This window comes from Anabrus simplex, chromosome 5 (genome assembly GCF_040414725.1).
Source record: "Anabrus simplex isolate iqAnaSimp1 chromosome 5, ASM4041472v1, whole genome shotgun sequence".
NCBI lineage: Eukaryota > Metazoa > Arthropoda > Insecta > Orthoptera > Tettigoniidae > Anabrus > Anabrus simplex.
The window spans coordinates 153,032,088-153,320,445 of record NC_090269.1 but is presented as its reverse complement, the minus strand read 5'-3'; the positions used below and the strand labels follow the sequence as shown (position 1 = coordinate 153,320,445).

At 41.6% G+C, this 288,358-nt stretch overlaps 1 protein-coding gene and 1 pseudogene across 1 annotated transcript; one reads left to right on the top strand and one right to left on the bottom strand.

Annotated features, from left to right (window-relative positions):
• Positions 1 to 55,776: 55,776 nt before the first annotated feature.
• On the bottom strand, positions 55,777 to 287,173 carry LOC136874721 (uncharacterized). The gene is made up of 5 exons (XM_067148381.2): positions 287,054 to 287,173; positions 138,576 to 138,703; positions 97,852 to 97,989; positions 67,556 to 67,708; positions 55,777 to 56,281 (listed from the first exon to the last, which is right to left on the bottom strand). The coding sequence occupies exons 2-5, from the start codon at positions 138,700 to 138,702 to the stop codon at positions 56,259 to 56,261; spliced, it is 441 nt and encodes a 146-aa protein (XP_067004482.1). The 5' UTR covers position 138,703; positions 287,054 to 287,173; the 3' UTR covers positions 55,777 to 56,258.
• On the top strand, positions 101,272 to 102,703 carry LOC137500940 (piggyBac transposable element-derived protein 3-like; annotated as a pseudogene).
• Positions 287,174 to 288,358: the final 1,185 nt, after the last annotated feature.

The window sequence follows — 288,358 nt, the reverse complement described above, 5'->3', positions numbered from 1 at the left end:
CAGCTGTATTCTATCTTTTAAGTTGTTTTTGATAACCACTGAAAATCCGCCCGATATCCTTCCTCTATTGGATCTCCTTGATCCATATTGACTCCATACGATACACCCTTCTATCTTTAAGTTTTTCTTGTAATCAGCCCAAGTTTCTACAAGCCCAAGGATGTCCACTTCTTCCAGTAGCTCTTTAAAGTCTTCGTTACCTATTTTGCTCCATACTCCTTCAATGTTAACACATGATACCTTTAACTCTAGTTATTTTTTAGTTCTATGTTCTAAACTTCCTGACTTACTTCTAGTTATTCTAGATCTTTCCACTTCCATTATGCTTCCCTCCGAAGAGCAAATAACGTCCTTCTCAGATAGTTCTTCTGTGAGTTTTAATCTACTACCTGAACCCATCCCCTTCTTCTGAAAAAAGTCTTTTAGACTCACTGACCTACGCCTGGAAGTATCCTCAGCTCCTCCACGCGGCGCCGCTGTTGACATCCGGCTCGCCTCGTCGTTCCTCCCACTGTTATTTAACTCCGCTGGAAGATCTGACGTAGGCTGTTGAATCACCTGTCCGGGGTTATCAACCCGAGCATCGCACGTATACTCTGGAATCTCTTGTGTCATCACTCCTTCACCATGCACTTCCGCTGATGACCCAAACTGCTTACTTCGTTCCTTAAACATATCACCCAGATCACTGACCGTCCACGTTCTCGCCCAGGTATCTCCCATCACATGCAAGCGGTTTCCTCTTATAAATGCCCGTAGATTCGATTTTCTTGCTTGTCGTAAATGGAATTGTAGAACTCTTTGCTCTTGGAGGCTGTTTCTGTCCATATCCCCTTTTATCCAAATTCTGCTGCCCTTCAAGTTCCTCGCACTATTCAAAATTCGGCTTGTCATTAATGAGGAAACAAACTTAATTCTAACGGGTCTTCTTCCTCTATTCTTTCCCATCCTATACACATCATCTATCTCCCTTTCGGTACACTCAATGCCTAATTTCTCTCTCATTAGCTTAAGGACTGAGCTCATCAATTCCATCTTAGATTCTCCTTCCGTTTCATCCAGTTCTCTTCTCCTCCTCCGTTCTTCTGCTATCTCGCCATTGAAGTACCTGTACTTGTTCTTCTAGCTCCTGTATCCTCTGATTTATTATAGCTCTTTCTTCCTTGTCTTCTCTTATCTTCGCCTTTATTTCTGTTAGATCTTTGGTTATGCTTTCCTTCATATCGTTGATTTGTTGGAACTGTGCTTCGAACATTTCTTTGGTCTGATCAGCCTGAGAAGCATCGCGGACAACTTCCTTGATTTTCTCAATGTCCTCCCATGTCAATGCGCCTGGGTTCATCTCGACGCCTCCGATGACTAATAGAGTAGCCACTATAGCTGCCGCCATCAACAGTTCTGTCAGTCCTATTTCTTTATTATATCCTGATTTACAGTCCGTCTTGATCCACTTGACCCGGTTGTGCCATGGCCCTATCACACTCCTATACTGCTGCACTGTTACGCCCATATTGCTTTTCCTGCACTTCCGCACCGTTACCACGCACGTCTGCTCACTAGCTCAGCTCAGCAAAGACTGAGTGGATAGTAGATGAAGCTAATTCCTTACGATAATTGAAAAATACGCTGGTTAAACTACATTCTACAAATATTCTTTCTTGTTGGCGCGCATATCGGAAATTAGTAATATATCGTAATAATTAGGAAGAGCAATTAAAAGTGCAAAAAAGAATTCAGTTTTTCTAAGAGTCTTAATACCGAACAACTTTGATAATATGCCTGTATGTCACTTTCCTTCGTATATTTAAAAGTCAAAAATGATCGGTTCCTTTTATAAAACTCGCCATAAGACCTCTCTGTGTCGGTGCGACGTATAACCATTAGCAAAAATAGCTTTTACAAAACTGAACTTGCTGATGAAAAATAAAGATCAACAACAACATGTAAGTACAGAAAAAGCAATAAAATAAAAGAAATAACGTGTAAACTACCTTACTTACAGTATATTAGTAGCAGTCCAGGAATAATACAAGCCGTACTGCTCAGTGTTGTCCGTCATGAAAACAGGTAAACATTTTATTTACAATAGAAGCCTAACATAAATTAAGGGGTTGAAGAGCTCACAAACTTTGACTGTTATGCAAAGAGAATGATTACAGTACCTGCCAACAATAGTTTGTTTATCAAGCCGTCAAAATAATATTTGCATTCCCTAGTGTATATAAATGTACTCATATGATTTTGGACCCTGATTCAAATAACCAGAACAGGGGGAAAACTGAAGTTAAACTGGAAATAAAACAACTCATTAAAATATATGAACTTAAATTTGCAAAGTAGCATGCCAATTCTGATAACATTTGAACTGACCTTCACCCAGATATTTTCTGAAATTGTTTTCAATTTAACTTCACCATGTTGCTTAAAATTGAAATGGACATGAGATGAACATGATATACGAAAATATAAAAGGAAATCTCTATGAACATTAATTGTTAAAATCCTAAGAAACCATATTAAGAACTTGCATCACTGCCATTACATTAATAAAAATGTAGCAGAACACACATTGAACTACTCATTTCATGCTTTATGAACCAGCTGCATTGTATAGATATGACACACATGAGATCAATTAAGTAATTAATCCCCAATTTTTCACAGATGCATGTTACATTCATTACATGCAATAACAAAAGCTGGAAGGAGTACTTTCCCCAAGAGAAAAGTCATAACCAAAGTGTGAATAGGCTATAATGCTGGAAGAGGAAATTCATAATTGAATTCACAATTACTCAAACAGGAATGTTTACTACTGAAGGAACTTACAGTGATTAACCCTGAATTCAGAGTATGCACATTCCTTTTCAATGGAATTCATAGAGGTTCATCAACTCAGTAATTAGTAATAGCAATGTACTGAAAAACTGAAAAAGCCTGAGCTTATCACAGACAAAAGAAAAGGATGGTTAATGATTTTGTAGAATATGTGCCACCAAGGTAATGAACCGTATTTGTTAAATGACAAAATACCTTCTTAACATAAAATGTAACATCACTCCCTGAAAACATGACACCTGGAAATAAATACAGTAAAATAAAAGTGCCCTTGTGTTATTACTGTGTTCTCTTCTAAAGAAACTACTATGGAAAACACAGCTACTAAATTTGGCAATGTGTCAAGAAGTGCATTCTGTAGATACAGAGCCCTTGATGCCCAAAAAATTAAAGAATAGCTCAATAAACTTTTAAATATTGTCACATTATCAACATAATAAATAATATGGCATGTACAAAATTAAAATATAACCCCCTCAGCTTACATACTAAAGTATTCCACAAGCATACCACAAGTTCAATAATACCATACCCATACCAGGTAGGAGTTTCTGGTACTTACAAACCCACTCCAGCATAAGAAATTCTTGTATTGGATGATAACTGTTGCAAAACAAGTAGCACAATTACCACAGTTTTGAGTGATGGAGCACTTGTGTTGCCACAGGTACTCAAACACTTGTTACCAATTTAAACAAAAATATTGCTATTCTTAAATTAACAAAGATAACTAACCATTGCATTGAGAGATTTAGTAGACAGTATTACTTTTTTATCATAAGTAGTAAAAGTACCCTATGAAGTATATGAGATTAAGTTATAACAATTTTGTGTTGTAATATGCATTTAATAATAAATACTTCATATCAACACAAGAAGTGAAAATCTTGTAAGACCTAAATTGCCTACCATGAGACACAAAGCTAGCAAATAACAACACACTGCAAGTTTTTCTAGTTTAGAAAATACTGTATTCACTATTATCAGTGTGGGATAGATGTGGGATGGGCTCTTTCTTGATTAAAATGAAGTAAACACACTGTTCCTTTTCAATGCAGTTCCAGTCTTTTTTTACAGATATTGAACTTAATTTTTCTTTAAATTCCTGGAAGTTCTTGATAAGAAAACAGTACTGACATGAGCTTTATAGGTCTCTAAACTTTGAGCAAGAGCCTTGGCCAAACTTTCATTGTCTACTCGACAACGCCTATCATCTGGAGCTTCTCGGTGGGCAGGTGTGGTATCAGACAAGTACTCTGGGCAGTTTGGAAACTGAGAAGGAACAGCTCCTAAAATGTTTAGACCAAATTAGAATGTATTCACCTAGATATAAATGCTCTCGTCTATTAATTCATGGCACCACTTACTTCACAGGACCATGTCATGTCTTAGATATATCTGGTTGATTTTAATATAAAATTAATAGCACACAAGGAGACAGAGAAAATCATCGAGTGAATGTAATTTACAATAATTATACAGAACCTAACATAATTGCAATAAACACAATAACATTGCTGTCTAGCCTGAACTAAAAAGATTATCCCACATTAAGAGGTATATTCCCTCATGCGATATAATAAATAGAACTGCCTCACTTGCAGTTAAGGGTCCAGCACAGAAGGAATACTTGAAAGCCAATACCTTACATGCCTTCATAATTTAGGCTCTATAAGTTTTCCCAGAATATCACTATACCCACAACAGTAGTCCTATAAAGTAAGGTGAATACTCAGCACATCCCAAACTAAATGTAATAACTGGTAAATTCAATACAGCAAATCAGTACGGCAAGATATAAATCACCCCGAAAAAATCTACTATTTCATTTATAATAGAAAAGATATAAGAGACCTATCCACAAACCTTTCACAAACCTTGGATGAGATAAAGGTAACTTACAGTAAATAATTTCCCACTTCTCTCATCATACATGCTGGTCGTCCATTCAACCTCATGAGTTTTGAAAAGGAGCTCGCACACCTACAACACAGGGCTCCATTTTAAGGACCATTCCACAACTTAAGTCATTGAATGATTGAAATCAGATATAATATACTGATAACTAAGACTTACCTTTGCATGTTTGGAAGGAACGAAATCATCTCGGCGAATAGCTGTTAACCACTTAACTCTCTCCGAGTCGTCAGTTGGAAACGAGAAAACACTCACTTTAGGGCCAATGCGATAATTGCCCTTACAATTTGGAACACTGCATTTCAGTGGCATCGTTATTCATAATTTGAAAAACAGTGATCGCAATTCACAACAACACACCATTAAAAATAAACTCAGTTCTAACTTCACGTGGCGGCCATGCCGGCACTTTGAGCACAATTGATTAATATTAACAATTTATAAGTACTAACACCTTTAATTGAACTTACACTAATAGGAATATTAAGCGAGTTTTAACACACAAGACTCGATTAAGATTAATATAATCGATGAAAAACACACATAACAGGGAAACGCGTACAAATACACCAAGCGGCAACAAGCTAACTGAGTTACTGACATGGGTCCAGTTGCCAGGCCTTGTTCTCTAGGAGGCGCTGTATAGATACTGAAGTTCTAAGTAACACAATGAATACACAGAATAATGTAAACAACTCCAATTCCGATGATGTTTGACAAGCATCATCAAACAACCCAACGAATACTGAATGTTTCTTCTTCAAAGTTAACCTATTCTGCAATAATACAGACATACCCTAGAAAGAATTATTATTGAATCCCATGATGGAATTAGTATCAGAGATTACATAAAAGCAATAGGAAAACTAATAAACCCTAGTAACATCAGATTTATATCCGTATGTCAAATGGAAGAATCTGTATTTTTTCTCTCTGGTAAGAAATATGTTGAAGAAGTAACTACTACGCACTAAAGGGTGCTTATAAATAGGGGCGGATTTCTATGACAAGTCATGTTTTTTCCCTTAACAGTATATCTTATAGTATTGTGTTTTCAACACGTTTCCAAGCATGAGAATCAAAATTAAACAGGTTTTATTGGGCATATAAATGCATATTTAGGTTTTCTTATGTTTTATGGCATATTTTGAACAAAATATCATTATAACGGCATATGTTGGTAATTTTCATTTGAATTTCGTTTTAAAAAATTAGAATAAGCTCTAAAAATATTTTTCAGGGTAGACTGGAATATACTACTGACGAACCATTCTAAAGTAGTGTATGGAACACTGGCGTAGCCAGGGGGGGGCCAGGGGGGCCGGGCCCCCCCCAAAATATTTTCTGAAACTAGAGCGAGGATTAGCCGTTGTTTTACGTACGGTACGAACAACTTAAAAACGTACGCCGAAATGTTAAATTAACGTAGCGACAAGAATCTATTAGTAGGACTCAATAGGGACATACATAATTCTCCATATTTGTACTGCTTGAATGAAAGGAAGACACTTAGGAGTGTGATGCGCGAGGATATTTCCCTGTAGAGGCCTCAGTATTGGGAATGAAACCGTGTATTGACAAATGTCAAGACATGAAGAAAGGGCCAATTAGCAAGGGATTACTCAGTAGGGGGTGGAACGTGACCACCGAGATAACGGGGGCCACGTCCAGAAACAGCTGCAAGCTTACAACATCGTGTCAGCTTTTGCAGATCGGTTCCAGGAAACAACAATGTCCTAGGGATCCTCGGGTTGCACCGTGGTTGAGAGATGTGCTGTGTTTGAGTTGCAGCGTTGGGAAGATTGTGACAGGATTGTGATCTGCACGTTAGTTCCTCATTTTGTGCCATATAAGTAACATTTTTTGAAGAGGGGCCGTTTTGTCACTGAAAAGCCAACACTATGTGCATCCTCGGTAAGTTATGAAAAAGTTTTTTTTTTTAATTCTTACAGTGCCAAGACAATCGCGGATGCGTGCCTAAGTTCGATAGGTAGGCCTATATATTTTGTCAAATGCCCGGGGACTGATTGGAACCTCAAATGGCACCATCAAAAGTGCGGGTAAATACTTTGTAATTGGCGGGCGTGATAACTCAGTTTCAATGCTTCTATCTTCTCATCAGGACGGCCCAGGCTTGAATCGCAGTCGATACATGAAACATTTTTAAAATGGGTAGTCACGTTCTATTGATACGAATTCTACTTAAAACACTAGATCCCGTTCCTTACCTTTCTTTATACTTTTGAGCCAGAACCGCATCATTTATGGTGGTGTATTTTGAGTATCCAACCATTCTTCGGACTTACCTTGTACCTTAAATGGTGAGTGGATGCAGTGGCGTACCCACAAAATAATTTCAGTGGGTGGGGTGTAAGTCCAGGCCAGTAGTGTGGATACAACGTTTCCTTGGAAGGGGTTGTGAAAAGATGTTTTATTTTTTATTTAGATTTTGGTTTACGTCGCACCGTAGATCTTCAATGGCGACGATGGGAAAGGAAAGGGCTGAGAGTGGGAAGAAGCGGCCGTGGCCTTAATTAAGCCACAGCCCCAGCATTTGCCTGGTGTGAAAATGGGAAACCACAGAAAACCATATTTAGGGCTGCCGACAGAGGTGTTTGAACCCACTACTCCCGGATGCAAGCACACAGCGGTGCGCCCCACCTGCACGGCCAACTCGCCCGGTGAATATGAAAAGAAAGCCGGTCCTTAACATAAACCGGCTGCATTATTGAAACTGTTCGTAAAATTGATAATATCGTTCTTCGTTTGTGAGGAAGTAGAATCTTCATTTAATTTGTCTTCTTAAAAAAAAGGAACCACCGTGAAGGTGACTACCTTCCAGGCCGTATATATTTCGATTACGAGAGACTCAAGGAAAACTCTACTGCACCCAAAAACTAGGCTGTATCCTCCCCATCCCATGCCTTTCTTAACTCTGTCAGTGCTGGGAATCGAATGCAGGATGTCTTAAGTCAAATTCGAAAATAAGGAGACCTAAAAGTACCAGCCGGCCCCACAGTGTACGAGTAGCGTGCCTGCCTCTTACCGGAGGCCCCGGGTTCTATTCCCGGCCAGGTCAGGGACTTTTACCTGGATCTGAGGGCTGGTTCGAGGTACACTTAGCCCACGTGTTTATAATTGAGGAGCTATCTGACGGTGAGATGGCGGCTCCGGTCTAGAAAGCCAGGAATAACAGCGGAGAGGATTCGTCGTGCTGACCACACAACACCTCGTAATCTGCAGGCCTCCGGGCTGAACAGCCGTCGCTTGGTAGGCGATGGCGCTTCGGGGCTGTTACGTCATGGAGTTTGATTTGGAAAAGTGAACAGAGAAGGAAGCGACACCCCTGCAAGGCTCCTTAGCTTCCAGCTAGTTCTCCTGTCCGGCCTCGTGCGTTTAGGACAGTAAGAAAACGTACGCCTTAATAAATGCTCCTCATAAAACCTTTGTAAAAATACTAGCCGCATCTATTTATAACAATAATCACAAACGCCTCCTTTTCATGTGGCTCAGTTGGTTGAGTCGCTGTCCTTCTGAGTCTGAGTTCGCAGGTTCAAATCCCGGATTGGATCGGTAACCCTTAAAACGGTGTTGAAATGGCAACAGCTCAGTGTCGTTGATTTCTGGCACGTTAATAAAAATTATAGATACGAATATTAGCGTCACGAAACTCTAACTTTGTATGTATGTATGTTCAGTCTTCAGCCCTAAGGCTGGTTGGATCCTCAACAGCTCTGCCATCAGCTGTCATAGATGCCTAGGCATCACTGAAGAGGCGTACTAGGGAAATGAGGAGTGAGGTAGTTTCCCGTTGCTTTCCTCACCAAGCCAGAAGTTGCTATTACATATCAGTCTGCCAAGCCCACTGAAATGCATGCACCAACCGACCCTATGAGCAACGTTTTCACACCATTCATAGCAGGGACTGGTTGCACAAGGAATGGCATTACTAGCAGCGCTCATACCTCAGTCGCTTTCATATTGTCTAAGCCAAGGATAAGACAGTGACAGATCAATGAAAGTAACAAAATTGCTCTAGCCCATACCAGAAGACATAGTGCACTGTAAACACTAGGTCCTGCCAGCAAAGGCATACTCTAACTTTATACTACTATATTCTGTATCCCAGACTTGCGTGGAAAAGTAAGTAACAATTTACTTTACGTCACACCGACACAGATAGGTCTTATGGCGACGTCGGGATAGGAAATGCCTAGGAGTGGGAAGAAGGCGGCCGTGGCCTTAATTAAGGTACGGCCTGCCGACAGTGGGGTTCGAATCCACTATCTCCCGGATGCAAGCTCACAGCTGCGTGGCCCTAACCGCGTTGGAAACTAACAGGACAAGGTAAACCCTACATAGCATTTGTTGTAACGTGTATTTTCCTTTACCAACTAATAAAATATCTATACCCATACGTTTTACATTATTTATTTATTTATTTATTTATTTATTTATTTATTTATTTATTTATTTATTTATTTATTTATTTATTTATTTATTTATTTATTTATTTATTAGTGCCTTCAGTACAGTGGCGACGTTAGGGCTCCAGGCCCTCTTGTACACTTAACCACATACTAATCAGAATCTTAAATAAAATACTGAGATTCTTAAAATAGTTAAAACTACATAAATTAATGGAATTTAAAATACATTTAAATAAATTACTTACTAAATTAATATTAGAACTAATTAATATTAAAAACTCTTAAACATGGCTAATCCTCAGGAACGCACACATTCATACTTCAACCATTCTGTCAGCTGTCCTCAGCAGGTAGTCTCGGCAGGTGACCTTAAGTCGTGATTTTAAAAAGCTAGTTTCTCTGACCTGAACTGGCAGGGAATTCCATAATTTGGCGACAGTCACCTCAAATGATCTAATAATTTTATTTGTGCGGTGCAGTGGAATAGAAAGAATGGATCTAGAACGTGTATTTAGACTAAGTTGTGAAATGATGATAAAAAGATGAATTTAGAAGAAATATACATTGCCTGACTTTCAGCTACCACTCTGATCACCATCGTTAAAGTGTGTAGCTGCCGACGTTTATCAGACATCAGCCATGAGACAGCCTGATAGTATGGGGTGATATGATCATCGTACCCGATATTGTAAATAAATCGCTGGCAAGAATTCAGTGCTCGTTGAAGTTTAAGTGTTTCTTCTCTCGCCATGTCAACAAAAACAACGTCACACTAATCAAGAATAGGGAGAATGAGTGTCTGTATTACTTTTGCCTGTAGCTCAAATGGAAATACATTCCTCTGTCGTTTAAGAGGGTGAAGTACTCCAAAAATATTTTTACGTATTTCTTTCGTTTGATCAGACCAATCAACTGTTACATTCATCATTACGCCGGGATTTTTAACCGTTTTACTGTAGGGAATAATGTTACCATTCAGTAGGATAGGCGGGATTGCGACATTGTTTGAGAAGCTCAGTAATTTTCGTGATCCAATTATAATTGTCTGAGTTTTTTGCAGTTTAGTACAAGAGAGCTTCGTTGTGCATATACACTGAGTCGTCGGAGGTCCCTGATAATATCTTGTCTTGCAGTGTCGATATAGCCTATTTAAAGATCGTCAGCACAGAGGTCATGTGTGTTATTTCCTGTCACAGATGGTATGTCATTGATATAAATACAGAAACGTAGGGGCCGTAGAATACTGCCCTGTGGGGCAACACTAAGTTTCATTTTCCATTTAGAGGCCTTGTCGTTTACTGTTATACGCTGTTGACGGTTACTCAAATAAGAACTAAAAACCTTAAGCGCAGCCAGGTCGAAATTTAGCAGTTCCATTTTCTGTATCATAGTCGGAATTAGTACAGTGTCAAAGGCGCTACTGAAGTCAAGAAGGATACGTATAGTGAGCAGTCGTTTGTCCATAGCATTTCTAATGTCTTCGGTAACCTTCAAAAGTGTTGTCGCGGTACTGTGACCCTTCTCAAATCCAGATTGCAAAGGGTCCAAAAGAGCATTTTTATTTAGGTATTCCAGAACTTCCTCGTATACTAAACGTTCAAAGTCTTTAGAAAGCGCAGGGAGTACGAACATAGGACGATAGTCAGAGGGTGATTGTGGGTCTAAACTCTTAGGTACCGATATAATATTGGCTGTTTTCCGTACAGTAGGGAAAGTTCCGTTTAGTAAACAGTAGTTCAGTATGTGCGTCAGTATAGGCGAGATAGCACCCGTAATGTTATGCATAAAAGTAATAGAAATATCATATACACCTGTAGTCTTTGATTTAATCGAGTACAAAGCCTTTTAACCTGATTTTCTGTGACACTGTGAAATGTGAATGGCGGATTGGCTGGAGGGGAGGGCGGTGAGTCGGTGCAGTTAATTTGGGTAGGTTGAATATTTATTCTACTAAAGTAATCGTTCAGTTCGTCAAGTGGAATGTCAGGAGTTGTCTGTCTCTGTTGATGTTTTCCTATTCCTAGAGCTCTAAGTTGGTCCCATGCGCGATTAGAATTTAAGTTGTTAGCTAAAATCCGAAAATATATGCATTTTTTAAATTTCTGATTAACTGCTTTGTGCGATTTCTTAAGATGCGGTTAGATTCGAAGTCTGTGTCATCTAGGGTTTGTTTATAATGTCGAAATAACGAGTCACGGTGGGCCATCATTCTCTTGCCTACATCATCTAGCCATGGACAAGAAGGACGAGAAACCTGTATTCAACGCGCGCGCAAGTGCGCGCGTGTGTGTTTGTGTGTGTATCTTTGCCGCATTATTTGTATAAAATGTCACTTCTTTATTGCTTATCACATGACCATTATTATTATAACATTACCGTATTTGTTCTAAACCAGAATATTTCATCCTTACTCAAAGTGTTTATTCTTGCATTCATTTCACTTCTACGCGGAATATATGAAATGCTGCAGTTATGTTGCGATGGGAGTAACAGAGGTAGCCGGGGGTGGGTTGTCGTCCAAGGAGTCCAGACACCCCAGGAGTTTTAACTAAAGTTCTTTTATTGAGGATTTTATATATAATGTGCATTAATATTAGCTTCCGGAGTCCGACTCATTGGCTGAATGATCAGTGTTGAGGCCTTCGGTTCAGACGGTTCCGGGTTCGATTCCCGGCTGGTTCGAGGATTTTAATCGCATCTGAATAATTCTTCTGGCTTGGGACTGGGTGTTTGTCCCAACATATTCATATTAGGACAACATACTACATTACCAACCACCAAATAAACACACAACACTGATTACATCCCTCTATATAGGGTTGGCGTCGGGAAGGACATTCGGCCGTAAAACAGGGCCAAATCCACATGTGCGACACATTTCGCACCCGCGACCCCACAGATTTGGGAAAAGTGGGGAAGAAGAAGAAGGAAATTACTATTAGCTTCCGGAATCCGCACGAATCCACTACTCTTACTTGGATCCAAGGACACCCATTTCCTTTTAAGGTATTCTACACCAACATTTAGGCAAGTGCGTTTCTCTCACTATTCACGCATAGCAGGGAATGGTAAGGAATGAGGAGCAAGAGAGACCAGGATACAACCGTAAAGGGGATGGTAAGGAATGAGGGGCAAGGGAGAACAGGATATAACCGTAAAAGAATGGGTGGGACGGGCCCACCCGAAAAATGTAAAAGGGAGAAATTTGAGAAGTGGGATGTGTTTATAGATCTGTGTATAATTGTTCAGTTTCGTTTGCTTCAATGATTATTCTGTTTTGCAGGGTTGGCCCTTACATGTGGACTGGTCATCCGCCCATGTAGGGGACCGTTCAGTAGATTAGTGGTAGGGAAGAGAGCGGCTCCAGCTTTATGTGGCCGGCCGCAATGGAATGGTGAGAGAAACACACGATCATATGGTAAGTTGTGGGGGTCCTTCTTAGGGCTCCACGGATAGGGCCGGTCGTGTCATCATCGGGAGGGCGGCTTCTTCTCACCAGGGGTGATGACACGGCCGAGCAGCAGCGGTAGATGTTCTTAAGTTTAGTTCTTGTCTTTACTTTAGGATTAGATTATAGTGTTACAGGGTTGGCCCTTACATGTGGACTGGTCATCCGCCCATGTAAGAGACCACTTAGTTGATTTATTTGGAGTGTTTATAGATCTGTTTATAATTGTTTAGTTTCGTTTGTTTTAATGGTTCATTCTGTCTCATGTAGTGGCAACTTAATAGAATTATTATAGGGTTGCAGGGTTGGCCCTTACATGTGGACTGGACATCCGCCCATGTAAGAGACCGCTCAGTAGATTTAGTTGGTGAGTTTATGGATCTGTCTATAATTGTTTAGTTTAGTTTATTCTAATGGTTCTTTTTTTTTCTGTTTCTTGTAATCTGGCAATGTGAACATGTATCTTGGGCGAACAGCCTGTAATGTTCAATAAATTACTACTACTACTACTACTACTACTATTCTACACCACCTAAACTATGGAAGTTTGGACACCTATCAAAATAAAATTCTGGATGAATGCCCCCCCCCCCAAAAAAAAAACTGAAATCCTGGCTACGCTACTGGTATGGAATATTTCTAACAGGTAGGAGCTATTGTTTGCTAGCTGGGTCAATTCCTGGAAACCGGGCTATTGTTTACACGGAAGCAGAGGCGCCCTTCCCTCTTCCACCTTTAACACACTGAATGACCTTGGTCATTAGGGAGTTTCAGTCATTCAGTTCCTTTCAATATGCTTAAAACGAAAGTCTCAGTTTGTGGGAAGTTGCGAAGTTTTGTTTGTGAGTTCGGTGAAAACATATTCAGTACGGATGGAGTGATATTATTCTTTAAATTGTGTGAAGTAAAAGTTACTGCCAAAAAACGCTTCTCTGTGCAACAACACTGTAATACTGTAAAACAAAGGAATTGTGTAACTAGATATTCTGCACTCGAAAATAGGCAATGACGACGGCATCGAGATGAGCAACCAAGTCGGAGTGGGGCTGACAACTGGTGGACATGGGCCAGCTGATTCTACACGTCCGAAACTGGTAGCCACTGCCCAAATATGACGCAGCCAACACCTGGAGTCAGGGAACCAGAGATGATCAACTTGGAATCTAGCCCAGTCCAGTAACGCCAACAGATAAAAGAAAAAGTTCCATGCAGTTTTATCTATTCAAAGTAACCATACGTATTTAGCTTTAAGAAGTAGTGCGTAGATGTTAGTAATGTGATTTTAAGAAGGTCGACATTAATATCTTCGAGAATTGATTCCAATGTGCAGTGTCTTCGCAAAGAAATTATCATAATTGTCTTAAAAACCATGGATGTAGGTAATCTTCGAATACGTAAATCAACATTCTTATATAGGGATGCTTATAGTCAAATGTGGAGAGATTGGAAAATGACATTTCGACTATTTCCAAAGAAAAGTGTTATACAAAATGTGATTTAATCCAGCTGTAATGCGGAGTGGAAATATATGGTTTCATAGGATATTAAGACTTGGTTATCGCCAGTTCGTCACCGCATGTAAGTAAATTCGAGCCTGATTCATTTATACATGTATTTATTTTACAGGAAAGAGTGATTATGTGTATTTGAATAGAAATTAAACACATTAATGCATCATTGTCATATGATAGTGGAATAATGAAACGATACGCCGCTAAAGGAGAAATGTTTGATATTTATATGTGTAATTAAAAGTACATACGACGTAATGATGAGATTATAAGTATGAATATTCTGAGGGATATATTTGTTGGTATTAATAATGTGGAGATATAATGTTTACGGTTGGAATGTGGAGAGAGATATGTATTTGTGATTTATTGGTAGTGATTACGCGACATGATACTAACCATAGGTTATAATTGTCGTGATTGCGGCATGATTTTAGTAGCGGCATAGGATGTTTTGGGTTGATAGGATATTCATACGGTGAAATACGTTACAGAATCCGTAGGCTGATAACCATATACAGTCATCAAAATAAAATTTCCAAATAATAAATATTAAGGTGTAGACCTGATATCTTCTAGGAGAATTTCTGATGTTGTAATAAGTCTTGTTTGATTTTTTTGTCGAAGCCATGATTTGATGGGAGGAAGCATCTTCATAATTAAAGTATCTGCCATTGACAGGTAAATAATTGTCATCAGCAATATTCTCTAGAATTCCATGAGCTAGTGATTGAACTTAGATAATAATAATAATAATAATAATAATAATAATAATCGTATGGCCTCAGCTACCGTGTGCAGACATTTCAATTTGACGCCATCTGGCTGTCTGCTCGTCAATTTCGACGTTCCGTTTTACTCTAGGCCCCCACTAGATGGCAGACTGAGTAAACCGAAACTCTCCTGGGCGTCTATGGCTGAGATTTAATGAATTTTGTCGGGTAAACACCAAATGTGTCACCAGGGATCCTTTACATGCCGACATCGTACAACATGGAGTGTCGAATGGACTTTTTTCCGCCCTTCAAAAATCCGACTACCTCTGCCGGGTTTGAACCCGCTATCATGGGATCCGGAGGCCGACACTACCGCTGATCCACAGAGATGCGATAGTGAAACTAAATTGATGTAAGACCTGATAGGATGATGTTAAGAATTTATTAGGCGATACCTACATTTACTTTTTCATCATCATTATCTGTTTACCCTCCAGGTTCGGTTTTTCCCTCGGACTTAGCGAGGGATCCCACCTCTACCGCCTCAAGGGCAGTGTCCTGGAGCTACAGACTCTTGGTCGGGGGATACAACTGGGGAGTATGACCAGTACCTCGCCCAGGCGGCCTCACCTGCTATGCTGAACAGGGGCCTTGTGGAGGGATAGGAAGATTGGAAGGGATAGACAAGGAAGAGGGAAGGAAGCGGCCGTGGCCTTAAGTTAGGTACCATCCCGGCATTCGCCTGGAGGAGAAGTGGGAAACCACGGAAAACCACTTCCAGGATGGCTGAGGTGGGAATCGAACCCACCTCTACTCAGTTGACCTCCCGAGGCTGAGTGGACCCCGTTCCAGCCCTCGTACCACTTTTCAAATTTTCGTGGCAGAGCCGGGAATCGAACCCGGACCTCCGGGGGTGGCAGCTAATCACGCTAACCACTACACCACAGAGGCGGCTCATTTACTTTTTACGAAATAATATTGATATGTTTATCCAGTAACAGGTGAAACTGATTGATATTTTTTATGCATCAGAATATATTCAGAATAGCCATTTGAAGCTATGATATTTGGAACTTTGATTTTTCTGCCAGCGTTACAATTGAAAATCAAGCAAGGATGAACGGGAAAATTAATGACTTGTTGAGAAGATAAATAAGCACTTTTGATTTAATTAAATTTTGATTTGATTCAATTTTGATGTTAACTACACTTTTGATTTAATTCAACTTATGATTTTATTCACATTTTTAACTTTCTTGACACTTTAATGTCATAAATATCCAGCAAGATTGCTACTTAATGAGATTGATAATTACGATATATGATACTTCGTAAACTTTTCTTTGCTTTGATATTGTCAGAACCATAATTCTTTAACGAAATAATGATTTGTACTCTGTCAAAGACTTTGTTGATTTATATATTTTTTGGATGAAGAGACGTTGAATGCAATTAGATATTTTAACAATCGAATAATTCATCCCAAAGCAATTCATGATCATGAATAAAACAAGAATTTGAACATTTAAATTATTATTATTGCAATTGTCCGCCTCTGTGGTGTAGTGGTTAGCGTGATTAGCTGCCACCCCCGGAGGTCCGGGTTCGATTCCCGGCTCTGCCACGAAATTTGAAACGTGGTACGAGGGCTGGAACGGGGTCCACTCAGCCTCGGGAGGTCAACTGAGTAGAGGTGGGTTCGATTCCCACCTCAGCCATCCTGGAAGTGGTTTTCCGTGGTTTCCCACTTCTCCTCCAGGCAAATGCCGGGATGGTACCTAACTTAAGGCCACGGCCACTTCCTTCCCACTTCCTTGTCTATCCCTTCCAATCTTCCCCATCCCCCGCAAGGCCCCTGTTCAGCATAGCAGGTGAGGCCGCCTGGTCGAGGTACTGGTCATTCTCCCCAGTTGTATCTCTCGACCAAGAGTCTGAAGCTCCAGGACACTGCCCTTGAGGCGGTAGAGGTGGTATCCCTCGCTGAGTCCGAGGGAAAAACCGAACCTGGAGGGTAAACAGATGATGATGATGATTATTGCAATTTATTTCATTATTATAGCAGACCAGTTTACGTTGAACTCTTGCAGGATTATTTTTGGTTGGATGAGTTTGAGTGATAATTTTTATTGATATTTAAGAAAAATGGAATTGCTGGTAAAATATATGAGAGGATATGCGGGTCCTCAGTTGATCTCACGTAAAAGAAATATATTTTATTGATGCATATTAGCTACCCCTGAGAGGTATCGTGTAGCAAGTCAGAGAAAAATTTGACGCCTACAGTGAAACGTGGAAAGGAGATGATTACCTAATCGAAAATTATGAGGGCGTAAAGAGTTTATTATTGACTAATTAATGGAGATAAATGTAGCTGCAGATACTTAGCATCATATTTAATGCACGTTCCATACAATTGACTCCAATACGTGGTGTAGTCGGAAGAGGGGAAATAGCCGGTGCATTAATTTGGTCGCCAGACGTGGCGCAATTAGAACTGATGGACGGGGCAAAGAGAGAGCACATTTTTCATAACTGACGCTGCTCCGTATATGGTGAAGGCAGCCAAGGGACTTAAAATGCTATACCCGAAAATGATACATGTGACATGTCTTGCACATGCCTTGCATAAGACAGCTGAAGAAGTTAGAAATAGTTACGCTGAAGTTGATAAATTGATATCGAACTGTAAGAAAGTGTTTGTCAAAGCTCCACTTCGCGTTCAGAAATTTCAAGGAGAAGCACCTTCACTACCCCTACTTCCCTAGCCAGTTATAACGCGATGGGGGACTCGGCCTGAAGCCGCAGTGTACTATTGCAACAACTTAGATGTCGTGGAGAAGATCGTGAAGTCTTTTGATCCTGCAGAATCGTCCTCCATAAAAACCTCTCAAGATTTATTTTCAAGCACTACATTAAAAGCTGACCTGGCTTACATAAAGTCCAATTTTAATTCTTTATCTGGAACAATCACGCAACTGGAAGTTTCAAGTGCAGAACTAAGCGATGCACTGGTTGTTGTAAAGTGCATCGAACAGGAATTAAAGCATGCGGAAGGAACAATAGCATGTAGGGTGTGTAGAAAATTATAAAATGTACTGAAAAATAGCGGACTTGTGTACCTGCGTGGAATAAGTGGCATTCTTAGTGAAAACCCTTCATCTGCAGATTTCCAGGAATTTTCTCCAAGTGATTTAACTCCATTCAAGTACGTTCCCGTTACATCATGTGATGTCGAGAGAAGTTTTTCTCGCTACAAGACGATACTCAGCGACAATAGGAGGGGATTTTCATTCAAAAATCTTAAGGTGCATGTGGTCATAAATTGCAACAATTCTGATAATGGAGACTAGATCAGGTATGAAAGTTTCATTCAAATAACATATTTTTTGTGTATGAATTAAAAGTGATTGAATATTGAACAGTGAAGGTAACTGTAGTGTTTATGTCTTCCACAGAGTCCGTCCTTGCCTAGGAGTATGCAGTGTAACCTTAACGAGTTCATGAAATATTCTTCATTTTAGTTGATTTTGGGTTAAAGATTTCGAAGAATTAAAACGTTTTAAACTCTAAATTAATTGCAGTCTGTAGCAATCGTAATAAAAGTGTTCCTATGTAACGTATACTGTATGCTATTCATTAAGTCATATTTTGAATTTTATAGGTCATATTTTTATGTTTCTTAGGTCATAAATACATACATATTTCATACATAGAAATCCGCCCCTACTTATAAATAACGTTTCTTTGGAAATAGGGCCCCTTTTTACAAGAAACAAAAGGTTCATGATATCAAATGTTTGTCCTGTAATCCCAAATTGCGTAACTGAAGAGGAACTACAAAAATTACGCGTTAAGCTAATGTCAATGATTTCTCCAATTAGAGCTGGATTCTCACACACACTCAGTTTTCGAAGACAAATGTGCATTCAAGCTGAGGACTTTGATAAGCTACCTAAGACTTTACAAACTGGGCGAATTGGCCGTGCGGTTAGATGTGCGCAGCTGTGAGCTTGTATCCGGAAGATAGTGGGTTCGAACCCCTCTGTCGGCAGCCCTCAAGTTGGTTTTCCGTGTTCCCATTTTCACATTAGGTAAATGCTGGACTGTACCATAATAAAGGTCACGGCTGCTTCCTTCCCACCCTTAGCCCTTTCCTATCCTATCGTCGCCATAAGACGATGCGACGGAAAACAAATTCTAAAGAAAAAGGACTTTGCAAGTTGAACACGTTCCTTTGGAAGTGTCGGATCCCTTCCATGTTTTCCCTCTGATTAGTGTTATATAGAGGATGGTTGCCTAGTTGTACTTCCTCTTAAAACAATAATCACCACCACCACCACCACCAAGATAATCTTCCAGTTAGTAAGACTGGCATATCTGATTTTCTTCCAATTAGCAGTGAAATAAGAAAACCGGAAACTAGGCCTCAAAATAAAATTAACTCTGTTCCCCCACAAGCTGCAGCTGTTTCCCAGCTACGTGCCTCGGAAATAGTCCGTCAACCATCATTAAGCCAAACTCAAGTCTCATCCTCTCCATCTGAAATTTCCAATGAGCTCATTCCATCTCCACCTTTAAACATTTCTCAGACTCTCGCAGAAATACAACCCCACGGATCTAAAAGGCCAGTAGCCAGTAGCGAAACAACCAATATAAATGTCCTAGATAATGGCGAATCTAACCTGGCTACTGAATCTGGTACCCAGGAACAGGTTAAGAATCATAGGTCTATTCGTCCTGTTAAGAAATCAAATACGGAAATGAAAAACATAGCAGTACCGTAAGTGATATGTTCAAGCTAATTAAGCAAATTATGGATACTGAACCGAACTTCTTTCCCCTCAGTTACCTACAATTTCAAAGCTTCTTCGAAAACACTGTTGGGGTTACAAAGTTAATAACTATTGCATATAACTACTCCCAAGACCTGGAGGTCCTAGCAAACGCACTTCAGAAGCTGTATCCTTACTATACTGACAAAGCCATCAAAAACAGAAGCACTTGAATAGTTAAGAAGCTGCTAAAGGTCGTTGGAAAAGATAAAGATGTGACAATTGACACTTCAGTGACAGATTACACCAGTGACGACACCGCCTCCCTTCAGTAATGGCTACAGCAATACCACAGCTTTTCGTCATCTTAATGGCGTCTACAATACTTAAGTGGAACATTAACGGTTTTCGACCGCAGCTAGAGTATTTACACCAACCTGAAGTAATTTGTCTACAGGAGAAAAACTTTCCACACAACTTCATTTCCAATTTAAAACAGTTCAATATACTTACTTCACAAAAATAGAATGAATGCATGTCATGCAACTGGCGGAGTAGCAACTTACGTGAAATCTAACCTCTATCAACGGAAAGTACCTTTAACCACTGATTTGGAAGCAGTAGCAGTTGTAGTAAATTTACTGCCACCCGTCTGTATTTTTAATGCCTATATCGCAAATAGTTATGATTTTCACATTGATAGTTTGAAATCTGTCATGCCAGTTACCAAAACCCTTCATATTGATGGATGGTGTTAACAGTCACGACAGCTTGTGGGGCTCTGATAATACAGATACAAGCGTAAGAGCAATAGAAATGTTACTGGATGAATTCGATGTGACATTTTTGTCGTGAAAGACAGGATTTGGACCTTGTAGACGGTTATTAGGTTGGTTGGATAGTTCGCGAGTGGTTGAAACGTGTGGGTTTGGGAAGCTTCAACTAACGTGCGGAGGAGAAGGCTAACAAAGTGATGTTCGATTCTCACGATGAATTTTACTCACCTTCCAGATTGAATTATATACAGTATATGTACACTATGTACAGACGATATAAGACTGAGTCTTGATAGAGGTTAGACTGAGTCCTGAGCTAGAAGTCGTCCAGGCAAGCAGTTGTACTTGACTACTAAGTTAGTAGAAACTTACTGATTGCGTAATCGCCCTGTCGACCGACAAGGGTCCTGACTACAACTGCTCCGCGAATTTCTAATAGAAGGCCCTGGGGCTGAGCTGCCCGGGTTTATACAGCATGTTAGGGGTATACCTGCAGATATTTCTTGTAGCAACAGAGAACGATGTGACGAACCACTATATATCAAACTTGTAGTAATCCTCGTAAGTTATTTTCGAGAGCAAAGAGATACGATGTTTTTAGAATAGGTAGTATGCCTTGTTCTTGTGAATGAATAGCTTCCCTATGTTAACAGGCAAGTCACGCGCCACCCGTGCCAAACTGGTTTCTGTTTATGTTTACGAGCAAATGTACTACCGTAACAGCTGAACGTTACCTATGCAATGCACGAGATGTTACGTAACATAGGCCTTGTCAAACTGGTTTTATGTTTAAGAGCAACTGAACTACGATAAAAGCTGAAGGCGGCTACTACAGTAGTGTATTACGTTACATTCTCGCCAGACTGGTTTTGTTGTTGTTGGCATTTAATTTCCGTCTTAGAGGCTTCAAACACCACTGGTCATCGGTTTCGGACCCTGGAGATGTATCGAATTTTCAGCGTTAATACTAGTTCATTTTCTGTTACTTCCTTTAGGGGATTGGGATATCTGTGGTCATCAGCCCCGTGGTCTAGTGAGTATGGAAATGACCTGAAAACCTGTGTCGGTGAGGTACCTGTACGAGCGTGTGATATAATTATTGGTTGGGATAGGCGCACCGGGACGTGAAATACGGTACGATCCCCGTTGTGCATCGGAATTGAATTATCGAAACACATCGGACGTTTAGTTTCAAAGGAATAATTGGCATGTTATACAACTAAATAAACCGAACTCGATAGCTGCAGTCGCTTAAGTGCGGCCAGTATCCAGTAATCGGGAGATAGTGGGTTCGAGCCCACTGTCGGCAGCTCTGAAGATGGTTTTCCGTGGTTTCCTATTTTCACACCAAGCAAATGCCGGGGCTGTACCTTCATTAAGGCCACAGCCACTCCTTCCACTTCCTAGATATTTCCTATCCCATGGTCGCCATAAGCCATATCTGTGTCAGTGCGACGTTAAGCAAAATAGCAAAAAAGCTGAATAGATTAAACGTACCTACATTTCGTGCGTTCTTCCTGGCTGAGTAGCTCAGACGGTTGAGGTGCCGGCCTTTTGACTCCAACTTTGCAGGTTCGAACCTAGCTCAGTCCGGTGGTATTTGAAAGTGCTCAAATACTGTACGTCAGCCTGGTGTCGGTAGATTTACTGGTAAAAAGGACTAAATTCGGGCACCTCAGCGTCTCAGAAAACCGTAGAAGTAGTTAGTGGGACGTAAAGCACTCAAAGTTATATTATGATTGTTACGGAGCTTTTCGTGGTAGGTAGAGGTGAAAGAAGGTGCGGGCGTGAACGGGTCTCAAACTACGGAATCAAAGTTAATGTAAAATTTAACAAGGTTATATTTTCTTTTCAAAATAAGGAGATAACAAGCATGGCAGGTACAAAGTAGCAAGTCAAAAGGGTAGTTACAATATTTACAGGATTTGGGCTTCGCGCCCTGACTTCACAATGCTTGGGCAATCAGCTCAGTTTTACCCCAAACACAAGTTTCAACAGAGGGGCAGAAAACCCCATTCATGTTCAGGAACATTTGCTCCAAATTACACTGAAAAGCCTCCACGAGGCATACAACACTCAATTTTCAAAAAGGGAGAGCCACTCGCTCTCAACTCTAAGCCTCTCAAAGGCCACACCAAACTCCACCTTCAAGTTGTCCTCACTGGACATAGACACAGGGGTAAAATACCCAACCTACTGAGGTCTATTAAATGAAAAAGGGGTAATTACATGACCTCCAAAATAACAATTTGAGAAGAGGCGATCGGCACTCCTAATACACTTTGTTTAAAACCTACTTGGCACTAGGCCATTAATGCAAGGGCTAATCCCATACTACAGAGGTGACTTCAGAAAAGAACAATTTACATTATATTAACGAAGAATAGGTTGAGAAAGATAAGTTCACCTCAAAACAATATGATTGGGAGCTCGAGAGGGTAAAGCACTCTCTATCCCGATATGCAGTTTAAAAGATGAAAAAGATACAAGTTTCTTTACATTTTAAGGAAGGTTACATAATGGAAAAAGCTTCGGACCCGCCCCGAGAGTTAAAACTGCTGAGCAAGCAAGAAAATAAGTAATTAATCGGCCATTACCTGGTTGTTGACCGCCGCCGAAGAAAGAGGCGCTTCCCGCCCCCTGCTATGTATTTTACACACTGAAAGATGGAACAGAAGTGGCGCAGAGACCCTAAAATCAGCAGTTTATATACTCTCGCGGAAGGTTCTAGGCGTTAGGGGAATGAGAACACCCGCCCACAATCACTTTATTGGAGAATAAAGAGAAACCCCTACACAAGATGAAGAAGAAACACATTATTGGTGGAAAATTAAGTTCAGAAATTCGGGATTGGTTGAATACAAAACAAGGAGAAAGAGAGGGGTATACAGCCAACTTAAACAATAACAGAAGGAAATTTAACAAGAAACAAACTTTTGAAATAAAAATTTCTCAAAAGAACAGTTCTTTTTCTTCGCACTAGGGTGCACTATTGTAGTTCTTCAGTAGGGTCCTCTAGAAGAGAAAGTTCACACTTCTTACTTCAAGCAAAACAAAAACACATCAAAAATGACACAGTTCTAAAACTCCAAAATTTACAGGTAGTGACATCTTCTGAGAAAGTAGAAAATTAATACCGTCAATAAAGTTCAGGTTTCCTCCAGCAGAGGAGTTTCAACTGGCGCAACTTTTTAATTAGCGGCGTGGAGGTGTACCGCCCGGTACAGACCTCCCCCCCCCCCCCAAATGTTCCTCCAGGGGTGACACATGAAATTTGTGTGAAAACTAGGTCCAAGTTTTGATGTAGATGTGGAGATTAATTGCCGAGAAATTTATAAGATTTTCTTAATGTGGTTTGATTCAGTTTCAAAATTTTTGTTGCAACTGGAGAAGTAAAGTTTTTATGTTTGTAGAAGTTGAATTGAGAAGGAAAACTTTAGTTTTAACATCGAGGAAAAATTTTCTAAGTCCACCAGATTTTGTTGTTGAATTCCCAAGTGTAGTCATCTCTTATAGTAACTGTCCATGTAGTTGATGTTGATTAAGTTGGATGGCCAGGCCGGCCGTTGCAACTTGCGTCCCGAGGAGGCCGCTCGGACCCCTCAAGTACCCTGAGATACCGCTCGCCCGCACTATGAGGGGAGCAGTGGTGTTGAAACACGCCGCGCCCGCCGTGAACATATACAGGCTGCGGGCAAGTAGCAGGTCGTGCGCCGCACATCAGCCTTGGCCGGGAGGAGAGCTCCGGCTCGCCGTGCACATGTCGTCCTCGCTGGGGTCGAGGGGGCCCTTCCTCAAGCCCAGTCGCGGCACGGCGCCACGCGGCTGCGGGGGCACTGAAACATTAAAACTAGGCGGCAGAATTTGTTGGACCATCATCATTTTTTGAGGGCACAGGCTTGGTGGAGAGGTTGAGGGGCCAGCGGCGTGCAGATATCCATGGCATTTAATATAAGCAAGCCACAGTGTGTATAGCAGGAGACGGGAGCGTGGTAATGGCCGTGGTAAGGACAGAATGGCAGTTTAACGGTGCGGGGAGGGTTTACAAAAATACTTACATATGAAACAGAACATCATAGAAGGGGCAGAATGCCTTAAAAGTGAAAACTCAAAAAAAATATAACCTTCATATTCCTTTCACGATTATATGAAGCAAGTTGACACAAAATTTACACTGGTTTCACCTGTGACAGGTGAACCCTAAATATCCTCTCGGTGGCTGGATTACTTATTAACAACGTAACCGGCGTAAGAAAATCGAGAATGATACAAGGCCCATGAAATCTGGGGGCAAGCTTGCCCGCGGGAACAAAGTTCTTGACCATAACTTGGTCACCTACCTTCAAAGGGGTGGGTCTCCGTCCACGATCATACCTTTCCCTAACCTTTTCATGAGACACTTTAAGATTGGCTTTAGCCTTCTTCCAAAGATCTTTAATGTTGTCCGGATCTATTGTCTCGGGCAGAATGTCACTCAGAGACCAGAGGTTAGAGAGCGGCGTGTTGGGAACAAACTTGAACATCAAAGAGGCTGGAGTAAATTTATGTGATTCATGAACCGCCGAATTCAAAGCAAAAGCTAACCAATGCAGGGACGTATCCCACCTGGAATGATCTTCATGATGATAGGCAATAAGCGCGGACCTGAGATTACGGTTAACCCGTTCAGCCAGAGATGGTTGAGGGTAATAAGCAGAAGTAGTTACATGAGAGATGGACAAGTCGAAACAGAATTTACGAAAAAGATTAGATGTGAACGCCTTAGCATTATCAGACACAATATATTGGCACGGACCAAAAGAGGCAAAAATAGAATTTAAGCAAGTAATGGTAGACTGAGCGGTAGCCAGCTTAGTCGGAAATAACCAGGAAAATCTAGTAAAGCCGTCTACGCATACAAAGATAAACTTGTTAGCATTTCCCTTAGACTGGGGGAAGGGTCCTACATAATCAATATACAGGCGTTCCATGGGGCGCGACGCTTGATGAGAAGACAAAAGGCCTACCTTGGTGGACATGGTTGGTTTACTGAGCAAACAGGGTTTGCAAGCCTTCACTAGTTCACGGATTTCACCGTCCATACCTTTCCAGATGAACATTTCACGAATCTTCTCACGAGTTTTAAAGATTCCCAGATGCCCTCCTAATGGGGTCTCATGATAATACTTGAAGATCATAGGTACAAGAACAGCTGGAACGACAACTTTCATCATCTTATCATGCCTCGAGGGGCAACATAGAACACCATTCCTCAGAACATAAGGGACGACATGTTCCCCAGAAGAAAGGGTTTCCATTATCGGAGCCAGCGTCGGATCTTCACGTTGGTATTTCTCGATATCCCTAAAGAGCATGGGAGCATCAGTTAAGATGGCATTAACGTCAGATAGTATGGACTCGGAAGGTGATGAACTGCCGACCGGTTCATGGGTCTCGACGTCGTTAGAAAACATACGGCTGAGTCCATCAGCAACAACATTTTCGGTACCTCTGATATGCCGGACATCGAATTGGAAGGCAGAAATACGGATGGCCCAACGGGCTATACGACCAGTACGACGCGGCCTACCTAAGACCCAGGCTTGATTAACTGTCTCCAGGTCGAATTTGACATGTTCCAGATAGAGACGGAACTTCTCTAAGGCAAATAAGACTGCCAACCCTTCGAGCTCATAGATAGAATACTTGGCTTCTTGAGCCGATAGAGTCCTAGATGCATAGGCGATGGGTCGCCTCCCTAGTTCAGTCTCTTGAAGAAGGACTGCAGCTACTGCTGACGACGACGCGTCGGTTTGGACGATGAATTTCTTCGAGAAATCAGGCATAGCAAGTACAGGGGCATTACAGAGAGCTAATTTCAGATCTTCAAAAGCGGCTTGTTGAGAAGGTCCCCACTCAAATTTGATGCCTTTCCTACGAAGAAGGTTTAAAGGCGCCGCTCTATTAGCGAAGTTAGGAATAAACTTCCTGAAGAAATTCACCATACCAATGAACCTGGCGATACCTTTAATGTCCTTGGGAGGTTTAAAATCACGGATGGCCTGTGTTCTAGAATGATCGACTGCTACACCATCAGGTGACACAATATGCCCTAGGAATGACATAGAGGGCTTAGCAAATGCAACGTTGGACAACTTGACAGTTAACCCAGCCTTACGAAGGCGATCGAGGACTTCTCGCAGATGATCTAGATGTTCTTCAAAAGTCTCTGAAAATACGACGACATCATCCAAGTAGTGATATAAGTACTCAAATTTGATGTCGGAGAAGACCCTATCTAGTAGCCTAGTGAGTACAGCTGCTCCCGTGGGGAGCCCGAAAGGCACGCGGTTGTATTCGTATAAGTTCCAGTCCGTGGCAAACGCTGTAAGGTGTTTAGACTCTTCGGCAAGGGGAATTTGATTATAGGCCTGATTCAAGTCCAAGATAGTAAAGAACTTGGCCTTACGAAACCATGAAAAACAAGAATGAAGGTCAGGAAGGGGCACAGATTGTAACACCACCTTCCGATTGAGAGCCCTATAATCAATGACAGGCCTGAAGCCTCCTTGGGGTTTTGGGACTAGAAAGATAGGTGACGAATACACCGACTTAGAAGGCCTAATAATACCGTCCTTCAACATCTGATCGATGATTTCTTTCAGAGCCTTCATTTTAGGTGGAGATAGCCTATAAGGTGGAAAACGGACAGGAATCGAATCCGTGACCTCAATTTTGTATTCAATAAGGTCAGTAACACCAAGAGTATCAGAGAACACCTCTGGAAATGACCGACATAATTTACGAATACTATCAGCCTGCTCCTCAGGTAGATGTCTAAGGTCTAACAACATCTCATCCTGGGTAGGCGAAATAGAAGAACATGATACAGAATTACACTTTAGCAAGGGAATTTTATAATTGGATGCAAACTTGAATGTGCACGACTTACTCTGGAGATCGAGCACAAGACCAGTGTGAGAAATGAAGTCCGCTCCCAGTATGATGGGGCAAGACAAGTGCTTAGCCACAAACAGTGTGATTTTCCATGTAAATTTAAAAATACGAATTTTGGCATTTACAGAACCTAGAATTTCTAATGGGATGAATTAGCCGAAACATATTGAACAGGAGATGAATCATAGTCAGGTAATTTACAAACAGACTTAAATTTTGAATACCATTGGTCCGAAATAATTGAACAAACACTACCTGAATCTAATAGAGCGGTTTTAGGCTCGTTATTTAACTCAATCTTAAGAAAAGGAATAGGTGCGGGGGTATCCGCCGCAATCCTAAGACATTCTTTAGGGCATTCAAAAGATGAATTTGAAGACTGATCGTTCCCTGAATTCACAACCTTTTTGCCAGGGGCTGAGCCTTGGGAAGCAGAATTAGTCGACTCAGCCGAAGCCGCTAGTCACATTTTATTATTGGCATTGGTGGAATTTGCACCAGAAGTTGAGCAGGAGGGGGTGCTATTTGAGTTTGGGCAATTCTTGGCGATATGTGAGAAAGCCCCACATTTAAAACAGCCTTGTGATGAACCAGCCCCATTCCTTGTCCCACTCGACTTGATCAGTGGACACTTATTGCGAAGATGGTCAGGCGACCCGCAAGCATAACATTTACGGGAATTGACAGGTCGGCGAGGTGGAGGCCGAGTATTACTAAAAGAAGGTAGGGGTTCTTTCGCGACACGCAAGGAATCGGCGTATCTCACTCCTTCCGCTGAGACGGCCAATGCTTCAAGTTCAGAGAAAGTTTGCGGGCACGCCGCGAAACACAAATATGACCTATAGGGAGGTGAAATTCCCTCTACAATAGCCTGTACAATCTGATCTTCAGGAAAATGAAGGGCAAACACCCTAGTATAAAACTTAATGTCCTGTATGAAATCAGCCAAGTTTTCATCCAAGCGCTGTACACGATAATAGTACTTCTGAATCAGAGATGACCTCGCGCGAGCAGGAATAAAATTTGCAAGCAAGTGTGCATGAAAATCTTCAATAGATGACTGTTCAGCTATGGCTCTTACTATTTTGTCAGAGAGAATACCAATTGCATAAGGATAGATAATTTGCAAAATTTGACATGGAGAAAGAGAAAACACAAGGGCATGATCCTGAAATTCAACTAGAAATCTTAAAAATGAAATTACTTCACTGGTGGTATTAACGGAAAACTTAGAGATACCTCTGAGCAACATTTCCAATGGATGAGGCAAGCTGCTAAACCCGGGTGACATAGTCGGTAAAGGTTTAAGTGGCAAAGAAGTTAATTCAGAACGTACATTAGTCAATGAGTTACGACGTTCAGACTCGTTGTCTAATGGGGCAGAGATAGTTTGAGCAGCAACGGTTATCCTATTGACTTCTCCCTTAGGAGGCTCTTCCTCGCTCCCAGCATTCATCGTGGCGGGTTGATCAGTTTTGGGAGGAACTTCCCCAGTTAACAATTGAGTGACCTTGCTAGATAATTCAGACATATTTTCAAGCAGCGTACTAGCTTCCTTCTTCTGAACGTCATTCAACTTTAGAGACAACAGATCGTTAACTCTATTTGAAAAATGAAACAGCCTAGCTTGCACACGCTTAATTTGATTAGGAGAAGGATCATTTTCATCAAAAAAACTAACTACAGAAGCTAGCCCAGTAATATTCTCCGTGATCGTGGAAAGAGAGTCGTCAATTTCTTTCTCTCCCAAATTGGGGATGGAAATGGGCAAATCTAGGGATTCTCTAAGCTTGTTTGTGTCTACTGCAACCGTGCCTCCAGATTGTACATTTCTAATAGTTAATTCATAGATTAACTCCTCTTTGCGCAAATAGTTAAGATGGAGAACATCGCGAGGGCCGGGCATGATGACAGAACAAGTTTGAAAAAATAAAAAAATTCCAGCAACTGAGAAAATTGTTAGAGTTCGGAACAAAACAAAGTTTAGCCGTCAAAAGGGGCTAAATTGAGACCCATTCAACCACGCTCTGCTACCACTTGTTACGGAGCTTTTCGTGGTAGGTAGAGGTGAAAGAAGGTGCGGGCGTGAACGGGTCTCAAACTACGGAATCAAAGTTAATGTAAAATTAAACAAGGTTATATTTTCTTTTCAAAATAAGGAGATAACAAGCATGGCAGGTACAAAGTAGCAAGTCAAAAGGGTAGTTACAATATTTACAGGATTTGGGCTTCGCGCCCTGACTTCACAATGCTTGGGCAATCAGCTCAGTTTTATCCCAAACACAAGTTTCAACAGAGGGGCAGAAAACCCCATTCATGTTCAGGAACATTTGCTCCAAATTACACTGAAAAGCCTCCACGAGGCATACAACACTCAATTTTCAAAAAGGGAGAGCCACTCGCTCTCAACTCTAAGCCTCTCAAAGGCCACACCAAACTCCACCTTCAAGTTGTCCTCACTGGACATAGACACAGGGGTAAAATACCCAACCTACTGAGGTCTATTAAATGAAAAAGGGGTAATTACATGACCTCCAAAATAACAATTTGAAAGGAGGCGATCGGCACTCCTAATACACTTTGTTTAAAACCTACTTGGCACTAGGCCATTAATGCAAGGGCTAATCCCATACTACAGAGGTGACTTCAGAAAAGAACAATTTACATTATATTAACGAAGAATAGGTTGAGAAAGATAAGTTCACCTCAAAACAATATGATTGGGAGCTCGAGAGGGTAAAGCACTCTCTATCCCGATATGCAGTTTAAAAGATGAAAAAGATACAAGTTTCTTTACATTTTAAGGAAGGTTACATAATGGAAAAAGCTTCGGACCCGCCCCGAGAGTTAAAACTGCTGAGCAAGCAAGAAAATAAGTAATTAATCGGCCATTACCTGGTTGTTGACCGCCGCCGAAGAAAGAGGCGCTTCCCGCCCCCTGCTATGTATTTTACACACTGAAAGATGGAACAGAAGTGGCGCAGAGACCCTAAAATCAGCAGTTTATATACTCTCGCGGAAGGTTCTAGGCGTTAGGGGAATGAGAACACCCGCCCACAATCACTTTATTGGAGAATAAAGAGAAACCCCTACACAAGATGAAGAAGAAACACATTATTGGTGGAAAATTAAGTTCAGAAATTCGGGATTGGTTGAATACAAAACAAGGAGAAAGAGAGGGGTATACAGCCAACTTAAACAATAACAGAAGGAAATTTAACAAGAAACAAACTTTTGAAATAAAAATTTCTCAAAAGAACAGTTCTTTTTCTTCGCACTAGGGTGCACTATTGTAGTTCTTCAGTAGGGTCCTCTAGAAGAGAAAGTTCACACTTCTTACTTCAAGCAAAACAAAAACACATCAAAAATGACACAGTTCTAAAACTCCAAAATTTACAGGTAGTGACATCTTCTGAGAAAGTAGAAAATTAATACCGTCAATAAAGTTCAGGTTTCCTCCAGCAGAGGAGTTTCAACTGGCGCACCTTTTGAATTAGCGGCGTGGAGGTGTACCGCCCGGTACAATGATTATTATTATTATTATTATCATTATTGTTATTATTATTATTATTATTATTATTATTATTATTATTATTATTATTATTATTATTATTATTACTATCAGGTTGTGGAAAGCTAAAATACGTTGAAGAAAATGGTAAAATATGCGTGGTTTAAGAGGAAACAAGATGAAATATACGTCACGTGATGCAACATCGGTCGCAGTAGTTAACTACACATTACTATGCGTAAGACGAGAACCAGGTCAAGTTTGTGGGGATGAGTCAGTTGTTATCTCGTATTGTGTATAAACATCAAACATACACATCAACAAATCTGAGAAACATAAACAATGTTACACGTTAGAGACATGTAGCTATTAATCTGAACGCCAGGCCGACGGGCGCTTTCATGAGCACAAGATGAGATATCAAATTATGCACAATTCACAGATGTCGAACTTATCTAAGAACTCCCACAACTACATCCTACATTTTATTATGATAGTGCTAATAACAAATCGCAGCAGATTACGGTACTGCGTGTTAAGATGATGTCGGTAGAATACAGTATACCTGTTAAGACATAAGGCTGCAGTAGCAGAAGAGGAAGAAGAAGGTGACGAGAGCCACATAGTCAAGCAGGACAAAGCCGAACAAGGCGCATATTAGTGACACAGACATAAGAGTGGCGTGGTCGTAGGAACTACAGTCGCAATAGTAACACTCTGTTGTAGAAAAGAATGAACTAAAATACAGTAGGGGCTCCGTAATTCCAGGTGGACAGTAACAAGACTATCTCGAATAGAAAAGCACGGATTTACAAACGTACACGAAAACGCCTGTGTACAAAAATGTACCTATGTTAAACATTACAGTACAACAGTTTCGAAGATAAAAACGTACAGATTGCCTTACACCAAAAGAAATTTTAAACTTTCTTTTGTAAATTAACAAAACACTCTAGGCAACCTTCTTAAGTTAAATGTTTACTTATAGTTCCTATTTCAGTAGTGATGAATATAAAACAAGCATTTTATTGAAATTTTATACGTGATAATAATGATAATGCTGTTTTAAGGTCATCGGCACTTAAAAACGCAAAGTGTCTTCTGTTTTAACACGTAGTGAATAAGAAACAAAATATAAATTGCTCGAACACACGTAATAAACCTAAATCACGTGCAGGGTAAGATTGAGGTACAGCCGAACTGCGTTAAAGATCAATGTCTACCGTTTTAACAAGCAGGTCTTCCGTATGTTGTGTTCAGCTTTCGCCACGTACAAGGCACTCGCGCACTGACACTCTCGATTTATATTTTTCGTTACCGGTACATCAATTTCTACGCTCGGATTTACGAGAACATCGAACTATCGAGACTCAAAATACTATATAGATTCTGTACTGTACTCCCAATCCATTACGTTGCAGAAATGGCGTAACATCTGACATACCAAAGTAAAAACTCATAGCAACTGTTCAAAGTGATCACCCTGGGCTTCTCTGCAGGCTTCACTTCTCTAAATCCAGTTGCGATGCATTCGAGCCAAGACACCAGGGCTGTTCAGAATATCCTCTGCTGCTTAAACAATACATTTACGGAAGTCATCCGAAGTGGTTACTTCAGTTCGATATACTTTGTGTTTCATGTCCCCTCAGATAAAAAAATCCATTGGAATAAGGTCTGGAGATCGGGCTGGCCAATTGATAGTTCCACATCGTCCTGTCCACCGTTGAGGAAATGTCTGCACCATCGTGTAAAATCCACGTGGTTCTGCGTAGTCGAAGCGACACGTCCTCTGAAAGCTCAAGTAACGTACTGTATCTACAGGAGCAACTTAACATTAATAAAAAGATGATTAGTCCACGTAACCGACCTCCTACTACACCCATCCAGGTATTAATTCAGAACCGGTGCTGGAAATAGCCTTCTCCTACTGAATGGGGATGTTCCACAGCCCATGAGTGGGATATAGTGGGTTCGAACTCCTTTGTCGGCAGCCCTAAAGACGGTTTTCCGTGGTTTGCCATGTCCACACTAGGCAAATGCTGGTGCTGTTCCTTAATTAAGGCCACGGTTGCTTCTTCACGATCCTAGCCCTTTCCTGTCCCGTCGTCGGCGTAAGATCTATCTGTGTCGTGCCAACGTACATCAACTCATAAAAAATGGTAATCAGCTGTGAAAGCACTGCACCCTTTGAATGTGGTCTGGATGCACTCGCTCTTCATGCAGTGTCCTACGTATGATCCAAATTGGTACACCAACGGCACGTGTTATACTACGCGTACGGCGCCCGGGTTCATCGTTTACTATTGTTAAGATGCCCGGCTCCATGGCAAAACGGTTAGCGTGCTGGCCTTTGCTTACAGGGATCCCGGGTTCGATTCCCGGCAGGGTCGGGAATTTTAACCATCATGGTTGATTTCTCTAGCACGGGGGCTGGGTGTATGTGTTGTCTTCATCCTCGTCACGACGCGCAGGTCGCCTACGGAGTCAAATCCAAAGACCTGCACCTGGCGAGCCGAACTCGTCCTGGGATCTCCCGGCACTAAAAGCCATACGCCATTTCATTTCATTGTCAGGATGTCTTCTTCCGCGTCTAGGATTACACGTGGCCGTTCAGGCCATCGCTTCTCAAAGCGTGATGTAACACAACCTGTATCGCGAATACGCTGCAGTACAGCAAGTATCGTAGCTGGATTCGGCACCCGTCTGTTGGAAAGCCTTTCCCGATAGATTCATAGAGGGCGACCCGTGTTCTGTTCTGCCACACGATACACTAGCAGCATATCATGGTATTCGTGGTATTCATACACTGGCATTATTCAAATACTACTACTGCTACTACTACTACGAAGTAACACGCGTACTAGTACGGACGATAATTCGCCTCTCTGGCAGCTGTTATTCAGGTCAAGGTCAAACAGACAGCTCATACCTCTAGTCCGGTTTCATGTAGGGACGGGAACCCGTCCTACCACATCCCCGTTGCTAGGAACAGCAGACAACCGAACCGGCACGTGACAGGTCTAGTGCTTTTGTCAAACTGCTTACGTGGAATATTCTCCCACAGTGTAACTTCAATACCATGGATTTTTGAGACACCAACTCGCCGTATGCAGAAACACTCCGTGTTGACGTGTACGTAAATAAAGTTTCTTACGTCAACGAAAGAATGCATGGGATAGGATTTTCAAGTGAGTAGTATCAGAATTGAATTTTCAAAGCACATCGAACGTTTTGCTTCATACCAATAAGGGACATGTAAAAATAAATTAATTAAACGTACCTTCCTTTCGTGCTTCCAAACGAAAAGAACATGTTTAATGGTAAATTAAAGCATTCTGCTTTTGCAGTGCCTATTAAACGTATCAAAATAAACGTTGCCAGGCTGAGTGGCTCAGACGGTTCAGGCACTGGTTTCATGAACTCAGCAGGCTCGATCCTGGCTCAGTCCGCTGGTATTTGAAGTTGCTCAAATACGTCCGCTTCTGATCGGTAGAATTACAGGCACGTTAAAGAATACCAGTGGGCAAAATTCCGAAACCGCGCGTCTTCATTGGCACGTAAATATTTATTATTATTATTATTATTATTATTATTATTATTATTATTATTATTATTATTATTATTATTATTATTATTATTATTATTATTATTACTGGACGAGTTGGCCGTGTGATTAGGAGCGCACGGCTGTCAGCTTGCATTCGTCGTAAAGCCACTACCAATATTATAATAATAACTGTGTTAGTCGATTATTACTGACTATTATGAAAATAAAAGTTAAACGCCCCACTCAAACTTCGTAGCTGCCCGAAAACACTAAAGAAAATAGTGTTTTTAACAAGTCCGAATTATTATTAACATAATTGCAGACATGTCTCCGAAATTACCGAAACATGTACTTACAAATTGTTTTACGTCGCACCGACACAAGTAGGTCTTACGGCGACGATGGGAGAGAAAAGGGATAAAAGTGGGAAGGAAGCGTTCGAGGCTTTAATAAAGGTACAGTCCCAGTATTTCCCTGATGTGAAAATGGGAAACTACGGAAAACCATCTTCCCGCCTGCCGACAGTGGAGTTCGAACCCACTATCACCAAAATGCAAGCTCACAGCTGCGCGCTCCTAACCGCACGACCAACGTACTCTAAGCTCTAATGCCGGTCTGAGTAGCTCGGACGATAGAGCGCTGGTCTTCTGGCAGGTTCGATGGCGGCTCAGTTCGGTGGTATTTGAAGGTGCTCAAATACGCCAGTCTCGTGTCTGTAGATTTACTTGCATTACAAAATGCTGCGGTAAAAATTTCTGGCATTTCAGCGTCTCCGAAAACCGTGAAAATTAGTTTGTGGAACGTAAAGACATTATTATTATTATTAGTAGTAGTAGTAGTAGTAGTGATATTATTCTGATTAAACGGGTCCATTACAGTCATCATTTTACCTATCGGCCCTTACTGCCCAGTAATAAGCCTTCTGTCCGCCTCTGTGGTGTAGTGGTTAGTGTGATTGGCTGTCACCCCCCGAAGGCCCGGGTTCGATTTCCAGCTCTGACACGAAATTTGAAAAGTGGTACGAGGGCTGGAACGGGGTCCACTGAGCCTCGGGAAGTCAAATGACTAGAGGTGGTTCGATTCCCACCTCAGCCATCCTGAAAGTGGTTTCCCGTAGTTTCCCACTTCTCCATGCAAATGCCGGGGTGGTACCTAACTTAAGGCCACTTCCGCTTCCTTCCCTCTTCCTTGTCTATCCCTTCCCATCCCCCCGCAAGGCCCCTGTTCAGCATAGCCGGTGAGGCCGGCTGGACGAGGCACTGGTCATTCTCCCCAGTTGTATCCCTCGACCCAATATCTCACGCTCCAGGACACTGCCCTTGAGGCGGTAGAGGTGGGATCCCTTGCTAAGTTCCAGTGAAAACCAACCCTGGAGGGTAAACAAATTAGGAAAAGGAAGAATAAGCCTTCTATTACAAACGCCCGGCGGCAATTCCACAGTAGCTCTTTTTCCTTCGAGCAATGTTCAAGATGGATGAAACTACAGTTTTTGAAATTTGTCTCATTAATAACAATTTCACTGAATACTTATAGCCTTTTCTTTCAGTGTTCACCGTCCTTTCATTGACCTGAAATGTTTATGAATAAGCATAGACAACTCGCATTGTCTATTGTCAGAAATTCATCGTAGACTGTCGCAATAACAGCACAGAAATGTTGCGCCCATTTTGCATTACTTATTAACTATTTCCTTTCATTTTGTCAGCTTGGATCACTGAGTAATGCCATTGACGTCTTATAAATCACACACAACTACACAACACTTGATTCGCATGCATGTGCTGGTACGGATCTTCGACGTCACTGTAAGGATTCTCTGTACTTTTCACACAGACTACCCTAGGCCGGTTTTCGAGTACAGCAAGTGGCCTGGCACGTGAGTCAACCTTTCCTACTTGCCGAGCCTTTAGGGGAAGTGCACAACAACATGTGTTGGCCTGCGATAAGAAAAAGGTTCAACAAGCTCTATACTCGGCTACTCTACTTCCACTACGCGTGGACAGAGTGACGCACCCGGCGTATCGTACTACGGCCGTTCAAAACACATTGGGTCCTGAAATATTTGGCTCAGTTATAAGGAAACTAATAGGATAAGGTAAAAGGTACATAGCATATATTGTGAATTGTGTTTTTTCTTTGCCGACTAGCTTAATATCTGCACGTATACCCCTAACATTCTGTATAGGCTCTACGGCCCCACCGAACGTTCTCGAAACTTGTGGAATATTCTGTGATACATCATCATAGAACCTTCTATGGTTCTTACCAATCAGTGGCCGGGAGATAGTGGGTTAGAACCCCACTGTCGGCAGCCCTGAAGATGGTTTTCCGTGGTTTCCCATTTTCACTGCAGGCAAACCAGGTTAACTTGGATTCCTCACATTAAAACTCTCAAAGATGACTGTCTAAGAAGAGAATATACAATGAAATTCCTAGCAGCCAAGAACTTGGGGAGTAGACTATCAAGTACTGATTAATACTTATGAAGCCAAGTTAGACTGTGGTTCTACAGTGTACAACACTCAAGATGCGACCTAGTAGAATCCACCGCTTGGGAGTTTACCGCGCTAGTCCAGTAACCAGTATGCAGATAGAAACAAATGAACCATCACTTGGAGTCAGAAGAAAACAACTGAGTCTATCATACACTTTCAAGATAACAGCCTGAATGATTCACACACGAAACCTTAAGTCTTTTCTAACAGACATAAAGAAAAATTCACTGTCTCACATGCACAACCATTGCCTTTCCATCTCAGGGTATCTAAATACCTTACAGAGCTGAACCTTAACGTTCTCCCTATACTACACACCTATTGATCTCTTGTACCTTCTTGTCGGGAAATGGCTCTGCCTACAATCAGCCTAGACCTAATCAACAACGCTGCAGATCTGACTAATAAATCTGTTTATCTACTATTATTCAGTGAGGTTTGTAACAGACATCCAAAACACAGTCCAGTTTATAGCAATGTATCAAAGTGCAACGAAATACATGGCTGTGCCATATGTACCCTGATCACAGCAGGTTCTTCAGACTGCCTGACTTCTACACTATCTTTTCTAACGAATTCTTTGCACTTAAAGATGCTATGTTACAGATTCTACAAACAAACCATTCTAATTCATTTTAATACTTGTTTTGACTCCAAAAGAGCATTAACTGCAATTAGAAACTTTTCATCGACCTACATTCTCACAAAGGAAATTCAGTTCCTGTTTCAAAATATTGAGAACGTAGGGAAACATGTTGCCATAATGTGGGTACCTGTACGCAGTGGCATCCAAGGTAATGAGTCTGTTGATCAGGCAGCGAAAGAAGCTACGGGACATCCACTGAGTGTCCGCCTCCATAGCGTAACGGTTAGTGTTATTAGGTGCCGTCCTTGGGGGCCCGGGTTCGATTCCCGGTACTGCCAGAAATTTAAGAATGGCAGGAGGGCTGGTATGTGGTTGAAATGGTACATGCAGCTCACCTCCAATGGGGGTGTGCCTAAAAAGCGCTGCAACCCCTCGGGAGGAGGACACGAGTTTACGTTTACATCCACTGAGTAATCCAACAATACCTATACCGCGTAGAGACATGATCATACCTGTTAAAAGAAATGTTATGCCAACAATGGAAGATGGAGACTGGCTGGCCACTTCAAAAAGTAAACTCCCTGAAATAACATAACGTAAATACAGTACCCAGTTAAGAACCTCTGTAAGCAAAACCAGGTTTTTTAGTTGTTTTACGTCACACCCACACAGACAGGTCTTATGGCGATGATGGGAGAGGAAAGGCCTAGGAATGGGAAGGAAGCGGCCGTGGCCTTAATTAAGGTGAAAATGGGAAACCACGGAAGACCATCTTCAGGGCTGCCGACAGTGGGGTTCGAACCCACTATCTCCCGGATGCCAGCTCACAGCTGTGCGCTCCTAACCGCACGGTCAACTCGCCCGGTAAAAAACAGGTTGTAATATCACGACTGAGGACAGGACACTCAAAGCTAACCCACATTTATCTTCTAAGAAAAGAGTTTCTTTTTTTTTTTTTGCTAAGGGCTTTACGTCGCACCGACACAGATATGTCTTATGGCGACGATGGGATAGGAAAGGCCTAGGAGTTGGAAGGAAGCGTCCGTGGCCTTAATTAAGGTACAGCCCCAGCATTTGCCTGGTGTGAAAATGGGAAACCACGGAAAACCATCTTCAGGGCTGCCGATAGTGGGATTCGAACCTACTATCTCCCGGATGCAAGCTCACAGCCGCGCGCCTCTACGCGCACGGCCAACTCGCCCGGTGAAAAGAGTTTCAGGGTCACAGGGCGTATATTAAGGACCAACAGTTGGAGGTTTCTAATGGAAATTAGTGGCCCTGTCTGGTCGGTGGCAAAATTGAAAGACATGGAGGAGGTGTTCAGACACGAAGACGACCTAACAACAAGGCACGATGGTAGGCAGGTGGCCGTTCAAGTGGAGAGTGGTAACGTGGAAAGATCTAATGAAGGGTGAAGTCAAGTGACTAGTGTAGTGCAGTGCAGTGGAGAGCAGAAAGTGTTGTTGGATGGTGTTCCTCAAGAAAAAACATATACAGTGTGTGATGGTTTGAGGGTGGAATGTCCGGCTCCATGGCTTAATGGTTAGCGTGCAGGCCTTTGGTCACAGGGGTCCCGGGTTCGATTCCCGGCAGGGTTGGGGATTTTAACCATCATTGGTTAATTTCGCTCGCACGGGGACTGTGTTTATGTGTTTTCTTCATCATAATTTCATCTTCATCACGACGCGCAGGTCGTCTACGGGAGTCAAATCAAAAGACCTGCACCTGGCGAGCCGAACATGTCCTCGGACACTCCCGGCACTAAAAGCCATACTTTGATTGGTCTCATTCCTATAACTTTTCATACCTTCTCAACATCGTCAATGTCCGCTTCACTAAAATTGATTTTCATTTTATTTTGTACCACTTTGGATATAATGTTCACTTTATTCTCACTCGTTTCTTCCCGCAGCCCATATATGAATATACATTTCTTCGTCCTATCTTGACTGATGTTTACCGTCTCCTTCTTCAAAATATACACCTCATTTTCCAGGTTTTTGACTTTCTCCTATAACGTTTCAATCTCAATCTTGTTACTTCCTACCTTTTCGACTGTGCCTGTCAATTGATCTTGGAACCGTACTTCCATATTTTCCAATTTAACTTGGTATGTTATCAAATCCTTAATCTCCTTGATACTGTCGTTTTCTTTAATGACTTCCCCAATCACCTTCTTCATATTCTTCCAGACATTCAAATTCATGTCTATTGGAGCGGGGTTCAACTCCACACCCCCTATAACTAGTAGCTTGGATATCACCGCCGCTACCAGTAACACCCCGCCCAACTTCCCCTGCACTCCCTTGCTTGCCGCCCGGCATTGCTCAATGCCCACCATGTCCCTCCGCACTCCCCACTCGACACGTCTACACTCGCTGCTTGCTAAAGTTGAACTGGAGTTAAAGTGCCTCTCCGGAAATAGAATCTGGCCCTCAAGATTTACTTCTCCTGAGTTTAGAAAGACCTGTACGCAATAATGATGCTTTAATTTGGAAATCATTATTAGTTTTCGGAAAATTGTCCTTTTATACACTGACTGACAGAGCAAATGCAACACCAAGAAGGAGTGGTCAGAACTTTATGCCAATTGCAGGGTAGACTGACGTCACTGAGGTATGCTCATGATGTGAAATGCGCCGCTGTGCTGCGCACGTAGCGAACGATAAATGGGACACGGCGTTGGCGATTGGCCCACTTCGTACCGTGATTTCTCAGCCGACAGTCATTGTAGAACGTGTTGTCGTGTGCCACAGGACACGTGTACAGCTAAGAATGCCAGGCCGCCGTCAACGGAGGCATTTCCAGCACACAGACGAATTTACGAGGGGTATGGTGATCGGGCTGAGAAGGGCAGGTTGGTCGCTTCGTCAAATCGCAGCCGATACCCATAGAGATGTGTCCACGGTGCAGCGCCTGTGGCGAAGATGGTTGGCGCAGGGACATGTGGCACGTGCGAGGGGTCCAGGCGCAGCCCGAGTGACGTCAGCACGCGAGGATCGGCGCATCCGCCGCCAAGCGGTGGCAGCCCCGCACGCCACGTCAACCGCCATTCTTCAGCATGTGCAAGACACCCTGGCTGTTCCAATATCGACCATAACAATTTCCCGTCGATTGGTTGAAGGAGGCCTGCACTCCCGGCGTCCGCTCAGAAGACTACCATTGACTCCACAGCATAGACGTGCACGCCTGGCATGGTGCCGGGCTAGAGCGACTTGGATGAGGGAATGGCGGAACTTCGTGTTCTCCGATGAGTCACGCTTCTGTTCTGTCAGTGATAGTCACCGCAGACGAGTGTGGCGTCGGCGTGGAGAAAGGTCAAATCCGGCAGTAACTGTGGAGCGCCCTACCGCTAGACAACGCGGCATCATGGTTTGGGGCCCTATTGCGTATGATTCCACGTCACCTCTAGTGCGTATTCAAGGCACGTTAAATGCCCACCGCTACGTGCAGCATGTGCTGCGGCCGGTGGCACTCCCGTACCTTCAGGGGCTGCCCAATGCTCTGTTTCAGCAGGATAATGCCCGCCCACACACTGCTCGCATCTCCCAACAGGCTCTACGAGGTGTACAGATGCTTCCGTGGCCAGCGTACTCTCCGGATCTCTCACCAATCGAACACGTGTGGGATCTCATTGGACGCCGTTTGCAAACTCTGCCCCAGCCTCGTACGGACGACCAACTGTGGCAAATGGTTGACAGAGAATGGAGAACCATCCCTCAGGACACCATCCGCACTCTTATTGACTCTGTACCTCGACGTGTTTCTGCGTGCATCGCCGCTCGCGGTGGTCCTACATCCTACTGAGTCGATGCCGTGCGCATTGTGTAACCTGCATATCGGTTTGAAATAAACATCAATTATTCGTCCGTGCCGTCTCTGTTTTTTTTTTTTTTTTTTTTGCTAGGGGCTTTACGTCGCACCGACACAGATAGGTCTTATGGCGACGATGGAAGAGGAAAGGCCTAGAAGTTGGAAGGAAACGGCCGTGGCCTTAATTAAGGTACAGTCCCAGCATTTGCCTGGTGTGAAAATGGGAAACCACGGAAAACCATTTTCAGGGCTGCCGATAGTGGGATTCGAACCTACTATCTCCCGGATGCAAGCTCACAGCCGCGCGCCTCTACACGCACGGCCAACTCGCCCGGTCGTCTCTGTTTTTTCCCCAACTTTCATCCCTTTCGAACCACTCCTTCTTGGTGTTGCATTTGCTCTGTCAGTCAGTGTAACTGCCGCCGGATTAAAAACTTTTATGTAGTGCTTATTTAAAGCTTCCTCTTTATCTATATCTGTTGTCGCCGATAAATCCCCTCCTACACGAGGAGAAGGAACTGTCCTGTTCTCTCCCTTCAACGTATATATATTTTTAAAGGGTTCCAGGAATTTCGATTTTCATTTAGGATATTTCTCTTCAGCTACTTTAATTTCTTCTAGCAAAAATGTTCAAAACTTCCGTACTTCGCTTTGCATGCATCGTTCTTATTTCTTCTGTTGAACGCTCTCCTAGTCTTACGTTTAAGCTTCCTGATAGTCGCAGTGTAGTACGTCGGATCTGCATTTTCCCTAATAATTATTATGCTTTTGGGAACGAATTCATTCAGTCCAGTATTTAAAATGGTTTTGAATTTCTCCCAAATGTCGTCCATCCCCTTTCCCTAAGCGGTCACGCCCAATGTTGCTTAACTGCCGTAATCGGACGAGAACCCGTGTATTCAACATGGTGTGGCCGTGGCGTCCATCCTCTTGCCCTCCTTTAACCAGTTAGTATAGCACAACCTCAGTCTCCCCTCGCATAACACCAAATAGTCTTAGAAATTCCCACATGCCTCACGTTACAAGTTTCCCAAGAGAGATCGAGAGCCACTGCACTATGGTCACAGTATGCTCTTCAGACTGCCCGAGACACTATGATGAAAGGCAGAAGCAGGAGCCTTAAGGACCTGTGGGGTGAGAAAAATAAAGGTATAGAGGAAAAGGAAAGGAAAGAGAATACCAAAATGTCAAAGTCTGATGGAATGGGGGTAGAGGGGGGGGGGGAGTGACGAGAAGCAAAAATAAAGATAGAATTGGAGAAGGCACGTAGAAGAAGTTGTAACTAGACTGGAAGATAGGCCTTGATAATATCGAAGGTCTATTAGGCAAAATAGGTAACATAGAAGTGAAAAATTTAATAGAAAACTTTGACATTGTAGCACTCTTGGAAACATGCCTAGAGGTAGGTAAGGAGATGATTTGGGGGGATAAGTTGAATAATAAGAGGCGTTTGCCCGGAGGAATTATTATGCTAATTAAAGAGATTAGTGAATTAGTAGAGGACATTGAGAGCGAGTTGGATGAAGCTTTGTGGATAAGATTTAACATGGGTAAAGAGGAAGGGATAGAAAATTTTTTGCTAGTAGCTTTAGGTCGCACCGACACAGATAGGTCTTATGGCAACGATGGGATAGGAAAGGCCTAGGAGGTGGAAGGAAGCGGCCGTGGCCTTAAATAAGGTACAGCTCCAGCATTTGCCTGGTGTAAAAATGGGAAATCACGGAAAACTATCTTCAGGGCTGCCGACAGTGGGATTCGAACCCACTATCTCCCGGATGCAAGTTCAAAGCCGCGCGCCCATAACCGCACGGCCAACTCGCCCGGCAAGGAGAGAAAACAAGTATGCTTGGCTTTTGCCTACCACCACCCTAAGGGATCCCTATATGCAAACGATAAGTTTTTTGAGGAATTACTAGTAGAGATTAGGGATGGCAATAAGGAGAGGAAGAAGAAGTTACGGTGGAAAACTCCTGGAATTCTGCGAAGTAGGGAAGGTTTTCATCTTAAATGGTTGTTGGGAGGGTGATAAGGAAGGGAACAGGAGGTAGTGTTATTGACTTAGTAATAAGTTCGGAAGATATGTTAGAAAAAATTAAAAGGATAGAGGTTGACGATTGGGTTCAGTCGCATCATGCACCGGTATGGCTGAGAATAAAAAGAAGAATAGAGGAATTGAAAGAGACCTTGAAAGGTCCTTAGATAAGGGTATTGGTTTCACTAAATATATTTGGACAGAGAACACAAAATGGGAACTACGCGACTTTATGAGAAACGAGATAAAATTAATCATATGTGGATGGGAAATGGCTTTATAGGAAAATAATATTCATAGAGCAATGGAGCTAATAGAATATCCAATAAAAAGGTGGCAGGGGCAGTCAAAGGTAGCAAGAGAAAAAAGAGTGAAGGTGGAGGTGGTATAATGAAGAATGTGAGGTTTTTAGAAGAGCAGTGATGAGAGCATTGAAAGGATAGAGCCAAAGGAAGAAATAAAGAAAGAAATGTCTTTTGTAGATTAAGGAAAGAGTACAAACTTAAAATTGGTGAGAGGAAGTTCGTATCCCGGCCAACAGGTGAGACGCCGAGCGGTGAGTGGAATCACCTGATGGCTAACAACAGTACTAAAAACGAAAGGGATATAAGATGGTAATTTATAGGCGTTAGGTAAGTTGGTTGTTAAGAGTTGAAACTCATATGATTTCCTATATATGTGCGTATATTGACAGATGATGTACAATTGAAGTCGGTCACGTAAAGTGACGTACAGGAACTAGCCTTCCCCAGAACGGCTACTCCAAGTAAATGCAAGTGGACTCTAAACATTAGAGTGCCACTGAAATGCTAAAGCGATGTAAAAACAGAGTATCGTGGAGTCTCACGGAGATTCCTCAAGCTTTAAGTTGCCAACTACTATAAAAACCAGAAGAACTAGGGCTTAAGTCGAGAATCAAAGTATGAATGGTGAATACCAAGTGTTAGCACCACCGTTCAACCTGATCTACTAAGAAATATTCTAAGTAGCGAGACCGCTTGGAGAATCGATCGCGATTCCCTAACGTGAGCGGAAGGTAAGGCTTCCACGGCGAAGACTAATGCAATAAGACGCTTGTTCCTTCAATTACATACGTATTTAAAGGAACTAGCAATATGATATGAGGGTCTCCCCTCCTCTTAGATAAAGCCTTACTGGCTTACCATTGGTGCTACCACCTCCCCCATGTATCACAAATTCCACACTATGCACGTACCAATATTTATTAATATGAACTTGACTTCTCGCCCTTAGCCCTATGCTCATAAAATAACTCCCCCATTTCTAATACTTGTCATCATAAACATGACTCTGCGTCCCGTTTCACTTAGTTGGGTCGCCTATTAATTCTAAGTATGGGATCCTTCAAACTACCCCTTTTCTTGCCACATCCAGACGACAGGACGTGACTATTTAGATTTGTCCGTATCGACTTACTCGTAAGACCTCACACAACTCTGTTTTTAACTTTCATTCTTTATCACAAACACATGGCTTCTCAGACAGCACGGCCAATGGATTGAGTTACCAAAGTAATCACTATGTATTACTTATGTACTGCTACTTGATGAAGGTTCGTGTCCCTGGACATGACAGAAGGAACAATCAGAGATAATAAATAGGGAATGCAGGATGAACCAAACGGAGATAATATGGGAGAGAATAAATATAGTTAATAAAGAAGGGAAGAGATACGATAAACCGAATATTGATTATGATCAGTGGGTGATATACTTTAGCGAGTTATTAGGAGGTAGAGATAAATGGGGTATAGAGAAAGGAGGCAGGTCATATGGAGTAATATAGAAGTAAGTATACATGAACTCGATAAGGAATTTACAGTAAAAGAAGTGCAGGAGGTGATAGGTAAACTGAGAAGGAGATCGGCGTGGGTGAGAAATGGTATCAACAATATATTTTGGAAAGAAATAATTAAATACAGCCAGATGGAGGAGGGAATAGTAAAATCATTTAATAGGATTTTTAATGGGGTAAAGTACCAAAAGTATGGGAATCTGAGATTATTTGCCCAATATATAAAAAGAAGGGGAACAAAAACCTCCCGAAGAACTACCGACGGATAACTCTCTTAGACTCACTGAGCAAGATCTACACAGGAGACTTGGCAAATAGGTTAAGAGATTGGTCTGAAGAGAAAGATATTGCCCATGTTCGAAGGGGGTTTCAGGAAAGGGAGACAAACAATAGATAACATCATGACAGTCAAGATGATAACAGATAAATATATGAGCAGGGAAAGGGGTAGTGTGTTCCTCGCAGCCATTGATTTCGAAAAGCTTTTGACACGGTAGGTAGAAGAGCGTTAATAGAAAAATTAGGGAAGTTTGGAGTTTCTAGAAAGATGAGCAATTGAAGCGATGTACCACAGCGTATATTGCAGTGTCAAATTAGAGGAAAATTTAATTAGCAGTCCGATATACTACAATATTGGTTAACAAGGCTGAAAATTATCGCCAATATTATTCTTAATAATTATAAATGACATACTGGATGGGCACGGAGGAGCAAATTGGGCTGTACCGGTAGTGCACAATTTAGAGATTCCAGGTTTGATATTCAAGGATGATATAATATTAATGACTCTAATAAAGGGGGGAAATTGCAGAGCAGCATGAGTAAATTAGCGGAATACGCAAAGGACTGGTCATTAAAAATTAACTGCAACAAAGGCGTTAATTATGCGCAGGAGGAAGAGGATAAATAATAGAATGGAATGGATGATACAGGGAGAGAAAATAGAGGAAGTTGAGAGGTTAGAATATTTAGGAGTGCTGCTAAATAGTAGAGGAGGATGGCATGATCATGTTAAGAGGGCTAAATTGAGAGGGGTTGCGGCTCTATCGGTGAAAATTCAGGGATGAATTATAAAGTACAGAGGTTAGTGTTAAAGGCATTAGTACTAAGTAGAGCTTTATATGGGGTAGAACTGTGGGGACTGGAAAAGAAAAGAGATATTTTGAACCGAATTATATACAAATTTAGTAAGATAGCTATGGGACTACCACAATGTACAGATAATTTTGGAGCGTTATTAATATGGAATGAATATTTGGAGGTGGTAGGTAAGGGTGGTTCTGCCCGAAGGCAGGTCCGAACCTCCGCAGAGGTGTTTCTGAGCCGGAGTTTACGTGCGGTAGGGTGGCCAGTTCCTTTCCGCTCCTCCATTCCCTTACCCCCAACAACAGCGCGTGGCAACCCATCCAACTCCTGACCACGCCCAATGTTGCTTAACTTCGGAGATCTCACGGGATCCGGTGTTTCAACACGGCTACGGCCGTTGGCTTTAGAGGCGGAATGGGCTAATAATGTATTGAACTACTGGATACGACTCAAACGGGGAGGGGGAGGTCGCGTGATACAGGAGGCATTTAAACAAGAAATGACAGGTATGTATGCTGATAGTTAGCTGTCAAAAATTGAAACCTATGTCGAGAATTTGGGTATGGGTTGTATTTGGCTAGAGATATGGAAGGGCAATGATAGTAGAAGTCAAAGGGCTATGATAGCAAGGATATTCAAATGCAAAGAAGGTTAGAAGAATGTAGGGACAGAGCTTCGCTCACTTAAACTCGGGGCTGAAACGACCCTACCATATTTAATCATCATCATCATCATCATCTGTTTACCCTTCAGGTTCGGTTTTTCCCTCGGACTGAGCGAGGGATCCCACCTCTACCGCCTCAAGGGCAGTGTCCTGGAGCTTCAGACTCTTGGTCGGGGGATACAACTGGGGAGTATGACCAGTACCTCGCCCAGGCGGCCTCACCTGCTATGCTGAACAGGGGCCTTGTGGAGGGAGGGGAAGATTGGAAGGGATAGGCAAGGAAGAGGGAAGGAAGCGGCCGTGGCCTTACGTTAGGTACCATCCCGGCATTCGCCTGGAGGAGAAGTGGGAAACCACGGAAAACCACTTCCAGGATGGCTGAGGTGGGAATCGAACCCACCTCTACTCAGTTGACCTCCCGAGGCTGAGTGGACCCCGTTCCAGCCCTCGTACCACTTTTCAAATTTCGTGGCAGAGCCGGGCCTCCTAACCACTACACCACAGAGGCGGACCCCTACCATATTTAATAAGAATCTTTAATATATCACTGGTCCGCATAGCAGGTGAGGCCGCCTGGGCGAGGTACTGGTCATTCTCCCCAGTTGTATCCCCGACCAAGGGTCTGAAGCTCCAGGACACTGCCCTTGAGGCGGTAGAGGTGGGATCCCTCGCTGTGTCCGAGGGAAAAGCCGACCCTGGAGGGTAAACAGATGATGATGATGATGAATATATCACTGAACAATACGAAGGTTCTAGAAGATTGGAAATCGGCCATTGTAGTTCCTATTCACAAAGGGGGTGACAAGAGTGACTTGAATAAACATAGACCGGTAAGTTTGAAGTCAATCGCATGCAAAGAAATGGAGCAATTAATAGTAGATTATTTGAGGTTAAAATGGGACTGTTCTGGAATGATATTTAAGGGGCAGCATGGTTCTAGGGAAGGCTCCTCCTGCGAAAGTTAGCTCTGTTCTGTATGTCAAGATATATCGGATAAGCTCGACAGTGGGTCAAGGATTGACGCAATAGTAATTGATTTTGCTAAGGCATTCGATCTTGTGGCAGATGACATCCTCCTAAACAAAGGTTTTAAGATGGCGTCAGCGAAGGAAGTAAGTGAATATAGCTCCCGGTTCTCTTGCTAAATAATCGGGAATAAGTGTGGTGTAAACAAGAAGCGAGTGAAGAATGGTATCCAGTGTGAAAAGTGTTTAATTTGGTACCATTTTGAGTGTATAGGTAGTGCTGGTTTTGCTAAAAATGGAGATACTTGGACCTGTGTGAGCTGTGGCGAGTGCAATTTGAAAAGCGGTAAGAAACCTAGGCCTACAACGGTCAACGAATCGTTGGCGTCTCATTCCTTGGAGGATAGAGATAATGATAAACTACTTGTAATTCTCTCTTTATTGCAACAGGATTTACAAGCATTAAAAGCGAAAAATGAGATTTTTTTGCTAGTTGTTTTACGTCGCACCGACACAGATAGGTCTTACTGCGACGATGGGACAGGAAAGGGCTAGGAGTGGGAAGGAAGCGGCCGTGGCCTTAATTAAGGTACAGCCCCAGCATTTGCCTGGTGTGAAAATGGGAAACCACGGAAAACCATTTTCAGGGCTGCCGACAGTGGGGTTCGAACCTACTATCTCCCGAATACTTGATACTGGCCGCACTTAAGCGACTGCAGCTATCGAGCTCGGTAATGAGATCTTAAAGGAGAAGGTACGTTTACTGGAATCGAAGGTATCGGTAAACACTCAGAACACAGGTGGCTCCGTGAATTCTAGCTCGTGGTGTCAAGTTGCTTCAAATTCTAGGAGGAAAAGTGTACAGTTAAATAAGGACAACTTTGTGATTGATACCAAAAATAGATTTTCAGCCCTGAGGGAAGTAAGCGATACTCAGAGACTTATCCGTATGGGAAGCAGTCAAACGTATAGCACAAACTCCGTTTCAAGACGTGGCAAAGTTAGGTCTAAAATCCCACACAGTGCACCGGCACCGGCGAAAGTGTCAAACATTCTTATATTTGGTAATAATAATATAATATTATGGTGCAGGTCTTTTTCTAGTAGACGGCCTATTAGGCGACCTGCATGTCTGTGAAGATGAGGGCTCTACCTAGGATGATTTCTAATGTTGAATACGCCGCACAGACCCAGCCCCCGAGCCATTGGAACTAACCAATTAAGGTTAAAATCCCCGACCTGTCCAGGAATCAAACCCGGGACCCTCTGAACAGAAGGCCAGTACGCTGACTATTCAGCCAACGAGTCGGACATTATATTTGGTGATAGCCAGGCGAGGAGAATTGCGAAGGAAATGAACAATTAAGATATTGCAGCATCGGTCGTAATCTATCCTGGGGCCCCAATCAAGAAGGTATTGGAAAACACGGAGCAGGCAGCGAGAAACCTCGGATGTCGTGATGCAGTAGTGATCATCGGCGGGACGAACGACATAGCCCACAACGACGCTAAGAATGTCATTTCTCAACTTAAATGTACACTAGGTAAGCTGACTCACACTAACATGCTTGTAGTGAACGTGCCCCACAGGCGTGATTTGATTAGAGACTCGTGTGTGAACATTGAAGTGGACAAAGTTAATACACATACGGTTAAAATTTGTAAACATTTTCGTAATACTCAGGTAACTGAATGCAGCAGTTCGAGAGACACTGTTACACAAAGCATGGCCTTCATCTAAACAATTCAGGTAAACGAAAGATTGCAAATATTGTTCTAGATTTTATTAATCATAAAACATGTACTGTAGAAAAGGTACTTCAAGCTGGCTCAATCAACTAGAAAATGAAAATCAGGAAGTAAGGAATTTCAAGTTACCCAATTTTAACAGTCAAGTTTTAGGGAGGAAGGGGGTCTGAGGAAAGAGACATGGAAATATTTGAGAAAATAATAGATTATACTCATAAAAACAATAATAATGATATAATAATAATGATATGGTATTAATTGGGGGAGATCTAAACTTGCATGAAGTTGAACTGAATGGAGCTGCAAGTGAAGCCCATGAACAGAAACTGGCAGATAAGTTAATTTGGCAGGGAGGATTTACACAAGTAGTACAAGAACCGACTCGTCTCAATAACTTGCTAGATGTATTCTTGGTTAAACCATGTGGGAAATTGTTGATAAAACAGAGGTAATTGAAGGAATAGGTGACCATAAGGCTGTAATAATTGATGTAGGATGTATCAAAAAGGCTTAATAAGAGAGTCACACAAGACAAGAAACTGTACAGAAAAACTAAAGTTGATGAATTTGGGACTTACCTTAAATCACAATTCAGTTGTTGGATAAGTGAAGGGAGCAATGTGGATACACTTTGGGCTGAATTTAAAGGAATCGTTTGGGAAGGAGACAAGAGATTTATACCTGTTCAGAAGGGTAAAATGTCCTCAGACCCTGTTTATTATACAAGGGAAATAAGAAAATTAAAAAGAAAATGTAGAATAGTAAACAGGAAAATCAAAGAGGGTAGGGAGAATAGAGAAATTAGAAAACAACTAATGAGGGAACTGAATAGAGTGAAAAAGGAAGCAAAAGAGAATTATGTGAATGGCATGCTTCAAGAGGGTAATGACCACAAACGGAAATGGGAAAAGCTGTATTCATATATTAGGAATCAAAAAGGAAAAGGAATCCAAATTCCTACAATGGAGGGAGAAGGGGGTGAACACTATTCAACAGATACTGAGAAAGCAAATCTATTTAGTAGGGAATTCAGAGATTCAGTAGAAGATTGTCAGGAGTTGGAAACCGAAACAGAAGATAGAGAGGGAGAGACACATAGGAAAACAAGAAGCTTCTCATTCACAAATGAAGATATTTTCAGAGAAATCCAACTGCTTCAGCAAGAAAAAGCAGCAGGAAGTTATTAAATTACTGGGGAGGTATTAAAGACAATGGGGTGGTACATAGTGCCTTATTTAACATTTCTCTTTGACTATGTCATAAATAATAGTGTAACACCAAAAGAATGGAAGGAATCTACAATAATACCAATTTATAAAGGAAAGGGTGATAAAAGAAAACCGGAGAACTACAGACCAATTAGCCTGACCAGTATAGTTTGTAAACTTATTTGCCAGTTTCTGTTCAAGGGCTTCACTTGCAGTTCCATTCAGTTCAACTTCAGGCAAGTTTAGATCTCCCCCAATTATTACCATATCATTGTTATTGTTTTTATGAGTATAATCTATTATTTTCTCAAATATTTCCATGCCTCTTTCCTCTCTTCCAGGCCTAGATGTTCCTAATAGTTTAATAGCAAAGTACATCAGAGGGATATGTGATGATAAAAATAGGTTCATGAGCAGCCAGTATGGATTTAGAAAGAAATTTTCTTGTGAGGCACAACTCGTGGGATTTCAGCAGGACATATCAGATCAGTTGGATTCAGGAAGCCAGTTAGATTGCATGGCCATAGATCTTTCGAAAGCCTTTGATAGAGTGGAACATGGAATATTATTAAATAAATTGGAGGGAATAGGATTGGACGTAAGGGTTATACGTTGGATAAGAACATTTCTAAATTCAAGGGTTCAGAAAGTCAAATTAGGAAATAATGTATCACAGGAAGAGAAATTTTGGAAGGGAATTGCGCAGAGTAGCGTAATCTGTCCTTTACTTTCCTTAATATACACATATGATTTAGGGAAAAATATAACATCAAAAATAAGATTGTATTCATTTTGTTTTGCTAGCGGCTTTACGTCGCACCGACACAGATAGGTCTTATGGCGACGATGGGATAAGAAAGGCCTAGGAGTTGGAAGGAAGCGGCCGTGGCCTTAATTTAGGTACAGCCCCAGCATTTGCCTGGTGTGAAAATGGGAAACCACGGAAAACCATCTTTAGGGCTGCCGATAGTGGGATTCGAACCTACTATCTCCCGGATGCAAGCTCACAGCTGCGCGCCTCTACGCGCATGGCCAACTCGCCCGGTAGATTGTATTCAGATTAAATAATTGTTTATAGGGAAATAAATAACATTGAGGATTGTTCACAATTACAAAGGGACCTTGAGAGTATCCAACAATGGGTTGAAGAAAATAATATGAAGGTTAATGGAGGCAAATCAACTGTTACAACATTTACAAACAGGAGCTTTAAAACTGAATTTGAATATACTTTGGATGAGGTAGTTATCCCAAAAGATGGCAAGTGCAAATACTTAGGTGTGAGATTTGAAAGTAATTTGCACTGGAAGGGTCATGTTGATGACATTGTTGGGAAAGCATACAGATCGTTACATGTCGTAATGAGGCTACTTAAAGGATGCAACAAAGAATTAAAAGGGAAAAGTTACTTAAGTATTGTTCATCCATTATTGGAATATGCAAACAGTGCTTCGGATACTCACCAAGAATACCTTATAAAAGAAATAGATAGTGTGCAGAGGAAAGCAGCAAGATTTGTAACAGGGGATTTCAGGAGAAAAAGTAGTGTATCAGAAATATTAGAGGAACTTGGGTGGGAAACTTTAAGTAAGAGAAGGGAGAAAACTAGACTTATAGGAATATATATAGCCTATACAGGATAAGAAGCATGGGGGAGAAATCTGTGAGAGGCTTCAGTTGGAAAATAATTATATCGGCAGGACTGACCACAGATATAAAATTAGAAGGAATTTTAGCAAAAGCGATTGGGGTAAATTTTCATTCACTGGGAAGGGCGTGAAGGAGTGAACAGTTTACCAGGGGCAGTGTTTGATCCTTTTAAAAAATCTGTACAGATATTCAAGAAGAGAATAAACAGCAACAGAGAAAATAAATGAAATGTTAAGAGGACATTCGACCAGTGCAGCTTATTGTAAATAAAACATGTGTGTGAATAAATTAATTCCATCCCCTGGTCTATGCAGTTTTTACAGCCGAAGTAGGGGACTGCCTGTAGGGTTGAAGTACAGTGGGGACTTCGAGGCCCCTGGAACCGCTTCGGTAGCTGTGAAGGCCCTTCAAGAACTCTGAAAAGCGGTGGCAAAAGAGGCTCTGGTTAAGACGCAGCAGGTCGTTATGCTACTTCGGTTCCAAAATGGGTAAAAAATAAATAAGTAAATAAATGCAATGTAAATTTTAATCTTGTACTACTTTTATAGTGTCCGCCTCTGTGGTGTAGTGGTTAGCGTGATTAGCTGCCACCCCCGGAGGTCCGGGTTCGATTCCCGGCTCTGCCACGAAAATTTGAAAAGTGGTACGAGGGCTGGAACGGGGTCCACTCAGCCTCGGGAAGTCAACTGAGTAGAGGTGGGTTCGATTCCCACCTCAGCCATCCTCGAAGTGGTTTTCCGTGGTTTCCCACTTCTCCTCCAGGCGAATGCCGGGATGGTACCTAACTTAAGGCCACGGCCGCTTCCTTCCCTCTTCCTTGTCTATCCGTTCCAATCTTCCCATCCCTCCGCAAAGCCCCTGTTCAGCATAGCAGGTGAGGCCGCCTGGGCGAGGTACTGGTCATTCTCCCCAGTTGTATCCCCCGACCAAGAGTCTGAAGCTCCAGGACACTGCCCCTGAGGCGGTAGAGGTGGGATCCCTCGCTGAGTCCAAGGGAAAAGCCGAACCTGGAGGGTAAACAGATGATGATGATGATGACTACTTTTATAGTATTATTTGAATAATTCCACTTACTGTATATGAGTTGACTATGTTTGTAAGTACAGAAGATATTATAAGTAGAATTTTGTAAACAATGTAAATTTATTAAGGATGAGCTGTGTGTTTGATAGAAAAAATTGTTAGTGTAAATTGTATAATATTGTATTCTAGTAAAATTTTCTTCTTCTCTTGATTTAAAATTTAGTGCTTGACAATAATCTTATTTTAGTGTACCATTTGCCACCGAGGTAGACACCTCATTTGCAAATAAAGAGATTTTAATTTGGTTTGATTTTAAGTTAGCGCGTACGGGCATTGACATCAGAGTTATGAAATGGATACGAGAACTCCTCAATGGAAGAACTCAAGAGGGTGCGTGTGGAAGAAACGCTATCTTACCCAATCAGTGTTACGCCTGGTGTGGTTCAGGGTAGCGTTATTGGACCAATTCTTTTCATACTTTTCATAAATGATATGCCTGATTCGACAAAATCGAAAGTGCGCCTCTTTGCCGATGATTGCGTCATGTACCGGGAGATAAAGACAGAGAAGGACGAACTATTGCTTCAGCAGGATTTAGTTACGATTGAAAACTGGGCGCGTGAAAATCGAATGAAAATCCACAGCGGTAAAAGCAAGAAATTGGGTTTCAGTGAAAAGAAAATGACAGGTAGAGCGATTACGAAATTGGAGGGGAAAGTGTTGAAGTTGAGAGTTGTAAGTACTTAGGTGTTGCTATTAGAAAAGACTTAAACTGGTCAGAGCATGTTGAAAATGTAGTTAAGAAATCCTGGAGATTGTTACATTTTATTATGCGGAATCTCAGTAAAGCTAATTCTGGTGCCAAAAGTAAGACTTATAAATACTTGGTAAGACCGATTCTCGAATATGGATCTGCGTGCTGGTACCCGTACATGGTGGATTTAATAAATTCCCTAGAAAAAGTGTAAAGAAGAGCGATGCGTTTCGTAACCGGGAATACGAGAAATACCATTAATTGGGAAAGTCTTGAATCTAGAAGAACTAGAGCTCGCCTGTGTGGTATTTATAAGAGCTGTACGGGAAGGGCTGTCTGGAGTAGTATTAGGAACAGGTTGGAACCTCCCTCATTCCTTTTCCTTCGTTGACAGGACCATAAGGGATTTGGAATAAATTGCCTGCAACACTTTTTGATAGATTCCCTTCCAGTATCAAGTCGTTTAAGAAGACCATTAGTGCTTGTGTAAAGTGAAAGTTGTAAATTACGGACACTGAATTTGTGATTTTCTGCTTAGTTTAGATTGTAAAATTAGTAGTTTTTCTTGTAGTATTCTATTTCCTGGGAACTGCTTGTTGTGCTCACGTTCTTGTTGTTGGGCAATTACCAATGTTTTTAATTTTACTTTATTATCACTTGTAATGTTAAGCTAGTGGTAAGCTCAACCTATAGTAATGGAAGCCGTAGTGTTAAGTACCGGAAATACTTAAGTTGTGTGAGGATTTGTATATGATGACTCTGGATTTAGAATGTTAAAATAGTAATATTTCTTGTAATATTTTCTTTCCATGGAATTGCTTATTGTACACTTGTTGTTTGTTTTTTGTTTGTTTGTTGGGTAATTATGTTAACTTTACTTTAATATTACATTACTGCAAGTGACCATTGCCACCGGGATATTTTCCATTTGCGATGTATTTTTAATAATAATAATATAATGCAAACTCGTGTCCTCATCCCGAGGTGGTGCAGCTCTTTTTTGGCACACCCCCATTGGAGGTGAGCTGCATGTACCATTTCAACCACATACCAGCCCTCCTGCCATTCTTAAATTTCTGGCAGTACCGGGAATCGAACCCGGGCCCCCGAGGACGACAGCTAATAACGCTAACCGTTACGCTACGGAGGCGGGCATAATATAATCATAATTAAAATATGACAACTGGGGTACACTTGTACCACGCTTTGTATACGGAAGTTAAACCCCAACTAACTTATTGTCTTTGGACAATACTTCAAATCCATCTGCCCCACGTAATGTGCAATCCTTTCACATTCTTCCACCTGCCACCACCTTAAGTGTTGGAAATGATAATATTTATATTATTGCAGTAAAAGTATCACTAACTAACAGCAAATACCTGTCGCTGCCCGGCCAGAAATATTCTTCTCTTTTTTCCACCGATCAGTCACACATATTGACTTGGACTCTTTTTCACTGCCGGATGCCGACCTTCCAGGCAGAAAAAGGTAATCTGCCAGTTGTGTACTTAGTTATAAATAATAGACACGGTTGGAATTCGTTAAAAGGCCATCTTTATTCTTATTTGCATTACTTAATACATTTACAATAACATGTTTGTACTCCAAAACTCTATACCATGACACAAACAAAATATGGTACATCATCATTTTCTTTCTTCCTTTCTTTCTCTTTAATGTAAAATTTCCTAATAAGCAATCAATGGGACCATATTAAGGAAGACTACCTATCTCTACATTAATGAGGAAGATGTATCTCATTATTGTCAGGTTTAAAGGGGAAAAAAACATAATGTTTATTGAGAAGTGGGAGATTGGTGATTGCGGTATGCTTGAGATCGATGGTGTCGATGAGATGATCATGATATAAAAATGGTCTGTGAACGTTCGAAACATTAAAGATGGCAGACACACAAGAGAACTACATGTAATATTTTAAAAATAGTCATGGCACTGCTGTTTTTCTTATTAAAAACACACAGAGTACACTGAAATAGGAAACTTCTCTGCCTCCTACTGCCTGTTGCGCCGTCCACCTGCGAACAGAAAACACGCATATCAAACATTACATACATGTTACTCCTCCCCTACACACAAACATGAGCTCTAGCTCGACCTCTTCAGTGGTTGCGGGTTCATTCAGACATTTTCTGTGAAACCAAAAGAAAAGAAAATGTTAGGATCGAAAACTCTAATTATTGCATATATGATATGACATACCAGTGGTCCACGTGCCACTAGGGATACACGGGGTAGTCTCAGGGGGTACGCAAACTTGTTGTACCTTCTAACTGTTCTCAGTGCGCGGTTCAGAAAAGAGTTGAACCTGCTCATTTTCAATAAAAACTTGTTTTCATTTGGCGTTTTCTTCTACTACTACACATAGTCCCCAATCAATCAATCAATCAATCAATCAATCAATCAATCAATCAATCAATCAATTAATCAATCAACCAACAAGAAGGTTTGGCTATGGGATCGCCGGCCTCGGGTATTTTAGCAGAAATTTACCTAGACTTTCTCGAACATAACAAAATCTAAAATAACAAAGAATTTGACGATATTCACTTTTGGGCTAGGTAGGTTGACGATGTTTTTGTAATTATGGATGAAAAATCAATTAACGCTACCACTACTCACCTTAAACTTAACAATATATATTCCCACATCAAATTTACACTAGAAACCGAAACAGATCAAAAAATAACCTTTTTAGATTTAACTATTACCAGACACCCGAGCTCTTTAACTTACAAAATCTTTAGGAAACCAACTCAAACTGCTTCCACAATCCATCAAGATTCAACACACCCGCAGACCCACAAACGAGCGACATATAATAGCTTAGTTCATCGGACTTTCAACATACCTATGTCCAAGAAAGATTTAAAAAACGAACTGAATACTATCCGTGGCATCGCAAAATTCAACGGGTTTAATGGTCACTTTATAGAAAGAATAATCAATAAATACAAACATCACCCAAAAACCACACCTAAGAAAGAAACACCCAAATCCCCTACATTTTCCACCTTCACATTTAATAAACAAATCTGCAAAGTTACTAATATCTTTAAAAAACATGGTGTCAAAATACCTTTTAAAACAGCAACAAAAATGCAGTTATTTTACATAATACTTCATCTATCAACAATAGGATCAACAATTGTTTTAAATCGGGAGTCTATAGGATTAAATGTAATGCCTGTAATATTTCGTATGTGGGACAGACCGGAAGGAATTTCAGTACAAGATATTTAGAACATACCAACGCCATAAGATACAATAAATTCTCGGCAATCGGCCAGCATATGCATGACTACAATCATAAATTCACCAGTATTGAGCAAGATATGGATATCCTCGAAATAGTAAATAAAGGCCCTTTACTTAATATAATGGAAAATTGCTTTATGCACTTAGATCAATACTTTAATTCTAATTAAAATCTTAATGATATCTCGGAGAAACCCAACATTTTATTTGATTTACTTATTACTTTTCTTAGAAACACTAATTTAACAAATCAGAAAGCGATTTTAAGTTTAATTAAAGGTACTTTTCCGAGGCAATTATCCTCGTTCCCACACCCTTCAGCCCCGCCCTAAAGGTATCCTTCCTTCTCCCTCCCCTCCCTTCTCACGTCGTATCCATCCCGTCTAACCCGCTATTCCCCGCCCTTCCCCGCCCCTCCCCTACATTTCACATTTGCCACACTCATGTTCCACACACCAGTTATACACTATCTGCCACGCTTCACACATTGCTGCGCAAGGTCCAATTGCTCCAATTGCAGTGCTTGCATTCTCAGAATTCTGCTGGAAGTTATTCAATGATATGTTTTCATTCGTTACATTAAGCGTATGAATTATTCTCCTTACTTCAATTTCAGCAAGACCATATTATTATTAGAAATCTAATGGAAGACACAAACTTTTAGCACCTAAAGAGACAAATTTTACACCAATGACATATATATGTCAACATTTTAAAATAGTGTATAACTTAACAGTGCCAAAACATAGGCCACACTATCAATAGAATCTACCGGAAGGACTCACTTTTAAACTTTTAGTACTCAGAAATATATTATAAAGCATATTCTGCAGCAATTAATACATTTTGAACTTTCATCACAATTGTGCTCATTTTATTCAGTGCAATGCTTTTAAAAATCACATAAAAGATTTATACCTTTAGAACCACAGTATTTGGTTCCAAATGTAGCCATTTTACACCGGCATACTACTTCATATTTGTTTTATCTTTGAATTCTTCATCATTAACTTTTAAGCTGAATAATGTAATACTGCTTATTTTAACCAAAATGTATTGTTTTAAGATATTTTGACCAAATTGTGTATTTGACGTCTATGGCCGATAATGACCCCGAGTAGGTTCGAAACTAGTACCAAACTTTATAAAGTAATGTGGAAAAACTGCATTGCAAAGAGCTTACTGTAGTGAATAGGTGGAAAAGTTTACCTGAATAAATCATACGTATTCACTGGTTATCCACGAAAATGCTTGAAGAACATTCTGTCCCTTTATCAGTGTTTGAAGAGTTCCTTCATTCCCGTATATACCCCCCTGTGGGTGGGGCCACGGTATACCCTGCCTGTAAGAGTCTACTGAAAGGGGCCCCAGCGGCTCTAAACTTGGGAACGTGGGTTGGCGACTACGGGGCCCTCAGCTCAGTCGTGACATTGTTACCACTTATTTGTGCAAGGCTCCTCATTTTTATCTATCATATCCGAGCCTCCCTTGGTCAACTCTTGTTCTTTTCCCACTCAAAAGGGTTTAGTTGCACAAAAATACAACACCATCGCGTGCTTTCAGATCACTTATTTACGTGCGTACTTTTAAGAAGGTCATTTTCCAGTTTTTGCTCCCCATGACGTTAATTGGAACACTCTTCTCAATGTCATCTCCCGTATGTACAAGTCCGTGTTGCAAATCGTAAATATATTATAGGAACAATATTGTTTACGCTGAGTAAATTTGAGGTTATCAACAAGTGGAAAATGTATCTGAATGTTAACATTTCGTGTCCAGCAACTTAACGTCTAGTAGACTAGCGATTGTGTTCTTTCTTAATTACAACCACCGCCGTCTCCATCTTCTTATGAGTGCTACATTTCATTAACAATTTATTGTATTACTCGTTTCATAATAAATATCCGATTTTATTACTGACGCCAAGGTACTTCATACAAGTACATATGATGTTCTACAACGATGAACAAGCTGCAGGGGAAAATGTAAGAGTGGACATGGCGAGGAAGCCGAGATGAAAGACCCACCCGACCTACTATGTCAACATCTGCGAGGACGAGATGGGGAGAGTTAAGTGGACTGTTTTACCTTCCTTTATAGCTATTTCTCTGCATGGTTTTCTCTCTCTCTCTCTCTCTCTCTCTCTCTCTCTCTCTCTCTCTCTCTCTCTCTTTACATTTTCTATTAGTAACGGCAGTTGTGTAGTATAGCGCTGATATATTTATGAATAATTTAAAGAAAGGGGTAAATTCTTCAGAATGATTACCGTACAAGATTAAATAATTTTTGGTGGATTTTAGGCCTTATTCCCATACTGAAGTAGAAGTCATTCATTTGACTAATGCAACTGTATTAGGAAGTTATGGGTGTGATATTTTGTTTACGATTTGCAACACGGACTTGTACATACGGGAGATGACATTGAGAAGATGTCACCTTGTTTCAAGAGTGTTCCAATTAACGTCATGGGGAGCAAAAACTGGAAAATGAGCTTCTTAAAAGTTATTTTAAAGTACTACGGTAGGTGCGTGCAAGGGGTTATGAGTGGTAATGTACCTTCGCGATTTTGATGGACTTATATCTTCGTAATTGTGCTTATGCTACGTAAATGGAGCTACGGATAATGCGTAGAATTCTTCGTGGTAATGATGTAATCGTCGAGACGACTTAAAAGATGAATGATGAATTTCAGTCCAGTTACGGATCGTCGAACTCAGGACCATGACCAGTGTATCTCGCAAAGGGATTACGGGATTTTAAAAGTTTGTTTAAACTTATTTTAAAGTTCGTTATTTACAGCTACACTTTCTAATGCGAGATGGTGAATTATTCTGATGTACTATGTTAACTGGGTCTTCTTAAGTCCATTCAGCTGAGGATGATGGCGTAGGAAAGCATGGGTCAGTGATGTACGTACAATACGAGAATGTATAGCGCCATCGAGTAACGAGACAGTCGCGGGATATCTTCAGAAGTATGTTCTTACGCGGAGTTGTTTGAAAATCAAATTAAGGACAACAGTCAGATTTTAAAAGTGACATATTGATTGGCAGATTATACATTCAATATCTGACCGTTTGTCATTGCATTTTTGGGGTGCGTTTATTTTTCAGGCACACGTTCATCTCGTATGACATTTTTATTTTGTTTACTAATTTTATGAGAGCCTCCGTGGCTCAGACGGCAGCGCGTCGGCCTCTCACCGCTGGATACCGTGGTTCAAATCCTGGTTGCTCCATGTCAGATTTGTGCTGGTCAAAGCGGAGGCGGGACAGGTTTTCCTCCGGATACTCCGGTTTTCCCTATCATCGTTCATTCCAGCAACACTCTCCAATATCATTTTATAGCATTTATCACTCATTCATAAATCACTTTGGGAGAGGCGACACAATTGTACTAATAGCCTATATATAGTGCATTCATTACATCTCTGACCCGGTCAAAGACTGGAAAACAGGTTGTAAGTTTTCATATTCATTCACTAATTTTATGCTTTCGAACGGGCCTTTGCAGGATGGAGACAGCTGGATTTTTATTGTGCATGCCGTCCATTGGTATTCCTTTTGTTTACAGGCTACCACACAACGTTGAATTGTTGGTATTCTTTGAAGTTATAGGTAGTTGTTTAAAATATGCTTGATATTCGGATTAAGATTTTGTTATTTCATGAGAGGGATGCTAGTAGAAGGAAAAGTGAATCAATCCATTGGCACATAAATCTCCTTGGCAAAAGAGGAAATCAACATACGTTTTAAATATTATGTGTTATGAATGTAACTGTAATATTTTCAACTTCATGTATACCTCGAATTATTAGGGAATTTTACCTTTTCCGTTCACCAATTTAAATAATTTTAACGTTATGTGAATCTCCAGATTTAATTTTCCTTTTTAAAGTATATCTCTATGATCATATCGATCGTTCTGGATTCCGCACGTGTATCTGGAATTCTACGAACCTGTATGCCCTATCCTATACAGCACGTCTACGACCTGAATGGCCTGGGAGATGGCTTGCTGCCGAGCTTAGTCAGGGTTGTGAATCACTGACAGATAGGTCACAGTACGTATGAATATGATTTAAAATTAAATACTTGAGATCTGTACCGATATATGGAAAAGATTGTTGGTTCATTACTAGAAAAGAGTAGAAGGTCCATGTCGCAGAAATGAGGATGCTACGTTGGTACTTAGGTCATACCAGACAGCAATTTGGTGTACCCCCGATATCCGGAAAGCTCTCAAAATCTCTCCTCCAGGGCACCGACCAAGACGACGGCCAAAGAAACAGTGGACGGATGTCAGCCGGAGAGGCAGCTGAAGATGCTGCAGATCGTGTGCATTACAGCGGGACAAACACCAAGGCAAAGCAGAAGATTTCAACGAGAATGCTGCACAGAAGTCTAAAACAGTGGACCAAGCAGTCTACAGAGACCCCATTGGTGCGGGATTTGCGCTCGCAGAAAGTTACCCCTCCAGCGACAAGGGATGCAACAAGATGGAACTACAGTCCAGTCCGCGGGGGGAAAGTTACTTACACTTCTGCAACGACACCTCGGATATTATCAGATTTCTCATGGAACTACTTCCTGCTTCCCGGACCTTACGACCCCAGATGCATGTTGAAAGAATCATTTTTCAAGGCAGATGCCCCACCTACATACAAAAACAGTATTCTCGAATTCTGTGGTAAGATGAAATTGTTCATCAATCAATCATCAATCACTACTGATCTGCATTCAGGGCAGTCACCCAGGTGGCAGATTCCCTATCTGTTGTTTCCCTAGACTTTCCTGAAATGATTGCAAAGAAATTGGAAATTTATTGAACAACTCCCTTGGTAAGTTATTCCAATCGCTATCTCCCCACTCCTATAAACGAATATTTGCCCCAATTTGTCCTCTTCAATTCCAACTTTATCTTCTTTACTACTTTAAAGACACCGCTCAAAATTATTCGTCTACTGATGTCATTCCACGCCATCACTCCACTGACAACTCGGAACATACCACTTAGTCGAGCAGCTCGTCTCCTTTCGCCCAAGTCTTCCCAGCCCAAACTTTGCAACATTTGTGTAAAACTACTCTTTTGTCGGAAATCACCCAGAACAAATCGAGCTGCTTTTCTTTGGATTGTTTCCAGTTCTTGAATCAAGTAATCCTGGCGAGGGTCCCATACACTGGAACCATACTCTAGTTGGGGTCTTACCAGAGACTTATATGCCCTCACCTTAATATTCTTACTATAACCCCTAAATACCCTCATAACCATGCGCAGAGATCTGTACCCTTTATTTACAATCATATTTACGTGATTACCCTAATGAAGATCTTTCCTTATATTAACACCTAGGTACATGCAATGATCCCCAAAAGGAACTTTAACCCCTTCAAAGCAGTAATTAAAACTGAGAGGACTTAACCTATTTGTGAAATTCAAAACCTGACTTTTAACCCCGTTTATCATCATACCGTTGCCTACTGTCTATCTCACAACAATATCGAGGTCATTTTGCAGTTGCTCACAATCTTGTAACTTATTTATTACTCTGTACAGAATAACATCATCTGCAAAAAGCCTTATGCCTGACTCCAGTTCTTTACACATATCATTGATATATATAAGAAAACATAAAGGTCCAATAATACTGCCTTGAGGAATTCCCCTCTTAATTATTACAAGGACAGATAAAGCTTCGCCTACTCTTAATTCTTTGACTTCTATTTTCTAGAAACATACCCACCCATTCAGTCACTCTTTTGTCAAGTCCAACTGCACACATTTTTGCCAGTGGTCTCCCATGATCTACCCTATCAAATGCCTTAAATAGGTCAATCGCGATGCAGTCCATTTGGAGTCTTGAGTCCAGGATATTTGCTATATCTTGCTGGAATCCTACAAGTTGATCTTCAGTGAAATAACCTTTCCTAAACCCAAACTGCTTTCTATCAGACCAGTTATTAATTTCGCAAACATGTATAATATAATCAGAAAGAATGCTTTCCCAAAACTGACATGCAATGCATGTCAAACTGACTGGCCTGTAATTTTCAGCTTTATGTATATCACCCTATCCTTTATACACAGGGGCTACTATAGCAACTCGCCATTCGTTTGGCATAGCTCCTTCATGCAAACAATACCTAATCAAATAAGTACTTCAGATATTATGGTACTATATCCCAAACCATTGTCTTTAGTATATCCCCCGAAACCTTATTAATTCCAGCTGCTTTTCTAGTTTTCAACTTTTGTATCTTACTGTAAATGTCATTGTGGTCATAGGTAAATTTTAATACTTCTTTAGTATTAATCACCTTCTCTATCTGGACATTATCCCTGTAACCGATAATTTTTACATACTGTTGAATGGATACTTCTGCCATTTGAAGATCCTCGCACACACACTCCCCTTGTCCATTAATGATTCCTGGAATGTCGTTCTTGGAACCTGTTTCTGCCTTAAAGTAAATATACATACTCTTCCATTTTTCACTAAAATTTGTATGACCGCCAATTATGCTTGCCATCATGTTATCCTTAGCTGACTTCTTTGCTAGATTCAATTTCCTAGTAAGTTCCTTTAATTTCTCCTTACTTCCACAGCCATTTCTAACTCTATTTCTTTCCAACCTGCACCTCCTTCTTAGTCTCTTTACTTCTCTGTTATAATACAGTGGATCTTTACTATTCCTTACAAACTTTAATGGTACAAACATATTTTCACATTCCTCAACAATTGCTTTAAACCCATCCTAGAGTCTGTTTACATTTTTATTTACCGTTTTCCACCGATCATAGTTACTTTTTTTTAAACACCCTCATGCCTGTTTTATCAGCCATATAGTCTTAATACTCATAATTTTAATACCTTCCTTTCACATTTATTTTTAACTACCGGTACCACAAAAACAGCTTCGTGATCACTAATACCATCTATTACTTCAATTTCTCTATAGAGCTCATCTGGTTTTACCAGCACCACATACGGAATATTCATCCCTCTAGTTGGTTCCATCATTTTCTGAATCACATGCCCTTCCCATATGAACTTATTTGCCATTTGTTAGTCATGCTTCCTGTCGTTCGCATTACATTCCCAATTGCCATTTGGTAAATTGAGATCATCCGCTACAATCACATTCCTTTCCTTATCGTTTCTCACATAGCTGATTATCTTATCAAATAATTCTGAATCAGCGTCTGCGCTACCCTTTCCCAGCCTGTGCACTCCAAAAACATCAAGTTGCCTATTATCTTTAGAGATGAGCCTGACACCTAGAATTTCATGTTTGTCATCTTTAACTTTTTCGTAGCTTACAAATTCTTCTTTCACCAGAATGAATACTCGCCCTCCTACCATTCCTATCCTATCTCTATGATACACACTCCAGTTCCGTGAGAAAAAGTACCAACGTGAAACGTTACCACCTTCTTCTTTCCCTCCTCCTTCCCTTCTACTTTCTTCAACATCTGCCTTAAAATACTGACGTAGTTCTTTCCATCCGCAGTTACCGCAAACAAGACTGTGCATCTTTGTTTCTCACTTCCGCACAGTAACGCTTGATTTGTCCTTCTCTTCAGTGGTTCAATTCTGATGTACGTCGAAATCCACTGGCGCCTGTTATTATAAAAACAATTACGCCTTCCCTTTTCTCTTCCTAACGTCATATCGAGAAAAGTTTATAACTTCTTTGTTATAGTCTTCTGCATTCTTTGGCGCAGGGATGTTCACTGATGCGCAATCCAGTCATCCAGCCCATACTCACTTATCTGTGGAACTGATACTGTGCTTTGTGACCATCGTACATGCTTTAAACTGCGACCTCTCATGGGTAACCAAATATCGATCGCTACGTTGAACCTGAATGTATTCCAACTGTTTTCTACCTTTTGGAAACTTTCCTCTCTTCGGACTGTGCAGAAACATTAACAGGCTTCGAATAATTATGCATCGTGCATATTACATATGCAATTATTTGAAGTAGCTTTATCTTAATAGTGCATACTTCGTGCTTTTCTCCTGCTAGGGCATATTTTGAAAGTATTCTGCATCTTCAGTGTAGACATCACCTTTTGCAGGAGAATTTAGGAAAATTTGGCATGTATTTGAGATAACTCAGTGCTGGAAACCTGTGCATGACTCTTGCCATATTCAAGAAGTTGAGCTGTGCTGGTTATCGCCAGCTAGCCTGTTTGACAGGTGGATAGCTCGTTTAAAATTAGCAGCACCAGCTCTACATCCGGCCATGGCTTTGCGCACCTGAAACCAAATAAGGACTGATTCCTGGAATTTTCCTTACGACAGGACTGTGATCTCCCCACTCCGTCAATAGTTAAATACACAATTACTTCTTATCAGTCCTGCTTTGGTTGTGGTTCATAGTACATTTACCCCCTGAGGATAGGGGCGGCATCCCCTGCCTGTCGTAAGAGGCGACTGAAAGGGGTCCCAGGGGCTCCGAACTTTGGAGCGTAGTTGGCGACCACGGGGCCCTTATCTGAGTCCTGGCATTTACTTGTGCCAGGCTCCTCGCTTTCATCTATCCTATCCGACATCCCTTGATCAACTCTTGTTCTTTTCCGACCCCGACGGTATGAGAGCACTCGAGTCCTAGGGAGTCTTTCATTTTCACGCCCTTCGTTGCCCTTGTCTTTCTTTGGCCGATATATTCATTTTTCGAAGTGTCGGACCCCTTCCATTTTTCTCTTTGATTAGTGTTTTATAGATGATGGTTGCCTAGTTGTACTTCCTCTTTAAACAATAATCACCACCACCTTCACCTCATAGTACATTAAAGGACTGTGTTGTTGCTGCTCTGTTTATAACGCCTAAAGAGACGTGTTATTTATTTATTTAATTTATCTATCTATCTATCTATCTATCTATTTATTTATTTATTTATTTATTTATTTATTTATTTACTTATTTATTTACTTATGTCTTTATTTGTGGCGAAGTTAGGGCTCTTGGCCCTCTCTTACACTTAACCACATTATGCGGCTTGATAATGAATGGAAACTTAATATTCAAACTCAACACACTGTATATAATATAATAATATAACTTAATATAGACTAAAACTAAAAGATGTAGATCCTAAATTTGACTGGGAGAAGTATTCTGTTTTGTAAATATTGTAGCACAGTCGTAACGGCAACTAAGAAGTTTCAAGTTCAAGAACATCTTCAAACGACGAAATACAATAAATTAAAAATGGTAAACTGGGGGGAAAAAACACCAGCCTCTTGTTACAGTAACCAGTGCAGATTATTTTAATGTGAATGGTGGGGAACCTGTTGTGATATGATGATCTACTATTTGTATTGTTTGTTCGACATACAACGAAAATCCTCATTTCTACCTTAATAAAAGTGTACTGAGAACAGCAGTCCCGTTAGATCACGAAAGCAGTGGAAAGTTCACCATACATGCCTTGTTTTCAGCAAATCTGTTGGATGCATGGGATGAAATAATGCAAGAAAAGTGAAGTGATGCTTACATACAACAAGAAGAAGAAAACCAAGGAGGACAGAAGACAGGGGAGGCTGGAAGTTGTGCGAGATGATGGCGGTGATCAGTGGTTTTAGCTCTGATCAACATTAAAATAAGATTACGTAGACTGAGATTTACGACCGTGTCTGTCTGCAACTATTCCCCGAATGAACAATGAACCCAATGGGTTGCAACAATAATGAGACAACATTCAGTTTCTGCTGCGTAGTTGCAGTTCACTCACATAAAAATACACATGCCGCTTCAAATTATTGAGGTACACACTTGGATCTGGAATAAGAATGGCATGTTGGTAATAACTGTCCATGCTCAAGGAGAAGAGACATCACTGGCAGAAATCAATTTCTAACTAAGGAACAATTCAGTGTGCAAAAACACATGCAAACTGTCTTTCAAGAACACATTCCTTCCAACAAAACAAAGCAGTTGAACATTCCAAGAATGACATGGTACGTGTACCCTACACCGGGTTAGCTCCCTCTTATTGTAAGGTGTTAGTTTCTTGTTGTTGCTTTACCTTTGCTGTTCTTAGATCCTTTGTTTTTACACTTCTTTGTTATTTGTCGACTCTGTTCACAGGAAGGATCGCTGTTTGCCTTAAGAGAGTCAGTCCTCGTCATTTGGTTTTGAGACGTGCAATCACTCCAAGAACCCTTCTCATAGCGGCAAGCTGCGGGGAAGAGGGTCACACCATTAGTAACAAGTGGTACAACACAACCTGTTTTTCCCTATATACTACATACGAGAGCTGTTTCTGTATCAGTGGCAACGCTCCGCGCGTGCGCTGTGCTGTGCTGTGAGAGACCGCTCGTACGGCAGGGTCGTTAGCTTGTTAGATGGCACCTCGGCATACGACCGACTTGGAACTCTATGAGCGCAAAGGGGAGGTTTTCCTGATCCTCATCGTACAAGTCAAAACTGAGACGTCATTAGAGGTCCCTACGGCAGAACGTGAAGGTGATGGTGATTCCGGTGTACTTTCTGTAGCACATGACGCAACCGATTGGAGGCTCGGATACTGATAGTAGACAAGAAGACACTGAGTGAGGTGCCGCTAATAAAGAAACAGCCCTCGTTTTTATGTCTGTACTTTTTGAATGTTCACCTGATACCTGGCTATTTATCCCTTTCAGTACCAAGTTTATATTTTCATAAATTATGTTATTTCTTTGCATTTACTGGTCAACGAACTTCTAATCAGTATGTAATTTCAATATCTAATTTGTATCTGATTCATCGTGGTTCTGAGGAGGGTGGGATATGCGTGTCCCCCTGGTATTTTTCTGCGGGACAAATGTGTTCCAGTATGTTTTAAGAGATGCCAGCCCTTATTTAAAATACCATCTGTAATAATAAAATGAAGGGGTGTGTGTGTGTGTGTGTGTGTGTGTGTGTGCGACGGCCAACCAAATCTACGGGTACGCAGAGCGGGTCCAAATGCACCTCGAAGCCGGATTTTTCATTTGTGCGTTCGTTGGTGAGTTATGAATGAAAAATGGGGAGATAACGTGTTGCGATATGACAATCCAACGTACTGTCACCAGGATACAATGTATAGATTCACTGTCGCTAGGCAACGTACATACGATGGGTAATACAAGTCAAGGAGCCATTTTAAAACCATAGCGGAGGAGGCAAATTTTCGATCCCTGAGACGAGGAGCCATATTCAGTCCGTGAATCCGCATTCTTAGGTACATTATACATGTAAAGACCTTCTTTCATTAATTATTTATATTACTTTTATTTATTTATTTCACACTTACCCGATATTCATTCCTTTCTTAAATTTTACGGAATACGAGGATTTCGCTACACCAGTAACCGTATTTTCTTTCAACTAACTCAATTTTACACTTTATTGTTTTATTTAGAGGAAACACACACTACATACGATAGACAGTAATAAGCAGGGAATAGATATTATTCAAGGTGCCATTTTAAGTCAATCAATCATCAATGATCTGCATTTAGAGCTGTCTCCCAAGTGGTAGATTCCCTATCAGTTGTTTACCCGGCTTTTTCTTACACATTTTGAAAGAACACAGAAATTTATGGAACAGTTCCCGTGATATCTTATCCAACCCCTCGCTCTTCGTTCTATACATGAATATTTGCCCCGATTTGTCCTCCTGAATTTCAACTTTAACTTCGTATTACAATCTTTCCTACTTTTAAAAATGCTGGGGCAGTAACTTAATTAAGGCTACGGCCGCTTCCTTCCCATTCCTAGGCCTTTCCTGTCCCATCATCCCCATAAGACCTATCTGTGTCGGTGCGACGTAAAGCAACTTGCCTACTTTTAAAAGCTCCCCTCAAACGTATTCGTCTACTGATGTCAGTCCACGCCATCTCTCCACCGTCAGCTCGGATCATATCACATAGTCGAGCATCTCATCTCCTTACTCCCAAGTCTTCCCAGCCCGAAGATTGCAACTTTTTTGTAACACTACTCCTTTGTCGGAAATCACCCAGAACAAATCGTGCTGCGTTCCAGTTTTCGTATCAAGTAGTCCTGGTGAGGGCCCCATACACTGCGGTCTTACACCCTCTCCTTTAAATCCTAACTACAAACCCTAATTACTCCCACAACCATGTGAAGAGATCTATAACCTTTCTTAACAACCCCCTTAATGTAATTACCCCAATGAAGATCATTCCTTATATTAACACCTAGGTACTTAGAATGTACCCCATGAGGTACTGTCACCCCATCAACACAATAATTAAAACTGGTGGGATTTTTCCTCTTTGTGAATCTTACAACTTGACTTTTCATCCCATTTACATTCGTACCATTATTCGTTGTTCATCTCACAAAAGTGTTTTTCGTAGCTTACAAATTCTTCTTTCATCCGTATAAATACTTCCCCTGCTATCGTTCCTAACCTGCCTCTATGATGAACACTCCAGTTTTGTGAGAACATTTACGCATCCATAGTATGACCTCTCATCCATCATACAATTTCTATTAGCCTACCATATCTGATAAATATCTATATATCAAACTAGCAGAAGTACCCGTTCTTCGTACGGGTTATCAGAAACTGGCTTTAGTTATCGGTGTGACTGACTTCATTAGATATTTATATCACTGGTGTATTTACTTAAGTACGTAGAAATTATTCGTCATGTTTGGAATTATAGTGTATCTTCTTCTTCTTCTTCTTTTCTTCATGGGGGCCTCTAAATATTAGTTCCTAATTAGCGTCGACCTCTAAGATCTTCTGCTACCATGTTTTTCCTTCATTCCCACCTAGATATACCTGCTCCCTTCACAAATCTGCAGGTTTAGTGTTAGTATACTTTCGCCAAATAGTACCACAAATATAAATATTATTGAATGTATTTGTTTGAACCGACATTTCATAACTATTACAAATATGATAAAGGAAATACGCGATGCATACAATAAATTACTATAATTATCGAGAATTATAATTCTCAGGGCATGTCACTCATGTCGCACATCATATAATGAATCTGAGTATAAATTTTGAGAAATTTTTTCAAGTCATCTTGACAATTGTGTACAGTATATAGGTTGTTTTCATGGTTACAATGATCGTAAAAGTGGACCAAAATATTGGCACTAAAAATATCAGTGATCCCACTACTCCATGATTTGATAGAAAATATTTTAAACTATAGGTAACAGACTCTGAAAAATGCTGAAACCTAAGCCAGTACGTAAAAACGCAGGCCCGTCGGCAACCGCTGGTCGCTGTACTACGGAGATATCCGGGGCTATTATTTTTATACTTCACTCTCTTTCCATCCCCAACCAAAGGAGTGGTATGAGCGTCTTACACAACAGTTTATTTTTCCAGATAGTAAGTCATATGTGTATCAATTTTGTTTGGCAGCTATGTCCAAACGTACATGCATAATCTCGTTGCTGTACAATCCTGGAGCTGACGTTGCCACGGTTACGGCCGTTCGTTTCTTTATCCGATTTCTAGAGCAGGTAGTGTGCTTCCAATATCTCCATAACGGTTGGTTTTAGGGCCTTCAAACATGGTTTCGGGCCCGAAGGGTTTACCGAGTTTTGTTCTTTGCGTCAAGGGGCTTAAAATGAGCTTTGTTTCGTTCTTGTACGACAAATTCGATTTTTGAAGGGCGGAAAAAAGTCCATTCGACACTCCATGTCGTACGATGTCGGCATGTAAATGATCTCTGGTGACACATTTGGTGTTTACCAGACAAAATTCATTAAATCTTAGCCATAGACGCCCAAGAGAGTTTCGGTTTACTCGGTCTGCCATCTAGTGGGGACCTAGAGTAAAACGGAACGTCGAAATTGACGAGCAGACAGCCAGATGGCGTCAAATTGAAATGTCTGCACACGGTAGCTGAGGCCATACGATTATTATTATTATTATTATTTTAATATTTTTTATCTCCCCCCGTCGCCTCCCCTCAAATTGTTTTGAAAATAAAATACAGCCCATGTTACTCACTGGCAATGTAACTTTCTACAGGTGAAGTATTTTTTTAAATCGGTTCAGTAGTGTTTGAGTCTATCCGTTACAAACAAATATACAATGTTTTCTTCTTTATAATATTAGTATAGAAGTATAAATTACATCCCTACACATACGGTTGCCGTCAGGAAGGGCATCCAGCCGTAAAACAGGATTTAACTTACATCTGCGACACAGTTTGCACCCGCAACCTCACAGGTGTGGGTAAAGCGATAGAAGAAGAAGATACTCATTTTTAAAAAATTCACCCGCTTTTTTATTCTTTTCACCCCCTTAAGTGGATTTTACAAAAAGAGTGTGTTCATTTTTAAAGGAGATTCCAAGTACCAATTTTAAAGTCTGTAACATCTTCATGTTTTGAGATATATGTATCCTCATATAAACAATTCAACTCCTTCCTCACTTTCTTCCCCCCCCCCCCCCGCCCTTAAGTGGATTTTCTGAAAACGAATATTTGTGTTCTTTTATTTTTAAAGGGGATTCCAAATATCAATTTTCATGCCTGTAACATGTTAAGTTTTTGTGATTTATTGTAGATAATTTCGCTGCTGTAGAATCCTGGAGCTGACGTTGCCATGGTTACGGTAGTTCATTATCCGATTCCTAGAGCGGGGTAGTGTGGTGCCAATATCTCCGTAACGGTTGGTTTTAGGGCCTTAAAACATGGTTTTCGGACCCGTAGGCTTACCGAGTTTTGTTCTTTGCGTCAAGAGGATTAAATTGAGCTTTATCTCGTCCTTATACGACAAATTCGATATTTTGCCTATATTAGCCTGTTATTTTTAGATCCCCCCCCCCGTGCCCCCACTTTGAAATGTTTTGAAAATAAAATACAGCCCATGTTACTCACTCGCAATGTAGCTTTCTATAGGTGAATAAATTTTTAAAATCGGTTCAGTAGTTTTTGAGTCTATTCGTTACAAACAAACTAATTTCTCCTCTTTATAATATTAGTATAGATTAATTCTATTATTTGCTTCACAAGACTTATACCGTTTAACACTAATTTTATGTCATCCTTACTTGACGTCATGCTTTCTATACTGTCATCATTGCTCCCTGGTCCACCCCGTTTCCCTAAATGTAGCAAGAGTTTTGTGCTTTCTCGCCATCTTTCGACGAAGAAGTTTTAGACATTGTCAACATTCTAGAACGACGTGGGCCTAATGTTCTTATGGTGTATAGCGAGGATGAATTAAAAGACAGATTCAGACTAAATAAATATACTGCCATGCGTTTGGTTAAGGCTATAGGCAACAATCTGCGCCTTTCTTGGTCAAAAATTAATTACGGTACGCTTTCATAGTATTGAATAATCAGATTTTTATCGGTGACAGTATTAGTGTCTATAAAAACACTGGTACTGATAACTAAGCATAAGTTAGGGGATAAATAGATTATCGTAGTGACGTAGGCAGAAAACTTTGTATCAGGCCTACTTTGTACCAGTAACAACATACGGTCTGGAAACTTGCACCATCGACAGAAGGGATAACAGCAGACTCCAGACTGCGGAAATGAAATTTCTGAGGTCACTGCTGCAGAAAACGAGAAAAGATAAGATCCGGAATGAAAAGGTCCGCGAAGACATCCAAGTGAAACCACTCAACGAAATTCTAGCAACATCAAGATTGAGATAGTTTGGTCTCTTTAAGAGGGTAGCACGAAAATTATTTGCCTGGCCGAGGCGGTAAAGGCGTGCTCGATTCGCCCGGAAGGACGTGGGTTCGAATCCCCGTCAGGAAGTCGTAACATTTAAAAAACGAGATTACCACTTCCGGAGGTACATATGGCCCTGAGGGTCACTCAGCCTACACCAAAAATGAGTACCAGGTTAATTCCTGGGGGCAAAGGCGGCCGGGCGAAGAGCTAACCACTCTACCCCATCACGTGCCGCGGTTAACAATGGTGGAAGCCTTTACCTTCCACTCCTCCAAGGGCCTTCATGACCTGTACGGAGGTGTCTTTGTCTTTTATTTCATTTGGCCGATACATTTTCGTATGCTAGAGATGAACCTTAAAATCCCGTGGTCGGGAGTCAGGCGTGAACGGGTGCAATAGACTCCATGATCTAACCTTACACGTACCGTTAACGATTTACAATCAAATTGCATTGTATGAGTATTGTTTTGTTGACGAAAAAAAGACCTTCAACTGTTTGGATTGGGAACATAGTGTTCCGCGTCATGTCATATCACTGATGAAAGGCGTGCATGACTGAAACACTCAGAATACTTCAGTGTGTCCCGTGGCGTCAGACAAGGCTGGATCTTGTCCCCTCGACTTTACAACGTCTGCGGCGAGTACATCCCAATTGAAGGCATAAAAATTAGGAACTTGAGCTTTGCTGATTAACACCACCCTGCTTTCCAACAGTGAGGAAGAGCTTTCAGAGTTGTTAACAAGACTTAAGAAAGTGAGTCTTGACTATGGACTGGCGCTCAACCTCAGTAAGTCAAACACATGGTGACTGATAGAGCAGCACAGGTCGTTTGAAAGAGTTGGAGGTAGTGCACGACTTCGATGTCCGGACATTTCGTACCACGGACATTCCATACCACTTGATTTTTGAGGACATTTCGTACCACGGATGTTCCGTACCACTTGATGTCACATTAATATTCCGTGCGGGCGTAATGAGTCTCACGGGCACAGTTTAGAAATCAGAAACAAAAATAATTTACAAAATTTGCTGAAGAAAACTTCTATATTATTTTAATAAGTGCCCTATAATTTACGTTTACATAAATATTATCACAAGAAAGTCGATTTTTGAAGTATAAATCCTGAAACAAAACAATACAACAGAAATATACTGTCCATCGTGTCCGGGCGCATTGTACCAGACGAGCACAAGCATGGACAATATTATTATTATTGTGAATATTTATAAACTACTGCGTTATTTCATTATCAAGTAAGTAAAATAAAAGATTCTGATGAACTGGCAGATGTGAGCTTGGGAAACAGGAAGCTACTGAAAGGTGGAAGTAGCTAGGTCCCCGTGTGCCAGTCAGATCAGTTGCGTCCGACGGAAGGTCATTTATTCATCTCTTGCTTTGTAATCACAGCTGCACAACGGAACATATATACAGAAAATGTATTCTTGAGACTGAAAATGTATCAGTAGTGGAGACCGAAAAAAATTAGATATTTACGAATACTCTCGGCCGTTATTCTTGGCTTTCTAGACCGGGGCCGCCATCTCACCGTCAATTGCAATCACGCAGGCTGAGTGGACCTCGAACCAGCCGTTAGATCCAAATGAAAGTCCCTGACCTAGCCGGGAATCGAACCCGAGGCCTCCGGGTAAGAGGCAGGCAAGCTACCCCTACAGCACGGGGCCGGCCAAAACATTCATTAGGAAATCGTTTTTACTTCGCAATACTTTCCACTCTTTCAAGTGGCAAGGAATGTCCTTTCCTAAATATTTTAAAGTCATTAGCTGACACTTCGCAGGTAATCAGCCGATCAAGTGGTACGAAATGTCCTAGAACCCATGACTTCGTATACTGTACCTTGGACCAACTTCAGTGATACGGGAAGTTCCGAGAAAGAGATAAGGACTTTTGCTAGGACGAGCAGCTATGATGAAATTAAGTAAGATCTGGAAGAACAGGGGGATTACTAATAACAATACAAAGATCCGTCTCGTTGAAACCCTTGTATTCCCTGTTTTCTCATACGGCTGTGAGACCTGGACCGTAAAGACTTTGGACAGAAAACGTCTTTGAAAGTTGTTGCTGGCGTAAATTGCTGCGTGTGTCTTGGACCTCAAGAAGAACCAATGCGTCCATTCTTCAAGGGCTGACGATATCTTCGCGTATCAGTGGAAGAATGCTGCAGGTCTCTGGACACATTGTGAGGCGACCTGGAGAAAATCTAGAGAAGTTAATCATGGAAGGGAAGGTTGAGGGCAGCAGACCACGAGGAAGGACTGCAACCAGATGAATATGACATGTGCACTGAGAAAACCCGAAGATCGTACGGGATGGCGAAGCTATAGCAAAGTCAGTGTGGTCACGACACTCAATGAGGATGACGGTGTGTGAGTGCGCCAAGCATCGAGTGTGAGGCCACAGACCTCTGACGTTGTGGACAGATCATTCACTAACTTCCTTGTTCTTCCTCTTCGTCTTAATTGTCAGCATGGCCAAGGTTTCCAGAGCCTGATGAAGTGACCGGTCCATGGAATATTTGAAGAGCTCTGCATAGTAATGTACTGTATCAATGACAAAATTCTAATTTTATAAAAAGAAAAAATATTATCTTGGAAGAGGGCACGTTGGTTGTGGACAACAGAGAGAAGTTTGGCCACGTGGTAATAGGGAAGAAGGTAATTTTCTCATTAATGGTTGTAGAGATGAGCCAAGGTATCTGTGCAATCGTGTGACGTCATAGCCTCCGCTACTACTGATCGTAAAAACATCGGTTAAGATTTCAGCGAGCCGGCACACGTCAGAGCTGTCGCACTGTCCTCCACCAATGGTTGTGTTATACCGGAAGGCGAGTTAAGATTGTCGGACGTAATTTAGGATAACAAAGATGATTTTATGAATGACCGAATAAACAGTAAATAATGGTTGTAACAAAACAATACTTAATACACACAAATTAATACTGAATCAAATGTCATCAGGTAGTGGTGGTGATTATTGTTTTAAGATGAAGTACAACTGGCATCATAGAGAAACACTGACACAAAATGTGAATAACAGAACATAAGGAAAAATTGTAGGTAAGTTATTCAACACTCCGAAGGTAAGGGTTTTTTTTTTTTTTTTTTTTTTTTTTAAAGTTCATACATAAACGTAGAAACATAAGTCTGCCAGTTTTAGTGTAATGCAATCAGTCGCAATCGGGTTTAAAGTCTCAACATCAGGCCTAATCAAATCCTTTTCTTGTCTTTTGCATGCAGCTCCTTGTTTTTAACATTCGAGTGGTATTGTCTTAAAAATAACTACTATCGCAGTCACTAAATCTATTTACCTACACTACGTAAATGACTACTTCTCACACTATGATTTATCGTCACATAATAAGAAAAGAACTTCTTAGTTTGTCCAGGTTGGCTGTGAATGGGTGTATTTAACGTCGTTATGTAAATACAGCCTACTTACCGTACTTTTCTTTCGGCTACAAATTAATCACGTATTAATATTAATCAGTAAAGCAGAATGATCAAATTTTACTTCATCACCTCCTCAGGAAACAAGTCGCTATAAATGAAGCTACAATTAACAGGGATGGTGAAGTCCCGTACTTGTCAACAATCAGTGGCTCATTCAGTGGTAGAGTTCGGCTGTGATACCAGAAATATGATAGAGACAAACAGAGACGCACTGAAGTCGTGATGGGTAACTCGTGAATGAGTCGTTCAAAATGAACGCTTCATTCATATGAAGTGTGAACTAACCACCCAATTTCAATGAACTGGTAGTTCAAACACTTCACAGTTCTTCACAACTCATTCGATTCGTCTGTCGCTCGCTCATTCGTTTCCTTCCCCCTCCCACTATCTGCGTCATCACTCCCGGACTCATCCTACCTATCAATTGTATTCTTTCATGTATTTCCTTCTTTATATGAGACAGGCTTCTCTCTTTATCTTTTCCTTGTCCCTACCAACTAGTAGTGGGATATTTGATTCATTTTACTGAATAGATTCATTTGATTCCGTTCACGTTACTGAATCGATACAGTGATACGATTCACGGCACATTAGAGTCACCGTTCCTTACATATGGGTTGAATTAATTGACGAATGTCAACTAAGTTATAATACTAAGATTCTAAACTAATAACCTAATAGCCTATCTTTTTACTAGCTACTTTGGAGTTACATTTTGACTATCTTATCAACACTGCAAATAAATCCAACTATTATTTAAACCTCCCTGTAAGAAGAGGACAGTAAATGCAAGTGGGTATTATTTTCAAATTACCTGAAAGCGAGAGTCCATTATAGCGTACGATTCTTTCAGTGTGCCATGGCTTTGTATGCCTCGCTGCAGCGGAAGTTCGGCTCCCCGCCAATGTCCAGAGTTCCGATAATGAACCGTGTGTGTGTTGTGTTTCACTGATCAGCGAATGCGCCACTCAGCACTGTCTGCTGCCGGTCAGCTGAATCGTGTGCCGCGAGGTCGCCGTTCCTGCGACTCGATTCATTCAGACACTTGAATAAATCGATACACTGCTTCGAATTATGCACTCAGTAGTCAACACTACTACCATCTGTCATCTAGATGCTGTAAGCGGGTAAGCCATAGGAACTTCCGTGGTACGTAAGACAACATACTAACATATGTTCATGTTTTAACATGTAATAAATAGGTCGGAAATCTAGATGCATCGCATGGATGTCTCAGTTAATTCTATGGCCATAATTTTTACAAATTTCATTAGAAACTTTCCACTTCGTGTCCGTATCGATATGACAATCTAACAATCTTATTGGAAGAAGATATATTTTTAACAATATTTTAGTTATGGACAAGTTATTAATCACTTGTTAAGCATTCTTTCCCACCCCTCCAAGACAGCCCTCACTACCACCATCCTCCCCAATAGACACAAATGTTTAAGTTACCATGAGAAGTTATCAAAGCTAATACGAGAACATATATTGTGCATATTTTTACCCTATTTACACATAAGCTTATGTGAATATAGTTGATGATGACTGCAAAGCAGTCAAAATATGTACTATTAATTTTTATAAAGTAGCCAAAGGCAAATAAAGTTATCGATTAGGTGGCTAAATATTTCTTTGATTGTTAAATTTCATTAGGTTAAAGTAAAAATATAGGCACCTTATTTGTTGTTGTGTTGTTGTTGTTTGAGCCATCAGTCCATAGACTAGTTTGATGCAGCCCTCCATGCCACCCTATCCTGTGCTAACCTTTTCATTTCTACGTAAGTATTGCATCCTACATCTGCTCTAATCCGCTTGTCATATTCATACCTTGCTCTACCCCTACCGTTCTTACCACCTACATTTCTTTCGAAAACCAACTGAACAAGTCCTGAGTGTCTTAAGATGTGTCCTATCATTCTATCTCTTCTTCTCGTCAAATTTAGCCAAATCGATCTCCTCTCACCAATTCGATTCAGTATCTCTTCATTCGTGATTCGATCTATCCATCTCACCTTCAGCATTCTTCTGTAACACCACATTTCAAAAGCTTCTATTCTCATTCTTTCTGAGCTAGTTATCGTCCATGTTTCACTTCCATACAACGCCACGCTCCACACGAAAGTCTTCAAAAACATCTTTCTAATTCCGATATCAATGTTTGAAGTGAGCAAATTTCTTTTCTTAAGAAAGCTCTTCCTTGCTTGTGCTAGTTTGTATTTTATGTCCTCTTTACTTCTGCCATCGTTAGATATTTTACTACCCAAGTAACAATATTCATATACTTCCTTTAAGACTTCATTTTCTAATCTAATATTTCCTATATCACCTGCCTTCGTTCGACTGCACTCCATTACTTTTGGACTTATTTATTTTCATCTTGTACTCCTTACCCAAGACTTCATCCATACCATTCAGCAACTTCTCGAGATCTTCTGCAGTCTCAGATAAAATAACAATATCATCGGCAAATCTCAAGGTTTTGATTTCCTCTCTTTGGACTGTGATTCCCTTTCCAAATTCCTCTCTGATTTCCTTTACTGCCTGTTCTATGTAAACATTGAAAAGGAGAGGGGACAAACTGCAGCCTTGCCTCACTCCTTTCTGGAAAGCTGCTTCTTTTTCAAAGCCCTCGATTCTTATCACTGCAGATTGATTTTTATACAGATTGTAGATAATTCTTCGTTCTCGGTATCTCATCCCTATCATCTTCAGAATCATAAATAGCTTGGTCCAATCAACATTATCGAATGCCTTTTCTAGATCTACGAATGCCATGTACGTGGGCTTGTCCTTCTTGATTCGATCCTCTAAGATCAGACGTAAAGTCAGGATTGCTTCACGTGTTCCTACATTTCTTCTGAAGCCAAATTGATCTTCTCCCAACTCAACTTCAACTTGTTTTTCCATTCTTCTGTAAATAATACGTGTTAAAATTTCACACCTGTCAGCACCGGCTTTCTTGGGAATAGGTATAACAACATTCTGCCAAAAATCGGATGGGACTTCTCCTGTCTCATACATCTTGCACATTAAACGAAATAACCTTGCCATGCTGGTTTCTCCTAAGGCAGTTAGTAATTCAGAGGAAATGTCATCAATTCCAGGTGCCATGTTCCTATTTAGGTCACTCACAGCTCTGTCAAACGCTGACCTCAAAATTGGGTCTCCAATTTCATCAGCGTCAACAGCATCTTCATGTTCCAGAACCAAATTATCTACATCTTTACCTTGATATAACTGCTGGATATGCTCCTGCCATCTTTCTGCTTTGTCTTCTTTCCCTAGAAGTGGCTTTCCATCCGAGCTCTTAATATTCATACACCTAGATTTCCTTTCTCCAAAGGTTTCCTTGATTTTTCTGTATGCAGCATCTACCTTTCCCAGGACCATACAGCCTTCAACATCCTTGCACTTCTCCTTCAGCCATTCTTCCTTAGCTACCTTGCACTTTCTATTCACTTGATTCTTTAATCGCCTGTATTCTTTTCTGCCCTCTTCATTTCTAGCATTCTTGTATTTTCGTCGTTCATCAATCAGGTCTAGTATCTCCTGAGTTATCCACTGATTCTTAGTTGATCTTTTCTTTCTTCCTAACATTTCTTCAGCAGCCCTACTGACTTCATTTTTCATGACTCTCCACTCTTCCTCTATAGTGTCTCCTTCAGCCTTTTCATTTAGTCCTTGTGCAACATGTTCCTTGAAACAATGAAAACCAACTCCTGCATTTCCCCTGTTTGATTTTGTGTTGATAATTCGGTAGTTGCCTGACCAAAAATCTTGTTCTTCCTGCCAACGTACTTCACTTACACCAACTACATCTAACTTTAGCCTATCCATCTCCCTTTTCAGATTCTCTAACCTACCACAACGATTCAAACTTCTAACATTCCACGCTCCGACTCGCAGAATGTCAGTATCCATCTTCCTGATGATCGTCCCCTCTCGTGTAGTCCCCACCAGGAGATCCGAATGGGGGACTAGTTTACCTCCAGAATATTTTACCCGGGAGGAAGCCATCATCAGTGCATCATTCATACATTCATACATGTCTTCGGGAGGTATACTGAAATTCAAGTCAAGAGCTTAGGAAAAGTATCCTTCCGCATGTGAGCACGTCCCCTGTTCCCCCTTCCAGTCGCCGTTCTCCATCTCCGCCACAACCAGCCTATCATTAACGCCGTGCGTCCATCTGACAAGTACAGTACTTCATTCTGAAATAGTGAAGCACCAAACGAAATCGCTTCCTTTCACGTAGCTGTACTTTGATTACGTACTATAACTATTTATTCCTTTATTGACCATGTAAAACCTACAGATTACTGACGAATACCGAGGCAAGAGAAGCAAGGTTTATTTTTATTTCATTATGCAATTTGTGTGAGGCACATGGAGACTTACAACATAAGTATACGATTCCGTTCTCGTGCAACGACTGTCAGTGGCAGTTTCTCACAGTTAAAAAAGCTGAAAAACCCGCCCATGAGTGGGATTGCAAAATACAATGCTTCCAGGAATGTTATAAATATTGTAGTCTCGTCATTCGGAAGGTAAAAACGAACTCATGATCCTCTCATGACAACATTTCTGCAGGTAGAGGCGGTTACGAATATAAAGTAAAGTACACATTATTATTACTACTATTATTATTATTAGTATTATCATAATCATCGAATAAGCCAAGGATCCTATTCCCATACCGTGTTAAGGCCTTTCCTGTTTAATCTACGGCGAGTGCTGAGCTGACACATCGATCTTTCGCTGGAGACTTGGATTTTCCGTGGAGTTTAAATTCCAAGCGAGCGGCGTAAACACTGTACACAGGAACGCCGATCAGCTGCGCGGTCTTTTTCACGTCTTCCACAGTCCACAGTGGATTCTAACCTCGTAGGCTACTGTAAACGTTTAAAACAATTTGGTTTAGATTTTCTACTTTATTTTTCTCCACTTTTGTTAGCTTTAAAGTATTTCACAGGGGACTCAAGCGTCACAGCATCAGACACGTCTTGCTCACAGCTGGCAGCCATTATGAATATTGAACACGCTGTTGCAGCCAGTATTGCCAACAGTTTTCTTAGATCCATCTTCAACATCGCACATATTATGCGAACTTATCAGCAATGGAATGAACTCGAACATACTTACTAAGTACACAGTGCAATAAGATATCAATATCATATTAAATAATTATTATTTTGCTACATACACCACTGAGAACAATAACTATTCATAGCCATCTACGTATGAAATATAAGAGTTGGTAACGAACCCGAATAACATACAACCTGTGATATATTTTCCATATTTATGCAGGGCAAAAATTTTAATTCATCAAGTCAGTTCACCAGAATATCTAACCAAACTGAAGAAAGCTCCTGACTTCAGGAACAAGTAACAAACCTAGGGAACTATTTGGCCCTGCGGAAGCCTTTTCACCGACCAGAAGTCTGACTAACATCAAAGGGACCGCTAAGGTCTTGAGTTGACTCTCAGTATAGTTACGGCTGTAGTTTCCCGTTGCTTTCAGCCGTGGAGCAGTATCAACACAGCTAAGCCATGTTGAATATTATTACAAGGCCGTATCAGTCAATCATCTAGACTGCCGTCCTTGCAACTACCGAAAGGCTGCTCCCTCCCTTTCGATGAACCATTCGTTAATCTGGTCTCTCAACAGATACCCATCCGATATGGTTGCACCTACGGCTCGGCTATCTGCATCATTGGGACACGCAAGCCTCCCCACCGCGGCAAGGTTAGATGGTTCGCAGAGGAGGGTACCTTATTTATAAAATGTAAATGTTTTTAAAATGTAATTTTCAGTGATGTTTGCAAAATAAAATCGTGAAACATGCAGTCAAATGTAACGCTAACTAATTAATACCTAAGTAAAGTCAGATTGTGGGTGCCATGATTATTTTAAAGGAAAATAATAGATCCCGCACTAGACAGTAAGAAGTTATAAGCAAGACTATCACTGACACGCTAGTTATCCCATCTCTGCCATAGGCTGTCCATAATTACATAGCTCTGCCATCTGTTGGTAATATGTATTGCAGCTTTATTGAGTGAATGAGACACTGTGAAAGAGGTCGCTGCTCAATGACATAGCGAACGGCTTCGTTACGCTTCATTACTTAATGAACGAACTACTTCATTTGAACGATTCGCAGTAAACAGTTTGAATGAGTAACGTAGTTCATACGAATGAACTGGTTCGACCCATCGCTACACTGAAGTAGAAACGATTGTAGCGGAGGTGGTTGACTATTCTACGCATGCGCAGAATCTCTCAGTTTTCTCCCTCGCACAATAAAGGCCACGGCCGCTTCCTTCCAATTCCTAGCCCTTTCGTGTCCCATCGTCACCATAAGACCTATATATGTTGGCACGACGTAGAGCAAATTGTAACAATAAAATTAAAAATCTGTTTTAAGTCGGCGTGTGCCAGGGATCGGCATCGAGTCCAGTTCAGATCAACACTGTCAGAACAGCCATATACGTGCCAACTCTGTTGTAAGTTCCTTCGATACTTTCTGTAAGGGGCTTGTGAGTCGACTGGGAGCTCTCAGCGTGAGGGCATGGCCGGCATCTCCCTCTTCGTCAGGTTTCCCCGTGCACCTGTTAGAATACGAAACGGAACAGTAGTATAATAGGACAGTTCGGCGGCCTCCTCCTCCTCCCGCGGGAAATTTGAATTTTGGCGCGAGATTTGAATTTGTAAACAAAGCCACGTGCTTTTTGACAGCTGTCATCGACAACAACGCATCGCTAACCTCACTGCTGCCATCTTGACGGGAATAAACCTCAGTAGTACCAACTTAACCTCACAAGCGCGAGATTTGAATTTGTAAACAAATCAACCTGTTTTTTGACAGCTACGTGCTTTTTGACAGACAACAACGCATCGCTAACCTCAGTACTGCCATCTTGACGGGCCTAAATCTCAGTGGTACCAACTTAACCTAACTAGCGCGAGATTTGAATAGGTAAACAAATCCACGTGCTTTTTGACAGCCACGTGCTTTTTGACAGACAACAACGTATCGCAAACCTCAGTGCAGCTATCTTGACGGACCTAAACCTTACTGGTACCAACTTAACCTCACTAGCGCGAGATTTGAATTTGTTAACAAATCCACGTGCTTTTTGACAGCTGTCATCCGCCATCTTTAAACTACAGAGCACCGTGCTGCCCGCTTTAACGCAGTAGCTGCAAATTCGTCACCTGTCATCCGCAGTGCTGCCATCTTAACGAGCCTAAACCTCAGTGCTACCAACTTAACCTCACTAGCGCGAGATTTGAATCAGTAAACAAATCCACGTGCTTTTTGACAGCTGTCATCCGCCATCTTAAATCTATAGAGCACAGTGCTCCCCTCTTTAGCTACTTACCTTTGAAATGTGGTGGCGGATAATTTGAAAAATGCTTTTTGACAGCAGCCATCTTTGAGCACCGTGCTGCCCTCTTTAGCTAGATACCTGTGGTGGCAGACAATTCTACGTGACAGCAGCCATCTTTGAGCACAGTGCTGCCCTCTTTGTGGCTGCGGGAAATTCCACGTGCTCCTGTTTGGAAACAAATTCACGTGCTTTTTTCTGACAGCTGTCATCCGCCATCTTGCATCACAAACCTCAGTGTTGCACTCTTTAGCTAGATAACTTTGAAATGTGGTGGCGGCAATTTGAAAAATTCTACATGCTCTTGTTTGGAAACAAACCTATGCGCTTTTTGACAGCTATCATCCGCCACCTTTAATCCAGAGAGTGCCGTGCTGCCCCCTTTAGCTACTTACCTTTGAAATGTGGTGGCGGCAAATTCAACGCGCTCTTGTTTGGAAACAAACCCATGTGCTTTTCTGACAGCTGTCATCCGCCATCTTTAATCCAGAGAGAACAGTGCTGCACTCTTTAGTTGAAATGTGGTGGCGGCAAATTCCACGTGCTCTTGTTTGAAAACAAATTCTACGTGCTCTTCAGCTGTCATCCACCATCTTTAATCAAGAGAGCACCGTGCTGCCCTCTTTGTGGTGGCGGATAATTTGAAAAATTCTTTTTGACAAGCAGCCATCTTTAATCCAGAGAGAACAGTGCTGCCCTCTTTAGCTACTTACCTTTGAGGCGGTTAATTTGAAAAATTCTATTTGACAAGCTGCCATCTTTAATGAAAAGAGCATCGTGCTGCTATCTTGCGGGTAATTTTTACGTCACAGCTGTCATCCACCATCTTGCATTGCTAACCTTAGTGCTGCCCTCTTTAGCTACTTACCTTTGAGGCGGACTATTTGAAAAAATCTATTTGACAAGCTGTCACCCGCCATCTTGCATCGCAAACCTCAGTGCTGCACTCTTTAGTTGAAATGTGGTGGCGGATAATTTGAAAATATCTTTTTGACAAGCAGCCATCTTTAATCAACAGAGCACCGTGCTGCTATCTTTATCGTAGTAGCGAGCAATTTAAAATCTAGATGCTTTTTTTCTAACAGCTGTCATCCGCCATCTTTAATCTAGGGAGCAACGTGCTACCCTCGTGTAGTGGTAGTAAATTCCACGTGCTTTTCAAACCCACGTGCTTTTTTTACAGCTGTTATCCGCCATCTTTAATCAAGAGAGCGCAGTGCCGCACTCTATGTGGTGGCGGATAATTTGAAAAATTCTTTTTGACAAACAGCCATCTTTATTCAACACAGTTACCGCTATCTTACATCGCTTACCTCGGTGCTGCACTCTTTAGTTGAAATGTGGTGGCGGTAAATTCGAACAAGTTTAACCATACATCGGGGGGGAGCTAGAGTTAGCACGTGCTGCAGTGATGACGTCATCATGCATGTTTAGACTTGTCCGTTTTCTTAAGAGTAAGTCGGTGTAAAGGAATTCAATATGTAAGCATCATAAAAACAAGAGTTTGCATGTGCTGCAGCGATGACGTTATTGTAGGTGCGCATGTTTAAACCCGTTCGTCGACTAAAAACTTTAGTCTTCGAGAAACAGTGATAAAGAGTGGAGTGCAAACATGACGAAAACATTAATAGTTGATGTGCAAGGCTTTAAAGTAAACGGAAACAAATTTGTATTTAAAGAGGTGGCTGTGTTAGATTGCAGTGTGTTGTGGGTACCAAAACTTGTTAGTTTAGTATTTAGCCCACCGTTCCCTTACTGTTTGCAAACAGATGAAGATAAAAAGCAGACTCAGTGGATTGAAAACAATTTAGGTATGAAGTGGGAAGAAAAAGGAATACCTTATCGTTTTCTACCTTTAATGATGAATGCACATTTGTCAAGAGCAGATCTTGTTCTTTTAAAGGGTTGTGGAAAGAAAGAATGGTTGCGTGATTTTCTACCATCATCGTGTGAAATTATCGACATGCATGAATTGGGGTGCCCATCATTTAAAACTCTTCCGAAAGAGCATAGTAGAGAAACAAGTAAACAGTCTTTACAACATGTATGCATGCTCTTTGATTGGTTGTGTTGCAGTGCATGCCGGGAAGTGAACAACATATGTAAACTGCAGTGTCGAAATAACCTTAGTGTAAAAGAAACATTTGTAGAGTAAAGACGTCATGACATTTCTAACAGATACTAAGTGTAACGCAGTTGAAAAGGTGATCGTAAAGTTTTATGCATGCAAAAGGAAACTAAACACTTTTACTGAAGAAGAGTTAAATGCATTACCAAAGGCATTTTTGGTTAATGCAGCTGCGAATGCTGTAAAGAAGATTTCGGATAAGGTGCCTCGTGAGTGGACTCAAGATCCTGTTTTGTCAGAGCTTCAAACGCGTAGTTTACATCATGAACACGTGAGTTTAGGTAGAAGACCTTCTGTGAGACAGTGCCGTACATGTCAACTGATTAAACTGTATCACGGACCTAAAACTAACGAGTTGTCTTCGCTTATAAACACTTATCATGGCTGTGGAGAGAGTAAACAAGGAAAAGGTGAAGAAACGTGCTGGGAAAAAGGTGAGGAGGCATGTTGGGGGTGGACTCATCAATAAAGTGATTGATCTTCTTTTCTTCGCGCTTCATCTCCCCTGCGGCCCTAGAACACGTTCGCCTGACACGTAGTTACATGCTGCCTGCATAGAGTCTGTCGTGTAGCTGTCAAAATCTGCTTCGTAAAGTTATGCTGTGTGTGTGTGTGTGTGTGTGTTATTACCTAGTGCTTTAGCTTCTCAGAAGATAGCAGCACTTGTCGTTGTTGGTGTAATAAAACGAAAACTGAGTGACAAAGACCGTAAAATAAACAAAGGATAAAAATGTATATATATATATATATATATATATATCTATATTCTAAAATAAATATGAATTGTCAAAACATATTACAGGTGTTGTTTAACCCTACAGCATGTCCTAGTGACTTAGAAGAAAGGAAACGTAGAGGATTAAAAGAAAACACACATAAGATTTAAAGTACATCCTCTTTATTAATCCATGAATTAAAGCTGTTATTAAAACCAAGCCATTTAACATACAGTTTATTGCCACGACGTCGAATAACACGTTCAACTAAATAGTGATCAGGATATTTTGTTTTCCGCAGTTCTTCGATGTGAGATCGCGAAGTAAATACGTAACTGGATTAGTAAGCTTAACACTTCTGATTTGAAAAATTTCAGTGCTCCAGTTAGGTGTGTATCCTTTTGCAAATATAGCCTTGTGTTTGCTGATGCGAACAAAATCACCTTCTTTAAAGCGATGGCGACGTGGATCAGCTGTTTTAATTGCAAGATGAATAGCATTTATACGAGGTGTATTCTTTGTAACAAGACGTGGCTTTGTTCCGATAGTGCGATGAGGTGTATCGTTGTAGGTAGATAAAAGCCTAGGTAGCAGGTTAATCCAACGATATGAACCTTGCGCTGTAAATTCTCGCCACATCATTGTTTTGAGTGTACGATTAAAGCGTTCTACAACACTTGCCTTGAGATTGCTGAACGTAGAGTAGTGTTGAATGCCAAGTAACTTGAGGTAAGAAGAAAAATCCTTGTTGTAAAACTCTTTACCTTGATCAGTTTGAAGAAGCCTTGGGCAGCGTTTCGATTCTTCAACAATATGTTTAAATGCTTCTTTAACTTGAGCTGCTGTTTTAGAACGCACGGGTTGTGCAAAAGCAAACTTCGAGTACACATCGATAACAGTAAGTAGATACTTATACCCCTTATTACTAGAGGCATATGGAAACATTTCTACTAAGTCTGCTTGCCAGAGATCATCTTTTCCTCGTGTAATAACGCGTCTCTGACAGTAGGTGCGATGTGCTGGTTTATGTAACTCATGTGCGATGTTTACCTTTACAGGTGATATCTTCTCTTGACGAGCCATTACAAAATAATACCGGCATAACGTAATTCTATTTCTAGAATTTCTGATCAGTGACCAGTGTGACCAGCCTCTTGCGATGCTCTTAAAAGTTGTAATCGTTCAACGAGTAAGTTTGGGTCATTCCAGTATCTTACATCCACATACGGCAACAAAGGCTTGTAGATAACATCAAGACTACGTGCAGTGGGAAACAGCTTAGAAATAAACTCACGATACTTGTAACTCTTATTCGCATTTACAGCTTCTGTTCTCTTGTAATTGCGTCGTGTTGCGTCAGTAGCAAAAAGTATTGCTTTATATTTTTTAAGATCATCTTGTAAAATTATATCCTTGTCAGGTATTCGTGAGAAAAGACGTTCTAAGAGTCCTTTCGTAGGTTTATAGGTAACACCTTTTACAATGAGTTTGTTGTTATTAATCTTAACATTTGAATTTCCTATCCAGAAACAGTCCTCTTCGTAGCGAATACCGTAGGTAGTGTCAGTTTGTCCTGTAAAAAGTTTTTCTATATAAGGCGCAAAGAGAGATCCATAGGTATCTTGAATAAAAGTTCTAAACTGATTGCGATACTCCGGTGTAATCATAACCTCAGACAAAGATGGTAGATTTTGCGTCGATGTAGTAGGTGTTTCAGCAATAACATCTGTAGTTAAAAACTCAACACGCTTAGATGGTGATGTATCATTAAGTTCTTCTTCTTGTTCCTGATCTTCCTCTTTCTCTTCTTGATCTACATCCTGCTTCTTCTCTTCCTCATCTTGTTCATGCTTTTCTTCTTCTTCTTCTTCTTCTTCATGCTTCTCTTTATGATATGATGTTTGCATAGAAGCAAAACTTGAAGTAGACTGCGGTAATGAAGTAGAATTAAAAATTTCTTTGAGTGGTGTACTTAGTTGTGTTCTTAAAAATAAATCCGTGTCTGCTTGAATACTGCTTGAATACGTTTAAGCTCTTTAAATTTCCGTCGAATATTGTTTCGAGCTTGAATGATATGTTTTGTGATCTCCTTGTTAGATGTTAACATGATGATGGTTTTTAATCAAGTAGTTACTGTAATTCTGTGTTAATGCATATAAAATGATCGAAACCCATGCGATATCGTCCATGCTGTACATCACTTTCTTTATCAATAACTAAAAAGCTGTAACGGTGTAATGACCAACATTTAGCACACATACGTTTAAAGTCATCGAATGTCATATCAGTGTTAACATGATCGTTATACACATGTCGCATGTTGCGCTCATCTTGCCGAAAAAGCACAATAACATCTGCGTTGTCGCGTATCAACTGCTTAGGCACACGAGAATAGGTTTGGCACAAATAGATGCAATCAACATATTTATGCCGACCCATACTAAAGAATGCACGAATAACGTTTTGCTGTTCTGTTGCGACATCATCAAAGATCATAAGAGAATTAGGAAGCACATCGTCTGGTGATGGTACTTGCTCATGCAAATTAAATTTAAAATATCTTATTCCATCTTTAACTAGATCGTGCATTACAGTTTGTAGAATAGCATATAGCGGCTGATAGAGTGACTTTGCGAAAACGTAAATATTCTAGAAGCGTACACCATTTACAGAAGTAATAAGTGTGAGTAAAAGATTTGTTTTACCGCATCCCGACGGATCTGATACAATACATCGAACAGTAAAAGGAAACAACGTTCCATGACGTTTTCTTGTAGTTGTACTAGAACTAGGTAAGAGACGTGGTACAATGTCGGTAACAGGTAGTGTGTCTTGCTGCTTTATAATCTTCATGATAACTGAATCATAAAGTACGTAATAGTAATATATATATTAAACGAAACAAGAGGCAAATGTTAGTTTATGATTTGCTCTTGACTAGTAAAGTCGTGTACAGCATGGTGAAACAACGATATCCAAACGACATGAAGAAGAAGAAAGTAAAAACTGTTGGATGGAAAGATGTTATAAAGGCTGCGCAAAAAGCTATTCGAGGGGAATACAATCCTCGTGTAGCTATTACTAAGGCGTTACGCGCAGCAAGAGCGAGAATTTCTCCAAAGTGCAGAGCAATATTTAGTAAACGTGCACGAATTATTCCTGTACCAAAACGAGGAGGATTTCTTCCTGCGCTGTTTGCTGGCTTAGCAGCTTTAGGGTCATTGCTAGGTTGTGCTAGTGCTGTAGCGAGAACTGTCAAAGCTGTAGAAGAAGCGAAACTACAGTTGAAAGAGAGTGAACGTCATAACAAGACGATGGAGGCAATTGCGTTACGAGGCAAAGGTGTGAACATGAAGCTAGCGCCATACAAGAAAGGGCTTGGTATCTACATTTCTCCAAAAAACGTCTACTGAATGCACTGCCACATCGAGCTCTAACGCATGATGAAGTTTTTACGTTTGCTAAAGAGCTAGGAATTCATTATTTTCGAGGAGTGTATATGCGCGATCAACTACCAGCGCGCCCACGTGAACGTGAAAGTGCCGTAATTAACTTGGACGACAGTCGTGGACCTGGAACTCATTACGTTGCTTATGTAAAACGTAAATCTAAAGTATGGTATTTTGATTGCTGTGGAGACTTACCTCCTCCTTTTGAGCTCATACGTTATTTCGGAAGCAGTGCAGACATTGTTTACAATAAAAACCGTGTGCAAAACTTTAATACACGCATGTGCGGACGATTATGTCTTATGTTCTTATATCAAACCCAGACAGTAGAGAAAGTGCATTAGTGTCTACGTGATGACGAACAGTGAAAGAACGTTTGCTGTACGTGGAGAAGGACCTGAAACAACCGTCTATTTTAATCCACCAATCGAACTTGGCTATCAGCCGCATAGTCTTGGACTAGTATCGTTTGAAAGCTACAATAAAAATCTATAATGTGCGTGATGGTGTAAACAAGTTCTATTACGATGAGTATGTGCTAACACTACCCTCAGGTAGTTATACAGTAGACGATATTCACGACTATATTGAAAGTACGTTAATTGATCAGTTTGGGGAAGATAGTTTTAGTAATCATAATTACAAGTTCTCAATCACTATAAGCAACATTACACATAAATGTGTTATTGAATCATCATTTAAGATTGACTTCAAATCACAACCTGATTCGATTGGACCACTGCTTGGATTTTCATCGAGGGAGCTCCTACCGAACGTACGTCACGAGTCTGATCAACCTATAAAACTCTTCGATGATTATAATGTGAACATTACTTGTAATATTATTACAGACTTGAATAGTAATCTACAACCTTCGCACGTCCTGCACGACTTTATTGTTACAGGGGAACGTGGATATACTATTTGTGAGAAACCAGCAGTAGTTCTTTATCATCCTGTGTCTGTAAGACACACTTGTAAATAAATAAACATAATCAGCTTATTCATTTAGATCAGCACGCGTACGTAGCTTACAAACTACATCTTAAACCAGTATGAAAACCATCTATAAAACACGGTGTACATTCCGAAGACATACTACATGTGTGCAGAGACTCATCGAGTTAACAGATACCCATAAGCAGATACTCCAAGATTTAGGATATACACTACTACAACAGAATGGAAGAAATGCTAGACATTACGAATACAGTAGAAAGTCGTGAAGGTGTAGTACGAAGTGAGCTTCATTCCTATCAACCTTTTACGTTTGGATTAAATAACAATGATGAAATTCATTTTATTATTAAACAGCAAGATGTATACACCTTACCACACGAAAGCTACCTCTATATTGAAGGACGACTAGAAAAGACGCATGGAAGTGGACCAAGCACTTCACAACTAAACAACCATGCTCAAGCTCTTCTCTTTCTGAAGCGCGATATGTAAATAATGTTGAAATAGATCGAACGAAGAATGTTGGTATTACAAGTGCAATGAAACTCTACCCTTCTTTCTGTGATGAAGAAAGTAATCTTTTGCGGATGGCTGGATGGTGTCCAAAAGCTACTAACAACTGGATGATTAATGAGGATGGTACTTTTACGGTATGTTATCACTGAAACGTATTTTTGGATTCGCAGAAGACTTTACACGTATTATAATCAACGCAAAACAAGAGCTTATTCTAACCCGTGATCGAAGTGATTACAATTCTCTTAAAGCAGTAGAAACACCAGTAGAATCGAAAATAACACTGCATCGTATACTGTGGAGGATTCCACATGTAACCTTATCTGATCGTGAAAAACTTCGATTGCTCAAGATTGTAGAAAATGATACACCATTACCTATACGTTTTAGAAGTTGGGAGCTGCATGAATATCCTGTATTACCACCTACAAACAAGCATAGCTGGGCTGTTAAAACATCACGTTTTACTGAGAAGCCCTTGTACATTATTTTTGGATTTCAAACTAATCGTAAATTCAATCACGAAAAAGATAGCTCACTGTTTGATCACTGTAAATTAAGACACGTTAGACTATATCTCAACGGAATTACGCATCCCTACGAAAACATAGACATTAACTTTGAGAAAAATAAGTTTGGGATGCTCTATGACATGTTTTGTAAATTTCAATCACCGTATTATCAGAAAGAAGATCGTCCGCTATTTACACCTCAAGATTTTAAAAATAAAGCACCGATTGTAGTTATAGACTGCTCTTATCATGAAGAATCTATAAAAGAATCTCCAGTTGATATTCGTTTAGAATTTGAAACATCTGAAAACATTCCTGCTGACACAGCAGCCTATTGTCTTATTATTCATATGAGTGATGTTACTTACCATCCGCTAACGAATAATGTTACGAGACTATAAATAAGAATAGCTCTTTATCATTTTCATTAGTGTGTGCTTCAATATCGTACGCTATGGAACAAAACTGCAAATGTGCATGCTGTTTGCATGCTCATACGCAACATCTTATTTAACTTACACGAGTGAGTGAGGCTATTAAGATGTTCTATAAACATAGATCGTCGATGCCGAAACATCTTATTCAATACTTACCACCAGGATTTTTATCTACGTACGCTGCCTCTTACGTACATAATTTTTGGGGTATCCTTCCTCTACACAGTAAGATGTCGATCGAAGTAGCTTTATGCAGAACTTGTCGACGACATTACAAGCATCGAGGAGAAAATGGTGATGATGATTGGGATGGACCAAATCCGAGGATTGAACACTGTACACAGTGTATGAATGAACTTTCTCTAGTACCTCGTGATGATGATGATGATTATTCCGAAAAGGAATAACAACAAGGTAAGAAGTATATGATCTTCTCTGTAAAGCATAACATACTTAGTATAATACATTTCTAAATGTTTTGTTTAATTTGAATGTTGCAGGAGGCATTTCAGAAGCATACGTTGTTAAGAAGCATACTAACCTTGTCAGCAGCAAAAACGAACACTGTTGTAGTACATCTGTAAATAAATATTTGATCGCATTCAAAAATGTTGTACTTATTGCATTGCTTTACACCGACTTACTCTTAAGAAAACGATCAGGTCTAAACATGCATAATGACGTCATCACTGCAGCACGTACTTACTCTAGCTTTCCCGATGCATGTTTAAACTTGTTCGAATTTACCGCCACGACATTCCTTTACACCGACTTACTCTTAAGAAAACGGACAAGTCTAAACATGCATGATGACGTCATCACTGCAGCACGTGCTTACTCTAGCTCCCCCGATGTATGATTAAACTTGTTCGAATTTTTCCGCCACCACATTTCAACTAAAGAGTGCAGCAGCGAGGTAAGCGATGTAAGATGGCGGTAGCTAAAGATGGCAGCACGGTGCTCTGTTGATTAAAGATGGCTGCTTGTAAAAAAGATTTTTTCAAATTATCCGCCACCACATTTCAACTAAAGAGTGCAGCACTGAGGTTTGCGATGAAAGATGGCGGGTGACAGCTTGTCAAATAGAATTTTTCAAATAGTCCGCCTCAAAGGTAAGTAGCTAAAGAGGGCAGCACTAAGGTTAGCAATGCAAGATGGTGGATGACAGCTGTGACGTAAAAATTACCCGCAAGATAGCAGCACGATGCTCTTTTCATTAAAGATGGCAGCTTGTCAAATAGAATTTTTCAAATTAACTGCCTCAAAGGTAAGTAGCTAAAGAGGGCAGCACTGTTCTCTCTGGATTAAAGATGGCTGCTTGTCAAAAAGAATTTTTCAAATTATCCGACACCACAAAGAGGGCAGCACGGTGCTCTCTTGATTAAAGATGGTGGATGACAGCTGAAGAGCACGTAGAATTTGTTTCTAAACAAGAGCACGTGGAATTTGCCGTCACCACATTTCAACTAAAGAGTGCAGCACTGTTCTCTCTGGATTAAAGATGGCGGATGACAGCTGTCAGAAAAGCACATGGGTTTGTTTCCAAACAAGAGCGCGTTGAATTTGCCGCCACCACATTTCAAAGGTAAGTAGCTAAAGAGGGCAGCACGGCACTCTCTGGATTAAAGATGGCGGATGATAGCTGTCAAAAAAGCGCATAGGTTTGTTTCCAAACAAGAGCATGTAGAATTTTTCAAATTGCCGCCACCACATTTCAAAGGTATCTATCTAAAGAGTGCAGCACTGAGGGTTGTGATGCAAGATGGCGGATGACAGCTGTCAGAAAAAAGCACGTGAGTTTGTTTCCAAACAAGAGCACGTGGAGTTTCCCGCCACCACAAAGAGGGCAGCACTGTGCTCAAAGATGGCTGCTGTCACGTAGAATTGTCTGCCACCACAGGTATCTAGCTAAAGAGGGCAGCACGGTGCTCAAAGATGGCTGCTGTCAAAAAGCAGTTTTCAAATTATCCGCCACCACATTTCAAAGGTAAGTAGCTAAAGAGGGCAGCACGGTGCTCTGTAGTTTAAAGATGGCGGATGACAGCTGTCAAAAAGCACGTGGATTTGTTTACAAATTCAAATCTCGCGCTAGTGAGGTTAATTTGGCACCAGTAAGGTTTAGGTCCGTCAAGATAGCTACACTGAGGTTGTTGTCTGTCAAAAAGCACGTGGCTGTCAAAATGCACGTGGATTTGTTTACCTATTCAAATCTCGCACTAGTTAGGTTAAGTTGGTACCACTGAGGTTTAGGCCCGTCAAGATGGCAGTACTGAGGTTAGCGATGCGTTGTTGTCTGTCAAAAAGCACGTGGCTGTCAAAAAACACGTGGATTTGTTTACAAATTCAAATCTCGCGCTAGTTAGGTTATGTTGGTACCACTGAGGTTTAGGCCCGTCAAGATGGCAGCAGTGAGGTTAGCGATGCGTTGTTGTCGATGACAGCTGTCAAAAAGCACGTGGCTTTGTTTACAAGTTCAAATCTCTGGCCAAAATTCAAATTTCCCGCCCAAATTCAAATTTCCCGCGGGAGGAGGAGGCCGCCGAACTGTCCTATGATACTACTGGGAATGTTCCATTTCTCCCCAAGCGCTGAATATTCCAGTAATCCATCATCGAGATACAAATAGAAAGCCCCCGAGAAAGAAGAGTGGTTGTAGTGTTGGAGTTCGGTAGTCGTGTACGCTGCTGCCAGTGCCCCACTGGTGTCAGAGTATCTGAGCTGAGTACAGTGTGAGTACTGACTACAGTACCGCATGTGTACCGGAGTGCGCGCGCTTCCGGGCACTCTGAGAACCGTCGTGAGTGTAATTGGAACAGTGTTAATGGTCGTTGTCGTGAGGAGTATTGAACCAGGGAACAGCAGGCAGTGCTGTCTGGGGACTCACGACTGAAATGTTGCCATTTCACCAAAAGAAACGAATTTTCAATTTTAACATTAAAATCCCACAATTCTTCCTCTTTCGAATCCCCATCCCGAAAATAATGAAAACTCTGTATACAACATAGGGCCCACTAAAAATAAAAAATATTTGTTAATAACTTCGCAAGAAATTAACTAATCAACTTCACATTTTGTGTAGTGTTCTGTTTTAGTGATAACTGCTTAAGTTTTAAATCTGGTTGTGATAACTGGTAAATTTCAGAAGTTCCAAATTTCCCCTTAAGGATTATATCCGTCTCATATAATACCAACGAGCCGAACCGCCGACTGTGAAGAGGACAGAGACTTATACATAGGCACCAATTAGTGAATATGGTCCTTCCGCGTTGAACAGAATTCTGTGTGCATTTACTGGGTCATCCTGAAATAATTTGGAGCGATGAAACAGGCAATATTTGTAACAACGTCGTTCTAGTCGATCAAATGTGTGACCTGGTCGAGGTAGCGTTAAAACGATGGAGATCATAGCTGTAGGCTGACAAACCACTGATGATGGTGGACAATGTTCAAATATCTCGGCTCTGTCATCGCCACAATCATCTGGAAATCGTTGACACGTATCTTAAAGCGGGAGAAGCCAATCTTCATGTGTGCGGGTGTCACACTGACGGAGAAAACAAGATCGCCCTGGACAGAAAGGAGCGGTCGAACAGCCAAGAACAAAGGACATCGCTCTTCCCCAACGCAGAAGTGGAGGCAGTGCAGACACATATAGAGTACAACCAGGGAGGGGAAAATTTTGATATTCTTCAAGTGTTTCTGTACAAGGAATGATGCCTGAACCACTTTGGGTTTGCATTCGTGACAAGGTGGGTTCAAACCGCACTGTCGGCAGCCCAGTCCCATCCCATCATCTGTGTCGGTGCAACACAGAACAGGCCCCGCCTTTCTCTTTCAGGAATAAAATAACATTTCGGGTGTCAATTTTCACGTTGCTTGTGCCGTGGTTAAGTTGTTTTGTCCTTTGGTGCTTGTGATTATCCAAGTTAATGTAACTATGGATCGATGGTGAAAATAGGCTTAGCTAAAGACTCAGGAGAAAGAATAGCGAAGCCTTTAGACATGAACATGCACCCGGGGCTGCAGTCGAGGGTACACGCGTGTACAAGTCGTACGCCCTCTGCTTAACTCCACTCTTCTGATTTCCTGCGTGTACCTTCTACTCTGGCTTATTTTCTTTTTAATCTGTCAGTGAGTTTTAACTCTCCAGCTACGCTCATAATTGTGAACATCTAGGGTTCAGCTTGATGGATAACATTTTCAGCCATCACTTGTTTAAGGTCTTCACTGTTTGTTGCTTACGTCTCCAGCCTTATGTTAACACATTCAAATGCCCCAACAGTTGACCGATTGAAGCCTGAGAAATATATGAAGACGTGGCTGCAAAACCTCCGCACTGTAACATACTCCAATTCAAGTGTTTCTTCCAATGAAAATTGTGATCGCAAATCAAACTAGACACCTCGGGCTGTCTTTTAATAAATAGCTGGAAATAGGTCCAGTAGGAAACTACTGTGTAAGCAAATTAAGATTTTCAAACTAGTGCATTCAAAAATGGATTTCTTCTTTGTCATTATGAAATGTCTTCTATATGCCTGGTTTATGCCAAATTGAGGGCAGTTTGTTGTAACTAGTTGTAACTCACTAATTTTAAACGCTAGAGTGGTCTGGCATCAGGAATTTGTCATGCCCTGACTTAGACTATACCCTGTAAGAATGTTGGAACTACAGCACTGCATGCACCGAAGAAAATTCCGTTGAAGTTATTTAGAGATTCACGGTGCTCAATAAAACCTATATGAGCTGTTATCAAACATTCAAAACTAGCCTAAATTGTGTAAATAATTTATGGGAGTCCACCAGAACAAAAGAAGTATTCTGGTGACACTTAAAACGTCCCTCTCTATGGCTAACCATGTTGATGTTCACCCAGATGTAGAAACTGAACGCATTACATTTTAATGAGAAGTGAAATGTGCTGAGGCAAGCCATGCTAACCAAGTTTCCAGGTTATGGCGATGTTTATCCAGACACAGAAATTCAATTCATTACATTTTAATGAGGCAAGCCATGCTAACCAACATTCACATCGCAACATATCACAGGCGAACAAAAAAAAAAAGTTGCATGTGTTACTTACCCTTCTTACACTTCTTTTGAATAGTCTTAGTCTGTTCACAAGTTGCTGGGTCACCCTTCTTGAGGTTCAGGATTCGACTCCTCATGTTTGTCTTAGGGTCACAGTCTGACCAGGCACCTTTCACATAACGGCAAGGATCTGAAAGTATAAGAGCGACTTTCAATTAGAATGACTCTTCATTTTGGCTTGCTGTTTACTCCGAGGCTCCTGATGCAGTCCCCAACATGAATGCAGCACATGACGGCGGAGCCTAGACTCTGAAACGCGTTGTGCAGTAAAATATTTAATAAAAATTATGACGGATAACAATTCAGGAGTTTTACATCTAATTTATATGCATTACCGGTATACTACAAATCAGATTCAACCATACATAAATGATTATCTATCTATCCTTCTATCAATCACTACTGTTCTGTATTTAATGCAGTCGCCCAGGTGGAAGATTCGCTATCTGTTGTTTTTCTAACTTTTTCTTTAATAATTGCAAAGAATTTGGAAATTTATTGAACATCTCCCTTGGTAAATTATTCCAATCCCTAACTCCCCTTCCTATAAACGAATATTTGCCCCAATTTGTCCTCTTGAATTCCAATTTTATCTTCATATTGCGATCTCCCCTACTTTTAAAAACACCAGTCAAACTTATTCGTCTACCGACGTCATTCCACGTCATCTGTCCGCTGACAGCTCGGAACATACCACTTAGTCGAGCAGTTCATCTTCTTTCTCCCAAGTCCTCCCAGCCCAAACTTTGCAATATTTTCGTAACGCTACTCTTTTGTCGAAAAGCACCCGGAACTAATCGAACTACTTTTCTTTGAATTTTTCCAGTTCTTGAATCAAGTAATCCTGGTGAGGGTCCCATACACTGGGACCATACTCTAGTTCAGGTCTCTCTCCTTTACAACCTTACTACAACCCCTAAATACCCTCATAACCATGTGCAGAGATCTGTACTCTTTATTTACAATCCCATTTATGAAGATCTTTCCTTATATTAACACCTAGATACTTACAGTAATCCCCATAAGGAACTTTCACCCTATCAACGCAGTAATTAAAACTGAGAGGACTTTTCCTATTTGTGAAACTCACAATCTGACTTTTAACCCCGTTTATCATCATATCATTGCCTACTGTCCATCTCACAACATTATCGAGATCATTTTGCAGTTGCTCACAATATTGTAAGTTATTTAGTACTTTATACAGAATAACATCATCTGCAATACGCCTTATCTCCTAATCTAGTTCTTTATTCATATCATTTAAACACATACAAGAAAACATAAAATTCTAATAATACTGTCTTGAGAAATTCCCCTCTTAATTATTACAGGATCAGATAATGCTTCACCTACTCCAATTCACTGAGTTCGATTTTCTATGAATATAGCCACACATTCTGTTATTCTTTTGTCTAGTCCAATTGCACTATTATGCACATGTAATACTTGGTTTTGAGGAACAATGATGTCAAATAATGAGATGTGATTTAGCTTCGTATTTGTCTACAAAACAGGCATTCACCTATCGTTATATTATCATCATAATCATCATCATCATAGGCATTTATTCGTCAAATGAATATAAATATGCATTTTGGAACATAAATTGTGTCATCTCAAGTGGTTGATCATTGCCATAGACAGTGATAACATGTATCATTACAACAAGATGAACGGGAAAATAATAATAATAATAATAATAATAATAATAATAATAATAATAATAATAATAATAATAATAATAATAATAATAATAATAATAGGCTTTTCGAAATAAAAAATAAGGTCTTGCATGGATAAATTCACTGAATTTTTTTACAAAATTAAAATAGTGAAATATTATTTAGCTACGTTACTATCCTGGTGGCCGTCGTCATCAAGGCGTTGAAGTCTAAAACAGTCTGACACCGAGGTTAACAAGTTTGAGTCCCGTTGGTCGAAAAAATTTCACCATCAGAATGGTGGCCGGCAGGATAAGTGAGGTGGGGGTATACAATTTCTAATCACTAGATTGCATGCCAAAAGCCTGAATTAAATTCCAAACCTCTCCGCAGTTCTCATTTGAAGTGCCGCTGTTGATGGTGATTCGTCCGTCGCGTCGGCTGGAGACCTTAAGCTTTGAGCAGACCCGATAGGAGTAGGCTGTGTGCTGGCACCGAGTTTCACCCTCTCCCCTCCTACTATCATATATCACTTCAGTCATTTCATCTCATTAACTCGCCGGGCTGAGTGGAGGCGCTGGCCTTCTGACCCCAACTTGGCAGGTTCGATCCTGGCTCAGTCCGATGGTATTTGAAGGTGGTCAAATACGCGTCAGCCTCGTATCGGTAGATTTACTGGCACATAAAAGAACTCCTGCGGGACTAAATTCCGGCACTTCGGCGTCTCCAAAAATCGTAAACGTAGTTAGTGGGACGAAAGCAAATAACATTATTATCTCATTAACTCCTCTGATTAGGTTGAGTAAGGAAGGGCATCCGGTCATAAAAACCCGCCACGGCAGATGTCATCTCACCTCATACCTGACCCCATAGAGAAACGGGTTGAACAAACTAGTCAGTTAGGTAAACATCCGATCTCGCAGAGTTAGACCTTACAGACCACGTGCAGCACTTTCAGGATTCATCTAAGAGCTAGAACGGTTGCACCACTTGGAGGGATGAATGACAGTGGAAACATCACACAAATCTCAGTAGAGACGGCCAGAGTGCTCTTTCGAGTTCGTGTTACCGGTGTTAATCTACGGGCCTGAGTGTGAAGCAGCTAGAAGATAGGAAAGAGATAAAATTTAGATATCTAAAGCGAGACCTGAGTCTATCAAGGACGTCAAAGATCGCGGCTTGTTTACGAGCTTGCGAGGGAAACTCTCCTGGTTGAGGATCTGAGATACAATCGTGTTTTAACAGGAGGTGCTGCATCCGCTGCATGCAATAAGCTACCGTTTGAGACGAATTCTACTCGACGGAGGCCATGATGGATCGGAAATGGATGGAAACGGGCTAACAACTGAGACATATTGTCACACGATTGGCTGTTCACCGGTTCCATTTCAAGATATTGCACCCATAAGCGAATGTGCATAATTAATGCCTAAATTAAATGTTTAATAATTCGCATATGGGAACACAGCAGTAGGCTGGGAAAAGATTGCAGTCTCACAAATCAACAGCCAGGCGCCGTTCAGACTGAAGATATATCCACAGAATACGTCTTAACCTCTTGAGTCCAGAAGTGTACATATGTACACCTTCAATTTTTATTTTATTTCGAACCATTGAGGTTAGATTTTTATGTTTGTGCCGTGTGCCACACGTATGTTTACCTTATTAGTTCCAAATAAAACCACTAGGAGCACTATATTCCTGTTCAGCTGTGAGCCAGACCACATGGAATTTTACATTTGACCAATATGGCTGCTAGAGAGCACAGCAAGAGAAGTAAGTACCGGTAAAATTATATTTAATGGCATATAAATGAAATAACTATTGGAATACGTTCAGTTATATTTAATAATTGAAAACACACAGTTTTTAATGTGTTGAAGTTAATATTTTGGTATGTTTTTATCCGGTAAAAATGAGGTGTACATTTGTGCACCTCAGGTCCCTACAACAATATTCTCCCTCTTTGAGGTTATGATTTTTTCCTATGTTTTCTGCATCATTAACCAGTGTTTTACATTTACAGGCATCCTTACTACAGATGCATTAGTAGATTTACTGAATAACAGTGATGCCGAACTGTCGGACACAGATGATGAGTTATTTGAGACAGCAATTATAGAAAACTCATCTACTGACTCTGAATCAGAAAATGAAGATAATGTACATTTAACAGCTGCTACTACACCACTGCAAGTAAACACCCGTTTGATGAAGTGGAAAACAACAAGGTATGTTCAAAATATTCTATATTTTTATATTGAAGGAACTCTTCCCATTATGCAAAGCATGCGCATGTACTTGTAAATACAAAATGAGTGTAGGCCTAATTTACGTTTCATAAATGGATGTTAATTCACACTAATTTGGAATGCTTTTCAGAATGGAGAGAAAGGGGCCTGAACTTGAAGAGGAACTGGAGGTCCATGAAAATGGTCCTAAAGGAGTACAAGAGGCCTTTCATGAATATCTGCCAACTGCTTTTTGGGAATTGTTGGCTGAGCAAACAAACCTGTATTCAGTGCAAAAACGTGACTTGCGTTCTGTTCAGACCACAGCTGTAGAATTACTACAGTTTACAGGGATTCATATTTTGATGGGTACTCTGAAGCTACCACAGGGAAAACTATACTGGAGCAGGGAATTAAAAGTGCCTTTAATTTCAGAATGTATGCCTCGAGATAGGTATTTTGAACTCAGGAATTACCTGCATTTCACAGACAACCTAGCTGAGCATGACCTGTCTGATAAACTGTGGAAAATTAGGCCAATGATAAATATTGTTAGGGATAAGTGTCTGACGTTACCAAGGCCTGCACATCTGTCGATTGATGAACAGATGATACCCTTTTCAGGAAGGTGTAGTTTTCGCCAGTTTGTCCCCTCAAAACCTAACCCACTTGGACTTAAAAATTTTGTCTTGGCAGCTAGAGATGGATTAGTATTAGACTTTTGTATATATCAGGGGAGAGGAACTGTTTGTGAAAATGACATGAAAGAGCTTGGTTTGGGTGGCAGCATTGTGAAACTGTTAAGTGTGACAGTGCCAAAGGATGGACATCATGTCATTTACACTGACCGTTTCTTTACCAGTATGAAGTGTGCAGAGTTCTTGATGAGTAATGGCATTCATCAAACAGGAACTGTCTTGAAAAACAGAATTGGGCCTGTGGTTGGTAAGCTGAAAGTTGACAAACAGTTGCAAAGAGGGGAGTGGGATGAGAAAGTTAGGGAAGATGGAAAAGTTTGTGTTCTGAAATGGAAAGACAACAAATGTGTTACATTTTTGTCAACTTGTGTTGGAAGTGAGCCACAGGCCACATGCATGCAATGGTCCAAACAGGAAGAAAAGAAAATTGAGGTACCACAGCCAGTAGTAACAAGGAGTTATAACCCAAACATGGGGGGAACTGACCTCTGCGACAGATTGTTGGCATACTATAGATGTACTGTACGAACAAAAAGATGGACAGTACGAGTCTTCAACCATTTTGTAGACCTTGTCCTTGTCAACGGCTGGTTAATGTACAGAAGGGCCTGCTGGAAATCAGATATCTCTAAGAGAAAACAAATGAGCCTCCTACAATACAGTCTCCATGCAGCTAATGCCCTGATTAGATCTGAAACAATTTCACAGTCAGTCAGACACTCACCGAGAGGACTGCACACTGTTGGCATTGAGGATGATGCACAAAGGGAACAGGAAGAACAAGAACCAGCCTCTAAATACCGTAAAGTGATATCACAGCCTATTCCGGAAGTCAGATTTGATATGTACGGACATTTTCCCAAGTATTAAAATGACAGCTTTCCATCCAAGTGTAGGTTCCCAGGATGCAAGTCCAAATCAAGAATCATGTGTGTGAAATGCAATATGTACTTGTGTGTCCTCAAGAACAACTGTTTCATGAAATACCATGTTAAGTAATGATTGGGCATGTAATTACAATGTAATATGTACAGTATGCTTGCATTTTTCAAGTATTTTTTAGAGTTATGGGTTGGTTTGGACACTGACATCATGGTTATTGAGGAACATCTTGCTTATTATTACATAAAGTTCTCATGTCAGATTTATACCTTCTATTTTAGTTTAAGGCATTTATGTAATTTTGTGATTTAATCTGGGTTAAATGTACCATACTTTTCAACATTAATAAGCTATATGTATAATTTTGTTAAATATTTTTTATGTAATAAAAACCTGAGGTGTACATATGTACACCATCAATTTTGGACACCCTATCAGCAGAATATTTTTTCTGGAATTTTTCTCAACATCTCTGATTCCCTATTATCAAATCTAGTGAATATCACTGTCAAAATCCAAATTTTTGTCTCCTGGGACTGAAGAGGTTAAGGCACGAACAGGAAGTAGCTAGCCTGAGTGGTACGTCCAATTATGTTTTATGATGCCGACGAGAAGTGGAAACTGTCTATCCAGTTCCCACGTGAATCCGCACGTCCAAATTTGCCCTGCCTAGAAGAGCGAGTGAGACACGAATAATACCCGTCATCCCTTAGCAGAAAATGGAAGAACCCAAACTACTAAGAGCGCGAACGTCTCAGCCAATCACAAAATTGCAAATTTTAATGTCGTGTCATAGCGGGAATCTACAGCTAGTATTTCGCGATTTGGTGCCCGAAATAGCTGTGAAATATTGTGTCCTGACTTCCAAGCAATATTTAAGGATTTATCAGTGTAAATGTGTGGTTAATCAGTGGTTAAATAAGAAATTTTCAACTTTACATGGAAGAGTGGTATCGCCCAGGAAATGAACAGTCATGGCGGGAAGGCGCCATACTCTGACAGAAAATAGAGCCAGTGACGCGCGCCGTCGTATGAATTAACCTGTGATCGTTTCTCATAACGCAACTGTAACACATAAATCGGACCAAAACTAGGAATGTTTTGAGCACATTTTCTAAAATTCTAACCTACGGACACATGACAAATCGGTCCCAAGTGCAGGATTATTACGCCACATCCCTTCCACAGAACTATTTTCGAAGTGGGGGAGGACTGTTTACAAAAACGAAGACACCAGTGTGGAGAATCTCAGTCTTGTACAAAATCTCAGTCTCGTAGGAAATCTTCAGTCTCGTCGGAATTCCCAGTCTTGTGGTGAATCGCAGTCCTGTGAGAATTCGCAGTCTTGTAAGAATCTTCAGTGTCTTATACAGTAGTTGACATCCGAGTGAGTAATGTATTTATTTGTGTGAGTAACATCTTAGCCGAAATGAACACTTTGACAAACTTTTATTCAACTTTAGATTATGCAGATATAATCAGGCAATTAAATTAACAAATGACAATGGTACTTATATTCTCAACACTTGCCATGAATGAACTTAAAGTGCTAGGACCGAGGTGAACATTGAATCTCGTCGTAACACGTAGCTGCATAACATTTTCCCTATTTCACGTGTAGCTTGTATATTTCGTGGAAAAGTCATATTTTGGAGGACGATTGTTATAAAATTCTCCACATCATCGGGAACATTACATTTAAATTTTTCCACACTCTCATAGAACTATTATTGCAAGTGAGATATTTGGGAGCAGAATTAGTCAAGCCAGTTACAGGGAGAAAACTTTGTTTTCACAATTGGAATGCTGCCGCACTAAGACCTTGAGTCCAGTGTTATGGTCAGAGAAGGTGAATAACCAATAATCCTTTACACAAACAAACTGAAAGGGGTGAGAGAGAGGCGACAGCAGGCAGGTAGCGGAGTCCAGACTTTCGACTTCACGTCAGGTGCTCAATGCAGTGTCATTCGTAGGAGTGCTAAAATGCAAGTGTTAACATAAATATGGACGTGTGCAACGATATTGTAAAAATGCATCAAGTTTGCGTGTGTGATCTCTTGGATAACATCAGCTTGAAGAAGAAGTACTAAATTCATCATGACGGGGTCCGGAGGATGATCTGACCTGCCTCCAGCACAAATAAGGTAAATGAGCAAAATGTAAATATGTTAATATGTAGGGATATGAACAATCGATGATTAAAAATGTAGTTTAGAATTTTAGATAGGATTATAAATAATTCACGGATCGGATGGTATTAATTATAGTTTGATATCATTTTATTTTGCGTTAAACGTGAGACTACGACAATTATATTTGGCGACTCGGAATATAAATGCCATAGTGTCATAATTATAGTAATTATATAAAACTAGAATAATAATAATCTTAATAATAATAATAATAATAATAATAATAATAATAATAATAATAATAATAATAATAATAAATAACTGTTAGCGAGTGTTACTTGCGTAGTTTCCTTTTGAAGTAAGTCATTTTGACATATGAGAATCCTATTTTACTAAGAAATTTACATACGGTGTAGTGCAGATTTTTAAAGTGATGATAATAATCATAATTGTGGTAATGAGTGTTATTTTGTTGACGCTTTGATTTTGTGGATGCCGCCATGTTAGTTTAAATGTTTATTTTTGCTATTAGCGCATTAGGTTTATTATTTCATGTTCTGTAATCATTATTCAAACGACCGTTTCCGGTAGCTCTCATACTTTGTATTTCGCGATGATCTGGTTGATATGCAAGATTAAATTTCTTTATGTAACGTGGTTACACATTCGATCGCCGTGTTTTTGAGAGGCAATCTCGTTATTTCAGTTAATTAGTGATAGGAAGCCATTGATAAGTTAGCTCTGATATTTCATAATATGTGAAACGGTGGATAATCAAAATAACGAGCAAAGTAATAGTAATATCCCTGATGTTCTGTGTTGAGAAATGGAAAATTTGATATTTGGACCATGTCATTAATAATGTCGAATAAATGGATGCGTGAACGACACAGTTATTTCGCCCGCCGGATACGAGCGAGGCCGTATTATGAGTTAGTACGTCGAGAATATTGATGAATAAATAGAATTGAGAGATGAATAACTTAACCGAAAGTGTTAAATATGCGACGACATGTGTTATGGTTGTAGGCGGAAAGCCTGTATTGCTTCAAATAGTTTCCAGGGAAAGTAAATGCTCGGAAAATATGCAATTGAGAGCCCGAGATAAATTGTGAACAGAGCGACTGATCAATGCGTGTTTCGACAGTCAAGTATAATCATTGATGACATGTATTACCAATAATTATTGTCCGTAAAGATTGAATAAGGTTATGTCCAGACATTTTAGTCTGAGGTTAGAAGATTGCCATCAAATTCACGTAATTTTGCTACATAGATCAGGGAAATATTTTATACTTCTACACTGCGCATTTTTATTTTTTATTTTATTAGGCAGCGATTTTTGGGATCTAGATTTTTATTATGATATCATTTCTTTGTATATATTTTGTCACCGTATTATTTTAAAATCTGATGCGTGAATTGTGTTTGATTTAATGTCTGTAAATAAAGTAAAGTAGGTGTAGTCAGATTATTTTAATTTCAGTATTTCTTAGGAGCAGTGTTTCTCCATTGACATGTTCATTTATGTAAATAAAATTTCATGTGTTAGGGTAAGAGATCATCGATTAGTTCATAGTCAAAACTATAGTAGTGGTATGCTCATACAAAGACAGTCAGTAATCACCAAGTCTTAGAAATCCATTACATTTCAGTTTAGGCAAATGAAGCGATCTCTAGTAAGTAGTTGTATCACAAGTGCCGCAGATGACTTATATAAATGAGATGAGATCTGCCTCCATCTAGAGTTGGTACCACACAAATATGCATGCACAATGAAAACGCAGACAGCGGCAAACTAGGTAAAGTTAACGATGTAAAGGGATCGCTTTCATTTGAGATGTAAACCTGAGGCACTTGGCCTAATTAATTTAAGTAATTTTAAGCGTCCAGACTATCACAGTTAAGTAAATAAGGTTTAACAAACTAAAGGAGTGGTGGTAGCACTCAGGTGTTCAGTTCAATAAATTTTCTTGTTTTCAGCCACGAGCAGATTAAATATGTGGCAAAGATTATATAACGGATAAAGTACCATATTCATGGTTGTTTTCCTTTTCTCTCTTTTCGTTATTATTACACGTGGTTAGTGTATTCTAGTATTACTGTAGAGTTGGGTGCTTCCCGAATGAATTTAAACATGAATTAAATATTTGATAGACACCTTAAAGTCAATGTCAATTGGATGAATTAATAAATTAATTAATTAATTAATTACTGAATTTATTTAGAGAGGACATTTTTCCAAGGTATTGCAAATCGTTTATTCAAATGAGGCTGTATTTCTGACCAGTGCTTAAATGTGGTCATGTCATCGTCATGAAGACAGTGGTTCGATATAATCCAGAACACTAAAATTTAATCGACCTTCAGTCAAAATTTATTAAGGCAGATAATTAATTTATTGTAATGCAGATCTTTTAATTGTTTTAAATTTTAATTTCATTTCACATTATTTCATTTTACACCATTTTACTTTAATTTACACTTTGCACATTTTTGTTAAATAAACCATTTTATTTATTTCAATTTTAATTCAGTCTTTGGGTACCGTCATTCAATAGTTTAGTTTACCCCATCTTTCATTTCCTCACCCCCGATCGACGTGTGGCCCATCAACCCGAGGGATCGAAGGACGCACCACCCTTGAGGAAGAAGAGTCTATATGAGGCGGTAGGTATTTTTAAATGTCATTATTTTCAGGAGCAGCCGGCGCACATATCAAGAAAGAAGACCACCGCATTTGGATGCCTTTAAAAGGGCACAATATGTAGGAACAACGCATTCCATGAACCAAACTTAAACTGTGTGCATGTGACCTAGCGCCGAATTCATAGACAATACTTATAAGTAAGCCTTATATGCTAGATTTCATGTCGTGTTACCCACTTAAGTGTCCACTTATTCTTTTAAGTGGACCTCTTTCATACACTCAAGTGACTCATTATGTTGTTTGGTTGCAAGATAAAGGATAATGATTTTGATGAATATGCTGCATTTTGTACACAGAATGTTTTCTGTCCACAACAAAGGTATTTAAGCGACATAGAAAAATCCTGTAGGCATATATTGTGACCAACAATTTACAATAAAGTTCAGTTTTAGTAAAGTGACAGCTTCGAATATTCTTGTTCGCTTGGCTGACAGAGCGAACATAACATCCCTAACTCATCATCAATGAAGATACGAATTGCCTTGATAGTTTATGCCACCTCTTCATTTCAGGCGATTTTGTTAATTTTATTATTATTTGACTCGATTCATCTCTTGGCACAAGCCAGAGTAAAGTGTAGGTTCCACTGAAGTCCCAGTCTCATCCATGGCTGTGAAAATATGGAAGCTGCTGGGGTATGCGTGGTGCTGAGTAATGACATTCAAAGCACGACTAGTGCATCTGAGGGTTATGAAAGGTGTTGCTCATAGGGCCACTCTTGCTGCAACAGTACTTTCTGTCCCAGCAATGGCAAACTACCTCACTCCTCATCTAGCCTAGTACGCCTCATTTTGGTGCTACCATTGGTTTCTGGGGTTTCCCTATAACCGCATAGCCTTCGGTGGTGCTATTTGAGGATTCAACCAGCCTCTGGGGTGATGACCTAACAGACAGACGGTTGGCTCAATTAATTGGAAATATATAGCTAGTTGATAAGTTACTAGATTGTAGGCCTAGAGAATAGTAAAGAACAATGTTGACTTATATGAAAAATGAACTTAAAATGCCATGTTACAGTATTACCATATTTTTTCTGTCGGTTTGTACTGATTTACATCAGGTCAATCTACCAACTGTTTGTCAGACTGCATCAGACGTTTCTGAACTCATGGCATCCCACATCAAAAGGTACACAAAATTTCCTACAGACCAGATTGTATTACTTTCCTCAGGCATTCTGATAACCAAAGAAGTATAGACAATCTTCTAGCCCCAAAAATGGCAACAAATGGCATACGATGTCTTCCGATCAACAAAACACAATTGATCATTCCACTATTCAGTAGTATCCAGAAGCATGAGCATAATGTACAGCGTTGCCACATCTCCAGTAAATACTTAGGGTCTTACTAATAAAAAGTCCTTATACCGTTGTTTAACTCTTGTTTAGTTATACAGTGAATAAACCCTGTATAAGCGTTTTACATTTTTCTTACTAATAAACGAGGTATACGCATTGTATTACTACACAGCACGTATACACTCGTTCCAAGGAGTAGGAATCTCTTCCTGCAGTTCACTGACGTATTTCGCACGTTCACCGCCTTTATGATCGCTTCTGCTGGTTATCTACGAGCAAAACTTTCCGGAAAGTCGCACAGTAGCACGGCATATCGAAAAGGCAGTGGCAACACTAAGTGAGACAGCTGGAAATTCGCTTATACTGATATCAACATTTCTTCGGCTTTCTTGTGTAATGAACGCCAAAAAAAAAAAAAAAAAAAAAGAAATGGAATGGCTTAAGAAAAGATCAATAGCTCCTAACTGGGATAGTATGGAAAACGTAAGCAATTGTAATTGAATCGGCGGGTTGAAAAGGGGTACACATTCCAAAATCCTTACTTTTCAGGAGAAAGGAAAACCTGTTTTGTAGCTAAACGAAAGGTTAGATAAAAAAAGTTTCTATTAGGCATTTATACATCAGATTTCTACGTATTCAACTACAAAGTATGGAAATCATATTACGTACGGTTTTCAAGTTATACCATTTTTTATGTCAAGGAATATGTCCCTTTTTATACTCAAATTTGACAAAGATCTACGATCTTTGTAGAGGCAGATAATGTATAATAAACTCGCAATTTAAAGTCTATTAAGCAGTAACACCTTAATACACAAACATACGCCCAACCACAATTTCTTTTATAGTTATTCATTGTCATTCCGTGAGACAGCTGGAAATTGACTTACATGATCCTTGATATTGATATCAACATTTCTTCAGCTTGCTTGTGTAATGGACGCTAAAAAAGAAATGGAAAAGCTTAAGAAAATATCAAAAGCTCCTAACTGGGTTAGTTCGGAAAACGTGAGCAATTGTAATTGAATCGGCGAGTTGAAAAGGGTACACATTCCAAAATCCTTACTTTTCAGGAGAAAGGAAAACCTGTTTTGTAGCTAAACGAAAGGTTAGATCAAAAAAGTTTCTATTAGGCATTTATACATCACATTTCTACGTATTCAACTACAAAGTATGGAAATCATATTACGTATGGTTTTCAAGTTATACCACTTTTTATCTCGAGGAATATGTCCCATTGTATACGGTAGGTACCTACTCAATTAAGAAAGATCTTTGTAGGGGCAGATAGTGTATAATAAACTCGCAATATCAACGGTCTATTAAGCTGTAACACATTTTTACACAAAAATACGCCCAACCATCATTTCTTTTATAGTTATTCATTGTCATTCCGTCTCTTTAAAGTGTTTTACTTGACGAAGACGTCTAGCTCCCATAACCTCTGAATGGTGTACGGTACCGTATGTCTTCTATGTTTAAAATATCGTGAAGATCATCAACGTTATCGTCATTCTTTCAACGTGTGTTCAATGTTAAATGGATAAGTCGAATATTTTACAACGATTATATTACTGTCGACAATAAATACCACGAAAATAAACTGCTCACTCGTTTCTTTTTTTCCGCTACACGCTGCTATACAACGCTTATACAAGGGTCCTGGACTGTATAAGCAATTCAGTGAATAACTATAACAGATGTATACATAGGAGGCTTATACACGGTTTATTAGTAACGAATTTCGCGTAAACGGTGTATAAACCTTGTATAAAAGTTATACACCGTTTATTAGTAAGACGGTTATTGTATAAATGTGTGTGCCCTTCAAGTGCTATCTATGAAGTGTAAACTCATGTAAGTGAATCTGTATGTATGTATGTTTAGTCATCAGCCCGAAGGCTGGTTGGATCCTCAACAGCTCCACCATCAGCTGTCATAGATGGCCTAGGCATCACTGAAGAGGCGTACCAGGGAAATGAGGAGTGAGGTAGTTTCCCGTTGTTTTCTTCACTGAGCCAGAAGTTGCTATTAGATATCAGTCTGCCAAGCCCACTGAAATGCATGCACCAACCGACCCTACGAGCAATAGTTTCACACCATTCGTAGCAGGGACTGACTGCATAAGGAATGGCATTACTAGCATCGCTCATACCTCAGTCACTTTCATATTGTCAGAGCCAAGTATAAGACAGAGACAGATCAATGAAAGTAACAAAATTGCTCTAGCCTATACCACAAGACATAGTGCACTGTAAACACTAGGTCCCAAAAGCAAAGGCACAAGTGAATCTATATGCTGTATATAAAAGTGAAGCTATGTTTGTGGGTTTGTTTGTCTCGAATGCGCTCAAAAACTAAGGGACCGATTTCTCTTCACAATTTGTTCCTATTACTCCCGAGGGGTTTAGGAAGTGGTTTGAACGAAATCCGGCAGGTAGACTTTGTGATGAGTAATTTTATGTAATTAATTTAATTATAAAGCCGCACCAAGATCGAATCGACCTTGATGGCCAGATTTTCGCTAGGCGACAACGACTTACCCTGTATGATGATAGTACGGCAAGAAATGCTGTATATATCAGGATGAGAACACGCTGCTATGTTTCATGAAGTACCTTTCTCGCCAGGTTCATGACCGTGGCTGTGTATAGGAGGATGGGATCACGTGACTATGTTTTATGAAGTACCCTTCTCGCCAGGTCCATGACCGTGGCTGAATAGAGGAGGATGGGAACACGTCGCCATAGTAGTATAATTGGATGGTTCGGCGGCCACCACCACCACCAGCTCCCAGAGGCCACCTCCACCACCACCACAGCCAGAGGCCTCCCAGAGGCCTCCTCCACCACAGCCACAGGCCTCTTCCAGCGCTGCCAACTTAACCTAACTAGCGCGAAATTTGGATTGGTAAACAAAGCCACGTGCATTTCTTGACAGCCACGTGCTTTTTGACAGACAATACCGCATCGCTAACCTCAGTAATGCCATCATGACGGGCCTAAACCTTAATGCTACCAACTTAACCTCACTAGCGCGAGATTTGAATCGGTAAACAAATCCACGTGCTTTTTGACAGCTGTCATCTGCCATCTTTAAACTACAAAGCACCGTGCTGCCTCTTTATCGCAGTAGCTGCAAATTCGTCACCTGTCATCGGCAGTGCTGCCATCTTGGCGGGTCTGAACCTTAGTGGTACCAACTTAACCTAACTAGCGCGAGATTTGAATCGGTAAACAAATGTACGTGCTTCTCTGACAGCTGTCATCCGCCATCTTCAATCTATAGAGCACAGTGCTGCCCTCTTTAGCTACTTACCTTTGAAATGTGGTGGCGGATAATTTGAAAAATGCTTTTTGACAGCAGCCATCTTTGAGCACCGTGCTGCCCTCTTTAGCTAGATACCTGTGGTGGTAGACAATTCCACGTGACAGCAGCCATCTTTAATCAAGAGAGCACAGGGCTGCACTCTATGTGGTGGCGGCAATTTAAAAAATTTCACATGCTCTTGTTTGGAAACAAAGCCACGTGCTTTTTTTGACAGCTACCATCCGCCATCTTTAATCAAGAGAGCATCGTGCTGCCCTCTCTAGTTGAAATGTGGTGGCGGCAATTTGAAAAATTCCACGTGCTCTTGTTTGGAAACAATGCTACATGCTTATTTGACAGCTAGCATCCGCAATGCTTAAAAAAGAGAGCACCGTGCTGCAGTCTCTAGTTGAAATGTTGTAGCGGCAATTTGAAAAATTCCACGTGCTCTTGTTTGGAAACAATGCCACATGCTTATTTGACAGCTGCCATCCGCCATCTTTAATCCATAGAGCACAGCGCTGCCCTCCTTAGCTGAAATGTGGTGGCGGATAATTTGAAAAATGCGTTTTGACAGCAGCCATCTTTAATACAGAGAGCACCGTGCTGCCCTCTTTAGCTAGATACCTTTGAAATGTGGTGGCAGGCAATTCCACGTGACAGCAGCCATCTTTAATCAAGAGAGCACCGTGCTGCCCTCTTTGTGGCGGTGGCAAATTCCACGTGCTCTTGTTTGGAAACAAACTCACGTGCTTTTTTCTGACAGCTTTCAATCGCCATCTTGCATCACAAACTTCAGTGCTGCACTTTTTAGCTAGATACCTTTGAAATGTGGTGGAGGCGAATTCTATGTGCTCTTGTTTTGAAACACAGCTACGTGCTTTTTTGACAGCTACCATCCGCCATCCGCCATCTTTAATCAATAGAGCACTGCGCTGCTATCATGCGCGCAATTTCGTCAGCTGTCATCCGCCATCTTTAATTTACAGAGCACCGTGCTGCCCTCTTTATGACATGTAGTAGCGGGCAATTTGAAAAGTTATGTTAGCTGTCATCCGCCATCTTTAATCAATAGAGCACCGTGCTGCCATCTTTAGCTAGATACTTTTGAAATGTGGTGGCGGCAAATTGAAAAATTCCACGCGCTCTTGTTTAGTAAACAAACTCACGCGCTTTTTGTCAGCTATCATCCGCCATCTTACATCGCAAACCTCAGTGCTACACTCTTTAGGTACATACATTTGAAATATGGTGGCGGATAATGTAAAAAGAAAAATTCTACAGCAGCCATCTCTCACCGCTAATTGCACAAGATAGTGGCTATATATGACTCCTTAAAGGTGCTTATGCAAGATGGACGCTATACATAGGTTCTTATGAGACACCCTTGGGATGCTTGCGCAAGATGGCGGTTATACAAGGCTCCTTATGAGACGTCCTAGGAATGCTTGCGCAAGATGGCGGTTGCTCTTATGAGGCGGCTTAAGGGTCCTTGCACAAGATGGCTAGAGACGCTCTAAGGATGCTTGCGCAAGATGGCGGACGCAAGATGGCGGCTATACACGACTGCTTATGAGACGCCTTAAGGGTGCTTGCGCAAGATGGCTGATGCTCTTATGAAGAAAGCTAGCTTAGAGGCTAACGTGTCATGCTCGTTCGATTCATTAAAGTTGGGGCTTAAATGCAAAATGTTAAATATCTCGAAAACGGTGCATCGTAGAGCAAAACGGACAAAATTTTTCTGCCCAACACCTCGGTTCGCAGTATGAGGATCATGATAGCATAAGAAAAACATAGTCTAATGATGAGATCAACGCTTCGGTTCCTACTTAGGCCCTTTGGCATTCGCTCTGTTTACCTTGTATTGAAGCAAGTCTTCGTAACATGATCAGGTCTAGCTATGGTAGAGAGTATAACGTGCCGTGCAGGTTCGATTCATTAAATTTGGGGCTTAAATGCAAAATGTTAAATATCTCGAAAACGGTGCATCGTAGAGTTAAACGGACAAAATTTTTCCACCTAATACCTAGGTTTGCAGTATCAGGAACATGATAGCATAAGAAATACATAGTCTGATGATGAGATCGACGGTTCGATTCCTACTTAGGCCCTTTGGCATTGGCAGCTATCTAATTCTACAAGATGCCGGCTATACATAGCTTCTTATGAGACAGCTTAAGAGCACTTGCACAAGATGGCTGCTGCTCTTATGAGACTCCCTAGGGGTGCATGCGCAAGGTAGCAGCGATCAGACGGTGACTATACACAGCTCCTTATGATACGGCCTAGAGGTGCTCACACAAGATGGTGGCTGCTCTGATGAAGAAAGCTCTTTGCATCGTGCAGGTATCTTTACAGCACTAAACCTCATACCTTTGAAATGTGGTAGCGGGTAATTTGAAAAATTCGACGTGCTTTTTCTTAACAGCAGCTATCTTTAAACAATAGCGGCCATACATAAGCTGTTAAGGCCTCCTCTTATGTCAAGGCATAGCTCTATCGAACAAGTTTAAACCTGCATCGGGATAGCTAGAGTAAGCACGTGCTGCACTGATGACGTCATTATGCATGTTTAGACTTGCAAATCACAAAAGAAACATAACAAGACTAGAATCGAACACTGCACTCTATGCCGTTAACTTTATCATGTGATCGGAACATTGATTGAAGTGTTTAGAACACTAAATAAGTGATCAAGACTAAAATAGAACACTGTACTCGATACAATATGTGTGTAGAACATGTCAGGGGATACCTTTGTTAAGAAGATTAGATTACCGCACATTCCTTGTAGGGCTAATAGGCTAAAGGGATAATGGGCAAAAGGGCTAAAGGGCTAATGGGCAAAAGGGCTAATGGCCTAAAGGGCTAGGGTGCCTCTCCTCTCTTTATCCGGGCTTGAGACCGGCTCAACTAGAGGCGGAGTTAACACCCTAAGGAAGGGAGAATGTTAGGAAATAATCTATACGAATATAGCTACTCGATCGACTATATACTACAGATGGATGACTTAGGTGAGGGCAAGCGCTTACTTAATAATACCTGCACGACGTAATTCATGCTCTATTTCAGAAATATCTTCTTTGTACTGTGTGTAACAAGCATCGTGACAGGCTCTTAGCAGTTGTAAACGTTTTACGAGTACGTTGGGGTCTTTACAGTATCTTATATCTACATAGGGTAACAGAGGCTTGCTGTGAACTTTGAGTCTATATGCAGACAGTTGATGTGTAAGGACTTGTTTGGATGTAATACGTGCTTCAGCAGTAGCGTTACTAGGTACAAACTTAAATTGTTTCGATATCGATGAAGCGTTGAAATTTCCTTCTTCTTTACATTGCATTTCTTCTTGAGATGTTTGTACTGTGACAGAACGTGTAGTAGGCTTAGGAAATAAAGTAAAATCATCAAGCTGTAATGGCAATGAAACATTAAGATTTTCTTCTTCTTCTACATTCCCTTTACTACTCTTTTGATCAACATTATTATCCTTATTATCATAGTCATGATCTTGCCTCTCTTTATCTTGAAATTTGTGCTTAGTAACAGAACTTGTAGCAGGCCTAGACAACAAGGGAGAATTAAAAATCTCTCGCAGAGGTGTACTTTTGAAACATAAATCAGTGTTCGCTTGAATATGGTTGAGCTCTTTGTATTTTGTCCCCGATGAAGCTACATTACACGCGGCTTCATGACGTTGAGCGTTGTATGCGTTCTTGAACTCTCTTCTACAATGTTTGCATTGAAAAATTGTCCTACATGATATCTCATGACGTCTCTTGTGATAGCTTCGGGAAAGTGCTTTTCCACACTCTTCGCAAATATACCTAGAAATAGGTTTTTCCATGACGGACTTTCATCTTCTGCTAACAGATTCTTCTTTAAATCTGCTTAACATTTGTTACTCTCTACTTCGATGATGTGAACAGCTTAGCGATTAACAGTAAACTAACACAAAAGCGTATTAGTAAGGTAGCAGCAGTAAGGTTTAAGCCCATCAAGATGGCAAGAGTGAGGTTAGCAATGTTCTGTTGTTGGATTTTAAATTCCGCACTATAACATGCATGAGGTGGCAGCCTTGAGGTTTACCACCGTCAAGATGGCAGCAGTGAGGTTAGCAACGCTCTATTGTCCTTCATGAGGTTAGGGTCCGTCAAGACGACAGCTGTCAGAAAAGCACGTGGCTTTGTTTACTAAACGAGAGCATGTGTTTGTGACGTCACGGTCACGTGGTATGCTGCGTCAGCATGCAAAGTTCAATGTCTACACCTACGTAGTTAACACTCTGCTATGTTCACAAGATTTTTTACACATAACTATTCTTTATGCTTTAAGTTCGTGTACATAGGTTATGTTAAGATAGCAGCAGATAGAAGCGATGGTCACACGCTCTAGTAGAAGATGCATGCATTATAAAAGATGGTGTGCACACGCTTTTAAACGTTGCTATTCTTACCGCTGCAATGTTCACAAGATTTTTAAACATCGTTATTCTTTGTACTTTAAGTTCATGCATACAGGCTATGCTAAGATAGCAGCACAAGCATATGCGAACTTTGTACACTCTAGTGAAATAAGTTTAGTACTGCATGCATCATGGATACATGATGTGTACACGCATTTAGACATGGCTATTGTTAATGCTGCTGCTATGTGTACAAGATTTTTATACATTGCTATTCTTTATGCTCTAAGTTCGTGCACACACAAGCGATAGTCGTACGCTATAGCAGAAGTAGTTTAGTACGATAGTCGATACATACATTATCGATAGGTGACGTGTACACGCTTTAGAACATAGCTCTTCTTTGTGCTTTAAGTTCGTGCACATGGGTTAGGTATACACAAAAGCGATTGCTACATGCTATAGCGGAAGAAGCCTAGTACGATAGTCGATGCATGTAAAATCGATAGGTTATGCTAAGATAGCAGCACACTTATACGATTTTAGCGCTATCTAGTGGAAAAGTTTAATATGATAGTTGTTTCATGCAAAATCATTAGGTAATGTGTACACGCTTTGAAACATGGCTATTCTTTGTACCTTAAGTTCATGCGTATTAGTTGTGCTAAGACAACAGCACAATCTAGCTTAAGAAGTTTGGTACGAGAGTCGATGCATGCATCATTGGTAGGTGATGTGTACACGCTTTGAAACATGGCTATTCTTTGTACTTTAAGTTCATGCGTACAGGTTATGCTAGCGCAAGAAGTTTAGTACGACATTTGATGCATGCAAAATCGATAGGTGATGTGTACTCGCTTTGAAACATGGCTATTCTTTGTACTTTAAGTTTATGGGTATAGGTTATGCTAAGATAGCTGCATAATCTAGCTTAAGAAGTTTGGTGTGAGAGTCGATGAATGCAAAATCGATAGGTGATGTGTACACGCATTTTAAGACGGCTATTCTTTGTACTTTAAGGTCATGCGCATAGGTTATGCTAAGATAGCAGCACAATCTAGCTGAAGAAGTTTAGTACGAGAGTCGATGTATGCAAAATCGATAGGTAATGTGTACACGCTTTGAAACATGGCTATTCATTGTACTTTAATTTTATGGGTATAGGTTATGCTAAGATAGCAGCACAATCTAGGGGAAGAAATTTAGTACGAGATTCGATGCACGCAAAATCAATAAGTAATGTGTACACGCTTTGAAACATGGCTACTCTTTGTAGTTTAAGTTCATACGTCTAGGTTATGCTAAGATAGCACAATCTAGCGGAAGAAATTTAGTACGAGATTCGATGCATGCAAAATCAATAAGTAATGTGTACACGCTTTGAAACATGGCTATTCATTATACTTTATGGTCAAGCGTATAGGTTATGCGAAGATAGCAGCACGATCTAGCGGAAGAAGTTAAGTACTAGAGTCGATGCATGTAAAATCGATAGGTGAAGTGTACACGTTTTGAAACATGGCTATTCATACTGCTGCTCTGTTCCCAAGATTTCTAAACATAGCTAATCCTAATGCTGTTGATAACGACGTACGGCTAAGGATTGATTACGTGCCCGTGACGTCACAACCACGTGCTCTCCGCAAACATCTCAAGAAGAAATGCAATGTAAAGAAGAAATTTCAACGCTTCATCGCTATCGAAACAATTTAAGTTTGTACCTAGTAACGCTACTGCTGAAGCACGTATTACATCCAAACAAGTCCTTACACATCAACTGTCTGCATATAGACTCAAAGTTCACAGCAAGCCTCTGTTACCCTATGTAGATATAAGATGCTGTAAAGACCCCAACGTACTCGTAAAACGTTTACAACTGCTGAGAGCCTATCATGATGCTGGTTACACACAGTACAAAGAAGATATTTCTGAAATAGAGCATGAATTACGTCGTGCAGGTATTATTAAGTAAGCGCTTGCCCTCACCCAAGTCATCCATCTGTAGTATATAGTCGATCGAGTAGCTACATTCGTATAGATTATTTCCCAACATTCTCCCTTTCTTAGATTGTTAACTCCGCCTCTAGTTGTAGAGCCGGTCTCAAGCCCGGATAAAGAGAGGAGAGGCACCCTAGCCCTTTAGCCAATTAGCCCTTTAGCCCTTTTGCCCATTAGCCCTTTTGCCTATTAGCCCTACAAAAATGTGCGGTAATCTAATCTTCTTAGAAGAAAGGTATCCCCTGACATGTTCTACACACATATTGTATCGAGTACAGTGTTCTATTTTAGTCTTGATCACTTATTTAGTGTTCTAAACACTTCAATCAATGTTCCGATCACATGATAAAGTTAACGGCATAGAGTGCAGTGTTCGATTCTAGTCTTGTTATGTTTCTTTTGTGATTTGCAAGTCTAAACATGCATAATGACGTCATCAGTGCAGCACGTGCTTACTCTAGCTATCCCGATGCAGGTTTAAACTTGTTCGATAGAGCTATGCCTTGACATAAGAGGAGGCCTTAACAGCTTATGTATGGCCGCTATTGTTTAAAGATAGCTGCTGTTAAGAAAAAGCACGTAGAATTCTTCAAATTACCCGCCACCACATTTCAAAGGTATGAGGTTTAGTGCTGTAAAGATACCTGCACGATGCAAAGCTAGCTTTCTTAATCAGAGCTGCCACCATCTTGTGTGAGAACCTCTAGGCCGTATAATAAGGAGTTGTGTATAGACACCGTCTGATCACTGCTACCTTGCGCAAGCACCCCTATGGCGTCTCATAAGAGCAGCAGCCATCATGTGCAAGTGCTCTTAAGCTGTCTCATAAGAAGCTATGTATAGCCGGCATCTTGTAGAATTAGATAGCTGCCAATGCCAAAAGGCCTAAGTAGGAATCGAACCGTCGATCTCATCATTAGACTATGTATTTCTTATGCTATCATGTTCCTGATACTGCAAACCTAGGTATTAGGTGGAAAAATTTTGTCCGTTTTGCTCTACGATGCACCGTTTTCGAGATATTTAACATTTTGCATTTAAGCCCCAAATTTAATGAATCGAACCTGCACGGCACGTTATACTCTCTACCATAGTTAGACCTGATCATGTTACGAAGACTTGCTTCAATACAAGGTAAAACAGAGCGAATGCCAAAGGGCCTAAGTAGGAACCGAAGCGTTGATCTCATCATTAGACTATGTTTTTCTTATGCTATCATGTTCCTCATACTGCGAACCGAGGTGTTGGGCAGAAAAATTTTGTCCGTTTTGCTCTACGATGCACCGTTTTCGAGATATTTAACATTTTGCATTTAAGCCCCAAATTTAATGAATCGAACTAGCATGACACGTTAGCCTCTAAGCTAGCTTTCTTCATAAGAGCAGCAGCCATCTTGCGCAAGCACCCTTAAGGCGTCTCATAAGCAGTCGTGTATAGCCGCCATCTTGCGTCCGCCATCTTGCGCAAGCATCCTTAGAGCGTCTCTAGCCATCTTGTGCAAGGACCCTTAAGCCGCCTCATAAGAGCAACCGCCATCTTGCGCAAGCATTCCTAGGACGTCTCATAAGGAACCTTGTATAACCGCCATCTTGCGCAAGCATCCCAAGGGTGTCTCATAAGAACCTATGTATAGCGGCCATCTTGCATAAGCACCTTTAAGGAGTCATGTATAGCCACCATCTTGTGCAATTAGCGTCGAGAGATGGCTGCTGTAGAATTTTTCTTTTTAAATTTTCCGCCACCATATTTCAAAGGTATGTACCTAAAGAGTGTAGCACTGAGGTTTGCGATGTAAGATGGCGGATGACAGCTGACAAAAAGCGCGTGAGTTTGTTTACTAAACAAGAGCACGTGGAATTTTTCAATTTGCCGCCACCACATTTCAAAGGTATCTAGCTAAAGATGGCAGCACGGTGCTCTATTGATTAAAGATGGCGGATGACAGCTAACATAACTTTTAAAATTGCCCGCTACTACATGTCATAAAGAGGGCAGCATGGTGCTCTGTAGATTAAAGATGGCGGATGACAGCTGACGAAATTGCGCGCATGATAGCAGCACAGTGCTCTATTGATTAAAGATGGCGGATAGCGGATGGTAGCTGTCGAAAAAGCATGTAGCTTTGTTTCAAAACAAGAGCACATAGAATTCGCCGCCACCACATTTCAAAGGTATCTAGCTAAAAAGTGCAGCACTGAAGTTTGTGTTGCAAGATGGCGGATGAAAGCTGTCAGAAAAAAAGCACGTGAGTTTGTTTCCAAACAAGAGCACGTGGAATTTGCCACCGCCACAAAGAGGGCAGCACGGTGCTCTCTTGATTAAAGATGGCTGCTGTCACGTGGAATTGCCTGCCACCACATTTCAAAGGTATCTAGCTAAAGAGGGCAGCACGGTGCTCTCTGTATTAAAGATGGCTGCTGTCAAAATGCATTTTTTTAAATTATACGCCACCACATTTCAGCTAAAGAGGGCAGCACTGTGCTCTGTGGATTAAAGTTGGCGGATGGCAGCTGTCAATTAAGCATGTGGCATTGTTTCCAAACAAGAGCACGTGGAATTTTTCAAACTGCCGCCACCACATTTCAACTAGAGAGTGCAGCACGGTTCTCTCTTTTTTAAGCATGGCGGATGCTAGCTGTCAAATAAGCATGTAGCATTGTTTCCAAACAAGAGCACGTGGAATTTTTCAAATTACCGCCACCACATTTCAACTAGAGAGTGCAGCACGATGCTCTCTTGATTAAAGATGGCGGATGGTAGCTGTCAACAAAGCACGTGGCTTTGTTTCCAAACAAGAGCATGTGATTTTTTTCAAATTGCCGCCACCACATAGAGTGCAGCCCTGTGCTCTCTTGATTAAAGATGGCTGCTGTCACGTGGAATTGTCTACCACCACAGGTATCTAGCTAAAGAGGGCAGCACGGTGCTCAAAGATGGCTGCTGTCAAAAAGCATTTTTCAAATTATCCGCCACCACATTTCAAAGGTAAGTAGCTAAAGAGGGCAGCACTGTGCTCTATAGATTGAAGATGGCGGATGACAGCTGTCAGAGAAGCACGTACATTTGTTTACCGATTCAAATCTCGCGCTAGTTAGGTTAAGTTGGTACCACTAAGGTTCAGACCCGCCAAGATGGCAGCACTGCCGATGACAGGTGACGAATTTGCAGCTACTGCGATAAAGAGGCAGCACGGTGCTTTGTAGTTTAAAGATGGCGGATGACAGCTGTCAAAAAGCACGTGGATTTATTTACCGATTCAAATCTCGCGCTAGTTAGGTTAAGTTGGTAGCATTAAGGTTTAGGCCCGTCAAGATGGCAGCACTGAGGTTAGCGATGCGTTGTTGTCTGTCAAATAGCACGTGGCTGTCAAAAAGCACGTGGCTGTGTTTACAAATTCAAATCTCGCGCTAGTTAGGTTAAGTTGGTACCACTGAGGTTTAGGCCCGTCAAGATGACAGTACTTAGGTTAGCGATGCGTTGTTGTCTGTCAAAAAGCACGTGGCTGTCAAAAAATGCACGTGACTTTATTTACTAATTCAAATTTCGCGCTAGTTAGGTTAAGTTGGCAGCACTGGAAGAGGCCTCTGGCTGTGGTGGAGGAGGCCTCTGGGAGGCCTCTGGCTGTGGTGGTGGTGGTGGTGGAGGAGGAGGCCTCTGGGAGCCGGTGGTGATGGTGGCCGCCGAACCATCCAATTATACTACTCGCCATGTTTTATGAAGTACCTCTCTCGCCAGGTTCATGACCGTGGCTGAATAGAGGAGGATGAGAACACGTGGCTCTGTTTTATAAAGTACTGTTCTCGCCAGGTTCATGACCGTGGCTGAATAGAGGAGGATGGGAACACGTCGCCATGTTTTATGAAGTACCTTTCTCGCCAGGTTCATGACCGTGGCTTTCTTGCTAGGAAGTTCATGACCGTGGCTGTATATAGGAGGATGGGAACACGTGGCTATGTTTTATGAAGTACCTTTCTTGCTAGGAAGTTCATGACCCTGGCTAAATAGAGGAGGATGGGAACACGTGGCTATGTTTTATGAAGTACCTTTCTTGCTAGGAGGCTCATGATCGTGGCTGTATACAGGAGGATAAGAACACGTCGCTATGTTTTGTGAAGTACTTTTCTTGCTAGAAGGCAACTCATTACCTATTATCTGAAAATAGCAATCCAACATGTCGTGATGGAGATGTACTTTCTTGTAAATAATTGAAAACGACCAATATTAGAGTCGAATCCATAGTTTTTGGCGTCGCTGAGATTAATTGTGACATTCTGGATGCCGTTTGAGTATACAAGTTCAAGTTTCTTCAACATGGGTAGGGTTGGGGGGGGAGTAGGGGTTGTAACCGTACAACAAGGTTCATTCAGCATTCATTATAATTATTATGATTAATTGACCCGATTCATTAGATTTTATATTCTGATTTCCATTATTTAGATTTTTGTATTAATTAGGTATCACGTATCTCATTTCATCTAATCATTCGATAAGAGAATTCTGTTTGTAATCATTATGGATGTAAATAAGTGAGATTTGTTGTCTTGAAAACAGTGATATTTAAACTTGTAACTGAAGGCAGAAGAGCTGGCATGACATTATGCCGAAAGGTAAGAAAGTTTCCGTTGACACGGACAGTTTGTAACCTTGCATACCCGTGGGGAAGCTGTCTAGTCTCATCACAAATTTTGTATCGCGTGACCACGTAGCTTCGAGCTTGCTTCCGTATTCGCTAGCTACCGTAGCCTATATCAGTGTGGAAGGGATGACGATGTAGAAGGGAGACGCGTCCTCATGACGAGTTAATTTTCGATGTAAGGAAGTAGAGTCGTCTAATTTGAGTGGTAATTTGTACTGATCTGATGGAGAAGCAGCAGCATCTAATTGCGAGGTAGAACATGCGAATGCAGTTTTATTTCGGTATATTCACCCGAGGCTTGGTGCCGTTTTCTGTAGACGCACAGGCAATATATATTGACCTTTATAAATATATGCAGTTAACATTCGCTAGCGTACTTCAAATTCTTCATTGAATTCTATTACGTAATTCGCGAACTTTGATCGACAATTGAATCATACGTAGATGCATCTAACATCACACAGAACTGCTGTATTTATATCAACATTCTCTATATTAGGTATCAGGATGTGTGAAACTAGAGTAGATAGCATGCCTGAGTATTACAGGCTCTTCAGTAAAGTCTTCCAATTTCTGACCATGTCTATGAGTGGACGTGATGACATGGAGGTCATTACACTCGGACAGGAGAGGTAGGCCAACTTCAGGTACGCAAGAAGATGAGATAACAGACTACAGCTTAGAAGTACAAACCGGGCGGGGTGGTTCCAGGAGTACGAAGTTAAACAGCGGTGGTTTCAGACATAAGGTAACTGCAGCATCAGACAGGTTATGCATAAATAACATGAAGAAGAAATTAATCAGTGGCAATATAAAATTTAATTGACGTAAAATGCCAATAGCTTCTTAAATTGATATCAGGTTTCCTTGTATTTAACAACAAATCTCACGGGGTGTTGTATTATTCAATTAAAGTAATGCAAGTTGATTGTGGTGTAAAGTATAGTCATGAGTACAGTTTTCTTTTAATAATAGTAATTGATTCAATTTCCAAGTATAATCCTCAATTGTGGAAATGCGACCACAATCTACATCTGCCCTGATCCATATTTCTGTATTGTACCAGTAAAAGAGCCCGACTTTAAGATTTATTTTCAACGCAAGCATGGAATAGTTCTCAGGGCTAAACTGGATGAATAATAGCTAGGGCTTGGTACAGGAGGCAGGGTCCTATCTACAAGAAAAGTTTGAATCTGATTTGATAAGAGTTTATTCATGTAATGCATGTTAAATTGCACATCACCTCATGGTAGATAGGGGTTGTCTTCCACATTGTCCTTTAAATGGCCCGGGTCTCCAGCTCACCAGGCCGCACCGGCTGGAACACGTTCCAGAAGATGCCCAAGTACTCCATCAAGATGCGGACGGACCATCCAGGTTGGTTGCATGGAATACGCCTCAAGTTCCCGATGCTCGTGATGACCTCCGCTGGTTCCTGACGATGTTGAGGGTAGTCACATTACCCAAGTACAATGAGGTTGGTAGAATCCATGCAAACTCAGAAAATGTGCTCTTCGTCACCCGCAGAATAAATCAAAGTTCATGAAAACCTTGAGTAATGAGTTTTCTCACCACTAGTAAAAATCACGAGACAATGTTCGAAAGACTTTCAAGAATCTACTCTTTAACACTCATGGAAGTGACAAGTCCGTGGTCATGAAGACTTTCAATAATGTTGTAGTTCATCAATGAAAAAAATTACAAGTCTTTAAGTAATCACTGGCAAAGATCACAAGTCTAGGCTCACGGAAACTTCGAATAAATTTAGAGTCCATTACTCGTGAATATTACAAGTCTTTGAATAATCACTGGCGAAAAGTTAAGAGTCCACAACACTCGTAAATACACTGACTGACAGAGCGAATGTAACACAAAGAAGGAGTGGTCAGAACTTTATGCCAATTGCAGGGTAGACTGACGTCACTGAGGTATGCTCATGATGTGAAATGCTGCGCACGTAGCGAACGATAAATGGGACACGGCGTTGGCGAATGGCCCACTTCGTACCGTGATTTCTCAGCCGACTGTCATTGTAGAACGTGTTGTCGTGTGCCACAGGACACGTGTATAGCTAAGAATGCCAGGCCGCCGTCAACGGAGGCATTTCCAGCAGACAGACGACTTTACGAGGGGTATGGTGATCGGGCTGAGAAGGGCAGGTTGGTCGCTTCGTCAAATCGCAGCCGATACCCATAGGGATGTCTCCACGGTGCAGCGCCTGTGGCGAAGATGGTTGGCGCAGGGACATGTGGCACGTGCGAGGGGTCCAGGCGCAGCCCGAGTGACGTCAGCACGCGAGGATCGGCGCATCCGCCGCCAAGCGGTGGCAGCCCCGCACGCCACGTCAACCGCCATTTGTCAGCATGTGCAAGACACCCTGGCTGTTCCAATATCGACCAGAACAATTTCCCGTCGATTGGTTGAAGGAGGCCTGCACTCCCGGCGTCCGCTCAGAAGACTACCATTGACTCCACAGCATAGACGTGCACGCCTGGCATGGTGCCGGGCTAGAGCGACTTGGATGAGGGAATGGCGGAACGTCGTGTTCTCCGATGAGTCACGCTTCTGTTCTGTCAGTGATAGTCACCGCAGACGAGTGTGGCGTCGGCGTGGAGAAAGGTCAAATCCGGCAGTAACTGTGGAGCGCCCTACCGCTAGACAACGCGGCATCATGGTTTGGGGCCCTATTGCGTATGATTCCACGTCACCTCTAGTGCGTATTCAATGCACGTTAAATGCCCACCGCTACGTGCACCATGTGCTGCGGCCGGTGGCACTCCCGTACCTTCTGGGGCTGCCCAATTCTCTGTTTCAGCAGGATAATGCCCGCCCACACACTGCTCGCATCTCCCAACAGGCTCTACGAGGTGTACAGATGCTTCCGTGGCCAGCGTACTCTCCGGATCTCTCACCAATCGAACACGTGTGGGATCTCATTGGACGCCGTTTTCAAACGCTGCCCCAGCCTCGTACGGACGACCAACTGTGGCAAATGGTTGACAGAGAATGGAGAACCATCCCTCAGGACACCATCCGCACTCTTATTGACTCTGTACCTCGACGTGTTTCTGCATGCATCGCCGTTCGCGGTGGTCCTACATCCTAAGGAGTCGATGCCGTGCGCATTGTGTAACCTGCATATCGGTTTGAAATAAACATCAATTATTCGTCCGTGCCGTCTCTGTTTTTTCCCCAACTTTCATCCCTTTCGAACCACTCTTTCCTGGTGTTGCATTTGCTCTGTCAGTCAGTGTACTTAGAAAAATTCAGAGTTCCTCAACACTCGTAAATATTGCAAGTCCCATTTATAAAGACTTAGAAAAATTCAGAGTTTCTCAACACACGTAAATATTACGAGTCTCGTTTATAAAGACTTAGAAGAATTCAGAGTTGCTCAGTCATACTATAACCACACGAAGATAGCTTCCGACGATAATGGCAGCGAGTAGGGCCACGTTGACTAATCGATTGTCACTGACTGACTGAGATAACAGGCTATATTGAGCCCTCCTTATATTTGGTTTGGGAACATTACGTCACATATGCCGTGAAGCTGGTTATCTCCTGAATCCCTCGACGGATTTTCTTGAAATTCAAGCATTGCGACGTTTATGTAATTCCCTTTAAGATGACATGTTGATCAAGTCGCTACCCCAATTATTATAGGAGTTTTAATTTTTTTCTCCATCGAATGTTCCGGAAGGTGTGACGCTTGAATCTGGAACCTACGAGTTCAGGTCAGCTGCACGTGGCATGACAGGCGGGTGATCTAACTAGCCCCTGTGGCTACGTCACTCATACAGCTGTTCTCAGCTTGCTTGCTCGTCCTGCTGAACGTAAACAAACCAGGCTTGCGCGGAGTAATACGCGTGGTGATAAAATACGATCAACTCTCAAAAAATACGCATGTACAGGTCATAACCGGTACAGTATATCGCCAGGTGTGCGAGTTTATCACCCCACGCCTTGAGAATAATAAATATAAGAGGTATGCTCTCCGAATTCGTCGCTTACTACAGTGGCTGGCGCTCAACTAATTTAAAAATTAAAAAAATGTGTGAATGTAATTAATAGTAGCGGTAGGATAAACCACAGCGTGAAAAAGGAAATGTCCAAACTGATTGAGCTTAGTATTGAATCCATAGTTTTCGCGGTCCGTAAGCTGACTGGTGACAGTCTCAGCAACAGCTGGAACCGTGTATGTCATTTCTATGTCGCGACGCCTAAATACACCTATCATAACTTATTTGTGTTATTTAATTGAAAGGATCAGCTACTTCCCAGACAATCCGGGATGGCACAAGGACAAAACCCGATCAACAGACCATACTGGGGAAGTAGTATAATAAGCGGGTTCGGCGGCCGCCTCCGCCTCGGGGCTCCCAGGGTCCCCTCCGATCCGCCTCACGGGAGGCCCTCCCAGAGGCCTCCTCCGCCTCCCGCGGGAAATTTGAATTGGTAAACAAAGACACGTGATTTTTGACAGCTGTCATCGACAACAACGCATCGCTAACCTCACTGCTGCCATCTTGACGGGCCTAAACCTCAGTAGTACCAACTTAACCTAACTAGCGCGAGGTAAACAAATCCACGTGTTTTCTGACAGCTGTCATCCGCCATCTTTAAACTACAGAGCACCGTGCTGCCCTCTTTATCGCAGTAGCTGTAAATTCGTCACCTGTCATCGGCAGTGCTGCCATCTTGGCGGGCCTATACCTTAGTGCTACCAACTTAACCTCACTAGCGCGAGATAAACAAATCCACGTGCTTTTTGACAGCTGACATCCGCCATCTTTTATCAACAGAGCACAGTGCTGCCCTCTTTAGCTACTTACCTTTGAAATGTGGTGGCGGATAATTTGAAAAATGCTTTTTGACAGCAGCCATCTTGCATCGCAAACCTCAGTGCTGCCCTCTTTAGCTAGATACCTTTGAAATGTGGTGGCAGACAAATCCACGTGACAGCAGCCATCTTTGAGCACCGTGCTGCCCTCTTTGTGGTGGCGGGTAATTTTTACGTCTCAGGTGTCATCCGCCATCTTGCATCGCAAACTCTTTAGCTAGATACCTTTGAAATGTAGTGGCGGCAATTCGAAAAATTCTTTATGCTCTTGTTTGGAAACAAAGCCACGTGCTTTTTTGACAGCTGTCATCCGCCATCTTTAATCAACAGAGCACCGTGCTGCTATCATGCGGGCAATTTCGTCAGCTGTCATCCGCCATCTTTAAACCACAGAACACCGTGCTGACCTCTTGCGTCAGCTGACATCCGCCATCTTTAAACTACAGAGCACCGTGCCACATTTTTGCGAGCAATTTCGTCAGCTGTCATCCACCATCATTAAACTACAGAGCACCGTACCGCACTCTTGCGAGTAATTCCGTCAGCTGTCATCCGCCATCTTTAATCAAGAGAGCGCAGTGCCGCACTCTATGTGGTGGTGACAAATTCCACATTCGCCATCTTTTAATCTACAGAGCGCCGCGCTGCACTCTGTGGTGGCGGATAATATGAAAAGCTGCCAAGAGGGCATCGTGTTGGTATCTATTCTTTGACATGTGGTGGCGGCAAATTCCACATCCGCCATCTGAGAGCACCGTGCTGCGCTCTTGATCGTAGTAGCGGACAATTTAAGAAGAACATGTCAAGGAATACCTTTGTTCTAAAAGAAAACAAGACTACAGTTCTGAACGGCTTGCGTAAGATAGCGATTGTTATAACGTGGCTTTGTTTACCAATTCAAATTTCCCGCGGGAGGCGGAGGAGGCCTCTGGGAAGGCCCCTCGGGAGGCAGAGGCGGAGGAGGCCTCTGGGAGGGCCTCCCGTGAGGCGGAGGCGGAGGGACCCCTGGGAGCCCTGAGGCGGAGGCGGCCGCCGAACCCGCTTATTATACTACTTGGGGACGGTGTTCAGGAAGAGCACAATGGTAACGCTAATGCACAGGACAACACTGGTGAGGCTTATCGAGGACACCTGGGTAGCCTGAAACATCGTATCACAGGTCGGGCTGATGCTCCACAGCGCATCGGTTAGAACGATGCACCATACCACACTGGGGAGGTTGTACACTAAAGGACAGTAGGGACGCTTACACAAACGAACACGTCGTTCCCTCAGGTAAAAATTCCTTGTGGATAATGCCTTGACTATCGAAAAAAAGGTGATGAGCATCGTTTTGATGCGTGACTTTTCGGCTCTGACTTTTTTCCAACGCGGGAATCCCGGGGAACGCCATTCCATGCTTTTCTCAGTGACAATACAGTTCAAGAATTTTGGTGTCGCATCCGCAGTTTCAATAAAATCCTGTGAATCCTCTACACGTGCCTGCTTAAACACGTACCAGCATCGCATGCGTTTCTTTCGGTGTCTTGCCGGGCTTAAAACAAAACTGTACATGGAACTTTTGGTCGTTCATGTTCCTGTTCCTGACACACACTGTGTCAAACAGGTGTTACACGGCACACACACGATGCTCAACTGAACAACTTTGGGAACAGGTTGTCAAAACCTGCTGCTACGCAGGAGCAGCGTTGTGTGTTGCCAGTGTTGTCGGATTGACCGTTCTGACGTCATTTACCGAACTATATTGTCACAGGTTGTATATACAAGTTGTATAATTGTACATAAAACCATTTACCAATAAAGATTAATTTGCTACACTTAACAAAGTAGAAGCGTTCCTGCTGATAGCGATCGATGAGGGTGTTAAAAATGTACCTACTTCAGCTAACTCCTTCTAAGAGGAGGGCGTGGTAAGGTAGTAGAGGAGCCCTTTTGCCCTTTAGCCCATTAGCCTTTTAGCCCTTTAGCCCATTAGCCCTAGGAGGAGGAGGTGGAGGAAAAGTCCTTTTGTTCTGAACACATCAATCAATGTTCTAATCACATGTTGAAGTTAACGACATCGAGTACAGTGTTCGATTCTAGTCTTAATCACTTCTTTTGTAATCTGATCTTCATAGAACAAAAGTATCCCGTGACATGTTCTAAACACATGTTGTATCGAGTACAGTGTTCTATTCTAGTCTTGATCACTTATTTAGTGTTCTGAACACATCAATCAATGTTCTGATCACATGTTGAAGTTAACGACATCGATTCTAGTCTTAATCACTTCTTTTGTAATCTAATCTTCTTAGAACAAACGTATCCCGTGACATGTTCTAAACACATGTTGTATCGAGTGCAGTGTTCTGTTCTAGTCTTTATCATTTATTTAGTGTTCTGAACACATCAAGCAATGTTCTAAACACATGTTGTATCGTTCCGCATGAGCTACATGCTTGTAACCCATGTCAACAGATTGACTAATATTTCATGTTTATGCAATAATTTGTTCGACAGCTAGGGACTTAAATGTAACCAATGTATTTCTTATAGCACCAATCGTTCTGTTTAATTTTACTCTCCGTGTTTGCGATAATAGAACAGGGTTTGAATCTACGATATTTTTCTATTGTAACTAAATCAGATTATCGTTTACGGAGCGAGTTGGCTACGCAGTATAGTTTTTCTGTAGTTTTTTATTTTCGTACAAGACGAATGATAGAAGGTAAATCATTTGAAGTTGTACTTTTGCTATATCGCTTACCGAGCGAGTTGGCTACGCTACAGTGCGTTTCTGATTTTTTACACTAGACGAATCATTGAAGTTGTACTTTTGCAATATCGTTTACTGAGCGAGTTAGCTACGCAATATGTGCACAGTGTGTTTTCGATTTTTACACTAGGCAAATCATTGAATATGTACTTTTGCAATATAGTTTACTAAGCGAGTTAGCTACGCGATATGTGCACAGTGTGTTTTTGATTTTTTACAGTAAGCAAATCATTGAAATTGTACTTTTGCTATGAACACATCAAACAATGTTCTGATCACGTGTTGAAGTTAAAAACATCGATTACAGTGTTCGATTCTAGGCTTGTTATGTTTCAATCTCATCTTCTTAGAACAAAGGTATCCCCTAACATGCTCTAAACGCATGTTATATCGAGTACAGTGTTCGATTCTAGTCTGAATCACGTATGTAGTGTTCTGAACACATCAATCAATGTTCTGATCACATGTTGAGGTTAACGACATCGTGTACAGTGTTTAATTCTAGTCTTGTTATGTTTCGCAAGTCTAAACATGCACAATGACGTTATCGCAGCACACTTTTGCCTTCGTGATGCAGGTTTAAACTTGTTCGATAAAGCTATGCCTTGACATAGGAGGAGGAGGAGCTGGAGGAGGTGGAGGAGATAGAGAAGGGGGAGGAGAATGATGAGGCCTTAACAGCCTATGTATAGCCGCCATTGTTTAAAGATGACAGCTGTTAAAATAATTCTTCAAATTGCCGCCACCACATTTCAAAGGTATGAGGTTTAGTGCTGTAAAGATACCTGCACGATGCTCTGTTGATTAAAGATGAGGGCTGTAAAAAAATAGCACGTGGAATTTTACAGACGAGAGCACGTAGAATTTCAAATTGCCCTCTACCATATGCATAGCAGCAGCCGTCATCTTTCGCACTAGCCTCTAAGCTAGCTTTCTTCATGAGAGCAGCCACCATCTTGTGTAAGCACCCCTAGGCCGTATCATAAGGAGCTGTGTATAGTCACCGTCTTGTCGCTGCTACCTTGCGCAAGCACCCCTAGGGCGCTTCATAAGAGCAGCAGCCATCTTGTGCAAGCGCTCTTAAGCCATCTCAATAGGAGCTATGTATAGCCGCCATCTTGTAGAATTAGATAGCCGCCAATGCCAAAGGGCCTAAGTAGGAATCGAACCGTTAATCTCATCATTAGACTACGTTTTTCTTAGGCTAACATATTCCTCATACTGCGAACCTCGGTATTAGGTGGAAAAATTTTGTCCGTTTTGCTCTACGATGCACCGTTTTCGAAATATTTAACATTTTGCATTTAAGCCCCAAATTTAATTAATCGAACCAGCACGGCACGTTGTACTCTCTACCATAGCTAGACCTGATCATGTTACAAAATCATGCTTCAATACAAGCTAAAACAGAGCAAATGCCAAAGGGCCTAAGTAGGAATCGAACCGTTGATCTCATCATTAGACTATGTTTTTCTTATGCTATCATGTTCCTCATACTGCGAACCTCGGTAATAGGCGGAAAAATTTGGTCCGTTTTGCTCTACGGCGCACCGTTTTCGAGATATTTAACATTTTGCGTTTAAGCCCCAAATTTAATGAATCGAACTAGCACGACACGTTAGCCTCTAAGCCAGCTTTCTTCATAAGAGCAGCAGCCATCTTGCGCAGGCACCCCCATCTTGCGCAGGCAACCTTAAGGCGTCTCATAAGGAGTCCTGTATAGCCGCCATCTTGTGTCCGCCATCTTGCGCAAGAATCCTTAGGGCGTCTCATGCCATCTTGTGCAAGCACGCTTAAGCCGTCTCATAAGAGCAGCTGCCATCTTGCGCAAGCATCCCTAGGGCGTCTCATAAGGAGCCATGTATAACCGCCATCTTGCGCAAGCATCCCAAGAGTGTCTCATAAGAACCTAAGTATAGCAGCCATCTTGCGTAACCACCCTTAAGGAGTCATGTATAGCCGCCATCTTGTGCAATTAGCGTTGAGAGATAGCTGCTGTAGAATTTTTTAAATTATCCGCCACCATATTTCAAAGGTAAGTAGCTTAAGAGTGCAACATGGTGCTCTCTTGATAAAAGATGGCGGATGGTAGCTGTCAAAAAAGCACGTGGCTTTGTAAAGCATGTGGAAATTGCCACCATCACATTTCAAAGGTATGTAGCTAAAGAGTGCAGCACTGTGCTCTCTTAATTACAGGTGGCGGATGACAGCTGTCAAAAAAATCACGTGAGTTTGTAAAGCACTTCGAATTTGCCGCCACCATATTTCAAAGGTATGTAGCTAAAGAGTGCAGCACTGTGCTCTCTTCATTAAATATGGCGGATGACAGCTGTCAAAAACACGTGAGTTTGTAAAGCACTTCGAATTTGCCGCCACCACATTTCAAATAAAGAGTGCAGCACTGTGCTCTCTTGATTAAATATGGCGGATGAGAGCTGCCAAAAAAGCACGTGAGTTTGTAAAGCACTTCGAATTTGCCGCCACCACATTTCAAAGGTATCTAGCTAAAGAGTGCAGCACGGTGCTCTCTTGATCAAAGATGGCGGATTGTAGGTGTCAAAAAAGCACGTCGCTTTGTTTCCAAACAAGAGCACGTAGAAGTTTTCAAATTGCCGCCGCCACATTTCAACTAAAGAGTGCAGCACGGTGCTCCCTTGATTAAAGATGGCTGCTGTCACGTGGAATTGCCTGCCACCACATTTCAACTAAAGAGTGCAGCACGGCCTCTGTCGATTAAAGATGGCTGCTGTCAAAAAGCATTTTTCAAATCATCCGCCACCACATTTCAAAGGTATGTAGCTAAAGAGTGCAGCACTGTGCTCTCTTGATTAAAGATGGCGGATGACAGCTGTCAAAAAAGCACGTGGATTTGTTTACCGATTCGAACCTCGCGTTAGTAAGGTTAAGTTGGTAGCACTGAGGTTTAGGCCCGTTAAGATAGCTGCACTGACGTTAGCGATACGTTGTTGTCTGTCAAAAAGCACGTGGCTGTCAAAAAAGCACGTGGCTTTGTTTACCGATTCAAATCTCGCGCTAGTGAGGTTAAGTTGGTAGCGTTGAGGTTTAGGCCCATCAAGATATCAGCAGTGAGGTTAGCGATGCGTTGTTGTCGATGATAGCTTTCAAAAAGCACGTGGCTTTGTTTACCAATTCACATTTCCCGCGGGAGGAGGAGCGGGCCCCTGGAAATCTTCCCGGGAGGAGGAGGTGGAGCAGGCCCCTGGGAAGGCCCCTCGGGAGGAGGAGGTGGAGCGGGCCCCTGGGAGCCGGAGGTGGAGGTGGAGGTGGAGGTGGCCGCAGAATCCCCCCATTATACTACTCTCAGTGTCCATAACCTTGGCAAAAATATAACCCTGTTACCTTTCTTCACAAAACATGCCAGTCTCCACTACTTGCTGTGGCGCTGTACGAACGATATTTTGGACATATATCCGCTAAGAATTTTTCTTAATAATTAAGGAAATTTGAAAGAAAGAATTAGCTGATAAGACAACAGGGTTTGTACAATTTAAAAATCCTTTTCTAGTTTCGAGCGGGAAAAATTAAATAAAAATGGAATAATTTCCCCGCAAAGTGTGGTGGGGGGGGGGGGAACGGCCCCCTCGCCGCCACTGATTGCAGCAGTGAAGGTAGTCAAGGAGGGACGAATGGGATGTAAAACAGGATCTAAAACTTTTCTAGTGCCTCGAGCTATACTGAAATATTGTGTAAAATCACCGCTTTCTCGCGAAGAAATGGTCGAAGAGAAAATAGGAAGATATGCTGTTTTTATCAGTCGATACAGACAACGCTCTTAATTGATTATTGCGGAGAAATGGAGTGGAGTTTCTACGGGCCTACGACTGGCGACCGATGCCATGAAACATAACTTACCCCACCCGTTTAGCAACGAGATGAAGAAAGCAGGGAGGAAATCGCGTCAGTGATTTTTCAACAGAAATCCAACTCTTAGTGTGAGGAAGACAGAAAATATCTCTATGACTAGAATCCAGGGGTTTACAAGACAAAATGTGGTGGGTTTTTTTTTTCGGTGCTGAAACTTTAACTGGAAAAGATTATGTTTTATGAGACCAGATTGTTCAATGTTGATGATACTGGGATTTCTGTTGTCCAACATAAATAAACAAAAATTAGTTTCTGCGAAAGGAAAAAAGCAAGTCTAGAAACTTGCCTCTGCTGAACGTGCATGTCACATTATGGTCAATATGTGCCCCCGATGCTGATTTTTCCGCAGAAAAACTGACAGGCAGAAGTGTTGTCTGGTGCTCCTCTTGGCTCGTTTGGAGCATGTTCTGAGTCTGGGTGGATAACAGGCTCTCTATTTTCAAAATGCCTTGAGCACTGTATTGAAACTGCGAAGCCAAGAAAGAAGAAGCCAGTTATGTTGATATTGGACGGCCACTATTCACACACCAGGAACATTCAAGTTATTGCCAGGGACCGTGAAGCTGGTGCATCCGTAGTATGCCTTCCACAACATTTAATCAATAACTCCACTGTAAACTTACTGGATCGATTACAGAAACGATGACTAGTTAGACAACATCTAAGAAACGTCTAAGTTCCATAGCACAAACAATGTTGAGCTAGACGGCGTTTAAAGTGTCAATATTGGTTCGAAAATGGAAATAGATGTATCTTCCCTGCAACTCTTTGGTTGTTGCAACCAATAAAATTCGCCGGTGCGCGCGCCGAAAGTTGGTCAGCTGTCGTCTCCCTACACATTTCTCAAATACGGCTAAGCATAAGCAGGAACACGACTTGCCCGCAGATAAGAACATTGCTCTCGGTGGAAATGAAATCTCATAATACTATCGAGAATAATAAAGTGATACGCCACCGTAGGAGGAAGTGCAGTTTTCATTATAGTGTTGAGTGTAATCTAAACAGTATCAGCGAAGGGAAGAAGTACTTTGTAATCGAATGAGTTGTACGGCTTGCATTCTGCAGATCATACGTTCGAAACACACCATCGGCAGCCCTCAAGATTGTTTTCCGTAGTTTCCCCACTTTTACACCACGCAAATGCTCAGGGCTGTTATTACAGCCACAGCTTTCCCTTCCCAGTCCTTGCCTTTTCGTACGTCATCATTAACGAAAACTTGTCAGAATTTGCGCACGAGTGTTCTCAAAACACAAACACAACCTACTTTGTGTTTTCGTTATTATGTGTGCTTACTTGGCACTCGTGGTTGATGTTTGTAACAGCCCTCTAACGATCGGGACAAGTCATTCTCATATGGATGTAGTCGACGTGACCTATTATTATAAGGAAATTATCCCAAGAAAAATAAAATGCACCGGTTGCCGAGAATTGTAGTCAATTTAACAGGTACGGGACTGTCCGGTGTGTCAGGCTCAAGAAACAAGTCCCTTATATTATCTCTTTAAAAGCGAAATCATTCCTCCTCGTACATTTCAAATAAATTGCTGCGATTCAAACGACCCACAGGAGGCCGCCAGACTAACCTTTCTTTCTCAGAATCGTCTCAACATAATAAAAGTAATCTCGTGTCCTCATCCCGAGGTGGTGCAGCTCTTTTCAGGCACACCCCCATTGGAGGTGGGCTGCATGTACCATTTCAACCACAGACCAGCCCTCCTGCCATTCTTAAATTTCTGGCAGTACCGGGAATCGAACCCGGGCCTCCGAGGACGGCAGCTAACAGTGCTAATCGTTACGCTACGAAGGCGGACGTCACGACATAATAATACAAATTATATGTTTCATGGTACATAACCTCTGATTGTGATTCAGTTAAACAGTGTCCTTGGCAGTCTTTAAACAGGGTCAGTTGAATATCGGCTTCAGACAGTGTCTAAGTGATAAATAATGTCTTTGCAATGCGGCGGCCATATTTATACATTATTTAACCATAAGCAGCGTCTAAATACCGTTTCTGCAATCGGCGCATGCTATGCTCAAGCTATTGAAAACTGGCTTGCCACCCACCTTTACAGAATTGTTAGGAAGCTTCAGGTCTCATCACTGTTTGGAAAGACCTATTTGCGTGTAGCAAATATACAAACTGCAGTCAACGTCTTCAAGAAAACTGGAATTGCTCCGTTCAACCCCCAAGTTTTTGATGACGCAGACCAGACTTTCTTCGTCACCAAACAACGGGAAAATGCAAATGAAGTAGCACAAGAGTCGGACAATAGGTCTATCTCTCCACAGCAGGAAATGTTTAAACAGGCACCTCACAAGCCCAACGCGTCTGTCATTTCTCCCACAGGCATTCGAGAGATTCCAGTCATTACGCAATAGAGGAGGATCTACATTTTAGTTACAGGCACACCTCACAAAAACTAAGTTTGTGAAACAGAAAAAAAAAAGAAAGCGGTAGAAAAAGTATTCGTACACCATATCCAGTCCGAGACGTTCCTTCACTTTTCAATACTTCCTCGGGTTACCCTTTGCCTTTATTATTGCCTGCAGTCTCGAAAAAGTATTCGTACACGTGGAAATGCTGACTATTTATACATTCATGGCGTCTCTGTATAAATAATGCACGGGGACTGTATAGATTAATATAGAAAGAAAGGAAGATTCTGGGGCGCAGAAGACAACTGATGGGACTTGGAAGAAAAGGGGAAATGAGGAGCTCTACAAGTACACTGAGAAGATCACGGGCACCTTATAAGAATAGACGATAAATGACTTACCAAAAATCATCTTCAGATACGTCGTGGGTTAAAGGGTCACCTCCAAGTGGATAGAAGAAGTCAAAAAAGATGCAGAAGAAGTTGGAATTACACTACAGATGATCCACAATACAAGAGAGTTCAGAAGAAGATTCGACAGTTCAAAATCATTTGAAGAGAAACCACAAAAAGGAGGTCCAAACGAATCATTTCCGAAGAGGAAAGAAAGATGAGAAGCGAAAGAATGAAGAGGCTCTGGGAAGAGGTTCTGAAAAGAGAAGAGAAGAGAAGAAAGACCAAGAAGCCTTAAGTTCTAAGGGGCCCACAGTTGGCCTATGGGGTATGGGGGAGGAGGGTAGCTGAGACCACTGTGCTACTTTCACTTTTTGCGTGTGGCCTACAAAGATGCCTGATTCAGGATTATCGTGTTGACGTGCGCATCTGGGAGGATCAACCAATGAAACCGGTACCCGGGACACTATAATACTGAATGAGTTGAAGTACTCACCTCTGCTCTTGGCACCCCTCTCACTTCGTATGAGCACCTCGTGTTCGTCCTCCTCCCATATCTCTCCATCAGCTTGGGCAAGAGCCACCAGCACGAGACCCACCACAAGGACGGCGACCCACTTCATTCTGTAACAACAACAATAACACTTCATACTTTGTCTCCAAATCCCACTTTCTTTTACCGGTTCTCTTACATGTATTTGTTAACTAGCTGTAGTACGCGTCGTTAACAGGCCAATCATATAACATGTGCCCAGCTACTCTCCACCAACATTCAGGCAGCCTGTTTCTCTTGGAACGCAGCAGTAATCCCATCTATCGGAGATGAGTGGCAGCAGAAGAGAAAAAGCAAATCGCAACAATGGCGAATGTATTACCCACGCAACTTTTAGTGATATTTGATGTTACGGGGATGAGGAGTAAGGAGGGAGCTCACCCAGTTCCGGTAATACTGTCAACTGAATGGAAATGATATCTGAACTGGATCGATAAGATAATGTAATTGTTAATCAAATTTATGAGCTTTCGATATTGAAGACCTTCACATTTAGTTTTCTTCCGACTCTGTGATATTAGAGCGTACTTTCTCTTTTCATGGCTCCCTCTTGTCTTGTTCTTCAAAGCGATCCTTCCTTTACGATTTTTTCTCCTTTTTATGATCATCTTCATAATTTCCCTTGTCGACATGGACCGATGCCCACGCGATTTTACACATTAAGACAATCATGACAAAAACCATTGCCAGTTAACAGGATTGAACACTATGTCCATGTTAGCAACCCTCGGCGTTAATATGGAAATTCACCAACTCTATTATCATAGCCGGAACGGTAAATGAAATGGCGTATGGCTTTTAGTGCCGGGAGTGTCCGAGGACAAGTTCGGCTTGCCACGTGCAGATCTCTTGATTTGACACCTGTAGGTGACCTGCGCTTCCTGATGAGGATGAAATGATGATGAAGACGACACATACACCCAGCCCCTGTGCCAGAAAATCAACAAATTATGGTTAAAATTCCCGACCCTACTGAAAATCGAACCCCGAACCCATGTGATCAAAGGCCAGCACCCTAACCATTTAGTTATGGAGTCAGTACGGTAAAATTGTATATAAGACACAAATGATCGAAAATCGTATTCTCTATAACTTTCGTTGTGTAGTACATTTCGATACGACCAATAACATAGGGGTTTAAAAAAAAAAATTTAGGCGCCCTTCCCGAAACTATCATTTCAGCCAGCGTCAATAAAATTATGTAGAGCCTAGACTGCAGTGCCGTATTCTCAGACTTTACATACCGATTTTCATTAAAATCTGTTCACCCATTTTCTCTTGGTTTCGTGTTGGTATGATGGTGGTGGTAATTATTGTTTTAAGAAGAAAACTGAAAGGGAACCGACACTTCGAAAAATGAAGGTATTGGCCAAAGAAAGACAAGGGCCACGAAGGGCGTGAAAATGACTCACTAGCCCTCGGAAACCTAATACCGTCGTGGCTGGAAAAGGACAAGAATTGGCCAAGGAAGGTCGGATAAGATGGATGAAAGTGAGGAGCCTGGCACAAGTAAGTGGAAGCAATGCCAGGACTCAGCTAAGGGCCCCGTGGTCGCCAACCCACGCCCCCCAAGTTGAGAGCCCCTGGAGCCCTTATAAGTCGCCTCTTACGACAGGCAGGGGATACCGTGGGTGTTATTCTACCGCCACCACCCACAGGGAGAGGCGTTGATATGGACTTAGCAACAAAAATTCATGAACATCTTTGTTATCGTAGCCGGTATGATAAAAATGTATAAGACATAAATGATAGGAAACTTAATTCTATACAACTTTAGTAATGTAGTATTTATCAATAGAGCCACTAATAACATAAATATTTGAGAATTAAGTGTAAGGATTTCCCCTAAACTACCATTTCACTCACTTGTATAAATTTATTTATATCCTAGATTGTACTGCCTCATTGTCCGACTTTTTGTACCGATTTTCATTCAATACTCTTCAGCCATTTTCTCGTGATGCGCGTACATACAAACAGACAGAGATGATGGAAACATGAAAAGTGCATTTCCTTGTTTCTGTGGACACGACCGATACAGATATACCACATTTTTTTAAACTCTAAGCAATGTACAGAAAAAACTCTTATTTTATATGTATAAATAAAATAGAATGCAATATGATATTTTACATCTAAAAGTAAGAGAATTAAAATATTTACAATAGGATTTGCAGATATATGTGCTATCAGAATCACAAAAAGATCTGAAAACTGCTTTGAGGGCGATGTCATTACTATTGAAATAATGAATGAGGCCTCAGAATCAATGCCTTTTGCTCCCGGAAGGACGTGTCTCTCAGGTTAGCGTTGTGGATCGCTGCTTGGAAATTTCATCCAGTATGATTTAGGATCGCATCTTGCACGTACCCCCAAAACCTTGTGGCTGGAGAATCTCGGTGATTGTTGCTGGATTCTAGTTCTTTCAGTATTATTAGTGCGACGTGCTGTCCATGGAATGTTTCTTTCAGCAACGCATGTGGCGATCACTAGCCCACGTACTTACTTTACGTCAAGTTCTTCCCTTATGCCTCTAAACTGGTTTTATATTTTGAAACCCCCGTGCATTGAGGGAGACATCATTGTCTATACACTCCCACGAGAGCCAAAGACACGTATCTATTATCAACTATGGAAGGCTGATGTTTTGTGTACTGTTGGTTTGCTCCCAATAAGGTTGCTGAGGCAATGTTGTCTGAATGTAATCCCAAGGTATTTTGAAATAAAGCAGTGTTCTAGCTCCTGGCCATGCTAAGATGTATTCAGCTGCCTCCTGGTTCTCAGGTCTCCATTTTCGAAGCCTTTTAGTTTCCACTCTTCCTTTAAGGCACTGTTCTTGTGAGTCTATGTCTGGCCGGTTAATTACCATACAGAGGGTGTCTACGTTCCGTGCCATGCTTCTTTCTCTCTACCTCTCTAGAAAATCTGTAGATCCAAACGAGAATGTTCTCAAAAGAGCAAATAATACGCGAATCTTGGTTGGAGAAGAAATAGCTTCGTTTTCCAATTGCTTCGTCATTCTGACTGGATCACCATCGTGATTGAAAAAGGAACGAAGGATGACCAAGAGTACAATTTGAAGACAACATTAAATGCCACTTGAGCTGTTGGCCAAAGAAAGGAATCGCTTGGAAGACATTACGTTACACAGCAGCCTTGGGTTAAAGAGAAGAAGAAGATGGTGGACAGTTAACCTGTAACGAGGCTTGAGAGGCTGACTTCTGTTTGTTGTGCTGAATGTGTCAAGAAATGTTCAGTTTCATTCTTCATTGACAGTTGAACGGACGGAGTTGTTGAGGGATTCGGTCATAGTAGCTTGACAGTTTCTCCACAGCCAAAATCAACTTCTTTTCTACTTCTTCGAAGCTCTTTCCTTGTGGAGCAACAGCGGTATCATCTCGTTGAGGGAGGCTGTTCTTCTGCTCTTTCCCAAGGAGACTGCCACCATCCTTGTTGACGCAACTAAGGAGCAAACGATGAAACTGCAGCGAGCTTTCAACTGTTGCCTCAGATTCATTTTTGACTTGAGCTATGATGTTACTATTAAGAATTTCACTCGCTAAAACCTGATAATACTTGTATTAATACATAAACTCCTACATAGCAACTCGTCTCGGCACATTTCCTCTGAATGTCACTTCCTCTCCCCATTTCATTACAGTAATACTCGCACTGGTTCTACCCTTGCAATTCTTCTTTACCATTGATCAGTGTATAACAATTAGATCGCTTCTCCAAACTCGGAAATCGATCACGCCTGTATTTTTATTACGGCAGGGTAACACCTCATCTCTAATTTTGTTCCCTGCCGTGCCAAACAGCATAATTAGGCCAGACACCAATAAGGAAGTCGGCCTCCCCAACCATGCCTAATTGTGTACTAAAAGGCGTTGATTTCCCAGTGACGGACGGAGGTCTCCTCCGTTCTCTACAAAACAGCGGTGTACCAGCTACAAATGCTTCTCGAATTCTAGAGAACTGCATTCCCACAGAGAACTTCTTGATCCAACTGGCCACATCTCACGACGTCCAGCAAGCCCTGAAATTCGGAATTTTCATCCACGGCCGCCATTTCTATGTAGATCCATGCCCACCGCACATGGTAAATGATTTTGAACCGAAACCGGGGACTCGGCCACCTGAGTATATCCCTCCCCCACCGACACCGAAACCCTGCACCCAGCCACCTCCGTACATCCCACCTCAACAGCCCTCGTCCTACACCTATACAACTCCGACCACTACCATCACAACCACTACCGCCACATATCCTACCCCCACCTCACCTAAGACCCCCATAACCACCATAGTCTCAACCCACAACTCACCTATAATGATATCTCCCCTCCCAACTACCCCACCCAATACTTCGGTTCGGCCACCCGACGAGGAACCAATGGAAACCACCAGACGACCATCGCCGCCACCGCCCGACTGCAATGAACCATCACCGCCACCACCACCGCCCGAGTGCAACCCCAGCTGCGTCGTGAGAGGAGTCAACCCAGGCATACCTCAGCACCTCATCAATCATGAAATTCGACAGGCCGGAATCCATCTCCTACGGGCTTCCAGAATATTCAACGCCACCGGACCCACCTATATGCTGAGGCTACAACTGCAAAGTCCCCAAGAAGCCCAAAGATTGATCGAGCAGGGGATCAGACTATTCGGCCGCCAACATCGTGTGGAGCCATCCCGATCTCCCCCGCAACCCTCCCCCCGCCCATCCACCTCACACAACCGCACCCGACTCCCCAATCCACAATCCCATCAACTAAACTCCCAGACCCGAACCTACCTACTCCAAGTCCTTCTCACATCTTTACTCAACTTCTCTACCCTATACCAACAAGTAACCCAATTCCTTCTACCTAACCACCAACAATAACATGTATCACTGTCTTATAACAAATTGTCTTATACCAATTGTAAATCATAAAGCTCTGTAAACCATAATTGTAAAACCCATGCATATATGTAATCTCTGTATCTTGAACTCAATAAAAAGCAAAGGAACAGATCTACACCCTTAGCCAAGAGGCCAAACACCTTAACTCCTCCAAATCCAAAGCTCCTTTATTCTAACTACAAACCACTCCAAATCCCCGAACCCCGCCAAATCTCCTGGCCAGGGAGAAGGCGTTACCTTCTAGGTGGCCCGCCCCTTCCCTTCAGGAAGGGGAATGAAAACATCCCCCTTGGTCCTTGGTCCTATAACAATTATTTTACTGTGACCGCTTACAGACTTTGGAATCCCTTAGCAGTCAGTGTCAGGTAAGTAGTGTACATTCAAGAGATCTTGCCGAGAAAGCTACCGATTGCCGTGTGCACTGTACAGTTGAGTGTTTGAATGGCGATACACTGTGTTTCTCTGGCATATATAGCCCTAATTGATAGTATTATGTGATGTGTGCATGTATTTTGTGTGCGTTCGAGCAATATTATTTAATATTGATTAATGTACAGTATAATATTTCAATTAGTTTATAAACGAGAGTGACAGCGTATGTGTTAATTCTGCTAAATTATAAGGTAAATATATCTGCAGAAACTTATTGTAAATGTGGTTAAGTACAAGATAGGGCCAGGCTCCCTAACTTCGCCACTTGAAAGAAGACAATTAAGTAAATAAGAAAATAAATAAATAAAGATATATATATAATAAGAGCTATGTCTGTACATTGCTCAGAATTTAAGAAGAATAGTATCTCTGTATCGGTCGTGCCCACGGTAACAAGGAAATGTACTTTTCAATTTTCCGTAATTTATGTCTGTCTGTCTGTCTGTCTGTCTGTCTGTATGTATGTATGTATGTATGTATGTATGTATGTACGCGCATCACGAGAAAACTGTTGAAGAGAATGGGTATGTGAAGTTGGGGAATGAGTCGATACAATCTAGGCTATAAATAATGTTATTCATGCTGAGTGAAATGGTAGTTTAGAAGAAACCCTAAAATTTAATTTTCAAATACACTAGTGTCCAAAGGTTAAGCATAATCACTAAACGGGGCCATACCGCCTGATAGGAGTGTCAGATGGATTGCTGAACAAATGGAAGCTGACTCACACACCATATGTCACACAACTTGTCCAAGAAAAGTGTCAGAAAGGTTCTGATACCTAAGGTACACCATTGACAACAACTAACAAAATTAGGCAATGTCTTCCACAACAAAATATGCTGTTAATAGGGTGTATGGTTACCTCTTATAGGCCACACATGCTTCGCACCGACGCGGCATGCTCTCTATCAGAGAGGGGTGTAGAAGCAAAACTCACATTCTCCACTTTTTTTTTTTTTTTTTTTTTTTTATATTGAGTTCTGTGTGAAGCCATGTTCTCTACCTTTATGGGCATCATTTCCAATGAAACACTTGTAGCGAAACTAACGTTTTACTTGTATAAAATCATTCTGAAATTCAGGGTTATTTGCAAAACTCACATTATCCACTTCCCAGCTCGAAGCAAAAGTCACACTCTCCGATTACACCAATCATGTTGCTACACTTGTTTCCGGGTGCATTGGGGGTATCCCAGTGTACATTAGGTTACAGATTATGTTATATTGTTAGGTGAAGGCTTCATCAGTACATCAGTTGTTGAATTAAGATAAATAGTTCCCCAAAATAAGGGTTATAAATGGAAGAAAGTGTGAAACCATGTTCCCCAAAGGAAAGAGGTCGGAAGAGGAGTAGAGATCAATCTAACTGGAAAAGAAACAAGGCTAAATAAATGAGGTGAGTTGGATGTGCACGTTTTTGCTCTGGAGGTGGAGTATTAAGAGAAGGTTTCACTATTCCAAGTTTCCGTATTTACATGTTTTGAATTTGTTTTTCTTCCAGATATTCTGCAAAGAAGTTACCAAAGTTTCCAGAATGCAAACACAGTCAGGGAGCCTTCTTATGTCGTACAATTGGAGCTCAAGACCTTCTTAGGTTCCATGAGAGATTCTTGTTTCATAAAGACAAAGTTTCCCAAGACAACTTTTTTTTTTTTTCTAGTTACTTTATACGTACGTCGCACCGATACGGGTAGGTCTTATGGCGACGATGGGACAGGGAAGAGCTAGGAGTTGGAAGAAACCACAGGAAGATACAATATTCAGTCTTGCAGGACAAAATATTTCATTCCAAATCATAAGGGAGACAGAATTCCTTTTAAAAAGGCATTGTAGATGGAAATGAGGATGAACAAGAAGACAATGTTCTTCATTGCCAGTCACAGGAATAAGCTCCGCATATGTTCATTTAAGAACTTTCAGTGTATCTATTCCGCTAGGATATTAAGTGATTCCGAACTGATTTGATTTGTGGGAATGTAGGTCATTCATGTTAACAAGAACTGTTTAATAAACTGTATTTTTATTATTATTCTCCTCTAAGTGTCCATTTTTCTTTTATTTAATTTCTTCTGTTAACTGTTTGAATCCTGCTTCTTAGCTTCATATAGCCTACTAAACATAAGAATGTTTTTTACCAAAACTTACATTATCCACAGCCTTGTGATGCATAACTCACATTATCCAAACTTAAAATGTAATTTACCGGGCGAGTTGGCCGTGCGCGTAGAGGCGCGCGGCTGTGAAGCTTGCATCCGGGAGATAGTAGGTTCGAATCCCACTATCGGCAGCCCTGAAAATGGTTTTCCGTGGTTTCCCATTTTCACACCAGGCAAATGCTGGGGCTGTACCTTAATTAAGGCCACGGCCGCTTCCTTCCAACTCCTAGGCCTTTCCTATCCCATCGTCGCCATAAGACCTATCTGTGTCGGTGCGACGTAAAGCCCATAGCAAAAAAAAAAAAATGTAATTTGCCATCTTGACGTTTACTTTTCACAAGAAAAGATGCTCTCCGTCTTTTATTATCACATTCAAGATGTAAACAGAAACGTATATAGCAAGATTCGTCCAGGTGTATCCGCTTTACCGAAAATCATGAAAAGTGGCCAATGTGAGTTTTGCTTCTACACCCCTCAGATGGTCCAAGAACTCTTGTGGCAGTCGATCCCATTTTTCAGAAAGGGAAATGCGATGGTCTTGGAAGGTCCTTGGTGGAGGCTGACGGGATGCAATTCGCCTCCCCAATGCATCCCAGGCATGTTCTATAGGATTCAGATCCGCAGACCTCGCTGGCCAGTCCATGCGATGAATGTCTTCCCCAGCCAGAACTTCATCCACCAGAGCTTCTTGCTTGTTGTTTAAAGGGGCCTTGCACCTAAGGTCATCGGCCCGCATCCATCAGAGCAGCGCGGTGCGGTCGGGCATTATCGTCCACTGAGAGGAAGTCTGGACAAACCGCACCTCTAAAGAGTCAAACATGTGGTCTCAGTACCTCATCCCTGTATCTACAAGCGTTAACAGTGTTCCTCGGACCACCCACGAAGATGTGCAGGTCCGTACGGCCATTCAACATGATGCCGCTCCACACCATGACGCCACCACCACCATACTGGTCCCGTTCCACGATGTTCCTGTGGTTGTATCGGATACCCGGTTCTCTCCAGATTAATGTGCGACGGGAATTGTTCCGCAAACTGAAGCGGGATTCATGTGTGAAGAGCACATGCCTCCATTCATTCATGGTCCAGTTTCGATGTTGACGGCTCCATATTAAACGCGCCCGTCTCTGTGCTGGAGTGAGCGGGACGTACACCGTTGGATGTCGGGCAAACAGCCCTGCTGTTCTGAGCCTCCGGTACACAGTTTGCCGGGAAGCGGCAACCACTGAGACGGTTGCAAGCTCCGCCGACAATTGTCTTGCAGGTGCACTCCGATTTCGTCGGGTGGTTAAGGCCAGATTTCGGTTCTGCTGTGGGGTGGTTACCCTTGGTCGACCTGGTACTGGCCTACGACTAACATCTCTTGTGTCTCGAAATCGTCTCCAAGGCCTGGAAATGACACTTTGTGGCACATTCAAGGATACGGCGACTTTGATATGTGTCTAGCCTCCTTCCAGGCGGCCGAGTATTCTACCTTGCAAAACGGGGTCCAAATGGCGTCGTTGTGCCATTGTGTTGTCACGTGACCACGAGGCTACACTCCGCACACTATAACAGGGCAAAAACGACTGAGGGAATATGGGGCGCAGGCACTGGCTGTGTTTACCTTGCGGTTACGCCGCTAGTCAAAGCAGGGAACACTCCTTTCCTATACAGAACGAACACTTAAGGTTGGTAGGTGCATATGTCGTGCGATTTGCGGTCTATATCCTGTTGCCCTGCTTACTCGTAACTTATACTTAACTCTTGGATACTAGTGTATTTATAGTATTATTGGTCCTATCGATAAATACTACATTAACTAAAGTTATATAATATTGTAATGGTTATGGCGTCCGCCATGCTAACTCGCTACGCGCTGTGGGCGTCATCGTATCGGCCCCACCCCCTTACGCTCGAGCGCGTCAATCACGAGCAACACTAGGTGCTAGGCCGGCCCTCTCGCCTCCGTCCGCCCTCCCACAGCAGAGGACGACGGAAATTACTCGACTACTAGCTGATGTACCCGTGCTTCGCTACGGGATTCTCAGAAAGACTGACTTGGTGGTTTTCTTAACTGAATTCAACATAGGTCATTACAAAAACGTCAGTAGGAATGTAGCGATTGAAAGCAATGTTAATATAAAATACTCGATCAAATGAAAAACAGCACACTTTCTCACTTTCAACGAACAGTACTACGGTGCCAATCTAAGAGTCCAAAGTTCCAGAGCTGGAATAACCAGGTCGCAGACTGCCGTGAACACTCCTCTGTCATTATTCCGTTAAATATGCACACTACTCATTCCAATCGAATACTATGATGAACCAGTGTGTTACGTACCAGATATATCAGAAAATGTATGAACCAGAGGAATGGCATGCTTAAGAAGAAAGTTATCTTACTCCCCAACTACTTCCCGCCAATATACAGGCAGGCTGTTACAGTCGGTACGACCAGGCGAGTTGCATCCAAGAGATAGTGGATTCGAACCCCACTGCCGGCAACCCTGAAGATGGTATTCCGTGGTTTCCCATTTTCACACCAGTCACACCAGGCTGTACCTTAAAGCCAAGGCCGCTTCCTTCACACCGCTATTCATTTCCTATCCCATCGTCGCCATAAGACCTACCTGTGTAGGTGCGACGTCAAGCAAATTTTAAAAAAAAATCCTCAGTACGCTGCAGTAATCCTATCTATCGGGGATGAGAGGAAACAGAAGACAAAAAGCACATCACAACAAACAATGGTCAATGTAATGTTATTGTTGATAAAGTTTATGAGCTTTCTATATTGCAGGCCTTCACATTAGTTTTCTTTCGACTCTGTGATATTAGGGTGTCCTACAAAATTAATTATATATCGTAGACTGTAGCTCCTTATTCTCAGACTTTACATACCGATTTTCACTAAATTCTGTTTACCCATTTTCTCGTGACTCAGCGCTGATATGGACTTAGTAACAAAAATCCAAATTCATGAATATATCTGATTATATGCGGTACGGTAACAATGTATAAGACATAAGTGATCGGAAATTTAATAACTCCTTACATAACTACTACTAATTTACGACATAACTAAAGTTATGATAGTTATGTAGTATTTATCGATACGACCACTAATAACATAAATAACTTATTTGAGAATTACATTTCAGGCCTTCCCCTAAACTACCATTTCACCCAACGTGAATAAAATAATTTGTAGCCTAGATTGCAGTGGTTCATCACCCGACATTACATACCGATTTTCATTAAATTCTCTTCAGCCGTTTTCTATTGATGCGTGTACATACAGACAGACAGACAGACAGACAGACAGACAGACAGACAGACAGACAGACAGACAGACAGACAGACAGACAGACAGACAGACAGACAGACATTACGGAAAAGTAAAAAATGCATTTCCTTGTAACTGTGGACATGACAGATACAGAAATATCATTCATTTCAAATTCTGAGCAATATACAGACAAAACTCTTATTTTATATGTTACGGAGATATCCGTGGTAGTTAGAGGTGAAAGAAGGTGCGGGCTGGAATAGGTCTCAACTACAAAATTAAAGTTAATTTAAAACTTTAACAAAGGTTTTTTTTTTCAAAATCAACAATTAACAGAGTATAACAGGTACCAAGTAGCAGATCAACAAATTAACAAATTACAGTTCGTTACAAGATTTGGGCTTCGAGCCCCAAGTTTAATTCCTGAGCTCTCAGCTCACAACCACAATTGCTGAAGGGCAGAAAACCCCTAAGTACGAGGAGCCCTTGCTCCTAATTACAATGTTAAGAAAAAGAGCAGACCCGCTCTCAATTTTACAAGCCTATCAAAGGCTACAACAAACTTCACTTCTATCTGCCCTTGAGGCACACAAGGAAACAGGGGTAATTAATACCCAACCTACGGGGCCTTCGCATGAAGAAAACAAAACATCAGGTTAAGTTACTGGCCCAAAATACCAAATTGACTGGAAGCGTAGCTTGCACTCCTAATACGCTTTTAAAACCTACTTGGCACTAGGCCGTTTACACAAGGGCTAATCCCATCCTAAGGAGGTGACTCATCTAAGAAAACTTTATTACATTCAGAAAAGAAGAAAATCGGTTATGAAAACGTAGTCACCTCAAAACAATATGAGTGGGAGCTCGAGAGGGTTAGGCACTCTCTATCCCAATTTGTAGTTAAAGAGACGGAATTTTTACCAAATGTCTTTTACATTTTAAAGGTAGGTTACATGAGAAAAGTTTCGAACCTGCCCCGTGGGTTAAACTGCTGAGCTAGCAAGAAATAAAGTTATTAAACGGCCATTACCTTTTTGATGAACTGCTGCCCGAACAAAGAGGCGCTTCCCGCCCCCTGCTACATATTCACACACTAAGCAAGATGTCGATGGAGTGGGGACGAGCCAAGAACCTCAGCAGTTTTATACCCACAAGGCAGCTTCGAGACCTTTCATGAAATAAAAGCGCCACACCCCTTCCCTTTATTGGCTAACATCAAAAGTTACACAAAACATGAACAAGAAACCTAGGATTGGAGGAAAATTAATTTAGAAAATTCGGTATTGGCTGAATTCAAAACTGGCGGAAACAGAAATCAATATTGCCAACCCAAAAACTGAAAGAAAGAAATTTAACAAAGAACAAACTTATGGATACAAGGTTTCTTCAAAAAACAGTTCCATCACTTCGCACCAGAGTGCACAATCGTAGTCTTTTCTCTGTAGAGACATCTAGAAGAGAATGTCCACACTTCTTGATACAGGGCAAAACAAACACAATTCGAAATAGACACAGTTCAGAACACTTCAAAATTACAAAATTTACAGGGGTGACATCTTCCGAGAAACCGTTGAGTTAATTCAGTTTGTTAAAGTTCAGGCTTTCTCCTGTAGAGGAGTTTCAACTGGCGCAATATTTGAATTAGCGGCGTGGAGGTGTACCGCCCGGTACATTATATATATAGATTAATCTGGAGTCTTATATCTCGCGAGGTTCCTGGATACATCTAGCATCCGGACTGTTCTGGAAGGCCCAGAGCAGGTATATAGGGAGGGGAGTAACTTGGAGTTACAGTCAGTGAGAGTTAGTGAGTGAGTGTGTGAGGAGCGAGATAGAGTTCGCTGGTGTGAGTTAGCGAAGAGCGCAGTCAGTGATAGCCTGGGCTGAGGTGTCACCCTGATGGAGTATCTGCCTGTTGGAGCTGAGGACTCGCTCCTGTTTCCCTGATGTCGTGTGTGTGTGTCCCTTGAGGCTGGCTGATGAAGGAGAACCTGGAGTGTTCTGGAGCAGCGCGAAGGGAACACTGGGTACCGACGTGTGCGGACTGCGAACGGGGTTCGACGGATTGATTGAACAGCGGATACTATCCCGACCTGTGAGACTGACGTGTAGGCTGTGGACCGTGACAGCGCTAACGAGTGTGACTGAGTGGCTGAGAGAGTGTACTGTAAATAATCAATACCGGTAACTCTGTGTGTGTGTCATTGTAGATGGGACATGAGAAACTAAGAGAGAGAGCGCGAACCGTGGAAGTGTGTAACCGTGTACGTGTGTAAGTAGTAAGCTCGGCTATCGTCTGTGTGTGTGTAAATCTGTAATTGTAGTGCTTATTTAATAAATCTTAGAATAGGACGCTACCAGGTTCTGTACTCATTTATTCATTTATCTACCCCGCCAACACGTTACAACTGGCGTCAGAAGTGGGATGGACAAGTGTGATAAACTAGTGGATAAACTCTTACGTAAAAACTGGTGTCAGAACCGAGTACCTGGTAGTGTATTTTGTAGTCGACAGAAATTTCTACTAGCGAAATGAATACCGAACAGCTTCAGATTTTTCTAAGCAAGTTTAGTGAACTTGAAAACAAAATCTTATCTACCTATGGCGAACTCGTTAATGAACTGAGATCAGAACGGAGTTCCATCCCGGACCAGCTGGAAACAGACTTAAGTGATCTGAAGAGTGAGCAGTTAAAGTCAGAAAACGAAGTGCGCTCTCTCGAAACCTAGGTCGACGATGACGTTGTGCGGGATGACAACGAACTGGACGAGAAGGGATCCGAAGAGATGCTCGCGGTTGTGGAGTCCGGGGTTCGAGGCCCAGCGGTGGAAGTAAGTGCCCTGCGTGCGGAAACAATGGCTGTGGAGACGCGAATGAATCCTGCTAGCACCGTCGGCGCCTCCACCATCGTGAAGTTGGAAACCCTACAGGACGACGGGATTACTTCCAAGAGAACATGCCGCACCCAGTTCGAGACCGGATCGACGTCCAAGAAGAGTGCCGAATACACGATCGCCGGACTACGCGTACAGAAGATGACAGTACAACACGGCCCCCAGCCAATTTCAACCTACGAGGAGGTTGTGGGTGTGCTGGACGTGCGCTGCGGTGTCCAGCAACTGTACCGAGCCCAGCTGCAGGAGAGGACTCAGCGCACCGATATAACGCCGCGAATAATCGACGCCGAGATCGAGCGACTAGGCGACGTGATTGTGGAAGAGTTACCCCGAGGTGACACCAAGCTCGAGCCGGCTGACGCCTGTGCTAAACTACGTGGCGCTGAGATCCGTCCAGGGAGGACGATCGGCAAGAAAGAGAACTACGAACAGGCTCTGACGATGGCTCGTGAGACAGAGGCAGCGACTGCAACGGCACGGCTGAAGGGACCCCTACTAGAAGACGGAGCACCAATGGAAGATGAACCGATGACCAACGAACGAGGATGCCACCTGACCACGACACCTGTTCCGGCACGAAGCTGCGTGCCGGTACGAACATCAAATTCCGCACCCCGGAAGAAAAGGAAATTCAGCAGGGCTAATCAGGGGCGAGAAAATCAGCCCCGGGCATCACACCAGGGGACAACGAAGGCGCTCAAGCCCTGAAAGTAGACGTGGATGTGGACGAAAGGAAAACCACCGAAGATCCGGCTGCCACGCGAGGACTTGCAGATCGTTATCAACGGGAACGAGGACACCGTCGACCGGACCCAGCGGATCCCCCATGGAAAGGTGGTGGCCAACCGAACAAACCGTACTGCAGCGTATCGTGGAGCAGCTCGGGACGAGCAGCATTAAGGAGGGGGCAATGTAATGGTTATGGCGTCCGCCATGCCAACTCGCTACGCGCCGGGGGAGTCATCGTATCGGCCCCACCCCCTTACGCTCGAGCGCGCCAATCACGAGCAACACTTGGTGCTAGGCCGGCCCTCTCGCCTCCGTCCGCGCTCCCACAGCAGAGGACGACGGAAATTACTCGACTATTAATCTGGAGTCTTCTATCTCGCGAGGTTCCTGGATACATCTAGCATCCGGACTGTTCTGGAAGACCCAGAGCAGGTATATAAGGAGAGGAGTAACTTGGAGTTACAGTCAGTGAGAGTGAGTGAGTGTGTGAGTTAGCGAAGAGTGCAGTCAGTGATAGCCTGGGCTGAGGTGTCAGCCTGATGGAGTATCTGCCTGTTGGAGCCGAGGACTCGTTCCTATTTTCCTGATGTCGTGTGTGTGTGTCCCTTGAGGCTGGCTGCTGGAGGAGAAGCTGGAGTGTTCTGGAGCAGCGCGAAGGGAACACTGGGTGCCGACGTGTGCGGACTGCGAACGGGGTTCGACGGATTGATTGAACAGCGGATACTATCCCGACCTGCGAGACTGACGTGTAGGCTGTGGACCGTGACAGCGCTAACGAGTGTGACTGAGTGGCTGAGAGAGTGTACTGTAAATAATCAATAACTCTGCGTGTGTGTCTCATTGTAGATGGGACATGAGAAACTAAGAGAGAGAGCGCGAACCGTGGAAGTGTGTAACCGTGTACGTGTGTAAGTAGTAAGCTCGGCTATCGTCTGTGTGTGTGTAAATCTGTAATTGTAGCGCTTAGTTAATAAATCTTAGAATAGGACGCTCCCAGGTTCTGTACTCATTTATTCACTTATATACCCCGCCAACACGTTTCAATGTTAAATTTCCGACCATTTATGTCCTTTATGTTTACCTTACCGGTTATGATAACAGATATTCATGAATTTGGATTTTTGTTGCTAAGTTCATATCAGCGCCATGACACGAGAAAATGGGTAAAAAGAATTGAATGAAAATCGGCATGTAAAGTCGGGCAATAAGGAACTAGAGTCTACGCTATAATTACTTTTATAAGACGCTCTAATATCAGAGAGTCGGAACAAAACTAAATGTGAAGGCCTTCAATTTACAATGCTCATAAAATTGATCAACAATAACATTACCATTGACCATTGTTTGTTGTGATGTGCGTTTGTGTCTTCTGCTGCCACTCATCTGCGAAAGATGGGGTTACAGCTGCGTACCGAGTGTAACAGACTGCCTGAATATTGGCGGAAAGTAGCTGGGGAGTTAGAGCTCTCTCCTTTTTTCCATGCCATTCCTCTGGTTTAAAATTTTCTGATACTACTGGTACGTAAAAGACCGGTTCATCACAGCATTCCAGCTACTCTGAGGCGCTGACTGGAATGAGCAGTGTGCACATTTAACGGAGTAATGGCAGAGGAGTCTTCACGGTTGTCTACGGCCTGGTCATTCCAGCACTGGAACTTTGGATTGTTGGATCGGCAGCGTAGTACTGTTCATTAAAATTGAGAAAATGTGTGGTTTTTCGTTTGATCGATTATTTTATATGATAGCATTGCTTGTAATCGCTTAATTCCTACTGACGTCATTGGAGAAAGGCGCCAACTAAATATGACAAGTGATACAGCTTCTGCAGCGTAGGCGAGAACAAGGTCCTTCTTCAAAACCGTGTTTATATTTCGGACTAGATTCAATACGAGTGCTGGGGCATAAGTCATGGCAACTACATTTTCCGCAGTAATGTGGGATCTACCACACAGGAACCGGTCAGCCACGGACTCCTTGAGCTAAACCCTCAAAGCAGTCCCCTAGATTGCCCACAACACGGATACCAGTCGCCTCACCCTGTGTGAATTTTGCAAAATCTTATTCCACAGCGTTGGCGTTGGTTGTTTCACTTTGGGGATGCCTCGTCACATCGCCGTGTGCGTGGCACTTACTGAAGAGCTAATATGACTGTGAATAAAATTATGTAAGGAGTTGGAAGAAATCGGCTGTAGCCTATGAACAGACCTGTCCCACTTGTGTCCCGAATTCAAGCTGATAGCCCAAAACACTCAGGCGTTTGCTTGGTTACAACACTTCAGTTGTTCTACCAGGCTTTCCTGAAGCTCCTGTATACTGTAGCGCCTGTCTTCAGTACTCGCTGAAGGGATGCTAAGTACAGAACAAATATGTCTAATTATTTCAAATTCAGCCCAGTCTATTTATGTCGATATTTTATTCGTTAGAGTAAAAAGCATAAATCAAAGTCTAGGATGAAGTTGGGCGTACCTAAGATGACCAACCGTCATTTGTCCCCCAATTGTTTCGTTTTCTATCTGGACGAATTATCATGTCCTTGTCCTCGGTACGAATTTTCACAACATGCAACTGTCCTGCCATCTAACTTCAACAAAACATAGCGTAACCGTTGCCAACAGTATGGTCTTTGAAAGTGCAAAGAAGTAGGTTGTAGCACTTCTGGAAAAGCGTTCCGGATGTAACTCTCAATGCCGAATTGACCTTTTGACCCCAACTCGGCAGGTTCGCTCCTGGCTCAGTCCGGTGGTATTTGAAAGTGCTGAAACACGTCAGCTTCGTATAGGTAGATTTACTGGCTCCTGAGGGACCAATTTCCGGCACCTCGGCGTCTCCAAAAATCGTAAAAGTAGTTAGTGGGACGTAAAGCCAATAACATTGTACCTTTCGACTTCCGAGTTACTGTTAATCCGTGGCGTGGTGGGTGGCTATTCTGTAGCACGAAGCGCATCAACATGCACGTGTGGTATTAACTATTGTTTATTCTCTAATTTTTTGTGATTTCTGGAATGGAGTCGGCGTCGGATAGTGATGACAGTATTTCTACTACGTCACATAAAAGCCATCATTTAAACCCCAGAAGACAAAAGGGAAAATTAAACGCGTAAGTCCATGTAATGAAAAGTGGGGAAACCAACACGGCATACTTAGCCTATCTCCTGATCAAAATACGAATAACGCCTACAAGCCCTTTTCTAAACTTTACAAGATGTTAAGTATTTCTCATAGAGGATTCTCCGACGTGAGGAGACACAGCAAAGGCGAAGAACAATAACGATTAGTGAAATCTATGTTTCTATGTTATTACTAATACGTTATTACTTTAAAAGAGAGGGGAAACTGGCAACACAATGCTTTGTCGTTTTAAATCTCTCTTTCTTTCTTTCTTTCTTTCTTGATCTGTTTACCCTCCAGGGTTGGTTTTTCCCACGGACTCAGCGAGGGATCCCACCTCTACCGCTTCAAGGGCAGTGTCCTGAAGCTGAGACTTCCGGACAGCTGATAAAACTGGGGAAGAGGACCAGTACCTCACCCAGGCGGCCGCACCTGCTATGCTGGACAGGGGCGTTGTGGGAGATGAGAAGATTGGAAGGGATAGACAGGGAAGAAGGAACGAAACGGCCGTGGCCTTAATTAAGGTACCATCCCGGCCTTTGCCTGGAGGAGAAGTTGGAAACCACGGAAAACCACTTTGAGGATGGCTGAGGAGGGAATCGAACCCACCTCTACTCAGTTGACCTCCTGAGGCTGAGTGGACCCCGTTCCAGCCCTCGTAACACTTTTCAAATTTCGTGCCAGAGCCGGGAATCGAACTCGCGCCTCCGGGGGTGGCACCTAATAACACTAACCACTACACCACAGAGGCGGACCATTTTAAAATTACCGCTAGAAATGTAGTTGTCCCCCGAAATTGCAGAATATCCCCTTTTTTTGGACTATTTCGTCCTTCATTCCTACTTTCAACAGTTGGTCGGAAAGCTCACTGCACGTCTCTAATGCACGGTGACAGGTTCCTTGTTTGCGGGGCCTGAAATATGTGTGGTTTCAAAAAACGCTCACTGGTAATACATGTGACTGCTCCATCTGGCGTACGTTCACATTTTGTAACCTACAATTTAGCATTTTCTAGCATTTGGTAGCGTGCAAGACTGTCCGGACCTGCCGCTCCACGAAAATAAAATAAAATTAAAGAATACGAATAAGAAACACTAGAAATTGCATTATTAACGGACATCTGCCCACCTGAATTCCGCACCCCCTCTACGTGTCACTTCCTTCTGCCTGGGCTCGAACCAGCTGAGTCTACCATTACTCCCACTTCTTATCGACCCATCCAGAATTCCTGAAATCCGCTCGAAGCTTCTCGAAACTTAGCTTCGTATATTTACTCATTTCACAGTGAATTTTCATTGCGATCTTTTGGCGAGTTTTCTTTACGAGCTTGAGTTGTGTTCATGAATAATGCGTACGTTCCGACCTCCAGCTACTGCGATACATTTGCTGTACTGATTGACCCAGTATTTGTATTGTGTTCATTTTGTATTGTGGGTTGTCAAAGATATTCTCATATTCCTGTGCCATTTTGTTTTAGGCATCATCATCATAATCATCAATCAGGTGGAAGATTTCATATCAATGTTGTTTACTTAATATGTTCTCAAATGATTTCAAATATGTTGGAAATTTATCGAACATCTCCCTCAGTAAATCATTCCAACCCCTAATTCCTCTCCCCATAAAGGAACACTCGAATTCCAGCTTTATCCTTAAATTAGCTATAGTATTAGTAGTCAGCTACACATTACTCAAATATGGCTGAGCATGACTTGCACAGATAAGAGTATCGCTTTCGGTGGAAATTAAATCTCATAATATTATCGACACTTAAGTGTAGCTTTCGTTATAGCGTTGTGTAATCTACTCATAAATACGGTAGCTTCGACGAAGGGAAGATGAAGCAATAGGAATGTGTAACCGAGTGTGTTGTACGGGCCATATAGATGTAGCTTGCATTCTGGAGATCGCAGGTTCGAAACGCATCATCGGCAGCCGTGAAAATTGTTTTCCGTAGTTTCCCTATTTTTACACCAGGCAAATACTAGGGCTATTATTGTGGCCACGGCTCTTCTTCCCCAGTCCTATTTAAACAATAATCACCACCACTTGCCTTTTCCTATCTGATAGTTGCCGAAAACTTATACGATTATACATATACAAACCCCATACAACCTACTTTTTAGTTTTCACTATTATGTGTGTTTACTTGGCAGTAAATATAAGTGAATCCCTCCCGGTTGATGTATGTGAAAGCCCTCTGACGATCGGGACACGTAATTCTGATATGTATGTAGTCGAAGTGACCTATAATTCCATGGAAATTACCACATGTATATAATAAAATATATCAGTTGCCAAGAATTGTGTTCAAGTTGACAGTTACCGGGCTGTCACTTTGTCAGTCTCAAGAAACACGTCTCTCGAAAAGCGAAACCTTATTTTAAGATCTATCTCCCCGTGCATATAAACGAACTGCTTCGATTTAGCAGCGGGCGACCCACAGAGACGCTGTCGGACTAACCTTCCTTCCCGGAATCGTCTCAACATGATAATACAAATTACATGTTTCATGGTACATAACCTATGATTGTGATTCACTCCGCTCATTTGAGGTTAAACAGTGCTCTCGGAAGTGTTTTAACATGACCGGTTGAACATCGGTTTCAGATAGTGTCTAAGTGATAAATAACGTCTCTGCAATGCGGCAGCCATACTTAGGGTGCGTCCAGACAGGATCCGTCTTGTCCGGCAATCCGTCTTCTCAGGCAACTGCGCTATGTGCGTCTTGAACAAACCTACCTGTGTTAATGGAGGTGGCCGCACAGAATGCGTGCGCGGCTTATCAGTCTTCTCCGCCGAGTCCGTCATCCGTCTTATTTCAAAACAGCTTGTTTCTAGACGCAGAATGGACAAGACGCAGTGACTATAATGAGTAGTGAGCCATCCAAAGAAGATATTATTTCACGGGTGTTCAAGTACCCGCCGCTGTGGGATTCATCCAATAAAGATCACAAGGACCGCAATGTAATCCAACGTATCTGGCGAGATTTAGCGACGGAGGAGCAGACGAAGGTTTGCAAATAATGTTATTAAAGTGCATTTAATTTAATATTGATACTGTATTTAATTAATATTAACTAATATTTTTGCCTGCTGCCATTTCTTGATGGATACAGTACTTTTGTATCCATCTCTTGGCACAGGCCAGAGCAAAGTGTAGCTTTCACCGAAGTCCCAGTCTCATCCATGGCTGTGACAATATGGAAGCTGCTGGGGTATGGGTGGTGCTGAGTAATGACATTCGGGGCACGACTAGTGTATCTGAGTGTTATGAAAGGTGTTGTTCATAGGGTAAGTCGTGCTGCAATAGCACTTTCTAACCCAGTGAGGAAAGCAATGGCAAACTACCTCACTCCTCATCTTGCCTAGTACGCCTCACTTTGGTGCTGCCATTGGTTTTTGCAGTTTCCTTATAACTGCATAACCTTTGTGGTGCTATTTGAGGATCCAACCAGCCTTTGGGCTGATGACCTGACCTAACAGACAACTAATATTTCAAAATGTAATAATTCAGTATAGCAGAAGCAGAATGTATGTTTACAAAATGCAAGCACATGGAAGGTGTTTATTGTTCTATTTCTATAACAAACGGTACTGCCATGGAATTTCTCCCTCGGGACTACAAAAGTACTGTGTGAATCTCTGCTTTATCAATTTCGCTGAAGTGGTATAACGGTTGTGAGCTCTTGTTACTAGAATATGGTCTACAGAAGTTGTCTCACAATCGGGCAAATTATCTGTTGATGTTACACCGCCATGAGTCATCACAATGTTATGAAGTAAACAGGCTGCTTTAACTATTGACACAGATGTTTCTACACTTGTTTCTATAGCTGAATTAAGCACTTGCCATTTGGCTGTAAGAATTCCGAAACTGCATTCGACCATTCGACGGGCTTGTGCCAGTCTGTAATTGAAAATTTTTCTGAATCCCCCAGTGATTTTCTCGGATATGGCCTCATGACGTGTTCCATCAATGGATAAGCTTCGTCGGCTACAAAAATGTACGGTGTTTTACATGTTGTTCCCGGTAAATACTCATCTTCAGGAATATTCAGGCAATTACTTTGTAGCTGATCGTACAAAACAGATCTTCTGAACACTCCACCGTCACTTTCACTACCGTAGGCACCAATATCCAACACAGTAAATTTATAGTCCGCATCACTGACGGCTAATATGTTGATGGAATAGAACTGCTTGTAGTTATAATATTTCGATCCAGATCGAGGGGGGGGGGGCACTTGATAGCTACGTGCTTTCCATCCAGGCTGCCTAGGCAGTTGGGAAAATTCCAGTTTTTCCAATACTGTTTTGCTACGGCAAGCCACGTATCTGCTGTCGGTGTTGCAATATACATACCACTTAACAGGTCCCATAGTATATCACACGTTTCCTTTACTATTTCTGCGACAGTACTTTTCCCCATGCGAAATGAGAATGCCAGTGTCCGAAACGAACTGCCTGTAGCCAGATACCTGAAACAATTTTTTTTTTTTTTTTTTTTTCAGAGAACCTCAAGATGAAATGGCGTGGAATACGGGACTATTACAGAAAGGAACTGAAGAAACTGGAGAAACCCCGATCGGGTGACGGAGCTGATAGCCATTCAACCTCCAACTGGCCCCTTTTCCCTCTGTTATCATTTTTGAATGATTCAATGTCTACTCGGCCCAGGACAACAAATCTTGAGTCAACAAGGAGTGAAGATTCACTGGAGCCAGAAACTATTGAAAATGCTAGTAATGTCTCCGTTACGGAAATCAGTCAAAAAGCAGGACCCAGTCAAGACATCACACAAAACCCTAAGTCATTATTTATAGCCTAGAAAGAAAGACTCAAAGGCAAGACCTAAAGAAAAGAGGGACCGATCTGTACCGGCAGTCCATGTTGGAGTTTGAGGCTAAAAAAATTAAGCTTCTTGAGAGGGACTTAGTTGAGGATGAAGATGAAGATTTATTATTCTTTAAAAGCATGTTAAAAGATTTCAAATCCCTTCCGAGAGAGAGAGAAGAATGTTATTAAAGCTTAAATTTCAAGAGATGCTGTACAAGGAAATTACCGGTGGCTCAGTAGCTGACGGATTAAACCAACAACAATACTCCACGTCGCCCAGTACAACAGTATCAACATGGAGTGAACAGACTGACACTAGTATGGGTGACTACCAGGCATAGTTCTCTTTTATTAATAATGAATAACTCACAGTGAATTGCCATTATTTTGTATCTATCTGTACTTAATTTTTTTTAATAAAAAGTCAATGATAGTGAAACTCTAAAGAAAAGTCTTACCTTAATGTAACTACTAGCCTTTCCTTCGTAGAAATTGGATCACGGTAATTTAATTTCACTTTTGTCCGACTCGTTGGCTGAATTGTCAGCGTACTGGCCTTCGGTTCAGAGGGTCCCGGGTTCGATTCCCGGCCGGGTCGGAGATTTTAACCTTCATTGGTTAATTCCATTGGCCCGGGGGCTGGGTGTTTGTGCTGCCCCCAACATCCCTGCAACTCGCACACCACACATAACACTATCCTCCACCACAATAACACGCAGTTACTTACACTTGGCAGATGCCGCCCACCCTCATCGGAGGGTCTGCCTTACAAGGGCTGCACTCGGCTAGAAATAGCCACACGAAATTATTATTATTATTATTATTATTATTATTATTATTATTATTATTATTATTTCACTTTTGACAGTCTGTCTCGAATATTCTCATGAATAATGTGAAAGCAGTATTTCGACATCCTGAAGTACTCAGCAAATTTTTCATCGTGCTTCAAAAGTTTCGGAAATAATGTATGGTATTCGCCATAACTTCGTCTATCAATATTTATTTCATGACACCAACTTCTCTCTTCACACAAACTTAATTTCAGTGCAACATTTTCACAGAGCAATAACCTCCGTCCTATCCTTCCCAGTGGCATGGTGAAGACTGACAAAACGGATGACTGATCCTGTGTGGCCACGCCGTATAAGACTGATAAGACGCTGTCGTATAAAACGCATCATGACGTGTTGCATGCAGCGGAACGGATCCTGTCTGGACGCACCCTTAGGCATTGTTTAACCGTAAACATCGTCTAAATACCGTTTCTACAATCGGCTCTAAAAGTTTCAATTCATAAATTCTATTTTTGTTATGTTATACTTTTCGATAGGACCAATAAGATAGCTATTTTTAAAAATGAGGTATTTGGCACCTTCCCCTAACTGCCATTTCATCCATCGTGAATACAATTATTTATAACTTATACTGTAGTACTGGTACCTTATTCTCAGACTTTAAATACCTATTTTCATTAAATTCTCTTCGCCCATTTTCTCCTGTTTCGGCGTTGATGTGGACTTAGCAACAAAAATCGAAATTCACGAATATATCTGTTATTATAGCCGGAAAGGTAAAAGTATTTGTGACATACATGATCGAAAATGTAACTCTATATAACTTTAGTTGTATCGGTATTGAGAATTTTTTTTTTTTTTTTTTTTTTTTTGCTAATGGCTTTACGTCGCACCGACACAGATAGGTCTTATGGCGACGATGGGATAAGAAAGGTCTAGGAGTTGGAAGGAAGTGACCGTGGCCTTAATTAAGGTACAGCCCCAGCATTTGCCTGGTGTGAAAATGGGAAACCACGGAAAACCATCTTCAGGGCTGCCGACAGTGGGATTCGAATCCATTATCTCCCGGATGCAAGCTCACAGCCGCGCGCCTCTATCCGCATGACCAACTTGCCCGTGAGAATTAAATTTAAGGCCTTCCCCTAAACTGTAATTTCACTCAGCATGAATAAAATTATTTACAGCCTACATTGTAGTGCCCCTTCCGGATTTTCATGACATGTTCTCGTGATACGCGTATGTACGTATAGACAGACAGACAGACAGACAGACAGACAGACAGACAGACAGACAGAGATGACGGGAAATTAAAAAGTGTATTTCCTTGTTACTGTGAACACGACCGATACAGAAATACCGTTCTTTTTAAATTCTGAACAATGTACATGCAGAACTCTTATTTTATATAATACATAGAAGAAGATAGATAGTGATATTTGAAAAGTCCATTCAAATTTATCCGACTACTAACGTCATTCCATCGACAGTTCGGAACATACCACTTATACGAACAGCTCGTCTCCTTACTGCCAAGTCTTCGCAGGTCAAACTTGGCAACATTTTCGTAACACTACTGTCCTGTCGAAATCATAAGGAACAAGTCATGCTGCTTTCCGTGTCGTCTCAAAACTCACGAATTCCATAAAGAGGATTAGTAAGAACAGGTTTCTCTACCTGGACCAGTCTCAAAACTCACGAGCAGGGCCAGTTCTTCTTTGAATGGATAAATGTCTGCCCTATTAGTCATGGGATAATGAAATACTTTTAATAATCGAATAACTTCCATCCGATTGTTTAAATAATCGAATGAGTTTCAAATATCATTCATTTATATCACACAGAATAATCGGATGCGCCATGAGTAATTTTTTTCGGTTTAAGTGTGTCGGGTAACCAATCTACTGAAATAAGCGAATAGATGAACTCTTACTAAAGATGGAAATACGCTTTTTTCCGAATGAATCTGCAGGTGTTGAAACTAAATGAGTGAATTAACAGTTTTGACCTTTAATAATATTCTCTAAATAAAATTCCTTATTCAAGTAAATGCCGCCTTGTGGCTCCATAATGGAACTAAGCCCCAGTACTGCCAACTGACAGTTTCTTTTAACTAGCAATGGGCAATATAGGCTACCTACTTTAAGTTTATGTCGTCCGTCTGCATGCATAAATTGTTAGCTTGCTGGCCTTTGGTCCAAGGGGTCCAGGGTTCCCGGGTTCGATTTCTGGTCGGGTCGGAGATTTTAACTTTCATTAGTTAATTCCTATGGCTCGGGGACTAGATATTCGTGCCGTCTTCAGCATTAGCCTTCATATTAGGTAGGGCCTCATCCTCACAGGCGTACAGGTCACCTATACGGCGTCAACTCCAAAGACCTGCACCAGACCTCCCCGGAGGCCACAAGTCATTATTATAAATTGATGTGAACGGTAAAAGATGCATTATATTAACTTTAAGACAACAGCAAAATAGTTTAATAATAATAATAATAATAATAATAATAATAATAATAATAATAATAATAATAATAATAATAATAATAATAATAATACACCTCGGTCTCTTTCATTTACCCACCATAGTTTTCCCCTGTGGGTTGGGGTGGCAGAATAACTTCCACAGTATCCCGAGCCTGTCGTAAGAGAAGCGTGAGTCACCGCGCACCTCATCCCTCCTGCGGTCATCGCAAGCACCTGCTATCCGGAGTCGTGAATTTTGAGACTCAGTAGAATGTTTACTTTAGCTACCAGTTTGTAGTCGTGAGTTTTGAGACTCAGTAGAATGTTTACTTTAGCTACCAGTTTGTAGTCGTGAGTTTTGAGACACAGTAGAATGTTTACTTTAGCTACCAGTTTGTAGTCGTGAGTTTTGAGACTCAGTAGAATGTTCACTTTAGCTACCAGTTTGTAGTCGTGAGTTTTGAGACTCAGTAGAATGTTTACTTTGGCTACCAGTTTGTAGTCGTGAGTTTTGAGACTCAGTAGACTGTTTACTTTAGCTACCAGTTTGTAGTCGTGAGTTTTGAGACTCAGTAGAATGTTTACTTTAGCTACCAGTTTGTAGTCGTGAGTTTTGAGACTCAGTAGAATGTTTACTTTAGCTACCAGTTTGTAGTCGTGAGTTTTGAGACTCAGTAGAATGTTCACTTTAGCTACCAGTTTGTAGTCGTGAGTTTTGAGACGTAACCGCTGCTTTCTTTTGGTTATTTTCCAGTTCTCGAATCCAGTTATCGTGGCGAGAGTCCGCTGCATTAAAACCATACTCTGATTGGGGTCTTACCAGTACCCTCACAAGTACCATATGAAAACATCTGTACGTCTAATCTTTATTTACACCCGACGAATTGGCCGTGCGGTTAGGGTCGCGCAGCTGTGAGCTTACATCCGGGAGATAGTGGGTTCGAACCCCACTGTCGGCAGACCTGAAGATGGTTTTCCGTGGTTTCCCATTTTCACACCAGGCAAATGCTGGGGCTGTACCTTAATTAAGGCCACGGCCGCTTACTTCCAACTCCTAGGCCTTTCCTATCCCATCGTCGCCATAAGACCTATCTGTGTCAGTGCGACCTAAAGCAAACAGAAAACAAAAATCTTTATTTAATAATTATTTTGTTTAAACCTCGTTAATCTCATTACTTATCGCGATTCCCGTGAGGTACATTCTTTCCATCAAAACAGTAATTCAAACTGAGGGGATTTCTCAGCCCGTTAATTTTCATACCGGTGCTGGTGGTGGTGATTACTGTTTTAAGAGGAAGTACAACTGGGCAACCATCCTATATATAACATTAATCAGAGGAAAAAATGGAAGGGATCCGACACTTCGAAAAATGAAGATAGTAGTATAATTGGATGGTTCGGCGGCCACCACCAACACCGGGTCCCAGAGGCCTCCTCCACCACAGCCAGAGGCCTCTTCCAGTGCTGCCAACTTAACCTAACTAGCGCGAAATTTGAATTGGTAAACAAAGCCACGTGCATTTTTGACAGCCACGTGCTTTTTGACAGACAACAACGCATCGCTAACCTCAGTACTGCCATCTTGACGGGCCTAAACCTCAGTGGTACCAACTTAACATAACTAGCGCGAGATTTGAATAGGTAAACAAAGCCACGTGCTTTTTGACAGCCACGTGCTTTTTGACAGACAACAACGCATCACTAACCTCAGTGCTGCCATCTTGACGGGCCTAAACCTTAATGCTACCAACTTAACCTCACAAGCGCGAGATTTGAGTCGGTAAACAAATCCACGTGCTTTTTGACAGCTGTCATCTACCACCTTTAAACTACAGAGCACCGTGCTGCCCTCTTTATCGCAGTAGCTGTAAATTCGTCACCTGTCATCGGCAGTGCTGCCATCTTGGCGGGTCTAAACCTTAGTGGTACCAACTTAACCTAACTAGCGCGAGATTTGAATCGGTAAACAAATCCACGTGCTTTTCTGACAGCTGTCATCCGCCATCTTCAATCTATAGAGCACAGTGCTGCCCTCTTTAGCTACTTACCTTTGAAATGTGGTGGCGGATAAATGAAAAATGCTTTTTGACAGCAGCCATCTTTGAGCACCGTGCTGCCCTCTTTAGCTAGATACCTGTGGTGGCAGACAATTCTACGTGACAGCAGCCATCTTTGAGCACAGTGCTGCCCTCTTTGTGGTGGCGGGATATTCCACGTGCCCTTGTTTGGAAACAAACTCACGTGCTTTTTTCTGACAGCTGTCATCCGCCATCTTGCATCACAAACCTCAGTGCTGCACTCTTTAGCTAGATACCTTTGAAATGTGGTGGCGGCAAATTCCACGTGCTCTTGTTTGGAAACAAATTCTACGTGCTCTTCAGCTGTCATCCACCATCTTTAATCCAGAGAGCACCGTGCTGCCCTCTTTAGCTACTTACCTTTGAAATGTGGTGGCGGCAAATTCTACGTGCTCTTGTTTGGAAACAAACCTATGTGCTTTTCTGAGAGTTATCATCCGCCATCTTTAATCAAGAGAGCGCAGTGCCGCACTCTTTAGTTGAAATGTGGTGGCAGCAAATTCTACATTCGCCATCTTTAATCTACAGAGCGCCGCGCTGCACTCTGTGGTGGCGGACAATTTGAAAAGCTGCCAAGAGAGCATCGTGTTGGCATCTTTATTCTTTGACATGTGGTGGCGGATAATTTGAAAATTGCTTTTTTACAGCAGCCATCTTTAATCAAGAGAGCACCGTGCTGCCCTCTTTAGCTACTTACCTTTGAAATGTGGTGGCGGCAAATTCTATGTGCTCTTGTTTGGAAACAAACCTATGTGCTTTTCTGACAGCTGTCATCCGCCATCTTTAATCAAGAGAGCGCAGTGCCGCACTCTTTAGTTGAAATGTGGTGGCAGCAAATTCTACATTCGCCATATTTAATCTACAGAGCGCCGCGCTGCACTCTGTGGTGGCGGACAATTTTAAAAGCTGCCAAGAGAGCATCGTGTTGGCATCTTTATTCTTTGACATGTGGTGGCGGATAATTTGAAAAATGCTTTTTGACAGCAGCCATCTTTAATCAAGAGAGCACCGTGCTGCCCTCTTCAGCTAGATACCTGTGGTGGCAGGCAATTCCACATCCGCCATCTGAGAGCACCGTGCTGCGCTCTTGATCGTAGTAGCGGACAATTTAAAAAGGACATGTCAAGGAATACCTTTGTTCTAAAAGAAAACAAGACTACAGTTCTGAACGGCTTGCGTAAGATAGCGATTGTTATAACCTCCTTTTCTCTGCTCTGTTAAGGCACGGCTTTATGGAATACTTGAAGATTATATTACAAAATAAGTGATGAAGAATATAATCGAACACTCTACTCGATACAACATATGATCAGAACATTGAATGATGTGTTTGGGGTACACCTTCGTTCTAAGAGAATCGAACCCGAGACTGCCGGGTGAGAGGCAAGCACACTAAACCAAACCGTAGGAGCCGGCAATTCTCTTTCTATATAATAATTTCGTGTGGCTATTTCTAGCCAAGTGCAGTCTAAAAATAAATCCTAGTCTTGTTACATCAGGAAGGGTAACTGGCTAAATCCTTGTCTTTCAGCGTCAGGAAGGGCAATCGGCCGTAAAACAGATTCTTGCGCTTTAAACTCTGCGTCAGGAGGGGGCACTCGGCTGTAAAACATATTTTTAATCCCGGCCCTGTTACGTTAGGAACCACATCTAGCTGTAAAAACAGGAGCTCCAAACATTTACAGTGTTAAGCTTTAGGAGCAGGCTATGTGCTCACACCAGGTTACATTTTTGTTCCGCTGCGGAGAACACTGTCTTTGAAGTTGTACCTGTGTAGTCAGAGTGAGGTGCGGAATGCATGCGTTGACTGAAATTGTACGCTAGCCTTCCGGCTGTAGTAACCTTCAGCGAGGTCAGTGCGTGCATGATAAGCTACTTGTAACTCACGGAACATTTTCTTAATCGTGTTAGTAATTATTTCTGGTGTAAGTTCTTAAGATAAAATATTATGATTGTACGGAGAGGGTATAACCTAGTGCTAGCACATAGCCTACTCCTATTGAAAGAGGCCTGCACGGTACCGGCATATAGGCTACTCCTGTTGAAGGAGCCTGTACAAGGTTTGACGTCCCCATCAACAGCGTTATATACCCTTACTTAATGCTGGCTTTTTGCACACCCTCTGGTTATTCGAAACTGCCTAAGAATGTAATATACAACAGTACGGAGAGGGTAAAACCCGGTGCCGGTACATAGCCTACTCCTACCGAAAGAGCCTACCCATAGCTTATCACCTCCATCCGACAGATGAATCGCCATCAACATCTTGTACTCACAATCATCTTCGAAGGAGCCTGCACAAGGTTTAACGCCCCCATCAACAGCGTTATATTCCCTTACTTAATGCTGGCTTTTTACACACCCTCTGGTTATTCTAAACTGTATAAGAATGTAATATACGACAGTAAGCTGAGAGCAAAACCCGGTGCAGGCACATAGCCCACTCCTACCGAAGAAGCCTGCACATAGCTTATCGCCTCCATCCGACAGATGAATCACCATCAACATCTTGTACTCACAATCATTTTCGAAGGAGTCTGCACAAGGTTTAACACCCCCATCAACAGCGTTATATACCCTTATTAATGCTAGCTTTTTGCACACCCTCTAGTTATTCGAAACTGCCTAAGAATGTAATATACTACAGTAGGGAGAGGGTAAAACCCGGTGCCGGCACATAGCCTACTCCTACCGAAGAAGCCTGCACATAGCTTATCGCCTCCATCGGACAGATGAATCACCATCAACATCTTGTACTCACAAGCATTTTCGAAGGAGCCTGCACAAGGTTTAACGCCCCCATCAACAGCGTTATATGCCCTTACTTAATGCTGGCTTTTTGCACGCCCTCTGGTTATTCGAAACTACCTGAGAATGTAATTTGCAACAGTAGGATCGCCTCCATCCGACAAATGAATCACCCTCAACACTCTTGTACCCGCAATCATTCTCGCTACTTCGGGAGATAGCGGGTTCGAACCCCTACTGTCGGAAGCCGTAAAAAAGCAAATGCTAGGCGAGGGACCTGCGCGATCGTCATAACGTGTAATTACATGATCTAGCTAGATGCGGTTTTAGCTCAATACCTTTAAGTGCCTACAGGTAAGGAATACCGCGGATGTAGCTTAGTACCATCCCGTTTAAGTCCAGAGGTCGAGGATCGCGCGCTAAATTTCCAAGGCCCGATCCGCTGCAGAACTCTTAAATTCTGACACCTCGGCATCAACAGCAGGTTCGATCCCGGCTTAAATACGTCAGCCTGCAGAACTCAGCTTAAGACCCTCAGCAGAGCTCTTGTTGCATAAACATTTCGTTCCAACTGTACTGCAAACGTCTGCAATTCTTGATATCCCTTTGGTAACAAGGAGCATATTTACTCGCTGCAGTCTGCGTGAAGCGCTCACAGTTCTTTGTGTGTGTCTATTTACGTGCACATCTCCCGTCTAAGTACTGTCCACTGTGAATATTATTCTTCAGCCTTCAACTTAAGGTAAGCCTGAACTGTTAGTTACTGTTTGCAAAGCAACTTCTACGCTAGGTAATAAACATCTACACTCATATATGTTGGTTCTTTTCTTTTTAGGTACAACTAGAATATTATCATTCGACTTACAGGCTTGAAAGTACGCATTTTATTCATCCGAGTAACAGTCTGCAGCGCGAACATTTTAAGGTATGTTTCGAACTTTGAGTTGTAAAGATAGCTAGGCTAGCTGATGTACCCTTATATATATTCCTACACTACATTCATATATGTTTGTTCTTTTTAGGTACGACCAGAATATTATCATTCGAGTTTCAGGCTTGAACGCACGCATTTTATTCATACGAGTAACAGTCTGCAGCACGTGCATTTTTAAGGTATGTTTCGAACTTTGAGTTGTAAAGATAGCCAGGCTAGCTGACGTACCCTACACTACATTCATATATGTTTGTTCATTTTAGGTACGACCAGAATATTATCGCTCGAGCTTCAGGCTTGAACGCACGCATTTTATTCATCTGAGTAACAGTTTGCAGAGCGTACATTTTAAGGTTTGTTTCGAACTTTTTCTATCGCAACTTTAGTCTAATCTCTATTGATAAATAGTTGTTTTCTTCAATCCGCACGCTATAGAAGAGGTTAATCTTATAATTTCAAACTCACAGCAATGCCTGTCCTCTATAGGTTGAAACTTAGTTTCCTCCGAGCATTGCAACCTTAGTCTATTGATAAATAGTTGTTCTCTTCAATCCTCATGCTGTAGAAGAGGTTAATCTTATAATTTCAAACTTACAGCAGTGTCTGACCTCTGTAGGTTGAAACTTGGTTTCTTCCGAACATCATAACTTTAGTCTATTTATAAATAGTTATTCTCTTCAATCAGCATGCTGTACAAGAGGTTAATCTTATAATTTCAAACTTTCAGCAATGTCCGACCTCAATAGGTTGAAACTTGGTTTCTTCCGAGCATTGCAACTTTAGTCTATTGATAAATAGTTGTTCTCTTCAATCTTTCATGCTGGTTGATCGTTATTAATTAAATTTTTGTTTTTTCATTGCGACTCGAGGAAAGGACAATAAGTTACTATAGTTTTAAGAACAAAAGTGCTTCTGCTTTGTTAGGTATAAAACATTTATGTCTCTCTGCCTGCTTTTTTAATTTACGACAATGTCTGACTTCTATAAGTTAAAACTTGGTTTTCTTCCGCACGTTGCAACTTTACGCTAATCTCTATTCATAAATGGTTGTTCTCTTTTCAGGACTTGAAGTCAACATGTTTCCCTGCTCGCAGTGCGATGTAACTTTTACAAGACGAGATGCCCTTACACGTCATTTAAAAATAAAACATAGTAAGGCATCTACTACGTTCTCCTGCGAGCAGTGTGAGGCGACGTTTACGAGGGTAGATGCCCTTACGCGTCATGTTAAATCAAAACACCCCAGCATAGCATCCGCTTTATGTGATGTTTGCGGACTGTACTTCGCTAATGTAGAGCAATACCAGGCTCACTTAGCAGAGGTACATCAAATATCTACTTGCCCTCAGGTAGTAGGGAAAAAGCGTGCAGCTACTGATGTAGCTGTAGAAAGTACTAGTAGTAAAAAACCTAGGAAAAATGAACTTCAAACTATTTACTGCGAACACTGTAACACTGATGTACCATCTTCACATTTTCAGGGTCACTTACGGAGTAATGCGCATAAAAATAATGCTAGCAGAAGTGGCTGTAATGCAAACATCGAGGAAATTAATACTGCATTTAAAAGCAGGATTTTTAGTTGTAGAATTCTTGCCAGTCAAAAGTTTCAGAGCACTTCAAACTTTTTAAATTGTGTTCAACCGGATGTACAACAGCTTCTCGCTAAAACGTTGTCCAATCAAAATTTATTTAAAGTTAATTTTGAACTTTTCGCCTTGTACATTAAAAGCACGGATGAATCGGAAATAACGGACATTAAATCATTTGATACGAAAAATTTCGTCATAAGTCAGTCAACTAATTTTGGTGATGTACTTAGGGATGTCTCGAACATTATTTCAACTAAGAGCGAGGAATTTCAGGAAAAGGAATCAGGGTGGGCTTTAGTTGAAATAATGTATCTAGAAGTTAACATCAATAAGTACAATCCTATGCGAGGTTCATCGTACATCGAGCTGCCGACATGGATTGAGCGAAAAGAAGCTGTTGTAAACATCCAAAACAATGACGAACCATGTTTTGCATGGGCGGTGATGTCGGCTTTAAATCCTGCGAAATCAGACGTAGCTAAAAGAACATCATCGTATCCACACTATTCAACGAAACTAAATTTCGATAGCATAGAATTTCCTATGCAGTTAAAAAACATTAAGCGCTTTGAAGAACTAAATAACATTAGCATTAATGTGTATGGTGTAGAGAAAAAGTCTGTAGTAGGTCCTCTGTATTATACATGTCATAAGAAGAGTACTCATGTTAACTTACTCTATATCGAAAACAATGAGAATAGCCACTTTTGCTGGATTAAAAATCTGAGTAGACTTGTTGGTAGTCAGTTGTCAAACAGGTGTAACAAAACGTGCCTATGTGATGGATGCTTGCAGTATTTTAGAACTGAAGATCACTTAACGAAGCATTCCAAGAATGACTGCAATCATGTATGTACAGAGATACCTACTACGGGCAATGATGTTTTAAAATTTACAAATTTTCACAAGCAGATGTGGGTACCTTTCGTGATTTATGCAGACTTTGAAGCCATCCTCAAGCCATGCAGCACATGCTCACCTAATCCTGACAACTCTTTCACTAATACTACACACACGCATGTCCCGTATAGCTTCGCGTATTACATCAAGTGTAGTTATGATAGTACGCTTAACAAGTTAGAGCTGTACCGAGGATCTGATGCTGCTAAAGTATTTTTAGAAAGACTTGAAAGTGATGCAGTACGTCTTGGTCGTATTCTAAATAGTAATATTCCTATGAAGCTACTCACCGAAATTCAGTTAAATGATCATGAACGTGCTACAAAATGTAGTATTTGTAATGGGGAATTTTCCGAAAATGACCCTAAAGTTTTTGATCATGATCATTTAACTGGTTTCTACAGATGTGCCGCTCATTATAGCTGTAATCTAAAGTACAGAGTTCCAGAATTTATCCCTGTAATTTTTCATAACTTACCAGGTTACGACTCACATTTCATCATTTCACAATTTGGAGCTTCAGATGAAAAAGTAGATATAATCCCTCAGAATAAAGAGCGGTACATTGCGTTTGCGAAGTCTCTAAAAGTAGATGCGGAGCATTCTATAAAACTGAGATTCCTTGACTCGTTTCGCTTTATGGCGAGTAGCCTCGATAAACTTTCTAGTCATTTACAGCCAGAACAATTTACGGAAATTCGACGCGTTTTTCCTGAAGAAGCGCAGTTTAATTTACTTCGGCGTAAGGGTGTTTTTTGTTATGAATATCTTGACTGCTTAGAACGCCTCGAAGAACGTGCCTTACCATCGAAACAATCCTTTTACAGCTCGCTGAATTCAGCAGATATTAGTGATGATGACTATTTACATGCACAACATATCTGGGAGCAGTTCCACATTCAAACGCTGGGTGAATACTCCGACTTATATTTAAAGACGGATGTACTTTTGTTAGCTTATGTTTTTGAAAATTTTCGCTGTGTTTGCAAGAAAACCTACAGCATTGACCCATGTCAGTATTTTACAGCGCCTGGGTTAAGTTGGGATGCCATGTTAAAATACACGCAGGTGAATTTAAAACTGTTAACCGATATTGATATGGTGCACTTTATAAAATCGTCTATTCGAGGCGGTCTAAGTCAGTGCAGTGGGCGGTATTCTAAGGCAAATAGTAAGTACATGCCGAGTTTCGATTCTAGTCAGGAATCTCAGTATATTGTTTATCTCGATGCTAATAATCAGTATGGGTGGGCGGTGAGTCAGCATCTACGGTGAGTGGTTTCCGCTGGCTAACGCAGTGCAAAATTGATTCTTTACAGCTGCACGCCTTAGGCGATGAAGCTGATAAAGGCTATTTCCTCGAAGTTGACTTAGAGTATCCTAAAGAGTTACACACTTCTCATAATGACTTACCGTTCTGCCCTGAAAATATGAAGTCCCCGTACATCGCATCAACGACGAAAATGCTAACTGCTAATTTGTGTGATAAATCCAATTATATCATTCATTACAGAAATTTAAAACAATGTTTGCAGCATGGTTTGAAGTTATCCAAAATTCATCGCGTACTAGAATTTAATCAGTCACCGTGGCTAAAGCCATATATCGATCTGAATAATAATTTAAGAACAAATGCAGTTAACGAGTTTGAGAAAGATTTCTACAAGCTCATGAATAACAGTGTGTTTGGTAAGACTATGTAAAATGTTGACAAACGCGTTGATGTAAAATTAATTACAAACTGGGAAAATATTAACAAAAGGTATGGTGCTAACTATTTAATAAGTAAACCAAATTTCCACAGCTGTACCATCATACATGAGAATTTAGTTATTATACAGATGAATCGTGTTAAGGTTAAGTATGACAAACCTACCTACGTCGGCTTTGCAGTACTTGAATTGGCTAAAACACTCATGTATGAATTCCATTACGATTATATGATGACGAAGTACGCGCATAATGCGCAATTGCTCTACACAGATACCGATTCGTTTATTTATCAAATCAAAACTGATGACTATTACAATGATATAAAGTCAGAATTGGGTAGGTTTGATACTAGTAACTATCCTGCAAATAATCAATATCATCTACCGCTAGTGAACAAAAAGGTTCTAGGTAAAATGAAACATGAATGTGCTGGAAATATTATCGATTCATTTGTAGGTACTAAATCCAAGTCATACTGCATAAAACTCTTAAATGAACTACAAATAAAGAGATTGAAGGAGGTTAAAAAGAATGTCGCTCAGAATCAGCTAAGTTTTGAAAACTATAACAATTGCATTAAAAGTAATCCACCTATTTTGCATAAGCAAATGTCTGTCATTAGAAGCAAGAAGCACCAGTTGTACACTCATTTAATTAGTAAGGTAGCCCTTAATAGTGATGATTGCAAACGGTTTGTCATTCCAAATTCTACCAACACTCTAGCCTGGGGGCATAGTAGTATTGATAGGTACTACTTTACATAAAGCAGATGCATGTGTGTGTGTGTGTGTGTGTGTGTGTGTGTGTGTGTGAAAACATTATGCTAGAGGTGTGTACTTTGTAACATATACGTTAAGCTGTCTTACATCACAAATCACCGTACATATTGTATAAAGATAGGGAGAGGTACGCTGAGAGCGTAGTACGGCAAGTTTAAACTTGTACATTCAAGAATTGTGTCGAGAATAGGAGAAGTACGCAAACATCACTACGGTAAAATGATTCGAGATAAAACTTGTACATACAAGATGTAAATAAATAATGTAGAATTGGCACATTCTTTTATTTTAGATTAGGTATTACCTTCCTCCCGCTCCTTATTTGCAAGATAGAGTTTTGTTCAATACTATATCACTCAAGGAAGAAGAGTAAGTATGTCAAGAAAGAAGGTGTTGAGCAGATTCGAGAAGAGAATTTGCAGCGTTTCATTCTAGTCTTGCAATGCAGTGTTCAACAACATCGAACTATAAACGGTAGTATGTGTTCAAGTCTAAACTTGCATACTCTTGCTTTTGCGATGCACGTTCGATAGAGATGTACCTTGATAGAGGAGGAAGAGCAGCTTAGTAAATATGTTGAGAAGGTATTTTTTTTTCTTTCTAAACAGTGCTCGATTCTAGTCATGCAATGCAGTGTTCAACAACGTCGAACTATAAACAGTAGTATGAGTTCAAGTCTAAACTTGTAGGTACGCGATATGCGTGCTGTCTTATGTGTAAGATCGCGTTGTATGTTCGATAAAGCTATGCCTTAACAGAGCAGGGAAAAGGAGGTTATAACAATCGCTATCTTACGCAAGCCGTTCAGAACTGTAGTCTTGTTTTCTTTTAGAACAAAGGTATTCCTTGACATGTCCTTTTTAAATTGTCCGCTACTACGATCAAGAGCGCAGCACGGTGCTCTCAGATGGCGGATGTGGAATTGCCTGCCACCACAGGTATCTAGCTGAAGAGGGCAGCACGGTGCTCTCTTGATTAAAGATGGCTGCTGTCAAAAAGCATTTTTCAAATTATCCGCCACCACATGTCAAAGAATAAAGATGCCAACACGATGCTCTCTTGGCAGCTTTTCAAATTGTCCGCCACCACAGAGTGCAGCGCGGCGCTCTGTAGATTAAAGATGGCGAATGTAGAATTTGCTGCCACCACATTTCAACTAAAGAGTGCGGCACTGCGCTCTCTTGATTAAAGATGGCGGATGATAACTCTCAGAAAAGCACATAGGTTTGTTTCCAAACAAGAGCACGTAGAATTTGCCGCCACCACATTTCAAAGGTAAGTAGCTAAAGAGGGCAGCACGGTGCTCTCTGGATTAAATATGGTGGATAACAGCTGAAGAGCACGTAGAATTTGTTTCCAAACAAGAGCACGTGGAATTTGCCGCCACCACATTTCAAAGGTATCTAGCTAAAGAGTGCAGCACTGAGGTTTGTGATGCAAGATGGCGGATGACAGCTGTCAGAAAAAAGCACGTGAGTTTGTTTCCAAACAAGAGCACGTGGAGTTTCCCGCCACCACAAAGAGGGCAGCACTGTGCTCAAAGATGGCTGCTGTCACGTAGAATTGTCTGCCACCACAGGTATCTAGCTAAAGAGGGCAGCACGGTGCTCAAAGATGGCTGCTGTCAAAAAGCATTTTTCAAATTATCCGCCACCACATTTCAAAGGTAAGTAGCTAAAGAGGGCAGCACTGTGCTCTATAGATTGAAGATGGCGGATGACAGCTGTCAGAAAAGCACGTGGATTTGTTTACCGATTCAAATCTCGCGCTAGTTAGGTTAAGTTGGTACCACTAAGGTTTAGACCCGCCAAGATGGCAGCACTGCCGATGACAGGTGACGAATTTACAGCTACTGCGATAAAGAGGGCAGCACGGTGCTCTGTAGTTTAAAGATGGCGGATGACAGCTGTCAAAAAGCACGTGGATTTGATTACCGATTCAAATCTCGCGCTAGTGAGGCTAAGTTGGTAGCATTAAGGTTTAGGCCCATCAAGATGGCAGCACTGAGGTTAGCGATGCGTTGTTGTCTGTCAAAAAGCACGTGGCTGTCAAAAAGCACGTGGCTTTGTTTACCTATTCAAATCTCGCGCTAGTTATGTTAAGTTGGTACCACTGAGGTTTAGGCCCGTCAAGATGGCAGTACTGAGGTTAGCGATACGTTGCTGTCTGTCAAAAAGCACGTGGCTGTCAAAAAATGCACGTGGCTTTGTTTACCAATTCAAATTTCGCGCTAGTTAGGTTAAGTTGGCAGCACTGGAAGAGGCCTCTGGCTGTGGTGGAGGAGGCCCCTGGGAGGCCTCTGGCTGTGGTGGTGGTGGAGGAGGCCTCTAGGACCCGGTGGTGGTGGTGGTGGCCGCAGAACCATCCAATTATACTACTGAAGATATCGACCAAAGAAAGACAAGCGCCACGGAGGGCGTGAAACTGACTCCCTAGCCCTCGGAAATCTAATAGCGTCGGGGTCGGAAAGGACAAGAGTTGACCAAGAGAGGTCGGATAGGATAGATGAAAGTGAGGAGCCTGGCACAATTAAGTGAAAGCAATGCCAGGACTCAGCTAAGGACCCGTGGTCGCCATCCCACGCTCCATAGTTCAGAGCCCCTGGTGCCCCATTTAGTCGCCTCTTACGACAGACAGGGGATACCGTGGCTGTTATTCTACCGCCCCCAGCCGGCACAATTCCTATCCTCGCTCCTCGCCGCTAGATAGGGGCTTCATTCATTCCATTCTTGACCCGGTCGAATGACTGGAAACAGGTTGTGGATTTTTCATTTTCTATTTTTACCAAATATAGTTTCACATGTTCATGTTTGTGGGTTACTGTAGTCACGTCCTAGTTCGTGAACCATGGGCATCGGCTGAGTGGCCTAGTAAGTGGTCCTGAGAGTCGGGATACCAGTTGCTATGGAATGGGAGTGGGCATCTCGGACATATTCTGAGTCATGGCCCTCCTTGTGCTCACGCGGCTAGGACTATACAATTCACCGATGGTCCATAACCCGTTAGAGGAGAGATCCTCACTTGGACTATGTGCAAGTAGGGTAGCATCCTGCTTCATGAATTTACCGAGCTCAGAACATTTTAAGCAAGCCTCGGACCTATGGGAGTAATGGAGTCCCACTCCCCTTCGACAGACGAGGGACTCCTTGGAAACAACTTGGCGAACGAAATGGAATTCGATGGGGAGCTATCAATATTAATGGGGCTTATGGAAGAAAGAAGGTAGAACTGACTGAGTCAGCAAAGAGGATGCATCTGGATGTGCTAGGAGTAAGTGATATTCGGGTAAGGTGAGATAATGAGGAAGAGATAGGAGATTACAAAGTGTACTTGACGGGTGTTAGAAAGGGAAGAGTCTGGGGTAGGGCTCTTTATTTGGAATACCATTGCACGCAACATAGTTTCTGTTAGGCACGTAAATGAGCGAATGATGTGGGTAGATTTGTCAATTGGAGGAATTAGGACAAGATTTGTGTCCGTGTATTCACCTTGTGAGGGTGCAGATGAGGATGAAGTTGACAATTTTTATGAAGCATTAAGTGACATCGTGGTCAGGGTCAACAGCAAGGCTAGAATAGTGCTAATGGGCGATTTCAATGGGAGAGTTGGGAATAGAACCGAAGGATACGAAAGGGTGATTAGTAAATGTGGGAAAGATATGGAAGCTACTGGGAATGGGAAGCGTTTGCTGGACTTCTGTGCTAGTATGGGTTTAGCTGTTACGAATACATTCTTCAAGCATAAGGCTATTCACCGCTACACATGGGAGGCTAGGGGTACCAGATCCATAATAGACTATATCTTAAGACTTTGAATTCAGGAAATCTGTTAGGAATGTACGAGTTTTTCGGGGATTTTTCGATGATACAGACTACTATCTGATCTGTAGTGAACTAAATATCTCTAGGCCTAAGGTAGAGAAAATGAAATCTGTCTGCAAACGAATAAGGGTAGAAAATCTCCAGGACGAGGAAATTAGACAGAAGTACATGGATATGATTAGTGAGAAGTTTCGAACAGTAGATAGTAAGCAGGTTCAGGATATAGAAAGTGAATGGGTGGCATACAGGGATGCTGTAGTAGAAACAGCAAGAGAATGCCTAGGAACAACTGTGTGTAAAGATGGGAAAAGGCGAACATCTTGGTGGAATGATGAAGTGAGAGCAGCTTGTAAACGTAAAAAGAAGGCTTATCAGAAATGGCTCTAGACAAGGGCCGAGGCAGACAGGGATTTGTACGTAGATGAAAGAAACAGAGCGAAACAAATAGCTGTTGAATCCAAAAAGAAGTCATGGGAAGATTTTGGTAATAACCTGGAAAGCACCAGGAAAACCTTTCTGGACAGTAATAAAGAATCTTAGGAAGGGAGGGGGAAAAGGAAATAAACAGTGTTTTGAGTAATTCAGGTGAACTCATAATAGATCCCAGGGAATCACTGGAGAGGTGGAGGGAATATTTTGAACATCTCAATGTAAAAGGAAATCATCCTGGTGGTGTTTCAAACAGCCAAGCTCATGGGGAGGAGGAAAATTATGTTGGTGAAGTTACGCTTGAGGAAGTGGAAAGGATGGTAAATAAACTCAATTGTCATAAGGCAGCAGGAATAGATGAAATTAGACCTGAAAGGTGAAGTATAGTGGGAAGGCAAGGATAAAATGGCTTCATAGAGTAGTAAACTTAGCGTGGAGTGTTGGTAAGGTACCTTCAGATTGGACAAAAGCAGTAATTGCACCTACCTATAAACAAGGAAACAGGAAGGATTGCAACAACTATCGAGGTATCTCATTGATTAGTATACCAGGCAAAGTATTCACTAGCATCTTGGAAGGGAGGGTGCGATCAGTCGTTGAGAGGAAGTTGGATGAAAACCAGTGTGGTTTCAGACCACAGAGAGGCTGTCAGGATCAGATTTTCAGTATGCGCCAGGTAACTGAAAAATACTACGAGAGGAATAGGCAGTTGTGTTTATGTTTCGTAGATCTAGAGAAAGCATATGACAGGGTACCGAGGGAAAAGTTGTTCACTATACTGGGGGACTATGGAATTAAAGGTTAGATTATTAAAATCAATCACAGGCATTTATGTTGACAATTGGGCTTCAGTGAGAATTGATGGTAGAATGAGTTCGTGGTTCAGGGTACTTACAGGGGTTAACCAAGTCTGTAATCATTCACCTTTGCTGTTCGTAGTTTACATGGATCATCTGCTGAAAGGTATAAAATGGCAGGGAGGGATTCAGTTAGGTGGAAATGTAGTAAGCAGTTTGGCCTATGCCGACGACTTGGTCTTATTGGCAGACTGTGCCGAAAGCCTGCAGTCTAATATCTTGGAACTTGAAAATGGGTGCAATGAGTATGGTATGAAAATTAGCCTCTCGAAGACTAAATTGATGTTAGTAGGTAAGGAATTCAACAGAATTGAATGTCAGATTGGTGATACAAAGCTAGAACAGGTCGATAATTTCAAGTATTCAGGTTGTGTGTTCTTCCATAATGGTAATATAGTAAGTGAGATTGAATCTAGGTGTAGTAAAGCTAATGCAGTGAGCTCGCAGTTGCGATCTGCAGTATTCTGTAAGAAGGAAGTCAGCTCCCAGACGAAACTATCTTTACACCGGTCTGTTTTCAGACCAACTTCGTTTTACGGGAGCGAAAGCTGGGTGGACTCAGGATATCTTATTCATAAGTTAGAAGTAACAGACATCATGCTGGTACAAACAGGTGGGAATAATGGCAGGAGGGTACTCGGAATGACGAGATAAAGGCTAATTTAGGAATGAACTCGATGGATGAAGCTGTACGCATAAACCGGCTTCGGTGGTGGGGTCATGTGAGGCGAATGGAGGAGGATAGGTTACCTAGGAGAATAATGGACTCTGCTATGGAGGGTAAGAGAAGTAGAGGAGACCGAGACGACGATGGTTAGACTTGGTTTCTAACGATTTAAAGATAAGAGGTATAGAACTAAATGAGGCCACAACACTAGTTGAAAATCGAGGATTGTGGCGACGTTTAGTAAATTCTCAGAGGCTTGCAGACTGAACGCTGAAAGGCATAACAGTCTATAATGATAATGTATGTATGTACGTATGTTTCACATTTAAGTATAAATAAAAAAATATTTTACCAAATTAGAGATATGTATTGGTTCTTTTATACAGTAGGGCTACTAGCAAGACAGTCGTGCTTTGCTACGGTTTTAAATTCAAACTAGTATTTCACATTTTGTCAGCTAGTCTATAAAATACACCCTCAGTTCATACGACAAACGGGTTTGGAGGAATGATTAATTATTTTCGGATTTAACACTCATTTGAATACCATACAAATGGAATATTTTAAAACCCTAGGTTATTTAACATCTTGGGCGTAGATGTGAAATGTTGACTTCGTACGTCGAACAGTGATGGAGCTACACTGTTTTAAAAGTATTTCTTGTTTAACATCTGGGACGTGAAAGGTTTAAAAAAAATAAACATTGTGATTGTCAACACTCATGTAAACTCCTTAGGGGAGAAACATTGAGTAGGCTCAGGTGCCTTTCTCAGCCCAAGTGTCCAGGTTCCATAAACCAAACCCCATGGCACTACAGCCCTTGGAGGGCCTTGGCCTACCAAGCGACCGCTGCTCAGCCCGTAGGCCTGCAGATTACGAGGTGTCATGTGGTCAGCACGACGAATCCTCTCGGCTGTTATTCTTGGTTTTCTAGACCGGGGCCGCTATCTCACCGTCAAATAGCTCCTCAATTCTAATCACGTAGGCTGAGTAGACCTCGAACCTGCCCTCAGGTCCAGGTAAAAATCCCTGACCTGGCCGGGAATCGAACCCGGGGCCTCCGGGTAAGAGGAAGACACGCTACCCATACACGACGGGCCCGGCTCCAGGTTCCATCCTGGCTCAAAATACGTCAGCCCCATATCGTTAGACTTACCAGCACGTAAACGAACTCCCGCGGGACAAAATTCCGAAAACCATAAAAGTAGTTAGTGAGACGCAAAAACCAGTAACAGCATTATTATTATTATTATTATTATTATTATTATTATTATTATTATTATTATTATTATTATTATTATTATTATTATTATTATTATTAAAGCATTTTGAAGTACATCAAATTTGACAGCTAGGACATAAAAGAATAACCTTCTTGCAAAATTACAACTTGGTGCGTCGTTGGAGGGATGAATGATTTGCCTGTGTAAGTGACTGCTTACCACTAAAGTAATTTAGAACGGTTAAAGAAAGAGAATGGCTGCAAGACTCGTATTATTTCTAAAACAAGTCATCTCCCTACAGCGATAGCGCTTCGAAGTGAAGGGAAAAATTGTGGAGTCAAAACAAGATTCATTTTTATCAATTTTGCTTATTTGTAATTCTTTCTTTCTTAATCTGTTTACCCTCTAGGGTTGGTTTTTCCCTCGGCCTCAGCGAGGGACCCCATCTCTACCGCCTCAAGGGCAGTGTCCTGGAGCGTGAGACATTGGATCGGGGGATACAACTGGGGAGGATGACCACTACCTCGCCCAGGCGGCCTCACCTGCTATGCTGAACAGGAGCCTTGGTGGGGGATGGGAAGAGAATGGCTGAGGTGGGAATCGAACCCACCTCTACTCAGTTGACCTCCTGAGGCTGAGTGGAACCCGTTCCAGCCCTCGTACCACTTTTCAAATTTCGTGGCAGAGCCGGGAATCGAACCCGAGCCTCCAGGGGTGGCAGCTAATCACCCTAACCGCTACACCACAGAGGTGGACTTATTTGTAATTACTAAATAGTAATAATAATAATAATAATAATAATAATAATAATACACATACATTGTGTGTAACCTCGGAAGAGGCCTGGTGCAGGTCTTTCGAGTTGACACCCTGTAGGCGACCTGCGCGTCTGTGAGGACGGGGCCCTACCTGTGACGAATTCTAATTGCCCCCGAGCCACTGCAATTAACCAATGAAGGTTAAAATCCCCGACCCGGTCGGGAATCAAACCCGGGACCCTCTGGACCAAAGGCCAGCACGCTAACCATTTAGCCATGGAGCCGGAAATAATAATAATAATAATAATAATAATAATAATAATAATAATAATAATAATAATAATAATAATCGTATGGTCTCAGCTACCGTGACACCAGCTGGCAAGAGTAAATCGAAACTTTCTTAGACATCTGTGACTGAGCTATTAACGAATTTTATCGGATGATCACTAAATGTGTCCCAGAGATCTTTTACATGCCGACCTCGTACAACAAGCATTGTCGAATAGAATTTTTTTTCGTCCTCCAAAAATCCGACCTCTTTCACCGGATTTGAACCCAGTACCTTGAGATCCAGAGACCGACACCCTACCAATGATCCACAGAGGTAGCTGTTTGTAACCACTGAAGGACATTTAAAGGACGTCTGTAAATGTACTTTAAATACAATGTTTTTATTTTACGATCAATATAATGTCAATCTATCTCCCCGCGAGAAAATGAACATTTTACGAAGAGGTCCTCTCCCTAGAGTTAGGCAGCACTTCAACACCTGTGAAGATCCGCTGAGCTCTACGTTCTGAAGCCTACCTACATATAGCACTTGCCACCTAGGAACCTATGTTAGAACTTTGATTTACGATCTTTTCGAAGGAAATGTGATAGAGGCTGGCAACCCTTTCTCTCTGGTCACTTCTTAAAGTTGCTCCTGCTGAACGTTTATTATTTTACAAGTCGCTTTACGTCGCACCGACACAGATTAGTCTTATGGCGACGATGGGATAGGAGAGGGAAGGAAGCGGCCGTGGCCTTAATTAAGGCACATTCCCAGCATTTGCCTGGTGTGAAAATGGGACACCACAGAAAAACATTTTCAGACCTGCTCACAGCTACGTGACACAAACCGCACAACCACTTTCTCAGCAGGAATTATTTAACAGAAAGAAGATGAAATCAGACTGAGGCAATGAGCTGCGACACCACATTCATTAAACTATATGAGGAATGAAAGTTAGTTAAAGGAGCGCCATGAAGCTGCCTGATGCTATAAATGAGACAACACACAATGCTCCTATACAGTATCTACACCAAAATAGATTACTTCTACGGAAGGAACTTATACATGGCTTAGGCTAAGACAAGGTTTTCTTCCTTCTATTTCTCAGCCTTGTAAATAGCGAGCACAACATTTAGGCGCTATTCGCAATAATTATTCTGATAAGAGTATAACAGTATCTCTTGCCTGCACTCACACGCGTGCCTACTTCGAACACCAAACATCTCTGGGCTCCGTGTCCGCGCGCAAGGTCTGTCTAGGGTGGTCTCGTCACGCTACCACAATCCTTTGCCGTGGGCCATATTAGGTCTTAAATATCGTTGTTATGTGGGCGTGCCCGATGTAATGATGTGAGTTATTACTTGTACTTTGTAGGAAAATGGGATACTGTGCCGCACCAAATTGTCAAAATAAAACAACTGACGAAATTAGAGTGTTTCGCTTCCCGAGAGAGCTCAGTGGGTACAAAACTGTAGGCGTGCAGATAACTCCGTCTTGAACGAGGTTAGTGTATTCGTATTATTCCTGAATAATATGTTTATATGAACGATGTTTTATATTTATAGGTCTCATTATGTATTTTCTTCTAGCATCATTTTTAAGAATCGCAGTTTGAACTAAAGAGGGCAGATGGACGGAAACTACCCAAGTGGAATTCCATCCCAACAATTTCCAACGTCCCTAATCCACCAAGTCTTTGACATATAATAGGAAACCTCCCAAAGAAAGAGAACTGTCTTTCAAAACAAGCAAGAAAAGTAACAGGAAATGTGTAACAGTAGTATTCATCATTACGAAAATTCCTTTTCATGTGTCCGGCTCTATGGCTAAATGCTTAGCTTGCTGGTCTTGCGTCACAGGGGTAACGGGTTCGATTCCCAGCAGGGTTGAGAATTTTAACCATAATTGGCTAATTTCACTGGACGGGGCTGCGTGCAAGTGTCGTTTTCATCATCATTTCATCCTCATCACGACGCGCAGGTCGCCTACGGATGTCAAATCAAAAGACCTGCAACTGGCGAGCCGAACTTGTCCTCGGATGCTCCCGGCACTAAAAGCCATACGCCATATCATTCCATTCCTTTTCATGTAAACTACAGACAGTATCTTTCTAACCCTACATGCAACGTGGAAATGTTTCACAGATATTTGAAATGCTTGTTTCTGTTCATTTACCAATTACAATCACAACAAACAATAGACCTATCACTTCAAACCAACAATTTGTGTCCAGCTTTACAACAATTGTTCATAGCAGTCGTTATTATTTACAGCTAAATTTCATTCATCTTAAATGCTCTCTAGAGTACATTATATATGGCTGGACAAATACTTAAAGATCACAACACTCGCTTCACTCGCACTAACCAACTACTGTAATTTAACGTACCGTAGCCTAACATAATATCCTAATGTAATCCCTAAAATAGCCTAACCTAGGTTAACTCAACTTAATAGTGACTGAATTTCTATTTCTGATGGAATCATGCCTACCAATGGCTATAATTTTCTTAAGCATTATTATGATTATTATTATTATTATTTGCATGAATGTTAGGACTCAGCTAAGAGCCCCGTGGTCGCCAAACCACGCTCCCCCAGTTAGAAGCTCCTGACGCCCCTTTCAGTCACCTCTTATGACAGGCAGGGGACACCCACAGGGGGAAATCTATTTTGGGTTGTGACTACGAGGTCCTTAGCTGAGTCTTGACATTGCTTTAACTTACTTGTGTCAGTCTCTCACCTATTCTAGCCGATCCAACTTCCCCTGGTCAACACTCGTTCTTTTCCGACTGCGACGGCATTAGCGCATTCGAGGCCTAGGAAGTTTTCATTTCCAAGCACTTTGTGGCTTTCATCTTTCTTTTGCCGATACCTTCATTTTTCAAAGTGTTGGGCCCCTTCCATTTGTTTTCTTCTGATTAGTGTTTATAGAGGATGGTTGCCCAGTTGTGCTTCTCCTTAAAACAATAATCACCACCACCACTTTGTACTATATAGCTGCATGGGTTATCAATAAACTAGTGAACAGTAGCTAAGAACATCACTCTTGTTGCACATGTGAAGAGTATTTTTGCCTTAGAACCCAAAGAAATACCACATGAATGGATAACACCAGTTACCATACACAATTTAATGCACTCAACTCAAGAGGCATTCAGTGTTTGTCAACATACTGGGATAACCTTTTAGAAACGCAGTATCGGTAATTACTTTCTTAATAAAGAAAACGCTGAAGGTAATTTATTACAACTGTCTTTTAGTAGGTACTTAAAGTATAGTACTTCAAGTTTAGTATTTCATGTACCGGTAATCATAATATGATACAGGTACTGTACAGATTTCTATGTTTCTGTCAAATAAGATTACGCATTTGACAGATGATATTAATAAGAAACACAGTAAGACCAAGTTGTAAGCAAGTAAAAGAGTAGGTCATGAGCTTTTCTGTTGATTCTTGTCTCTCAAAAAGAAAAGAAAAAAAGGAATTTCAGACTCTGTTAATTACCTTCTTATTCAAAAAGCTGTGAATGTATTCATATCATTTAAGTGTTATACAGTTATATATACATGAACAGTAGATGCCCAATCAAATTCTTTATGACAAATATTTGGTATTTTGTTTTTATTTCAATGTACGGTACCGAAATCCTCTAAATTCGGATACACTTGCCTTTGGTTACCCTCGCTTAAAGACACAATATAGGGGCTCCATAAGTAGCATTCGTGACTTGACCTCCCTAGACAGTCCGTGCGTATAGCAATGTGCTGCTACGGGTGGAAACTACGAGAACTACTTACAGCCATGTTCATCAACAATTGACCGTAAGCAACTGGAATAATAACATTATTGCTTCATGTCCCACTAACTACTTTTGCGGATTTCGGAGACGCCGAGGTGCCAGAATTTAGTCCAGCAGGAGTTCTTTTACGTGCCAGTAAATCTACCGACACGAGGCTGACTGAGCCAGGATCGAACCTGCCAAGTTGGATAAGGAGCTGCTGTACGTGCGACGTTTACATGCATTTATTCGATCATTTTATAGTGCTGTCTTTATATTATTTTTAATGGCATAACTTTCCGGCAGAACTATGTTGGCTGCATTAATAGATACTGTAATAAAAAACTTTCTTTCACGATCTAGCGAACTTGATTTCAAAAGGCGGTGGATCTGAGCAGTAACTCGCAACAAGTAACTCGGTTTAAACATTATAATTAATACAAAATACCACTTTACGAAACTTATTTTATTTTATTTTTAGAAATAGGTTAATAACTGCAAACAAATTATTATAGCAATGCAAAGTAAGCTGCAGTAGGTTATCATTTTTTAAGCACACTATTAGACACACTATTGTAGTATGCGAGATGTAGCGTTTACAGTGCACTATGCCTTCTGATGTGGGCTAGAATGAATTTGTTACTTTCATTGACCTGTCTCAGTCTTATCCTTGCCTTTGACAATATGAAAGTGACTGAGCTGTGAGCGATGGCATTCCTTATGCAGCCAGTCCCTGTTATGAATGGTGTGAAAATATCGCTCATAGTGTCGGTTGGTGCATGCATTTCAGTGGGCTTGACAAACTGATGTGTAATAGCAACTTCTAGCTCGATGAGGAAAGCAATGGGAAACTACATCACTCCCCATTTCCCTAGCATGCCTCTTCAGTGGCACGTACGCTATCTATGACAGCTCTTGCCAGAGCTGTGGAGGATCAAACCAGTCTTCGGGCTGAATATCCAACATACAACCGTCGTCTTAATGATAGGCAGTATTATTATAATAATAGGCCTAATAATACTGTATATCATATTTCAATACAGAGCAACGTGTGAAATGTTATAGTATTCAGACACGACCGCACATAATTAATTTTAAAAGGCAGTGTATAGAAATATAATTACAGAAATAGGCCTGCATTACACAATACCAGAAATACCTTATTTTGCAAATGCGTAATCATACGTAAATTCGTGTCCTCGTCCCGAGGGGGTGCAACTCTTTACAGGCATAGCCTTAGTGGAAATGAGCTCCATATACCGTTTTAACCACATAACGACCCTAAAGCCAATCTCGCATTCCTGGCAGTATCGGGAATCCAACCGGGAACCCGAGGACGGTGGCTAACAGCGCTAACCATTACACTACGGATCTGCACTTCATCATTGGTGCTATCAATCCAAAAACATGATGCAAATAAATCATTCATTGGCAATTTTGAGTGATTTTGATTTTTCTCCTCATGCTAAGTTTTTTATAATACACATGCGATTTCAAAATCAGAAATTTAAATTGGTCCAACATCAAGCCTCTGACTTCTTATATCGGAAGTTCTTCTAATCTGCTCCCTTTGTTAAATTTATCTTTTCCTGCGTTTGAAATGCGAGGGCAAGATCATTCACGGGGTTGTAATTAAAGCTTTTCAGCCTGTCGAACACACTAGTTCAATGTAAATATTAGACTATAACATACTGAACAAGGAATAAAAATACACACCCTAGCACCCTAGAAATAGGCCAAAACTTTTTTTCTGAAGACAGCATTGTTGAATGTGTACATAAACATTAATCTCGATATCACCACTGCTAATACATAATATTTTTCTTATCACATTAGCAATTATTACTCGATTGCTATTTCCTGCGAACTTTGTTCTTGTAAATATGACCTCTTTCTGTAAGATTGGAAGAATTAGGCTGATAGCTGTCATATAAAACACTCTGAAGACCCACTGTTATTACTTGAGTCGGCCATTGCATAACAGGGTGAGACCGCATCAGACTGCGCTACGACACACGACCGCAGGCAGCGCAGTAACGCAGGGAGCTGACGTTGCCATGGTTATGGCCGGTCATCTCTTCATCCGATTCCTACAGCACGGGTAGTGCACGGCCTTAAAACGTAGTCGTAACGCTTAAAATGAGCTTTGACCCTTCCTTGTGAGACAAATTCGATATTTCGCCTATATTAGCGTATGCTAATTTGTCATAGGGCTTAAATCTAGGTAATGGAGAACGCTGTCCAAATTTCTTATAGGCAACGTTACCCGCAGTATCATGAAAGATAGGTATACAAAACTTGGTTCAGATTGGCGAAACAGTATAGATTTTTATAAGGAACAGACATTCTGCTTTATATACACAGATTTTAGTGTAAATGGGCCAATTACGTTTGAAAAAGCTGGGGCGTCATTTCAAACAAGCTCCTGTCAGTACAATAGGCCTATAGATAGACTTAACCTAGCCTGCTGGGGCAAAGAGGTCTAGAAGCTAGATTTAGGCCCTTTAGCACATTAGCATGGGCTGATATAGGCGAAATATGGAGTTTGTCCTACAAAGACGAGACAAACCTAATTTTTCAAATCTGCCTGTCAGTAAATGCCCGAACCTTATTTTTTAATTTGTAAACCATTTGCATCATCAAATGATAGAAAGGAATGTTTTATAAACACATTAGTTTAAAAATGATTAAATTCCTCGTGGTATTTCAAGAAAAGTCATATCCCTCTCTTACTGACAATTTCTTGGTAAAGTTTATTTTCTCCACTCAAACCTCTGAGCACAGCCTTAATGTCAGACACATCTGGTGAAACTGACATCTTTATCATAGTGCAATTATTAAGGTTCAAAACTTCATAACGGAAATGCAAGTTTGAAGTGATACGACAGACCACTAAACATGTCGTTTAAAGGCGCAATCACACATCGAAGGTTTTCGACGACGCAAAGATGGGAAAAGGAGCGGCCGTGGTCCAGCAACTGGCAGATGTGGGATTCGAAACCACCATCTCCTGAATGAAAGCATACACTCTTCACAAGATTGATGGTGACACCACACACCCTGTACATCCGACTGAACTAATTTTACAGAAGAAACAGAAAGACGTCAACGTTGCACAAGTTACACAATGATCGCTTAATTCGATTTAGGAGTTTTTCATAGGATTTACGAGGCTTCTGTTATATTTCCAGTGATGAGAAAAGTACAAAATAAAAGTAATTGTGGTCAATTGAAGAGCAAGAACTGTACTGCTCCTGTTTCTTGCAGCGACTATACTTCAATGTTCAAGTGGAGGCATATTTTATAAAAGGCAGTTGTGATTGTATAACTTTTGTAGACACTCTGGAAAGAAAGGCAAATCATTCTGTTATATGTACGATGAAACTATTGGTAGAAAGGTTCAAAAATGAAGTGATTAGCATGCTTAATCACTTCTTACAAAGCGAGATAAGTCACCTGAGAAAAAATGTACTCAATTACAATTACTTTTTTCTAAAAGTACTCAGTAAAATTTCGATTACAATTACTTCAAAGAACGCGAGTCTTGACGGAAATCATTGATATTTCTTCACATGGCGATGGTATGATACCAAAGTTTGTAAGGAAAAATACATTACTCCATTTGGCGCTTTTTAGTATAAATATATTAAGTGGCTACCAACAATAGGTGACATTAATCAGACTTTCAAAACGATTGCTCACAAGAAAATTGTGAATATCATTTTCGTGTTTTCATTATTTTAACAAACAGGGGAATGGAAATGCCTTAACCCCTTCACCGTCACATGTTTATACCGGCTTCATTCTCGACCACGTAACCGCTGTCGGTGGGGATGGTAGAATAACATCTGCGCTATGCCCTACCTGTCGTAAGAGGCAACTAAAAGGCATAGTGTTAACTTGGGAATCCGTCTCTGTGGTGTAGTGGTTAGCATGATTAGCTGCCACCCCCGGAGGCCCGAGTTCGACTCCCGGCTCCTCCACGAAATTCGAAAAGCGGTACCAGGAGTAGAACGGGTCTTCTTAGTAGAGGTGGGTTCGATTCCCACCTCAGCTATCTTCGAAGTGGTTTTCCGCGGTTTCCCACTTCTCCTCCATGAAAATGCCGGGATGGTACCTAACTTAAGCCCACGGCCGCTTCCTTCCCTCTTCCTTGTCTATCATTCCTTCCAATCTTCCCATCCCCAAAGAAGGCCCCTGTTCAGCATAGCAGGTGAGGACGTCTACGCGAGGTACTGGTCCTCCCAACCCTGGACAGTAAATGAAAATGGCGTATGGCTTTTAGTGCCGGGAGTGTCCGAGGACAAGTTCGGCTCACCAGATGCAGGTCTTTTGATTTGACTCCCGTAGGCGACCGGCGCGTCGATATGAGGATGAAATGATGATGAAAACGACACATACACCCAGCCCCTGTGCCAGCGAAATTAACCAATTATGGTTAAAATTTCCGACCCTGTCTGGTATCGAACCCGGGACCCCTGTGACCAAAGGCCATCACGCTAAACATTTAGCCATGGAGCCGGACACCCTGGATAGTAAACAGATTAAGAAAGATATATTAACTTGCGAGCGTGGGTTGGTTATCATGGTTCCTCTAGGTGTCAGTGTCCTCAGTCAACTCTTGTTCTTTCTTAATCTCCACGATATGAGGTTTCCGAGGCCTTCGTGGGCCTTTCTTTTCTTTAGCCGATACCAGTGGCGTGCGCTGAACACATTCCTCACCCCGGCTGCAAATTATTAAAAAAAAAACAATCGCCGCCTACCCCTGTCTCTAAAGCCAATATTACTATTGTATAAACTCACTCGATAAGTGAGTGGAAATATAACAAACAAACAGATTAGATAATAAATTAAATAAATAAATAGCCTAAATAAATAAGATATTAAAGAACTTACTTATTACAACTAACTTGAATAAGAATATTTTCAACGACTACTCTCACATATTTCGAAATTGGTATTCACGGCAGTGGCGATACCATCACAATTTAAGCTAGAGCAGATTTTTTTTAAATGTAGCCTACCTTAGTTTCACTCAGTGACGCATCGTAATCGTGCAGTCATGGTTTTCACAGAAATACACGGGGACTATATTCTTGCTTAATAACCTAACAAGCCTAACCTAAACTGAACACGTATTTTACCGTCGCCGAAGTTTTACAATTTCACTCGCTTAATGAACTCGAGTACAGGAACGACAAACGAGGGGCTATATTACTCACGACGTATACCACTGTTATATTCACGAAGAATACCACTTCACCTACAATAAAAGAGGAATGCTGCAGAAATTCACTACGTAGCATTATTATGGGCAAACCCACGCGTAAAAAGCAACAAAATACAAAATTATTTTACTTCACGCTTGGCTCCGTGCTCACGCTGGACAACCTAAATATTTTTCGCGTGTATCGAAGAACATACCCTAGACATGCCATCGATGAATAGCTACCAAAAACTTCATACAGGCCGCAATCGAAAAAAATAAAATTATTTTATTACAATTGATTTCATGAAATGGCTATTTCTGTTAGCAAGACTGTCTATGACCGGGCGAGTTGGCCGTGCGTGTAGAGGCGCGCGGCTGTGAGCTTGCATCCGGGAGATAGTAGGTTCGAATCCCACTATCGGCAGCCCTGAAAATGGTTTTCCGTGGTTTCCCATTTTCACACCAGGCAAATGCTGGGGCTGTACCTTAATTAAGGCCACGGCCGCTTCCTTCCAACTCCTAGGCCTTTCCTATCCCATCGTCGCCATAAGACCTATCTGTGTCGGTGCGACGTAAAGCCCCTAGCAAAAAAAAAAAAAAAAGACTATCTATGGCTATACTGTTTTGTCTTGTAGCTTCTGGTGTGTGGCGCTGGACACTTCGAGTGTTAACTATGATCTAACCTAACATGTACCCAAGCTAGCCTGCCGCCATAAGACGCTGGAATCCCGAGCGAGGCCAACAAATATCACCTCTCCTCCCCTAGAGGAGACCAACCGAATTGAATTTCGCTGGGGTAGCTCTCTTTCGCGCCGGCAAAGAAACCCAGGTCGCTGGAAAAACCTGGACTGGAGTAAAACAAACGGGTTATCGAGACAGCTGTACTTGCATTGACTTAGCTGTCTGCAGTTCTTTTAACTTGATAATAAGAAAATGTAAATAAAAAGTTCGGTAGCTGGGCTTCAGTGCACGCCACTGGCCGATACCTTCACTTTTCGAAGTGTCGGACCTTCTGATTAGCGTTAATAGAGGATGGTTGCCCAGTTGTACTTCCTCTTAAAATAATAATCACCAGCATCACCTTTACCACGTACTACATGATCATCTAAATCTGAACTAATAACCACGACAGCCTGCCAGTAACTGAATCAGTGCCCGTCGTATCCAGGAATTATTCGCTTGGCGTGACGCCTTGCGAGTTGCCAAGCTCTCGATGCGATTTACAATATATCGAGTACTAGAATGTAACTATTAAAATTTTATGTGTAGCAATAAATTATGAGTAAACATTACATTTTCTGAAAAGCAATGGTTAGGAGTAAAAAGTACTAAAAAATCGTTACAAGTAATTCAGTACAGCAAACTCTCGATTATCCGGTTTGCGGATTATCTGAGCACCTACATACGTATGAACTGCGCGCTCTCGAGAGCAAGTGTGCTGGCGACACTAAACAGTGTACTCAGTCCGGCTACGAAGCAAAAGACTTTTTTTTTAACTTTAAAACATTAGCTTTAATTAATTTAAATATTCGAGAAAAGAGAATCCCGTGCCTAGTCTAGTCCCGGTTGGGGACTGGTCCTGAATTGAGTAGGAGCCAGTCAGTAGTCTTCAGGGAATAGACTGGGATGGGTGGGGGGCTCAACCCCAACACGGTGCGTCCCATTGGCTGATGGGGAAGTTCCTGTAGATATACAGGGCAGGTGTGAATAAAGTCATACCAAATAAGCACCCGCGGATCAACTGAGGCAATCCACTGCCTTGTGGAGAGAGTTTTGACCCAAAGGCTATCCAGAAAGAAAATCAAGCAAGGACATAGGCTTTAAGGGAGCAGCCCTCTCACTGTCCTAGCTCCATCGCAGGCTTGATTACCCGTATGGAGTGAATTTCTAAACAATTCAGAGAAATATTAGATTTGAAGCCGGACGGATCACAAGACGACTAATTGGTGAGATTGAGAAGATTGGCACTGGACCAGACTTCATATGGGAAGTGGCTGAAGGACTGACGCCTGCGAGGGCATAAAGGGAAAAGAGAAAGTAGAAGAAGAAGAAAAAAAAAGAGAATCAGTAAAGGAATTAGCGAATGATTGGTGTTCAGGTAGTTAAGAGACATGCAAAATAGCAGACAGAAACACGTTTTGTACCTCAACTGTTTTACGTATATATTGGCCATGGTAAAAGTGGTTCTGAAACGTGTTTGTTTGACATTATTGCATTTTCGAACAGTATTGTATGTTCTTTTATATATAAGTTTCGTTGCCCATTAAAATGCACAAAATCTTATTATCCGTGTTTTCGGTTATCCGTGCGAATTTGTCCGGTGATTAGCCCGGAAAATCGAGAGTTTCCTGTACTTCCCAACTCTGTACATTTCAGAGATTCTAGTGCTAGTTTCAGCCGGCCCCGTGGTGTAGGGGTAGCGTGTATGCCTCTCACCCGGAGGCCCCGGGTTCGATTCCCGACCAGGTCAGGGATTTTTACCTGGACCTGAGGGCTGGTTCGAGGTCCACTCAGCCTACGTGATTAGAATTGAGGAGCTATCTGACGGTGAGATAGCGGCCCCGGTCTAGAAAGCCAAGAATAACGGCCGAGAGGATTCGCCGTGCTGACCACACGACACCTCGTAATCTGCAGGCCTTCGGGCTGAACAGCGGTCGTTTGGTAGGACAAGGCCCTTCAAGGGCTGTAATGCCATGGGGTTTGGTTTGGTTTGGTTTAGTGCTAGTTTCACAGAGGCTTGCACGCTGAAAGCATAACAGTCTATAGTGAAGGAAGAAAAGAGTAAGCCAGTAGATGTTTCCGTTCCTTCCTGAGAGATGGAGTTAAATTACTCTCCCGGCCTCGGTATTTCGTGATGTGGGCCACGAGCGGCGCAGCAATTGACCGCCCTACTTCAGCATCCTGTGTCGCAAGCTATCTGCAGTGGTGACGCTGAGCTAACCATAAAACAATAACGTTGATGCGTCTCTATTAGCTTAGCCCGGCCGACATGATCTGACACCGCGGTTAGCTGGTTCGAGTCCCGTTGGTCGAAAATAATGTCATCGCGGCAGGGATATAATTTCTAATCATTAGACTGCGTGTCAGTTCCAAACTTCTCCGCAGTGAAGGCATGTGCCGCTGTTGATGGTGATTCATCCGTCGGACGGATACGTTAAGCCTTGAGCAGACCGCTTGGTGATATTCGACAGGAGTAGGCTATAAGCCGGCACCAGATTTCACAGTTAACATGTATATCCCATTAACTCCTCTGATGACGTTGACGTCAGGAAGGGCATCCGGTCGTAAAAACTCTATATGAACATTCATCTCACTTGACAGCTGGACATCTCGATCGGCCTGTGTCTAATGCCAGAACTCAGTCTCGTCGTTCGATAGCATTAGTGAACTACATAAACAAGCACGACATCGAAATTTGTGAGGAAAACCGCAGTAAAATGTGTGTTCGCCTGGGAAGTACATAACTGTTTAAAGCTGACTGCTGACGAAATTGATACGAACCACCTCCACAACTCGGAAAATATAACATTTATTAAGGCGATTTCCAACATCTTGTACGTGCAAGGCAACAGCTAATACCGTCTTAAAAACTATGTGGATTTTAAATGTTCCCTCCAAAGTATCATATCTGTACCAACTAAACAAGCAGATCAGAGCAGATGTAGGATGTAGTAGATACAAATTGATTAGCGCAGGATGGGGTGACATGGAGAGCTGCCTCAAACCAGTCTATGAACTGATGACTCAAACAACAACATCGAAAAGGTTCACATCAGAAAAAAAATAGAAATAGATTTCCATTAAGGTTAGTGATATATCTCGGTCTAGGAAGCCAAGAATAACAACCGAGACTATTCGATGTACTGACCACACACGACATCCCATAATCTGTAGGCCACCAGGCGAGATGACCGTGCGGTTAGGTGCTTGGTTACAGGGGTCTAGGGTTCGATTCCCGGCAGGGTCGGGAATTTTAAGGATAAATATAATTGATTAATTCACCTGGCACGGGGACTGGGTGTATGTGTCGTCTTCATCATCATTCCATCTTCATCACGACGCGCAGATCGCCTACAGGTGTCAAATCAAAAGACCTGTACCTGGCGAGCCGAAGTCCTCGGACACCTCCTGGTACTAAAAGCCATACGCCATTTCAGTTCAGTTATCGTTGTTATTGTTAATTATTTAAATCAATCACTACCGATCTGCATTTAGGGCAGTCGCCCAGGTGACAGATTCCCTATCTGTTGTTTTTCTAGCCTTTTCTTAAATGATCGCAAAGAAATTGGAAAATTATTGAACATCTCCCTTGGTAAGTTATTCCAGTCCCTAAATCCCCTTCCTATAAACGAATATTTGTCCCAATTTGTCCTCTTGAATTCCAACTTTATCTTCATATTGTGATCTTTCCTATTTTTAAAGACACCACCCAAACTTACTCGTCTACTGATGTCCTCCCACGCCACCTCTCCACTGACAGCTCGGAACATACCACTTAATCGAGCAGCTCGTCTCCTTTCTCCCAAGTCTTCCCAGCCCAAACTTTGCAACAGTCTTGTAACGCTACTCTTTTGACGGAAATCACCCAGAACAAATCGAGCTGCTTTTCTTTGGATTTTTTCCAGGTCTTGAATCAAGTAATCCTGGTGAGGGTTTCATACACTGGAACCATACTCTAGTTGGGGTCTTACCAGAGACTTGTGTGCCCTCTCCTTTACATCCTTACTACAACCCCTAAATACCCTCATAACCATGTGCAGAGATCTGTACCCTTTATTAACAATCATATTTATGTGATTACCCCAATGAAGGTCATTTCTTATATTAACACCTAGGTACTTACAATGATCCCCAAAAGGAACTTTCACCCCATCAACGCAGTAATTAAAACTGAGAGGACTTTTCCTATTTATGAAACTCACAACCTGACTTTTAACCCCGTTTATCATAATACCATTGCCCACCGTCCATCTCACAACACAACTGAGGTCACTCTGCAGCCGCTCACAATCTTGTAACGTTTTTATTATTCTGTACAGAATAACATCATCTGCAAACAGCCTTATCTCTTACTGTTGATACTTAATATTGTTGTATATACTGATTGTTATCCTTTATACTTATTTAAACTTGTTATTATTAGTGTATAACGGCCTTCCATAGGCTGTATGTAATAAATAAATAATGCCTTTGTTGAAATAATTGAAGGGTTGGATGCAAGAACCAGGTGGTGGTGGTGGTGATTATTGTTTTATGAGGAAGTACAACTAGGCAACCATCCTCTATATAACACTAATCAGAGGGAAAATATGGAAGGGATCCGACACTTCGAAAAATGAAGATATCGGCCAAAGGAAGACAAGGGCCACGAAGGGCGTGAAAATGAAAGACTCCCTAGCCCTCGCAAACCTAATAGCGTCGGGGTCGGAAAAGAACAAGAGTTGACCAAGAGAGGTCGGATAGGACAGGTGAAAGTGAGGAGCCTGGCACAAGTAAGTGGAAGCAATGCCAGGACTCAGCTGAGGGCCCCGTGGTCGCCAACCCACGCTCCAAAGTTCAGAGCCCCTGGGGCTGCAAGAACCAGGCATCTCCATTTTTGCTAATTTTTCAGGAGCTAAAAAAACTGTATAAAATAATTATGAATGATGGTATAAATAATTATTTCTGTCAGTACGTTAATTTTGACCTTCTTGATACATTCAGTCTGTACTGTAGCAGAATTTTCAATTTTCTCGTATTTTATAGCAATAAATTTATTTTGGTGCCACCTGGTTCTTGCATGGAAAATGTTTAATTCAAATATTTCTGTGTTTTTACTTGCCAAAAACCGTATTTTTGCAAAATAAAAGACCGTATTTCAATATGCAAACACTTCGTAATAAGTCACAGAAATTTTAAGAACCTTGAATATTAAGTGTATCCACTATTTATTTATTTATTTTATTTTATTTATTTATTTATTTATTTATTTATTTATTTATTTATTTATTTTATTTTTTGCTAGTGGCCTTACGTCGCATTGACACAGGTAGGTCTTACGGCCACGATGGGATAGGAAAAGCCTAGGAGTTGGAAGGAAGCGGCCGTGGCCTTAATTAAGGTACAGCCCCAGCATTTGCCTGGTGTGAAAATGAGAAAATCACGGAAAACCATCTTTAGGGCTGCCGACAGTGGGATTCTGTTTTTCTTTTTCTACTATTCCGAAGCTTCGGTCACATGGAAGAAAGCTGTGACCAGGCTCTGGAAAGCGTTGTATTACTTTAGTTAAGCCTACATGTCCGTGATACACTAGTGTAGAACAGAATTGAATGAATATAATATGATTCTTGTTTTGGGCACCGCAATTATCGCAAAAGAGATATAAAGTGTTTTCACTCCAGGAGTAAGAGTGCTCTTCATGAAATCGTGAAATGAAATGTCGTATGGCTTTTAGTGCCGGGATATCCCAGGACGGGTTCGGCTCGCCAGGTGCAGGTCTTTCTATTTTACACCCGTAGGTGACCTGCGCGTCGTGATGAGGATGAAATGATGATGAAGACAGCACATACACCCAGCCCCCGTGCCATTGGAATTAACCAATTAAGGTTAAAATCCCCGACCCGGCCGGGAATCGAACCCGGGACCCTCTGAACCGAAGGCCAATACGCTGACCGTTCAGCCAACGAGTCGGACCATGAAATCATGAAGACAGGATACAACTTCGTTAGGTGCCTTCCTTCCATACATATCGTCAAATAGGTAAGAATAACTTTTTCCTTTTTTTCCCTTGATTTTCCGTGTTGTCTCCCGGTTGCGAGGAAAAAAAAAAAGTAGTTGCCATGACTTATGACTCGACCCTCGTACTATAGTTTAACACTAGTTTCTGGTAATGTGGGGCATTGCGGATCGGATCCACTGATTGTTTTTACTTCATATCCATCCATTCATTCTTCGTCCTCACGTTTTGAATTCTGGTCAGTGGAGGATTATGGATTTTTAATTGTCCTTACATTTAATCTCATTTCGTGCCATTTGGGGCCGATGACCTAGATGTTAGGCCCCTTTAAACAATAAGCATCATCATCAACAAAATACTGTTAAAACAAAAAAGATACACAGGAACAGTAGCAGTAATAACTAACGAATAGCCATGAAGTCAGAAAACCTTGTTACTGAGCAGTAGCGGCACCAGTGAAGATTCACTGAACTAAAATCGATAGAAAAACCAGGTGGCTCCTGGAGCTGCCTTGTTCTTGCATTAAAATTATGATGAATGCTATCTCCATGTGGCTCCTTTTCCTTTGTATCGCCAATAGAAGTCATTGGAGCTGCATGATTCTTGTATAAAAATGTGCGCCTATTTGTTTACATTCAATATATACGAAAATGTCCATTTTGATGAAAAGTGGAGCTGCCTGGTTCTTGCATCCAACCCTTCAATTTGAGGACTTTAGTTCTGGCTGCTGTAATTACATTTATATTAGTTATTCATAGGTTTTATGTTTCATTTCAGGGGACACGAATTTTTATTTTGGCAGGCGGGCCTGCATCACATTCATTACACCCCTGTCAAACAGATAGCATTACTTAGATAACTTTTTCGTGTAAATAACCAATGTAAATAATAAAACAAATGTTTCACAATTTAACATGCCTTTTACTTTGAAAATCCAAATGATCCATTAATTTCGCGGGTCAGTGTATATCCCCTGGGTCTCAGTATGGTTCATCTATCTCTGTGAGATAGATGTTTTTGAAGTGCCGATACCGGTGCGCTGTTCCGCGCTCCTCTGTCGGCCTTTATGTGTTAATTTACTGTTGTGTGTTTTTCTTGTATGTGTAATTCATCAGTTGTGTATTAGATTCGTGGTAATAACATGTTGTAGTAGATATTTTGTGTGCATACGTGTTTCGGTCACCCATCCAGTGGGTGACCACTCCCGATGTTGCTTAACTGCCTGTATATATATATATATATATACACACACGCGTGTGTGTGTGTGTGTGTATGTGTGGTGCGTCTGTGTGGTAGTGTTGTAGTTGTGTTGGTTGCCTGGGGAAAAAGTACATTCTGTGATCATGGCTAGCACAGTTATTATGTGTACGATGTTGCTCACCCTGAATTATAGGGCTTGCGTAGCTGGTGTTGCTTTCGGAGATCTGCAACGCTACATCGTATTTACGTTCGCAGCGTACTATTTTGTATAATAAAATAGTAGCTATTGCGGATGTTATGTAAAGAAACAGCATTCAGGTGTTAAATTTTGGTAAAGTGATTAGCATCTGATATGTGCAGTTGTTGGCACACCGCCTCGACTGTACCCGAGTTCCAGTGCTTAGGAAGTGAGAACGATTACTTGGTGTGGTTCTTCTTGGCGGGAGGGGTGGGGGATTAATTGACGATGAGCTGTCTAGTGGGCATGGGATTTGTGATCTGATTCTGGGTTGTAAGGAGTTTGAGTAGTAAAAGGTTGATTAAGGTGGTCAGTGTATATCCCGTGCCACGCGACATTAGTACCACGGGTCACCGCTTGTGTCGCAAACATCAAGGCGCGGAATGACTGTCGTTCGTTTCCTTATCGCGGACGACGTGATCGGCGGTACACAAGGCTGCCAACCTGTCTACTAAATGACCTTATCACCTGTCTGCTTGTCGTGCGGACACTATGCGCCTATCTGTTCTCATGACAGAGATTGTCCTAGGGCGATAGCAGCGCATTCTATGTGGGCTAATGGTGAAAAGCTGAAATTACAAAGCCATTTCTGCGGGACTAGGTAGTAGCGCGTCCAGGTCGAGAGTGCACAAGCCCCGCCAAAAACAGTTCTTTATTGATTGTTTCCTTTACACATTCCATTTACTTTTACTCTGCGGGGGTTGTTGACAGAATGTCTCATCATTACTTGGAGTGATGTCACAACGCATTTTACGTTGTCCAATAACAATGCTAGTAGCTACTCAAGCAATGGAGAATGCAGTGTGCTACTCTTTATTAGGTTATAAAGTAAATGTACTTCTTGGTGCTGACTGGTCGGTTCCTGGACATCGCATTGAACACATCTCTCCTCTGAAAGGAATTCCACATCTTTTCTACTTCCTTATAATGTTATAAGGATTGTGTAACACGGGATAAACGGAATTTTGCCTGTGATATAGACCCAAAACCGGTGACAGATACTATTTCGGAGAAATTGGTTCGAGTAGACTTTTCCTCTACATAAACCACTATGAACAAGGTCAATCAAACGAAACGTGGAGTTCCAGAGATCCACGCCTACACACTCGTCGAAAAAGCACAGAAAAAACTAGCAGTAATCCGAAGCACTGAAGAATAATACCCAGCCCCATCCTTTGAATCTGAGTGCAGACTTGTGGATGTTATTGTGGGCTTATCTTACTTAATACCTTGAATCTGTTAACAGTTGCAACATTAAACGTTAACGGACTGAGAAACCCAACCACACAATAATCCCTATTAGCACGAGTTTTACGTGATTTGTTATTCATTCAAGTAGTGAATGAGATTAAAATAAACTAATTTTTCATCATGACTACGTCATAAATTTAAGGCCAGACTGAAGAGGTACGGATATTATTTATCTTCCGACCATGAGGTAATAAATCATTCGGGAAGACTATTATCAGCTACTTAGGCCATTGTAAAGAAACAGAAAGGGCAATATGAAAGCTTTTGAGTGCCAGTAATCAAGAGATAATAAAGCAAGGGCATGAACAAGAAATTTTAGGGTGGGTGATTAAAGAATGGAACCGGGGAGCGAACTTGAATAGATATTTATGTGTGGTCAAAAAATTATGTGCACATAACTTTATAAAGGAAAGAATCGTATACGATTGCATCAAAGATAAAAAACGGTTGTGTGGACTCACAAATGGAAAGGTTGTATTAAAAAGATAAGAAACGGTTGTGTGGACACACAAGTGGTCATGAATTTAAATGGAAAGAGGAACAGTGCCTGTAGTATAATAAACTGCGAAGACAGCAAGTGGACAGACAAGAGAAATGGGGCACTAACTCAGCGGTTAACGAAATGTAATATTTGAAGCAGCAGGTCTTGGTTTAGTGGGTAATACAAGGCTTGTTGACTCAAACAGGTCAAAAGAGGCAGGTTATTAGCCTCTCGTTGGGTGTCGTGTTGCCGATCTTATCTCCGAATAAGAAAACTTTTTTTGTTTTGATTATTATGTTATTATTCAGCTGGATGCCGAGAGGTATTATTTATTCTTATTCATTTGGATATCTTCTCTCCGAGTAGGAGAACAATCCTTGTTTTAATTTGATTGCGTTATTGTTTAATTTTGTATTGCTTGTGTATTTCCATAGATGCTTGGGTTTGGATATGATGTTATTTTTCTCCATCATAAAGATCGATTAGGTTATATACTGTAAGATCTGGAGGAAAATTCATATGAGTAACTAAATAACTATTATCAGCTACTGTGAGTGGTGTTATTAGCCATCTGGCTCCAGTTACAGAAACGAAAGAAACCGTTTCTTCGGAAATTATATTTTCCCGCAGCGTGGAACGATACTTTTCATTTTATTAGCCGGAGATTTTAACTGTACTACACACCCACGACATCAGTTAGGAACTTTTAGTTTCTGTCCTGGCTTACATGGGCTGACCAATACAATGCAGTTACCTACTGAATATATGGAATGTTCTTCAGGGATATAAAGTGTAATATGCCTTCTGCAGAGGCCCATCAAAATCAAGAACTGATCGTACCTACACATGGGCGCCCATATGACAGTTTGTAGGGAGGGGCCCAGACCTGAGGGTACGTAGTAATTTTATTATTTTGGAAGATAAGTGGAGACTTGTATTCTGCGGTAGAGTAACCTACGGTATCTCCTGCCTGTTGGTGGGGGACGGTACTACCACTTCTTCGTAATACTGACTTGTAAATTTTTCTTGAAAGGAAAACACCTGACTACATTAAATTTTTGCCTTTCCCTGAGAGCTAGAGGGGGGCCACGGCCCCACCTTGCCCCCGGGTATGGGCGCCGTTGTACCTACATCTTCCGTACCCTCCTTGATCGGTTTCGCAGCTGTCAAATAGGGCTACAGCCTTCAGTGATCACCACAACTTCCTGTTCAGCCTCAAAATACGCATAAACTGTTGATCAGCAGAGGCACGTGGAAATCAAGTTCTCGGCACTTTCAAAGTGAAGAAAACTCACAGCGATTTGTAACACCATATCAGAGGTGTCACAGTTATAAGGGTAGTTACGGAATATAGCTGACTGGTGACTAGAGAAGGTTAAATCAGTTATGCTTGCAGTGGGAAAATCAATAGAATTAGATTTAAATTACAATATCAGCACGATTTCAGCAGAATTTTACGATGCATATTATAGGCTATGAGCTGTATTCTCGAGAACAAGCTGGCGAACAGGCTTTTACTGGCATCAGACGTGTTAAGAAATCAATTAGTGTCTTAAAGGAGAAGAGCTTGGAACAGCTTCGACAGCAGGTAAAGCAAAGTTCCATGGTTGAAGAAGAGAAAACTTGCTCAGCAAATCGCCAGTATATTCGTCAGTGGACAAGTGACGACGCGTGACCAACTAATTGCAAAAGGACACAAATACTTTAAGAGTTCTTCAACGAGGAAGAAATACGAGCTTAGCGACGGACGAGGTGTTAGACTACGTCGAGCGATGCCTACTACAGATGCTTGATGATGATGATGCTTGTTGTTTTAAGGGATCTAACATCGAAGGTCATCGGCCCCTACTATAGATGAAGACACTGCACGTCACTTGATAATTCCTATAACGAAAAAGGGTGTTGAACACGCGCTGAAGCATTTTTGCAAAGTCTTATGGAATTCAAGCGAGGATTTTTAACATGATGGCGTTTCGGGACCTAGACATCTCATACTGTTTTCCCTCCGGGAACTGGTAATTTACTGATCATGATGACTGATGAACAACTTCACTTGTTCACCAACTAAGCGAGGAAATTCACTGCGTGCAGATAAGTTATTAATTTACAATGTATCAAGACTCCAAATTATTCAGTAAAATATTACTATGCCACATGAATAATGCATGTTTCGCAGTCCACCGCGTTAATTCGGACCAGACTGGCAGCATAGCTAATGCGTTCTAATCTGTAATTTAAAATATATGCTGAAATTACAGATACCGGCACTTCCTCCAAACAAGCTGCCTCTGCGTTGAACAAAATGGAGGCAAGTGGCCCTCACATCTTCCATTGATTCCCTTTTAACTTCATCCAATTAAAGCCAAAAATATTACGTTTTCTACCAGCCATATTGAATTTTTGAGCCGAAATTACTCCGCTATTATTCGTCCTAGAATCCAATTGTTCTGTAAATCAGATCGGAAACGTTATTGGCATGAATAAAATGTCTTATGGCTGGGGGTCATCCGAATATTTGTGTAACGTAACGCGACAAAATGTGTGACGGTAGTGACGTCGCATTAGTCGTTACCGTAGGCCTTGGTCGCCAAAGATGCTGCGGCTGTAGATTTTGATAATAGTGTGTGTTGAAATAGAAAGTGTACCATCAGTGACGTCACATTAGTCGTTACCGTAGGCCTTGGTCGCCAAAGAGGCTGCGGCTGTGGATTTTAATAATAGTGTGTGTTGAAATAGAAAGTGTACCATCAGTGACGTCACATTAGTCGTTACTGTAGGCCTTGGTCAACCAAAGATGCTGCCTCTGTGCCCATCTCTGTGAAATGACGCAAATAAATCGTTCGTTATCAATATATGAGTTTAATTTATTGAAAAATATATTCATGATCATTAGCAAAGAGAAACGTTTTTTCTTCCTACAGTTTTGTTATAGGACCCGCATTAACATATTTAAGAATTGATTTTCAGACCTTCCCTTAAACTACCATTTCATCTTCTGCTTTTCCCCCTGGCTTTAAATACCGTTTATTTTCTTCTTATTTTGGACATGATCGACAGCAGCAGAGATGCCATCTAGCGGCCGCCCGGATCCCGAGATCACGGCTTCAAATCCGATAGTGGTAGTCTGCCAAAAAAGACGCCAGATGGTGGATCTTGTATTTAAAGTTTCTTTTAAACATCTCTAAATAAAGCTAACAATAATAATATTATTTGTTTTACGTCCCAGTGACTAATTTCACGGTTTTCGGCGAGACCGAGGTACCTCAATTTAGTTCCGCAGAACTTCTTTGTGTCAGTCAATCTACCGACACGAACTGACGTAGTTGAGCACCCTCAAATACAGTACCATCGGACTGAGCCAGAATCGAACCTAAATAAAGCTGATCGTTTTCGAAATAAATCAGGTCGGTAGATGCAGAGTGGGTTGTTGTCCCATAAGCTCTGTACTCTTACCGGCCAACCGAGCAGAGGAAAGGTGGTCACGGCTCTACCGTGGCTCTACGCCTCTGCATTCGGGAGACGGGCCTGGGGCACAGTGCTGCACTTCTCGCCTGGCCTCGCCCGTCGGCTGTCCTGAGAATGGTTTTCCGTGGTTTTCCACTCTCCTGCACCAAGGCGAATGCCGGGACAGTTCGTAGTATAGGCCACGGCCGCCTACCCCCTCACCTTCTCCGCACATCTCCTTCACCATAACAACTCTCCCGGCCTGAGAGACGGCGTAACGGTCTAAGAGGCCCGCCTCCCCCTTCAGGGGAGGAATGAAAACGTTTCGTAGTAGTAGTAGAAATAAATCATTTCATCCCTCCTACAGCCCCTTCCCGTTATAGATATCGCCCAATATCTAAGGATGAGTTTATACAGGATGGCTGAACAAACATCGATGAACATGCAAGCTCTTTTAGTCAAAAGATAAAAATTAACATTTTCATAATGAAATGAAATGAAATGTCGTATGGCTTTTAGTGCCGGGATATCTCAGGACGGGTTCGGCTCGCCAGGTGCAGGTCTTTCTATTTGACTCCCGTAGGCGACCTGCGCGTCGTGATGAGGATAAAATGAAGATGAAGACAACACATACACCCAGCCCCGTGCCGCAGGAATTATCCAATTAAGGTTAAAATTCCCGACCCGGCCGGGAATCGAACCCGTGACCGTCTGAACCAAAGGCCAGTACGCTAGCCGTTCAGCCAACGAGTCAGACATTTTCATAATGAAAAATACAGAAAGTAAATTTTGTTTATGGACGTAGGAAGAATTTTTACACGCAACACACGCTTCCCTTACGTTCAGAACATTCTTCTTCTTCTCTGTTTCTCACATCTGTGGGGTCGCGGGTGCGAACTGTGTTGCACATGTGGATATGGCACTGTTTTACGGTCGAATGCCCTTCCTGACGCCAACCCTATATGGAGGGATGTAATTACTATTGCGTGTTTCTATGTTAGTAGATAATGTAGTGTGTTGTCTGATTATGAAGAGGAAAGTGTTCGGACAGACACGAAAATCCCCAGTCCCCCAGCCAGAAGAATTAATCGGACGTGATTAAATCCCCGACCCGGCCGCGAATCAAATCCGGGACCCTCTAAACACAATGCCTCAACACTGTCCATTCAGCCAGAACATTGTCTTCAATGTTTTTCACAGAAAAATTCGTTGTCTTCAATATTTCTTTCTGACTGTTCCTGAATTCAGACGTTTCTTGCTTTACAAACAAAGGTGCCTCACTTATTGCAGTTTGTTCATGAATCTGTTCATTAATTAGGTCACAAAATTTCCTTCTGTATTTCTGTCGCAAGTAAGCGACGTAGAACTCATACTCCGTGGCGTTTCTTGAAAATGAAATTTATAAAATCATACTTATGAATATTATCTGCAACGAACTGAAGCCTACAAACATCACTCTAGGTTCTTTCCAACAATAACTCTATACAATAAAGTAGGTCAAGAATTTCGTCAGCTCCCACTGAACATTTTCAAACGACGTATTTTTAAATGGTTGTTAGTAAAGCCATGGCACTCCATTGTCGAGTGCTCGCTCGCTTGTTGTTTAAAGGGGCCTAACATCGAAGGTCATCGGCCCCAATGAAGACGGCTGGAGTGTTAATTCGAGCGTTCATTTCTAGGTTTCTATATGTTCAGAAGGGGTATTGAACCCTTTGGTCCATATTGAGGGATACCTACCTTTCTTACCTATCAGCAAAGTTCATGAGATCTGTCTCTTGGGTCGTTTCGGGTTCTTCGTCACTTGCTGAGGTAAAGGTAGGGTTCAGTAATTCTAATCTATCTACTGGAATGAAAGGTCTATTTAAAAGATTCCTATTTATTCAGGAAATTCTGAAGCAATCTGTCAATGGTATCATAGAAGTCAACTGTATCCACTGGACACCACAATCATTTTTACATAAACGTCAGAACACTGGTGTGAGACTTTAACGTAACTGCCTGATGGGCATTCTTACTAGAAACCATTATCTCAATTATTAATCATTTAAGAAAGGAAAGTCTGGAAATCCTTAAATTCGGCTTCCATGTGAGACCACATGTACCATCATAGTGATTCGTTATGGTCCAGCCCTCGTACCACGAACTCTGGACTCTGGTAATAATTAAGGCCGTCCAATCGGTGTGTGCCACACAGTGGTTCTACGGCATGGACCCTTAATTGAATCGATGTGACCTGCGTCTATGTCATGGACCGACATCTACTCTTCTAAGTTACTTTAAAGTCATTGTGGATGATGACCGCAAGGAAATGATGCTACAATGGCATATGGCCCTATTCTAAGTCACTGAGGTTGATGACCCCCTGACCATCCAAGTTTCTAGGCTGAAGGCTAAACACAATTAAGTTACATCGGTTTATGAACAAAGTTCCACTTTACTATCCCCAGCACATTCACTGCTCAATCAATCAAAGTTCAATAATTACAACAATAGCAATGCTCACAAACTTTGTGGCAGTAAAATCCATTTCCTTCGGATATGTCCCCTTAATCGTTACTTTACATGTTAACATTCCCCAGAAAACAAACTAAAATTTCCAAAATGCATCTCCAAGTTATTCGCTTGATTAAAGTTATTTCAAATGCGGTTTCACTGAATTGAATAATTAAATAAATTTAAATGATTTAACGAAATATTAACGAACAACAAATTTTAGCTCCGCGGACTCTGGTTTCTTCACAAATTTCTACGCAGCTGTGATGTGAGTTCAATATTGCGATGTTTATCTGGCTGGAAAATAATTTTACATAATTCATGTCCAGCTATATATATCCTGTCTCGTGATATCGCGCTTAAAAATCTAATCTTTTCCTAACCGTTATTAACACTTGGATATCCTAATAATCTACGCACAAACCAAACAACTCGCCATATAATTACGATGTCATATCTCGTCATTACCATTATGAATTTTGCACACCCCTCACAGACAAACCGATCATCACGACCATCGCTCTATATTTTCGACAACCCTGAATTAGGTTACTCTGTTCCTTATACTCAAAGTTCGTGATTTCAAAAGTTCATTACGTCCCCATTTACAGTATTTCACAATACTTAGATCATTACCGGCTATGAATTTCAACTAAATCCAGCATTTTAACGTTTCCCCTGGCCGAGAATTACAATCTCAATACCAAGCCTGTCCCGTTATCATAACTGAGGCCTCTCATCCCCCCCAAGTTCGCTTGGCAGTTACACGAAACACCTGGTTTATTCACAGTTGACTGGCTTCTCAAAATGCTCCCTTTAAACTCTGCCGACATAATTAAACAAATACGATATTCTAACCAACAAAATGCACAGATTATGCTTCAAGATGCCCACACTAATTATACGCATCGCCAATTGATACCGCTATGGATTTCTATGAATTTCTTTCCATTCTCAACATCATAAAATATTCCTCAGGCTATCATGTCCCGGCTTCAATGACAGGACTCTAACCTGATTCGCACATCTCATCTCTACTCATATAAAACATTCCTCGGGCTTCCGTGTCCCGGCTTCAATGACAGGTCCAACCTGATTCACAAATCTCATATCAACAAACTAACCTCTGTTTCCCAGCTCCACAATTATCATCGACAAAGAACTGGAATAAAATCCTTACTAGAAATCCCGACGTCTAATATCGCACAATGCATTAATCATGAATAACTTCGCATAAATGATATCGTATTTAATAACTTGATAAATAATAATAATAATAATCGTATGGCCTCAGCTACCGTGTGCAGACATTTCAATTTGACGCCATCTGGCTGTCTGCTCGTCAATTTCGACGTTCCGTTTTACTCTAGGCCCCCACTAGATGGCAGACCGAGTAAACCGAAACTCTCTTGGGCGTCTATGGCTGAGATTTTAATGAATTTTGTCGGGTAAACACCAAATGTGTCACCAGAGATCTTTAACATGCCGACATCGTACGACATGGAGTGTCGAATGGACTTTTTTCCGCCCTTCAAAAATCCGACTACCTCTGCCGGGTTTGAACCTGCTATCTTGGGATTCGGAGGCCGACACTCTACCGCTGATCCACAGAGGCAGCTAATAACTTGATTTTTACGAGAAATGACTGAAACATTCTACTAGATCTTTTATTGTCAGTCAGACACAGTTTAAAATGGGCATAGAAAAACGTTTCTCTCCGTGACCAAATTCATCACCCTAGGTTCTCACCCGACAGCGCGCTTCCGCTCAATTGAAAATGAGTGACCATGGATTATTATTATTAACGTCAAATTGCAGACAGAAGAATTTTACGTCGAATGAACATCTTAATTTGACATCACAAAATATAGGCAGTACACTCACACGGATGACGATCTACATTGGACGTGATATCACTTCGGAACCCTATGCAATAACTTTTTACAACATTATACGGCACTCGCAAGACTTCAAACTTTTATCCAAGTGGAAAATAAAACAAATGACTCTTTTAGTCGTACTCTCACATTTACAAAACTTAGTAGGGGTGACCACTGCGTCGTATATCCCCATTCAAATACAAGAAATCACGAGACAAGATATAAGAGGTAGTAAGATGGAAAGTCACCTACCTCATGTCGTCACGCCAGTATTCGTCATAGGGCTCACCTGTGACCCTGGCATTTTATTTAGCCATTTTTACATTCATGGCTTCACAGTTCATTATTAATTTTCTTCAGGTTTCCTGGAAAAAGCATTTTTAAAAATACCCTTCACTTGTTTGTTGAGTGCACACGATGGACTATAGTTATTTACGCACACGAATTACTTAATCACATTAGAATTTATTCAGTACTTTGACCGTCCTATCTGGTACAATTATTTCACTCAAGAAAACTATCTCCCCATGGAGTCAAGACTTAGCCGCAATGGCTAAAATCTGCAGTTGAACTCAGTCTACTTTCATTGGTTTGATTTCGCAGAGCAGCTCAACAATTTTTCGTCCGCTTTGTTTCACAAATGCCGGAGAAGGAGACTTGGTCATGGCGTCCCTTCATATTGATAGCAGTTACCCCCTCTCCTCGGATCTCTCCCTTTGCCGCCAAGAAAATTTCTATAAATTTTCTGACTTACCTAAACTGCAATTTCAAGAGTTTTGAAAGTGACTACATGCTTGCTACATTTCTGGCGGTAGTGTTCACGGACATTTAAAATTTTTACGGGTTCGATTTGTGAGATGATTGACCTCCTTTGATAGGCACTATATTTTTTTTGACTTGGCGTGGTCACGCCATGTACACGCGCTTTGAAATAGTTCATAAAAATGACTTGAGATTCTTCCGCCGTCGACACGTGTGGTTGACGTCACGTACCCCAGAGCGTGGGACCGAAGGTAATCACCCCCTCGTCACGTGTCAAATCCATGCTATCAAGAATCCAACTTTTAGTTTAATTGTTACATTATGCATAATGTTCTTAGGGCACAAAGGTCATGGGTTCAGTATGGTCTTCCAATACAATGTATATCTAGTTATTTCAATGCGCTATTTATAACTGGATTCATCGACGATATCTTTCACAATGATTTTGTTGTTCTGATGTCATTTGAACGGCCACTACGCATTGAACTGGATGAGAGTCCTCTGCCAGGTGTTACCAGGATTCAAACCCGAGAAGGACTGACGGAGAGCGTGGATGGACAACTGCACCGCCGATGGACTTTTTCTTTACAATATTATAATTAATTTGTTGTTACTCGCATATCTGTCAATTTACTTAAGTATAGTGGCATGCAAGATATTTTGAGGTGTATAGTTTCATTATTGGAGTTAGCTCGTTTAGTTTATATGGAGAATATCTGTACATATTAAACTCGCCGAAAAATTGAGTTTCATTTATCCCAGTACATATTTGTAAACCACGTTTGTGGTATTGCCTTTCGGGGCTAAGATGACCTGACTACTGGCAGAGCAAACTCTGGAACATGCGACATATAATTGTACATGGGAGGAACAGTCATCTCTCAAGTCGAAAAAAAAAGTGTTTCTTTATTTGTAAACGAGATTCCAAATACCTATTTCCACGTCTATAACATCTTCCGTTTTTTAGATATAAGCATCCAAATAAAAAGAATTCAAAACCATTTTCAGTCCTTTCCCCCAGCCCCACCTAAGCGGATTTTTCGAAAATAAAAGACGTGTTTCTTTATTTTTAAAGATTTCAAATCCAATTCTCACCTCTGTAACATGTTATTTTTTTAGATACACTGTAGATATACCGGTACTCATTTAAAAATTCACCCGCTTTTACAATTCTTTTCACCCTCTTAAGTGGATTTTCCGGAAACGAAAAATACGTGTTTCTTTTATTGTTTAGAAGATACAAAACACCAATTTTCACGTCTGTAACATGTAAAGTTTATGAGAATAGATATACTCATTTTAAAAATTCACCCCACATTTCATTCCCTTAGTGAGCACTTACTCTATAATATGAATGTATCCCAAATTTCATTTCTTTATGTCCAGTAGGTTTGACTCGGGGATGGTGAATCAGTCAGTCAGTCAGTCAGGACATGTTATTTTACATACATAGATTGTGACAAAGGCTAATGAACTCGTTTTTTAATGCCAAATGAATGATTCAAGAGTGACAAACAGTTTGTCTGACTACGGCAAATAAGATCCTTTCGTCTACGTGAAGTGAGAAACTTTAGTGTAAGATAACAGGTCGGGCGGAACCGACAGGCTCACCCCTGCTTCTGCCTCCCCGGATCAAGGCACGCCAGCCACATAGCGAGAGACAGTTTGGTCCAGAAAGTCGAAAGGATCCATGGTGCTGACGACGCGTCTATGTCCAACCCTTCTCCCGTTCCTCTAGGGGTCGGGTATGAAGTAAGATTAATATTCGTAGCGAGTTTTTACGACCAGATGCCCTTCGTGACGCCAACCTCATCAGACGAGTTAATGAAATGAAGTGAACGGCATGATATATGAAAGTAGGAAGGCAGAGGGTGGTGAAATCCTGTCCGGCACATAGTTTACTCCTGTCGAATAGCACCAAGGGGTCTACTGAAGGCTTAACCTCCCCATCCGACGGAATCACCATCAACAGCGTCATATGCCCTCACTGCACATGAGCACTGCGGAGAGGTTTGCAATTTAATCCAGGCCTTTGGCACGCAATCTAGTGATGGAAATTGTATACAACAATCTCTTCTACCCTGCCCGACAACATTCTGATGAAATTGTTTCGACCAACGGGTCTCGAGCTGGTTAACTACGCCTTAACGATCGTGGCCACCAGGCGGGTCCCCCTGTGGGTGGGGGCGGTAGAATAACACCCACGGCATGCCCTGTCTGTCATAAGAGGTGACTAAAAGGGGCCCCAGGGGCTCTGAACATTGGAGGGTGGGTTGGCGTCCACGGGGCCTTTAGCCGAGTCTTGGCATTGCTTCCACTTACTTGTGCCAGGCTCCTCACTTTCATCTATCCTATCCGATCTCCCTTGGTCAACACTTGTTCTTTTCCGACCCCGACGATTTTACGTATGGAGGCCTAGGGAGTCTTCCATTTTCACGCCCTTTGTGGCCCTTGTCTTTCTTTGACCGATACCTTCATTTTTCGAAGTGTCGGACCCCTTCCATTTTTCTCTCTGATTAGTGTTATATAGAGGATGGTTGCGCAGTTGTACTTCCTCTTAAAACAATAATCACCACCACCACCGCCATCAGGCGGGCTCCTTCTTTGCATATGACTACAATTGACACTTGTTTGATCCGCTGCATTATTTAATGACCTCCCCGTTAACATAGCCAACGGCCGTAGCCGTGTTGAAACACCGGATCCCGTGAGATCTCCGAAGTTAAGCAACATTGGGCGTGGTCAGGAGTTGGATGGGTTGCCACGCGCTGTTGGTGTGGGGTAAGGGGATGGAGGAGCGGAAAGGAACTGACCACCCTACCGCACGTAAACTCCGGCTCAGGAACACCTCTGCGGAGGTTCGGACCTGCCCTCGGGCAGAATAACCCTCACCTTACCTCCCCGTTAACATCTTTGTCCTCGTCGGATATCTCGTTACAGGAATCGAGGACGGATCCACAGCGACAGGGGGGGGGGAATCCCCCACTCCCACATGATCAGGGCAAAAAACGTCCGACTCGTTGGCTGAACGGTCAGCGTACTGGCCTCCGGTTCAGAGGGTCCAGGGTTCGATTCCCGGCCGGGTCGGGGATTTTAACCTTAACTGGTTAATTCCAATGGCACTGGGGCTGGGTGTATGTGTTGTCTTCATCATCATTTCATCCTCATCACGACGCGCATGTCGCCTACGGGTGTCAAATAGAAAGACCTGCACCTGGCGAGCCGAACCCGTCCTGGGATATCCCGGCACTAAAAGCCATACGACATTTCATTCCATTTCAGGGCAAAAAACAAAAATGTAAACTTTACAGAAATTTTGAAAAGTTCATGATATCACCCATTCACTCAACCACACACACAAAAAAACTTTATACATTCTCAAATGGCGAGGATATTCGTAAACTATGATCGTCCTCATTTCGATCACGTCTATCCTCTCAGCAGTCACTGAAAGAGTTTTACACTCCCGCCTGACGAACTTCACAGCCCCGTTCTTGTTAGACGAACAACATCATGCCTAATAAACCTGTCTGTCTTCAGTCAATATGCTACCTCCGCCATCCCTAACAAGACGCAATTGGATGTCATTCACCTGGCATTTGACTCCATAAACGATAATCTGCTCATATACAAACTGTCCCACAAATATGACTGCCTCAAATCAATTTGGCACTTGAAACATGCGGCAAAGCCTGCTGGCGGACCTATTGGTTGAATGCAGAAGAGTGGCGGTAGGGGAAGAGAAGGGTCTGCTTTTTGTGACAGACTTGACTGAGCAAGTACGGCCAGTAGCTAAACAAATCGGTTCGTTGTCACTATATATTCCTACCGTTCAACTCTAAGCTGAAATTTGCGACAAGAGGAGACACGCGAGAGATTGTTCAGTGTTCATAGTTTTATGAATAAGGAAGCTGAGGACGGAAAGGATAAAACACAAGAACAGTATGGAAAGGGCTTGTTCAAAGTACAACAAAAAATAGCAGATGCAACAAAAGTGTTGTAGAGGACGATCAAGAGAATTTCAACCGAGCTAGTTGGTAGCTGTGAGCTCGCATTCGGGAGATAGTGGGTTTGAATCCCACCGTCGGCAACCATGAAGATAGTTCTCCGTGGTTTCCCATTTTCACTCGAGACAAATACTGGGGCTGTACCTTAATTAAGGCCGCAGCAGCTACCTTCCAAATCCTAGCCCCATCCCATCCCTATGTTGCCAAAAAACTTCAGTGTGTTGGCCGAAAATGTTACTAGACCAGAGACAGTACGAGAGTGAGGAAACTTAATTTGGTGCACCGGGAAAAACACGGAAAGATAAAAAGCGTGTAACGGATTTTGAAGATTTCAACCCACAATCCATGAATTTCACATTCTTCAAACAACAACTCCATCAATATCTAAACTACAATCTGTGTCAGGAGAGAGGATTGGTTTCCAAGGAGGCTTGATCAGTTTGAGAAGTATTGTAAAATAGCTAGGCTTCAAGTGAAAGAAGATTAGAAATAATACACAGTTCAAAAAAATTAGGTGAACATCTTTTGTAACGTCTGGTACGTGAACGTAAATTTAGTATATGGGGTTCCAATAGTCGTACAGCATACCTTGAGACCTTGGCTACTCAGGGTAAATCAAATGGAACTTATACTCCATCTGCAGAGGCGTAGCCAAACATTAAACTGTCAGATGACCCCTCAAAACAAAGTGAATAGCGGTGCGTCCGTGTGTCGTTGTAAGATACACAGCCTATTGCGGTCATTTGAGCACGTTGTACGTAAACCAGCACATACCATGAGACATCTTAACGAGGTTCAAGTCGCAAGGGCCGTCACTTTGATCCAGGAAGGATGGACCTTTCGCCGTGTTGCTGTGGATCTCAGTATTTCTCCGTCAGTTATTCAACGCTTGTGGAATCGCTACAGTGAGACAGGCCAGTTCACAAGGGGGGTTGGAGAAGTTCGTGGAAGCATGACAACCCCACAGGATGACCGATATCTGACCATCTGTGCGTTGCGGCGTCGTTCAGCAACTGCCAAAGAACTGCAACAAGACCTCAGGAGGGTTACTCTGGAGTCATGGTGTCTGACTAGACAGTAAGGAACATTTTAAGAGAAGTGTCCTTACGGCCCAGACGTCTTGTTTGAGTGTCCCGTTTAACGCAGCAACATCGCGCAGCTCGCCTTCTGTTTCCCCGTACCCACGTCAACTGGCAACTTCGCCAATGGAGACCTGTGTTGTTCACAGACGAGTCCAGACTTCCTCTGACACAGCGTGATGGACGTCAACGTACATGGAGACGCCGTGGTGAGCAGTACATACCAAATGTTGTCCAGGGAGGTGATCGATTCGGACAAGTTTCTGTGATGCTGTGGGGTGGCATCAGTATTGATGGCCGTACGGATCTTGTCGTCGTCCGTGGTAATCTAACCGCTGCGGGGTACATCGAGCAGATACTGCTACAGCATGTGTTGGTTGCTGCATACGGTGTTGGCCCTGAATTCGTACTCATGCACGACAATACTAGGCCTCATGTAGCGCGCATCACCAGAGCTGTCTTTCGAGAACTGGACATTCAAGAGATGAAATGACCAGCAGTGAGTCCCGACATTAATCCCATCGAACCGGGCGAGTGGGCCGTGCAGTTAGGAGCGCACAGCTATAAGCTTGCATCCGGGAGATAGTGGGTTCGAATCCCACTGTCAGATACCACACGTGAGTGCTGTCTTTTTTTGAAGCGTGGCAACATGGCGTTCCTCACCTTCTACGCCTATGAACGCCTGCTACTGCATGCTTACAAAATACAAATACGCTTTAAATACACGGTAGCTGAGGCCATACGATTAAAAAAAAAAAAAAAGCAGCCCTGAAGATGGTTTTCCGTGGTTTTCCATTTTCACACCAGGCAAATGCTAAGGCTGCACCTTAATTAAGGTCACGGCTGCTTCCTTCCCATTCCTACGCCTTACCTATCCCATCGTCGCCATAAGACCTATCTGTGTCGGTCCGACGTAAAGCAAATAGCAAAAAAAAATCCCATCGAGCATGTGTGATATAGGCTTGACAGAAGTGCTCGTGGGCATCCTGTTCCACCACAGCTCGAACAGGCTCTCGTTGGTGAATGGGATCTGATACCACAACGTGACCTCCGTCGACTTATACGGAGCATGCCACGTAGGCCCCAAGCTGTGATAAATGCTCGTGGAGGACATACACCATACTGAAGGTCTCCAACTGTGATAAAAATCCACCCTGCAGGACTGTTATCACTTTGTTTTCGCCCCTATTTGGACATTTCCGTTTGTGTTCTGAAAATGAACGCGAATCCATCGATGTTCTTTTGTCTACTTTAACGGTAAAGAATAACGGTTTAGTTGGTAATATACCTGGGTGTGAGATATTGTTTTGTGGAGCTTGGCATAGGTTCAAAAACATGTTCCCCTAATTTTTTGAACTGTGTAGAAGGGTTCTGATCGAGGTCACCTGCACCGGGCCTCTCTGGAGGCCACACCCATGACATGACATTAGAGTAGAACGCAGCCCGGAAGGCGGTTTGAAGAGGGTTGCGCAGTAACATTCGCGCGCTTTGTAGTATGACGTGCTTTCCGCTGAGCCAATAGAATCATTTCAGTAAGGGGTGCCTGTTTGTGCGGGTCACGAGTGAATGTTTCGAGTATTATTTGTAAATATCATAATCAACGAATTTAGGGAACTATTTGCGTGTGTACGATAGATCCAAGAAGAGCAAAAAGACAAGTATTCCATCGACAGGCGAGGGAAATAGTATTTAAAGCGTATTTGTATTTTGTAAGCATGCAGTAGCAGGCGTTCATAGGCGTAGAAGGTGAGGAACGCCATGTTGCCACGCTTCAAAAAAAGACAGCACTCACGTGTGGTATCGGCCTGCGAACAATACAGAGGATAAAACAATCTTCGGAAATAAAAAATAATGCGGTGTTCAGGTCGCCAGAGAAGAACCCTTAGAGGAAGAAGCCAGTGACGGTCCTCGATTATTTCAATAAAAATGTTCTGCGTACAACAATATTTGATATGTATAAAAACGGCGAATACCCTAAGGCATTGAAACTGGACCGTCCATTTACCTTCCTTAATATCTCTAAAATTTTCCTCAACACGTTCGCGGGATTTGATGTTAAAAATAATTTGGACTTTTAGGAAACGTTTAAGCCCACGAAAAATATAGGTCATCGCTTTGGAATTCAAGATATAACTGGAAGAAAAAAATGTTCACACATTCATGCTGTTATGCTCTCTGCAGTTCGCCTTCATTTCTCTCAACTTCCATTTAACTTCTTTAATATCTCGAAAATTTCCCTCAACACATTCTCTGGGTTTGATGTTAAAAATTAATTTGGACTTTCTCGAAACTTTTAAGCCAACAAAAAATATAGGTCGTCGCTTTGGAATTCAAGATATAATTGGATGAAAAAATATTTACACATTCATGCTGTTATGCTCTCTGCCCTTCGCCTTTCACTTCTCTCACCTAACATTTACCTTCCTTAATATCTCGAAATTTTTCCTCAACACTTTCGCGGGGTTTGATGTTAAAAATTAATTTGGACTTTTAGGAAACTTTTAAGCCCACAAAAAATATAGGTCGTCGCTTTGGAATTCAACTGGATGAAAAAATCTTTACACATACATGCTGTTATGAGTAGGCAAATTGGCATCACCGCACCTCATACTTCTGTCTCTCTCTGCGCAACGAAACCGCCTTCCGGGCTGCGTTCTACTCTAGTGTGCTGCTGCGGAACCTGAATGTACTTCTGACGACTGATGGGCGATATCCAACTAGGAGATTAGCAGGCGAGACACAAGACTGGGTGAGGTCAGTGAGTAGAGTCGCTCTTCGGTTTCTTTCGAGATTTGTTTTGAGGCAATAATATAATATTCATGGCAGGCTTTTAACTCTCATAAAACAGGATTTTCTCAATCGACAGCGAGTCGTACTTCTTGTCTATCTCGTCATGGCTGAATGTCTCGTCTGGCGTTCCACACGGATGAGTTCTATTCTCTCTACTGTTTTCTCTCTTTCTTAAATGACCTCACAGATGATATAAAGAGGAGCCCGTGTTCCATATTGCTATACGCTGATGATTTAGACATTTTCAGAAACATAGTGAACTCAAATGATTGTGACAGGAATGAAAATACTTTGGACTTGTCCTACGACTGGGTAACGAGATGGAAACTGAAAATCTGTCTAAATGAACGTGAGCTTAACCATAGTATGAAATAAATGGCACTCAAGGGCAGTGTCCTGGAGCTTCAGACTCTGCGTCGGGGATACAAATGGGGAGGATGACCAGTACCTCGCCCAGGCGGCCTCACTTTCTATGCTCAACAGGGGCCTTGCGGGGGATGGGAAGATTGGAAAGGATAGAAAATAAAGAGGGAAGGAAGCGACCGTGGCCTTTAGGTATCATCCCGGCATTTGCCTGGAGTAGAAGTGGGAAACCACGGAAAACCACTTCCAGGATGACTGAGGCGGGAATCGAACCCACCTCTACTCATTTGACCTCCGGAAACTGAGTGGATCCCGTTCCAGCCTTCGTACCACTTTTCAAATTTCGTGGCAGAGCCGGGAATCGAACCCGGACCTCCGGAGGTGGCAGCTAATCACGTAACCACTACACCACAGAGGCGGACTTCATTTTAAATAAGATGCATTTTTGTGTCCCTAACCACAAATTAATGAATATAAGATCGTCTGCTCATAAAATAACAAATGTTAGGTAATTTCACACGAAAGTTAGGTTTACCCCTTATTGTAATGACACCACAGTGAATGTAAATACAGCAAACTAAACTAAATTTTAAAAAATTCCTAGGACCAAGTAATAATGCATATATGAATTTAAAAATAATTCCATTCATTTAAGGATAATGTTCAATCATTAGAGGTTCATGGTTAGTATATGGAAAGTATTTATACTAACTTGATAAAGTGCACAGTAATAAAATGGCATTTATCATTCTGCAACATTGGGTCAGATATCTACGGTATTCATTTATAATAAATGACTCTGAGTTCACTCCCTAACGAAAGAGGAGGCCGATTTCAGCGCTGACTAGTAGAAACAAAGCAAACGGAAACAATCGGTTGTAACGGTAGTTGACGACTATCGAATAATTAGGTAGTTTTCATTCGATAGTCCCGTCACTAGTGTATGGTCTGTCCGGCAGAGGGCAGAGCCCTCAGTAGGTCCCAGCAAGGTCAGTATAGGAAGGTCTGGTCACGCTACCACAATCCTTTGCGGTGACGGCCATATTGGGTCTTAAGCATCGTTATGATGTGGGCGGGCCCGTTGTGATAATATGAAATATATTTGCATTTTTAAGGGAAATGAGATACTGAGCTACACCAAATTGTCAGAATAAGTCAACTGGTGGGATTATACCTATAGTGTTTCGCTTTCCAGTGATAAGCAATGGTGAGCACAGTGGATACGGTAAAAAAATTCAGGCGTGGTAAATGGCAACCCACTTATTACAATGGAATTATTCCTGAAGAATCACATGTTTATATGAACAATTTTTGTATTTGTGGGTTCCATTATGTATTTTCTTATGAATCGAAATTTGAATTTGAATATGAATTTGAACAGAACATTCAAGTGGAATTCGATCCCAAAAATGTTTCTAATCCACCCAAGTCTTTAAAATGTTATAGGAAAGTTTCCAAACAAATGTGTGTTTTTAAAGAAGCAGCAAATGTAATAGGAAGTGTATAATAATATTATTCGTGTTTCCTTTTTTTTTTCGAGTTAGCTACACAAGGGAGGTCGTTTAGGAAAAAATGAAGTATGGAGCCTGGCACAAGTAAGCTAAGTGACAGAAAAAAGCCAGGACTCAGTTAAGGGCCCCGTAGTCACCAATCCGTGATTCCAAGTTAAGAGACCCTGGGGCCTCTTTTAGTCACCTCTTACGACAAGCAAGGGGATAGCGTAGGTGTTATTCTACCACCCAGATTATGAAAGCCAATACAATCAGGTTCGCACTTATATACCTCAAGTGTTATACCACTCCTACATCAGTGACATGTGTGATTAGTGGCTGGGAGTGGGAAGGAAGCGATCATGGCTCGTAATTAAGGAACAGCCCCAGCATTTGCCTGGTGTGAACAATGGGGAAACCACGGAAAATCATCTTCAGGGTTGCCAAGAGTGGAGTTCGAACCCACTATCTCTCGAATGCAAGTTGATAGCTACGCGACCGAAACCGCACAGTCACTTGCTCGGTCTTCTTCTTCTTCTTCTTCTTCTTCTTCTTCTTATTATTATTATTATTATTATTATTATTATTATTATTATTATTATTATTATTATTATTATTATTATTATTATTCTGATGATGATGGTCGTGATGATGAGTACTACCTTGATTTTTTTGCCAAAAGCCTACTGAAGACTGTATCCCTACAAATTATTATCACCGGTTTTCAAATGATGTGGGCATAAACATAATACACATGTCGGGTTTGAACCATTTTGTGAGGACAGTAGAATACATCCAGGCTATCATCCCCTTCCTGTCGTAAGAGGCGACTAAAGGGGGCCCCAGGGACTCTTAACTTGAGAGCGTGTGCTGTTGACCACGGGGCCTTAGCTGAGTCTTGGCATTCTTTCCACTTACTTGTGCCAGACTCCTCACTTTTTCTATCGTATCCGACCTTCCTTGGTCAACTCTTGTTCTTTTCCGACCCGACGGTATTAGAGCAGTCGAAGCTTTGGGAGTTTATCATTTTCACGAACTTCGTGGCCTTTGTCTTTCTTTGGCCAATACCACAATTGTTCGAAGTGTCGGATCGTTTCAAAATTTCCCCTCTGATTAGTGTTAAAAGTGGATGGTTGCCCAATAGTACTTCCTCTTAAAACAATAATCACCACCTTCACTTTGTACTAGTCAGCTGCATGGGTTATCCATAAACTAGTTAGAGTAGCTAAGAACATCACTTTTGTTATATATGAGAAGAGTATTTTTGCCTCAGAACACAAAGAATTTACCACATCAATGGATAACAGTCCCCCTCTGTGGTGTAGTGGTCAGTGTGATTAGCTGCCACTCCCGGAGGTCCAGGTTCGATTTCCGGCTCTGCCACGAAATTTGAAAAGTGGTACGAGGGCTGGAACGGGGTCTACTCAGCCTCGGGAGGTAAACTGAGTAGAGGTGGGTTCGATTCCCACCTCAGCCATCCTGGAAGTGGTTTTCCGTGGTTTCCCACTTCTTCTCCAGGCAAATGCCGGGATGGTACCTAACTTAAGCCCACGGCCGCTTTCTTCCCTCTTCCTTGTCTATCCCTTCCAATCTTCCCATCCCCCGCAAGGCCCCTGTTCAGCATAACAGGTGAGGCCGCCTGGGCGAGGTACTGGTCATCCTCCCCAGTTGTATCCCCGACCCAGAGTCTGAAGCTCCAGGACACTGCCCTTGAGGCGGTAGAGGTGGGATCCCTCGCTGAGTCCGAGGGAAAAGCCAACCCTGGAGGGTAAACAGATTAAGAAAGAAAGAATGGATAACAACATCGTGCGGCCAGTATCCAGTATTCGGGAGATAGTAGGTTCGAACCCCACTGTCGACAGCCCTGAAGATGGTTTTCCGTGGTTTCCCATTTTCACACCAAGCAAATGCTAGAGCTGTACCTTAATTATGGCCACGACTGCTTCCTTCCCACTCCCAGCCCTTCCCTGTCCCATCGTCGCCATAAGACATATCTGTGTCGGTGCGACGTAAAGCAACTAACAAAAAAGCAAAGGAAATTTACTACAAGTGTCTTAAAATACTTTTAAGCTCAATATTTCATCTATTCATGATATAATAGAGGTAATGTACAGATTTCTATGTTTCTGTCAATGACATTACGTACTTTGACAGACGCTATAGATTAGAAACACGGCCATATCAAGTAATATAGACGTGAAGGGGTATGCATGAGCACTTCTCCTGATTGTTGTTTCTCAAAATGAAATTTACGTTTTATTAATTATCTTCCTATTCAGTAGCTGTGAATGCATTCATGTCATTTACGAGTTGTACAATTATATACACATGAACAATAGATACCCGGTTAAATTCTGCATGAGAAATAATTTTTCGTTTGTTTTTTGTTCAATATTTGGTGCCTAAATCCTCTAAATTCGAATACACTTGGCTTTGATTACGTTCACTTAAAGACCCAATATGGCGGCTCCGTAAGCAGCATTCGTGACTTGACCTCCCTAGACAGACCTCTCAAATGCACATCTTTGTTATCGGTACCTCAATTCCCGTTAAATGTTCATCCATGCACGATCAGAAATGACCACTATTCCATATTCCTCGTGTGCGCCTAACGCTCCATATTTTGTCGCCTTCCCATGACAGCAAATACCCTGCATGAAATTCCTTCCCTGTGAAGATATATGGAAATTCCTGAATAGAAAATACGGCAACTAAGCACCAAGTTCACTCCACTCTAACGGGACAACAGTTACCTTCCCCGCGGCCAAGCTCCCAGTGTGCAGGGAAAAATTTAAACGGTATTATAGTGAGCCAGGAAAAGTACAAATATGTACCCAAACAAAACCCAGCCATTACCCCTCTCCCTCACCAACCTTTACTTCACGGATATCGAGGTAATTAACAGCCTTCGAAAAGACTCGATCAGATTCTTCTTCCGGCCCGGACAACGTGCCTGCATTTCTGTTAGTGCAGTGCGCAGAAGCATCAGCGCCCGTCTCCTTGTGTGCCCTGTTCAACTTCTCAGTAAGAGACTGTGTGTACGCGGTGTATACGCAATGAATAAACGTTAAGGAATTATACGCCGGTGGCAATAACATATCTCGTTTGTAAAGTGTATGGACCGATTAGCAGGTCGCAAGGAACGTGTTGGAAGACGTGCTTACCTCCGGGGAGTTCTTGCACAACCTACTTAACAAAAGTCGTAGATGAATGGCAGTGTTACTTGGATCAACCAGATGTGACTGTTTGTCACTTGACTGGAACATGTGCCGCATGAAGCTGGTATACGAAGCAGATTATTGGTGCGGCTGGGTCAAACTCGGTGTGCTGTACAGCCCGGTCACAACCTGTCAAAGTGACATCAGGAGTAGTTCAGGGTTCTGTGATCGTGTACCTCATATTTGTGCTCGATCTTCTCGGTCGTGTTATTATTATTATTATTATTATTATTATTATTATTATTTATTACAGCTTCCTTTACATCGCACCGACACAGATAGGTCTTATGGCGACGATAGGACAGGGAAGGAAGCCGCCGTAGCCTTACTTTAGGTACAGCTCCGACATTTGCCTGGTGTGAAAATGGGAAACCACGGAAAACCATCTTCAGGGCTGCAGACAGAGGGGTTCGAACCCACTATCTCCCGGATGCAAGCTCACAGCTGTGTGCCCCTAACCGCACGGCCAACTCCCCGGTCTCGGTCATTTAACCGCACACATGGCGCAATAGGCAGATGACACCATCCTAGATAAAAACATAAAAACATGGAAGATAGTCGAAAACTGCAGACAGACTTGCAAAATACAGCTGTGTGTTGTTCCGTGAATAGTTTAAGCACAAATGTATTAAGATAAGTAGATCACGAAACTGTCTAAAGAACAAGTACGAATTAAATGAGATCGTAGTAATCAATCAATCAATACTGATCTGCATTTAGGACAGTCGCTCAGGTGGCTGATTCCCTATCTGTTGTTTTTCTACACTTTTCTTAAATGATTTCAAAGAAATTGGAAATTTATTGAACATCTCCCTTGGTATGTTATTCTAATCCTTAACTCCCAGTTCTAGAAAACGAATATTTGCCCCAATTTGTCCTCTTCAATTCCAACTTTATCTTCATATTGTGATCTTTCCTACTTTTAAAGACACCACTCAAACTTATTCGTCTACTAATGTCATTCCACGCCATCTCTCCACTGACAGCTTGGAACATACCACTTAGACGAGGAGCTCGTCACCTTCCTCCTAAATCTTCCCAGACCAAACTTCGCAACAATTTCATAACACTACTCTTTTGTCGGAAATCACCCAGAACAAATCGACCTGCTTTTCTTTGGATTGTTTTCCAGTTCTTGAATCAAGTAATCCTGGTGAGGGTCCCATACACTGGAACCATACTCTAGTTGGGGTCTTACCAGAGACTTGTACACCCTCTCCTTTACATCCTTACTACAACCCCTAAATACCCTCATAACCATGTGCAGAGATCTGTACCTATATTAACAATCATATTTATGTGATTATCGCAATGAAGGTCATTTCTTATATTAACACCTAGCTACTTACAAAGATCCCCAAAAGGAACTTTCACCCCATCAACGCAGTAATTAAAACTGAAAGGACTTTTCCTATTTGTGAAACTCACAGCCTGACTTTTAACCCCGTGTATCATCATACCATTGTCTGCGGTCCATCTCACAACAATATCGAGGTCATTTTGCAGTTGCTCACAATCTTGTAACTTATTTATTACTCTATACAGAATAACATCATCCGCAAAAGCTTCTTTACTCATATCATAAAGGTCCAATAATACTGCCTTGAGGAATCCCCCTCTTAATTATTACAGGGTCAGATAAAGCTTCACATACTCTTATTCTCTGAGTTCTATTGCCTAGAAGTATAGCAACCTATTCAGTCACTCTTTTGTCAAGTCCAATTGCACTCATTTTTGCCATTAGTCTCCCATGATCCACCCTATCAAGTGATTTAGACAGGTCAATCGCGATACAGTCTATTTGACCTCCTAAATTCGATGCCAGAGTGCTCAAATATCTCTCAGGAATCATTGTTCCTAGTGATTTGAAATGGAACCTGTAGGCGGGAGAGGCAAGGTGAAAAGCAGAAAAAAATCATTGGATTTCTTAACAAGAATATAAAAAGGCTTCAAATCAAGGGTCCTACGAACAGTCTATCTCAGTTTGGTAATAACTATATTCCCTGCCTGAAACCCCACCACAGTCGCAAACTTCAATAAGCTTAAGAGGATGCAGCGTCATGTGGAGAGGCTAATAAATTACCGCCCCAATCTTCATTCGGCTAACCTACCCTTAATAGAAACTACTGTCAAAATAAGCAGGATTAATGTCTGGTGAGTATGGAGGGTGTTCCAAGAGCTCCCAATGCAGTAAGAGCTTGACATGACAACGTGCGATTGTCTCGCAATAAACGTGGACGCTGTTTGTCCTTCAGGCACAGCAGGACCCTCGTAGTCGTCTGCCACCATCACCCGCCTGGGTTCCTGTCGAAATTTCTGTGTTATGTGGTGAACCTTGGGTGACGACGCTTTAATTCAGACTCGTACTCGCGGCTCATCAATGGTATGCGGTATGTGTCCAGGTGGATGCCAGCCAGTGCATACCGGTGCCATTTCTCTACGTCGGTGAGTTGATGTGGAACCCACCGGGACGCATTTTCGCCTTGTTAAGACATTTCGTCAGTATGTGCCACGCCGTTTGATGACTGAGACCAACCTCTACGGGTAATTCCGGGACCGTCCATCGATGGTATACAGAAAGGAGACCAGTCACGATGTCAATCTGATCTTGAGGAATGGATGGCCAACCCCTGCGGTGCATATCCGTGAGACCCGCAAGAAACACCTCAACCGTCCTATACGGTAATGCATTCTCGCCATAGGCTTCACGTAATGCTCGATAACATGCTGATGCGTTTTTGCCACGGACAATCTCGAATTTAATCCACGAACGCTGATCACCTTTTGAAAACATGTTTTAGAACGGTGAAATCGACACTCTTCACTTCAACGCCATAAAGCAACAATACTCCCAACTGGATGCCTGTCAAATGCACACTACACATCGAAAACAGCCCCACCTGACACCTTCCATATACTATTTGCGTATACCTTAGTGGGGCTATGAAGTATCTGATGTAAACTAGACCATCCATAATCTCTGCAGGATTTATGGTAAATAAATAAATAAATAAATAAATAAATAAATAAATAAATAATAACTGTGAATTTTTCAAAGTTCAGAATGACTGCATTGAGATGGGATTTGTGCTGATGGTCCAGCTCTTTTGAACGGTATGATGCCGTGCAGCTTGTCAATCTACCAATCAGAGCAAATTTAGGACAAATGTTGCAACAGAATATCCACAACTGCATGATAAGGCAATGGAATATTGTCTTTCGTTTCACCATCACTGATTTACGGCAGGGCAGCTGAGCGAGAGTCCATATTTTATGGGGTGTTACCATTTCAAGATTTTTTTTGGCGGGGGGGTTTGCGTCGCACCGATACACATAGTTCATATAGCGACGATGCGATAGGAAAGGCCTACGATTTGGAAGGAAGCGACCGTGGCTTTGACTAAGGTGCAGCCCCAGCATTTTCCTGGTGTAAAAATGGGAAACCATGGAAAACTATCTTCAGGGCTGCCGACAGAGGGATTCGAACCCACTATCTCCCGGATGCAAGCTCACAGCTGCACGCCCTTAACCGCGCATAAACCAGTTATAACTACTTTGAAGGGACCGCCAATTAACAGTCGTTATAGGCGATAGTCGCACAAACCGGTTATGACTACTCCGAAGGGACCGCCAATTAAAAGTCGTTATATGCGATAGTCGCACAAACCGGTTATGACTACTCCGAAGGGGATGCCAATTAAAAGTCGTTACAGGCGATAGTCGCACAAACCGGTTATAACGACTCTCAAGGGACCGTCAATTAACAGTCGTTATATGCGATAGCCGCACAGACCGATTATAACGACTCTGAAGGGACCGCTAATTAACAGTCGTTATAGGCGATAGTCGCACAAACCGGATATGACTACTCCGAAGGGGCCGCCAATTAAAAGTCATTATATGCGATAGTCGCACAAACCGGATATGACTACTCCGAAGGGGCCGCCAATTAAAAGTCGTTATAGGCGATAGTCGCACAAACCGGTTATAACGACTCTGAAGGGACCGCCAATTAACAGTCGTTATAGGCGATAGTCGCAAAAACCGGTTTGTTTTTTGTCCTTAAAAATGCTATCTGTAAGTTTTATTCCTCACACTTGCATGGTTAATTAACAGAATAAAGATACAACTTAAAAACACGTAAGTGAAATAAATACTGTATTTGCAATACAGTATTTGTGTACTGGGACTGAGAGGAATTTTTGTTCTAATGATTACACAGTTCGTACACATATTATGACAGCAAACTTTAAAATAATACGTGAGGAAAGAAGTAGCAACAATGTAAATTGATCAGTAATGTCGCACACGGTCTTGGCTAAAGCCATCTTGATATACCAAGAGTTGTGACGTCACACGCTTAGTGCTGAGACTTCGTCGTCACATGTAATTTCTACACCACTGCTTCGAGATTTATTCTAATATTATGGCAGAGGAAATGCAATAGTAAGCCTATAAACGCATAACAATGAAGAAACGGTATAAAACTAAATTACATACAAATACACAAATATATGCCTTAACGTATGTTACATATTGTAAAATGTTCGAATGAAGGATGTTCACCTGGACTATACGCTGATGATCACAATGGGAATTGTTATCTCTCAAAATAATAGCACTGTTTTATACTTGTTTGAGCACATGATATTGTTAATTATTTTTGAATAACTGTTAAAAGTTTCCCAACATATGACAGATCTTGAATACAACACACATTAATTCTACACCACACACCCACGCTTGTCACAGAAATTGGCCAGGTTCTTCAACTTTCATTTTCAAAATATTAAAAGAAAAATCACTGTGCTTTCCACTGTGTTGTAACATAAAAACGGCTGTCCACGAAATATTGTTGGCACAACATCGTCAGTTAGTTTTGGCTTTCCCCTGGACACAGTTGAAACGGAACCGATTGGTCTTTTTGCCGTGTCTACCCAAATTATATGATTTTCAGAAGTCCGATACAGACACAGGCATATTTACTGGGTTCAAAATTAGCTCGGTGTATAGCACGAAGCCATTTATCTCGCTTCTCCTTATCGCTAGGAATAGCAAATGTTGAGATAGCCACCTCCTTATTTGAACTGTAATTAGACACACTACATGTTCACCCCATATTGCAAAGAGGAGCCTACACTAACACATTATAATACCAATCATAATTAAATAATGAAATGTTAAACTTTAAAGTACGGCACACAATTAATAATAGTTCAGTAGGTTCAAGTTACCTATCACATAATCTAGCAATAGGCTGCTCAAATTACAATGCTGTAGTAGCAAACACATGCTATTGCTGAAAACACATCTTTTACTGATGCTTTTTCGTACAGTTGTAATTTGAAAACACCAACGAACACCACCAATAATGTTGAAATAAGAAGAACGTGCTACAACCACCATGAAAACAAGACTTATGTCTTCACATCGAAGCACTAAAAGTGTGACGTCATCCCTATGCAACTGTCAATGTAGCAGGCCGGAAATACCTATCGAGATGGCCATGTCTTGGCTAATAAATGAGACGTTCTCTCTGTCGTTCCAAATTGTAGAAATCGGAGTGTGATACAGCCAATTCCTTGGCGACGCTGATGTTTGTTTCCCCACATTGTAATCGCTATATTATGTGTGACTTTTCTTCTGCTTGTCTTGACTATTTAACAGAGTGATTTGAAATTTACAATTCACCGAAAACAAGAGTTTGAAAATAAGCGTCACATTGTTGTCAGCAATCGCCTAACGCGTAACAAACAAAAATCAAAATTGGACGACATTTCTCCGAAAATATGATAAAAAATACGCCGTTTTATACGCTATGATGTAATAAAGCGATGTTGTTGTAGCGATTTTTGAAATCCAGTGTTTAAACAGGATTTAGACGCGATGTCGCAATAAACGGTTTCGACTGTAAGAAACCACATTACTGATTGATTGCGAACAGACGGAATAACAAAATAATGCTATTATTTATAACTGTTTTAACTTTTTAAGACAATAGTTTAGCCGTGTAAAGAACTGTCTTTAAATATAGGCACCAGGTCTTTGAGAACGCGGTCTGATAAAGGTTGAGTAATGCAGTGCTAGGCCACACTATTCTATGCCGACCTTTTCATTTCTAATTCACTATTTCATCCTAGGTCTACTGTAATCTCTTTGTCATATTCATACCTTGGTAGCCCTGCCGTTCTTAACTCTCTCAAAAACTAAGTGAACAAGTCCTAGGCGTCTTAAGATGTGCCCTAACTTATCTCTTCTTCTAGTCAAAGCTCGCTTATTCCATTCTTTCCCCTCAAATACCAGTGACGTTACCAGTGAAATAGCTAGAAATTGTAAATTATAACGCTCAGGAAAAAAGAAATATTGTCGGGCTGAGTGGCTCGGACGGTTAAGGCGCTGTTCTGACCCCAACTTCGTTCAGTCCGATGGTGTTTGAAGGTGCTCAAATACGTGAGCCTCGTTTCGCGAAATTTACTGACACGTAAAAGAACTCCTGTGGGCACCTCAGCGTCTCCGAAAATCGTAAAAGTAGTTAGTGTGACGTAAAAACGAATATACATATTTGCTAGTGGCTTTACGTCGCACCGACACAGATAGGTCTTATGGCAACGATGGGATAGCTTAGGAGTGGAAAGGAAGCGGCCGTGGCCTTAATTAAGGTACAGCCCCAGCATTTGCCTGGTGTGAAAATGGGAAACCACGGACAGTGGGATTCGAACCTACTATCTCCCGGATGCAGGCTCACAGCAACGCGCCTCTAACCGCCCGGCCAACTCGCCCGGTAAAAAAAAAACAATATATTTCTTCGTATTATTTTGACTAGCTGAAGTACCCATCGCTGACGGGATAATTAGTTATATTATATTTTTGTCCACATTGTTCCTCAGATTCTGAGGCACATCTCTCTCTGTCAGCGGCTTGTCCTGACGAATGCGCTTCCTTGCTCTCTGTGGCCCTTTACAGTTTCATATCATTGCTGATATTGATTTAATTTCTTCCTTCCGGTATAAAAGAAAGCCCGATATTGTCGGCCTTCACAATGAAAAGGAAGTCCTTCTTTCTCCTTTCATTACGTTCCTTCACGCCTTTTTCTCATTTCGATAGCCACGTTTACCATATTCCTTGGCGATATGGGCTGGTGAGGACGGGCTCTTTCACGTAAGATCAGTAGCGGTTCGTGCATGAAGAGCTTTTGGTCGCCGCCCCACCAACTTTTCGAGAACACTCAACATAATTTCACTCTAACTGATAGCATAAAGAGATAGACAAATGTAGCGAAGTCGCACTTATGTGGTGTGTTATTCAGTTATACAACGTTATCATCATTATTTTGGCTGTAAACATTTCGCTTTATTATTTTCAAAGATATGACAAAGGCTTCCAGGCCGTGGTTGCTGTTCAGCAAGCACGAGGTTTTCTCTTTAGTCTTGAGGCGGTCGGGCTCTGGCAGGAGAGCCCTCAGTAGGTTCCTAGAGTTTAGCAAGTGTGCGGAGTGTGGGGAAAGCGTGGAAAGACGATATGGGATTGTCAGGGGAAGGAAGAGCGCAGGCGGGTGTAAGCGCTAAACGGCGGACCCCTCAGCAACATCACCAACCACTTTACGATGTACCTAGGTTTTTCCCCCAACGTCTTGCATTAACTGTTGTTAGAGATTAATTACAAAACATTTTACAAAACAATGAATTTCATTATACTGACTATTTAAACAACTCATTTCTATAAAGAAACTAAAACAAAGATTCAAATTGTAACCATAAGGTGACGGCACTATTTGTAGGTTGGTCAAATTGTTAAATACGTGTTTATGCTTTGAGATTTGGGCAAGACGAGAGAAATTCGGGCGTGCACTGTTTCTTTATTTTCGTGAATGTCGTTATTATTACTTGTGATTGTGATCAGTGAAACAGTGCAGTGTCGTAGTAGTCGTGATTGCAGTAGCTCTTAGCCTGCTTAAGTTTTTTCTTGTTTTTTTGTTGTTTACTTGTTGTTTTTTTGTTTTTGCTATTTGCTTTACGTCGTTCCGACACAGACAGGTCTTATGGCGACGATGGGATAGCTTAGGAGTGGAAAGGAAGCGGCCGTCGCCTTAATTAAGGTACAGCTCCAGCATTTGCCTGGTGAAAATGGGAAACCAGGGAAAACCATCTTCAGGGCTGCCGACAGTGAGATTCGAACCCACTATCTCCCGGATGCAAGCTCACAGCTGCGCGCCCTTAACCGCGCGGTCAACTCGCCCGGTAGCCTGCTAATGTGTGTGTATAAATGCCATTGTAGTGTAGTTAATTATTTAGTGTGGCAGTGCAACAAGCAGATTTCTATTCAGCCAGTTCATCGGATTATTATTATTATACAAAGGGCACTAGGAAAGTTTTGCAATACCCATAAACGGTTGGCTGGACACCCCTGTTATGGTGAGGAATGAAAAGAGAGATGAAAACCGGTCTAGAATGCAGCAAAGCGCGACCTTCACACTAGCTGTTATTACCAAGCAGTGGGATTGAAAACAAGTTAAGATGTCAGTGTGGACTAAAGGTGAATATCGCGCAATTATCCGCTACAATTGTGCTCGTGGATTAACTGTTGACCAGTGCCTGGAGGAAATGACTCCTGTGCTGGGGAGACTGTCCACATCGGACAACCATTTTCCGCTGGTACAAAGAGTTCCAGAGGGGAAATTTTGGGGTTGAAGACGATCCACGTTCTGGGCGACCGTCTGAATCAGTGACTGAGGAAAACATTGAAGCTGTGAGGAAAATGTTGCAGCAAGAGAGGCGGTTGACATATCGGCGGGCAGAAGAGACCCGCTACATCCTTTCACCAGCTATTCATTCAATCCCACACGGCCATCTGCATGTTAGAAAGGTTTGTCCCCTTTGGGTGCCCCATTCACTTTCAGAGGAACAAAGGGCACATCGAGTGAAATGGTGCCGAAGAATGCTGAAAAGGTTTGAAAATGGGACTTTGCGTAACGTTAATAGCATCGTTACAGGTGACGAAACTTGGCTTTATAATTACGATGTCCCAACAAAATCCCAGAACAAGGTGTGGCTGTTTGAAGATGAGGGCACTCCTGTGACTGTGCGAAAGTCAAGGTCAGTGAAGAAAAGGATGATTGCAGTATCCTTCACTAAACGGGGCATCCTGACTCGGGTTGTGCTAGAAACACAAAGGACAGTTACTGCGAAGTGGTACAGTGAGACTTGTCTGCCTCTGAACATTCAGGCTCTCAAGCAGCTCCGTCCAAGGTCACGGTTCAAGACTTGGCTCTTGCATCACGACAATGCTCCAGCACTTCGTGCTAATGTAACGATGGATTTTCTTGCCAGATCAGGGTTGACTGTGCTTGATCACCCTCCATACAGTCCTGATCTTCCCCGATGTGACCTCACACTCTTCCCAGAAGTGAATCTGAAGCTGAAAGGGCGGCGTTTTGCATCCGACGAGGAGCTTCTGGCAGCATAGGATCGAGAGTGTGAAAATGTAACCGAAGAAAAGCGGCAGAGTTGGTTCAGTGACTGGTTTCGACGTATGGAGAAGTGTATTGAGTGCGGTGGAAATTATTTTGAAAAAGTCTAAAGCGTTCACTCGCATTGCAAAACTTTCCCAGTGTCCTTTGTATCTTCTCGTGATGGTAGTCAGCGAAGAGTGGACCGAAAGAGATGGCGGCAGAACCCTGCCAGAGTAAAATGTCACGAACCGCCACTGCGTAAGAGAAACACCATCGTCGCCCGTTAACACTACTACGTACAAGCGATGCTCGGCGTTGACATGGAGTAGGCACATTTGGTACGGTAAAACTGTATTAGACATAAATGATCGGAAAACTGCATTCTACAAATTTTTTTGTGTAGTGTTTATCGATAGGACCACTAATAACAACGATATTTTTGAAAATTACTTTTTGGGCCGTCCCCTAAACTAACATTTCACTCATCGTGAATAAAATTATTTATAGCCTAGACTATATTGCCTTTAGATGCCGATTTTCATTCAATTCTGTTCAGCCATTCTCTCGTGGCTTGGCGTTGATAAGGACTAGATATCAAGAATCTAAATCCATGAAAAGAAAACCTCAAACCTGTTTTCCAGTCAATGACCGGGTCAGGGATGGAAGGAATGAAGCCCCCATCTTGCGGCGAGGATAGGAATTGTGCCACCTGTTGAAGCCTGTAGCACTCACCTGGGGCAATGATTAATGACTGACAGATGGAATAACGATAGTGTAGTGTTGCTGGAATGAAAGATGACAAGGAAAACCAGAATACTCGGAGAAAAACCTGCCCCGCCTCCTCTTTGTCCAGCACAAATCTCGCTTGGAGTGATCGGGATTTGAACCACGGAACCCAGCGGTGAGAGGCCGCCGCGCTGCCGTCTGAGCCACGGAGGCTACTCTAAAACCATGACTAGCTCTGTTATCATAGCCGGTACGGTGAAAATGTATAGGAACTAAGTGATCGTACTTTTAATTAGTCTATGTAGTGTTTATCGATAGGACCAATAATAATACACAATTACATATTTGGGCTTCCCCTAAACTACCATTTCACCCAGTATAAATAAAATTATTTATAGCCTAGATTGTAATGCTTTCTTCCTCGACGTTCCATACAGATTTTCACTAAATTTTGTTCATCCATTCTCCCGCGATGCGCGTACATACTTGCATACATACACCACAGATGACGGAGTTAAAGATTGCATTTCCTTGTTACTCTGCACACGATCGATACAGATATACCAATCTCTTTTAAATTCTGAGCTATGTACAGACAAAACTCTTATTTTATATAGATTATTATTATTACAAAAAGAAACGCCGCTTCGCTCGGAAGCCTCGTTGAAGGAGGCGGAGCCGCTCGGGTCAGTGTCCTCGCAGGCTCTCCCTCGTGTACAGCAACTTCAATATAATTACGACACAATTTCTATTGCCGGTCACTTCAGTCTAGAAATGCCGCCCCAGTCCGCTCCATGTCCACATTACTCCGGAGCACGACCTTGCAGTGCTCGAGCTAGAAACCTCGATATCTCAAATCACTTCGGGAGATACATTTTATTTCGAGTTATCGAAATTTCGAGATATAGAGAATATCGTTTCTGAGAATGTATAGCACATAATTGAATCGTATGTGTCTTGTATGTACGGGCTTATACTGAATACATTATTTTAATAGTATTTAAAAATATACAAAAAATCTATTTTACGGCATCAGTAACGTTTTAGAAGACAATATACAATACATAGGCTATAGTAGTGAAACAAGAAACATGCCTTGCTTAACACTTCTGGAAAAAATCCGTTAATCTCTTGTTAACCTCTCCTCCCTTCACGTTGAAACTTCTCGTCAATACCACGCAGCCGAGATTCGGAAATGGAGCTTGTCATACGCGACTTCGGGGGTTCCTTTCGTACGTCACCGAGAAATAGCGATGCTTCGTCGATTATAAGTTTTAGTTTTTCGGTTCCCGTCATATTAGCTCCCAACATCACCGTAAACCTGTTCCTCACATTTCACAGATGCCGTATTGTATAGTTAATGTTGAACAAAATTTGCTTCAAAGGAGGAAATGTTTGCTTCGAGAAATCGAGAAGTCGTGTGACCGAATTTCGAGTAATAGAGATATAAATACATGAAGAATAGGGCAAACGGCCGGGAAATTTAACTTACTTGAGTAATGGAGGTTCGAGATATCGAGGTTCGATTGTACGTGTGCACGAGGACGCAAGTCTCTTCCCATCTTGTACTTCCCCACGTTGCTGACTCAGGGCTGTGTAGGCTCCAGTTACTTGTTACCTCATGGTTGAAACATTCACCTGCGTAGGCTGTGGCATAAGGACTGACACAGTAATTTGTTAGCTTATAGTTGGGCCTACGGGAGTTGGAGTTTGACATTTGAGCGGCGAAAGCAGTGACTGCAAACTTCGGTGCGTTTTCATGGTTACCTCCATCTGGCGTGTGTTACCTATCATACAGGCTCGGGGTTTAATAGAACGTATAGGTCTAATGCAATTCAATAAACTTTGAACCGTTCCTAAGCTCGTGCTAATAGTTTCAGCATTTAAGGCAGAACTTACAAGAAAAATAAACTAACAACGAAAATAATATTCAGAAAAAAATACATAAAGCAGTAACAACTAACAGTATTATTGCAATATTAGCACAAAAGCGACCGAGAGCAAGGCAACCCACGTGGCGATAGTCTCCTTAAATGTGGCATCGCTGTTATCGTTGCTATAGCAACAGACCATTTTCGAGCATTAGTCAACTTTTTCTCGGCGGTGAGAGCGTTAGTATATATATATATTTTTTTTTTTTTTTTTGCTAGGGTATTTACGTCGCACCGACACAGATAGGTCTTATGGCGACGATGGGATAGGAAAGGCCTAGGAGTTGGAAGGAAGCGGCCGTGGCCTTAATTAAGGTACAGCCCCAGCATTTGCTTGGTGTGAAAATGGGAAACCACGGAAAACCATCTTCAGGGCTGCCGATAGTGGGATTCGAACCTACTATCTCCCGGATGCAAGCTCACAGCCGCGCGCCTCTACGCGCACGGCCAACTCGCCCGGTATATATATATTTTGAGAGAGAGAGAGAGAGAGAGAGAGAGAGAGCGTGTGTGTGTGTGTGTGTGTGTGTGTGTGTGTGTGCTTCTGTACCAACATGGTTGCTTGAAGAGATGCTAAATTTCATCATAGCCTATTTTCTTTTGTTTAAGTTTATAAAACATGGTCTTTTGCTACAGAAGCTATAGGCCTATAGTAACGGCATAGTGTTCGGTGCTTCATTAGTTCATTACTGTTCATAGGAGAGTTGAGCATGTTAAACCCCCTTTTTAAATGCTGTCTATTTTCTACTTCATTGCTTATGGCAACCTTTAAAGTAATTATTTATTTTCCTGATACACGGCGATTACAATACATGTTGTTTCGCAACGTGTTGAACACATTTAATTATGTATGTCCTTATATGAAAGAATACAGTACATACTGTACATGTACTAACTATGAGTACGGTAGTTTTAAAGGGTGTAATGTAGACCCCTGAAGGCTTGCGCCATCTGATAACTAGGCACCGGATTTTTAAGTCCATATTCGCATATGTAAATGCATATTTTGTTGGTTTATTGGATTTATTGCATAACAGCATATTTCAGCCCATACATTTGAAATTAAGTATAATTTAAAACATGTCGAACAAACTTGGTGTTGGACATCCCTTGAAAGCAACTTTCTGAGAGACAGATAAAGAGGTAACAGTATGCTGCCCGGCTATTTCAAGAAAGGAATGGGGTGGGACATTCCAGCCATAAGGCCGGGGTTAGCTTTGCGAGGAGTTTCTTTAGTTAATGTATTCTGCATGTCCTTTACTCAAAATGAGTGGCGGCTCGTGCTGAATTATGTTGGTAGTTCTGCTCGGTGACGCCCAGTCCGTTGCAGTAAGTGTAATAGACAAATTCGTATTGCATACGGGAAATGCCAAATGAGCTTGTGCATCCGTCCTCCAATGCCGCAGAAACGCCTTATCCCCATGTCCTATCAGCTTTGTAGTTCCCGACAATGTACAGAAACATTACAGGAAAACATACATCTCGGTTTTCCGTGGTTTCCCATTTTCACACAAGGCAAATGCCGGGGCTGTTCCTTAATTAAGGCCACGGCCGATTCCTTCCAATTCCTAGGCCTTTCCTATCCCATCGTCGCCATAAGACATATCTGTGTCGGTGCGACGTAAAGCAAATAGCATACATCTCGATTTGTAAGACCCCGATTTCGAGGGACATCGACGATATAAATAACTAACTTATACATTTTTAAAAAACTAAAAATTTCAACAAAAAAGCCTTTCTTCCGCTTACTGAAAACATGTTGATCTAGTATCAACACACTCATATTTACAGAGGTTCCAAGACATGCATACATCTTTGGGAGCCAGCTTTCTTACTGGAGGGAGAACATAATCTGATGGTACTAACGTTCTTGTTTTCATTTTCATGACCACTTAACTCGGAAGAATTCACTACCATTACGGAGAAACATATTCATGATTACGTGTAGGCCCAAGAACTCGCTCATTCGCGTCGTATGAGAGAGAATGTTTTCGGTCGTTGAATACAATTTTATTATGCTTAAGTCCTGGCCATATACCCACAACTTTTAAAGTACGTTGTTTGAAGACTTAACATGAACAGTAAATTGATTTTATGTTACTTAATCACAACTGAACGCCGTCCTCTTTTATCGCTCATTTGTCCTCTATTTAAATTATTTGGGCTTTCTTTCTACTGAGCAGAAGCATCACAACTTTACTACACTGTAGTATATGAGAATGTTGACATGTGAGAATTTTAAACCACATCAATATACACACAGTTTTAAAAGTTCTCTATTTACACTGATGAGTACAGCGGAGGGAGCTTTTTGTCAAACAGCTCAGATTTCAACATGCTCTGCTTGCTGCAGTGATGATTCTCCCGCAGACGGTGGTTCTGGTGCTACCTCTAGTGTATTATTTACTAACTCTGTAGTCTCAGCTACGCATGCGAATAGGCCAGCCGTGCTGCAAGGTGTGCAGTTCATACAGAACCTTATGGGCGACTCTTAGCCACCTATCGGAGAAAGTTGTAGTTAAGTGCTCTCTCTCATGCTTTCAACATGATATTCTGTCGTTCATAGATCCTAACATGGTTGCCAGATCACCAGTAACTGAATTGATATGAATCTTTGCCTCGATAACAACACTCAATGTAAAGGATGGGATGACCAATCGCTGTACATTATATCTTTCATTCTGGTGGTTCTGCAGCTCTGCAGATCGTATTATGAAGCCGCACCTACTCAAAATGCCTCAAGAGAAAAGCAGAAGAAAGTATTTATTTATTAAAGTACGTATTAAATCTGTGGGTGTCAGGTAATAGTGATTATTCGACTGATGTGAAGTGCGGTACGCTTGAAGGAAGTGAAATCTGAAAACAAATCAACTTGAACAACATGCAAAACCGACTTCACAGGATGTAAAGAACAACACACCGTAACTACTTATTATGTACGTAAAACCGAACCCCACTTAATACATATTTAGCCGATCTTTGTAAGGCTTTTATATGCAGCAATATTCCATGGAATAAATTAAACAATCCAGTTGTTTCAAGGTGCTTGTAATGGTCACAGATGCAGCTGCTTAAATATTCAAGGCTGCAAAAGCCGTACAAGTATTTTACGCCAGCCTTATAAACGAATACATTACCGCTTAGCACACGAACTGCAGGGTATTGCGGAAGAAATATCCAGCTGTTAACGATTTAATTGCAAGTGAGAAATGGTGTTTCTGAAATGAACACCCATGTCCAGTTCTACAGAGATTGCCTGCCTGAAGCTGCTCCGCCACCGGAACCTGTCCTAACTAGCTGGGGAACATGGTTACCGTAGTTTCGTTGTATCACGAGAATTTCAATCAAGTAAAAGAAATCGTTTACAAAACTTGGCGATGACCGTGAAGCAAACGTGGTATTTGAAAGTGATTCTGTCTATCAAGAGATGCATTTCATCCATACGCATTTTTTTTTTTTTTTCACTTCTGTGAAACACTGAGATCCTAGAATCTGCTGGTGCACTCCTCCACGACTCTCTTGAACTCGTTCAGAAAGCATCTTCTTGAATGAATTCTATTCTCGGGCTGTAAACTTATTTTGACAAACAAGAGACATAATTTGTCTCCAGTAAAAATATTTTAAAAACTTGCAATCATCTATTGTGATGCTTCTTACTGCAGTGAATGATTCATGCATAAAGTGAGTGAATAAAATTGCCTTATTCTTAAGGGCATACTTTCTATTTTTGGTTAAAGATTCGGTCCCTACTAATAACTTAGCTCTCGTACCAGTTGTTTCTCGTGACCCTCCTCAAAACTCCACCTCTCGCACCAACTCCTATTCCTATTCACCTCACGCCCTTGATCGGCAATCAATGACATCCGGCAAAACTGAAAAAAAAAAAAAAAAGAAAAAAAAAATCTTCGAGTGCACAGATTAAGCGTGTCGAATGTTTCCATCTCCAACAAGCGAAAAACACTATCAATCACCAAAAAAGAACTCATCTGGATTTTTTACGTCGCATCGACACAGACAGGTCTTATGGCGACGAAGTTACAGGAAAGGGCTAGGAGTGGGAAGGAAGCGGCCGTGGCCTTAATTAAGTTACAGCGTTTGCCTGGTGTGAAGATGGGAAACCACGGAAAACAATCTTCAGGGCTGCCGACAGAGGAGTTCGAACCCACTATCTCCCGAATACTCGATAATGGTCGCACTTAAGCGACTGCAGCTACCGAGCTCGGTATCTGGAATCTGAAGGAGGAATAATTTATACAGGAAATAGAAGTAAAATCCAAGTGACGGCAGTTGGGAGAAGTATCATGAATCTGCCATCCACAGCGACAGTTCCAATACTTAACGAGCTTTCAATAAAAACAAAAGCGGCAACAAATACAACAGACTCTCAGCTTCCTTTTTCTTCTTCTAATGCTCCTCCCACACCTGTGGGGTCGCGAGTGCCATCTGTGTCGCACATAGAAATTTGGCTCTGTTTTACGGTCCGATATCCTTCCTGACGCCAACCCTATACGGACGGATGTAATAACTTTTGCGTGTTTTTTGTGGTGGTTGACAGTGTAGTGTGTTGTGTGAATATGAAGAGGATATTGTTGGAACAAACACAAACATCCAGTCCCCGATCCGTCTTGTAATCGAACCCGGCACCGTGTGAATCGAAGGCCTCAATGTTGACCATTCAGCTAAGGAATTGGACCAAGAAAATAACGGTAAATTTAAAAATAACTTTACTTCAGCTGACCCTACAGCCACCACCTCACCGTTAGGGAGTTCACAACAATTCCTCGGAGAACCAGGCCCCATGCAGCGACGTACCGGCGATTTCAGTGAACAATGGAGACTGTGACAGAAGAAAGAAAGAAAGAAAGAAATAATGCAAACAATCATCAGTCACGACTGATTTGCATTTAGTGCAGTCACCCAGGTGGCAAATTCCCTAGCTGTTGTTTACCTAGAATGTTCTTAAATAACTGCCAAGAATTTGCAAATTTACCGAACATCCCTCTGGAAAATTATTCCAATCTCTAACTCCTCTTCCTGAAAACCTACCTACAACCTGTTTTCCAGTCAGTAACCGGGTCAGGGATGTAATGAATGAATCATATATAGGCTATTATTACGATGGGGTCGCCACTCCCAAAGTGATATATTAATGAATGATAGATGCTACGAAATGAGAATGGAGAGTGTTGCTGGAATGAAAGTTGACAGGGAAAACCGGAGTACCCGGAGAAAAACCTGTCCCGTCTCCGCTTTGTCCAGCACAAATCTCACATGGAATGACCGGGATTTGAACCACGGTATCCAGCGGTGAGAGGCCGACGCGCTGCCGTCTGAGCCACGGAGGCTCCAACTCCTCTTCCTATAAACGAATATTTGCCTCTACTCCTCTTGAATTCTAACTTTATCTTTATATTTTGACCCTTGCCTACTTTTAGAAACACCACTGAGACTTATTCGTCTACTAAAATCATTCCAAGCCAACTCACCACTGACAGTTCGGAACATACCACTTAGTCGAGCAGCTTGTCTCCTTTCTCCCAAACATTGCAACATTTTCGTAAAACTACTATTTTGTCGGAAATCACCCAGAAAAAAATCGAGCCGATTTTCTTTGGATTTTTCCAGTTCTCGAATCAAGTAATTCTGGTGTGGATCCCATACACTGGAACCGTACTCTAGTTGGAGTCCTCTCCTTTACATCCTTACTATAAGCTCTAAATACCCTCATAATCATGTGCAGAGATCTGTATCCTTTATTTACAATCCCGCTTATGTGATAACCCCAATGAGGATCTTTCCTTATATTAACACCTAGGTATTTACAGTGTTCCCCATAAGGAACGTGTTCCCGTATTCAAAGAAGGCGTACAGAGAAAATAAACAACTACTGCCTGGTGTCTGTAAATTGGTAGAAATATAGAATCCGCCCCGCAAGGATTATAACACAATATGTTAGTATCAATTCTACTATTCTTATCTAGAAATGATTCATGGGGGGGAGGGGGATGTGTTCGATGCGCCTGCCAGGGACCAAACCACCCGCCCCTAGAAGTATATTTACTTTTATAACCTAAAGTAATGGTCCAGGCGCCATTATCCATTGCCTCTGCAAGGACCACGGGTATTGGCTGAGATATCAAGGATTAAGACGTCATTCCCACCAATGAAGAGACAAGAGATTTCGTTACCAACCACTGGAGAAGAAAAAAGGCAGTTTGAAAGTGCCATGACGTCGGACTGTAACCTTACACTTTCTCAATTCCGCCTTTAAATCGGGGCTTACGGCAAGGAAAATAAAGATCAATTAGTAGCTGTAAAGTATTTTTGCACATCCAGGCCAATATCTGTCATGAAAGCAGTGACCCCTTCGGGCCTTTATCTATCGCCGCGGCGCATACTGTCCGCACGGCAAGGAAAAAAAAAAAGAACACCCATATGAAACTAACAATCAACAGTCACTTATCTTTACTTAAGAAGAGCACATTAACAATTTTCTTGAATATAAAAACCAATATAACAACAGCAACATTAAATTGTTTACATAAATGTCCGGTTATAACAGATGCTAGATGACTGTCAGTACGTTCAGTTTGTGAAATAATCTGGTATGATATTAAACAATTGCACATCAACCTTTTTAGAATTCCAGACGAGGGGGGAGGGCATGGTTACAACTGTGTGGGGCCAGGTCAGCGATAAGACCGCTTTTGTACGCGATATGGCGCACTATGCTGATAACAGAGCCTCCGTTGTAAATAAGTAATTAAGTAGGGGCAGTAGGAACAAGGAACAAGGATGTGGAGGAAGCAGATCTCTACTGGGAGTACTTCGGGGGTACTACGGTGCTCGAGCATCCCCACAAACAGGGAGAAAAATGATTAAAACGTAATAATAGTTGTTAACCATAGCAATGCCAAGGTATTACCGACGGGAGCCCAAAATCCGTATGTTTCTCTTCCTGTACTGTGAGCAGATGCTGTAAGACGGGTGTTACACACAGTTGGTATGAAAGGCGTTATAAGCAAAAAGAAATCGTAGAGAAGTAACGTAAACAGGCGGAAGAGGGTGGATTCTGCAAACCAATATGTTAGCAAGCCACCTACTTTCTGGAAACAAGTGTTATTTACAGATGAATGTAAATTCAGGTTGTTTGATACGTCCATAAGTGCCGTGTGTGGAGAAAGAAGAACGAGGAGCTTCACAATAGAAACCTTCAGACTACATTTAAACATGGAGTGGACCCACCATGATATGGAGGTGTATGTAGGAGGCTGGTGTAAGCGACCTCTACATAATACCTGTAACAATGGATAGGAAGATTTATTAAAACATTTTAAAGCAGTATATGAATCCCAGTGTCGAAAATTTAGGACTGCTGGTGACTATTACTTCCGAAAAGATATATACTGCCCGGGTCGTCAAGCTCCGGTTGCCTTGCAATACACCTTGTGTACAGCGTCCGGCTCCATGGCTACATGGTTAACGTGCTGGCCTCTGCTCACAGGGGTCCCGGGTTCGATTCACGGCAGGGTCGGGAATTTTAACCATAATTGGTTAATTCCCTTGGCACGGGGACTGGGTGTATGTGTCGTCTTCATCATCATTTCATCCTCATCACGACGCCCAAGTCGCCTACGGTCGTCAAATCAAAAGACCTGCACCTGGCGAGCCGAAGTCCTCGGACGCATCCCGGCACTAAAATCCACTCCAGATTTATACCCCATGGAGCATTTATAGGCGGAATTGAAAAGGAGGAAATCATATGGAAAGATGAAAGTCAACATTTGTTGAAGAGTGGTAGAAGACAGGCCCACAAATCACGGATAAACTAGTTCACTCCGTGCCGAAGAGGCTTCGAGCTGTTATTGCTGCCAAAGAAAATTGGACTGGATACTGAAGATGTATTTGTTCTGTAAGCCAATTGCGTGTGAGGTACAAGTGGACAAATACTTCTGCTCCACTACTTGTCGGAAGATACAGCTACAGAAGCCACTATTTTTAACCTATTTTAACCCAATGTCCTATTCATAAAAACGTAAAACAAGGTACATTTATTAAGGTCTTGCATAGTGGTTTTTCTGTGTTATGTTAAAGAGGGCTATTGTATGAGCTTCTACAATGTTCACCGAAAAATCGTATTCCAACAATGCACACATTTGATTGCCTGACTCCCTCCAGAAGCACTACTGAAGACTGCTTCACGATGTCTGCAAGTAAGTTAGTTTATAATATTTTCTGTGCATTCCAGTGAAAGGGGGAAATTTATTTTATTCGTGTTCTTGTTCAGAAAAGTTCACTTAAATGAGCTGACACATAACTGAATTGATTCTAAAGTCTGCGTCCCACTTAATTATGCTAATAATTGAATGTCCTGTGTATAGGACATTAGGGTTGTGTGTATATTTTGTCGATATAATCACTTATACATAGAAACTGTTAGTATTCTCATTTAAAAGTGTTGTTTTCGCTTGTAGGACACCTGACACAGACGTTTTTGTCCCCAGAAGAAGCTTTTGAGCACCTGGAAACCTTAAGTGAAGCTGACATTGAGGTTATTTGTCTTGATAATGAAGGCAGTATCTCTCTAAGTATTATCCCCCTCCTTCCTATGAAGCAAGTGGTAACGAAGACATAGATGGCGATTTAATTGAAGTGCCCGAGCAAAGGGACGGTAAAACTGATACGTCGACCAGAATACGTACTCCTGTTGCAAGCACGGCACAATTATCAGCTCTGGATTTATTTCACAGCCATCAGAAATGCCTCCAGGACACACGATACGACAACCTGGGACACAGCTGCGGCAAGTCAGCAACCATATGTGTAAATTACAAACAAGGGCTGTATATGAAGTGATGCAGAGCGCGTAAAATGTCTCAAACTAATCTTGAAACGCGATAAAAGCAATGGTGTGCACTGAACCCCAGCGCTGTTGTATTATCATTACTTATAACGTTTCTTTATCAATTTAAAAAACTTCAAACAGCTATGTCAAGCTGTCTCGGTAACCCGTTCGCACTACCGTAGTCCAGCTGGGTTTCTTTGTTGGCGCAAAAGAGAGCTATCCCAGAGAAATTCAAGTCGCTTGGTTGACGCATGAGCTTTAAGCCTCCTTGCCTTGGAGCGTTGCCTACGAGCTTGCATTCGGGGGATATTGGCTTCGAACCCCACTGTTGGAAGCCCTGAAGATGCCTTTTTCGTGGTTTCCCATTTTCACACAGGGACATGCTGGGGCTGGAACTTAATTAAGGCCACGGCCGCTTCCTTCCCATTCCTAGGCCTTTCCTATCCCATCGTCGCCATAAGACCTATCTGTGTCAGTGCGACGTAAAGCAAATAGCAAAAAAAAAAAAAAAAAAGTTAGCCTACTTGTAGGTACTTCTTTTTGTTTGCGGGTGACGTAGATCAGTTATATGCGGAAGATATGGTATGTTCATCGTTATTTGAATCAGAAATTTTACCGGTAATATATTCTGATGGCAGTACGTCATTTCTTGGAGCTGGAACCTTCCTGCGTTTGACACTTGTCTGTTGTGAACAGGATATACACTAAAAAAAGAAACTTTGTTGGGGAGAATTCGCTTGATTGATATGCTTACACTGAAATCTGATGTATTAAAATAGCTTTCCTGTATTTCTCTCTTAAGCCGCACTCCGAAGGAAAATCATGGAACATCACATTTTCTTGCTTTTTAGCGGTATCCGAAGTACACAGAGGTACACAACAGTGCACCATGCTTGTCAACCTCATGGACACTCACCGACAGAAACAATGCGCACAATAAATTGCATAAAATCAACACAACATCACAATTACTCCATACATCACAATGTTACAGTCTGCCAAGAGCAGAATAGAAACTTGACATCTAGCGGCCAAACCGTGAAGAAGGGTCGGGCCGTCTTTTCAGCGGCAAATTAGTAGCTATGTCCCGGCCTTGTGTATCTCGTAGGCAACGCTTGGAGCAACGACATGAAAGATATATAGACTGCTATCTGCCGACCATCTTTGAATCACTTTGAACTTCTGGCAGCCGTGACACTTGTAGGCAAAACAAACGACAAGTATCATGGCAGAGTGACGGTACTTGTATAGACGTATACGTTAAATTCGTTATTCTTTGTGTTTCATGCAATAAAACCGGCCTTAGTTATGATAAAAATCTTTTTAAAATACATATATTAAATGTACAGTAGAAGTTGTGTGATGACAGTGTTTAACGAATGTGAATAATTTATTTGTGGTTATGTGACAATAGACTGTTGGTTGTGTAGCTCCAGATTCCTGTAATTAACAATATTTAATGAAATAATGTTGAATGCTCAAAGTAAGTAGGGGGCTACGGTACACAAGCCAACCATCGCCAGTTCACTCGTAAGTGCCGTGAAATGCTATTAGATATGTTCATTAGGGAACAGTTTGCTAGGATATGTCAGCTGTTAGCCCATATAAAAATGTAAACTAACAAAACCTCAAACTAATACAATAGGACGAAATATCTGATCATCTTGTAGGTACTGAACGCAAATATACAAAATTAATACACCATAAACCATATTATAAACACAACTTCTGTTAAAAATATCACTTCATAATTGACATAATTCTGTACTCTGTTGTACTACCTATAACCTCTAAGTACAGATAGAAGAGTTTATGCTCATTATAAAAAAGCTAACTAAAATAATTGTACAAATATACACCATATTTTACGCTGTGGTCTCTATATATACACAAGCAGGCCTATTCAAAAGTAGATTATAAATGCCATCTCCATAATACTTCAGAAACACTTTGCTATGATACCGTGTCGGCTGTAGCCTATATAAAAATGTAAACAAACAAACAAACTACTTCTAGTATAGTAGAATGAAATGTTTAATCCCCTTGTAGATTTTGAACACAAATATACAAAAGTAATGTACCTTAAACAATATTATAAGCACAATTTATGTTGAAAATATCACTTTATAACTGACATAATGATATACTGTTTTGTAAGTGCCTACCTACTGTAGAATCTCCAAGTACAGTTGAGACAGTTCCTGATCATAATAAAAAAAACTAAAACTAAAATAATTGTACAAATATACACCATATTTTATACTTTGGTATCTACATACACACACAAATAGGCATATATAAATGTAAGGGGTTGAATTTAACATCAGATTATTAACGGCTAGTTCAGTTAAGTACAAATCAGATAATTAAAACTAATACAATATCTCAAATGAACCATCATTTCGATTTCCCCCTGTGGTTGGGGGTCGCAGATTTAGAATACATGGTATCTCCTGCCTGTCATAAGAGCCCACTAAAGGGGGCGACCAAGGGATGATATTAAACCCATGTGATTACTTGTGATTAGTACCATTATGTGCAGAACACCATGGGTCGACGTTACTTGCGACTAGTACCACCTTGCGAGGTCTACGTTACAAAGAAGCAGTACCATTATCCGAGCTGGGTGTTGTTTCTGATAAGTGCCATCGCGTGCATTCCACCAGTCGGTCCCACTGTGTTCAGAATGGGACTGTGTTACTTATAAGTAGTACCACGTTATAAGGAACACCATGGGTCTACGTTGTCTGTGGTTGGCATCACTTTGTGAGAAAAACCACAGGTTTGATTGGCGCCGTGATAAGTACCACTGTGATGAAAACCATGGGTCTGCGTTGCCCATTATGTGAGGAACACGATGGATTTGTGTTGCCTGTGGGCATTACCATAATGTGATACACCATGGATCTAAATTGCCTATGATTAGTATCACTATGCGAGCAATACCATGGTTCTGCATTGCTTGTGAGCAGGACCCTTATGTGCAAAACACCGTAGGTTTGTGTTACTTGTGAGTGGAACCATTATGTGTGACATACTATGAGTCTACATTACTTGTGATTAGTACCCACCAATATAATAATATGAAATTTAGTGCCCATGATAGTACCAGGAGCCTACGTTACCTGTGATTAGTACCACTATAGGAGGAACAACATAGTCCTGCTTTACCATTGATTAGTTTCCTTAGATGTGAAGGGAAGTCAAACTTTGAGGTACAGCATTATCCTTCAGGTATTATCTGTCATTAGCATACCTGAAAAACATAAATAGATTTGAATTAATATTGTTTATATGCTGTATTTTACTAATCTTTGATGCCAGTTAGACTAGTAATGAAAGAAAAATGTCATGGCACTTCAGTTCTATCCCTGTTGGAATCTCAGTTTACTGGTTTCTCTGATCATAACTGAAGTGGCCACTGTGGTGGCTCAGTTGCTAAAATGCCTGCTTAGGTTAAAGCTGCTGTCAAACCTAGTTACCAGGTTCAGGATTTTATCAGAGATTTTCCCCTGCCCTTTTGATAAGTGTCTGGTAAGTAATAGGTAAACTGTTTCACCATAAGGCATTCATCTCATTATCACTGACTTTAATCCTATGAAAGACCTAGCAGTTACAACAGGAACTTAAAGTTAAATTCATTAATTCATAAATGAAGAGTTTAACTTCTAGATTTAATTTCTCTATTTTACATGTTAGGCTCTACATATTGGAGGAGCTAAGCATCTTTCCCCTAATAAGAGTTTATATTGCTGTAGGCTAATAATAATTTTTACCTGAAATCTAAAGGTATAAAGTGATCTGAATATAATCTGCTTGCATTGGTTGGCTCCCAATGGTGTCTCCTTACTGCAATCAACCATTTCTTTAACAAAGGTGTATTGTTCAAAGGAAACCTTGAAGGAAAAAAATGTGTCATGATTAGAATGGCCTATGGGATATGGAATTGTGTTTAGGCCTATGCTGAAATAATTCTCAAATACCTAATTGTTCATACATACTTGTGAAATGTAACGTTAATTCCTTTCTGATGGCTATTGGTGCAGTTAAATGCTGCGCACGACGTGGGCATCTTGAAAAATAAAAACTCGTATTTTTACAACATACTACTGTTCATCTTCTTCCAACCAAACGGCCGCCAGATTTTGTGGGCTTATTTCATTAAAAGTCTTTTAATTATTAATGTCAACAGTGTCTTCAAAACGTCTGGACTCGCTATTTTTAAATAGGACTTGATTTTTGCAACAAAAATAACCACATCTACTCATGAACTGATAATACGACTGAGGCTAAAGTGACACGCGGCTTGGCCAGTCTCAAAGTGTCAAGTTCTCTTGCCTACAACTGTCATGGCGGCCGTAGTTCACTGAGCTTCAGACAGGGGCGCTGTAACGAGTATGTTTAGCATTCTATATATCTTTAATGTCGTTGGCTTGGAGTGACGTGGCGATTGCTGTGGGCCTCACTCGAGATCACAGACACTGACAGCGCTCTATCTCGTAGCATTGGCGCTAGTGAAGCCGGAAACTTGAGGCCGCCGCCATCTTACGTCACTACACGCCTACTGTAAACATGTGTATTACAGTGTTATGTGCAGGTTTGTTTTATGCTGTTTTTATGTATATTTTGCATTCATTATTCGGCAAACTACTGTGTGGCAGAATGGTGAATACCTGCGTAGTGTTTGGGTGTGGTTTTTCGTATTCACGAAGTAAGAAGAAGGAAGAAATTGGAATTTCAATACACCGGTAAATGGCTTGCATGTTCTCATGTGCACTTGTTATCTAGTTATTAATGCAATTAAATCAACTATTAAAGATACCTAATTATGTAGGAGACAGAGATCACTTCCTTCCGGTGGCGTTAGCCCCCTTGTGATAGAGTGCGGCGTAGTAGTAGGCCTAGTAATAATAATAACAACAATAATGATAATAGTAATAGAAATGTTGGTACAACACTGGTTATAAGTTAAGATTTTGTTTTGATTATGTTGGTAATTGAGTGTCTCGGTCAATCAATCACTACTGATCTGCATTTAGGGCAGTCGCCCAGGTGGTAGCCAACGACCGTAGCCGTGTTGAAACACCGGGTCCCGTGAGACCTCCGAAGTTAAGCAACATTGGGCGTGGTCAAGATTTGGAAGAGTCGTCACGCGCTGTTGGTAGGGGGTAAGGGAATGGATGACACCACTCAAACTTATTCGTCTACTAATGTCATGCCACTGACTGCTCAGAACATACCACTTAGTCGAACAACTCGTCTTCTATCTCCCAGGTCTTCCCAGCCCAAACTTTGCAACATTTTTGTAACGCTACTCTTTTGTTGAAATCCCTCAGAGCAAATCGAGCTGCTTTTCTTTGGACTTTTTCCAGTTCTTGAATCAAGTAATCCTGGTGAGGGTCCCATACTCTGGAACCATACTCTAGTCGGGATCTTACCAGAGATGTATATGCCCTCTGCTTTACATACTTACTACAACCCCTAAATACCCTCATAATAATGTGCAAAGATCTGTACCCTTTATTTATAATCCCATGTGGTAAAATCTGACCAAACTCAATGAAGCGCTAGCAAATAATATACGACACTAATAGCCTCTAGTTACTAAAACTAAATACATCACTAACATACGTCTTTAAAGAGATGTCGTAAAGATGTCAAAACTGTTAAAATTAGAGTGAGAGGATTAGTAATCTTGCATAAATGGAAATAGGTGTTAGGTTTATTATAACAGAATATTATTTGAATACCGTATATCTCAGAATTTGTGGTAGAGATGTTTTTTCAATTCTCTACAATGTGATACTTGTAAGGAAGTAGTTGTACAAAAAGAACATTCTTATCCATTAATTTCTTTTAAGAATAGGGATACATTGTAGGCCTGTTTTCCTACGAAAGATGTTCACGTGTGGATATTTCTTCCTGAGATGTATTTCAGACCGAATACATGACATGGTTTAAGCTCAGTCTTGAAACGGAACATACCTAATTAAGTCACAGCTCAGTTGCATGAAACAAATTTGTTTTGAAGGTTAAGCTCACATGCTTTAGATCTAAACCCAATGGACACATATGTTTATCGCCTTATTAGTACATAATAATAAAAATAATGACTTTCTTCTTCTTTTTACCGCTTTTTTCACACCTGTGGGGTCACGGGTGCGAACTGTGTCGCACATGTGGTGGTTGGTAGTGTGTTCATATGAAGAGGAAAGTATTGGGACAAACACAAATACCCGGTCCCCGAACTAGAAGAATTAGAGACGATTAAAATCCCTGACCCAGCCGGGAATCGAACCCGGGACCCTCTGAACCGAAGGCCTCAACGCTGACCATTCAACCAACGAGTCGGACATTATTAATCATAATAATAACAATAGGCACAAATAATAATGATGTTATTGGTGTTACGTCCCACTAACTATTTTACCGTTTTCGGAGACGCTGAGGTGCCGGAATTTAGTCTTGCAGGAGATCTTTTACGTGCCCGTAAATCTACCGACACGAAGCTGACGTATCTGAGCACCTTCAAATACCACTGGACTGAGCCACGATCGAACCTGCCAAGTTGGAGTCAGAAGTATAACCGTCTGAACCACTCAGCCCGGCACGCCTTATTACTATAATTGCATCACTGTACTTGAAGATATGTGCGAGTCATGCTGTAAGAGAGTGAATGGAAACAGATTTGACCATAGATCGGTCTATAACAGGCGGGCTATTTTAAAGCATTTGTAAATTGATATACCAGGGGTTTTTTTTTTCAGTAAAATAAAGGACCTAATAGGTCTTATTAATCAGTAGTATTCTTATTTCTATGTGCTTTTAATTATATTAATTGCGTTACTGTGTATCACAATAGTTGCTCATCAGAGTGCAGCACCTTCCAGGTAGCACGCGCCTCCAGCAATGTGTTCCCGGGGCGCTGGGGTTGACTTCCGGTGAGGGAGTCTCAAATACTTGTAAGATAACATGGTGTGATACACGCGTGATCCGCGTAATGCTAAGATGCCTCACGAACATCAAGCTCCATAGCTAGATGGAGTTTCATTTTATCATGTAATTCTATTGTTAAGTGTTTCAGTGTACATAATCAATGTTAATAAACCAACATGAATTATATTTTATGCATTATAAAGATCCGAGTGATTATTTGTGCCAGCGCAACTAAATGGAAACCGTTACACAGTCCACTCAGTAACTTGTACCAGACCACAAAACATTTTGGTCATCACCGGACCCTGATCTTTAATAATCGTGCGTAATTTGTGAAAATGCGAAGTAAATCTACGACAGTTACTCGCGCTTCCTTCATCGTGTGCATACTAGTGCTTATATCACACCACGTGCGCGGAAGACGCGGTAAAAGCTTAGCACAAGGCTGCGTGTATTTTGTTACTGAAATCACATCAAATTACTGCAAGTGGTCCAAAACTGGCATGGCTCACGAGCACATTAGTGTCTGAAAGCTTCAGTTCGACTACCCAACACGACAACGCAGTGTGTGGAGTCCAGGGTTCATCTTATCAGCACGACTACAAGACGAAGGATGCAGGGAAAATAAGTATTATACAGGTCAGATTTTCCTTTTCTTATTTGTTATCCTTTCCATTCCGAGATGGATGAGCAGCAAGCAACTAAAAAAGTTAATAAAGCAAAGAACCAGTATTAAGGCTCGAATAACAAGAATAAGCACATTCGTTGACTCATTCAACAGTGAACACAACTTGCATGAAATCAGAGTGCGCTATGATACATTAAGTGATTTAGACACTAAATATGACGCCATTCATGCAAGTTTGGGAACAATTGAAAAGTTTCATTATTTGTTAGGAGCACTGCAAGGCCAAGTCAAGGCATTAATTCAAAACTTACCTACTACTGAAACCAATTACAGTGTTGCATGGGACTTGCTCTGCAGTAGATTTCAGAATAAAAGGTTAATTGCATCAACACACATCAGAGAGATTTTGAATATTAAACCTATAGAAAGAGAATCAGCTTTTGAACTTAGGCAATTCATACACACATTTTCCAGTAATTTGCAAGCCTTGAAAGCCCTTCAGTTGGACAATCCATTGGAAGATACTATCTTAGCACAGCATGCAGTAGACCAGTTAGATCATGAAACAAGGAGAGGTTGGGAATTTGAGTTAGATTCTATGGAAAATCCAACACTTCAGCACCTTTTCAAACATTTAGAGCATAATTATCAAGCATTAGAAAGCATACAATCCAGCTCCAGTCAAGGTCAATCAGGCCCTGCTGTTTCTAAGACTCACATGTCTAAGGGGAAACCTCATACCTTCACACATATGACTCGCATTGAAGGTCAATGCCCTTGTTGTAATCACAAGCATAAATTGTTTGCATGTGAAATATTACAGAAACTAGGCACTAATCAAAGGATACAGTGTGTACGTGATAATAAATTATGTTTTAATTGCCTGAAACCAGATCATGCAGTTAAGGAGTGCACTTCTAGTCATTTCGCAAGTGTAATAAATCTCATTATACATTGTTGCACATAGACACTAACACCTCCCGTGGTAGCAGCAGTACAAGTAGAGATATTACTCATCCTAGATCTAATGATGTAGTCATTGCCAGCGTGCACACAGCAAGAAAAGTACCCAGGCCAAGTCATAATGATACACCACATGTGTTATTGTCAACTGTTGTTGTTAACATTAGAGACCACAATGGAAAATTTCACAAGGTACGAAGGCTGCTAGACAGTGGCAGTCAAACCCATCTAATATCTGAAGACATCGTCAACAGACTTCAGTTAAGAACCAAGAGAAATAACATAATTGTGCTAGGGATTAATCAGGCCTCTTCGTCAATTACACACAGCGTTGACGTTGAGATACATTCCACTGCAACTTCGTTCAAGGCTAATATTAACTGTTTACTAGTTCCAGTCATAACAGGACAGATGCCCACAATGCCACTGGATTACAAGTCTTGGAACATTCCTGATAACATTACATTAGCAGATCCTAAGTTTTACCACCCGGCTACCATTGATATAATTATTGGGGCGGAACTATTTCATGACATTTTGATAATGGAAAGAAAGACTCGCACAGGTGATTTTCCTGTACTTCAAAACACTGAATTAGGTTGGATAGTTTCTGGCAAGGTTCAACACCATACTGTAAATGACAACCCTGTGACATCATGTTTCATAAGAAGTGAGGAAAACCTCGATCATCAGCTACGTCAGTTTTGGGAAATCAAAGAATTGAACACACAACCCAGAACAGTGGAAGAACAACAATGCGAGCAACATTTTAAGGACAACACAACAAGAGACAGTGGGGGGAGGTTCAGAGTCGGGCTACCTCTAAAGGAGAATCATCAAGAGTTGGGAAAGTCATACGACCAAGCAGTCCGGAGATTCCACCAACTAGAGTACAAACTTAACAAGCATCCTGATTTACACAAATGTTATGTACAGTTCATGACCGAATATGAGGAACTAGGTCACATGAAACAAGCACAAATCACTAACGATGAGGACAGACTTCAGTTCTATCTGCCACATCATGCAGTATTCAAAGAAGACAGCTCCACCACCGCAACTAGAGTTGTATTTGATGGATCGGCAAAATCCAGCACAGGTGTTTCACTCAATGATATCTTACTGGTAGGACCAACTGTACAACAGGATCTGTACTCAATTGTCCTGCGATTTAGAACACACAACATTGTATTCACAGCAGACATTACAAAGATGTCCGACTCGTTGGCTGAACGGTCAGCGTACTGGCCTTCGGTTCAGAGGGTCCCGGGTTCGATTCCAGGCCGGGTCGGGGATTTTAACCTTAATTGGTTAATTCCAATGGCACGGGGGCTGGGTGTATGTGTTGTCTTCATCATCATTTCATCCTCATCACGATGGCAGGTCACCTACGGGTGTCAAATAGAAAGACCTGCACCTGGCGAGCCGAACCCGTCCTGGGATATCCCGGCGCTAAAAGCCATACGACATTTCATTTCATTTCATTACAAAGATGTATAGGCAAATCAGAATTCACAGAGATGACACAAAATTACAGCGAATATTATGGAGAAAATCCCCAGAAGAGCCACTGAAAACCTACGAGCTATTAACGGTGACATATGGCACTGCCTCAGCGCCATATTTAGCAACACAGTGTCTGAATCAGCTTGCTGAAGACGAAGCACACATTTATCCACAGGCATCTAAGATTTTGCAGAGGGATTTTTATGTAGATGATGCATTGTGTGGAGCATTAGACATCACAGAAGCACTGCAGCTACAGAAAGAACTAATAGCATTATTGAGCAAGGGAGGTTTTCCCATCAGAAAATGGTGTGCTAATCATCCTGCCATTCTCGAAGGCGTTCCGCCCACAGACAGGGAAATGAATTTACCATTTCACTTTGATAATGATAGCACTGTGAAGGCTTTAGGATTGTCATGGCACCCAACATCAGACACTTTTTAATTGCCAACAAGGTTAAACACATCTCACAAGAAGATGAAGTAACCAAACGCACAGCAACCTCAGTTGTAGCATCTATATTTGACCCATTAGGATTGATCAGCCCATTAGTGATACTATACAAGATATTTTTGCAGGACTTATGGTTACATCAACTTCACTGGGATGACCCACTGCCAGATCCCTTAGCATCAGACTGGGCAAAATTACAAAGGCAGCTAGCACACATTGACAATATACAAGTAAAACGCCATGTATTAATTGAGGGTGACTTAGCAAATATTCAGGTTCATGGATTTTCAGACGCTTCCGAGCGAGCTTATGGCGCATGCATCTACCTTCGGTCAGTGAATCAGGAGGGTGAAGTATCAGTCAAACTGTTATGCTCTAAATCGCGCGTAGCTCCGGTTAAACGAGTCACTCTTCCTCGTTTAGAACTTCTCGGTGCAGCATGATTAGCTCAGTTGGTACACAAAACCATGCCAGTCTTAAACTTGGCCATTAATGAAACACACTTGTGGACAGACTCCACTATCGTACTGTCATGGTTAGCATCACCAGCATCACGTTGGAAGACCTTTGTAGCAGATAGGGTAGCTCACATTCAACAGTCAACGAACACTAGTGACTGGCATCATGTACCATCACAAGATAATCCAGCGGACTTAATTTCTCGAGGCGTCAGACCAGCAGATCTGCAAAACTCAACCATTTGGTGGTCAGGACCCGCCTGGTTGTCCACTTCTGAATTAAATTGGCCGCAGAACAACAATATTGAGGATTCGCTCGCCATAGCAGAGCAGCGACAATCATCCACACTACTAGTAGTGACACAAGCTGGAACTATTATTGAGAACTTCTCATCATTAATAAGACTGCAACGAACAATAGCTTATTGTTACAGATTTTTGCATAACACTAAGTATGCCAGGGACAAGGAAATTGGACCTTTAAATGTTGAAGAATTGGAACATTCATTAGAAGTCTGCATTCGTATTGCACAAAATGCAGCCTTCTCAGAAGAGATCGGAGATCTGAAAAACGGAGACGTAGTCTCTAAGAAGAGCCAGATAAGGAACCTATGTCCCTTCTTACACAACAATATTCTAAGGGTCGGAGGCAGGTTGAAGAATGTATCGATTCCGTTTTCATCCAAACATCCAATACTGTTGCCATCAAAACATTATCTTACAGAGCTGATCATAAGACATGAACATCTTCAACAGTCCCACGCAGGACCTGGATTGTTATTGGCTTGTCTTCGGGAAAGATATTGGATCCTGAATGGTAGAAATGTGATAAGACATCAGATACACAAATGCATAAGATGTCACATATTAAGAGCAGTAACTGCGCAGCAAATCATGGCCGACCTACCCAAGCATCGTGTGCAACCAACTCGACCATTCAGCACTTGTGGAATTGATTATGGTGGCCCTATTCTTTTACGCCCCCTCAAAAAAGGAGCAAGGTGCGAATAAGGGCATATATAGCATTATTCGTCTGTTTTTCTACTAAGGCAATTCACCTTGAGGTAGTAAGTAGCCTCACCAGCGAAGCATTTCTAGCTACCCTGCGGCGATTCATAGCGAGGAAGGGGGAAACCTGTTGACATATACAGCGATAATGCGACAACATTTATCGGAGCTGACAAGCAACTGCAAGATCTTCATCAGCTCATGCCATCAAACCAATTCCAGGAGGAAGTTACAAACAGCATGAGTAATAAAGGCATTAACTGGCATTTCATACCTCCACGAACCCCGCATTTCGGTGGAATCTGGGAAGTAGGCATTAAATCAGTAAAGTATCATTTGCGCAGAGTTGCAGGTAATGCAGCTCTTACATATGAAGAAATGTGTACTGTGCTCACACAAATTGAAAGTTGCTTAAATTCAAGACCGCTCACATCTCTGTCCTCTGATCCCACAGATCCTAAGGCTTTAACACCAGGACATTTTTTGATCGGAACCAATCTATCCTCAATCCCTGAACCCAGTCTGACACTTGTTCCCAGCAATCGATTAACATTTTGGAAACGTCTTCAGCAGATAGTGCAGCATTTCTGGTCCAGATGGTACAAGGAGTACCTTACTCAGTCGCAGCAGAGGCCCAAGTGGGTCAGTCAGCAACCCAACCTTAGGGTTGGAACTGTGGTCGCAGTCAAGGACGACAACTTGCCACCCCTGCAGTGGAAGCTTGCAGTGGTCCAAGAACTTCATCCTGGGAAAGATGGACTTGTCAGAGTAGCGACTGTAAAAATGACAAATGGTCAATTCAAGCGACCCGTTTCCTTTACCTATCTGCGTAACTGTCAGTGACAGTCTTTATTTGAGTGTTTTGTGTTTATTTTTTTGTGTTTTCTTATGACAGTATTTCAGTGTGTAAAAACTTGTAGTGTTTCTCTTTGTCTTGATTGTGAACAATCAACAGGGGGAAGAATGTTACTGTGTATCACAATAGTTGCTCATCAGAGTGCAGCACCTTCCAGGTAGCACGCGCCTCCAGCAATGTGTTCCCGGGGCGCTGGGGTTGACTTCCGGTGAGGGAGTCTCAAATACTTGTAAGATAACATGGTGTGATACACGCGTGATCCGCGTAATGCTAAGATGCCTCACGAACATCAAGCTCCATAGCTAGATGGAGTTTCATTTTATCATGTAATTCTATTGTTAAGTGTTTCAGTGTACATAATCAATGTTAATAAACCAACATGAATTATATTTTATGCATTATAAAGATCCGAGTGATTATTTGTGCCAGCGCAACTAAATGGAAACCGTTATACAGTCCACTCAGTAACTTGTACCAGACCACAAAACAAATTATCTCCTGTCCACTATTCCCGTTTCGGGCACTGTTTTACATGAATGCATTGGGATAGTGTAGTGACGTAAGATGGCGGCGCCTGCACGCTTCCGGCTTCACAATCGTGCTGCTCATTGCCAGTCTAGATCTATGTCTGTGCTGGAGATTCACAGCGTCTTACGACGGAGAAGCAGCTAGCTTGGGTAATAGTTAACACTCGAAGTAATCAGCGCCACACGCCAGGGGCTACAAGAAGAAAACACTTGCAGACAGTCTTGCTAATAAAAATACCCATTTAATGAAATCAATTGTAATAAAGTTTTATTTTTGGATTTCGGCATACATGAAGTTTTTAGGAGTGATTCATTGATGGCACGTGGAAAAATATTTAGGTTGCCCCGCAAGAAACACAGAGTCAAGCGTGAAGTAAAATAAATTTGTATTTACTGTAGTTGCTCTGTACGAGTGGGTTTGACTGCAATGGTAGTATATTGTGAGTTCTTCTAGCGTTCCTCTTGGATTATAGGTGTTTTCGCAGGTTTTGTGGCATTTTTCGTGAATATATCAGTGGTATACGTCGGGAAAATATTTTCCCTAGATTGTCGTTGTTGTAACTACGGTCAGTAAGCGAGTGAAAATGTAAAACCTCGGCGACACTGAAATACCTGCTTAATTTTCCTCATTCCGTATAGATTAGGCCTTTTAAGTTATAAACAAAAAAATGAGTTCCAATATATTTCTGTGAGAACCATGACTAGGCCTATACTATTACGAAGCATCAGCGGGTGAAACTGTAAGCTGTAGCTTAAGTTATGATAATGACAACACCGCCACGAATACCAATTTGGAAATATGTGCCAGTATGTGGTTGAAATATTCCAGTGAGTTATATTTAAGTTCTTCAATACCTAAACTGTCTTATTCATTGTATCTGATCTGTTTGCTTGTTATATTTCTACTTAGTTATGGAATGAGTTTATAAAATAGTATTTTTTTCTTTAAAGAGAGTGGGTTTTTTTTCAGCTGGGGTAACGAATGTCCTCACCGCACGCCACTGGCTTAAAAGACATGGTAGAAAATATTTGGTTTTCAGTCTGCCACATAAGTAACTACACATAAACCCCGTGGAGACGAATTTCTTTAAATGCGAATTGGTTTTGTTTTTACCAATGCTCTTACATTATTTTATAATTGATATGCATATTCCATTATTAAATACACATAATTAATCTAATTTAACTATTTTATTCTACTTTGTATTAGGGCTCAAAATGTTTCAGCCTATCAGGAATGTTCTTAATTTTTCTGTATTTGTGCCTTAATTATACAGATTTAAGAGATGAGTTCAACTTATAGATATCATGAATTCATCATGTTGTGGCTCCATATACGTTCAACATGTTGTATTATTTTCTGATTGTTGTATATTGTATATTTTTAATAATCGAAAAATAATCGAATAAAATGAAATAAGCGATTATTTTGTATTCGATTATCCCACCACTAATAATTAACAACATGGTTTCTCTTGCTAACTTTCCACTACTGACCGTTATTTCTGGACACACCAAGATACACTTCCACTATCTGAAGGTAGTTTGTGTCTGGGAGAAACTTAAATAATACCAAGTACTCAAGTACTTGAGGAAAGCAACGGGAAACTACCTCACTCCTCATTTCCCTAGTATGCCTCTTCAGTGACGCCTATGCTATCTATGACAGCTGTTTGGCGGAGCTGTGGAGGATCAAACCAGCCTTTGGGCTAAATACCAAACATACATACACGCACTTAATGAGCGGTTGAACATTTCCATTCGCGATGAAGGGAGAATGAAATAATGGTCCTAAGAATGAAAATACCTCCCCTATCTGACCTTGTCAATCATTGGCTTTTGAAGTTGTTGAATTTATTTCATGAACGATGTACTCATAAGAAATACTTACAGTATTAAAATTCCCCTGTGTTATCTCGTCTACAATTCAACGTCAATGAAACAAAGGCTTTGTAACTCCGGACCCGCTCGAGATAAGGGAAAGGAATGTGTGGTTATCACACAGTGGGTGCCGCATCGCCTACACATATGAAACTCTTCACAAATTCCACTGAACTTGTCGCTCGATTCTGATTCGGGTGAATTTAGTACAGTCCCATTTTAAATAACAAAGTTGCTACCGGTTTGTCGGTAATCGCGTACGTGATGGAGACGACTTGGACAGTGTTTAATTTACAAGCCTCTTAATAGAATTTAAGAATTTGGAAACAATGTCAATATCTTCAACTGGAAGAAGGTATTTGAGTTGGAGAACTTAGCTGAATAACCGCGTCTTTTTAGCATTTTGAGTTTTCTCCTGGCAAGTGAGGAAGTTACGCTCACGGCCGCCACGTTCACCGCTCCAATGTCCATGGCCTGTACCGGTAGTAGACGGTCGCTTGCAACAAGGCCTCCGAAAGGAGAAATAATGGAATATCCTCATTTCCATGAGGGAATCTTTAACAGTTTTGCCAAAGAAAGGGTTCAGGCTAGTCTTCAAAACAAACAATCAATCAATCAATCAATCAATCAATCAATCACTACTGATCTGCATTTAGGGCAGACGCCCAGGTGGCAGATTCCCTATCTGTTGTTTTCCTAGACTTTTCTTAAATGATCGCAAAGAAGTTGGAAAATTATTGAACGTCTCCCTTGGTAAGTTATTCCAATCCCTAACTCCCCTTCCTATAAACGTATATTTGCCCCAATTTGTCCTCTTGAATTCCAACTTTATCTTCATATTGTGATCTTTCATACTTTCAAAGACACCACTCAAACTTATTCGTCTACTGATGTCCTCCCACGCCATCTATCCACTGACAGCTCGGAACATACTACTTAATCGAGCAGCTCGGCTCCTTTCTCCCAAGTCTTCCCAGCCCAAACTTTGCAACATTCTTGTAACGCTACTCTTTTGTCGGAAATCACCCAGAACAAATCGACCTGCTTTTCTTTGGATTTTTTCCAGTTCTTGAATCAAGTAATCCTGGTGAGGGTCCCATACACTGGAACCATACTCTAGTTGGGGTCTTACCAGAGACTTGTACACCCTCTCCTTTACATCCTTACTACAACCCCTAAATACCCTCATAACCATGTGCAGAGATCTGTACCTATATTAACAATCATATTTATGTGATTATCGCAATGAAGGTCATTTCTTATATTAACACCTAGCTACTTACAAAGATCCCCAAAAGGAACTTTCACCCCATCAACGCAGTAATTAAAACTGAAAGGACTTTTCCTATTTGTGAAACTCACAACCTGACTTTTAACACCGTTTATCATCATACCATTGCCTGCTGTCCATTTCACAACACTATCGAGGTCACCCTGCAGCCTCTCACAATCTTGTAACTTATTTATTACTCTGTACAGAATAACATCATCTACAAGCAGCCTTATATCTGATTCCACTTCTTTACACATATCATTGATATATATAAGAAAACATAAAGATCCAATAATACTGCCTTGAGGAATTCCCCTCTTAATTATTACAGGGTCAGATAAAGCTTCGCCTACTCCAATTCTCTGAGTTCTATTTTCTAAAAATATAGCCACCCATTCAGTCACTCTTTTTTTCTAGTCCAATAGCACTCATTTTTTGCCAATAGTCTTCCATGATCTACCCTATCAAATGCCTTAGATACGTCAATCGCAATACAGTTCATTTGGCCTGCTGAATCCAGGATATCTGCTATATCTTGCTGAAATCCTACAAGCTGAACTTCAGTGGAATAACCTTTCCTAAACCCAAACTGTATCTGTCAAACCAGTTATTAATTTCGCAAACATGTCTAATATAATGAGAAAGAATGCTTTCCCAAAGCTTACATGCAATGCATGGCAAACTGACTCGCCTGTAATTTTCAGCTTTATGTCTATCACCCTTTCCTTTATACACAGGGGCTACTATAGCAAAACTCCATTCATTTGGTATAGCTCCTTCAACCAAACAATAATCAAATGAGTATTTCAGATATGGTACTATATTCCAATCCATTGCCTTTAGTATATCCCCAGAAATCTTATCAATGTCAATGTCAATGAAAATGTCATTGTTATCATAGGTAAATTGTAATACTTCTTTAATATTACTCGCCTCCCTTATCTGGAAATTATCCTTGTAACCAACAATCTTTACATACTGCTGGCTGAATACTTCTGCCTTTTGAAGATCCTTGCATACACACTCTCCTTGTCCATTAATGATTCTTGGAATGTGCTTCTTTGAACCTGTTTCTTCCTTAAAGTATCTATACATACCCTTCCATTTTTCATTAAAATGTGTATGACCATCAATTACGCTTGCCATCATGTTATCCTTAGCTGACTTATTTGCTAGATACAATTTCCTAGTAAGTTCTTTCAATTTCTCCTTACTTCCATAACCATTTCTAACTCTATTTCGTTCCAACCTGCACCTCCTTCTTAGTCTCTTTACTTCTCTGTTATAATATAGTGGATCTTTACCATTCCTTACCACCTTTAAAGGTACAAACTTATTTTCACATTACCACCTTTAAAGGTACAAACTTATTTTCACATTCCTCAACAATTGCTTTAAACCCATCCCAGAGTCTGTTTACATTTTTATTTACCATTTTCCAGCGATCATAGTTACTTTTCTTAAACTCCCTCGTGCCTGCTTTTTCAGCCATATGGTACTGTCTAATAGTCCTAATTTTAATACCTTCCTTTCTTTCACATTTATTTTTAACTACGACAAAAACAGCTTCGTGATCACTAATACCATCTATTACTTCTGTTTCTCTATAGAGCTCATCTGGTTTTACCAGCACCACATCCAAACTATTCTTCCCTCTACTTGGTTCCATCATTTTGTGAATCAGCTGCCCTTTCCATATTAACTTATTTTTCATTTGTTCTTCATGCTTCCTGTCGTTTGCATTACCTCTCCAATTGACATTTGGTAAATTGAGATCACCTGCTAATATCACATTCCTTTCCATATAATTTCCAACATAGCTGATTATCTTATAAAATAATTCTGAATCAGCGTCAGCGCTACCCTTTCCCGGTCTGTACACTCCAAAGACATCAAGTTGCCTATTATCTTTAGGGATGAGCCTTACACCCAGACTGTCATGTTTTTCATCCTTAACTTTTTCGTAGCTTACAAATACTTCTTTCACCAGAATGAATACTCCGCCTCCTACCATTCCTATCCTATCTCTACGATACACCTTTGGCCGATGTCTTCATTTTTCGAAGTGGCAGATCCCTTCCATTTTTTCCTGTGATTAGTGTTAACAGAGGATGGTTGCCTACTTGTACTTCCTCTTACGACAATAATCACCACCCCAAATAGAAACAAAGTAACGATTTAACACTTTTTAGGTATAACATCCTTTTTTTTCCCCTGGTGAATGAATTATGCAACCCTACAGTTTCGAGTGAGTTGATTGAAATTACATTAAATAGGAGAAATAATGCCTTTTCCCCCTTATATGTCTTATTTTAACAACTATTTCCTTCCTTTTTTGCTACGAAAGTTTCCCGTAAAATGTATAATAGTCGGCATCTGTGGTGTAGTGGTTAGTGTGATTAATTGTCCCTCCCCCCCCCCCCGGAGGCCGGGTTCGCTTCCCGGCTCTGCCACGAAATTTGAAAAGTATTAGGAGGGCTGGAACGGGATCCACTCAGCCTCGGGAGGTCAACTGAGTAGAGAGAGGTTCGATTCCCACCTCAGCTATCCTCGAAGTGGTTTTCCGTTGTTTCCCACTTCTCCTCCAGGAAAATGCTGGGATGGTACCTAAATTAACGCCATGGGCGCTTCCTTGTCTATTCCTCCCAATCTTCCCATTCCCCACAAGGGCTCTGTTCAGCATAGCAGGTGAGGCAGCCTGGACGAGGTATTGGTCCTCCTGCCCAGTTCATCCCCGACCCAAAGTCTCACGCTCCACGACACTGCCCTTGAGGCAGTAGAGGTGGAATCCCTCGCTGAGTCCGAGGGGAAAACCGACCTTGGAGGGTAAACAGATTAAGAAAGAAAGAAAATAGGGGAAATAACTCCGTTTTTGCCCCTTTATTTGTTTTATTTTAGCAACTATTTCCTTCCTATTTCCCGTAAAATGTATAATCCTGTATATCAGAAAGATTATTTAGTTATGAAAACATTTTAGTCTTTAAATGAAAAATATATTGTGTTAAATATAATGCTTTCTTTGCTACTGGCTTTACGTCGCGCCGACACAGACAGGTCTTATGGCGGCGATGGGGCAAGAAAGGGCTAGGACTGGGAAGGAAGCAGCCGTGGCCTTAATTAAGGTACAGCCCCAGCATTTGCCTGGTGTGAAAATGGGAAACCACGGAAAACCATCTTCAGGGCTGCCGACGGTGGGGTTCGAACCCACTATCTCCCGAATACTGGATACTGGCCGCACTTAAGCGACTGCAGCTATCGAGCTCGGTTAAATATAATGGTTTTCCATTTACGGATTAAATAGATTTGAAAATGATTATTCCTCGGACAGCACAGAGGATCGCTAATTATATTATGCACCTTTTTTTAAATATATTTCCAGTGTTGGGCCCCTACGCCGCGGTTATCGCGTGATGTCAAAATAGAAAGAGAACTGAGTCTACAACGTGCCTTAAGAGAGTTCAGTCTGAAATTCGTTTTGAGTGTCAAGAAGACGTGCAAGTTATTTATACACCCACTTCCTAGCTAGCCTCGTCATAACCGGAAATGACGTTCCTATTTTTCGATCAGTGACACGTGTGGCATCGCTGCTGTGGAATATTTAGTATTTATCCAGATGAAAGGTGAACATTTTTGTCGCCCAAGTAACGTGGACTCTCCCAATAATTCTGCGATGGTTTAAGATAGCATATCGAAATCAGGTTTTCCTAAATGATAAGGGGGCGTGTAATTTGTAACGGAGAAATTAAAGTAAACATGACTTTTAAATGGAAAAATACCTTTTTAAAATTGTATTTGGAAGTTCTTGAAAGGAGGAACTGAATGATTTTTTTTTTTTTCAAAACCCCCAGGTAATGTGCAGCATGGGGCTGATGAAATGGCGTAAGGGTTTTAGTGCTGGGAGTGTCCGAGGACATGTTCCGCACGTCAGGTGCATGTCTTTTGATTTGACTCCCGTAGGCGACCTGCGCGACATGATGAGCATGAAATGATGATGAAGACAACACATACACCCAGCCCTCGTGCCAGCGAAATTAACCAATGATGGTTAAAATTCCCGACCCTGCCGGGAATCGAACCCGCGACTCCTGTGACACAAATGCTATATCAGGCATGTCAAGGTCACGAGCTGCTACGAGCGCAAGTCTGGAGGAGTGTACAATAATTTAAATGTGCCCAAGACGGCGTTTGCATAAAATGGGCGAAATACAGTGGAACCTCGATATCTCGAATCACATCGGGAGCTACATTTTATTTCGAGTTATCGAAATTTCGAGATATAGAGAATACCGTTTTTGAGCATGTATACAACATAATTGAATCATATGCATATACGGGCTTTTACTGAATACATTATTCTAAACAGTATTTAAAAATATACAAATAAACTCAATTTAACGCACCACTTTAATTGAAGACAGGATACAGTACATCCAGTAGTAAAACAAGAAACACCGAGCTCGATAGCTGCAGTCGCTTAAGTGCGGCCAGTATCCAGTATTCGGGAGATAGTAGGTTCGAACCCCACTGTCGGCAGCCCTCAAAATGGTTTTCCGTAGTTTCCCATTTTCACACCAGGCAAGACCTATCTGTGTCGGTGCGACGTAAAACAACTAGCAAAAAGAAAAAAAAAAAACAAGAAACATTACCACCTTTGGAAAAATCCGTTAGTTTCTGCTGTTTGTTACTGTTAACCTTTCGTCCCTTCATGTTGAAACTTCTCGTCAGTACCAAGCAGCCGAGATTCGTAAATGGAGCTTGACTTCGTGGGTTGCTTTCTATGTGACCGGTAATTAATTCTTCATCTTCTTCTTCTTCTTCTTCTTAATCTGTTTACCCTCCAGGGTCGGTTTTCCCCTCGGACTCAGCGAGGGATCCCACCTCTGCCGCCTGAAGGGCAGTGTCCTCGAGCTTCAGACTCCGGGTCGAGGAATACAACTGGGGAGGATGACCAGTCCCTCGCCCAGGCGGCCTCATCTGCTATGCTGAGCAGGGGCCTTGTCGGGGGATGGGGAGATTGGAAGGGATAGACAAGGAAGTGGGAAGGAAGCGGCCGTGGCCTTAAGTTAGGTACCATCCCGGCATTTGCCTGGAGGAGAAGTGGGAAACCACAGAAAACCACTTCCAGGATGGCTGAGGTGAGAATCGAACACACCTCTACTCATTTGAATTCCCGAGGGTGAGTAGACCCCGTTCCAGCCCTCGTACCACCTTTTCAAATTTCGTGGCAGAGCCGGAAATCGAACCCGGGCCTCCGGGAGTGGCAGCTAATCACACTAACCACTACACCACAGAGGCGGCTGGTAATTAATTCACACCAGAGAAACAGCGACGCTTCGCCGATCTTCCGATCACTAGAAGTTTTAGTTTTTCGGTTCCCGTCATATTAGCTCCCAGCATCACTGTAAACCTTTCTCCGGAGAGGCCAGGTGCGGGTCTTTTTCTCGTAGATGGCCTATTAGTAGGCATGCATGTCTGTGAAGATGAGGATGATTTCTAATGCTGAGAACATCACACACAACCAGCCCCCGAGCCATGGGAATTAACCAATGAAGGTTAAAATCACCGACCCGGCCGGGAATCGAACCCGGAACCCTCTCAACCAAAGACCAGCACGCCATGGAGCCGAACTGTTGCTTACAAACCACAAATGCCGTATTGCACAGTTACTGTCGCATAAAATTCGAGTTACAGAGTATCTTTTGCTTCAAGGAAGGAAATGTTTGCTTCGAGAAATCAAGAAATTCGTGTAACCGTATTTCGAGTAATAGGGAAATAAATGTACGTGAAGAATAGGACAAACGGCCGGGAAAGTTAAGTTGCTTCGAGATACTGAAAAGTCGAGTACTGGAGGTTCGACTGTAGGCCTACACAAACAACAAGGCTGCCACAAACAACGAACTACAAAATTGAAAAGAGCTTTTTTTTTTTTTTAGAGGCTTACCATTCTCAACTCTCCTATGAACAATTATGAACCAGAATAATACCGAATAATATGCCGCTAATATATTGCTTCTGTAGCCTCCGTGGCTCAGGCGGCAGCGCGCTGGCCTCTCACCGCTGTGTTCCATGGTTCAAGTCCTGATCACTCCATGTAAGATTTATGCTCGACGAAACAGAGGTGGGGCAGGTTTTTCTCCAGATATTTCGGGTTTTCCCTGTCATCTTTCATTCCAGCAACACACTCCAATATCATGTCATTTCATCTGTTAGTCATTAACCATTGTTCCAGAGGAGTGCGACAGGCTTCAACAGCCGGTACAATTCCTATCCTCGCCACTAGATGGGGGCTTCATGCATTCCATTCTTGACCCGGTCGAATGACGGGAAACAGGCTGTAGATTTTTTTTTTCAAAATCTCATGTTTTTATAAACCTAAACAAAAGAAAACAGGCTTCAAGCAACCGCGTTGATACAAGAGTACACAAATACAAATTACTGTGTCAGTTCTTATGCCACAGCCTGTGCAGATAAATGTTTCTACCATGACGTACTGTATAGGTAACTGAAGCCTGTAGAGCCCTGAGTCAGCAACGTGCGTCCTCGTGCACAGGATACTGCGCTTAAGGCGGGCAAGCTTTGACACCCGTGTGCTATATCACGATCAAATCGGATTGAAAAAAAGTATGTTTCCAGTAAAAAAATAATAATTGGTTCAATTTCTCCGTAGCCTACATACAAGTATTACGAATATGGCAAATCACTCGCCATTTACACAATATCCATGTCAGCTAGGGCACTCGATTTCAGTAATGGCGATGAGAATTAGAAGTGGAGAACACAAACATTTTTTTTTGCTATTTTGTTTTACGTCGCACCGACACAGATATGTCTTATGGCGACGATAGGAGAGGAAAGGCCTAGGAAGTGGAAGGAAGCAGCCGTGGCCTTAATTAAGGTACAGCCCCGGCATTCGCCTGGTGTGAAAATGGGAAACCACGGAAAACCATCTTCAGGGCTGCCGACAATGGGGCTCGAACCCACTATCTCCCGATTACTGGATACTGGCCGCACTTAAGCGACTGCAGCTATCGAGCTCGGTACACAAACATTTATAGACAACAAAACGTACCCGGGTTTGAGGGATACAGCGGACGGGGAAGTACACCAACATCTTTTTTTTAATGGTTACAAAATGGTAAGTTTTGTGATACTCTCTGAGCGAATTTCGACACAGAGACCAAGGTTCACAGTCTACCAACTTAACTGAGGTTATAATAGTTTCTTTTTTGAGATTTTGACCCAATGCCATATACCATAAAGCATTCGCCAAAGGAACAATAATTCCACATGTATGAGGGTTGAGTTATAAGTGATGCCAACTATTTTATTTCTCGCGAACAGGAGACAACACGGAAAATCTAATATATGCATTTGGAAACATAGGGCATGTACTTATGCATAGTGCCTGAAGACAAATTCTGACTTCGGGAGATTCTCGTAGGAAAGTGACAGAACACAGGCCATTGGTAAACATTTGTTTTATTATGGTATAGACAGCAAATACACAAGACTACGTACAACGGACAGGTCTCCACTGGTTACAGACCTACGAAATAATCACCCAAGGTTTCCACTGTGCGTTGCCAGCGGTGGAGCAGGCGCTGAATACCATTCACTGTGTGTGTATCGCTAACGTGTGACACCTCTCTCCGAAATGCTGTTACGATGTCCTCTTTGTTAGCAAACCGTTGTTCACGTATGGCTTCTTGACTTTGGGGATTAGATCATAGTCACTCACCTAATGCTTCCCGCAGCTCTGCATGGCATTGGCGTGCATTTCTGCCGCGAACTGCTATTTTAATATAGGATCGTTGCTCCTGCTTGTTGACTTCCATTTTGTGACGCTCTCACTTACACACTGAACTTGGGGGCATGCTTAGACCCATACTGTTGTTTACATACACCATCTAGTGGCATCATACGCAAGTACATACCGTACGTTTCCAAATGCATATCGTAGATTGTCCGTGTTGTCTCCTGTTCGTGAGAAAAAATTAGTTGCCATGACTTATGACTCGACCTCCGTATTACAATTAAATAAAAGTACGGTTTCATTATAGAATTAAAAATCATTTAGTATTTGACTACACACTCACAGACACTAGAAAGAACTACACAGATATGGTGAATGAGTGAGACTGGCAGACTGGGTCGGTAGGTGCAGAGGAGGGGTTCTACGCCTCGCATTCGGGAGCCGGGACAGGGGTGGACCTCACGGCTGTCCTGAGAATGGTTTTCCATTCTCCTGCACTACCTTAAGATGAATGCCGGGACAGTTCCTAGTACAGGCCAGGGCCGCCAACCCCTTCACCTTCTCCGAGCATCTCCTTCACCGTAACAAATCTCCTGGCCTGAGAGACGGCGTCTTCGTCTAAGAGGCTCGCCCCCATCCCCTCCCCTCCCCCCCCCCGCCTTCAGGGGAGGAATGTTTTAGTAGTAGTAGTGGTGGCAGACTGACGAATGCGCGCGGCAAGAGGGTGAATCATACCCAAAGATGATATAATAGGTTAGAGATGAAACTGAATAATAAATTTCGGTGCCAAGCCAGATGACACTTGTAGTATCAGTCCGCAATCAGAGATAGCGCTACAATGCGTATTGTGGGCAATACCTTACTGTTATCATCAACGGATAGGACAGAGAAGAAACTTCCGGCGTAGTGACATACATCCGGTTATGCTCACCACACCTCGTCCCTCCCCCTTCCCATCTTCTTCATATCCCCTCTTACCCCCACCTTCCTCTTTTTTTTGCTACGGGCTTTACGTCGCACCGACACAGATAGGTCTTATGGCGACGATGGGATAGGAAAGGCCTAGGAGTTGGAAGGAAGCGGCCGTGGCCTTAATTAAGGTTCAGCCCCAGCATTTGCCTGGTGTGAAAATGGGAAACAACGGAAAACCATTTTCAGGGCTGCCGATAGTGGGATTCGAACCTACTATCTCCCGCATGCAAGCTCACAGCCACGCGCCTCTACGCGCACGGCCAACTCGCCCGGTCCCACCTTCCTCAGCTAATATGACGATTATAGAGCAGTTCTAATATTTCCATTCCCAGTACATTATAATTCACATATTGTTATTTTCCACTGGACTTACTATGTTGTAAATAATGATCTCATATCCCTAGTTTGAATGGCATAGCATAACCTCACACCACAAAGTAGCTTTACCTTGAAATGAATAATTGACACAATTAACATAAAGCTGATATTATGACAAATAATAAATCCTTTCAAAAGCAAGACAGCAGAGCCGAGCATACGCAGGATAATGGGTATCATATCAGTATTCCAGTACCATATGAAAATAAAAATAACAGAATTATACAGAAAATGTATAGAAATACATTAATAGAATCATTCAGCTTCCAGTCCCTCCGGTGTAGGTCAAATAGGAAAAACAGGTTTTCAGAAGTGGCAAATGTGTATTTCTAATAAACCAGCACAAGGAACAAAGATTTACAGCGTTTACAATTTCAAATAGACAGGCACATGGAATTCTAACAACACAAATAGCATCATGAGAACTATCCCTTAAAATCGACACGAGTGAGTTGGAACAAGGTTACTCGGTTGGGTAAAGTCGAATTCAATGCAATCCGGCAATATTATCTCCACAATACTTGACGTTGTCAGAAAGACCCACTGATTGAGGTTAGACTTTCAAATACTTCACGTCGAGGCAAACAGCCTCTAATTATTAAAATATCTCATTTCATGTACAGCGAGTCATTGATGCCTACTTGCCTGCCATCTACAGAACCTGCCTACAACTACCTACACGCTGTGAATGATCTCCAGTGCCATCTAAAAAAGTGACTGGAACTACCTGAAGCTAGGTTCAGATTGGAACCGAGAGCCCCATTAGGGCTTCGCCGGGGTGATCATACCTCAGTGTCCATGACTTTGGCGTGTCCAAAAGCCGTAAAACAAGCGATCGAACCCAAGACCAGATAGCCAGTTCAGGCGGCAATGACTGGAGTCAAGAACCCATCTCGTGTCCCGAGTTCGAGGTCCACTCAGCTTACGTGACAACTGACGCTGAGATAGCGGCCCCGGTCTAGAATAACGGCCGAGAGAATTCACCGCGCTGACAACGCGACACCTCGCAATAGGACTGAACAGCGGTCGCTTGGTGGGCCAAGGCACATGGGGTGATGTTAACGAGCTACTTCAGCAGTGTTGAGGCGTCTGACATTCACTCTCACCTTTTCTTTGTTTTCTTGTTTTTTTACGTCACGGCGTCACAGATAGGTCTTATGGCGACGATGGGACAGGAAAGGGCTAGGAGTGGGATGGAAGCGGCCATGGCCTTAATTAAGGTCCAGCCCCAGCATGTGCCTGTGTGAAAATGGAAAACCACGAAAAAGGCATCTTCAGGGCTGCCAATAGTGGGGTTCGAAGCCAATAACCCCCGAATGCAAGCTTACAGCTGCGCGTCCCGAACCACACGGACAACCCGCTCGGATTTCTTCCTCTTCTTGCTTTCCTGACTTTGTAATATTTCTTCATTATTTCACTACTTCCCCTCCTCCTTTCCTCCCTCCAGACAGATTTTCTTTGCTTCTTCTCTTTCTTGATTCTTGCGACATCCAGCTTAGCCATATCCTGTGTAACCTCGGTGAACCATCGCATTTGGTTCTGGTTCTTTTGTTATCGAAATGACCAAATATTATTTTCTTTATCCTCTCTTGATTCATCCGGATCATATGTTCTCTTTCCTCCATTCTTTGAACGAAGAATGTTTCTTAGTGCTTTCCTTTCCTTCTTTTCCAATTCAAAACTTCTACCTTTATTGTTTAAGACCAAAAAGCATTGAGCAGTATGTTTTATGACGGTCTTGTAATGATCAGCTTTGGCTTTTCTTGTTGTAAATATCCTTAGGTAACTGATAAGCGGTGATGAGAAGAGTACTGTGCTCGAGTACAGTTACTTGAGAAATACTTTTTTCTTTGTTTCTTAGTCTGTTTAGCCTCCAGGGTTGGTTCTTTCCCTCGGACTCAGCGAGGGATCCCACCTCTACCGCCTCAACGGCAGTGTCCTGGAGCTCAGATATCGGGTCGGGGATACATCTGAGGAGGAGGACCAGTACCTCGCCCAGGCGGTATCGCCTGCTATGCGGAACAGAGGCCTAGTGGGGGGGAGTTGAAGATTGGAAGGGATAGAGAAGGAAGAGGGAAGGAAGCGGCCGTGGCCTTAAGTTAGGTGCCATCCCGGCATTTGCCTGGGGGAGAAGTGGAAAACCACGAAAAACCTCTTCCAGGATGGCTGAGATGAGAATCGAACCCCCTCTACTCAGCTGACCTCCCGAGGCTGAGTGGACCCCGTTCCAGCCCTCGTACCACTTTTCAAATTTCGTGGCAGAGCCCGGAAATCGAACCCGGGCCTCCGGGGGTGGCAGCTAATCACGCTAACCACTACACCACTGAGGAGGACTGAGAAATATTATACTCAGTTACAATTACTTTACAGAATGTTATTCTTAAGGAAATGACTGATTTTTTCGCTTGGGGCTGGATTAATAGAAAAGTTTGCAAGGAAAAGGAATATATTACTACATTTTGTTCCCTCTGTGGGTGAGGGCGGTAGAATAACACCCACGGTATCCCCTGCATATCGTAAAAGGTGACTGAAAGGTGCCCCAGGGGCTCTGAACTTTGGAGCGTAGGTTGGCGACCACGGGTTCCTTAGCTGAGTCCTGGCATTGCTTCTACTTACTTGTGCCAGGCTCCTAACTTTCATCTATCCTATCCGACCTCTCTTGGTCAACTCTTGTTCTTTTCCAACCCAGACGGTATCACGTATGGAGGCCTAGGGAGTCTTTAATTTTCACGCCCTTCGTGGCCCTTGTCTTCGTTTGGCCGATACCTTCATTTTCCGAAGTGTCGGACCCCTTCCATTTTTCTCTCTGATTAGTGTTATATAGAGGATGGTTGCCCAGTTGTACTTCTTCTTAAAAAATAATCACCACCACGAATATATTACTACATTTTGCGTTAAGAGGCTATCGTCACAAAGTGAAAGCAATTATTTTTATTTTAGTTTATGACTTTATCAGTTGAAATTATTTTCCATTTAATTTTACATCCCACTAACTACTTTTACGGTTTCTGGAGACGCCAAGGTGCCGGAATTTTGTCCCGAAAGATTTCTTAAACATGCCAATAAATCTACCGACACGCGGCTGACGCATTTGAGCACCTTCAAATACCACCGGACTGAGCCAGGATCGAACCTGCCAAGTTGGGCTCAGAAGGTCAGTGCCTCAACCGTTTAAGCCACTCAGCCCGTCGATTTTCCATTTACTTTGCAAATAAATTAATTGTTTCTTAAAATTCTCATCACTCATCCTCGGCGTCTTAAGGGGGAGTACGTACATCTTTCCATTTTCTGAAAAGATGCCCTACAGAGAGACTTGAAGGAATGGACGTGTTTCTTCTTCTTTTTTTTTACAAGGTGCTTTTATGTCGCACTGTCACAGATAGGTATTATCGCGACGATGGATAGGAAAGGACTAGGAGCGGGAAGGAAACGGCCGTGGCGATTGTACCGGGCGGTACACTTCCACGCCGCTAATTTAAAATGTGCGCCAATTGAAACTCCTCTGCTGGAGGAAGTCTGAACTTTATTGACGGTATTAATTTTCAAATTTCTCAGAAGATGTCACTACGTGGAAATTTTAGAGTTTTTGAACTGTGTAATTTTCGACGTATTTTTGTTTTGCTTGTAGTAAGAAGTGTGAACTTTCTCTTCTAGAGGACACTACTGAAGATCAACAATAGTGCACCCTAGTGCGGAGTGAAAGAACTATTTTTTGGAGAAATTTTTATTTCAAAAGTTTGTTTCTTGTTAAATTTCTTTCTGTTATTGTTTAAGTTGGCTGTATACCCCTCTCTTTCCCCTTGTTTTGTATTTAGCCAATCCCGAATTTCTTTTATTAATTTCTGACCAATCAGATGTATCTTCCCCCAACTTGAATATGTTGCTGTATCCTACCCAATAAAGAGTTTGTGGGAGGGTGTTTTCATTCCCCTAACGCCTCGAACCTTCCGCGAGAGAATATAAACTGCTGATTTTAGGGTCTCCGGGCCACTTCTGTTCCATCTTTCAGTGTGTAAAGTACATAGCAGGGGGCGGGAAGCGCCTCTTTCTTCGGCGACAGTCAACAACCAGGTAATGGCCGATTAATTACTTCTTTTCTTGCTTGCTCAGCAGTTTAACTCTCGGGGCGGGTCCGAAGTTTTTCCATTATGTAACCTTCCCTAAAATGTAAAGGAACTTGTATCTATTCCATCTTTTAAACTGCATATCGGGATAGAGAGTGCTTAACCCTCTCGAGTTCCCAATCATATTGTTTTGAGGTGAACTTATTTTTCTCAACCTATTCTTAGTTAACGTAAAACAAATTGTTCTTTTCTAAAGTCACCTCTGTAGTATGGGATTAGCCCTTGCATTAGTGGCCTAGAGTCAGATTAGGTTTTAAAAACAAAGTGTATTCGGAGTGCAGATCGCCTCCTCTCAAATTGTTATTTTGGAGGTCATGTAATTACCCCTTTTCATTTAATAGACCTCAGTAGGTTGGGTATTTTACCCCTGTGTCTATGTCCAGTGAGGACAACTTGAAGGTGGAGTTTGGTGTGGCCTTTGAGAGGCTTAAAGTTGAGAGCGAGTGGCTCTTTTTCGAAAATTGAGTGTTGTATGCCTAGTGGAGGCTTTTCGGTGTAATTTGGAGCAAGTGCTCCTGAGCATGAATGGGGTTTTCTGCCCTTCTGTTAATACTTATTTTGAAGTAAGGTTGGGCTGATTGCCCAAGCATTGTGAAGTCAGGGCTCGAAGCCCAAATTCTGTAAATATTGTAACTACCCTTTTGACTTGCTACTCTGTACCTGCCATGTTTGTTATTTCTAAATTTTGAAAAGAAAATATAACCTTGTTAAAATTTTAAATTAATTTTACTTTCATAGCTTGAGACCTGTTCACCACCCCGCACCTTCTTTCACGCATAACTACCACAAAAACACGGTAACAGCGATAATTAAGGTACAGGGCATTTGCCTGGTGTGAAAATGGGAAACCACGGAAAACCATTTTCAGGGCTGCTGACAGTGGGGTTCGAACCCACTACCTCCCGAAATAATGGATACTGGCCGCACTTAAGCGACTGCACCTATCGAGCTCCGTGTTTCACTTTTATGGACAGTCTCGGAATGTGTTTGGAAGTACTGAGAGGTAAGACAGTGCTGGTGAAGGTGTAGTAGAAGTCTCCACCATCATTTATTTGTTCATATTTCCAATTCCGTGCGACGTGTATCAATTGCGAGCATGTACAATGACAATTTTATTTCAAAGAAGTAAATTAAAAGTGAAAATGACTAAGAAAGTAATCGTTACAAGAAATTAGCGTACTTTCACTCAATTACTTCGCAACTTTGCTGATAAGCTAGCTCCAGTCCGCGTGATCTTCTTCATCGAGACCATTAGACTCAATTATTTCTCGGAAGTATTTAAACAAATATTTACTTTCTTAATTTTTTCATAGTTCGTGTTAGGGATTTTGGAGCATTTTTTATATCTGTCATAAATTCCGTCTTATCAAAATAAATGTGTAGCCCTGCTTTCCCTGCTGTCTCCTTCAGGAGCGAAATGATCAATTTAATGTCTACAATTCTGATGTCTACTAACTGAACAAAAGTTTCAGTCAATTTTGCAATGTGTGAAATATTTTGACATAAATATGTCTTATGCGCCATCCGAAAATTTGTGTTACGCAATGCGACAAAATGCGTGGCGGAAGTTAACGCTAGCAACCGTGCAGGCTATGATGTAAAGTATGGATGGATAGTCAGACGATGTTACCTAGCAACCGTGCAGGCTATGATGAAAAGTATGGATGGATGGTCAGACAATGTTACCTAGCAACCGTGCAGGCTATGATGTAAAGTATGGATGGATGGTCAGACAATGTTACCTAGCAACCGTGCAGGCTATGATGTAAAGTATGGATGGATAGTCAGACGATGTTACCTAGCAACCGTGCAGGCTATGATGTAAAGTATGGATGGATAGTCAGACGATGTTACCTAGCAACCGTGCAGGCTATGATGTAAAGTATGGATGGATGGTCAGACAATGTTACCTAGCAACCGTGCAGGCTATGATGTAAAGTATGGATGGATGGTCAGACAATGTTACCTAGCAACCGTGCAGGCTATGTCTTATGGCAGGTTGCCATCTGAAATTATCAGCTGTTGATGGATGGCCATGACCGGGAAACAATTTACGTTAATTTGATTTTCGCAAAGGGTAAAGTGGTCTCGTTTGTTTCTCTAAACCACCCCACACTCTGGTAGGCGAACGCATGTGGTTCTATTTTACGGCCGGATGCTCTTCCTATGTGGAGGGATGTGGTGGTTGGTAGTGTAATGTATTGTATGTGTATCAAAAGGAGCAAAAATACCCAGTCCACGAGCCAGAAGAATTAAGCATACGCCATCCAGCTGGAAATCGAAGCGGGGTCCCTCTGAACTGAACGGCTCGACGCTTGTCATTCAGCCTAAGCCAGTATATTTTGAGTAAATAAATATTTTTCACCATAAATTTGCTATTTATGGGTAATTATTGGCCTTTATTAAGTCAGCAAAATGCGGGCCCAGACACAGGGTTGTCCGAGCCAACCAGTCGAAACTCAACTCGTGTTAAAACAAACCGGTTCACCTAACAAGTATAAGCTGATGATTACGGTAGCTTCCATTACACTTCACAGCTTGTTTTATTGTTTCATTTTGGAGTAAAGGGCATCCGGTGTCTGTATTTGCAGGTCATTAAGAAACCACACTCGCCCGGACGGTGATGGTTCCCAACATTTCAAGCATGCGGGTTAGGATAGAAATCCCCTTCTCAAAACACAACACAAGGAACATGTGGCACGGTAACTTCATCCCCGTGGAATAGAACACGTAAATAAACACTGATGTACATGACAGAAATTCCAGTTATCTTCCTGGAAAACTCTTAAGAGTTATGAGCCTTTCTTTACGAAACTTGGTAGGTTGTTTTCTTTATAGGAGTAACTTTCTCAGACGTGTTCTTTCGCTGCAAGATAGCAAGTCAGCTGACTGATAAAGTAAAGTGATTGCAGGTCAGCCCAAGTTCTCAGCCTTGAGTGGGTAAGTATGCTGGCACAAAATTCTGGCACCTTGGCGGTCATCAAAAACTGTAAAATCACTTAGTTGGACGTAAAACAAATAATAATCGAGTTTTATATCTTTCACCATGAAATAGTAATTCATTCTCTTACTATATATGGCCGAACCTGTCCCTTCCATTCGCTTTGACGACCCCCACCCCCCACCCCACAGCCTCGTCGATCGACTTCCTTCAAACATCTTCAAACACAACCCGACTAAGGGAATCGAACCCAACAATACAGGTTCAGAAGACCTGAGGATGGAGGTGGTATCTCCTAACTTACACTTAGGAGACCAGCACTGTCCCTCTGAGGATGGGTGAGTATCTCCTAATTTACACTCAGCAGACCAGCGCTTCCCGCCCTGAGGATGGGGTGTAGTATCTCCTCAACTTACACTCGGAAGACCAGCACTTCCCTCCTGAGGATGGGGGTAGTATCTTCTCAACTTACACTCGGAAGACCAGCACCTCCCCCCTGAGGCTGGGGGATAGTATCTCCTCAACTTACACTCAGCAGACCAGCACTTTACCCCTGAGGATGGGGTGTAGTATCTTCTCAACTTAAACTCAGCAGACCAGCACTTCTTCCCCTGAGGCCGGGGGTAGTATCTCCTCAACTTAAACTCAGCAGACCAGCACTTCTTCCCCTGAGGCCGGGGGTAATATCTCCTCAACTTACACTCGGAAGACCAGCACTTCCCCCCTGAGGCTGTGGGGGGGGGGGTAGTATCTCCTAACTTACACTTGTGATAGTAGAGATATCACACCCTCGCACTATATGTGGAAGTGAGAGATATTATTGTCAGTATTCGATTTTATTATTATTATCAGTATTTTTTGTATATTTTGTCATTTATATTTGTAAGCTGGGAGATCTCCACATATGTAGTATGAGTAATTTGTTTTGTACGGCTAGGAAAACATTGCTTTAATAACCCTGGTAATTTGTATGACTCATGCGGACATCTCAGTGTCTTATGAGATGTACTTGTTGTTGTACTCGGAAAGTTATATGAGTCATGTGAAACACCCCAGAGTTTGTTTATGTCTTGGGACCAAGAATGAGTTCACGGCGTGGTCTTGACAAGAGGATCACTCATGATTGGCTGGCAAGGATCAATCTAGGCGTATCATGTGAGAGGAAGGGGAATGCCGAGGTCTTTATATACTTGGATATCACAGCGGAAGAGACGACAACTACACACGGTACGGGAAAGAAGGAGTGCTGACACACTGTAAGAGAAGGAAGTAGTGCAGACACACTGTATGGGGATGAAGGAGTGCTAACACACACGGGATTGAAACTGGATATACGGTATTCGAGAGACACTGCTACAATGGACTGGAATTCAAACGTTCGTGGAACGTAGTCTTGTTATGTTCGTGGAAAGTGGATGATCAACAAATATTGGAGTGCTTACGCGTTAGGTATTGTAGCACTTGTGGCGGCCTGGAATTATATGTTGGTGAAAGCTAACTCAGACTTTCCATAATTTATGTTCAGGATCGACAAGCGTGTGTCGCTCAAATGTATATATCTTTACAACAAGTGTTAAAGTCTGTGAACATAGTATTACGAGGTACAATATCTGTGTGGTGTTATAAGTGCTGATTATGAGAATCGGCAAGTCGTGTTGATACAGAGACAGTGAAGGGTTCTTATATACATATATGTATATTGTTCAACGAACTAACTAGAAATGGCAGCTTAGTTCTCGCTTTCGTTTTCCCACTGTTTTCATTGTTGTTGTTGTAAATATGGAGCCTTCCATCAATCTTTTGTTTGTGTATTATAAGTGTATTTTGGTGTGTTGATGAGGTGCTCATGCACGGATTTTATTGAGAATATAGTTAGATATTTTAGAATCAGTGGAGTTATTGATGAACCTAGGTGCACTTTCTATCTATTTAGTCGTTTTCAGGAGATTAGGTAAGGCCTGAAGCAGATGTACCAGTACGCAGCTTTTATGTACACGCCGTGGGATATAAAGAATTATCATGCTCTATCTAAATTCGAGGGATCCATTCTGGAGAACTCTGGTGCCCATACTACGGACATTTCGATTAATTATTTTTATTAATTTAATTTATTTCAAATATTTTATGAAGTTTTTGATTAATTTAATGTATTTATATATCTTTATTTATATATTTTATTTATGATATTCAAGAAACTATTTATTGGTATTCACGAATTGTTACACACTCAGCAGACCAGCACTTTACCCCTGAGCATGGAAGTGGTATCTCCTAACTTACACTCAGCAGACCAGCACTTTACTCCTGAGAATGGGGGTAGTATCTTCTAACTTACACTCAGCAGACCAGCACTTTCCCCCTGAGAATGGGGGTAGTATCTCCTCAACTTATATTCGGAAGACCAGCACTTTCCCACTGAGGATGGGGGTAGTATCTCTTCGACTTACACTCGGAAGACCAGCATTTCCCCCCTGAGGATGGGGGGTAGTACCTCCTCAACTTACAATCGGAAGACCAGCATTGAATTTTCGGATAAATATATCGACCATAACGTGCAATGTTGAGTAGTTGTTTGTTACACGTTTGGGGATTGCTGACAACAATATAACGCTTATTTTCAAACTCCTGTTTTTAGTAGATTGCAGATTTCAAATCAGTCTGTCTGTTAAATAGTCACGGCAAGCATCGCTCTGAAGATGTTCCAAAAAATTGTGTTTAATAACGAAGAAAAATCGCACATTTCTGGCGATAACAAAATGAAAAAACAAACGTTAGCATCGCGAAGGAATTGTATCACGCTCAACGATTTCCACAACCTGGAAGGACAGAGAGAACATAGCCCAGACCGTGTGCGACATCACTGATCAATTTTCATTGTTGCTACTTCTGTCCTCACTTATTATTTTATAGTTAGCTGACATATTATCATCGCTGTACGTACTGTGTAAACATTAGAAGAAAAGTTCCTCCCAGTCCCACTCCACACATACTGTAGGCCTACTGCAAGTACGGTACTTATTTCACTTACGTGTTTTGAAGTATTAACTTATTCTGTTAAATAACCATGTAAATATGCAGTCTAAAATTTATGGATATGACATTTTGATCAACAATAACAAAAAAGATCGGTTTGTGCGACTATTGCCTATAACGACCGTTAAGTGGCGATCCTTTCGGTGTCGTTCTAACCGGTTTCGACTGTACATGAAAATTCGGCCTGCCACAGGGAAGCGGCAGTAAAATTTAGTGCTTTAAAACAAAACTCAAGCAAATGAAAGAAAATCGCGGTTGCCTTCTCAAATTAATGAACTACTATTCATTTTCCATCACACCTTACTTCGAAATCTGATCACAGATATGCAAAATAGAATGCTATAATATGACATGTAACCACGGACGTGTCAACACAAGAACAATTCAGCATTTGTTTAAGATCTCTTCTGGACTCTTTACAAATAGATGAATATTTATTGGGAATTTACAGAAAACACTTCAGCTCAGAGTTTGTTTAATATTACCGTTGTCATCTTAAGGCGCTTGAACTTACCGATATCCGACTCTCGAGGACAGAGTTACGACGGGGCAGCAAACATGGCTGGTCTCTACAATGGAGTGCAGGCTAAACCTATAGCAGTTGAAAATAAAGCTGCGTTTGTGCACTGTTTGGCACATTCTCTGAATCTTGTATTACAGGATACTCTAAAAGGACTACCTCAATGTCGGAATGTAATAGGAGTAATCAAAGATTTAATCAATTTTGTCAAGCAATCTCCCAAAAGGGTGGTCCTCTTCACTCAGTTTAAACCTGATGATACTGCACACCATAGACTACTCTGTCCTACTAGATGGACAGTAAGGTACCTTGCATTGTCTTCCGTTTTATCCAACTTACCGAACCACACGAATGTTTTCATACAGTTTGTAAGGATGATAAATTTGATGCAGGTCTCAACACAAATGCTTTCTTAATGTAGATGCAACCATTCGATTTGTTTATCGCATTCAACGTTTTGGTTAAGCCGTTGGACACGTTGACACCGTAAATACTGCCTTATAAAGAAAGGCCCTTCGATTTTTAATGGCCAGTAAAATTACTGTTACACTTTCAACAGCTATATAGTACCTCAGAGAAAATTTTGAAGAAACCTGAAATGAAACGGTGCAGCAGACTAGTAAACTGGATGTCGAGTCTCCAAAATTACCCCGGAAAAGGAAAGCGCCTCTAAGTCATGATGAATGTAGTGACCCTGACATGCATTTCCTCCTGAAATCTGGACGAAATCTGTCACAGATGGATTTTCTTGAAGATTTCAGAATTCATATCATCCATTTCAATCTCGAACATACAAATCAGTGAGTCTAATTCGTGGTAAATTCGAAAACTTTATTGCGAGGTAATGGACGTAACACTCGGTTGCCTGCCGTCAGGTTTTGAAACAAATGTACATTAAATATTGCAGAAAATACAGCAGTTTCTTCTAGGTGATGACAACCACAGTGATGAAATTTTGTGTTTACATGAATCGGACTTTGATAAGGACCGCTTGGTTTTCCATCGATGTTACTTGAAATTCTACAGGGGAAGGGAGAGGGTATGATCGGTTCTTGGTAGAATACCTGAACAAGGAAATACATCTGCAAGATCTCTTGCCTGTATTTGTGAAATTCTTAACAATCATGTTGCTGAACGATATTTCTCGGGGTTGCAGAGGTTAAAGACATATCTTCATTTTTGAGATTTTTGTGCCTGTACAATTGGCATGAGATCCTGAGCACTTAAAAAAGAGTTCATGCTTGTAGGTGCAATACTTAAGAAAATATTTATTGACTGCTGCTATTAAGAAAATTGTATTTTGAAAAAAATACCCGTAATTTTTCACTATTTTTTAACAATTGTACAAAATTTCCATGAAATCGAGTGACGAAGACTCGAAATGCTGCGTAACTTAGTTTGTTAAGAAGAAGTCAAAAATAGAAATGCAATTTTTACACCACATACACTTTTGATCAGCTCTGCTGTAAAATTACCACTGCCGATTAGGGTCACTTTCCGCACAAATGCCGTTTCTGTAGTCCATTGTCATCGTGAAGAAGCCATGAACTTAGAACTTCATTCAGTAGCAGACGTGTTTATTAGCGAGAATGAGCCGAGATGCAACACATTTGCCGGAAAACAATAAAGTAATATTCAACACACCCAACATTATTTATCTTCAAACTTTAAATTAATCAACTATTTATTTATTTATTTATTTATTTATTTATTTATTTATTTATTTATTTATTTATTTATTTATTTAATTTTCAGGTAATTAAAAGCTGCTGTAGTGGTGTACTTATTCTCTAATAGATACACTAAATGTTTTATTAATAACTAACATGTTTGTACAATCCTCCACCACTCTCCGCAAATGTTTAACTACTTGGCGCCTATGATAGAGAGGTTGGAGCAAATGGACTATCTACATGTCACTTTCATCCGACACCGGGAAAGAAGCTGTTCAAAACGTTGGAACATTTCCTCCTGAAATCTGGACGAAATCTGTCACAGATGGATTTTCTTGAAGATTTCAGAATTCATATCATCCATTTCAATCTCGAACATACAAATCAGTGAGTCTAATTGTTTCTTAATATTTTCTGTGGACCCCTGGAGGTCTGGTCTGTCTCATGTTTCGTCACTCGGTCAGCAGTAAGAAAATTAGTTTCGAGACTGACAAAAGCAGAACTTTAAAAGTTATTGCCTAATGCATTTATTAAAACATAAATCGTTCGTATTTTGGGACGAAAAATGCCTTCGATGTTTGGCAGCGTGTGAAAGTGGCATGGTATTCCTTGTCACAGTGAAGTTGGACCGAGTAGCTCAGCAGTGTCGGTAGATTTACCGGCACCTCGACGTCTCCGAAAATCGTAATAGTAATTAGTAGGAAATTGTGATTATTATTATTATTATTATTATTATTATTATTATTATTATTATTATTATTATTATTATTATTATTATTATTAAAATGTAAACTTTAGATAACAGAGTGCTGGCATTTCACTCCCGTCTACTTCATCCTTGCAGGACACCAGGGCTGCTGTTATAGGAGTAATTTAATGTTATAGGTAGATCTACTAAAATGAAATGCAATCTTTTAGGGTTAGTGTTTTCTTTTGTTGTTTGGAATCGAACCCATGATCATAGGTCGGACACCATCATCGACCTACCGAGGAAGCTAATAAACCAGTGAACGACGTGTACGACCGCAGGAAATGCTGTAAAATTCTACATTTTAATTTGATGATGAAAATTATAATAGTGCATAGCGTCTGGAAAGGCTTTGCGGTGACCAATGAGGATGAAATGAATAGCGAAGAGTTCATAAACACCCAATCCCCAAGTCAGGGGAATTAAGAGTACGAGCTGGTTGATCCCAAGAATTGAACCGGGGCCATCGGGCCAAAGGCAAGTATTCTATCCATTTTGCCACAAAGCCGGGCTTTAATTTGCTAAACACTATGCTACCACTTTCACTGATCAGGCGTTGAGTATTGGTAGTGGCAGAGGTCTAGCAGTAGCTTAAACAGCCTTGACAACACAGCAGACTACTCCAGCGGCTCAAAACGCTTAACACTTGACGTTCACTAAACCAACTGTCAAAAAGGCGGGGAAGCCACCACAATGGTTCAATACTGTTTGCTTGCTAACACATTGCACTTCTGGGTCTCCAGAATGATTTGTGTCACACCTCGTTTCCTAAAACAAACTTCCTTGTGAAGGTGCGCAGTTGAGTGGTGGTGGTGATTATTATTGTTTTAAGAGGAAGTACAACTAGGCAACCAGCCTCTAAATAACACTAAGACCAAGAGAAGTCGGATAGGATAGATGAAAGTGAGAGCCTAGCATAAGTAAGTGGAAGCAATTGCCACGACTCAGCTGAGGGCCCCGTGGTCGCCCACCCACGCTTCCAAGTTAAGAGCTCCTGGGGTCAATTTTAGTCCCGTATTGCGGCAAGCAGGGGATACCGTCGGTGTTATTCTACCGCTCCCACCCACAGGGAGTCGTGGGCTGTTGACAACAGAACTGCCCATGGGGAAGGAACTGATTCCCAATGACTTCACGGTTGATGTCACAAAGCAGTCCATTTCAACTACGGTCTCAAGTCTATACATATAATATAAGAGTTTTGTCTTTACACTGCTCAGAATTTAAAAAGAATGGTATTTCTGTATCGGTCGTGTCCATAGTAACAAGGAAATGCACTCTTTTATTTTCGGTAATGTCTGTTTGTCTGTCTGTCTTTCTGTATGTATGTATGTATGTATGTATGTATGTATGCATGTATGTATGTACGTATGTATGTATGTATGTATGTATGTATGTATGTATGTATGTACGTACATCACGAGAAAACGGCTGAAGATAATTTAATGAAAATCTGTATGTAAAGTCGGGGAATAAATCACTACAATCTAGGCCATAAATAATTTTTATTAACGCTGAGTGAAATGGTAGTTAGGGGAAGGCCTAAAATTTTATTCTCAAATATTTATGTTATTAGTGGTCCTATCGATAGATACTACAAAACTAAAACAAGTGGCAATATTTAGGAATGGTTTTGTAATATTTACAAATCCATAACTCAAATAATTCAATGAAATGCGGCATTTCCGCAGCGAGGAAGTACGCTATCGGGGAGGCATACATATTTAATTCAATTAATTGGAGGTGGTTTCTGCAACTTAATCATTCATTGATCTGATGCCAAAAACAGGCCTATAGAATGGTTTTACGAAGTAACGAGACCTATTTTGCATATAATTTAATAGCACATACTTATAATTCACATTAGACCAAATCAGATCAGCATAAAGTTGGGACGATAAAAAAGCCCACCTGAAAACGAATGAGTAACCCATGAAAAGTTTTAAGGGGACCCACACTTCAGAAAATAGCCAAAGAATAACATATAGCCTACAGCTTATGTACATTATTGTTCTTCCAAGAACATGAATAGATACCCTTAAGTAAAGTCAACTATCTTTGTTTCTTTCGTATAAAAGTGTATATTTTGCAAACTAAGGTAACTTAATGCCATTTTTCAGGAAGGTAGATATAGCCATTTTCTAGTTTTTGTACTAAAATGAAGTGATATAGGCTAGTTAAAATTATTTGATTATATCGTAAATTCTTGCAAGATAATGGACATAATTTTAGAATATAAGACTTTCTGAATGAAATTTCCCATCCCTTATGCCTCGAAATCAATACAACTTATAGAGTGAAATTATATGCATACGATAGCATAGCCTACATTGTGAAATATTATATTGTTTCATTAAATATATTCCTAAAATTTGAAATTTTTAAAAATACGTAAACACTTTTCAATATAAAATTTGCACTGTTTACTACAGGCCAATGGTATTTAATATGAAGATTTTCAACAGATTTTGTAATAAGCCTGCCAAAGTTTGAGAAAATGAAGATAATTTGTTTAGAAAATTCACCTCAAAAAATGATTTAAATTTGAGAAGGTTCTTGCGTCGAGGTTCCCGTAAATGCATATCTATTGAAATTCTGTGAGTATTCCTCATCCTCATGCGAATATAGTTGTAAATTGGCGTGTCTAGACGAGAACTGGTAGCGAGCTGCACGTCAGTCGTTTCCCACCCCTGATAAATTGGTCGCTTGCTAGGAGTTGGTCGCAAGTGATTAATCATACGTCGTCAGTGCCGCTTTGTTAATTCAAGGCAGGGGCTCTGTCCGCGTCTGTCTGAACTGCTCCCTTGTTCTCAGACACATTCATCATGACCATTGACAAGAGTCGCCTTTTCGTTTGAACTGATGGGCAAATAAATTTTCAATGTCATGAACGAACGTGTACATTTAGGACTACCGCCTTAAAAAAGATGATTTCGTGCTTCTTTGCCTCACAATGAATCATTAAAAGTAAACAGTGACGTTAAAAATAACATACATCATCATTATTATAGACTGTTATGCCTTTCAGTGTTCAGTCTGCAAACCTCTGTGAATTTTCTAAACGCCGGCACAATTCTCTATTTGTAACTAGTTCTGTGGTCTCGTTTAGTTCTACACCTCTTATCTTTAAATAGTTATAAACTGAGTCTAACCATCGCCGTTTTGGTCTCCCTCTACTTCTCTTACCCTCCATAACGGAGTCAATTATTCTCCTACGTAACCTATCCTCCTCCATTCGCCTCACATGACCCCACCACCGGAGCCGGTTTATGAGTACAGCTACATCCATCGAATTCATTCCTAACCTAGCCTTTATCGTCTCATTCCGAGTACCATCCTGTCTTTGTTCCCACCTGTTTGTACCAGCAGTCATGTTACTTCTAACTTATGAATAAGATATCTTGAATCCACCCACCTTTTACTCCCGTAAAGCAAAGTTGGCCTGAAAACAAACCGATGTAAAAGTATTTTCGTCCGAGTCCTTCTTACAGAATACTGCGAGCTTCGTGCATTGGCTTCGCTGCACCTTGTTCAATCTCACTATACGTATCTACCTGTTCCAGCTCTTTATTCCCAACCTGACGTTCAATTCTCCTTGGATTTCTTACCAACTGACATCACTTTAGTCTCGGAAAGGCTAATTTTCATACCATTACTCATCGCACCTATTTTCAAGAGTCAAGAATTATACTGCAGGCTTTCGGCACAATCTGCCATTAAGACCAAGTCGTCAGCTTATTACAGTTACACCTAACCGAATCCCTCCCTGCCACTTTATACTTTTCAGCAGAATATGCATGGCATAACAGATGACAAGTAAAACGGATATAAGATATACTACTAGATCTAATTATAATGTAGAATGTGGTAATATTAACCAATATTATATTGCAATAAGGACTATATAAAATGGTTATATCAAAACTATATCAATACCGTATCCTCAATTTCTACCAATCCGAAACTAGGGGAATGGAGTAGGTCTAGTCTATTCTATTCAAGCGTAAAGTGTGAAATGTATTTCTCGTTTGCCTGCTATGAGGAGATAATAGGGAGTGGTTACCTGTAGAGTACGGAGAGGAGTCCTCACGACGGCTGTTCAGCACAGGACGGGCAGCTCTGCTCGACTATTGATCAACCAGACTCCGAGTCTCCCCAGCTGCCTGCCGGAGCACAGCTGCGCAGACATGAGGGGGAGTGGGGATACAGAGCGATCCAGCATTGCCAGGTGACTGGAACTACCCCTACACTTTATGTTTATGGAACAACTTCTCGTTTCCCACACTAAGATATTGTATGTTACCATTAAAATCGACCCAAACAATGTATAGGCAATCATTTCTTCGAATGACGTATCTTCGATGGTAAAGCGACCATTGTCCTCAATGTTGCCGATCATCTAAACCAGGGGTGCCCCAGTAACACATGTGCGTCAGATATGGCCCTCCGTGCAACTCAGTCTACTCATTGGAAGGCACGGTACTTTTACAGAGTCGTACAACCTGGGGACCAGTGAAAGGTGGTGGTGGTGAGGAAGTACAACTAGGCAACCATCCTCTAACAAAAGAGAGAGGAAAAACAGAAGGAATCAAACACTTCGAAAAATGAAGGTATCGGCCAAAAAAGACAAGGGCAGCGAAGGGCGTGAAAATGAAAGACTCCCTAGCCCTCGCAACCTAATAGCGTCGGAGTCGGAAAAGAACAAGAATTGATCAAGGAAGGTCGGTTAGGATAGATAGGAGCCTGGCACAAGTAAGTGGAAGCAATGTCAGGACTCAGCTAAGGGCCCTGAGATCGCCAATCCACGCTGCCAGGTGATACCGTGGGTGTATCGCCCCAACCCACAGGGGTAATCTAGATGTGAAACTGAAAAATGAGAGCATCGGCAAAAGAGACGTGAAATATCTCTCGGATATTGTAATTAGAAATGCTACATCGCGTGTTTATTCATTTTTGCATTCGGGAGATAGGGGGTTCAACTCCCCACTGTCAGCAGCTCTGAAGATGGTTTTCCATGGTTTCCCATTTTCACACCAGCCAAATGCTAGGGCTGTAACTTAATCAAGGCCACGGTCGCTTCCTTCCCACCCCTAGCCCTTTCCTATCCTATCGTTGCAATAAGACTCATCTGTGTCGCTACGACGTAAATCCAATTGATGTATTATATTCATAGTTTACATGGATCATCTGCCGAACGGTATAAAGTGACAGAGAGGGATTCTGTTAGCTGTATGTAAATGTAGTAAGCAGTCTGGCCTATGCTGACGACTTGGTCTTAATGGCTGATTGTGCCGAAAGCCTGCAGTGCAATATCTTGGCACTTAAAAATAGGTGCAATTAGTATGGTATGAAAATTAGCCTTTCCAAG

Coding starts and splice junctions, on each gene's coding strand:
- LOC136874721 (XM_067148381.2), bottom strand. CDS start 138,702: ATGAAGTGGGTCGCCGTCCTTGTGGTGGGTCTCGTGCTGGTGGCTCTT. Junction 97,990..138,575: donor GAGGGGTGCCAAGAGCAGAG/GTGAGTACTTCA, acceptor TTATACTTTCAG/ATCCTTGCCGTTATGTGAAA. Junction 67,709..97,851: donor TCAAAAGAAGTGTAAGAAGG/GTAAGTAACACA, acceptor TCTTCCCCGCAG/CTTGCCGCTATGAGAAGGGT.